Source organism: Rhinoderma darwinii, chromosome 2, assembly GCF_050947455.1.
Source record: "Rhinoderma darwinii isolate aRhiDar2 chromosome 2, aRhiDar2.hap1, whole genome shotgun sequence".
In the NCBI taxonomy this organism is placed as follows: Eukaryota; Metazoa; Chordata; class Amphibia; order Anura; family Rhinodermatidae; genus Rhinoderma; species Rhinoderma darwinii.
Genome location: NC_134688.1, coordinates 74,093,548 through 74,336,255, shown reverse-complemented (window position 1 = coordinate 74,336,255; position 242,708 = coordinate 74,093,548). Strand labels below are relative to the sequence as shown.

The 242,708-nt window shown below is 42.8% G+C and overlaps 5 protein-coding genes across 7 annotated transcripts; 3 read left to right on the top strand and 2 right to left on the bottom strand.

Moving 5' to 3' along the window:
- The first annotated feature begins 4,147 nt into the window (after positions 1–4,147).
- Positions 4,148–53,919, top strand: VPS36 (vacuolar protein sorting 36 homolog). The gene is made up of 14 exons (XM_075851757.1): positions 4,148–4,333; positions 11,782–11,850; positions 29,212–29,282; positions 32,382–32,496; positions 33,654–33,737; positions 35,865–35,951; positions 44,259–44,291; positions 44,382–44,459; positions 48,149–48,283; positions 48,666–48,731; positions 49,533–49,597; positions 49,988–50,072; positions 51,100–51,176; positions 51,257–53,919. The coding sequence occupies exons 1-14, from the start codon at positions 4,238–4,240 to the stop codon at positions 51,348–51,350; spliced, it is 1,155 nt and encodes a 384-aa protein (XP_075707872.1). The 5' UTR covers positions 4,148–4,237; the 3' UTR covers positions 51,351–53,919.
- Positions 53,920–55,755: 1,836 nt separating this feature from the next.
- Positions 55,756–70,581, top strand: THSD1 (thrombospondin type 1 domain containing 1). Its single transcript, XM_075850048.1, has 6 exons — positions 55,756–55,936; positions 60,874–60,944; positions 64,081–64,177; positions 64,871–65,839; positions 66,682–66,840; positions 68,896–70,581. Exons 3-6 carry the CDS (start codon positions 64,120–64,122, stop codon positions 70,251–70,253), a joined length of 2,544 nt encoding a protein of 847 aa, XP_075706163.1. The 5' UTR covers positions 55,756–55,936; positions 60,874–60,944; positions 64,081–64,119; the 3' UTR covers positions 70,254–70,581.
- A 756-nt stretch (positions 70,582–71,337) lies between these two features.
- LOC142740622 (fibrinogen-like protein 1) lies at positions 71,338–82,465 on the bottom strand. The gene is made up of 6 exons (XM_075850047.1): positions 82,252–82,465; positions 80,651–80,810; positions 76,599–76,696; positions 76,200–76,288; positions 73,662–73,852; positions 71,338–72,250 (listed from the first exon to the last, which is right to left on the bottom strand). The coding sequence occupies exons 1-6, from the start codon at positions 82,448–82,450 to the stop codon at positions 72,070–72,072; spliced, it is 918 nt and encodes a 305-aa protein (XP_075706162.1). The 5' UTR covers positions 82,451–82,465; the 3' UTR covers positions 71,338–72,069.
- Positions 82,466–104,574: 22,109 nt separating this feature from the next.
- LOC142740621 (phosphatidylinositol 3,4,5-trisphosphate 3-phosphatase TPTE2-like) lies at positions 104,575–159,806 on the top strand. Of its 2 annotated transcripts, XM_075850045.1 has the most exons (20): positions 104,575–104,725; positions 109,245–109,366; positions 119,371–119,440; positions 127,277–127,351; positions 128,292–128,339; positions 131,183–131,344; positions 131,860–131,979; positions 134,563–134,662; positions 135,815–135,878; positions 136,851–136,915; positions 140,422–140,482; positions 142,655–142,736; positions 143,961–144,049; positions 146,412–146,473; positions 146,788–146,868; positions 147,992–148,097; positions 149,985–150,082; positions 152,772–152,867; positions 155,707–155,777; positions 159,042–159,806. In XM_075850045.1, exons 3-20 carry the CDS (start codon positions 119,391–119,393, stop codon positions 159,139–159,141), a joined length of 1,530 nt encoding a protein of 509 aa, XP_075706160.1. In that variant the 5' UTR covers positions 104,575–104,725; positions 109,245–109,366; positions 119,371–119,390; the 3' UTR covers positions 159,142–159,806. The 2 variants fall into 2 exon arrangements, with proteins under 2 accessions (XP_075706160.1, XP_075706161.1); XM_075850046.1 differs by lacking the exon at positions 109,245–109,366.
- Positions 159,807–186,227: 26,421 nt separating this feature from the next.
- Positions 186,228–232,395, bottom strand: LOC142742222 (mitochondrial ornithine transporter 1-like). 2 transcript variants are annotated; one of them, XM_075851756.1, is made up of 8 exons: positions 232,126–232,395; positions 228,951–228,983; positions 214,110–214,186; positions 205,757–206,015; positions 203,810–203,947; positions 201,639–201,811; positions 199,487–199,645; positions 186,228–186,715 (listed from the first exon to the last, which is right to left on the bottom strand). In XM_075851756.1, exons 3-8 carry the CDS (start codon positions 214,162–214,164, stop codon positions 186,591–186,593), a joined length of 909 nt encoding a protein of 302 aa, XP_075707871.1. In that variant the 5' UTR covers positions 214,165–214,186; positions 228,951–228,983; positions 232,126–232,395; the 3' UTR covers positions 186,228–186,590. The 2 variants fall into 2 exon arrangements, with proteins under 2 accessions (XP_075707871.1, XP_075707870.1); XM_075851755.1 differs by lacking the exon at positions 228,951–228,983.
- Positions 232,396–242,708: the final 10,313 nt, after the last annotated feature.

Genomic DNA, 242,708 nt, shown 5'->3' with positions numbered 1-242,708 from the left:
ACTAGAGATGGCATAGGAACAAATACAACACAAGATACAGGATACGTGTAGTAGGGCACAGGAACACAGGGAACAGGATACAACTACAGGACCGTTTTCAAGACTAACAGAGGAATACTAACAACACTCAGGCAAGGAGTAAAAGGGCAGAGCCCCTCATATAGTCCTGCGTGATCCCATGCTAATTACTGATGATTTACATGTGCGCACACTGGCCATTTAAGGCCGGGCGCGAGCGTGCATGCGCACCCTACGGGACACATCATAGCGGAGCGGTAGTGAGCGCTGGCGGCTCCTGGAGAGGAGATGGGGACCAGCGCTCACAAGTGCTTGGCTGCGGCCGCCGAGGGGTGAGTAATCTCGACGATCCGCGGCCGTGGATGTAACAGCCCCTTTACAGTATAATGTCGCCTTAGCTGCCTCTAGTGCCAGTGCCCACATATAAAGTGCCAGTGCCCATGTAGATAGCACCACAGTGTCCCTTGTAGATAGCGCCACAGTTTCCACGTAGATAGTGCCACACCTCCCTTAAAGATAGTGCCACCCCCCTGTAGATAGCGATACCCCCCCTATATTAATTGGGACTCCTTCTAGGCGCAAAATCCCCGGGGGTTCCACTACAGGAGGAACCACTAACGTCACTTTCCATATATGGACAGTGACGTCAGGGATTCCCTCTAGGAGCGGAATCCCTAGCCATAGCGTCGGCAAAGCTTTGGCCGAGGATTCCGCTACAGAAGGAGACACTAACGTCACTGTCCATATATGGACAGTGACCTCAAGGGCTTCCCCGGGCTCGGCACTTAAAGAAGCGCTGTGCCCGGAGAGTCCTCTGTAGTAATGCTGAAGCAGGGAGCTGACTGTTTACTGCTTCAGCATTGGGTTCAACTGTATCTGTGTCCTGAGGACGCAGATACAGTTGACACTGGGAATCCGGGACATACCACCGGCCGCCCGGGACACTGCCCCAAATGCGTGACTGTTCCTCTGAATTCGGGACGGTTGGGGAGGTATGCTAACACCCTCCCGACAATGAACATTTATCAGTTCTGTTTGCAATGTAAAAATACAGCTAGGCCGCCAATTTGTAGATCATCTCCCCCTCCCCTATTTTATGAGATCCCATTAATAATGATCACACAGCCCCCTTTATATAGTGCCACACAGCCCTCCCTTGTAGATAGTGCCACACAGCCCCCCTTGTAGATCGTGCCACACAGCCCTCCTTGTAGATTGTGGCACACATATCCCTTAGCCCCTCCTTGTAGATAGTGCCGCCCAAACAAATAAAAATAAAATAGTACTCACTTAGCCCCGTTCCCGCGTCGAATGGAGCTGCTCCACAGCCTCTTCAGCAGCCTATGAAACGCCAAGACGGGACACTTGCATAGGCCAGCATGATGTGGTGACGTCATCGCAGCAGGCTGCGCAGGGATTCTGTCCCAGCGCCTTATATGCTGCAGTCCTAACGTGGCCTGTAGTCTAGTGAATGGCAGAGCAGGGCGCTAGCTCCTTGCTCCACCATAGTATTCAATTGTATCTACATTCTAAAGACGCAGATACAAGTGAATGTGGCAGTCGCCCTCGGCCCCGGATGCTGCGGGCCCCGTAGCAGCTGCTATAGCAGAAGTTCGGCAACTGGGCAGGTTAATATGGTGACAGATAGATCTGACAGTTTTCCTATGCTCCCCTATCTGAAAGCAAAATAGGATGCTTTATACAATAACAGACTTTCTATTCAGAATGTGTAAGTATACTTGTTCATGAATTTGTACTACATGTTGGGATAAAATGTGAAGTATTTCAAGTGCTGGGCTGGGGGGTATATAGTTTTCTATGATTTAATTCAGTATTTTCATGGAAAAAAGCTGCCCAAATGTTACCAGAAGTTATAGGCTATGTTTCTCACAGGGCGGATAAGCTACGTAAAAGTACACAGCGCATGCGCCCTGGTCCCCGCTGAGAATTACGGATGAAAAACTGTACCAAATTGTTGCTACTCATGGCAGCACGCAAAAAAGCCTATACTTACTTGTAGTCATGGCGACACGTCCCTCTGACGTCCTGCAGCCGGCCTCCTGGGATGATGTTTCATCCCATGTGACTGCTGCAGTCTGTGATTGGCTGCAGCAGTCACATGGGATGAAACGTCATCCTTGGAGGCCGGGCTGGATGCAAAAGCAGAGAGATCTGGGTAAGAATAATTTTTTTTTCTGAGTCGTGATTTTTGTAGCGGAATCGCAGCTTTTCCGCCGCAAAAATCGCAAAATCTTCTATTTGTTGCGGGTTTTACCTTTCCATTGAATTCAATGGGGGAAAACCCGGTACAGAGAGCCAGTGATTCTGAAGCATAAATTGAAATGCTGCGGATTAAAAAACCACACCGCAGGTCAATATACAAACGTCTTTTCAGCTGATTTTTTTATGCAGCGTTTGTTCAAATCTCATCCACTCTGCTGCTACTGTAATGTGCTGCGGATTTTGCGCAATTAAATTCGATGCGAAAAATCTGCAGCGTTTACTCTACGTGTGAACATGGCCCTAGGCTACATACACACTTTGCGTAATTTGGTGCTGAAAATCGACATCAAAACCGCAGGTAATTCCACAGGTAAAATCCGCACCTAACTGCGTTTTTCGGTGCGTTTTTTACATTTTTAGGTGGAAGAAACTGCTATTATTAAGGTAAGTTCACACGCTTAGCAAAAAACGTCTGAAAATACGGAGCTGTTTTCAAGGGAAAACTGCTCCTGATTTTCAGTTGTTTTTTAAGCAACTCTCGTTTTTCGTGGCGTTGTTTACGGCAGTTTTTTTAGCTGTTTTTCTATAGAGTCTATGAAAAACGGCTCCAAAAATGGCTCAAGAAGTGACATGCACTTCTTTTTCGCGGGAGTTTTTCAAAACGGCAGCATGAAAAAACGCCCCGTTGGAACAGAATGCAGTTTTTCCCATTGAAATCAATGGGCAGATGTTTGGAGGCGTTCTTACAATTTTTCAGTCGTTTTTCGGCCGTTTACGAAAATAAGCCGTGTCAACATACCCTTATGGTGCGGATTGTAGTCCATTTCTTTTAATAAACTTGTCAGATACAATTGGCGGGGGAAACACAAGATAAATTGACATGCTGCAGATTTTAAAATACCCATCACAGGACAATTAAATGCGGAAAAATTCAGCAACGTGTAGATAAGATTACTTGTGATCTCATTTACTTTGCTGGTACTGTATTATGCTGCGGATTTGACGCAGGAAAATATGCGCTGCAACTCCGCACGTAATACGCATCGTGTGCATTTGGCCTTAGGGGGCGTTCACATAACGTTTTTTAGCAGGCAGAAAAAACCTTCATGAATTTTGAGGCAGATTGTCAAGAGCATGGCACTTTTTTTTACCACGAGTGGCCAAATGCTGCTTAGGAAAAAAAAAAGCATATGCCTCCCATTGAAATCAATAGGGTGGGGGGCTATTTGGGGCGTTTCTTGGCGCTGATCTGCCAAAAAACGCAGTGTGAACTACCCCTTATATAAAGATTGAGTCCTGCTTCCTCCGCCCACACAGAGTGATTGACCGCTCGAAATGCATGCAAACCCATACAGGAAAAGTGGTAATTTACTTATTAATTGTGAGAATTTTAAAATCTGCAGCATGTAAATTTATCTTGCGTTTCCATCTCAGAATTGTCAAGTTTATAAAAAAAAAACGCACCAAAACCTAAAAATGCATAAAAACGGCAATATTAAGTACGGAATTACCTGCGTTTATTTATGGTTTTGATACAAATTTTCTGCATCAAATTTCGTAACGCGCATGTAGCCTAATGATGTAGTTACACACGGTGGCAGATTTGCTGCAGAAATTTTATGGACATGCAGCAGAAATAACCCCATTCAGATGTATGGAACAGTTTCTGGAACAAATTGACACATGTAACTATACACTTAGCTCTGAAAATGTTGCACACATACAGCTCTGCTGCATGCATGTTACACACACAGCTCTGCTGCACGCACGTTACACACACAGCTCTGCTGCACGCACGTTACACACACAGCTCTGCTACATGCACATCACACCAGCAAACAAGCAGCTACTACAACAGCACAGCTGAGAGCTTGGCTCCTCCCACACATGTGACCGATCACATGATCCTGACGTCATCATCTAAGGTCTTCTAGCTCACTAGGATCTGGCTTGTGCTTGTCCCTGGATTCAGCGCCGTCACTTGTGTGCTGTGGACATGGATCGCTTCTCCTGGTGCTCGGGACTGCTGGAGATAGATGAGACCCTGGTGATCCCGCAGCGTGGAGTGCGCCTGTCAGACGGGGAAGACAAGGTGGGGAGGTGTCACCCTGCTGCAGGAGTAACGCAGCTACACCTTGTACACCATGCTCTGCAACCTGTGACTCTCCAGCTAAAAGTTCTACAATTATCTAATATACTTTGTGTATTAATTCTTCACCGTTTTCAATATCTCTGCTTGTATTCAATGAATAGGAACCTTTATTGTTTACTTCCAGAAAATTCAAATGTATCCTGTTCATGTGGTGGGACGCACAGGAGCATGGCTCGTTACAGAACTCTAAAAACTGTACTGTACCTGTAACGAGCCGTGCACCTCTATGATCATCACATGACCAGGACAGAGTATTAACTCCTAAAGATTCTTACTCTGAATGGTCCCCTGGTATAAGTGGTGTACCCCAGGTTTCAGTGCTGGGACCACTATTATTCAACTTATTTATTAATGATATAGAGGATGGGATTAATAGCACTATTTCTATTTTTGCAGATGACACCAAGCTATGTAATATAGTTCAGACTATGGAAGATGTTTGTGAATTACAAGCGGATTTAGACACTTAAAGAGGCTCTGTCACCAGATTTTGCAGCCCCTATCTACTATTGCAGCAGATCGGCGCTGCAATGTATATTACAGTAACGTTTTTATTTTAAAAAAACGAGCATTTTTGGCCAAGTTATGACCATTTTTTTATTTATGCAAATGAGGCTTGCAAAAGTCCAAGTGGGCGTGTATTATGTGCGTACATCGGGGCGTGTTTACTACTTTTACTAGCTGGGCGTTCTGATGAGAAGTATCATCCACTTCTCTTCAGAACGCCCAGCTTCTGGCAGTGCAGATCTGTGACGTCACTCACAGGTCCTGCATCGTGTCAGACGAGCGGGGACACATCGGCACCAGAGGCTACAGATGATTCTGCAGCAGCATCAGCGTTTTCAGGTAAGTAGCTACATCGACTTACCTGCTAACGGCGATGCTGCTGCAGAATCAACTGAAGCCTCTGGTGCCGATGTGTCCTCGCTCGTCTGACACGATGCAGGACCTGTGAGTGACGTCACAGATCTGCACTGCCAGAAGCTGGGCGTTCTGAAGAGAAGTGGATGATACTTCTCATCAGAACGCCCAGCTAGTAAAAGTAGTAAAAACGCCCCGATGTACGCACATAATACACGCCCACTTGGACTTTTACTTTAAACACACCCACTTGGACTTTTGCAAGCCTCATTTGCATAAATACAAAAATGGTCATAACTTGGCCAAAAATGCTCGTTTTTAAAAAATAAAAACGTTACTGTAATCTACATTGCAGCGCCGATCTGCTGCAATAGCAGATAGGGGTTGCAAAATCTGGTGACAGAGCCTCTTTAAGTGTTTGGGCGTCCACTTTGCAAATGAAGTTTAATGTAGATAAATGTAAAGTTATGCATCTTGGTACCAACAACCTGCGAGCATCATATGTCCTAAGGGGAGCTACACTGGGGGAGTCACTTGTTGAGAAGGATCTGGGTGTACTTGTAGATAATAAAATAAATAACAGCATGCAATGTCAATCAGCTGCTTCAAAGGCCAGCAGGATATTGTCGTGTATTAAAAGAGGCATGGACTCACGGGACAGGGATGTAATATTGCCACTTTACAAAGCATTAGTGAGGCCTCATCTAGAATATGCAGTCCAGTTCTGGGCTCCAGTTCATAGAAAGGATGCCCTGGAGTTGGAAAAAATACAAAGAAGAGCAACGAAGCTAATCAGGGGCATGGAGAATCTAAGTTATGAGGAAAGATTAAAAGAACTAAACCTATTTAGCCTTGAAAAAAGACAACTAAGGGGGGACATGATTAATTTCTATAAATATATGAATGGCACATACAAAAAATATGTACTCCTGTTCCATGTAAAACCCCCTCAAAAAACAAGGGGGCACTCCCTCCGTCTGGAGAAAAAAAAGGTTCAATCTGCAGAGGCGACAAGCCTTCTTTACTGTGAGAACTGTGACTCTATGGAATAGCCTACAGCAGGAGCTGGTCACAGCAGGGACAGTAGATGGCTTAAAAAAGGGTTAGATAATTTCCTAGAATGAAAAAATATCAGCTCCTATGTGTAGAAATTTTCCCTTCCCTTGGTTGGACTTGTCTTTTTTTTTTTTCAACCGTACTAACTATGTAACTGTACTGTACCTGTAATGAGCCATGCACCTCTGTGATCATCACATGACCAGGACAGAGCAGTAACTGAGGCGCGCTTTACCCCCTCCATTTTCCCTTCTTGCACCTCTCCACCATGGATAACGGTATGCATTCAGCTTTCTAGTACAGTCATGTGATTCTGTTGTGTATTTTTCTATCTATTGCATGACCCCAGCTACATCTGCATGCCGTGCTCAGGGATTACACCGTGTTGCAAATTATTATGCACATTGGATTTAAGTGTCATAAACATTTAATTATTAGTTTTTTAATTAAACTCATGGATGGTATTGTGTCTTAGGCTGGGTTCACACGACCTATTTTCAGACGTAAAAGAGGCGTATTATGCCTCGTTTTACGTCTGAAAATAGGGCTCCAATACGTCGGCAAACATCTGCCCATTCATTTGAACGGGTTTGCAGACGTACTGTGCCGACGACCTGTAATTTACGCGTCGTCGTTTGACAGCTGTCAAACGACGACGCGTAAATGGACTGCCTCGGCAAAGAAGTGCAGGGCACTTCTTTGCCACGTAATTTGAGCTGTTCTTCATTGAACTCAATGAAGCACAGCTCAAGATTTACGAGCGTCTCAGACGGCTCGCAAAATGCGAGGAGGAGCAATTACGTGTGAAACGAGGCAGCTGTTAACAGTCTGTCTTTTCACACGTAAATGCCTCTCATCGTGAGAACATACCCTTAGGGCTCTTTGGATCATTGTAATCAATCTCAGACACCTGTGATAATTAGTTTTCCAGGTGTGCCCAATCAAAGGAAAACTACTTAAGAAGGACGTTCCACATTATTAAGCAGGCCACAGGTTTCAAGCAATATGGCAAAGAAAAAGGATCTCTGCTGCCGAAAAGCGTAAAATATTTCAAGAAAACTTAAGCGTGATCATTGTACTGTGAAAAGATTTGTGGCTGATTCAGAGCACAGACTGGTTCGTTCAGATAAAGGCATAATGAGGAAGGTTTCTGCCAGACAAATTAATAGGATTAGGAGAGCAGCTGCTAAAATGCCATTACAAACAGGTATTTGAAGCCGCTGGTGCCTCTGGAGTCCCGCGAACCTCAAGGAGTAGGATCCTCCAGAGGTTTGCAAGTGTGCATAAAGCTATTATTCGGCCACCCCTAAACAATGCTCACAAGCAGAAACGGTTGCAGTGGGCTCAGAAATACATGAACTAATTTTCAAACCGTGTTGTTTACTGATGAGTGCTGTGCAACCCTGGATGGTCCAGATGGATGGAGTAGTGGAAGGTTGATGAATGGCCATCATGTCCCAACAAGGCTGCGACGTCAGCAAGGAGGTGGCGGAGTCATATTTTTGGCTGGAATCATGAAGAGAGAGATGGTAGGCCCCTTTAGGGTCCCTGACGGTGTGAAAATGATCTCTGCAAAGTACGTAGAGTTTGACTGACCACTTTCTTCCATGGTACAAAAAGAAGAACCGTGCCTCCTGTAGCAATATTATCTTCATGCATGACAATGCACCATCTCATGCTGCAAAGAATACCTCTGTGTCATTGGCTGCTATGGGCATAAAAGCAGAGAAACTCATGGTGTAGCCCCCATGTTCCCCTGACCTCAACCCTATTGAGAACCTTTGGAGCATCCTCAAGCAAAATATCTATGAGGGTGGGAGGCAGTTCACATCAAAACAGAAGCTCTGGGAGGCTATTCTGACATCCTGCAAAGATATTCGAGCAGAAACTGTCCAAATACTCACAAATTCAATGGATGCAAGAATTGTGAAGGTGATCTCAACGAAGGGGTCCTATGTTAACATATAACTTGGCCTGTTAAGTTTTTTTTTATTTGAAAGAGCTTTTGATTTCTGTAAATATGACCTCCTGATGCTGCAAATTCAACAAATTACCATTTTAGTTCTCTTTACAACCTTTAAAATGCTTTGATCTCTGTTGTGCATAATAATGTGAAACAGTGCATTTTGAGTTTTTTTACTTCTAAAAAAAAAATCTGTTATTAGGAGATTTGTTCAATAAAATTTGCATTATACTCCAACGGTTGATGGCTTGAAGATTATACTGACTGTCATTTGCATCGACTATTTAGGAAAATCAGCGAAAAATAACATTTGCATAATAATTTGGAACACAGTGTATTCTGGGCTTTCTGTATTTACTCAGCTCACCCCTGACTCTGCATCACAAACTGGGTGCACACCTTTACAGATTCCAGATAATGTACCGAGGTCACTATTTATTGTTGTTCTTCTATTTCTGCACATGTTTGTTGATGGATGGATGGATGACGATGTACATCCCTCAGCACCTTGTACTTCTGGTGTATTTCACTTATACATTTATACAGGGCCGGCCTTAAGGGTGTGCGACCTGTGCCATTGCACAAGGCGCATCGCTCCAGCAGGTGGAAGGGAGCGCTGCACTGGCTCCCTTCCCCTGCTTGTTTCAGGTGCGCCCGTGCCTGGCAACTCAGCAGCCGCCTTTCCGCCAGGGTGCTTCTTCACTCAGTGGCGCCACTACCGCTGCTAGAGGCGACACCGGGCAAGAGGACGTCCGTGCTGTCCTTCGGGACGCCAACCATGGCCGGCGGCGCCGCTAGCAGCCGCTGCGGCTGCTACAGCGGTAACAACGCTACTATCTACTAGCGCCACTGTAGCTCCCTGAAGGAGCGGAATCCCCGTGTGGCCGGGGATTCCGCTCAAGGACGGAGTGCTTAATGTCTGTCAATATATGGACCATGACATCAGGGGCAACTCCTGAAGCGGAATCCCCGTCCACAGAGTTGCCAAAACGATAAATGGACAAAGACGACAGGGGCTTTTCCTGGAGTGGAATCCCCGGTCACAGGGTCGGCAACGCTGGGGATGGGGTTTCTGCTTCAGGAGTTCCCCCTGATCTCACTGTCCATATATGAACAGAAACCTCAAGCAGAGCGCACCAGAAGCGGAATCCCCGGCCACAGGGGGATTCCGCTTCTTCAGGGAACTACAGTGGCGCTATCTACAGGAAGGGGGGGCTGCTCACTACAAGGGGGCTGTGTGGCACTACCCACAGGGGGCATCTGTGAGTGGCGGGCTGATGGTCATTTTACTGTGTGGGGGGCTGATAGTCTTCAAGTGGTCTCCACCTCTGAGCTCCAATTGAAATTAATAGGAGGCAGATAATACCTGCGGCGCCCGTTTGTTCCCCCCCCCCCCCCTGCGCCATTTGCATTAACTTCAACGGCTTAAAAAAAAACACCAAAAAAAAAAAAAGGTCAAACAACGCTGTCAATTCAAAGTCTGCTTCAAAATTCCTGAAGGAATTTTGAGTCAGATTTTTTATTTTTTTTGCCTTACAAAAAAACGCTGTGTGAACATACCCTACGAGTGTAGTGCTTGTTTTCGGTCTTTCTCGAAACAATTTTTGGTAGGGGTGCCCTGAGGAAACTTTTTATTTTTCCAGTGCTGCCTCAAGTCCCAGAAGGCTGGGAAACTGTGTACTAGGCTACAGGATCACGCCGTGGAGCAGCTCAGTTCGTTGTGGGAACGGGGCCTAGGTGAGTACAACTTCTTTTGTTTGGGGGCACTGTCTACAAGGGGGAGGTGAGGGCTGTATGGCATGATCTACAAGGAGGAGGTGGGGGATTATGGCACCATCTACAGGGAGGCTGTATGGCGCAATCTACAGGGAGGCACTATCTATAAGCGGGACCTGTGTGTGGCAGCCAGGGGAGGGGGGGGGGGTATCATACTGTGTGGGGGCCACTAAGCGGTCATTATACTGTGTAGGGGTACTACAGGGGGCAACATACTGTGTGTGGCACTTAGTGGGCATAATACAGGCACAATTGGAGCACAAAATACTGTCACTGAAGGGTTTATAATATATTATATTGTTAAATATTATTATACTGTATGGGGGCCTTATATAGAACATTATACTGTGGGGGGGGGGCACTATATATGGCATTATACTGTGGGGGGCATTATCATTTTTCTATGGGCCATTTTTTTTATGATGGGGTAGGGTGACGAAAGATAGTTTTGCACGGGGCGCCATCGATCCTAAGGCCGGCCCTGCATTTATATTATATAATACTATATACACTCAGTTTGGTATTCCTGGTCATGGGTGTGACTGTTATCTGAGGCATATGCAGATTTCGTTGCCATATTTCTTTTGTCCAGATATGTTTATAACTGGTATTATCTGATATATAATAAATAAAATTGTTTTATTTATATGTATATATTATAAAATGTATGAGATTAGGTTGTAGTCTGGACATGGAGGTGTACTGTTTTTGTGTCTTTGGATAATTTTTCCATCTCCCTTTTTGCTCTCATCTTTTTAAAGGGTCACTAAAAATTGCACAAACTTCTGACATGTCAGAAGTTTTGATCGGTTGGGGTCTGAGCACTAAGACCCTCACCAATCTCTAAAACGAAGCTGCAGAAGCGCCCGTGTGAACACAGAGCTGCTTCGTTTCTGTTCGGCATTTTCCGGAAAGCCGATGTGGCGGTGTACGGGCCCATAGACTTTCTATTTGCTCCGTGCACCGCTGCATCAATTTACGGAAAAAGCCGAAAAGAAATTAAGCGGCTCAGTGCTCGGACCCCCACCAATCAAAACATCTGACTATGACGTGTCAGAAGTTTGTTGAACACTTCGTTACCCTGTGTTTTTTGATACTACTGTTATTTTGATTTATTGTAATAAAGATCTCATTTATATATCTGTTGGGCGCGCTATCCTTTTTTTCATTTGGTTTGTATGTAGTTTCATGAATAGCCACTTATGGTCTAGTTAGGAGGTTGTGCAGTAACTACTGTACCTGTAACGAGCCGTGCACCTGTGTGATCATCACATGACTAGGACAGAAATAAAACAATGAACATTACCATTGACATACAGCAAGCAGAGATCTTGAAATTGTGGTGAATAAATTCACAAAGGGTATTATAGAAGTACATAACTTTTTCATTATACGCTGAATAGTTTTTTGTTTTTTTTTGTGCTGAAACTAATATCCCTTTAACAATGCTATATATGATTTGTGGACACCACCAGGCAGTAGAGGCAGTGATCCCTGGTTGCTCCCCACTCTGTGCTAGCCCAGGATACTGGGTGTGTAGTGCTGGGGCTTGTAGTTCCACAGACCTGGACATACTGTGTGGGAAGATAATCTGTTGTTGGTGGCAGTATTTGTATTCTATTGTGGAGCATATTTCTATTTGATATGAAGTTTTTACAACTATACTAATGTATTTTTTGCTTTTGTGTTGATTGAGATTATTTTTTATTTTTTTTGTTTTGCTTTCCACTAGAGCAAATTTGAAACTGGCACGCTTCTCCTGACAACTCACAGACTTATTTGGAGAGACCAGAAAAATCACGTAAGTCCCATAATTTTACCATTGTTTAGTACTTGCTGGTTTTAAGGGGGTTATCCCATCAGGACAGTCCAGTCTCTATTTATAGACCTGCCACAAAACAGTTGATATTGCTGTGGTTGGCCAGACATTTTCCCCTTAACCCCTTCTCTCTTTAGCCACTTTTGACCTTCCTGACAGAGCCTCATTTTTCAAATCTGACATGTTTCTCTTTATGTGGTAATAACTTCGGAATGCTTTTACCTATCCAAGCGATTCTGAGATTGTTTTCTCGTGACACATTGAACTTTATGTTACTGGCAAAATTTGCTTGATACGTTCAGTATTGTGGAAAAACACCAAAAAATTGCAAAAATTAGCATTTTTCTAAATTTAAATGGATTTGCTTGTAAGACGGACAGTAGTTATACCACACAAAATTGTTGCTAATTAATATCCCCCATATGTCTACTTTGGATTGGTATCGTTTTTTGAACATCCTTTTATTTTTCTAGGAGGTTACAAGGCTTTGAACTTTAGCAGCAATTTCTCACATTTTCAAGAAAATTTCAAAAGGCTATTTTTACAGGGGCCAGTTCAGTTGTGAAGCGGCTTTTAGGGCCTTATATATTAGAAACCCCCATTTTAAAAACTTCACCCCTCAAAGTATTAAAAGCAGCATTTAGAAAGTTTCCTAACCCTTTAGACGTTTCACAGGAATTAAACAAAGTAGAGGTGAAATTTACAAATTATAAATAATTAATCAATTTTTTTTTTTTTTTTTTTTTAACACAAAGTTTTACCAGAGAAATGCAACTCCATATTTATTGCCCAGGCTCTGCAGTTTTAGGAAATATCCCACATGTGGCCCTAGCATGCTTATAGACTGACGCACAGGCCTCAGAAGCAAAGGAGCACTTAGAGGATTTTGGGCCTCCTTTTTATTAGAATATATTTTAGGCACCATGTCCGGTTCGAAGGGCTCTTGCGGTGACAAAACAGTGGAAATCCCCAAAATGTGACCACATTTGGGAATCTACACACCTAAAGAAAATTATCTAGGGGTATAGTGAGCATTTTGACCACACAGGTTTTTTACAGAAATTATTGGAAGTAGGCCGTGAAAATTAAAATCTAGGTTTTTTTTCCAAAGAAAATGTAGGTTTAGCTAATTTTTTCTAATTTCAACAAGGACTAAAGGAGAAAAAGCTATTTCTCCCGAGTAAAATAATCCCCCACATGTGGTAATAAACAGCTGTTTGGACACACGGCAGGGCTAGAAGGGAAAGCGCGCCATTTGGCTTTTGGAGATCACATATAGCAGGCATGGTTTGTGTAGGCCATGTCACATTTGCAAATCACCTGAGGGGACAAAACAATGAAAACACCCAAAAAGTAACTCCATTTAGGAAACTACACCCCTTGAGGAATTCATCTAGGGGTGTAGTGAGCATTTTGACCCCACAAATGTTTCATAAATTTTATTAGAATTGGGCAGTGAAAATAAAAACAATCCTTTTTCTTCAATAAGACGTAGCTTTAGCGCAAAATTTATTTTCTCAACAAATAAAGGACAAAAAGAACCCCAACATTTGTAAAGCAATTTCTCTGGAGTACGGCAATACCCCATATGTGGTCATAAACTGCTGTTTGGGCACACGGCAGAGCTCAGAAGTGAAGGAGCACCATTTGGCTTTTGGAGTACAGATGTCGCATTTGCAAAACCCCTTTGGGACCAAAACGGTGGAAATTCCCCAGAAGTGACCACATTTTGGAAACTACACCCCTCAAGGTATTCACCTAGGGGTGTAGTGAGCATGTTAACCCTGCAGGTGTTTTGTAGAAATTAGTGTGCATTCTATGTTGCAGAGTGAAAATGGTTTTGTTTTTTTTCCATAGATATGCCAATATGTGGTGCCCAGCTTGTGCCACCATAACAAGACAGCTCTCTAATTATTATGCGGTGTTTCCCAGTTTTAGAAAGACCCTACATGTGACCCTAATCTTTTGCCTGGACATTTGACAGGGCTCAGGAGTGAAAGCGTAACATGTAAAATTGAGGCCTAATTTGGCGATTTACAAAGTATTGGTTCACAATTGCAGGGCTCAGATGTGAAATAATAAAAAGAAACCCCTGACAAGTGACCCCATTTTGGAAACTACACCCCTCAAGGCATTTATTAAGGGGTGTAGTGAGCATTTTCACCACACAGGTCTTTTCCATAAATGAATGCGCTGCGGGTGGTGCAAATTAAAAATTAATTATTTTTCCCTAGATATGCCATTTCAGTGGCAAATATGTCGTACCCAGCTTGTGCCACTGGAGACACACACCCCAAAAATTGTTAAAAGGGTTCTCCCGGGTCTGGCGATGCCATATATGTGGAAGTAAACTGCTGTTTTGGCACGCTGTAGGGTTCAGAGGGGAGGGAGCGCCATTTGGCTTTTGGAGGGCGGATTTTGCTTGGTAGTAGTTTTGTTTGAGTATTGCTGGTGTTTCCGTTTATAATGTGGGGTTACATTTGAGCTGGGCAGAGTACATCAGGGACATAGTCAGGTGGTATAATAATGGGGTAAAAAAAACAATAAAATGACCCATAGATGTGTGTTCCGCTGTGAAACAATCCTTTCGGCACAGGCCGGTGTCGCACTGATATATGGCGTCCTTTCTTATCTCCCTTTTGGTCCGCACTCCGCACCTTTTGCAGTTTGGGGGATTTTGCTGGGAAAGTGTTGTCCTGGTATAATACGGGCGACCCTCGCGTCCGGCAGATATGTTTGGGCGCTAGTTTTAGGGCCTTGATAAATCTCCTCTTGAAACAGAAGAAATGTTCCCCTCGGGCTGCACAACTGCATATTTTTTTATTTCCTGACTTATTGGAGCCTTAACTAATTAAATTTTTTCATAGACGTAGTGGTATGAGGGCTGTTTTGTTGCAGGCCGAGCTGTAGTTATCGGTACCATTTTTGGGTACATGCGACTTTTTGTCACTTTCTATCCTATTTTTTTGGGGAGGCCAGTTGACCAAAAAAAACGCAATCCTGTGTTTTTTTTTTATTTTTTGTTTTTTTTATATAGTGTTTACCATGCGTTATAAACGACATGTTAACTTTATTCTGCGGGTCAGTACGATTCTGGCGATACCTAATTTATGGCACACTTTAATTTTATTGTGCAGAACGTTGTAAAACATGACTTTGGTAAAAAGAATGTATTTTTTTTCTGTCGCCGTTTTGTGAGCCATAACTTTTTAGCTTTTTTGTCGACGGAGCTGTATGAGGGCTTGTTTTTTGCGAGACGAGCTATAGTTTTTATAGGTACTAATTTTTGGATACGTGTGACTTTTTGATCACTTTTTATTCCAATATTTGTAGGGCTAAGTGACAAGAAATTCAGGTATAGTTTTTTACGTATTTTTTTTTTTTCTTTTGACGCTGTTCACCATGTGCAATAAAAAATATAATATTTTTATAGCTCAGGCCGTTATTGTCGCGGCGCTACCAAATATGTATGGTTTGATTTTTTTTTTTTTTCAATAATAAAGGACTTAATAAGGGAAAAAAGGGCGATTTTGTGTTTTTATTTTATTACTTGAAACATTTATTATGTTTTTCAAACTTTCATTTTTTTCACTTTTTTTTTTTCAAGTCCCAATAGAGGACTTGAAGGTTTAACTGTCTGTTTTGTTTTTTTTTTTCTTCTAATACATTGCACTACCTACGTAGTGCAATGTATTAGATCTGTCAGTTATTCACTGACAGCAAGCCAATTAGGCTTCGCCTCCCGGCGGGGCCTAATCTGCTTCCGTAGTGGCAGAGCAGGAGGCCATTGTGTCTCCTGTTGCCATAGCAGCAGTCGGCAGCTCTGATTGCCTGTCAGGGCTGGCGATCCTCTAGCAACCGCTAAGATGCAGCGATTGCTTTCGATCGCTGCATCAAAGGGGTTAATGGCAGGGATCAGAGCTAGCTCCGGTTCCTGCCATTACAGGTGGATGTCAGCTATAACATACAACTGAAATCCCCCGCTGATGACGTCGGCTCAGCTCCTGAATCGGCGCCATCTTGCCGGCGGCTACGGAAGCCGTTCAGGCTCTGCCACCCAGCGTGTCATGAACGGCTTCCATGCTAGGCAGACCAGGAGGCCAATATTAGGCAGCCACTGGAACTCCGGTAATTGAATTGATGGGTTTCCGATGAGCTGCAAAGACCTTAAATGCAGCGATCGTGTTAGAGCGCTGCATTTAAGGAGTTAATGGCGGGGATCGAAGCTAATTTCGGTCACCACCATTACAGCCGGATGTCAGCTGTCAGATACCGCTGACATCTGGCGATGATGGCACCGGCTCAGCTTCTGAGCCGATACCAAGCATTTGGCGTATGGAAACTGCAAAATGCGGGAAGCACTAGCTTTCCATGACATATCCATACAGCAAATGTCGGGAAGTGGTTAAATACATAGTAGGCGCATTAACACTTTTTACTGTTCCACAGTATAAGGCTATGTTCAAATCTGCGTCAAGTCTTTCCGTTGTTCTGCTCCGTCAGTGGAGCAGAACAAGGGAAAACCGGAAGTGCACCACAGACATCACCAGTGGCTGATGGAACCCATTGACTTTAATGGGTTCCATCGGCTTTCCTTCTGGATTTCTGGGGATATCTCGGCCAGAGCTACGATGGACGCCTCTAACGGAGATGTGAACAGAGCCTAATACTTTATTACGTGTTAGGAGGTTTTACAGTGATCAATCTCTTTAACCTGTTCCCGTACCATGACCTAATACTAGCACGTTGTGGTGCAGGGGGTGATGTTTCGAGCAAGCTCACCCGCTGAGCCCGCCCCACATGCAGCAGGTGTCCGCTGTGTATTACATCTGACACCTGGGTCTATTGGACAGGAACAGCGATCGCGCTGTTTAAAGCCTAAAATTCTGATGTGTTAAAAAGAGGGGGTGCCTCTGGCAGGGCTTAAAAGGAGCCTGTAAAAATGAAAATATGCTGCAATACATTAGTAAAATTATCTAATGATTGCTGGTTCAAGTCCTAATGAAATGTGTAAAAAAAAAAAAAAAAAAAGGTCTGAATTCTTACAATATAGGATTATTTAACGCGCATGGTGAACGCTGTAAAAAAGAAAAAATATAACGCCAGAATCTGTTTTTTCGTCGCTTCATATCCCACAAAAAATGAAATAAAGAGTAATCAAGAAGTCTCATGCAGCCCAAAATGGTACCAATAGAAATTACAGCTCACCCCGCAAAAACTAAGCCCTCCTAGCGCTCAATCGACAGAAAAATAAAAAAGTTATGGCTCTCAGAATGTGGCGACAAAACACAAATTTTATTTTTAACAATCGGTTTCTTCATTGTAAAAGTAGTAAAACATAATTTTTTTTTTATACATTTAGTATCGCCTTAAACCTGCTGGATAAAGTTATCATGCCATTAAAAGCTGTAAAAACAAAACCCCTCAAAAGATTGCGGAATCGCTGTTTTTTTTATTTTTTTTATTTTTTTTTCTGTTCCACTCCACAAATAACATTTTTACAGTTTCCCAATACTTTATATGGTACAATAAATGGTGACGTGAAAAACAATCCCTCATATGGCTTTATCGACGGAAAAATAAGTTATGGCTTTTGGAAGGTGGGGAGGAAAATATGGAAACGAAAATAAAAAAAATGGCTGTGACGGGAAAGTGTTAAAATGTAATTCTCTTGCTACAAAGTGTTTGTGTAGCCCCAGTCCTAGTGATGCGGCAATGCAACAAAACAAGAAACCCTGCCGCGTTTACGAGAAACAATTAACATTATTTACTGGGTTGCGGCAAGCGTAATGTATCGGATTCTCCCATTCCATATATGGATGAACTCCAAAAGGTCGGGGCACTTTAACCACTTTACATACTGTTACCATTGAGCAGGTTGTTCCTGTGAATTGCTGTATTGGTACGTCGCAGTCATGGTGCAGTGCCGTATGTATTCTACAGCTGACATGCCTGCTCTAATGGCCTTGGGTTAGAGGTAACTCCGATCCCAGTCGTTTATCTGCTTAGGCTATGTTCACACTTGCGTTGTATAATCCGTTACTCTGTATCCTTATTCTGATCTGAAAACGATTCAAACAGATCCGTTAAAAATCCCATTAAAATCAATGGAATTTTTAATTGCATCCGTTATGTTAGTCATCCGTTTTTGTGACGGAGATAAAAGTGCAGAGTTCAGGACTTTTACTCCGTTCAAAAAGCTCATGTTTAACAGATGGGTTATTTTTATCATTGGTATAAATGTAAAAGGAATACAAATGGATTATAATATGTTTGCATCCGTTATTTTTTTTCTTTATCAAAGATTTTTCTTTTTAAAATATAACAATACAGAAACATTTCACGGTTTGTGCAAAAAAAAAGGAAATTTGCACGCAGTGCAATACATTTAAATGAAGTATCATAGTGTAACAACAGTATGCATATATATACATGTATAAGAACAACAGTAAAAGGTAGCCTCCCACCTATCAGAATTGAGTGATAAGAGAGATATAACGGCAATAACTGTACCATGTTCGCGTCAAATCAGTGCAATAGTCAGGGAGACCGCCCCTCCAGTAAAGTGAAAAGTGACACATATAAGAGCACTTTTGAATATATGGACACACAACACAGAACACCAGACAACAAAAGGAAACGCATACAGATAAAGCGCCTCCGGTAGGTAATATAATTTGTTCAGAACATTCCATCCAGCCGGAGAGGCAAATCAGCACCATCCCGGGAATCCAGACCACACCATCCAAGTTTGGACGAAGAGCCCTGATTTGCCCCTGCCAGCGGACAGCAACTCCTCCATCCTCATAATCCCGTTCCCCTCCATTACCCATTCCACCAGGGACCGTACAGTATGCGACTTCCAGTGACGAGATATCACCGTTCTCGCTGCGGTCAAGAAATGTCAAAAGATCCCCTTTTTGAGGTGTGGGAGTGATCCAGGAACCATAGAAAGCAAGCCTATGGAAGCCGAGGTCGGAACCTCAGTATGGAAAAGCTTGTTGCCTAGATCAAAAATCTTCCCCCAAAAGGGACGTAGCTTGGGACAGTCCCACCAAATATGCAACATAGTTCCAGGAGCCCCCCCCACACCTCCAACAATCGTCAGACTCATCAGGGTATAGCCTATGTAACAAGGTCGGACAACGGTACCACCTGGTAAGTATTTTGTAATTCTTTTCCTGGGCAAAACAAGACATCGGTAACTTATGGGCTAGAAAGAAGGCGGTGCCACACTCTTCTTCAGAGTGTCTAACCCCCATTTCCTCGTCCCATGCGGCAGTAAAGGATAATTGAGAAAAATAAAATTTTGGCAGGATGATCCCATGTAGGTGGGACAACACATGAGAAGGGGCTATGGGCAAGGACAAGTAGAGTTCCAAAGGAGTCTTATCCTGTAGTAATATTAGACAGTCCCCCATGGAGGAGAGATAGGACTGCAAATAGGACCACCAAGTTGACCGCCTCCCCGGGCAGGCAGCAGATACATCAGTCATTGGCAATATGGCACCGTCTGGAGTAAGAGTCTCAGACAAACATCCACCATTTCCTCTCTCCCAACAGAGGAATGTATCAACACCCTCCGCCGGAGGGAAAGAAGGATTATCAAATAGAGGAGTCAAGGGACCCGGGCGATGGACAAGGCCCGTAGTACCCAGGATCCGTTCCCATACCATGAGAAACTGACGTGTGAGGAAAGGTAGAGAGAGAGTTTGTCTCTGAAGGACTGATAGCCACGGCAGAGAGGACAATGCAAGAGGAGACATAGCCTTTTCAATGCGCACCCATTGCTTACCTGCTTCTGAACGGAACCAATCCACTACTCTCATAATTATCGCTGCTTGGTAGTATCGTTTAAAGTCTGGGAGACCCGCGTCCCCGTCTATTTTTGGCCGGCTAAGGACAGCAAACCGGATACGAGGCTTAGAGGAGCCCCACACAAACTTGGTTATGGCCCTATGTAAAGCCTGGAAAAAACTGGATGGTACAGCAATAGGGACGGTCTGGAAGATATATAGAAATTTGGGCAAGATATCCATTTTAACCGCATTGATACGCCCAAACCACGACATGCGGTTCCCGCCGTATTCCGCCAAGTCCTTCATGGTACGCTGTAGAATGGGCGTATAATTCAGAGCATACAAATCTGACTGTTGTGTGGGGACATGTACCCCTAGGTATTTTAAAGATGTAGGTTGCCACCTGAACGGAAAAACCTGAGCGAGATGGGCAGTTAGAGGGCGATCCAAAGAGATATTCAAGGCCTCCGATTTAGAGTAATTGACTTTAAAGTTACTTAAATGACCAAAGCACTCAAACTCCTCCGTCAAAGATGGCAAAGAAATCATGGGAGTTGTAATGTATACCAGGAGGTCATCTGCGTATAACCCCAATTTATGATGCTGTGAGCCAACGCGTATACCATTAATATTAGGGTTGTTCCGCAGTGCCACGGCCAGGTGTTCCATGTCCAGAACATACAAAAGAGGCGAAAGTGGGCACCCCTGTCTCGTGCCATTAGCAATAGACAGAGGATCAGATAATAGTCCGTTGACACGAACTCGAGCAGTAGGCCTTTTGGTACAAGGCCATTATCCTATCCACCGTGGTGGTGCCAAGGCCAACCTGCGTCAAGACACTGCGGAGGAACACCCAGTGCACTCTATCAAAAGCCTTTTCGGCATCTATCGAAAGTAAGCACATCGGTATCTTACGGGTTTGGCAGTATGACGTCAAAAGGAGAGTTTTGTTTGTGTTATCCCGCGCTTCCCGACCACACACAAACCCCACCTGATCATCCACGATCAAGCCAGGCAGTAATAGCGATAAACGAGAGGCAAGCAACTTTGCGAAAAGCTTCACATCTACATTGATTAGCGAAATGGGCCTGAAGTTTGCGCACACCGTTGGATCCTTGCCTGGTTTTGGTAGGAGAGTTATATGAGCCTCGAGGGATTGAGGCGCAAAGGGACACGAGGAGGACACCGAATTAAAAACTTTCGTCAGAAAAGGAGCCAATTGATCTTTAAATGCCTTATAAAATTTATTATTAAACCCATCGGGCCCCAGGCTCTTGCCCAAGGGTGACTCTCCAATAGCACGCTCCACTTCGGCTTCCAAAAAATCCTCCTCAAGCTCCAAAGCCACCCCCTCCTACAAGGTCGGCAACGCGGTATCATGAACATAACGGTTGATTTTATCTCGTAACGCCTCCGCCTGCATATCATAAAATTGGCCTTTAATATTGTATAGTGCCGAGTAATAGTGTTTAAAGCAGTCAGTAATACCAACCGGGTCATGAACCTCACCGCCCGAGGGAGATGAAATTTTAGGGATATATGACGCTTGTGTGCGGGGATGCAGCATACGTGCCAGAGACCTACCGCATTTATCCGCATGTTCGTAGGAGTGCTTACGCATCCGATCCCTGAACCGAGCGTGAGACTGGTCTATCAAGGAACGCAAGGATTCTCTTGCTGTAGTGAGCTCCGCAAAAGTCTGTGAAGATGGGACCTGTTTATGACAGGATTCCAGATCCCGTATCTGAGTCGAGACGTGCAATAGCAAACCCCTTTTCGCGCTTCAATCGTGCCCCATTTTGTATTAGTACCCCTCGAATGACACACTTCAGTGCCTCCCACTGGAGTGGCAAGGGAGTAGCTTCATGTTCATGAACCTCAAAGAAACCGGTAAGTGAATCTTTAATGGCCGCCATGCATACTGCATCCCGCAACAAATTGTCATTAAGTTTCCAGGATTGGAAATTAGGCAACGAGTTAGGAAATGTGAGATTCAGAAACACAGGAGCATGATCCGACCAAACCATAGGGCCCACGTCAGAGGTAGGATGCCAGGTAAGCAAGTGGTGGCTAATCAAAAAAGCGTCTATCCTACTGTACATGTTATGCAGTGGTGAGAAATAAGTGTATTCTCTTACCTGAGGGTGTAGAATCCTCCACACGTCAATCAACTGCATGGAATGCATCACAGTTTTCAGTGCCCCCAAATGCGACTTAGGGACAACAGACCTGCCCGAGGAGGTGTCAAGTCTGGAATCGAAAGTCAAATTAAAATCACCTCCAACAATTAAAACGCCCTCAGTGAACTCCTCCAATTTCCTTAAATACAATCGGCCCACTCGTGCCTGGTCCTTATTAGGGAGGTACATATTAGCCAGAGTAAAAATCTTATTACGTATGGATAGCTTGAGAAAAACATATCGACCAGCCGGGTCAACCAGAACATCAAGATTTTTATGAGAGAGTGACTTATGAATACATATACTGGCACCCTTGGATTTGGATTCCGGGTTGGTACTGTGGAACCAGGCCGGAAAATATCGATTTGTGAACTGTGGCGTATGGCCCGCCTGAAAGTGGGTCTCTTGTAGGAACAAAATATGTACCCGCTCTTTATGCATGTTATATAAAATTTGTGAGCGTTTTTCTGGGACATTAAGCCCCCTAGCATTAATGGTACAAACCTTCAATTGTGCCATCGCCACCTCTCACTGAAGGAACTCGTAGAGCAATGCACTAAGCAGAGGCGAGACTAACAGCAACAGGACAAACAAGGAAGGGAGACACGACAACAAAGACAGACAGACAGGTGAAATAATCACCCACTCCTTGAGCTACTCAAGGAGAAACAATCCAATATACACCGGATATAACCAGTGAGTCCCTAAGAGGAGAAGTGTCAGGACAAGGTCTAGCCAGCGCCCCGCACCCCCCAACCCAGTACAAATATCACACATCTTAGAACCAAAACATAAATGGAAAGAGAATCCAGGCCATTAGCTCAATATCACGAGAAAAATGAAGTAATGGCCGATATTAGATCAGGATCGAACAGAGATGCCAGCATAACAATACATTCCCGAAAATTTACACAGTTACCGCACGAGTATACAGGCATGTAATTAGTAAAACGTAGATAATCACATAACATACATAGTGCAGTAGGACTGGCAGCTGAGGAACATTAATTAATCACATACAAATGGCCAATCTGAGCACCTGCAGCCCCTGCCCAGAGCGAAAGAACCAGTATAACGGAGTATTACATGAAACACATCAGACTTTCGCCTCCCACAATATAAGCAGTAACAATTGAACTTAACAGGCCTAAGCCGACTGTTGGCCTACAAAGAGAGAAAAAAACAAAACATCCAGACGAAATCACAGCGGATCAGCACGTCGCCCACCAGGACGACCCATAGGAGAAGCGGGAGAACGACCACGCCGGCGTGGCATTGGACGCTGTGGTGGTAGAGGAACATACGGCCAATCGGGCAAGGAAACTCTCGGCACCTGTAGGGCAGCACAGAAGTCCGGGACATCTCCTGGGTCTCGAACACTCAGCAATGTCCCGTCCCTGCGAACCTGTAGCTGGAAGGGGTGACCCCAGGAATAGGAGATCTCATGCCCTCTCAGCACATCCAGTAAAGGACGAAGCACTCGGCGTTTGTCCAGGGTCATCTTGGACAAATCGGATAACAACTGGATCTTGACCCCTTGTAATAAGACTTCACCTTTATCTCGGGCCTTCCTCATGATCTGCTCCTTTAGAGAGAAAAAATGGACACGGCATAGCACATCTCTAGGCCTATCAGGATCCGGGTTACGAGGGCCAAGAGTCCTGTGGGCCCTATCCAGCTCCAATGGATCATCAGCAGGACGCTCCAGCAGGGAGTTAAACAAGGACTGTAAGACAGGTATGAGTTGCCCCGAAGATATATCCTCAGGAATACCCCGGAGCCGAATATTGTTACGGCGATTCCGAGTCTCATGATCTTCAGCCAGGTTAAATAGAGCATAAATCTCCTGGGAGTGATGATCCAGCCGTTCTGCATGAGAGACTTGCTGCTGTGTAACAGTGGAAACGTCTCCTTCTATGCGCTGAACTTGATCGGACAATTGAGAGACATTAGTCGTAAGAGCCTGAATTTCAGATTTATAGGTCATCTCAAGACGATTCACATAACGCTCCATGTCCTGTTTAGTGGGCAAAGTGGCAAGCTGTTGTCTCAGGCCCTGTAAATCATCTCCCATGCTAGCAGAGCCGACACTGTGGGTAGAAGAATGTAGATCCAAATCCCGAGGAGAAGCAGGCATCGATGCAGACCCCAGCATGCCAGAGGATGAGGAAGGAGAGACCCGGGTGCCATGACTAACACCACGTGGCGAGCAGGACGGAGCGGAAAGCGCCATGACAGTTCCAGAAGGACCCATCTCCACCCCCGCCTGCAGGGAAGGAAACGGGCCCAGGGAGCCAGAGACCGAAGAGGGGGTACTGTCGGTACCTGATGCTGCAGCGGCAACCCCCGAAGAAGACTCCTCTGCAAGCGGGAATCCTGTTCCCGTTCATCTACCCTCCAGCGGCGCCATCTTGGGAGACGGCCCGGCAGTAGCGTCGGTGAGGAATCTTTGAATGGAACCGGCTGAAGACATCTGCCTCGTACAGTATGGAGTCCCCGTGGTTGCCTTAGATTTCCTGACCATTAGGTAGGTTCAAGTGTGTCTTTTTAGTATGCTTATGAGCGGGTTATGGAAGTGCGGGAACGGAGCTCTCAAGCAGCACGTCTGGTCAGCGCCATGTCCAAGCCACGCCCCTGCATCCGTTATTTTGATTTTAATGGTATTTTTAAATGACACGTTTTTATCCTTTTTTTTTTTTTTTTTTTTTTTTTTTTCTGATTTTAAAAACTGATCAAAGTAATGTATTAAACAAGTGTGAACTTAGCCTTAGATGCGGTGGTCAACCGCGACACCTAAGTGGTTTTACAGAAGGAGATTGTTAGCCTATTGGCATCTCCACAATGTGATCACGAAGTGCCGATGGGTTGCCATGGCAGTCAGGGGCCTAATAGGCTGCCTGTCAGTGTAAGGTTATGTTCACACGGCCTATTTTCGGCCGTTTTTTGGACCGAAAACGGCCAAAAAATCGGAAGCAGAACGCCTCCAAACATCTGCCCATTGATTTTCAATGGGAAAAATGGCGTTCTGTTCCGACGAGCCATTTTTTTTTTTTATGCGGCCGTTTTGAAAAACGGGCGAGAAAAAAAAATGGCCGTGAAAAAGAAGTGCAGGTCACTTCTTGGGATGTTTTTGGAGCCGTTTTTCATACTCTATTGAAAACCGCTCCAAATACGGCCGTATAAGCAGATTCCAATAGACCCAATGGTGATGCTTCTGGGATATGTTGGAGATTTGGAGGGGGATCGGATGGAATGTTTGGCTATTGCCAAAATGTTGTACCAAGTCAAGAAGAGTATAGCAAAGCATTGGTTGGCTGCGGAACCACCTTTAAAGCAGGAAATCATTGGTACAATCAATTTACAAGGTTTTGATGGAGTATAGGATATATTCAGAGTGGGTCTATTATGAAATTCGAGAAACAATGGGCTAGGTGGATTGATCATTCTGGATGCGTCTCATCAGAACTCCTGGCACTTCGCTCGTCTCTTTCAGATTAACATTGCCGGAAGGACTGATGTGCGTACTGAGGTCCCAGCGGGTAGTACTGTGGTAATGGGCAATGCAGCTTCTCCGCAAGGGTGGAGGTGGTATACAGAGACTGGCAGGGGAAGAGCAATAGTGGGTATGGGGAGGATTCTCTTGTGAGGTTGGTAATTTTTGGCTCTGATGGTATAACTTTGGTATGCATATGAGGGGATTGAGTGAGGAGATGGGCTGGAATAAGTAGAAGTAGCGGATAATCTATTGAACCCTTTTGCAAGATGGACGGGGAGGGAGAAGTTGGGGATCGGTGTATTTGGTATGTTGGTAATACATATTGGGTCTTTGATGTACTGTCTTCATTGCATTTAAGATTGTATGATGACCTGTAACGCTGTTATTTGTGGAATAAACTTGAACTGATTTTGAAAACAAAACGGCCGTAAAAAACGCTAGTGGCTTAAAAAACTTCTGAAAATCAGGAGCTATTTTCCCTTGAAAACAGCTCCGTATTTTCAGACGTTTTTGAGTTTGCGTGTGAACCTACCCTGACACTGACTGGCATATCACAAGGATCGGTGTTAGACCAAATTCTTTTTAATTTCTTTATTAATGACCTTGTGGATGGAATTGATAGCAAGGTGTCCCTTTTTGCTGACGATACAAAACTTTGTAGGATACTCAAAACTTGACTATAAAATATTACAGAAAGACCTAGATAAGTTGGCACCATGGGCAAAAACATGGCAGATGAAATTTAATGTTGATAAAGTAATGCACTTAGAACGCAATAATAATAATTCCTATACGTTAAATGGAATAAAACTGGGGATTAACGGAACAAGAGAAGGACTGGGGTATTCTGGTTACAAATAATCTAATCAGCAGTTCTCAATGTCAAGCAGCAGCTGCAAAAGCAAATGGGATTTTAGGGTGTATAAAAACAGAGATAAAGACCCGGGATTCAAATGTAATATAATCCCTCTAAATCTCTTGTAAGGAAACCTCTAGAATATGGAATTCAGTTTTGGGCTCCACGTTGTAATAAGGACATAGGAGAACTGGAGAGGGTTCAAAGGCAGGTGACTATATTATTAAATGGGATGGGAGGTGTCGCTTACAATGAAAGGCTAGAAAAATTGGGCTTGTTCAGCTTGGAAAAAAAGACGTCTTAGAGGGGATCTTATTAACCCCTTCCCGCTTCTGGACGTACTATTATGTAATGGTATAGTTCGTGCTCCATGACCCAAGAGTATGTCACAGGAGTAACGGCCATTTCGGCCCTCTTCCCGACACATACAGGAGCTGTGACAGCTGCTGTCTCGTACAGCAGTTGCCGCAGCTTCTATAGCTGGCACCGATCGCTGTGTCCCCCCGCTGATTAACCCCTTAAAAGCCGCGTTGAATAGCGATCGCGGCTTTTTAGGGGTTAAACCACCATCGGCGGCCCGCTACATGATAGTGGGCAGCGATGGTTGCTATGGCAACCGGCCTAATAATGTCGTCCGGCAAAGACCCACCAGGTCCCACCTGCAAAGACCCACCTTACCAAGACTTACCTGCAAACGCCGATGCTGCTGCAGAATCAACTGTAGCCTCTGGTGCCGATGTGTCCTTGCTCGTCCGACACGATTCAGGACCTGTGAGTGACGACACAGCGTGATCTCTCGAGAACACGGCTGTGTCTGCACTGCCAGAAGCTGGGCGTTCTGAAGAGAAGTGGATGATACTTCTCGTCAGAACGCCCAGCTAGTAAAAGTAGTAAAAACGCCCCGATGTACGCACATAATACACGCCCACTTGGACTTTTGCAAGCCTCATTTGCATAAATACAAAAATGGTCATAACTTGCCCAAAAATGCTCGTTTTTTTTTAAATCGTTACTGTAATCTACATTGCAGCGCCTATCTGCTGCAATAGCAGATAGGGGTTGCAAAATCTGGTGACAGAGCCTCTTAAAAAAAAAAAAAAAAAAAAAAAAAAAAAGGCTTTTGAAATTTTCTTAAAAATATGAGAAATTGCTGTTTATGTTCTAAGCCTCGTAACGTCCAAGAAAAATAAAAGAATGTTCAAGAAACGATGCCAATCTAAAGTAGACATATGGGAAATGTGAACTAGTAACTATTTTGGGTGGTATAACCGTCTGTTTTACGAGCAGATGCATTTAAATTCAGAAAAATTCTATCTTTTTCTAAATGTTCTCTAAATTTTGTAATTTTTCACAAATAAACACTGAATATATTGACCAAATTTTACCACTAACATAAAACCCAATTTGTCACGAGAAAACAATCTTGGAATCGCTTGGATAGGTTTAAGCATTCCCAAGTTATTACCACATAAATTGAAATATGTCCGTTTTCAAAAATGAGCTATGAGCCTTAAGGCCAAAACTAGGGGTCATTAAGGGGTTAATGTTGATGATTATGGTAACCGTTAATGAAAACCCAAAATTTTGTGTCTAAGAAAAATAGAATATATTATGTAAGCCCAATTTCAAAAATGATTTTTAAAACCGAAATGTTGGCCTACTGAAAAGTATGTACAGTAAATGCCCTCATTACTTGGTCGGGCTCCTTTTGCATGAATTACTGCATCAATGTGGCGTGGCATAGAGGCGATCAGCCTGTGGCGCTGCTGAGGTGTTATCAATGCGGCGTGGCATGGGGGGGGGGGGGGGGGGGATCAGCCTGTGGCACTGCTGAGGTGTTATGGAAGCCCAGGTTGCTTTGATAGCGGCCTTCAGCTCGTCTGCATTGTTGGGTCTGGTGTCTCTGATCTTCCTCTTGACAATACCGGTAGATTCTCTATGGGGTTTAGGTCAGGTGAGTTTGCTGGCCAATCAAGCACAGTGATACTGTGGTTATTATACCAGGTATTGGTACTTTTGGCAGTGTGGGCAGGTGCAAAGTACGGCTGGAAAATGAAATCAGCATCTCCATAAAGCTTGTCAGCAGAGGGAAGCATGAAGAGCTCGAAAATTTCCTGCTAGCTGGCTGCGCTGACTCTGGACTTGATATAACACAGTGGACCAACACTACTGCTCAGTGGTCCAAAGTCCTGTTTTCAGATGAAAGTCAATTTTTAGATTTCATTTATAAATCAAGGTCCCAGATTCTGGAGGAAGAGTGGAGAGGCATCAATCCAAGTTGCTTGCGGTCCAGTGTGAAGTTTCCACAGTCAGTGATGATTTGGGGGCCATGTCATCTGCTGGTGTTGGTCCACTGTGTTATATCAAGACCAGAGTCAGCGCAGCGTCTAGCAGGAAACCTAAACTCCATAGAGAATCTATTGGATATTGTCAAGAGGAAGATGAGAGACCAGACCCAACAATGCAGACGAGCTGAAGGCCGCTATCAAAGCAACCTGGGCTTCCATAACACCTCAGCAGTGCCACAGGCTGATCACCTCCGTGCCACGCCGCATTGATAACACATCAGCAGTGCCACAGGCTGATCGCCTCCATGCCACGCCGCATTGATGCAGTAATTCATGCAAAAGGAGCCCCGACTAAATATTGAGTGCATATACTGTATATACTTTTCAGTAGGACAAGATGAAATTGGGCTTCTATAATATTCAAATTTTCTGAGACACTAAATTTTAAAATTAAAAGAAAAAATGCTGGAAATAGATCACTCTGTGTGTAATGAATCTATATAATGAGTTTCACTTTTTGAAATGAATTACTGAAATAAATTAACTTTTTGATGTTATTTTAATTCATTGAGCAGATCTAGTGTGTGTGTATGTGTATATATATATATATATATATATATATATATATAATGTAAGTGGTTGTTTGTATGTATGTATGAGGCTGTTTACCTGGTTACTTACAAAACTTTTCTTTTGCATTTCTCTCTGTTTCTATTTTGTGCAGGAATTTTGCGTTGCAATTCCACTTTCTCAGATTGTGTTCTCAGAAGAACAAGCAGGAGGAATCGGAAAAAGGTGAATATTGTATATTGATACTAAGAGATTCAGGACATTTTCAAAGAAGAAAACACTTAGGCCATGATAACACACACACCGTTTTAGAAAAATTCTTGTGGCAGTTTTTTGAGCCAAAGCAAGAACTGGATCCAAAAGGAAGGAAAGGTATAAAGAAAAGACTGATGCGTCTCCTTTCTTTTGTGTCCGCTCCTGTGTTTGCTTAAAAAACTGAGCCAAAAACGGCATCAAAACGGTGTGTGTGATCCCAACCCTATATAGTAAAAGTATATATCTAGGGAAAGTTCGGTACTGTTGGGATGAAGGCTCCTTTTATCTATTTCCTATATGGCATCAATATATTCCACAGCGCTGTACGAAGATTGTCCTCATTCACATCAGTCCCTGTCCGTCGGTCCCACTAGGACCATTGTCATAGGAAGTTTATTTAAATATCAGTGTGATTTTTGAAATGTGGGAAGAACGGAGTGGAAACCTAGGCAAACACAGGGAAAACATACAGACCATATAGATGTTGCCTTTCTTTACATTTAGACCCTGGACCCCCAAATTCTTACTACACGACCCAGGGTATGACAATTGAGGTAACTTTATAAACTTCCCATATTGTACAGGATCCAGGCAGTATTATCTAGGAGGGGGAGTGTTTCTTTATACAGAGGACAAGGTGGATCATGACATCTCTCCGTACAGGTACTGAAGGTGTGATTGTTCAGTAGAAGCCAATAGAAAAAAAAACTGAGGTATATTTAAATTGGAGAAGCTAGATGAGTAATTCGGGGTTAAGAAATCAAGACGGACTTGTGGAACAACTGAATTTTTTTCATTGTGCTCATGAATTTGTATCAAATCTATATCATATATTGTTGGATTTCCTGTTCGGGTAAGTTCACACGCTAAACAAAAAACGTCTGAAAATACGGAGCTGTTTTCAAGGGAAAACAGCTCCTGATTTTCAGACATTTTTTAAGCAACTCACGTTTTTTACGGCCGTTTTTGGAGTGTTTTTTTTTTTTTCTATAGCGTCAATGAAAAACGGCTCAAGAAGTGACATGCGCTTATTTTTCGCAGAGTAGATATTTGGAGGCGTTCTGCTTCCGGCCTTTTGGCAATTTACGGCCTGAAAACTGGCCGAAAATAATCCGTGTGAACATACCCTTAAAGACATGGTTCACACGTGGCTGAAAAATCTGCTGCAAATCGGCCTAGAGATTTGTCGCATATCAATCGGCAGAACAATCTTGCTGTGGATTTCACCCCTCTACGTTGAGAGGGGTGAAATCTGTGGTGAAAATCTGAAGCAGAAATTGATATGCTGCAGTTCTTAAAATCTGCAGCGCAGGTCAATTTCTGCACATAAGTTTTTCCGCAGCACATGGATGAGATTTGTTCCATTCTCATCCACGTGGCTGGTACAACCGCTGTATTTCCGAGCGTGGACCCAGCTGAAAGGTTACAGTCCAGTGCACACTACAGCTTGGTGGTGCAGCATAATATTTTGGGACATGACATGATGACATGGAATTTATTTTTCCACGTATTTAGCTAATGAAAAGACATTCATTTATCTTCTACTGACTGGTGCCGGTCTGAAAGCAAGTTTCCAGCAGAGGTTTCACTAATCCAATTTCAAAAGATTTTCCGCACAAAGAAAAACGTGTAGAAACTGATATGGAATTTTTTTGTTTGGTTAATGCGTCTGCACACACGTGTCTTTATATGTATGTGGGCTTATACTGCTTTAGTAGAACATCATTGAGGATGTGTGCCTAATAATTGCTTGCTGCAGGGTGCCACTGCCATAAGCGTTCCTCCTCTGCCATAAGCGTTCCTCCTCTGGCTTTGCACCCAGGTAGTTGCTGCCACGTCATGTTATTCTGGAGCAGAGTAGTTGAGCCTTCAGGGAACATGACTGTATGTCCTCCACTCTTAATATTACTATATTTATAAAGCACCAACAAGTTACAGGGTACAATGACGTACAATGTTATAATATAAAAATAAGAAGTGAGCGCCCAGTTTACAATCTACGAGAAATTGAGTGATCGACTAGGAATAAGGGTATTTGTTGCACTGAAGAAGCAGCCAAGATCGACAAACAAGATGTAAGTACGGTAATATGTAGTCGTACTATAAGCGGAGACTCGGTTCAGTGGATCGGACACCAGTGGGATTCACGGTGATCAGAAGTCCAATGGCGGAAGTGGAGACCGTTCTAGGACTGAAACCAGGGGAACGAGCGGTGTAGTAGTTAGCTTTACATTCATATACAACCTAAACATGGGCTTGTTGCCCCAAACCAAGTGGTCTCATACCGCATCATGGGTTGTAAACTATGGCTTACCTAAAGTTGTTAGACATTTTACAACACACTTTCTGCAGTGTATAAGGGATTTTTCCCATCTAAGGTGACCTCATGGCATATCCCTTGGATATACCATAAACCTCTATCTGTTCTTAAGATCTGGGACCCAAATCTGTCAGACGTCTATTGTCTATCCCGTTGATATGTCTTAGATGGGAATAACCAGCACTATTTTTGCTTAGGCTTGTTACGTAGTAGTAATATTATGCCATATATCGTAATTTATTCCCCACACTGCAGCAGGTTCTGATATACCTCATCCAATGTAGCTTGTTGTGGTTTTTTTCAAGAATATATACAAATTCTGAATTATTTAAAAAAAAAAAAAATCTATTAATATGGTGGTATGCATATTTCCATAGATTACTAACGTATTTAGGATCTCCGATCTTTTAGGCTCAGATAGGATCACTTGAAGTTACAAGAGTAAAGTCTGGGGCTGCATTACTGATAGATTCTGATGACATCATGTCCCCTTCTGATTTCTGTCAGGTGCAATCTTCTCATGAAGAACTTGTGTGCATCTAAATTGCCATCCACATCAATGTTCACATCCCGACTGGCTTGAATATTGGCAAATCTGTATCTATATGGGTTATTGATGTGGATGGATGTAATAAAAAAAAAGTCACGTGCGTCTAAGAAGTGCAGAGAGATACAATAGAACTGTGTAACACAATGGCTCTTGTATACTTGGCACGATATTAAACTAGTATAACCTACTATCTTTGTAGTGCCAAAATTGTTGTGCATCTCCATCCTCCATCTCCAAACAAAGAACCTGGACCATACCAAACCAGCCGCTACTCATATGTTAAGTTGTCCTTCCGAGAACATGGTCAAATTGAGGTAAGTGGCCAACTGGCTTATATCCGAGTCTATGTTCACCAAATTATATATTCATGTCCATAAAATTGGGTGTATTGCACCAATGTCATACAGTCAGACAGACCTACGAAGTGACCTTATTTGTTTATGTAATCGGAGAGTACAGCTGTAAATCAGTGGTCGTGTTTCACCTGTAAAACTGCACGGCCAAAAACGGCGTAGAATATGAAGTGTTTGCCAAACTGTGAGGCGCCCCCTAGTTTGTTGGCGAGTCGCAGCAGGAGATGCAGTTTAACAGAAGCTATTCGAAGCTGCATTGACCTTTCTCTGGTTTAGCAACATGTAGTACTCCTTATCTGCTCCTTTTAATGCTATACTGGATTCCGGAGACAAAAAAAAAAAATAATTTGAGATACATTTTTAATTTTGTAATGGATTTCGACCAATGGTGAGGCCTAGGCATCGTTCTGTTTGGCTGGTAAGGCGCCAGTAAGATTGAGAAGCCCTGATCTAATGTATATGGGGATTTTCTTCATCTTTTAACTGCATAAATTTCAACATGCTGAATCTTTGTTACCCCGGAAGTTGAGCTTCTACTAGTGATGTCTGGCAGCATCTCTCCCCCCCCCCCCCCTCTCCTTACTGAAATATATACTTGGCCGATACAAAGTGAGTGGAGGCAGAGAACTGTTGGCTGGCAGCGATCTCATGGGTATGGCAGCCTTTACACAGCTAGAACTGAGCTGCTCGGTCACATATGACAGTGGAATGGAGATGGGTTTCCAAGGGCTACCAGCAGAATTTTTAATACAGCCTATGTGCATAAATGGAGAAAATAGTGGGAAATAAGTGTGGGGAATTTTACTGCCTCTCGCGTTGGCATCCCTGAATAGTAATCTGCTCTTCTTGAGGTCTCAGTCTATCTGTCCGTTTTCTATGGTATGCTTGCTTGTTGAAGTTTTACGCAACAAAAACGGCACTTGTTAATACACCCTAAAGAGAACTTCTGCCCATTGACGACAAACCCATAAGAATAGAGGCGTAATGGAACTAATATATTTATATTCCTGTATCTATTATATTGTCACCACTCTTTTATTGACTTTTGGTTTAGAATGATCTTCTAAGCTTAGTGGTTATTTGCAGAGCGTTAACTCTTCCTATGTACTTGGCTGTAGTTCAATCGACGACTATCGGAGGAGCTGACGCAAAAGAGGTGGGAGCGGCCATCACCCTCTATTCAGATGAGCAAAGGTCTTCAGGTAAATTACGTAGGACACTGATTTTTTTTAACCTTCATATATTCTTCTATTTATGATCTTTGGTCTGAGCCTATGTTATGCAGAGCTTATGGATTATGAATAATCTTTTGGCCGTGTTCCCACGGTTCGATACGCTGCGTAAAAACTGCGCAGTGTATTCAACCTGGAACTTGCAACACCTTCCATTCGAAAAACCGCACCACATTTTGGTGCGTTTTTTTTTTTTAACGGAATTTCCGCTGGGAGAAAAATACAGATGTCCATACTTCTCCCCTCCCTGTTCTTTGCACGTAGTCTGGCCTCCTACGATAACGTTGCAGGCCATGTGACGCTGCAGCCTGTGATTGGCTTCAGCAGTCACATGGGATGAAACGTTCTCCCAGGAGGCCGGATTGCAGCAAGGAGCACGTTCTGGGTAAGTATGAATTCTTTCTTTCCTTTCCTTCCATTCTGACATGGCTTTCTGTTGCGGGTTTTGCATTCCATTGAGGAAAATCCGCAGTAGTTATGCAACATGTGAACTGGTCCTTAAAGCGATCTTTCCATCAAAGATATTGACGACTGTGTTGGGAATACCTCTTTAAAATAAAAAAAAAATAGTCACTTGTTCTTAAATTGTCCTGTTGTGTTTTTTTTTTCCCAAGGTATAAAAAAAAATTAATATTCAGTCATTTCTCGGTTACATCTGTGAAAACTTGGTGTTAATAAATATGACTGCAATTCTAGCTTCCACGGCAATTCTAGCTTCCACGTGGGTTGAGACATGTGACTAGTTATGTAGCAATACTTCTACTGCTCCTGTATCATTACATAACTGGGCCGACTTCAGGATACGGAGCTTCCTTTGCCCATACAGGCTCCTGCACTGCTTCGTTGCATCTTCTGCATGAATAATCCGTTTGCCTGAGGCTGCACATAGTTGGCGTGTCCTATTTATTTGTGATTTGTCTTCATCATTAAACAGCAGGGAATAAGAAAAGCTTAAAGAGCTACTCCGATAATATAACTCAACATCTCCTATCTTTGACGAATCGGGGCTTTGGGCCGCTGACTTGTGAGATTTTGCTTAAATATAAACTATAGATCATTGTCCTGAACCTGGATCAGTTCATATTTCACTAAGAGGACTAAATGGAACTTTAAAGGAGCCAGCGGTGCTCTCGGGCAACCATTGGTCATTCACGACCAAGCTTCATGTCTGTCTGGGTATCTGCTGCACAGCCATTGCCCCCACCCACTAACCAGAAACCCTGCCAAAAAATGTTGATGCCTGCACGGGCTCTGCCTAAATCCCCTTTTTATCTGCCCACCCCTAATCCCCCTCCAGTACCTTTTCACCACTTTCCCGCTGTTCCGCCCCCTATTATATTCTCAACAATGCCCCCCCCATGCAACCAGTGATATTTAGCTGAGAATCCCTAAACGGTACCTGTCCTTGAAGGCCACGTGGACCCCTGTTATGGTTCCTTATGGAATTAGACGCTTATTCGTTGCTCTAAAGTTGTCTTTATTCAAGAGAACCAGATGTAGTAAATTCTCAACACTGACGACAACTAGGCCTGAATGGGTTTTCAGCCACCTGGATGTAAACGAGAATGTTTCCATTCATTTTAGCAAGCAGATCTTTAACATGGTGAACAATTTCAATACAAAGTGTATTACCAAGCTGCATAACTTTTCATTATACGATGATTAGGCTTTATTTACATAAAACCGGAAAACCCCATTAACTTTTAATTTGGGAGAATGCATGTGAATTGATGGCATGATTTTTTTTTTTTAATTTCATTGTACAGATGTAGCAGTCTTTAACTTGACTCTGATACCTTGTGACAAGACAAGAAACTAACTTGAGTTTTATTTTGTGATAAGTTATTTAATGCGTTGAGTCGTCAAGTTAAAGTTTGCTAAATCTGTATAATTCAATGAGAATAAAGTGTTCAAATCCCTAGAAGCGGATATTACTTTGGCCAGTGTTTCGTACAATACTCGGCCTCTGATACACATTTACAGTTTACATCCTGCATGCTATAAAGATTTTTTTTTTTCGTAAAAAATCATGAACTTTGTACAAACTATTTTATGCTTCCTTCCTCCTATTCCTTCTTTTCTTTTTTCCTTACAAAGACAGGGAGAATAAAAGCGGTCGGGATTGTAGGCATTGAGAGGAAGCTGGAAGAGAAAAGAAAAGAAACTGACAAAAACATTTCCGAGGTTCGTGTAAATTTGCTTGTTTTTGAGTCCTTTGCACTGGTCTTGGCTCATACACAAACGTTCCGCTGGTTTCCATTCTTTTTCAATTGTATAATCGAGTATGAAAACTGAAGAGCTTTATGCAGTAGAAAATCTTTCTTTAGTGTTTCTGTGACTGTTGCTAAAATTCCTCTGAGGCCTTTATAGAAATAACAGATGGTCGGGTACATTGTATATTCCGGCCGTTGTGCCTCCCGAAAAGATCAGCAAGACCCATACCGCGTTTTCTTTACATTGTGTACAGTATATTATGCAACTTATACAAAATGTGAAGAATCTTAATGAAAACCAGGCAGACCGTGAAAGCCGTGCTTAAATAGGTGGTGGTTGTTGTTTTTTATTACCTTTTTCTTGGTATATGAAGTAAATATATGATTATGGTTTTGTATTTTTTAATATACACCGTTCAGCGAACATGAAAACTCCTGTCTAATATAGTGTAGAGCCCCTCATGCCGCCAAAACAGCTCTGACCTGTCAAGGCATGGACTCCGCAAGACCTCTGAAGGCGTCCTGTAGTATCCGGCACCAAGACGTCAGCAGTAGGAACTTTAAATCCTGTAAGTTGTAAATTAGGCCCTCCACGCGCCTGACTTTTTTTTTTTTCCGGAGCATCCCACAGATGTCAACACATTGAACTCTCATGTTTCTCAAACCATTCCTGAACAATTTTTGCAGTGTGGCACCGCGCATTATCCTACTGAAAGAGACCACTGCCATTAGGGAATACCATTGCCATTAAGGGGTATACTTGGTCTGCAACAATGTTTAGGTAGGGGGGTAAGTGTCAAAGATACATTCACATGAATGCCAGGATAAAAGGCTTGCCAGTAGAACACTGCCCAGAGCATCAAACTGCCTCCGCCCGTTTTCCGCCTTCTCATAATGCATCCTAGTGCCATCTCTTTCCCAGGTAAGCATCGCAAAGCATCAGGCCATCCACATGATGTGAAAGAAAACGTGATTCATAAGACCAGGCCACCTTCCATGTCTCCAGCATTTCACCTATTAAACCAGCAATACCTGGTGGTAGTGTGTTAAAAATAATTTTTATACAACCTACAATTGTCGTCTTAGTCGGCTCTGTAGCTTTAGTATTCAGCTTTTTAGTGTTCCCACACCGTATGCTAATGAGCATAAGTCATATCTTCATTCCTCAAGTCTTTCCGGGTTTACCCCGCCCCCTTACTTTTGATTGACAGCTCCTCGCCTTCCTCCAGCACACACAATCCTGCGCTTGTGCATCGATGTCCTCTTCTGGTGGTGCGCACAAAAGGACACCGGATTATTACGATAAAAAGCGCAAAATGTTTGCAGATCGTTATTTACAGTCGGAGGAGGAGTTTAGGAGAGGGGATAACGGCAATGAACATTTGATAGCAGCGGCCAGTGAGGGATAAGTAAAGTTCAATAGGTGAAATGCGGGTGACAGGTTCCCTTTAAGCTTTGTGATGGCATCATTTTCCTGAAACCTCTTTTACTTCTGATTTCTGTCATTCCTGGGGATTTTCTTATTCAAGATCCTTTATTCATATGTTATTTTATATAAAACCAGGATAAGACAACAATCGGCTCATGTAGGAGCAACAATACCTGGATTATACGTCAAAGCCTGACGAAACTTGCTTTTTTGTCATTTTTCTTTTTTTGTTGTGTGTGGAATTTTGTTAACCTATTCCTTTTGTTTCATACTTATTATGTAAGCCCATAGACTACAGTACTGATCGTGTAGGGTTGATTTAGACGTGTCAAAGTTTTTACAATTTTAGTTACCCTTTGAGTACTTGAACCCCCACCGATCGCTAAAATGAAGCGGCAGAGGCGCTCGGGTGAGTGCTGTCGCTTTTCGTCTGATCATCATTCCTCAAAAAGCTTGAACGAGCGGTGTGCAACTTATAGACTTTCTATTGAGTCCATGCACCGCTCGCTCGGAATTCAGAGAAAAGCCGATCAGGAACTAAGCGGCACAGCGCTTGTCGAGCGCTACTGCCGCTTCGTTTTAACGATTGCTCCGACCCCCCCACCGATCGAAAACCTCTGACATGTCACTATGACATGTCAAAAGTTTTTGAAAAGTTTACTTATCCTTTAAAGAAGTCGTTCCATCAGGACAAACCCTCTCGATATGTTACCCCAGCCGGGGACCCCCTGTATATGCTAGATCATAGAGCCCTAGTAAGCAGCGGTTCCTACTCTGGAAGACTCCTCTGAAAGGCTGTCATGCAATACTACATTTCCCCTGCAGTGGTCGCTACAAGTAGAAATGGTTAACTAATGAGAAATTCACAATTAACGATAGATGTTTCATTCTGGTTGCCATGGCTACGTCCAGAGATGGATACATGTTCTTCTTTAGTTAATGCTAAATATACAAATACATGTGAATTTTGCAGTTTTGTGCAGTATGTAAATAAAAGCAACACCTGATCTGTAAAAGTCCAGCTGGCCTTCAGAGAACTGGAATATGGTGCATAATAAAAATAAGGATTTTACTAAATGAGCTGGCCATAGACTAGTGTTTTGACGTATAATAAGTCACATTATTGGGGTCGAGCAGCTGGGAGATGTTCAAAATGAATAGATCCTAGGGTGTTTTTCAAAATACCTTAAGACGCCCAAACATATTGACCTGGCCCACCAATTTCGGTGGGATTGGCCAACATCTGTGTGTTGAGGCCCACCGACTCCCTGACGTTAGATTGAATTTCAGAATGACTGATCCTTGGGTCCCACAGAATATAAACCGCTTCCAGAAGTGTCCTCTCTCCCTATTGAAATGAACATGCATGCTCGGCCGAGTGTGAACGTTTATGGGGAGTTGATTCATTGCGAAAAATCTGCATCGTATTACAGTAGCGGCAGCGTGGGTGAGATTTCAACAAATCTCGTCCCCACACTATGTTAATTCCGCAGAAAAAAACGCACAAATTGTCATGTCCATATACCACAAAGAAACAATTAAGAGCCTTTGACGCCAATGTGTGTGTGTGTGTGTGTGTGTGTGTGTGTGTGTGTGTGTATATATATATATATAAGTTTAATTTTTATTACACAAACACCATAAATAGTTAAAATAACATAAAGAGACGACTCTAGTATAATAAGCGAAGACCGCACCAAATACTGTTACTACCTATAGTCTAGGGGTAGCCATATAAATACGTAGGTAGACATTTATTTCCAAATCGGCATAGCACTGTTAGGTCACAAGCTTACCCAAAGGTAGAGTCAATAAGTGAAGAAAGGTAGTGTCCGCTCCGCTGCATAGACCCCGACGCGCGTTTCGCCACGTGTGCTTCCTCAGGGGGATGTATATGCTTGTGACCTAACAGTCATTCTTGTTCAAGCCACCATTATATGTACTGCACCTTCTCTTGCTTACAACCTCCTACCTATGGAGATATTGTCTTTGTTTCTGAGAGATGGTCTATTAGTGCTATGACGATTTGGAAATAAATGTCTACCTAAGTATTTATATGGCTACCCCTAGACTATAGGTAGTAACAGTATTTGGTGCGGTCTTCGCTTATTATACTAGAGTCGTCTCTATGTTATTTTAACTATTTATGGTGTTTGTGTAATAAAAATTAAAATGTTAATTGTTTCTTTGTGGTATATGGATTAAGCTCATGGAGCTGCCTAGATGATAAGGGGGGACAGTTGTGGTTTAAACAGCTCCCAGCCCTTATTACAACTCTGTTTGGAGTCTATATATTGATTATAAATTGTAATGTCCATTAATGCTGGGTAATCGCAGCTCTTCTGTTGCAGGTTTTCCCATTGAATTCAATGACGTGCTTAAACCCGCAACAAAGTGGTGTGTGTTGCGACATTTCCACTGCAAAAATCGCAAAAATGAAAAAAAAAAATATCAAGTTATACTTACCCAGAGTTCCCTGCTTCTTCCCCAGTCCGGCCTCCTGGGATAACGTTTCATCCCATGTGACCGCTGCAGCCAATCATAGGCTGCAGCAGTCACATGGCCTGCAATGTCCTCCCAGGAGGTCTGACTGCGAGCAGAGGAGAGGGAGGGTTTAAGTATGAACGTATTTTTTATTTTGCTTTACGCAGCGGAAATTTCGCAGGAAAAACACCACCGTGTGGTGTGATTTTTTTCGGACGGCATTCCCTGGGGTGTTCAAGGCGGATACACTGCGAAGTTTGACAGGTGTCTCTCCATGAAAATTAGCACTAACTCTCAAAATCCGTGTAGGTCTAGCAAATGGGGTCTCTCGTAACATGTTCAATTGACATATCATTGAAGTGAATTGAAAAATGCCCTTTTTCTCTCTTAGTGCACGTTACGAATTGTATCTTTCCCCGTGTGTTCATGGTATTATTTTTGCCTTGTGACCTAAAGGATTCCAGATGGTTAAACACTACATGGTGTTCACAAAGGTCTGATCTGTATAGGTATTGTTTTTTTTCTTTTCTTCCTGCAGCTTCCATATTTTTCCTGTCTGGAATCTCTCAGGACTGAGATCAGAGGCTTTGCACTGTACATTGTTTTCAGATTTGCAAACACCAGTTAACTCATTATTAACTCATGTAGGCAATCACAGGCTACCGAAGAGCCGGGTGGGGGATGATTTATGGTGTTTTGTTTTTAAATCCTTTCTAATTTCCACAGCGGCAAATCTGGCCAAAAATCACCTGCTCCAAGTCATACACGATGGTGCGGACTTTCCGACCCTGCAAATCGGACCCGTGTGCTTAATACGGTCTGTTAGAGATATGGAAACAACTGAGCAAACGTGCCCAGCCATATCTGTATATTCCGTTCAGTATAATGGAGGGTGACCTCCCTTCTGCAAATTGGGGATATGGCACCTATTCTCAGTATCCAAAGTTGAACAGTGGAAAAACCAGTTTGGTAGTGCTGGTGATGTCCATACTCGATCATTAAAAATTGGTAATCTGGGAACTAAAAAAAAAAAATTCTAGTACCCATCTGCGTGTTTAATATGTCACTCTGCCACATTGGTTACTGAGGGCAAGGAAGGATGTCCGGTAAGGGGGACCGCAGACCCACATTATGTTAGAGTTTAAACTGAATACAGGCGGAGACGGCCAAAAATTATTCTTCTAATGGATTTACTAGTTTTTTTGGCAAATCAATTCTCTAGCCCAGCATCCATAGGGAATGACTACAATAATAAGTGTACCGTATATTACAGAATTGCTGTGTAACTGAGGGTGAACGGTGGTCTCGAGTTGTTGTATTTCGGCTGATCTCATTCTTATTACAAATTCAAGTAAAAACGACGGAGGACTATTTGTTTGGTAGATAAATAGAGGGACGTCCGGCTGCAGTAGTTGTACCTTCTGACTATAGTATAATTAATGGGAGCGTGTACAGAGCTGTGGTGGCTTCCTGCCCCGTCTCCTGCTGCCCGCTGATAAGACTGCAGCGATGTTGTATTGTGTTTATATGAGGAAGTTCCTGTTAGGTGTGTGCCTATTCCCTTTTGTCCTCACTTCTCTCCCTCTTTGTGAGCGATGAGTTGTAGCATGTTTTATTAATTAGGTTTGGAAAGCCTATGACTTGGCATGTCCCTGTTGTAAAGTGTAAATGCCAACAAAACCTCTTCACAAAAAATAAATGCTGAATTTATTTCTTAGTGGATATCCAGTAGTGGTATTAAGGTGAATGGAGTTGACCTGTAATACCAAACGCAGTCTGTAGACAAGAGTGGGGCTGGTTCTGGAAGAAGGCAGACCTGTTTTTCTAATCTCACATAACCCCCCTCAAGAGGACCGGTCACCTCTTCTGACATGTCTGTTTTAGTAAATAATTGAATTCCCTATAAAATAATAATTCCTGTGCCGTTCTTTTTAAAAATTTGTGACTAAATTGATAACTGGGTGTAATAGTTGGGGGTGTGTTCCTACACACACTGACAACGTCCAATCAGTGCTGACCGAGTGAGATTCTGTAGGAACACTCCCATCTGACAAGGGAAATGGTAACGCCCAGTTGTCAACCTTTAGGGTATGTTCACATGGCTTATATTCGGCCGTTTTTCGGGTCGCAAATGGCCGAAAAATCAGAAGCAGAACGCCTCCAAACATCTGCCCATTGATTTCAATGGGAAAAACTGCATTCTGTTCCGACGGGCCGTTTTTTTTACACCGCCGTTTTGAAAAATGGCCGCGTAAAAAAAAAACTCAGCGAAAAAGAAGTACATGTCACTTCTTGAGCCGTTTTTCATTGACTCCATAGAAAAAACGCCACGAAAATCGCGAGTGGCTTAAAAACATCTAAAAATCAGGAGCTGGTTTCCCTTGAAAACTGCTCCGTATTTTCAGACGTTTTTGAGTTTGTGTGAACATACCCTCATTCATAAATTTCTAGGAGGAATAACCGAGGAACAGTAAACGCAGAAAAGATGTTCCAGAATTATTTCATGGGGAATACAAGTATTTACTAAAATAGAATGTTTAAAGAGGACCTGTCACCTCTCCAGACGTCTAAGTCATTATCTAAGAGTTTATGCTTACCAGCTGTTTTTTTATTTTTTTTTGTTTTTTTTTTTTCAGTGTTGGGTTCTTGACTGCATAACTATTCGGATATGTCCACACGCAAAACGAAAAACTGCTGTAAAATACGGAGCGGTTTTCAAAGGAAAATCTCCTGATTTTCAGCCGTTTTTTTTAAGCAGCAAACGTTTTCTGATGCGTTTTTTGCGGGCCGTTTTTGGAGCTGTTTTTCTATTGACACAATGAAAAACGGCTCAAGAAGTGACATCACTACTTTTTTTAAGGGGCTTTTTTTACTCGCCGTTTTTTCAAATGGCTGCGTAAAAAAATGCCCCATCAGAAAACAAAACTCTGTTTTTCCCATTGAAATCAATGGGCAGGTGTTTGGAGGCATTCAGCTTCCGTTTTTTGTGCGGTTTATGGCCTGAAAAATGGCTGAAATTAAAGCCATGTGAACATACCCGTAGGCTATATTCACACAGAATTTTTATTTAGGCAGAAAAATCTGCTTCAAAATTCCTTCATGAATTTTGAGGCAGACTTTGACATGCCTGCACACTTTCCTTGCCAGGTTTTTTTTCAGCAACTGCCATTGAGCGCCGCGGCCAAATAACGCAGCGAAAATCGCTTTCTCTGCCTCCCATTTATGTCAATGGGAGGTCAGAGATGGAAACGCGGAAAGAGAGCATAACGCTTTTTTTCCGTTTGCGGGGGAAAAACCGCCTCTGCCTCCCATTGAAATCAATGGGAGCCATTTTTGGCACGGTTTCCGCGTCAAAAACGGCGCAAAAAAACGGTGTGAATTAGCCCTTAATGGCTGCGTTGTCTAATGGGAGTCTGCAGTAGTCTAAAATATATCATTCTGTCTCCCGTTCTTAACATTGAAGCTCTTTTTGTTCAGACTGCTGCTCAGTGTAAGCAGTAGCCCACTACAAGCTCATATGGAAGTCTGTACTTGCTGGTTGCCATTAAGACAAAGATTAAAATTATTATTCTAATAAGAATATCATAATCCTCTATAGCGAGGAAATGTAAATGGTCAGGTCGTTGCCACACATATACTAAAGCAAATGGGAACAGTAAAAGGAGGACCATGGAGTACCACCTTAAATTTCCCGTTTTGCGTTTATGAACATAGTTAGACCATCTGGGTATAATATTGTATATCGTTCCAATATAATTAGGAATTTAGGCCCATCAATGTTATTTTTGTTAGGCCCTTCTCCTTTTTTAAGCTTTTACCAGAATAATGTAGGGAAGTTTTTGTAGAAGTCATTCATCATTGTGAAGGAAATGCTGATGAACGTCTTCATAGTACGTTGGGTAGGAAGGATGATGGATCATGTATGGAGGGATGGAAGTCTTCCTAGTACGTTGGGTAGGAAGGATGATGGATCATGTATGGAGGGATGGAAGTCTTCCTAGTACGTTGGGTAGGAAGGATGATGGATCATGTATGGAGGGATGGAAGTCTTCCTAGTACGTTAAGTAGGTAGGAAGGATGATGGATCATGTATGGAGGGATGGAAGTCTTGCTCTGCTTCCACCATCCTACTTACGGTCATGGTGGTTTGTGAACCTGTATCCTATATAGAGAAGGTTGATCTACTCCTAAAGAGACCAGAGTAGGCTTCCATTAGTATCAACGTTTCCTACAGATTCTTTAACCGTTGAACTTATGGAATTTTAGTTCTCCAATATCCTTATCAAGGAGATAATTTGTTACCCGACACATTTGTACGTTTTAGTTTAGTCATCACTGTAACTACTGTTGGTTTCTGTTTTCTAGGCCTTTGTAGATCTCAGCAAACTTATGGAAAAGGTACGGTGAGATATTAATATGAGCCTCGGTTCAGTGCTGCCATATCCTGTCTGCAACGCAATGAAAGACGGTTCTTCATTATTTTTACAGGCCAAGGAAATGGTTGAACTGTCCAAATCGATAGCTAACAAAATCAAAGACAAACAAGGAGACATCACAGAAGTTGAGGTATGAAAACATGTCTGTGAGCAGGTTGCCAGGGTAAATGGGAACAATAACACCACAATATTTTTAGGAGGCCTCGCTCCAGGAATAACATGATGAAACGTTATGTCTGGGATAGAAACCTCTGCCCCTGTCCTGTCTATTGCAAATATCCGCTACATGCGTAAATTTTATATTTTCCTCAAATCTGCATGCTTTTCGATTTTTATTTCTTAAACTAATATGGAAAATATTTATATGGGAAATTATATGAATACGGAAAACCCCAGTAGCCCTACGACCTCTTTGCTCAAATATTCCTCTAGCACAATGTGAAATAAATAATTTAGGTATATAACCTGTGGACAGATCTTTGCTTTGTCTTTTCACGCCATTATGTACTTTTGGAAGATGTATAGTTGCTGATTTATATAGTTGGGACTTTTCTAGGACTATGGTTTACACTGTAGAAATGCTGTGATACTACTGAATATTAAGGCTGGATTCACCCGGAGTTTGCTGTGTCTTCTTGGTGTATCATATGTCCGATGTGTCCATAGGCCCCCATTCACCCGACAGAGACCAAAGAGTTTTATTTTGGTCTCTGTCGGGCTAGTATGTTATGTTTTTTTTTCTTTTTTTGTTTTTAAAAAAAAATAAAATGTCCAACTATACATAATAGCACAGCAGCGTTATTCCACACAGAGGCAACCTACAAAAAAAAAAAAAGTACAGAGCTCCGATTTATCTTCTAGAGCCATAGCTATGAATGATAGAAGTCTGGCTACCTGCCGCCGCCACTAGGAGGGGGTCACGGCATACAGAGTCATACAACTCCCATTGACTTCACTAATATAGCCGTATGCAGGAAGCTCCCCCAGTTGAAATAACATGCACACATCAAAAAGTTCTGCTACTTTGTATTATACTTGTGTGTCAGTACTTCACAAATTATACGATCTGTTTGCTGTCAGTGAATGGAAATTAATTTTCCTATTCAGAGGCTGAAAATCTATACAGACCATGTCCAACAGACAAAGGTGCAGCGCTCATTGGCTTGGATACACAAGTTGCGTAAATGTGTGAGCAGCAGTTTCGACACAGGTTATTAACTAGTGATGGAAAGAAGAATATTTCTATTCCATGACAGCAAGCGGACAGTGATTAGGAGTTGAAGACAAAAATTGTGTTTTTATTACACAATTATTATGCATAAAACTGGAAAACCCCTTTTAAAGTTGGAGACTGATCAAATGCAATATTTTGATGTCCCTTTTATTGTGCATGCCTGAAGTATTTATATGAAATTGTAAAAAATTTTTTTGCAAACCTCTTCCTTGTTTACCAGGCACAATGCTGTCCACATTTGCAGCAGCTGTACCTGGGATTTCAGTTCTCTACATTCGGGTCCCATTGACTTAAATGGGTCAGGAACTGCAATCCCAGCCACAGCAGCTATGGAAGTGTATTATGCTGTGCCCGGTAAACTAGGAAGAGGCCGCGGTGTTCGTCCTCGCAACCCATTTAGTGGGCTGAGCAGTGGGGGTGCCGGGAGTTGGACCCCACAGATGTGATATCGATGGCCTGTTCTAATTATAGACCTTCAATATATCAATTCCAAGAGAACCCTTTTTAATATCAACTTATCAAAAATCATAAATACAGTGTAGGTGCAAAATGTATAAACCACACCCAAAAAGTTACATGGACCAAACAAAGTAATTTATATAGACTAACAATCCACCACAAAAAACACCTAAATATATCCAAATCACATTCAACCTTCTATCTCCGTCTCAATTCTAAGTTTTAACACTTACTAGGGATCAAATTTCATGCCAAAGTAATGGGTAGAGTCCACTTTTTTAAAGACAAATACAGCAATAGCGGTGTAAAGGGTTAGTACTTGGCCAGTCAGGCCAGAAAGGGTTGTCCCACCATTCCATAGCATTATAGCTGCTTATATTTCCGTGGACACTACTGCACGCTCTACATCCTCACAACTGATAAGAACCCCAACCTGTCAGTGAATATATCGAAACGCCGTATTTACATACCGGCATGTTTACTGACCGGCATGTTTACTGACCAGTAGAAGGAAAACCAGTCCTACTTTTAGGAGGGGCGTGTGTGCGGAAATTTTGGGAGTTGGAGGTAGGAGAAAATATCCCAGTTTTGCAGCGACACCACCGGGGAACACTGGTAAAAATAAAAAGCTAAAAAACATACTATTCCTTTATTATTTTCCAATCGCTTTTATTAGCTTTGTGTGTTTTTTTTTTTTTTGTTTTTTTATGCAAACAAGATTGGTGGGACAACCACTTTAAAGAGAAACTTTCACCTGTCCATACTTGTGCAGCATGTAATAGTCACTGCTGCACAAACCTTGTCTCACTTTAAAAAAAAATTCTATCCTCCTCCGTTACTTAGATATCAGTGCCGTTCTATATGGCCCCCGATAGGTAAGTAACCCCCTGAACCGTCAATGGGGCGTTTCTTTATTTCTAAATGGCAAGGGATACTTAGAGCTCTGACGCTGTCCAATCCTCTATCGACTGTGTGAGAGCGGCTTGTTATGTGTGATCTGTCTTGTAATATCACACAGGTTTGTCGGTCTGCAGAGAGCGTGCGCGCAAACCTCTCCGACGTCAACGCTCTTGACGATACTGGATGTGAGTAGATCTTTTCCTCACGTTCTGTTCCGTGGTAGCGGGAGTGGCGACGTCAAGATGTGCAAGCGAACAGGCATGCGTGAGGGCGCACGCTCTCTGCAGAACGACAAGACTGATCTCGTGAGAGAGATCACACAGCACAAGCCGGTCCCACAGCCCATAGCTGATTGGACTATGTCAGAGCGATAAGTAACACGCCCCCCTGCCATTTGAAATAACAAAACGCCCCATTGACCGTTCAGGGGGTTATTTACATAGCAGGTGCCAAATATAATGGCACCGATATCTAAATAACGGAGGAGGCTAGAATTTTTTTTTTTAAAGTGAGACAAGGTGTGTGACTATTACATGCACTCAGCTGCACATGTATGGGCAGGTGAAAGGTTCCCTTTACAGGGTTTATCCCACCATAATAGACTATCACCTATCCAAGTGTTTGGTCACTGGGGTTCTCGCCACTGGGACCTTTACCGAAAACAAGAACAGGGGCACTGCGTTCCCTGAGTGAACAGAGAAGCGCGGTCACGCAGGAATCTGTAGGGAAACCTAACAGCAAGTGTTTAGTTTCCCTGCAGTGCCACCACAGGGGAAATTAAGCACTACACAGGGCCCATTCATATCAATGTGTTGTCCATGTAATGCAGGACAGGTTAGGTCCTCCAAAACATGAGACGCTCTTTATAACTGCTCTCCACTCTGGTTAAGAGAGGAGGATCCTGAACTGGGGACCCCCTCTATTAACTCTGAATTCACTAATAAATTATAGGAAAATGTGTTCTCTAAACAGGACAACTTCTTTTTTTTTTTTCTTTTTTCTTTTTTTTAAAGTGGCAACTATGTAATCGTTCAATTTCACACTACTCGAGTCTAATCATAAATAGTGGTAATACAGCAATAATTCACATAACCGCTTTGGAATGCACATTATTATTATATCGTCAAACACTAAACCTAGTTTCATCAAGTATACAGAGTATTTAGTGTATTCAGTGTATGTATCCACATAATCTCCTGTAATAAAATACAATCCTATTTTTGTAGACAATCAAGTTTAAATCCTACCTGCTGAGCATGGGAATTGCCAATCCAGTGACGCGGGAGACCCACGGATCTGGCACACACTACCACATGCAGCTAGCCAAGCAGCTTGCCACAATGTTACAGACCCCATTGGAGGTGAGTGAAAGTGACTAATTTTTGTTTTTGTATACTCCTAATACATAAATAACAGAAGTTTTGTATAACAGATATCCTATTGGTGAGTGAAGTGGCTGTCCTAAATGGTCGCTGTACTACATTTCTTCCACAAATACTGCAGGGAAAATATGAGAACGCCAGTAGTTTTCCTTGACGATCACCGCCTATCACTGGGGGTTCCAGTAGCCAGAACCCCACAATCCGCTCATCACCGGCGGGCAGGGGGGGTTCACCCTTTAATGGGGTGTTCACTTGATCATGTTATTGCGGTTCTTATAATTTAATGTTTTACATTTTCTTGACATATGTTTATTTAACCAAGTATATGACTTTATTATTTTCTTTTGTATATTTTTTTCAGGAACGAGGGGGAATAATGTCGCTTACAGAAGTGTACTGCTTAGTAAATCGTGCCAGGGGCATGGAGGTAGGTCCGCTACAGGAAAATTGGCCTTAGTATTTTTTGGTTTTCCACTTCACCCACTAGCCATATTATTTCAATGCTGGTATTTTATTTTAATTTTTTTAAAACCTTCTTTATTGGGTTTGTTTTAGTTTAGGTCATGTGTAGAGAAAGGTGGGGGAATCCCAGGCTCAGGACCAACCTGTATTAGCTAAAGCAGAAAACTGCATACAATGCAGCTGGAGGACCACCGGCGTCAATAGGAGATTTTGATTGACTAAACCAGACCACATCGTACGACATCCACTAAAGTCAAACGCCCTTTACATTGTTGCTAATGGAAGATGAATCTCTAACTACTAGAGGATGGTCCAAAGTAGTTATATTTCCCGAACATGATGTATTGTAAATCTAGCCTTTCTCCGATACATCGTGATCAGATCGCAGCACGAAATAAAGATGCAACACTAAAGAATGTCTCCTCTCTTCCTTGTGTCGCACTCTTCTCCGTTTTAACTAAAAAGACGTATGAGAGAGAGAGTGGATGTCATGGACGTGATGTAAACTTAGCCCTACATTTCGGTTTAGAAAAGTAAGCCAGCGACACTGGAAGCTGAATATTTTTCTAGACTTGCGCTACTAATAATACTGCCCCAATGGACAAAAATTATAGATCTGAACCGGTAATAATTTTGCGTATCTGATAGGATTGATCTTTAGTATTTCCATTTTTACTATTATCCATTCATTTATATATTAGTGACGGCATAAAAATGTTTTGGTCACCATAAAAATGACCGTAGTATAACACGTACTATTTTACAGTTGCTTTCTCCAGAGGATTTGGTGAACGCCTGCAAAATGCTTGAATCTCTGAAGCTTCCGCTGCGGTAAGACAATTTACGTTCAATTTTCTGAACACATCAGTGCCCTACAGTCAGTCCTTCCGTTCCTCTGAATCTTTCCTTCCCTGCTCACAAGTATTTGGCAGATTCCTGTATGAAATGTCGAGCGATGGCTCAGGATACACTTCCTGTCTCGATTTTCATTCAAGTACATTTGACCTGCACTAAACAATGTGGTAAATGTAACAATGCTTGCCCTTTGCTTGCCCGATATATAACAATGTGTTTTATGGCTACAGTTTTCTGCATTGTAAACATTTATGGGCATTTAGGAAGCCCCGTCTACAATGTGCAGTGCAGTTTTTGGCTCCGCTGAGGATGTGCATGGCCACACTATCTGGTCTGATTTTATTCATCATTCCTTTTTTTTTTTAGGCTTCGTATTTTCGATAGTGGGGTCATGGTAATTGAACATCAGTCTCACAATGAAGAGGAAATGGTTGCTTCTGCTTTAGAAACGGTAGATCTCTATATCTTTTGGTTCATAGTATGTTACATATCCTAATTGTAAATCTATACTTCCTAGTATCCTCACATCCAATATAGTCTATACAGCTTCTTTTCTAACAAATGAGATTGGACTTAAAGTAGATCATCCCTTTACGTGTCCGTAGTAGATCAAGGAGTGGGTGTTAACCCAACAAATAGGTTTACGAATTGTAGGGAAACTTGCGCTCCCTTAGGAACATGCACATAATATGGGTCATTTTACATTCTGTATTTTAGCCAAAAACTGCAATGAATCTCATCAGAGGGTACAGGGGAGTGCTCATAACCCTCTACTTGGTTTTGGTTAAAATAAATATGGAATAAAAAATGGTCCTGAATTCCATTTAACTAAAAGAGACCAAGACATAACGGACATTTAGATCTGGGTGAATCAGTAGGGTCTTTTCAACCATTTGCGTCATGCTTTCTGTTTATAAGGGAAACCACAACGCAGTACGGGATGTGTCATACAACAATGCTGTTGGCTTATAATAGGATCCGGCAGGTTCCACTATGATGTCCATTGTTTTAATAGTGAAAAATAGTACTGCATGCAGCGATATTCGTCTTGTCAAATCTGACGGAATCTGCAACGAAGGCTCCAACACAGATCTGAACAGAGGCTTATTCTGATTTACCTGTACCTCAAACTTCTAGATGAGTGCATTCCATTTTATTGACCCTTTAAAGGAGACCTAATAAGAATCTTATAAAAGGCCATATAATGTAATTAAATAATGATAACCTTTGCAGAAACAATTTTTAATGTTTGTAATAACTTTTTTGCGGAGATATAAGTTCTTTAAGTTACGGGCCCAAAGTGTGAGGCTGCACTAGTGCTAATAGCAATATTCCCTGTCCTGATTTTGTGGTGTCGGAGACTTTGATGTCATCAGGATCTCTCAGTAATGGGGCTTCATGCTTTGGACCTGTAACTTACTGTAATCCTTCATCACTGATGTAACAATGAAAGATCTGTTTGCCTTCTTTTTTACCAGGTGTCTGAAAAGGGCTCACTGACTTCTGAAGAATTTTCCAAGATTGTCGGAATGTCTGTCTTGTTGGCCAAAGAAAGGTATTTCCCTTTTGGGTTAGTGGTTGCTCCCCCGTTTAGGCTATTGTGACGTATTCTGACAGTGTTTTTCTCTTTGACAGATTGCTTCTTGCTGAAAACATGGGGCATCTCTGCAGGGATGATTCAGTAGAGGGTTTGCGCTTCTATCCAAACCTGTTCTTGACGCAGAGTTAGGCATTTGTTGGAGATACTTGTACATCAGTGTCGAAGATCAAAATGTGACGCCAATTAAGCTCCGTGGAAGGCAGTTCCTGCACAATAGCCGCAGAATGTTGATTGAAAGAACTGGATACCCAAATTAAAGGGGCTGTCCCACAATGGACATTTATCGACTATCCCCAGGATTGGTTATATGTCTGATCGCTGGGGACCCCACTGCTGGTACCCCCACTGATATTTAGAATGGGGGTCCCCAGCTCCCCGGTCCTCCTCAATACACGATGTTATTGAAGATGGTGTTGAATGGTATGCTGGTCAAGCATGCACCCAAGCTCTCCATTCAATGTCTAAGGCATTGACCGAAATATCCAAGCCCTGTACTCGGCTATCTCTGTCAGTCCCATAGACTTTGAATGGAGCGGCATCGGGCATGCGCATCCACCGCTCCATTCAAAGTTCTCCTCAAGGCTGTCTCGCAGTGAGAAGGAACAGGGGCTCGGATCCCATCGGGGGACCCCATCACATGACCATGGACAGCATTTTATTCACTGGAAATAAACAATAAATGTTTCTACATAATAACAACAAGCAGGGATCTTGAAAATCAAGGGTAAAGAATACAATAAGTATATTGAAAAGTTGTATCATTTTAAAATATATAAAAAAAAGTAATAATTTGCTGAAACCGGACATCCCCTTTAAATACAAAAAATCTGTCTGCCTGCAGCCACCACTAGGGGGAGCTTACTGTGTACTGTTTTTTATTATTGTGTTTATTGCATAAACTGTATGCAGTAGAGCTCCCACAATGCACTAGTAGATTTAAGTAATAAACTTTACACCTGAATGGAGAGTTCTAAAGTTACTCAACTTTTTACATCGATTTTATGGCAAATGTTATTAATAAATTGAATTGATCATTAACTTCCAGGGCATTGAATGCAGCTTTTACAGGGTAGTTACGGTCTAACCTGCGGTGGCATTTATTTTAGAAGCACCTGGGTATAGCTTTACATTTGTGCAATCAAACTTTTTTTCTATTTTGTCTGTTACCTTTTAATACCAGAGTGGAACGCTTGCGTGCTTCACCTTGGGACTATGAAAGACATATTTGACATTTTCTCCGCTCCAATCTTGTTGACGAGCCTTAGGCTGAGGTAGCTGCTCATTCATTGACTGTTTGGCGCGCTTTCATTCACAGTGTTGAGTACTTGACAGACTGGCAGAACAGGTGACTCTCCATAACCATCACAGAATATTGTGCACACTGCTTTTTTGTTTTTGTTTTTTTTCTTCTTCCTTCTCGGTTCTCGTACTGTTTTGTTTGGTTACAAGGGTTTTCCAGTCTTGTGTAAACAAAAGCTTAAAGGGGTTGTCCAGTCATAAGAAATTGATCGCCTATCCTCAGGATAGGCCATCAATATCAGATCGATGGGGGTCCGACTACCGGCACCCCTGACGATCAGCTGTTCTGAAGGGGTCATGGTGCTCGTACGATCGCTGCTTCCCCTTCTTTCCTTATCTGCTTATACTTTGAATCACTGACACACTTGTAGCGGCGATTCACAGTATTACAACCTTCTCGTATTCCCTTTAAAGTCTTCATGTTAGCTGGTTATCTATGGGCTCTCTGATATCGCTTTTCAACTACATTTAAGAGGATGGGGCTGTGCTGCACTACCAGCCCTTAAAGAAGAGTGGCGCTGTTTAGAAAAAAAATTGCTCAGAATCTGTATTTTCCTTATGTTCTATGTGCTGTATTCTATCTTGCTTTTGGATTCTATTAATAAAAATGTTAGGCAATTGCTATGTAATTCAAAATGGCTCCTATCCAGGGATTGTTTGCTCTAGACAACCCATTACTAGCTCCAAAACCTAATAGAGCATATAATAAAGGGGAACCCTTCTATTTTCTACCACTGAGGGCAGTTTCACAGCTCTGCAGCAGAACAAATGTCTGTTAAAAACAGTGGGGGAGATGTATTAAAATGAATGCTAAGAAAAATATAGCAGTTGCCCATGGCAACCTATCCACCGCAACGAAAAAGGTCCTGATTGGTTGCTAGGGGCAACTGCACCACTTTTCCGGAGTACCAGTTTTGATAAATCTCCCCTATGTGTGCCAGGGAAAATGAGTATGTACCTTGCGGTAAAAGTGTGGCCCCCCCATTATCTTTTCATGGCGGAGGACCCGCATTCAGAGCTGGGGTGTCCATACTAATCAACATTTTTAACTCTTGCTGTATCATGCACAAAGCCTGTTTAGGACAGACATCTTTAGAGTATAAAGCGGTCTTGTATGTTGTGCGCAAGGACGAAAGAAACCGCACGTTTGATCTTTTATATAATATTTTTCTTACGCGGGTGAAACACTGATGAGCAATAGATCTAAATGGGAAGGGAAACAGGACAATAATTGATACTTGCCACGTTTTGTATACTGTACACTTGATCATAGCCATGATGGATTAATCCATTATAACAATGTCGGAGGACTTTATCTTGTTTGCTTTACCGCTACTTAATATCCATGTCTGTAAAACATATTTTCTTAGTGCCATTTAATAAAGCATTATTTAAAATCTGTATTGGTCTTTTTTACGTACAGCAAGTTCAATGACTTATATGAAGCTGGGGGTGATCAGGTATTCACTGTGAGAGGGATTGTAGGCAATATTCTAAATGTGAACAGCTTCACTTCCGCACAACCCTCCAAAAAACTTTCAAATCATGTGGTATCGCAGGGAGGACCAGTTCATGCCTTGAGGACCATTCCTCTAGTAGGAGAACAAGATTTTCTGCTTATTCAAGTTAAATGTTAGACCGTGTCTTAACCAGGTCAGAACAGTGTTTTTTTGTTTTTTATAATTTTGTATTTCAAATATTTTTACTTTTTTTTTATTTTTTCACAAATAAAGTTTATCTGAGTGGTAAGCTGTAGCACAGTAAGGGCCTGTTCACATCACCATTCGCTTTCCGTTCCGGGGTTCCGTCGGAGGTTTCCGTCGGGTGAACCCCGCAACGGAAAGTGAAAGCACAGCTTCCGTTTCAGTCACCATTAATCTCAATGGTCACGGAAACATCGCTAATGGTTTCCATTCGTCACCATTCCGGCAGGTTTCCGGTTTTCCGACGGAATCAATAGCGGAGTCGACTCCGCTATTGACGGAACTCCGGAACGGAAAGCGAACGGTGTTGTGAACAGGCCCTTAGACTGGCTCTTTACCGGCTCCTTGTCCCTAAAAAAAAAAAAAAATTATTGTAAAGCTGGCGGCTCATGTATGGAACCCTAGACAATCCAAGTGCCGCCTTATGAAGCTATACGGTGCTCCGATGGCGCATACAACAACTTTTGTTCTAGCGTATTCATATGCAACGGGTGCCGCGTTATGACTCGGAGATTGTACGCAGCCGTAATTTGGCCACCTAAATGAGGCTTAGGGCCATGACTCTCTGCTTCAATACAAGTAACTGGTTAGTTTATATTTTCATCATTATTCGTTTCTGAACTCTAACATCAAAGAGCGACTCTTCATCAGTTCTGTCATTAGATTTTCTCTTATTATGCAGATCAGTAGGTGACTTTGGCTATTGTTACACGCACAACTCGTTTTTCTGCATTTTTGCGAAATACTAATTAATATTAAATGCAAATGTGTATATATACCAAAAAATAGTGCCTATAGAAAGTACAACTCGGCCTGCAAATAACAAAGCCTCATACAGCTAGGTTGTACAAAAAAGAAGTTCTGATCGCTGTAATGCAAACAGGAAAAATAAATGGTCTGGTTTTTAAGGCCATAACTGGCACGATCCTTTTAGGAAGAAAGTGGATGGAAACCTTTTTAATCCCTTAAGTAATTTTGTAAATGTAGACAAGCAGGGGTTAAGCTTCTACAATGTAGGTGCAGAGGTGTAACATAAAGCTCCTGGTCCACAAAGCAAAATCTGTATCAGGGTCCCTATGTGCCATGTGCCGTTTATAATACTGGTGTCTTCTTATGTGGCAACTTCAGTCTCCAGAGCCCACGTTTGACCGCTATCTCTAGCCCTATAGCTACACCCTTCTGCAGGTGGTTGGGCTGCCCTGTATTGGGAGACACTATCCCTATACTTGTAGTAAGAATTTATATTCTAACACGCAGAGTTTGGAGAACTGGTTGTTATGCCCATTATTTCCTTCCTAAACTTCCTGGTGGGATTGCGCCGCTGTGATGAGACGTTATCCCACGGCACAATGAGAATGTGGATATATTGAAATATTTCTTCTTTGACTTCCCCTTTGACTTAGTTTATGATAGAAGCAGCAAGGGGTGTAGTCCATCCTTTTCCCTCTCCACCCTTCCTTCAGGGAGGAGATTGTATTAGCTGCGACTTGTCCGAGGAAACTAATGAACAAACTCTTTTTAACTACTGGAGTAAAGCTGCAGCCAAGCCAGTGCCACGGAGATGCCTATAGCTGCGGAATGCCCCTGGCATATTGCAGTAGTATGGCAGGTGATGGTGAGGGGTAATGATTCCATGCTCCCGGTTAGATCTGACAGCAGAGGTAGTGGGATGCAGCACGGCTTCCTCATTGGCTGATCGTCTGCACCTTGGAGGTAAGATTCCTTTTTATTTTGTACATTTGGACAAGCAAAGGCTTGTCCGAGTCAGTGACTGTAATTTATTACCATTTTCCTGCTTATAACATGTGCTGGATGATATCTTGATCATGTACGCACTCTAATAATAAAATTTTTAAGGGTAACTAAACTTTTAAAAAACTTTTAAAAAAGTCCGTGACATGTCAGAAGTTTAGAATGGTGGGGGTCCGAGCACTGATACCCCCACCGATTGCTAAAACGAAGCAACATAAGCACTTGGGTGAGCACCGTGTTGTTTCTGATGGGCTTTCCTCGGAAAGCCGTGCAATCGGTTTATGGGCTTCTAGAATTTCTATTGAGTCCTTATACCACTTGCTCAGTTTTCCGAAGAAAGCCGGTCAAAACTAAGCGGCACTGCTCATTAAAGTGCTTCTACCTCTTTTTGTTTTGTCGATCAGTGGGGGTCTCCGTGCTCAATGCAGTAGTTTTTAAAAAAAAGTTACGTTACCCTTTTAAATTTAATTTTGGCTCATTTATTTTAGCCATAGTTTGGTGTTTTTGTAATTTTATTTATTTTTATCACTGATCATATTGCTAATATATCAATAATGTCGCTTGTATGAATTGGACCCATGTCTCTTTCCTTATTGGTCAATGTGTTGTATTCCTAAAAATGTTGCTTGTAATATATGAATAATATGAAGTGTTTATAAAGAGTCCCTGTTCACACAGAGTTTTTAGACACGGTTTTTGCCGCAGAAACCGTGGCAAAAAACGACCTAAATTGCCTCCCATTGATTTCAATGGGAGGTGGAGGCGGTTCTTTTCCCGTGAGCGGAGGAAAACGATCGCGGGAAAAACAAGCAACATGCCCTATCTTGAGGTGTTTTCCGCCTCAAAACCCCATTGAGATCAATGGGAGACGGTTTTTTTTTTAGCAAAAAACACTCGCTGTTTTTTCCTATTGAAGGAGGTAAAAAAAAAGTGGCAAAATTTCCGGCAAAAACCGGATCGAAAGATTAAATGGAAAGCAACGGTTCCGTTAGACTTGCCCTTGACTTCAATGGTAATTAATTTGTTTCAGTTGCTTTCCGTTTTGTCTTCGTTCACTAAGTTTCCGTTTTTTTTCATGGAAACAAAAGTTCTGCAGACTGCACTTTTGCTTCCGTCAATAAAAGTGGAAACCAAGCAAACGGGGACAAATGGAAAGCAACTGAAATAAAAGAATTACCCTTGAAATCAATGCATTCTTTTGCACACGACCGTCCCATGCACACGACCGTAGAATTTATCCGTAATTGGGGAGTCCATTCTCTTCTATTGACCACATGCACCTTCCCGTATATTTACACGGGAAGATGTCAGTGCTGTAGAAAGGCTCCGCAAAAGATAGGACATGTCCTATTTTTTGTTTTTTTACAGACCGTGCTCCCATATTTATTTGAGAGCATGGCCCACAAATGCAGATGGCTGTCCGCAGCCGGCTGTGCCTGTAATCATGGACCGTGATTACGGGCACGGTCGTGTGCATGGGGGCTAAAGGAGTAAGAGCCCTCACTATAAGGGGAAATGAGTCGATATAAAAGGTAAGGATTTAAGTTGTCCATACACTTCCATACACTTCCTATATAGCTGCTGGCCGAACGTTAGTAATAATGGTTATTCCCCCAGATTCCCCCCACATACAAGCACACTCAGCCGAGTGCATGCGTTTCCAGTAGTTCGCTGCCAGACACCTCTGAAATCCAGCATGCCCGAACCTTCTGTCCCCTGACATATGGGGGAGAGTTGGAACACCCCGATACACATTAGAAGCCAGTCCCGTCGAAATTAGGTTGTCAACTTTCATCTAATGTGTATGAGCACCTCAAGAACCCTGCAAATAGGAGTTTACAATCTTTGGGGAATAATGGGTAGATGCCACAATAGGTGAAGAAACGAGAAAGCACCGTAACCATAATCATGTACGATATACACTGAAGGAAATAAGTATTTGATCCCTTGCTGATTTTGTAAGTTTGCCCACTGTCAAAGACATGAACAGTCTAGAATTTTTAGGATAGGTTAATTTTACCAGTGAGAGATAGATTATATAAAAAAAAAACAGAAAATCACATTGTCAAAATTATATATATTTATTTGCATTGTGCACAGAGAAATAAGTATTTGATCCCCTACCAACCATTAAGAGCTCAGCCTCCTCCAGACCAGTTACACGCTCCAAATCAACTTGGTGCCTGCATTAAAGACAGCTGTCTCAAATGGTCACCTGTATAAAAGACTCCTGTCCACAGACTCAATTAATCAGTCTGACTCTAACCTCTACAACATGGGCAAGACCAAAGAGCTTTCTAAGGATGTCAGGGACAAGATCATAGACCTGCACAAGGCTGGAATGGGCTACAAAACCATAAGTAAGACGCTGGGTGAGAAGGAGACAACTGTTGGTGCAATAGTAAGAAAATGGAAGACATACAAAATGACTGTCAATCGACATCCATGCAAAATCTCACCTTGATCCTGAGGAAGGTGAGAGCTCAGCCGAAAACTACACGGGGGGGGGGGGGGGGGGGGGGGGATCACTTGTTAAAGATCTCAAAGCAGCTGGGACCACAGTCACCAAGAAAACCATTGGTAACACATTACGCCGTAATGGATTAAAATCCTGCAGTGCCTGCAAGGTCCCCCTGCTCAAGAAGGCACATGTACAGGCCCGTCTGAAGTTTGCAAATGAACATCATGGATGATTCTGAGAGTGATTGGGAGAAGGTGCTGTGGTCAGATGAGACTAAAATTGAGCTCTCTGGCATTAACTCCACTCGCCGTGTTTGGAGGAAGAGAAATGCTGCCTATGACCCAAAAAACACCGTCCCCACTGTCAAGCATGGAGGTGGAAAATTATGTTTTGGGGGTGTTTCTCTGCTAATGGCACAGGACTACTTCACCGCATCAATGGGAGAATGGATAGAGCCATGTACCGTCAAATCCTGAGTGACAACCTCCTTCCCTCCACCAGGACATTAAAAATGGCTCGTGGCTGGGTCTTCCAGCACGACAATGACGCGAAACATACAGCCAAGGGAACAAAGGAGTGGCTCAAAAAGAAGCACATTAAGGTCATGGAGTGGCCAAACTTATGGAGGGAGCTGAAGATCTGAGTTGCCAAGCGACAGCCTCGAAATCTTAATGATTTACAGATGATATGCAAAGAGGAGTGGGCCAAAATTCCATCTAACATGTGTGCAATCCTCATCATCAACTACAAAAAACGTCTGACTGCTGTGCTTGCCAACAAGGGTTTTGCCACCAAGTATTAAGTCTTGTTTGCCAAAGGGATAAAATACTTATTTCACTGTGCACAATGCAAATAAATATATATAATTTTGACAATGTGATTTCCTGTTTTTTTTAAAATATAATCTATCTCTCACTGGTAAAATTAACCTAGCCTAAAAATTCTAGACTGTTCATGTCTTTGACAGTGGACAAACGTACAAAATCAGCAAGGGATCAAATACTTATTTCCTTCACTGTATAAGGATTAATCGTTAGATACACAGGGTAGGGGAATAAGTAAGAGTCCTCCATATGGGAGTTTACAATCTATAAGGGATTAATACAAAAGTTTAAAGAGGCTCTGTCACCAGATTTTGCAACCCCTATCTGCTATTGCAGCAGATAGGCGCTGCAATGTAGATTACAGTAACGTTTTTATTTTTAAAAAATGAGCATTTTTGGCCAAGTTATGACCATTTTTGTAATTATGCAAATGAGGCTTGCAAAAGTCCAAGTGGGTGTGTTTAAAAGTAAAAGTCCAAGTGGGCGTGTATTATGTGCGTACATCGGGGCGTTTTTAATACTTTTACTAGCTGGGCGCTGTGAAGAGAAGTAACATCCTCTTCTCTTCAGAACGCCCAGCTTGTGACAGTGCAGATCTGTGACGTCACTCACAGGTCCTGCATCGTGACGGCCACATCGGCAGCAGAGGCTACAGTTGATTCTGCAGCAGCATCAGCGTTTGCAGGTAAGATCGACTTACCTGCAAACGCTGTTGCTGCTGCAGAATCAACTGTAGCCTCTGGTGCCGATGTGGCCGTCACGATGCAGGACCTGTGAGTGACGTCACAGATCTGCACTGTCACAAGCTGGGCGTTCTGAAGAGAAGAGGATGTTACTTCTCATCAGAGCGCCCAGCTAGTGAAAGTATTAAAAACGCCCCGATGTACGCACATAATACACACCCACTTGGACTTTTACTTTTAAACACACCCACTTGGACTTTTGCAAGCCTCATTTGCATAACTACAAAAATGGTCATAACTTGGCCAAAAATGCTCGTTTTTTTAAAATAAAAACGTTACTGTAATCTACATTGCAGCGCCTTTCTGCTGCAATAGCAGATAGGGGTTGCAAAATCTGGTGACAGAGCCTCTTTAAGTATTGAGTAAAAAACCTGCCCACAGGAGCTTACAATTTATTAGGCATAATGGGTAGATACGAGGGAAAAGGGAATAAGTAACAAGCCTCTATATAGGAGCTCACAAGTCGCAGATTTGTTTTCGGATTTCACACAGATCTCACCCTTTTGCATGGCAAAAGGTAAAATCTGCAATGAAAATCTGTGACAAATCCACGAGTAATAATGTATAGATACAAAAGGTGGGGGAAAGTGTAAAAACTCTGTACATAGGAGCTTACAATCCATAAGAAATGGGTAAATAAAATAAGTAAAGGATTGAGTTACAGTCCTCTGTATAGGAGTTTACGATCTATAAAGAATAAGTAGATACAAATGGTGAGATCGTAAGAAACCTGTCCACAGGAGCTTACGATCTATAAGACATAAATATAGATGTACACTGTTGTGTTTTGCGTATTGCCATTGCTATCATATGTTATATTTTCCATGTATTATAATATTACTAAATTTTGTCCATGCTGCGTCCTTTCAGCACTTCCTCTGACGCCCTGACACAGTACTGGACATATACGTGACTTTTTCAGTATGTGACAACATGTACAGGTAAGCTACTGTATACTTACAATATTTGTTGGAACAATCCAGTGTTTACTGTTTTATACCTCCCAACTTTCAAGTATCACAAAGAGGGACAACATTTTTTTCTTAAACCACGCCTCTAATCCCACCCAATCCCTGCCCATACACACCCGGTTCAGCCCACACAGTATCCTGCTCCCATAGTGCCTCCCACACAGTATAATGCCAAATAGCTGCCACCATACAGTATAATGCCCCCATAGATGCACCCATACAGTACAATGCCCACAAAGATGCCCCCATAGCTGCCTCATACAGTATAATGCCCACACATATGCCCCATACTGTATAATGCCCCATAGCTGCCTCCATACAGCTTAATGCCCACATACAGCTAATGGCCCCATAGCTACCCCCATACATTATAATGGCTCCCTAGTTGCCCTTATACAGTATAATAACCCCAAAGCTGCCCCTTGTGCCAGTGCCTACATGTAAAGTGCGGGAGCCCATGTAGATAGTGCCCCTATATAGTGCCACACCCCCCTTGAAGTTAGCGCCACCCCCCAGTAGATAGCGCTACCCCCTGTAGATAGCGCCATTGGGACTACCTCTAGGAGCAGAATCACCAGCCAGAGCATAGGCCCGGGATTCCGCTCTTAGAGGGAAGTCCTGATGTCACTGATGGACAGTCACTTCAGTGGCTACTCCTTGAGCGGAGTCCCCGTTTTCAACTCTGGCCGGGGATTCTGCTCCAGAAGGAGCCCCTGACGTCAATGTCCATATATGGACAGTGACCTCAGGGGTTTCCCCTAGGAGCAGAATCCCCGGCCAGATAATCGGCAATGGGGATTCTGCTCAATCAGTAGCCACTGACGTCACTGTCCATATATGGACAGTGACATCAAGGGCTTCCCTGAGCACATCGCTTAAAGTAGCACTATGCCCGTGGAGTCCTTGGTGAGCTCCCTCTACTCCTCTGCTCTGAAATAATTCTGAAGCAGGGAGCTGATGGTTCTCTACTTCAGCATTGGGTTCAACTGTATCTGCGTCCTGAGGACGCAGATACAGTTGACAGCGGGACACCGCCTGGAATATTGGACTGTCACATTGAATCCGGGACGGTTGGGAGGTATGCTGTTATATACTCCGGACAGAGGGGGTGGGGAAGATCCATACACATTGAAAATAAATATTATATATTGAGCAATTAAAACTATTTTCTTTACTTGTGTACAAAGTATGCATCTAGTCAGGATCTTGGTTTCCTATATCAACCCTTTGATTTTCATTTATATACGGAGATATAGTGTTGGCGGTATTATGAAAATTTTACTGATTCTTTACAATGTTTTTGTTTTCTTTTAGTGTCACAATGTTTAAATGTAAAAAATAAATTACCCCAGAGCCAATAAACATAACTTGCCAAAAAAGTAAAAAACCGAACATACTACTCTGCGGACCTCATGTATATAAAACCGTACGACAAAGATGAAGCAGTAAATTATACCAACCAATAAGATTACTTTTATTTACTAACCTGCTGAAAAATTGGATGGAATCTTATTGGTTGCTATGGGCAACATCGTCATTTTATCTGTACTTGTACCTGAAGTAAAAAATAATCCTTGTCTCCAGTTTCTGTGATGCAGTAAAGTTGCTATATTCTCAATAAAGCGGTGTACAGTATATACCAGCACAGGACATATCCAAGGCAGACGAGCGTACTTTGGCAACTACTCCCTTAGGTCACAACACCTCCAGGTACATCTACACATATGGGTTCCCTATGGCAAGTAATGACATTTTTACAATAGTTAAGGTATCATGTAGGCAGAAACACAAACAGTCATAAAATTCGATTTAGTGCCTGCAAAGCTTGACATGTCTAGAAGAGGCTGGACGCAGCTGCAGGCTTAAGGGAAGCCGACATGACCGTCCTGGTAGGGAAAGGGTTAATGTTATGAGGTGAGGGAAAGTTGAAGGAGCTGAAGGAGGGACGGGGAGGAGTTAAGGGGGGCGGGGGGGCCGTTACTGCGCTTCCCGCTGTTTCTCGGCATTGAGCCGGAAGCAGCGGGAGGAGTAACACACATTAAGCAAAGCTCCCACCCTCCCACCCTTGTTTTGTTACTCCTTAGGTCTTATGTACGTCTGTCTATGAGCGTTGTGTTTTATTTTGTGTGCTTATTTAACATGTTTTTCTTTTTTCCGGAGTAGGTTCTGTTGTCATGGCAGCTGGCGGGGGGAGTCCTTGAGGCCAGTCAGTACAAAATGGTGGGGGGGTCGCATCGGGGGTATGCGTCCCCCAAAAAAGGTACATTGTTGAAGACTTCATCGGGTGTTATCCCTTTGAAGTGGTCTTCTGGTAGAAGGTATGTCACTTGAAGGCTTCATCGGGTGTTATCCCTTTGAAGTGGACTTCTAGTGGTCGGTATATCACTTGAGGGCTTCATCGGGTGTTATCCCCTTGAAGTGGACTTCTAGTGGTTGGAGCCATCTGCAGAGGTGAACGGTGCTTCCGAGCTGGTTTACGGCTGGAGGTAATTAGTGGTTTGCAGATGGCTAATTCGGTGTGTTCTTGAAAGGAACATCTGAAGGGGCTTCAAGGACTTCCTCTGCTCGGGTTAATGTTAACGTTTAATTGTTATTTATGATTCTGACCCATGTTGGGTCATGTGAATTATTAGGAGGAATTCTCTGGTGGATTCCTAACTAGTTATCCGAATGTTTCGGATTTAAATTGTTTTTATAAAACTGTGAAATTAATAAACGGCTGCTGTGGCCATTTCACATCCAACCTCGGTGTCATGTGTCGTTACTAAATGGGGGTGGGGGATAGTATGGTTTAAGGTTAACACACGACTCTACCTAGGCAGGTCAAGAGAAATCTGGATGGTGTCGTGTTTTATTCACATTTGCTGTCCAGTGTCTACAACAGATATATGTAACCCATAAAAGTACACTGTACAAAAGCAAAAATGTGAACAAGTAAAGGGAAAAATAATGTAAGTCTATATTGATGTATTTATTCAAAATGAGAATCCATTGAACGTGTTATTCTGATTTACGCAGTAACTATCTGCCCACTATACAGCCTGTGGTTTGAATATGTAAGATATATATTTATAGATCTATAATATACCCATTTGTCTTTGTGTAGGTAACAAGTCATGGAGTGATATACACAGCTATTAACAGAATGAGAGAGCCACTGAACAGCTTCTCTTATCTATCTCTGCTTGTTCTCTGGGACTGTGGTAAGTCTTGTGCCATTGTTAAACATCTTATGTCGGGGTTGCCCAACATTTTTGGTGTGAGGAGATACATTCTTGACTTTTGTGGTTCTTTTTTTTTTTATTTTTATCGTCAGAGCTTGGGCACACTGGTACTCTAGTGGGCCATTTCCCGGCCTGGTGTCAGCCACAGCCTTCCATAAAATAATTATAGCCACAGACATCAGTGACAGTGCCCTCATAACAGTGACCGTCCCAGTGTTCCCATAACGATGTAAGCCCTGACTCCCCTAAAACAATAATGGCTACAGGCCAACCTACAATTAATACCACAGCCCCAGTAAATTGACAGCCACAGATGACAGTGATGGCTATTTAAAACAAAAAAAACACTGCAATTATAGTGCAGCAATGAAAGGTCATTCTACAATACAGCGGTGTTTTCCATGGTCTGGTCCATAAAGGCCATACCATGATTGCACCTTGATTATGGTTGAAGAAAACCATCAGATTGTCTCTGTACTGCCATAAGCAAAGTTTGCATGTGACGAGTCATGAAGGCAACATTGGTGGCCATAACTTTTTTTTGTCCTATAGTCAAGCGGATCATTTTTATCCTGTAATTCCTTCCTCTGTATGCCACCGCCACAGCATATGTTTTGGCCTGGATTAGCATATATTGGGTTTTTGGTAATCATCATTTTTCTTTTCCTTCAGTTTTCAGTGAGCCTGGCTATCTTCACCTCAGACAATCTCACCACACGGCTTTAAGCAAATCTCCAGTCTTTGTGGACTTCAGTATACAAGGCAATTATAGTTTATCAACAAATGTTTCAGTAAATCTGCTGGATGTTAAGAGCAACCAAATAATTACAACTAAAGAGCTCCCAGCCAACAAGTCACGGGGTAATCTGGAATTTGAGTGCATCCATTTTATTTCAGCCGGATCCTATCTGTTTCAAATGAGCACCGAGACAGAAAATGATAGCTCCATTTCTTTTGTGAGCAGCCTCCTAAATGTCACATGGCCAATGGTTCACATTGACTTGAACAGGACAATAAGGGATACGTTGAGATCTTTCCAAGTTGGGGTCTTCACCAATGAACAGTTGTGTTCTGGATTTCCTGATCAGGAACCCAAACTTCTCGTGGAGGTTGAGCACACCCACAGTTTTCAGGAGATGGAGGAACCAAGTTCTGACAGATTTATGCTGTATAAGACATACAAGGAGGTGCCATTATCCTCCTCTCAGTGGGTCGAGTTTGAATGTGCGTCGTTACGACCTGAAGCCTTCATTACAGTGACTCTTAAACCCATGCATTCTGAGTCAGTCATTGCTTATATGGGGCCTGTTGATCTTGTCAAGACCTTTAAATATAAACTAGTTACCATGATGGAAAAAAAATGTGATACCTCAATAGCTATTTCCATTATTGCCCCTCCATGTAATTATGCCGAAGGAAAAATATTTGTGTACAAAGAGTCGCCCAGGACCCCGGGTGAAAGTGTCACTACATTAGCAGAAAGTGTTCTACAAAAAGGAGAAAGGAGTTCTCACTTCAACTGCACGTTATTTGAGATTGGGAAAAATAAATATTGCTTTGAGTTTTTGATGTCATTAAGTGGCACTTTGAGCCACTCGGCACCACGAGCCAAGCAGTGTGTAGAGATTCGGAGAGAAATAGGTAAGTGTACCGTTACCATTCAATCTAGGTAATTGTACTGTTGCCATTCTGGGAGTTAAAATGTGTCCCTAATATTAAAAATATATAACCCCAGCACACAGAGGTACACAAGAGATCCAGATGCAAACAAATTTAAGTTTATTGCAACAAAAGTTGGTAAAGTTGAGGAAGTAAGCGACTTGGTAAGACGTTTCGGCCGACCCTCGGCCTTTGTCACTGTCGCTGTTAGTCGATATCGCTGGTATGGGTTGTCCGCCGGATCTTCCTATATACTTCATGAGAAGATATTACCAAATCTCTAAGTGTTTAGCAGCAGGACATATTCACAGCGTTTATTCAAATAGATCCAAAACGCAATGCTGATTTAGTTTTGTAATATATCTGTATTGTGTTCGGAGCTCTGTTTTACAGCTCTAAATCCCCTTCCCTCTACACAGACATACAGTTAAAATATAATGTTCTGGCTGCCTGCAGCTACCACTAGGGGGAGTTAATGATCTTCTTAAGACAGGTTTATCACGGAGTTCAATGGCAGCAGTATAAATCTGTCCACATCAAGCACCCTCTAGTGGTAAATGCAGGTAGCCAGAATGTTATCCTTAACCCATAAGCCAGTATCGCATACAGCAGATCATAAAAGCCTTTTAAATATGACTTTCACTCTAGTGTTAGCTTCCACTAATATGGTTTTTGGGAATCCTGATTTAGCCCTGTCCATGTATAGCATTCATGTATCACTTAATGAATTTAGAATCTTGATTTACTTTCACTAACTTTTTACATGCCTGTGAATATTGATGTGACATCAATATTCTTATCTATTTTTATTTTTTTTACATCAGAGACGTGGAGCCTGTGGCAGCCATGGAGCTCCTGCAGTGTAACTTGTGGGGATGGCCACAGAGAACGGTACAGAAGTTGCCTTTCGTCATCACCTGCAAATGCTCAATGCAATGGGAACACAAAGGAGACGTCCCTCTGTTCTCTAGAGGACTGCTTGAGTACGTTAGCCATTCTCTACTTCATTTTGATTATGCACCTAGAATCTCCTGCTCTTTAGGGGGGTCGGGGGAGGAAGGGGTCCCCAGCCACCCCGTTGTGAAATAATCCCGTATTTGAAGACTGTACCTAATCTAGCTAGGTGGGCTTCTTTTCTTTTTGGCATGAGCCCTTATAGTACCACACTGCCATTGCTGAATTACAGCACTAATGGTATTAACAATTTAAACTAAGCTCCTTCGGTGAGAACTTCCGCACTGGAACTTTGTAACTTTCTCTGCGTCCCAGGCAATCATATAGTCTGCTACGATTCATGTTACAAACAGGTTATAATGGACAGCCAGTGAGTTTCCAATTGTCAAGAATTCCCTTTTTTTCTGAATTATTGCCTGTATATATTTTTAAATGTGTTTTTTTTTTCTGTGGCTGTTAGGAGTCCATATTTATGTTGCTATTGTATTAGTGTGTTGTTGAATTGTGTGCCTTAAATATATTTTTGTGGCAACCCGATTACCATACAAGCCACATTAGGAAATCCCGGTTCTCCAATTAAAATTTCGTTTTATATGATTCCAAATGCAAAATTGTTCTAATTGTGCCAAGATGGTACACGTGTTGTACAAACTGGTGCTACTTTTATATAACTTAAGCTTCGTTCACCTCACGTCAGAGCAATAGGTTGGAGGCATACGTTGGGAGTATTCCCCCGACATATACCTCAGACGTATGGCTCTGATTTATGCGACTGCATAGACATACAGTGTCGTATATTGGCTAAGGATAAGGCATGGGTAATCTTAAAACAAAATGTATATCGTGTGATAAACGTTTTTTTTTTGCAGTGGCCCACTGTGAAGGAAAGCGCAGTCTGCTGCACTTTCCTATACAGTAAAAAAAAAAAAAAGGCATGGTGACACATACTGCGCCAACACAGGCCAAAAAGAGCCTTTTTTTTTTTTTACCTCGTCGGGTGAATAGGGGCCTATGGCTACATTCAGTGTATGTGTCAGGAGCTTTCCTGGAACATACGCCAAACTTGTACACATAATGTGGGGTACATTGTAGAAGGGTGAAATTTTAAGATGACATTTATTTTGCAACAAATAAGTATACTATGTTCACACGGAGTATTTTGGGGGAGGAATATCTGCCTCAAAATTCCGTTTGGAACTTTGAGGCAGATTTTCCTCTCCCTGCACGCCGATTTTCGCGCCGTTTTTCGCCCGCGGCCATTGAGCGCCGCGGGCATAAAACAGCGCGAAATACGCTTTCTCTGCCTCCCATTGAAGTCAATGGGAGGTCAGAGGCGGAAGCGCCCAAAGATAGGGCATGTCGCTTCTTTTTCCCGCGAGGCAGTTTTACTGCTTGCGGGAAAAAGACGCCGACGCCTCCCATTGAAATCAATGGGAGGCGTTCTCGGGCCGTTTTTGCCGAGTTTTGCGACGCGGTTTCCGCGTAAAAAAACTCGGCAAAATACCCCGTGTGAACATAGCTTGTCATACATAGATAGCTCTTGGACAGACAAAGCTATCCCCCTCAGCTTCCCCATAAACATGCACACTGAGCCGCTCAATATGAAGAGGGAGAAAAGCTGCTGCCAATCGCTTCTAGCAGCAGATTACTGTGTGTCCCGGCTGAACAAATAGGTCGGGCAGGTTGAAATCCAAAATGTCCGATTTCCCCCCCCCCCCCCCCTCCCCATATCTGCTATCATCAGGGCACTGGTAAGAGGGCTCCATGTACATTAGATTGTCAGATCCTGCTAATTTCATTAATCTTATGTGTATGGGCAGCCTACATGTATTGTGCTCTGACCGTTTGTATAAAGAAAATATTCAATATACCTCAGGGGCGGACACAGACGATATACCTTAAACATATGTTATTGCTTTGCAATGACCTATACCTCATCATTTTTGGTGGATTTACACCAATTCATCAGTCTACTTCCGTTCTCATACACCATGTTTGTAAATACAATCTGTGCCATTGTGCTGTTATAGCATTTTCTGCATTGTGTCTCCAGACTGATGAGTTTTTCTTCTTTTTTTGTTTAGTTGTTAAACCTTCAAGCAAATCTGCCACAAATACCAACGACGACCCAAAAACAAGCAATACAGTTACGATCACTGGTATTTCTCTCTGTCTTTTTATCATCTTCATCACCATTGTGATCACAGTCTGGAGGCGGTTTACTAAGGTTGGCAAGTGCAGTTCGGCAGCCAGACACGGCTCTTCTCATTCAGCCAGCTGTCGAAAAAACTCTGATGAGGAAAAGATCTACCAAGTGAGGGAAAGCTTCTCTGATGCAGGAGACGGTCAGCAGGAAGGTACGGAGGAGGAAGTCCATATACCTTTAAACTACAGGCAGAACACACGTGGGACGGAAGAACAAACTATGGCAGAGAATGACAATTCACAAGCAAACAATCAGAAGTTAGTACCACCCATCTTCAGTTATCGTCTTGCCCAACAACAGCTAAAAGAGATGAAACAAAAAGGTCTCACAGAGGCCACTAAAGTGTATCATGTCTCGCAGAACCCAATGGCAGATACTGCAGTAGATGTTTCACTAACTCCTTCTTTAGTCCCAGAAAACTTAGAGGAAAGTGCAGCAAACAAGTTTAGGATACAATCTCCATTCTTGGAAACAAAGAATAGCCATACGCGAAATGCCAATGATAGACCTATCTCAAGATCTCTCTTTCCATCAACACATGCACCAAGTCAAACACTACCTAAAATATCCCACGTTAGGAATAGTGATGCTAAAGGAAGGTATGATCGAGGCTACCAAAAAAATAACTTTAGGAGAACTTCTAGTTTTCATGAAACCAAACACATCAAACCCTATAGAGAAAGAAGTTTGACATCCCTATCACCAAGGCATACAATGGTATATAACTCAAGGACCAAGATGTGGGAATATTCCACAGTAGAGAGACCTAATCATAAACCAATAAAGCTAGAAAAGAGCCCAGAAAATCTTACAAGAGGCATCTCTTTTCCTCTTGATGCCACTGGACATTTACCAAAAAGTCCATATCTACAGCCAGGAGAGAGTAAATCTGATTTAATATGTAGCAGGTATACTGCTGGTAAGTCCAAACTAGAGAGATCAGAACAAAACCGAATGGGAAAAGGTCCTTCACCACTGGAGAAATCTTGGAACCGAGGTCAGGAAGCCTCGGCCTCCCCTAAAGATAACTACCAACGGAACCGTGTCCGGAGCCCAGGACATTACCGGAGAGAGAAATGTCAGAGTTTTCCGTGGGGTAATGGATATTCCTTTTATGATAACTCCACATTTGGACTCACAGAAGCTGAGCAACAGATGCTTGACTTACCCGGATATTTTGCCTCTAATGAAGAGGATGAAACAAGTACTCTAAGCATTGAAAGACTAGTCCTCTGATGGTGCAATCTTGACCTAGGAACTTTGTTTCTTCGTATAATTTGTACATTGACAGGTAGGGTTGTTGAGCAAAATGTCACATTGTACAGCGGTGATCATAACAAGAACACAAATACAACACATTCAAACTTAACAATCTGTCGGATTTTCTACATGTACCTAAAACAGTCTTGTAGAAATATTGCACAGGGCACAGCGTTAATTTTCTCTTGATTCCTTCCATTTTCATCATGCAGATGGTTGGGAGGCTGGGGGCTTAGCTAAGGTGGTGTGGCTTAGCATGCATGGTCTTCTATTGCAGACCTAGCAGTGGGAAAAGGCTTTACAATTGGAGACCTGACTAATCTGAGGCTTGTGAGAAGGAGAGGAGTGGGGGGGGGGGGGGGGTGTGGATGATTTCTTGGGACACAGATAGAATTACTTATACTGTAGATACCCTTGAGTTTTATTTGCAAAATGTGACTTGATTCGATCATATGAGAGGAGGATATTACAGGAGGAATTTCTGGGATTTTTTGGGTTTATTTGTTGTGTATCTTCTACATTTAGTGTTTGTTTAAAGAAAATATAGGAAACCTCTGGACCAGTCCATACAAATATGAGCCAGAACTATCCCACGTAACACCATTTAGATAGCAATAATTTCAACTATCCTGCAAAAATTAAGGCAATTATGGAGAGAGATTTGAAAAGGTTGTTAAAAATAATCGAGAAGAAATGTACTTGACAAAACTAAAGCAACCATTGAAGTGCCGATACGCCGATCACAGAGTCTCTTGCTGCTGGGACCCTAGTGATCAGCTTTAATCTGCTGGTGCACCTGGCAGCAAGCAGTCAATTTCCCTGCAGTGCCACCTCTGGACAAAAGCATTACATTGTTCTCTTGGAAATACATGATCTGTCAGTGGAATTCATGGACGTGCTGGGTCCTCCACTGCGAGAGACGTCCGGTGTATTCATTCTCTGCACTGGCTAATGAAGATCCCGAATAACTCAAAACTCTCTAATAGGGTATTTAAAAGTGTGTATTCTAAACCAGACAACACCCTTAAGCAGTATCCAAATTGCAAATGATACGAAAGGAAACATTCTTTATTTTCTTTATTTTCCAAGCAAAGAAAAGTTGGTATGAGGAGGTTACTTTTATTTTTTTATAATTTTGAAAAGAATACAGTATTTGTTACAGTCAATACTCTTACAAAAAAATGGATGTAAATTTTTTTTAAATCTTTTTTTCAAAATTCGTACATATGTCCAGTTATTTTAGACAGAGAAGGTCCTTCTCACCTCCTCCTCATCCATGTTTAATGTATTTAGTCTGTGTGTTTTATTTGGTGAACAATTTGAGCATCTAGTGTCCCAGTTGAACCGTTGATGGCTAAATATATCATCTTTATCAACGACCGAGACATCAATGTAAATTTTATTCAATGTCTTACAAGATGTGAATGAATATATGTATTAGGTGCTTATAATAGTGGTGTATTTAATATATCTTAGAAGGTGTGGAATGAAATATGAGCGGCTGTAGGATGATCTAGGAGAATTTTTTACATCAATAGCAGTAACTCTGTGAATGGGGCTGAACGGCAGTACCAGACACAACCCATGGACAAGTATGGCGCTGTTTCCGGGGAAAAAAGCAGACCCTTTTTATTCTAATCTTATGTGATGTTTCCTTTCCACTTTGATTATATTGATTTTATATAATGCATCTGATACATATAAAATATATAATGGAGTGACTTGCATAGTCTTGCCCAGCTTCTATTTTTTGTAGTATATGTATATATACTATTAAATGTCATGGAGAATTTTACACATTCATTCCATCCCCACTGCCAGCATTGAGAAATGATGGACGCCTGATTTTCATGGTGGAGAATTTTAGAGAGTACCATAGCCCGTGCCAAGTGGACCATACAATGCCATTGTCATATTGTCCTGTGTAATTGCCATTTTTATAATACAAGCCATTTAAATTTGCTGTATGACACCTGTAATGGAAGAAGGAAGAGATGTCTTATTATTTTACAAGTGTATATATATATATAATTTCTATCTATTGGTAACATTATAGTTAGAGAGGAAGCATCATATAATAAGATATCTATGACTTTGCTTTGCTCACAGTCTCTCTGCTTTTCTACATTCTATTCTTCATGGTACTGTCCCAGTCGGATGGCAGGACTAACCTTTTAAAGAGGTATTATTACTAAAAACATTTGTAGCATATCCAGCCCCATTTTACAGTTTACATATAGAAGTTACATAGAGATTTACTATTCAAAATGCACCAGAATTCTGTCTCAAATGGAGTAAGAATTCTGGCGTACATACTGTGGCCACATTTATTGACTGTTTTAGACACTTTTTGTCAACATGTTTGAGAAAGGGCGTGGTCTATCAGAGAGGGGTGTGGTCTAAAATGCCACACCAGGGGGAATTTTCTGGCGAGGAAGACTTTTGGCTTTTTTGTGCCAGCCTTGCCATTTTTGTGGAAAGTCCTTGCAAGGGAGCGGGGGTCACAGCGTTCTGATACATTTATAATAATTTATGCCAGAAAACTGCGCTAATTATAGCGGAAATCTACGGCAGCTTAAAAAACAAAAAAATGAAATAATAAAACATGTATGCATACTTCATTGCTCCTCTTCTACCTTCCGGGTCCTCTCTCAGCATGATGTGGTTCATACAACTTACTGATGCCAGGGTAGTGTCTGGACGTTGTATGTGATACCATATAAGGCCCTGACTGCTCGGCATCAAGACCTTGTATGAGCCATGCTGGATGGAATGCTGAGGGCGGAAGGGTAGCAATGCGTTCGCCTCTTAATAAATGTGTCATATCGTAGTCCAACTTTTGTTTCTATTAAAACTGGCCTATGAACCACCAGTCTTAAAAAAATCCCCCCACAATGCACCAACATTTTTTCACAAAAAACTGGTGTAGTCTAAGCAAACTAAAAGGTGGCATACAGAAGAGAAGTGTCTAACATGTCTAGGTAGATGCACCATATTTATCATGCAACATGCACCACTTTGATAAATGTGGCATATTTTCTGACTGCCTGTGCTTCATTTACATTAGTATTAGTAAACCTGCCCCAAAAAGTTGATCAACTTTGTAAATACATTACATAGCTGCGGAGCTGCATTCAGGGGTGCACCACCCATGAGGCGAGGTGAGAACGCTAGAATCACTCCTGGCTGCATTCACAATCCTTCTGTCTACAGAGCTGAAATCTTCCAGCATTTCTTGCTGCTCGTTGTCTGCACTATTATTGTATAGACTGTAACTAAGAATCAGTACAAGATAATTCTGGTAATGTTTCTGATGCTCTTGCTATGTAACATTCTTGAATTTCTTCTAGAAATATTAGATAGATGCATGTGTTTTACATTTACCTGTTAAACCACCAGCCACATTTATTTTCCCTTGCACAGTTTCCGTTTTTAAACCTGTCATTATCATTGTCCTCCGTGCTGAAAGGCATCCCTTTGAGTGACGCGGACCACTGTTCTGCAAAGTTATTTCCTCCATCCAGAGCATCTCCAGCGTTGCCAGAGTAATAGCCCAGCCACAGCTTGTACTTGTCCTGCAGAACAGTGCGGAGCATGTATTTAACAAACCGCTTGGTGTAATGTACTGTTCAAGGTTATTAAAGGGGTTTTCAGCGTTATTTCAAAAATTGGCCAATGTAGAAGGGATGCCAAAAAAAAAATGTTTTTTTTTTTTTTTTTAATCTCTACATTGGCCAGTTTTTTAATGTGGAAAACCCCTTTAAAGTTACCGAGCACCAGAGCTGCCATTACAATACTGCAGCTTCTAACCATGCAGACATTGCTTCTCTATGTAAAAATGACAAAAAAAAATAGCTTGACATTCAGGACACGCTGCCGTGTCTCAGCCCGGACCCACTGTGCCTAATAATAAGTCTGAGTAACCTTAGTAAATAACTGTAATTAAGATCAGAATTACTTTAGAATAATACATTTTCATATGCTGCTGACACACTTTTTTGGAAGGCTGGAATTACACATTTGATGTATTTTTTTTTCTAAGCCAAAACCTGAAGTGGATACAAAAGAGAGGAGATTTATCATTGTCTCTAAACTTTTCGCTTACTGTTGGATTCAGTCCAGGCTTTGACTCCAAAAACGGCATGTGTGATTCCAGCCTAATATGCTGTATATTTGAAATAAAATGAATTATTCGTGATGATAGAATAATTTTCTCAATTGGGATTAAACATAATAATATTATAAATAGCCACGGCTAGTTTAATAATAGGCAAATGAGTCAGCTGCACTATGTCCCCCCCGCAATGCGTGTGCGTATATATGTGTGGGTGCAGGTATGACATCTGCGGCTCAACACAAGCCGCTGTGCCGCATGTTCTGCATGGAGGGATGTGTGATCGCCCCCTGGGAGCTTGGGAATCACTATGAAGATGGAGCGCTACGGCTAGAAACGTCAGGCTCTTAAAGGGGAATCTCCCAGTGCTTGGTTATAAGCCCTGGTGTTACGTTTTCTGGTGTTTATTCCGGTTGTTCCATGGGTCTGACCCGGCTTTCATCTTGATCTGATTTATTTGTGTACCGACCTCTGGCCTTAACCTGACCTTGTCTCCTGATACCAATTAATGTACCTGACCTTGACCGTCTGTTATAGACTCAGATCAGTTTGACCATACATCTCATACTCCTCTTCTTTAGCACAACCATCTATTGGAGACCAGCCAGGGATCGCGAGATGGAAATCTTACGGGCAAAACTTGTGTAGGTTACGGGCAAAGGTATGACTTTGGACTCCGCACGCCAAGTAAACCTGCACCAACTCAATAATGGTTCCAATTTTTCATTGTTTGCAGCGACTCCCAAACTTCTTCTATGCTGTGCTTCTTTGCTTCAGGTCCCTGAGCAGTCCCGCTAATCTGTGCCACTCAGTTTCACCATTCCTGAGATGTCCCGCTATGCTGTGCTACTCTGTTTCACCGTGTTCGAGACATCATCCAAGTTCCGACTACCCTAGCCGGGGACTGGCGTCCAGCTAAGCTCTTGGGCTTATAGTCTAGTATCCAGCATTACAATGTATGTAGTGAGCGTGCATATGTGGATGTGAATGTATGTAGTGAGCGTACATATGTGGATGTGAATGTATGTAGTGAGCGTGCATATGTGGATGTGAATGTATGTAGTGAGCGTGCATATGTGGATGTGAATGTATGTAGTGAGCGTGCATATGTGGATGTGAATGTATGTAGTGAGCGTGCATATGTGGATGTGAATGTATGTAGTGAGCGTGCATATGTGGATGTGAATGTATGTAGTGAGCGTGCATATGTGGATGTGAATGTATGTAGTGAGCGTGCATATGTGGATGTGAATGTATGTAGTGAGCGTGCATATGTGGATGTGAATGTATGTAGTGAGCGTGCATATGTGGATGTGAATGTATGTAGTGAGCGTGCATATGTGGATGTGAATGTATGTAGTGAGCGTGCATATGTGGATGTGAATGTATGTAGTGAGCGTGCATATGTGGATGTGAATGTATGTAGTGAGCGTGCATATGTGGATGTGAATGTATGTAGTGAGCGTGCATATGTGGATGTGAATGTATGTAGTGAGCGTGCATATGTGGATGTGAATGTATGTAGTGAGCGTGCATATGTGGATGTGAATGTATGTAGTGAGCGTGCATATGTGGATGTGAATGTATGTAGTGAGCGTGCATATGTGGATGTGAATGTATGTAGTGAGCGTGCATATGTGGATGTGAATGTATGTAGTGAGCGTGCATATGTGGGTGTGAATGTATGTAGTGAGCGTGCATATGTGGATGTGAATGTATGTAGTGACTGTGTGTTTGTAGGCTGGCTTGTATTTAGTGAGTACACGCCACTGAGACCCCATCTTTCTCTTGTTAAGACGGACACTTACCTCTTCGTTGGTTATTCTGAAGCTGTCATAGATTGCATATCTTGTATTTCCATGCCAATCCATGAGATCTATCTTTAGAGACATTTCTCCTGCATAGTAATAGATATATTGAAATGATCAGTCACAAGTTCTTTTAGCTTCTCTTACATGGAAACAGTTCTACAAAGATGAGTGGACTAAAATGACATATTTACAGTAATATCAAAGACTGACACTAAATTATAGGAAGTGTTTGGTTGTAATAATTGTAGCTAAAGATGGTCTAGTCTAAGGGGCAGTTACTTTCTCACATAGGTGATATGGGTGTTATAACTGAGTAAATATTGTGTAATATTTATTTTCTGTGAAAATAAAAAAAACATTCAACACGGCAAGCATGCAATAATAGGGAACACTTACGGCCGTTCAGCAGGTGGTAAATGTGATCATTCCCCAGCCAGTGCTCATCATTCCTGTTCTTAAAGAGGCCAAAGCCGACTTTATACTCCTGCCAATTCCTAGGTATCAATATTGGGCATATATACATTATAATCAATAGTAATAAACTCTCTGATAAGTTATAACATATAATAGAATGTGCCATGGCGTGTGGAGTAGTATCATACATAAAATGAAACTGCAGCTATCTGTCTTTATGACGTTCTAATTCACCTCCAATTTTAGAAGCTCCGTTATCTTAATTGGTTATGCTAGGTATGTCCATTCCGTAATAGAGAGACCATCCTGGATATTTTCCTATAAATAAAGGTAGGTCACTAGAAATCCTTACTTCAAGGTACAAGAAAATACAGGAAGATACAGTAATGCTGGCACTTAAAACAACATATAAACATGCATGACTAAACGATAATAAAATATAAAAAATGTTTTAGTTAAAAATAAGATTATTATATATACATTTAAAAATAAAAAATAAAAAATTACAGCTGTTTATTCATATATCTATAGATCCTCATGTAGATCCAAAATAGAAAATTACACTTTTAATAATCACAAAAAAAATGATATTGAAATAAATAGCAGTCATATAAATATAAGGCTGATTAATCACGTAGAAATCAATTTGAAATACAGTTCCCCACCGTCCAAAGATTTGACACGGTGGGGAGCTTAAAGGGTAACTAAACCTTCAAAAAACTTCTGACATGTCAGAAGTTTTGATCGGTTGGGTTCACCCCCACCGGTCGCTAAAACAACGCCGCAGAAGCGCTCAGGTGAACACTGAGCCACTTTGTTTCCGATCGGCTTTTCTCGGAAAGCCAAGCAGTTAGTCTATGGGCTCATAGACTTTCTATTGAGCCTGTACACCAATTGCAAGGCTTTCCAAAAAAAGCCGATCAGGAGCGCTAGGTTGAGGGCTGAGCCGCTTTGTTCTAGCGATCTGTGGGTGTCTCAGTGCTCGGACCCCACCGATAAAAACTTCTGACATGTCACTATGACATGTCAGAAGTTTTTGGAAAGTTTAGTTACCCTTTAATATTGCTATACATCTAATCTAATTTTATGGTTGATGAGGCTTAGAGAATTGTAAATGTATGGTTCTAGGATTCCTAAAAATGGGAACCTTATAATGTTACTTAACCCGCTCCCTCTTTTTGGATTTTAATTTTGGTTTTCTCCTCACCGCCTTCCAAAAGCCATAACTTTTTCCATCGACAAATCCATATGAGGGTTTTTTTTATTTGCTATACGAGATGTCATTTTTCATGGCACCATTTAATGTACTGGGAAACTGAAAAAAATTGTGGGGTGAAATGGATTCCGCCATTGTTTTTTGGGTTTCGTTTTTATGGCGTTCATTGTGCAGTAAAAATGACATGTTAACTTTATTCTACGGGTTGATACAATTACGGAGATACCAAATTTATATATATTTTTTTATGTTTTACTACTTTTACAAAGAAAAAACTGTTACAAAAAAATGTGTGTGTTTTGTAGCAACATTTTAAGAGCCATAACTTTTTTTATTATACTGTCGATTGAGCGGTATGAGGGCTTATTCTTTGCGGGGCTGTAGTTTTTATTGGTATCATTTTGCGGTACACGTGACTTTTTGATCACTTTTTAGTCCATTTTTTTGGGGGAGCTAAGGTGACCAAAAAACATAAATTCTGGCATTTTTCTTCATTTTTTTGTTTTTACATCGTTCACCAAGCGGGTTAAATAACATTATATTGTAATATTTCTGACTTTTATGGACACGGTGATACCAGTTATGTTAGTTTTAATTTTTTTTACTTTACTTTAGGGAAAAAATGGGAACGTTTTTTTTTTGCTTTTTTTACTTTTAATATATTTTATTTGTACATTAAAAAATTGTAATCAAATATATTTATTTTTTAAAAAGTCCCCCTATACTGCACTATATACTGCGACCCAATGATCGCTGCATTACCGTGATCATTGGGTCGCTTGCACTATATACTTATTTCAGCATATCTTTGCCTGCCTTGTTCAGGGTTTAACCTGTTAACGCCGAAGGACGGATATATCCGTCCTCAGCAGCTGCTATTTCGCGCAGGAGGATGGATATATCCGTCCTGTAATCGCGCGGGTACTGACACTGCACACACACGTGATCAGCGGCAGGAGCACGGCTGTTATACACAGCCTGGCTCCTGTTGCAACTGCAGGAATCGAAGCGCGCGCCGATTCCGTCAGTTTAACCCATTAAATGCCACTGTCAATAGTGACAGCGACATCTAATGTGTTTGACAGAGGGAGGGAGCTCCCTCTGTCACCCCATCGGCACCCCCGCAAAGTAATTGCGGGTCGCCGTCGGGTTTCCATGGTAGCCGGGGGCCTAACAAAGACCCCCTGGTCTGCCTTCAGCAAATGCCTGTTAGGCCATGTCGGAGGCATGGCCTAATGGATTGCCTGTCAGTTTTATATATGCGATCAGCAGATCGCATAGTGAAGTCCCCTGGTGGGACTAAAAAAAAAAAAATGTAAAGCAGTTAAACAAAGTTTGTGAAAAAAAATAAAATTATTTACAGTCAAAATAAAAAAAAAACTTTTTTGCCCAAAAAGTGGTTTTATTTAGTAAAAGTGCCAAAACAAATAACACATACACATATAAGGTATCCCTTAAATTAAACCACCGGATGAACGGCGTCCAAAAAAACCGCAAAAACAAAGGCAAAATTCTCTCTTTTTCTCCCATTCCCCCCATAAAAAATTAAATAAAAGTTTAATCTATAAGTCCTATGTACCCCAAAATAGTACTAATGAAAACGACACATTGGCCTGCAAAAATCAAGCCCACATACAGCCACATTGACGGAAAAATTTAAAAGTTACGTCTCTTGGAATGCGGCGATGCAAAAACAAGTAATTTTTTTCTAAAAGCGTTTTTATTGTGCAAACGTAGGAAAACATATAAAACCATTACATATTTGGTATCCCCGTAATCGTGCCGACCCATAGAATAAAGTTAACATGTTATTTACGCTGCATAGTAAACGGCGTAAATTTATAACGTGAAAATTAATGTTGGAATAGCTGCTTATTTTCAATTCTCTCCTAAAATAAAGTTAATAAAAGTTAATCGATATATAAGCATCTAAAAATGGTACAATTACAAAATACAACTTGTCCCGACGGAATAAAAAAAAAGTTACGACTCTTGGAATGCGACCGTGAAAAAACAAAAAATAATCCTTGGTCATTAACGTGTAAAATGGCCTGGTCATTAAGGGGTTAATTGGAGCATGGTCATGGCAGACCTGGGGTCCTTCAAGATGCAACCAGGCTACCATGACAACCATTGGCACCCCACAATCTCGTCCCGGGGGACTAATGGGCTCTCGGAGGGGGCCTCTCCCTCTCTCTAACCACTTAGATGCCGCGATCGCTAATGACCGTGGCATCTAAGGGGATAAACGGGCGGAATCAAGTTATCTTTGATTCCGGCCCATTGTAGTGAGGTGTTGGCTGTAACATACAGCCGATACGTGCTCAGTATGGAGCGGGCTCAGCCCGTGGATCTGCTCCATACAACCCCTTAACACATAAAGTTGCATGATAATGCGTTAAGTGGTAAATATGCAGTGGAAACAACTTAATAAAATGACGTGAATCTGGGATACTTTAATTCTGCAACAATTTAATGTCATTATTTATTGCACAGAAGAGCTGTAGTGATGAACTGTAGTAGAGAAATAAATGCTTATTGCCTGCAGCCACCACTAGGGGGAACTTAGGAGTTTACTATGGATCGCTCCCCCTAGTGGTGGCTGAAGGTTGTCAGAGTTTTGTGAGGAGAGAAGCAGGGTGTATTTGTATCTTTGTAATAGAAAACTGGTGTTTTGACCCCTATGAAGATATATTAGGACATTAATCAGCAGAGAATTTTAGACCTATTAGGAAAAAAAAGCCTAGAAACAATAGTTCATCTGTAGATACATCACACATAAACGTACAGAGATCAAATTATAGATTTTACTTTTTACCTGTTAAAACTAACTTTGCCATTGCTGCGACGCTGAATAACTGTCCAGCCTCCTCCGTCAGACATGTCACAATACACTGTGAATGGCTCAGTTTGGGTGCCTGGCTGTACACGATAGTAGCCACTTTCCTTCTTACCTCTTTCAAAAACTGCTGAGCAATCTGTGAAAAAGGTTAATTATATATATAAGTAATTCAATAATGCCATGTCCTATTAACCAGTCATACGGGGCAGCATGCGCTGAGAAAATATACAGATTTTCTTATATGCAAGTGCATTAGGTGACCCTGCCACGGGGGTACAAAAATATGCCTTGGTGATAACTGAAAGGGCGACTGACCCTAACGTATTGTTACATATCTCGTCCTGCTCCAGTGCCACTCTGTGCATATTGGCTGACAGCGTTACCAAAGCAACAGGCACTCACTTGGGTAAGGCATTTAAACCCTGCTCTTCCTGATCCTCGCTGCTTAAAGAGGACCTGTCATCTCCCCTACCATGTCTGGTTAGTAAATAATTGGATTCTTGAATAAAAAAAATACTGGAGCATCTGGTCTTCGAATTCAACATTGTTTCGTTCCTCTGTTATTCCTCCTAGTGATGTATGAATAAATTGACAACTGGGTGTTACCAGTTTTGTGTGTGTCTCTACACACTCGGAGAATATCTAATCAGTGCAGAGTGAGACTGTAGGGACACCCACTTGTTAATGTATTCATAAACTTCTAGGAGGAATAACAGAGGAACGACACAGAGCAGGGTTCTAAGAAAAGATATTCCAGACTTGTTATTTAATGTGTAATACAAGTATTTACTAAAACAGTCATGTCAGGAGAGGTGACAGGTCCTCTTTAATTTTGAGTCTCTTTGTGCCTCGTGCCTGTCTCTAGCCCTTATTTGTTGTATTCTGGGTGTCCTGCCTCTGCCCCATTGATTCCTGGTTTCTGTTACGGCTCTTCTCTCTGGCTGTAAAGTATCGACTTCTGACTTCCTGGCCTTCCGATATATTTCAATATCTGTTGTCTGCACCGCGGCACCGCTGTCATCTGCCCTTTGGCTCTTACCTCTGGCTATGCATCAACTTCTGGTTCCTGTAGTGCAGTTACCATTGATCAGAGTCTCAGAGACCTATCCTGGGGACTGAGACTTGGGGAGTGCCCTTCAGTAATGGCCAGACCTCCTGTGAGGGGTTATCAGTGAAGAAAAGGACTCCCTTAGACTCCGCACCCCAAGTTAGCATGCACCAATCTGATCGAGGGTCTACTACCTACCTATGTTACTCACACAGCTATGTGCTAGAGTTTCTGGGGGTATTCAGAACTGGAAATATCTCAAATATAATCATGGTTATGGGGAGTGCGGACCCATTTGTGTAAACTACATTCAACCTCTCCCCTGAAATTGGAACAATAAAATGCATTCGAGTGCCCATGTGTAAAGTGACTTTAGGTGTAATATCCCTTTAATAAGATTTCATACTGTCCTATTCAGAAAGTTGTTAAAAGTCATGTAAAGTTTTATATTGTTCCACAGAAAATTTAAATTCCTCTTCTTCAGGTCTGGGTAATAAATATTGGACAATAAATAAAGCGATATACACACCTTCATCATGAACCGTGAGATTACCACTAGAGAGAGGAATATTCTCATATCCAGATCTACTTTTAGACCTGATGCTTTTGTAATGTTTGCTTTTGACGGAGTGATAATTGTTTTCTCTGAGATCTTTCAGCTGCAGTCTCCCTAACTCCAGCATGTTTTCCAAGACTTGGATCCGGTGGAGAAGTTTTACATTGTCCATACGGCAGATGTCTGTGTCCTTTACAGAGAAAGAGAAATGATAAATTATTGTTAACATGTAGCTAAATATATAAACAATTTTTTTTTTTATTTAATCAATGATTTTTCTTAATTCCAAAATATTATTTTATTATAATTTCCATTTCAGATCATACGATCGGGTCTCCTGGAAGTCTAAGTTAAATGGGATGTCTGGTTTCAGCCTGCATTATAGGTCAGAGTTGCTGTAAAGGATCTGCCAGGTACTACGTCTGTGGATACTCCCAGGATTAATCAATCGACACCTGAGGCCAGACCTCTTAGACTGACTCCGGCTCCCACCAATCAGGGTGGCAGGCTCAGGAGTGGGAGAGCCTATCGCGGCCTGGTCAGTCGGAGTTAGCTCTGCCCGCCTGTCCATTTATACCTGCCGTTTTCTCTTCCTCATGGCTTGTGATTCCTCCTGGTTTCCTGGCCCTGCTACAGCCTTGCTCCAGCCTGCTACTGCCTTGCTTCAGCCTTGCTACAGCTTCCGCTTATCCTGCTTCGCTCTGCCCCCGGCTTGCTTCCTGCTCCTTGCTCTGCGTTCGTATACTTCGTGACATCCTGACTCTGACTGGCTCGTTGACCACTCTGGTTTCCTCACGGTGTTCCGTGGGCTACTGCCCCTTCCCTTGCTTGTTCCCTGTTTGTATTCCCTTGCACTTAGTCAGCGTAGGGACCGCCGCCCAGTTGTACCCCGTCGCCTAGGGCGGGTCGTTGCAAGTAGGCAGGGACAGGGCGGTGGGTAGATTAGGGCTCACTTATCCCCTTCCCCTCCTTCCTGCCATAACAGTTGCATTTACAATTCTACTAACTGCAAAGCTCCCAGTACCCCTTGCTGGTTCATTGTCTGCACCAGGATTGATCTGGTGATCGGCATTCTGGGTAGTGCAGGCACTGTACAGTAACCTGATGTAGTTCAATGAACTATACACAATAGTACATTTGAAAGGGGTTTTTCCCATCTATATCTGGCAGTTGGACCCCCACCGACAAAGTGATGGCATAAGCTAGCAATATACCGTCACTTTATGAGATGAAAAAAATCCTTTAAGAACTCCAATGAGCCTACTGATTCTTTCTAGACTTATGGTATGTTCACACGGCTTAGCAAAATATGTCTGAAATTACGGAGCTGTTTTCGCCTGAGAACAGCTCCTTATTTTCAGTAGTTTTTTAACAACTCGCGTTTGTTGCAGCGTATTTTACGGACGTTATTGGAGCTGTTTTTCAATGCTGTCAATGAAAAACAGCTCCAAAAACGTCCCAAGAAGTGACATACACTTCTTTTTCGCGGGCATCTTTTTACGGGCCGTATTTTGACAGCGACGCGTAAAATAACACGTCGTGGGAACAGAACATCGTAAATCCCATTGCAAGCAATGGGCAGATGTTTGTAGGCGTAATGGAGCCGGTTTTTCAGGCGTAATTCGAGGCGTAAAACGCCAGAAATCGTCTGAAAACACTGCGTGTGAACATACCCTTACTCTTTCCAGCTCAGCCATGAAGCAATTCTCACTCCTGTTTTTAAAAAAGGAATCTATCATGAATGTAATTTTAGTTTCCCACACATCCTTCCGGCAGTGTCCCATCGAGATGTTGTGGGGGAGGATTTGAAACATGCAGTGCATGCAAAAGACCCTCAAACATTGCACAGCTTCAACAATTCTCCATAGAGGTGTTGGAGAAAAGTCCTCCCGCTCGATGTCAGACTACTAGTTATAAGAAATGTTATTTCTGCCAAAGCCCAATATCAGGTGTTTGCGCCAGGTATTACTTACTTTTTCCATCAAAGGAAATGGCATATCTGTAATTATTTTATTTTTTTTGTTTACTTACATCACTTTTATCTCTATATATTGTTAGAATGAAGAATGTTGATATGTCCACACACCGTATTTTTTGGACTATATATCGCACTTGACTATAAGACGCACCCAGGTTTTAGACAACAGAAAATAGGAAAAAAAATTATTTCATATTTTACTACTTTTACAAAGAAAAAAGTATTTGTAAAAAAATTATTCGTTTTGTTTCACCACATTCTGACAGCCATAACTTTTTTATATTTTTTCATCGATTGAGCGGTGTGAGGGCTTATTTTTTGCGGGACGAGCTGTAGTTTTTATTGGCACAATTTTTTGGTACATACGATTTTTTGATCACTTTTTAGTTCATTTTTTTTTAAACGCTATGGTGACCAAAAAACAATTCTGATGTTTTAAAAAGAAAATTTACGCCGTTTACCATGCAAGTAAAATAATGGTATATTGTAATAGATCAGACTTTTACAGAGGCAGCGATACCTATTTTTATTTTATTTTATTTTATTTTTTTAGATTGTGCTTGGGAAAAGTTATTTTTTTTTAACTTTTAATATTTTTTTACACTCCTGAAAACGTTTTTTTTTACACATTTTATTAGTTCACCTAGGGGACTTGAGCAAGCGGCCACTTGGTTACATGTAGAGTTACTAAAACAGCGTAACTTGCTGATCTACGCTGTTTCTGTAACTCCCATATTAGTGAATGGCATTTACGGAAGCAGCGTAACATGTAACCAAGTGGCCAGGAAAGCACAAAAGGCTAGAACGGGGTTTAGGGGGCCCCGTTCTAGAGATAGGTGCGGGTCCCAGAGGATATGTCATAAATGTCCTTCATGGAAAAAAAACTATAAATGCTGCGGATAGGGGATACATGTGTGATCGCAGGGGGTCCGACCGCTGGGACCCCCAGCGATAAGGAGAGCGGGGGACCGAAAGTCACCCAGAGCGCGACATGATAGGCTTAGACTGTTCCTGGCCATTAGAGCAGCGTGTCAGCTGTAAAAAAACAGCTGACACCTGCAGTGTATCTAGCGGACTCAGCGCTTAAGCCCGCTCCATACATTATTCCCCCTCTGCTCCATGAAGTGTTGCCACGTCATGGGTTGGAAAGGGGTTAAGTAATGAAGCGGTCAGGGGGCCCGGTGCAAACGGGTTCCTTGACTGCAATAGATAAGATGCTGGGACTTTTTAGCAAGATAAATTCTTTGTAAAAACTGCGTCTTCTAGTCCAAAAAAATCCGGTATATAAAAACATTGGGGGAGATTTAATAAGCTAAATCCGTCAGAATTCTAGCTCAATTTGCGCTAAAAAACTGGCGTACATGCCTTGCACCAGATTTATTATGCACTTTAAACACTTTTTGCACCTCGCTAGATAGTTTGAATAGTGTCTAGAAAAGAGGATGTGGCTTAGAAGAGTTATAAAATGCTCCAAACCTTTGTCACGAAGTTTTGATCTAAAGTAAACAAACCAAGAGATGGTGTAAACAGTAGCGGATTAAGTGTACCATGGGCCCTGGGCTGTTGACACAACTTGGGCCCCCTCCTTCCCCCACACACGCAATCCAACACCCCCAACCTGCTGACACTGTACCCGTCAGTGCCACTGACCTGACGGATAGAGGTTTTAGAGCTAGATACAGCTGCACTGTATTCAGGATATAAAGCAGCTGTATCTCAAACAGTAAAAATCATTTTTAATAAAAAGTATTTAGAAAGTTGCACCAGACACTGATATACTGTTTTATTAAAGAAAAAGTAATAAATAACAACAATAATAATAATAATAATAATATAAAAAAATTGTAACACCTCTCCTTAAAGTGTAACTAAACGTTTACAAATTTTTGACATGTCATACTGATATGTCAAAACTTTTAATCGGTTGGGGGCGGCAGAAGCGCACGATTAAATGCTGCGCCGCTTCGTTTCTGATCGGCATTCCTCAGAGTGGTGTATGTCCGTACACCGCTTGCTAGGCTTTCTGAGAAAAGCAGATCAGAAAGGAAACGGCACAGCGGTCACCTGAGCGTTTCTGCCATTTTGTTTTACCAATCCATGGGGGTCTCAGTGCTTGGACCCCCACTGATCAAAACTTACGACATTTCACTATGACATGTCAGAAGTTTTTTAGAAGTTTAGTTACACTTTAAAGGGGTTTTCCCGTGAGGGAAATTTATGACATATCCTGTGGATCCTGTCAGATAGATGTGAGTGCCACCTCTGGGACCCGCACCTATCTCTAGAACCGGGCCCCCTAAACCCTGTTCTACCTCTTTCTGCTATCGTGAGTTAGACACTCAACCCCCACACTGTATAATTAATCCCCCCTTAGCGTCTGCCGTCAGTCAATTGATGTTTGGGGCAGGAGGTGAATAGCAGACTAGCCTTTCTCATCGCTCGACCACCGCCCTGCTCTTCTGTTCCTCATTGGCGGTACATGCAGGGTCAAAGAGGGGCATGTTCTACCACAACTAGCAGACACACGTCTGCTAGTCCTATCCAGCCATTGCTATTGCTGTCCCTCCCCCCAGTCCCCATCAACCGCGCCGACGGCTCTATTCCGTTCCAGTCCGCCTCTCCCTCTCTATCAGCAGCGGCCATTAGCGGCGCTAGCACGCTGCATAGCTGCATGATACTCTGAAGTGATTTTTAAAATTATGTACGGTTTGGGCCCCGGGCAGGCTGCCCGAACCGCCCATCTGATAATCTGCTACTGGGTGTAAGGAAGAGAAAGGTGTCTAACATGTCTAGCAAAAATGGCAAAAAAAGTGTTCATCACTGTGATAAATTGGGCACATCTTCTGCATGCCTGGTCTAGTTTTACATTTCAGACAGTAATAATAAATCTTCCCCTTACTTTGTTGTGTCTATATTTTTATTTTTTTCTAAAGTTCAATTAGAGCACAGGCCACTAGATGTCACTTTGATTCTATATTTTACTTTTTGCTTTAGTTGATCCTTGAAGGATTCGGGTATATCGACATCACAGTCATCAGATCTCAAGCCATTAGAGCACTTGATTATGGGAGATCACAGCATAAATGTGCAGGTGACGTTAATCCAGCAGCTGAGTGATACTATTATGTGAACCTGGAACAGAATTTTTACAAAATGTTTCCAGCATCTTTTTAAGAAGTTGTAAAGCTGGATTTGTCATTTAACTCTATGATGATCCCTTGTTTGTGCACAGTGAAACCTTCTAAGAACAGATAATGCTGTAGGTTTACAAAAGGAACACATTGCAATATCATGGTGAGTTATGCCAAATGACAAACTGACACCCCATGTATAATAAATATACATATTCATTTAAAGGGGTTGCTCCCCAACAAAAAGGTGATCACAGGGTGTCCCTCAGCAGACACACTGCTTGGGCATCCCTTTGACAAATGAGATTCAATGTGGATAAATGTCGTTTATTTATTTTGTCTGGATACTAATAATGTATGCATCATATGTCCTAGGGGGAGCTACACTGGGGGAGTCACTTGTTGAGAAGGATCTGGGTGTACTTGTAAATCATAAACTAAATAACAGCATGCAATGTCAATCAGCTGCTTCAAAAGCCAGCAGGATATTGTCGTGTATTAAAATAGACATGGACTTGCAGGACAGGAATATAATATCACCACTTTACAACGGCCTCATTGAAATCAATGGGTCCGTGTGCTGTGAGTGATTTCCATGCACATCACACGGACGAGATTCACGCTCGTGTGAATGGGCCCTTACTTGAGCTTGATGGGTATGTGTCATTTTCAACTGTACTAACTATTATAACTTTTCCCCTTCAGCTTTACCAAATGAAATATGAAGCATTACACAGAGCCCATATTCAATAACATGGCATTTGATAACGGGCTTTCTAAACCAAACAACTAATATTTATGGCAATGAGGTCACCACAAGTGGATAAATATAATAGGGATCAGGGATTTCTGTGCACCACTAGTCCAAAAATAGTAAAGAATTATGTTTTCTATTATGTGAATATTTGTTTACAGCAAGTATTGCTTAGGGATCAATGATCTATATTTTCAGGTCAGTTGACATCTGGATTTTTCTGGATTAATTCCTCTCTCCTAGGCAAACATGGTCATAGGTGAACACGCCAATAAATTGGAAGAGGTCCTCTTGATGCCAGAGTTGTTTGCTCCGGCATGTCCTTTAGTGTGCAGTAATATGAACCTCCATTGATACACTATTGACATACGTCTGTCAGGAAAGATAACCTGTTACTCTTTGTCCTTGTTACATTGTAGATTTTGAGTGTTTCCTTTGTGCGGACGGATGAATGATACATTATTTTTAGTGCTTGCACTAGGGTTTACCAAAGAATAATATAGAGGGATAATCAAAAAGGGGAACAACAACCAAAATATATAATTCAGAGAATGATTCGGTGGAGGGGAAAACAATGAATAATTCCACTTACATTGAGCCTTGGTGCAGACAGACCACAATGCGGGAGAAGGAGCGCAAACATTAGCCACATTGTCGACATCATAGATTTTGTGTGGTCACTGTTAGAGAAATGTGTTATTACATTTCTTGGAATTGCATGCAGAATAGGGGTACAGTTAAATTGTTTTGGCTAAAACCATTCTTGAAAAGCTTAAAAGGGTTTTCCGCTTTGGACAATCCCGTTTTTTTTTGGTAGCGTCCTCAACACTGATAACAGGGTGTCCCACTGTTGGGACCCCTAGTGGTCAGCTGGTATCTGTGGGGAAATCTGGCAGCAAGTTTTAAATTCCCCTGCAGCACCACCACATTAAACATCACATAGTGCCCATTGAACTTAAAAGGGGTTTTCCCATCTTGGACATTTACAGCATATCCACCTGCGAGCATCATTATAAAGCTTATATATGGTTATAATCTACATCAAAAGCTGAATAATTGTGAATGCATATAACATTACAGTACTGAGTTGACAGAGTTTTGACTGTTACTAATGAAAACGGTAACATTGTTGGCGCCAGACACCTATTTTACAACGTACCTGAGCACCTAGAATGCATGGCAGCAGTGATTGGTAGGAGTCCCTGTGGGTGGATCCCCACAATCAAAAAATGATGGCATCAGGTGTGAGACAAGGTGGATAGGGTCCCAAGGTTGTGGTTTCCTAATGCACCCCCCACCCCAGATCGCTGAACTTCAGCACGATAGTTGTCGGATGGACAATCCTACATTTAATTGTCACCTGTTGCAACTTTCCCATCAATCCCTTGTCTTCTTATTTATACTGGAAAAATTGGGAAAAATATTAAGATATTTCACTTTTTGTTCCATAAACTGCGCCCCTCGACAATGACAACCTATGCGACTGACCACTTGACCTGCCCCTGAATGCCATATACTATAAATATGCTATCACTTCCGACAGCTGGAATACCCCTTTAATGCTATGCATATGATTGTATAAAAGACTTTTGGTAATTGCAAAAAGATAAAAATAAATGGATATGTATTAACAGTTAACCATGCTGCAAATTCTTGGATCTAATAAAAAATAAAAATTCTGCTTTAATAACTATAATGTTTTTGTTTTTTTTAGCTTTGTAATGTCCCATCTTCAAAAATGTGTGTCACTCTAGCTTGTTGTATCACTCAGTGACCAAGAAATATTGGCTGTGATGTAATGCTTGGCTATGGACTACAATGCTGGATCCTGTTGCTGGAAACTTGCTGCGTAGCTATGGCCTTGATATTGATAGAGTTAATAGAGACATCAGCCAGCTCATAAATCCTACTGTGCCTGAGGAAAGACAAGGATCATATGATCATAGAGATTTACTAACACGGTAGGATATTGAGCAAGTCAGATCTAATTATAAGCCTGTTGCTACCAGCGCATATCAAACTAATAGAAAACCAATGGAACCCAACATTGTGCCTTAAAATTTGGTAAATTTCAGCTGCAGGATAAACAGATTGAGACGTGTTATTTGTGTACAGACAAGTCGGAATCAGATTTCCTACAGAGACTTTTACACCCTGTAAAAGAGGAGAATTGTGGACGAAGCCGTGCATTATACAAATCTGTGAGTAAGAAACTGTTAGAACATGCACACAATGTTCTTATGGATGAAATGGACACCACTGTATAAAAATATAAGACGCCCTTAATGTACTTACCTTGTGTATTCTAAGATCCTGAAGTGTCAGACCATAGGAAATGGATAAAATCAATAAAACCAGGAACGCTTGCAACATATTTGTGTGGTAATAACAGCCAGATTGCATCAGTATGCACCCACATGTTTTCTATTACCGAAAATCTGGAGCCACAAGACTAAACTTTTAGACAAATTCTTCCAAGGAATTTTCTGTACTGCATCACTGCATTTTCTTATATCATTTATCACATAGTTGTGGATTACAAGATGGTGAATGTATCCTGTTGTACTGAGCTTCTGTAAAGTCAAAGGCAGGGGAGAAGTGACCTTAGTATGGTGCCCTACTCCAATATGATCCCATCAGCGGAAAGTTTAGGAAATGGAAAGCTCATGATTACTATGGATTTCTCACGTCCATCATGCACAGTAATCCCTATCGTTGTCACTGTTCTAAGGCCCTGTTCACACTGAGTTTTTGCAGGCAGATTTTGACCTGTCTGCACTCTCTTTGACGCGTTTTTTTGTGTCATTTTTTGGCCACAGCCATTGAGCGCCGCGCGCAGAAAAAGGCTACGAAAACTGCTTTCTCTGCCTTCTATTGATGTCAATGGGAGGTCAGAGGCGGACTACGGTATTCATTCCGTCAAAACAACGGAACCTTTGCATAACGGAGACAAACGGAAACCATTGAAATCAATGGTGATGGAAATGGAAACCTATGGTAGTCAGGGCTCTGTTCCAACGCAAAGCTCAGACGGAATGGAGCCCTGATGCAGATGTGAACGAAGCCTAAGTAGTGTCATACAGCATCCAGATAAGTAGTGTCATAGAGCATCCAGATAAGTTGTGTCATAGAACATCCAGATCAGTAGTGTCATACAGCATCCAGATAAGTAGTGTCATAGAACATCCAGATAAGTAGTGTCATAGAACATCCAGATAAGTAGTGTCATACAGCATCCAGATAAGTAGTGTCATAGAGCATCCAGATAAGTAGTTTCATACAGCATCCAGATAGGTAGTGTCATACAGCATCCAGATAAGTAGTGTCATACAGCATCCAGATAAGTAGTGTCATAGAGCATCCAGATAAGTAGTGTCGTACAGCATCCGGATAAGTAGTATCGTGCAACATCCAGATAAGTAGTATCATACAGCATCCAGATAAGTAGTGTCATACAGCATCCAGATAAGTAGTGTCATAGAGCATCCAGATAAGTAGTGTCATAGAGCTTCCATATAAGTTGTGTCATAGAACATCCAGATAAGTAGTGTCATACAGCATCCAGATAAGTAGTATCATACAGCTTCCAGATAAGTAGTGTCATAGAACATCCAGATAAGTAGTGTCATACAGCATCCAGATAAGTAGACGCATAGAGCATCCAGATAAGTAATGTCATAGAGCATCCAGATAAGTAGTGTCATAGAGCATCCAGATAAGTAGTGTCATAGAGCATCCAGATAAGTAGTGTCATACAGCATCCAGATAAGTAGTATCATACAGCTTCCAGATAAGTAGTGTCATAGAACATCCAGATAAGTAGTATCATACAGCTTCCAGATAAGTAGTGTCATAGAGCATCCAGATAAGTAGTGTCATAGAGCATCCAGATAAGTAGTGTCATAGAGCATCCAGATAAGTAGTGTCATACAGCTTCCAGATAAGTAGTGTCATAGAGCATCCAGATAAGTAGTGTCATAGAGCATCCAGATAAGTAGTGTCATACAGCTTCCAGATAAGTAGTGTCATAGAGCATCCAGATAAGTAGTGTCATAGAGCATCCAGATAAGTAGTGTCATAAAGCATCCAGATAAGTAGTGTCATACAGCATCCAGATAAGTAGTATCATACAGCTTCCAGATAAGTAGTGTCATATAACATCCAGATAAGTAGTGTCATAGAGCATCCAGATAAGTAGTGGCATATAGCATCCAGATAAGTAGTGTCATAGAGCATCCAGATAAGTAGTATCATACAGCATCCAGATAAGTAGTGTCATAGAGCATCCAGATAAGTAGTGTCATAGAGCATCCAGATAAGTAGTGTCATAGAGCATCCAGATAAGTAGTGTCATAGAACATCCAGATAAGTAGTATCATACAGCATCCAGATAAGTAGTATCATACAACATCCAGATAAGTAGTGTCATAGAGCATCCAGATAAGTAGTATCATACAACATCCAGATAAGTAGTGTCATAGAACATCCAGATAAGTAGTGTCATAGAACATCCAGATAAGTAGACTCATAGAGCATCCAGATAAGTAGTGTCATAGAGCATCCAGATAAGTAGTATCATACAACATCCAGATAAGTAGTGTCATAGAACATCCAGATAAGTAGACTCATAGAGCATCCAGATAAGTAGTGTGATAGAGCATCCAGATAAGTAGTATCATACAGCATCCAGATAAGTAGTGTCATAGAGCATCCAGATAAGTAGTGTCATAGAGCATCCAGATAAGTAGTGTTATAGAGCATCTAGATAAGTAGTGTCATAGAGCATCCAGATAAGTAGTGTCATAGAGCATCCAGATAAGTAGTGTCATAGAGCATCCAGATAAGTAGTGTCATACAGCATCCAGATAAGTAGTGTCATAGAGCATCCAGATAAGTAGTCATACAGCATCCAGATAGGTAGTGTCATACAGCATCCAGATAAGTAGTGTCATACAGCATCCAGATAAGTAGTGTCATAGAGCATCCAGATAAGTAGTGTCATAGAGCATCCAGATAAGTAGTGTCATACAGCATCCAGATAAGTAGTGTCATAGAGCATCCAGATAAGTAGTCATACAGCATCCAGATAGGTAGTGTCATACAGCATCCAGATAAGTAGTGTCATACAGCATCCAGATAAGTAGTGTCATAGAGCATCCAGATAAGTAGTGTCATAGAGCATCCAGATAAGTAGTGTCATACAGCATCCAGATAAGTAGTGTCATAGAGCATCCAGATAAGTAGTTTCATACAGCATCCAGATAGGTAGTGTCATACAGCATCCAGATAAGTAGTGTCATACAGCATCCAGATAAGTAGTGTCATAGAGCATCCAGATAAGTAGTGTCATAGAGCATCCAGATAAGTAGTGTCGTACAGCATCCGGATAAGTAGTATCGTGCAACATCCAGATAAGTAGTATCATACAGCATCCAGATAAGTAGACTCATAGAGCATCCAGATAAGTAGTGTCATAGAGCATCCAGATAAGTAGTATCATACAACATCCAGATAAGTAGTGTCATAGAACATCCAGATAAGTAGACTCATAGAGCATCCAGATAAGTAGTGTCATAGAGCATCCAGATAAGTAGTATCATACAGCATCCAGATAAGTAGTGTCATAGAGCATCCAGATAAGTAGTGTCATAGAGCATCCAGATAAGTAGTGTCATAGAGCATCCAGATAAGTAGTGTCATAGAGCATCCAGATAAGTAGTGTCATACAGCATCCAGATAAGTAGTGTCATAGAGCATCCAGATAAGTAGTCATACAGCATCCAGATAAGTAGTGTCATACAGCATCCAGATAAGTAGTATCATACAGCATCCAGATAAGTAGTGTCATAGAGCATCCAGATAAGTAGTGTCATAGAGCATCCAGATAAGTAGTGTCATACAGCATCCAGATAAGTAGTGTCATAGAACATCCAGATAAGTAGTATCATAGAGCATCCAGATAAGTAGTGTCATACAGCATCCAGATAAGTAGTGTCATAGATCATCCAGATAAGTAGTGTCATAGTACATCCAGATAAGTAGTGTCATAGAGCATCCAGATAAGTAGTGTCATAGAGCATCCAGATAAGTAGTGTCAGAGCATCCAGATAAGTAGTATCATACAACATCCAGATAAGTAGTGTCATAGAGCATCCAGATAAGTAGTGTCATAGAGCATCCAGGTAAGTAGTATCATACAACATCCAGATAAGTAGTGTCATACAGCATCCAGATAAGTAGTGTCATACAGCTTCCAGATAAGTAGTGTCGTACAGCATCCAGATAAGTAGTGTCGTACAGCATCCAGATAAGTAGTGTCATACAGCATCCAGATAAGTAGTGTCGTACAGCATCCAGATAAGTAGTGTCGTACAGCATCCAGATAAGTAGTGTCATACAGCTTCCAGATAAGTAGTGTCATACAGCATCCAGATAAATAGTGTCATAGAGCATCCAGATAAGTAGTGTCATAGAGCATCCAGATAAGTAGTGTCATAGAGCATCCAGATAAGTAGTGTCATAGAGCATCCAGATAAGTAGTGTCATAGAGCATCCAGATAAGTAGTGTCATACAGCTTCCAGATAAGTAGTGTCATAGAGCATCCAGATAAGTAGTGTCATACAGCTTCCAGATAAGTAGTGTCATAGAGCATCCAGATAAGTAGTGTCATAGAGCATCCAGATAAGTAGTGTCATAAAGCATCCAGATAAGTAGTGTCATACAGCATCCAGATAAGTAGTATCATACAGCTTCCAGATAAGTAGTGTCATATAACATCCAGATAAGTAGTGTCATAGAGCATCCAGATAAGTAGTGGCATATAGCATCCAGATAAGTAGTGTCATAGAGCATCCAGATAAGTAGTATCATACAGCATCCAGATAAGTAGTGTCATAGAGCATCCAGATAAGTAGTGTCATAGAGCATCCAGATAAGTAGTGTCATAGAGCATCCAGATAAGTAGTGTCATACAGCATCCAGATAAGTAGTATCATACAGCTTCCAGATAAGTAGTGTCATAGAACATCCAGATAAGTAGTATCATACAGCATCCAGATAAGTAGTATCATACAACATCCAGATAAGTAGTGTCATAGAGCATCCAGATAAGTAGTATCATACAACATCCAGATAAGTAGTGTCATAGAACATCCAGATAAGTAGTGTCATAGAACATCCAGATAAGTAGACTCATAGAGCATCCAGATAAGTAGTGTCATAGAGCATCCAGATAAGTAGTATCATACAACATCCAGATAAGTAGTGTCATAGAACATCCAGATAAGTAGACTCATAGAGCATCCAGATAAGTAGTGTCATAGAGCATCCAGATAAGTAGTATCATAGAGCATCCAGATAAGTAGTGTCATAGAGCATCCAGATAAGTAGTGTCATAGAGCATCCAGATAAGTAGTGTCATAGAGCATCCAGATAAGTAGTGTCATAGAGCATCCAGATAAGTAGTGTCATACAGCATCCAGATAAGTAGTGTCATAGAGCATCCAGATAAGTAGTCATACAGCATCCAGATAAGTAGTGTCATACAGCATCCAGATAAGTAGTATCATACAGCATCCAGATAAGTAGTGTCATAGTACATCCAGATAAGTAGTGTCATAGAGCATCCAGATAAGTAGTGTCATAGAGCATCCAGATAAGTAGTATCATACAACATCCAGATAAGTAGTGTCATAGAGCATCCAGATAAGTAGTGTCATAGAGCATCCAGATAAGTAGTATCATACAACATCCAGATAAGTAGTGTCATACAGCATCCAGATAAGTAGTGTCATACAGCATCCAGATAAGTAGTGTCATACAGCTTCCAGATAAGTAGTGTCGTACAGCATCCAGATAAGTAGTGTCATACAGCATCCAGATAAGTAGTGTCATACAGCATCCAGATAAGTAGTGTCGTACAGCATCCAGATAAGTAGTGTCGTACAGCATCCAGATAAGTAGTGTCATACAGCTTCCAGATAAGTAGTGTCATACAGCATCCAGATAAATAGTGTCATAGAGCATCCAGATAAGTAGTGTCATACAGCATCCAGATAAGTAGTATCATACAGCTTCCAGATAAGTAGTGTCATAGAACATTCAGATAAGTAGTGTCATAGAGCATCCAGATAAGTAGTGGCATATAGCATCCAGATAAGTAGTGTCATAGAGCATCCAGATAAGTAATGTCATACAGCATCCAGATAAGTAGTGTCATACAGCATCCAGATAAGTAGTGTCATACAGCATCCAGATAAGTAGTGTCGTACAGCATCCAGATAAGTAGTGTCGTACAGCATCCAGATAAGTAGTGTCATACATCATCCAGATAAGTAGTGTCATACAGCATCCAGATAAGTAGTGTCGTACAGCATCCAGATAAGTAGTGTCGTACAGCATCCAGATAAGTAGTGTCATACAGCATCCAGATAAGTAGTGTCATACAGCATCCAGATAAGTAGTGTCGTACAGCATCCAGATAAGTAGTGTCATACAGCATCCAGATAAGTAGTGTCATACAGCATCCAGATAAGTAGTGTCGTACAGCATCCAGATAAGTAGTGTCGTACAGCATCCAGATAAGTAGTGTCGTACAGCATCCAGATAAGTAGTGTCATACAGCATACAGATAAAGTAGTGCAGCAATCATTAGGAATGGACAAAGAGAGCAGAAAACCCTGTGCGAAAAGTTGATTTCTTAATTGTGAGCTCATCACTGATCGGCTCTATATCAAATTTTTCATAGGCCCTAATTTCTCTGGTGGATCACAACACACCAGTAAGTCTAGGTCCACATGGCCACTCAAAGCTGCAATGTTCCCAGCATGCAATCTATGTAGTACAAAGAAGGAAACTGATAGGACACTTGTAAAGTGTATATATCATTTAATCTACATTGGTCAATAATATGTACTGATTCATTTCATAATCTACTGTTATAAGGGTCAGAGCTAAGTTTTCCTGCTAGAAAACTCCAAATCTACGGTTTCCCTTCACATAGACATGTAGTAATATTAAACACTTTTGACTGCCTACAGCAGGGGTCTCAAACTCGGCCGGGCAAGTGGCCCACATGTAAGGGGGTTGAACACTGTACTTCCCCTTACGTAAAAGAGTGTATGCTTTTTATTAAGTCTGTTCCATTGTCTATTTGTTTTGCCGTGTATGTATTACATGTGTATCAGCTGTAATAATTTACTTTGGCCACTAGATGGCTTGATACTGGCAGGAAGAGATAGAAAGCAGGAAAGAGGAAGTGACGTGCAGTGCAGTGTGACTGGAGAAAGACTGAGAGGGGCTGCTCAGAGTGTGTGAGCGAGGAGGCCCAAACACTGACACCATGGAGTAAGCGGGTGAGCTGCAATACACACACGTGGCAAGGGCTTGAGTGAGGGATCTGAAAACCCTGAGTACTGATCGGTGCTGTACAACTAGGTCCGAGTAATAACATGGAGATTCAAGACAGTTTATGGAATGATGAGCAGTAAAGACTTGTCCTCCCCTTTTGATAGCCAAAGACTGTTCTGAGGACACGAGTAAAGTAAGTGACCACAATAGATGGCCACCCGGATCACAGATAAGGGTGTGTGTGCAGTGTCTAGATATGCCAGGTGGGGCGGGAGCCACCAAGGACTGTAAATACCCAGATTGCTAAGCGGGGCATAAGCCACGGAGTACTGCTCGAACTGTATGCCAGACGGGACGGGAGCCGTCAAGGGCTGTAATCAGCCGGATTGGCAAGCGGAGCGGGAGCCGCTGAATAGGCCTCAGTGCTGGATTGCCAGGCGGGGCGGGAGCAGCTGAATAGGCCTCAGTGCTGGATTGCCAGGCGGGGCGGGAGCCGCTGAATAGATATAAGTGCTGGATTGCCAATCGGGGCGGGAGCCGCTGAATAGGCCTCAGCGCTGGATTGCCAAGCGGGGCGGGAGCCGCTGAATAGACATAAGTGCTGGATTGCCATGCGGGGCACAAGCTGTCAAGTGCTGGTAATGACCAGGTTGTCAGCCAATGTATATAGTTGAGTTTATGAAGAGACTGTGTTATTGCATTTGTAACGTTCAAGAATTCTGCCTCTCCAAGAGAGTTTATCTCCAGTAAAGTTTGAACATTGAATCAACCGTGTCTGTGACATTCTTGTACCTGTATAAAGGGGGCCTGCAATTTCTCCTGGTGTGGACTATTTAGTTGCAAACCAGACTTGATAAGTTAGCCACGTGCTGCTGTGCCCCCCCCCCATACTCCCGCTAACACACATATAGAATAAATGGGAAGTTGACGGGCCGCATTACTTTCAAATTTGATACAATACAAAATTATTGTTAATCAATTAGTTATTTGAACCACTATAACACTATATTACAATAATACTAACGCTAGGTTTAAAATTTGAGAGAATTCTCCACATGCTTATTTCAACAATCCAGTTTTCCCGTTTTTGTCGCTAAATGCAGTCCGGCAGCTCAGTTGCCACTGTTTGGCTGACCCACATGTCAAGATTGGGCAGCCCCTATTTAGATAATGTCACAGTGCCCTCTGAAAATAATGCCACAGTGTCCTCTGTAGATACTGCCACACACCCACTTGTAGATAATGCCACGGTGCCCTCTGTAGATGCTGCCACAGTGCCCTCCATAGATGCTGCCAGTGCACTCCGTAGATGCTGCCACAGTGCCCCCCATAGATACTGCCACAGTGCCCTCCATAGATGCTGCCACAGTGCCCTCCGCAGATGCTGCCAAAGTGCCCTCCGCAGATGCTGCGACAGTGCCCTCCGCAGATGCTGCGACAGTTCCCTCCACAGATTCTGCCACAGTGCCCTCCGCAGATTCTGCCACAGTGCCCTCCGCAAACGCTGCCACAGTGTCCTCCACAGACGCTGCCACAGTGCCCTCTGCAGATGCTGCCACAGTGCCCTCTGCAGATGCTGCCACAGTGCCCTCTGCAGACGCTGCCACAGTGCCCTCCGTTGACGCTGCCACAGTGCCCTCCGTTGACGCTGCCACAGTGCCCTCTGCTGACGCTGCCACAGTGCCCTCTGCAGACGCTGCCACAGTGCCCTCTACAAACGCTACTACAGTGCCCTCTGAAGAGGCTGCCACAGTGCCCTCTGCAGATAATGCCACACACCCCAAGTATATAGCTCCATTGGGGCTCCCTCTAGGAGTGGAATCCCCAGCCAGAGTGTTGCCGACGCTTTGGCTGGGGATCCCTCTGCTGTTGGAGCCCCTGACGTCACTGTCCATACACAGTGACATCTGGGGATCCTCCTGGACCGAAATGTGATATCAGGGGCAACCCCAGAGCTGGTGTCCCAGAGCAGAGCACTAGTATAGGCTCTGCGCTGTAACTCTGGGGAAGCTACTGACATCAGTGTCCATATATGGACAGTGATGTCAGGGACTTGCCCAGAGCTGGAGTCCCTGAGCAGAGCTGCTTCTAGCACTCTACCTGGGATTCCAGCTGTGCTCCTGACACCACTGTCCATATATGCACATGGATGTCAGGGGCAACCCCAAAGCTGGAGTCCCAGGCAGAGCGCTAGTAGGCTCTTCCTGGGACTCCAGCTTTGCTCCTGACATCACTGGGACTCCTGCTCTGGGGAAGCCCCTGGCATCACTGTCGATGTATGGACAGCGATGTCAGAGGCTTCCACAGAGTCCCGGAGCAGAGCCTATACTAGCGCTCTGCCCGGGACTCCAGCTCTGGGGAAGCCCCAGACATCGCTGTCCATATGTGGACAGCGATGACAGAATATTCCATAGAGTCCCGGAGCAGAGCCGATACTAGCGCTCTGCCCGGGACTCCGCTCTGGGGAAGACCCTGACAACACTGTCCATATATGGACAGCAATTTTAGGGAATTCCACAGAGTCCCGGAGCACAGCCTATACTAGCACTCTGCCTGGGACTCTGCCTCTGGTGAAGCCCCGGACATCGCTGTCCATATGTGGACAGCGATGTCAGAAGATTCCACAGAGTCTGCACTAGCAGCTCTGTGTCCCGCTGGCCGCAGATGACAGCCCCTGGGGCCACATGCGGCCCGCGGGCCGCGTGCTTGAGACCCCTGATCTAGACAGTCATATTGTGTAAGGTTTTTCATTCTATTATATGCTGATAAGAGGATTTGTAAGGCATATCCCTTATCACGATTCAAAAAAGATCTCAAACAATATTTTCATTGTAGGGAGAGGATAAGTCCTGCAGTCATGGAACCATTGGGAACACATACAGTATATGAATGTTTGCAAATGTAAATGTTTTTCTTCTAAAAAATCAGACGACACAAAAGTTCTAGTTACAATTTATTATTAATACCTACAATTATCACTAGTTTTACCCTACAGCCCTATTTATAATATTACTATTATACTATTACTATTTATGAGGTCCCTATCCCTAAAGATGTTGATCCAGAAGAAGGCGAAAACCCCTGGACATTTCCAGCCAATCTATGTCATAGGGGGAAAATTCCTTCTTGATCCCCAGAAAAGGCGATCAGTCAAACCCTACTATTATTACTCTTATTATTATTATTATTATTATTATTATTATTATTATTATTATTATTATTATTATTATTATATTACTACCACTACTACTAATGCTATTATTACTATTACTATTATCCTTATTATTACTATTAGCATTATTATCATTACTACTACTGCTACTAATGCTATTATTACTATTATCCTTATTATTACTACTGCTACTTTTATTATTACTATTGTCTTTACTACTTTAATTTTTACTAGTACTAATTTTACTGTGATGCCTATTCTTATTAATATCCTATTATTAATATAATTAAGATCTCTATATCTAAAGTTGTTGATCCAGAAGCAAAAACCCTTAACACTTTCAGCCAATTTGTGTCACAGGGGAAAATTCCTTCTTGATCCCGGGAAAAGGCGATCAGTCAAACCCTGGATCAAACCTATTTATCTTATTAACAGTTATCGAACTAATATTACAGCGCTAATTTAATTACTACTACAATTATTATTCATTTAATTACTATTTTTTTTTGTATCCTTTTGTTACTGCTATTATTAGACTATAACTATTCTACCATTTCAACTATTATTAATACCACTTTATAATACTATTTTTACTATTATACTATATTATGATGTCCCTATGCCTATACTGTTGATCCAGAAGAAGGCGAAAAACCCTGGACACTTTCAGCCAATTTGTGTCACAGGGGGAAAATTCGGATAAGGCGGATGGTATTCTGCCTTATCCTGCTTCTTCTTGTGAAGTTCTTGATTTTGATGGTCTTCACTCTCTGTATCTTCTCTCTTCTTATCTTGTTCTTTTCTTCAGTGCTTTCCTTTTCTTCTTCCAGGTCTTTGCACAGTTCCCTCATCATCATTGATCTTTCTTGCCGCTCTGTTTTCTCCATCGATGGTCTAGTCTGTTCTTCCTCTTGTATTAAAAATAGTTTCTGGGCTTCTGGGTTGGTCGGCATGAGACGCTAATAAAACAATAGATGAAGTTACTTGTGTATTCAGACATTCTCAGAAACCCTTCTATACGGATGTAACTTCAACGAATCTTCCATAAAGGCAGCACAATCGCCAATATTCTCACTAACTTCCATCTTGTAGAGGGGTGAAGGCAGAAGCTTTATACAGTAGGCCAGTCTTCTTAGATTTTCCACTGGGGTGATGTTCATATAAGCTGAAAAGAATACAACCAGGTAATGGGATCAATCAAAAATGTACAGACACCGTCACAAAACCAGTGTTATAAATTCACAGACCTCAATAGATGGAGGAAACAGAAGCAATGCCGAGACTTCAGACAATTTTTTTTTCATTTAACATTTACTTTATTAAACTTTATTTGATTATTTTGGACCACTTGGGGAGTTTTACTTTGGATTATTCCTTTTTATTATAATCCCAGCAGCCCCTGAAGTTGTGCCCGCATCCCCACAGGAATTGTTAAAGATAGTTTATTGGAAACTTGTATAACTTTTCATTATACAAGAATGACCTTTATTTCCGGAATCCATAATCGCCCCTTAATATGGATCTGAGCTTGGGGTCACCTGTTACCAGCAAAGCAGTAGAGACCTGACAACATACAGTACAGGGAACGGTCAGTCATCCCAGTGTACAGAATTATACCTGATCCAACGCTGGCTGAATGGTCGGTCCACATGGTCTCCGATGCAGTCGTCACTCCAACGAAATGTCCTCCAAATCCTATAAAACAGTCAACATATAAGAAACCATTACATGAAAGGTAACCTGTATGCTGCACACTTTACTGAATACAATGTGCTACCCAAGCTGCCAATGTTCTTCAGCTCCAAAGTGTCCCAATGAATCAGCGCCTGGGACCCAGTGCAAAATCTGTAACGGCTCCTCACCTGCCATGTGCCATCTATAATACTGGTGTCTCCATACGAGGCCCTCAGAGGGAACATTGGACATCCTCCGGCCCCGGGTGTGACTGCCCCCTCCACACCCACTATAGCTACACCCCTGATTCTCGTCCAGTGATGGAGGTGAGGTGGAGAACGGCAGCAATACTGCAACTTCTAACACAACATCCATCCAAATACAAGATGTGACAAGTGGAGAAGTCATTGAGTAACAGCCACAGCTTCACCCACAAACATTTTATCTTATCATGTCAAGTTTTAGGTAAATAATAAATATTTTGGAAAATCTGTCATTATGAAATGTTAATAACATGTATGAATATGTGTGATGAGATAAATCAGCCGTCATCTATATTATATTCCGGGATCTTACCTGAGAAGTCGCAGTAGTCGCAGTCGTCCGTCTTCACTCTCAGCTGAGATATAACAGACTGAAGACAACTACATTTTTTTTCTGTTACAAATTCAAATCCAGGAATCCTATTGGCTTTTGTTTAGTGGAGTTACCATGGTGACAGACACAAACATATTTAAAGGGTCATGAATCTCTTTTACTGTATGTTTCTTATAATACTATATAAGACATGAAGCTGTAGAGATAATGTGTGGAGCTTATATATCTCTTTACGTTTCTACATAGAGTCATTTATGCAGGATACCTAACTAATGTGTTAGTAACGTGTCAGTTTTATTTCATTCTAAATATTATTCAAACATTAGTGTCTACTATAAATTCTTTTATTTCCAAAATATTTTTTTACGTCCGAAATTACGGCTTGAAAGCGTTGACAAACATCTGCCCATTGAAAGCAATGGGCTGACGTTTGTCTGTTCAAACGAGGCGTATATTTACGCGTCGCTGTCAAAAGACGGCGCGTAAATAGACGCCCGCGCCAAAGAAGTGTCATGTCACTTCTTCAGACGTAAATGGAGCCGTTTTCCATGGACTCCATGGAAAACCAGCTCCAGTTACGTCCGTAATGGACGCGGCGTTGAAGCGCCTGCACATGCCGTTACGGCTGAAATGACGGGGCTGTTTTCTCCTGGAAACAGCGCCGTAATTCCGGCCGTTACGGACGCTGCCGTGTGAACATACCCTAACAGTCTGGGCGATCTTTTGACCGGTTTTCTATCTGGGGGGCCATGCTGCTTTCATGTTCTGATTCCATCTTTTTACGAGGGCTTATTTTACTGTGTATAGTTTTGTCTATGTGCTTGTTTGTGTCTAATTGACTTCAATAAAGGTTTTTTTTAATTTATTTATTTTTTTACTTTTTCTATTATCTGGTCGTGACTTGTTTCTCTTTTTGGTTTAACATCTGGTGTAAAGACTACACGTCCAAGAATGCAAATCTCCGGAGCAATCTCTGTATAGACATTGAGCCTGCAAGAAATGCTGGGAAATTTCAGCTCTGAAGCCTGCAAAAAAGTAAATGTCGCTCTGGACTGTAATACAGACTGTAACTCAGGATCAGCTCAAGATAAAAATGCAATAAATGGGCAAAGTTAATAAACTTTTTATGTCGATTCATTCATTTGTTCACTTTTTTGAATTTCAATATACAAACAAAAATGGTATATACATCATCGACACATCTACCCAACCCCACCTTCCCCGTAATAAAAAAAAAAAACATGTTGATTCAATGATATGTAAACTCTAGAATGGTGTTAAAACCTTGACATACATTTAAAGGAAAAATTGTCCGCATCCTAAATCACAAGTGGCTTGGTCGTAGCTGGAAAGTATGTTGGGAAGGGCAGTTACCAGCTCGAGAGAAGCATAGGGTGGGCATCTTAATCCCCTCTAGTTATAATCTCGAGAACAATCACATGACTTCCAGGTCCTGGAATATAATATGGCAGCACTAAAAAAAGGGTTAAAGTTCACGCTATAAAGGATAATGATCTGAGTAGCTACAATAATGTTACATAGTAACAGAAATAATGTCAGGGACAAGTATAGCCAGCAAGTCAGAGTCAGCACAAGTCAGCAGAGGAAGTGGAAAGTGCTGGGTCTGCACTTACAGAAGAGGGAAGGTGGGGGGCAGAGGAAGACAGCAGGAAAGCTGAGGAAGACACGAACACAAAATCCCGAAGAGTCACGGTGATGGAAAACAAGGGTGAGGAGAGGCAAAACAGAGAAAGGGATTAAGAAGTAGAGGAGGAGGAAGCTGCGCAGACAGGTGAGCTGAGACTTGTACCAATGTTTTTGTCTTTTGCCCGCACACCTTCTCTCCCTCCCCTTCCCAGTCCCTAAGTCCTTCCTCCCAAATCAAGTTCATTCAAGAAATGTGAGGAGGTGACATGGATCTGGAGACATCTGGGTGCAGCCTTCCTGCAGTCACTTCATTGATGAGCTGTGTCCGCGCAGAGAGGAGCTGGTGGCTGAGGTAAGACTACAATAAAGATTCAATGACACTCCACTTTTCACCCACAAACAATGCTGGGAGGTACTTGGCAATGACTTATACATAAGACACATAGACAGGATGGGATTTGTGGAAGATCTTACCACATTGACTCAAAATGATCATAATTCATCTTGTCACGCTGCAAAAATTGTTCAGGAATGGTTTGAGGAGCATGAGAAAGAGTTCACGGTGTTGACTTGGTCTCCAAATTCCCCAGAGCTTGCACAATCGCAGATGGTTGTGGAAATCTCCAGCACCTGGATAAAAATGACAAGAAATGGTCACATAAGACCGATACATAAGACAGATGTTATCAGTGGTCGTGGCCATTTATCCATTGTAGGCAGGGGACATATATGCTACATGAAATCCCAAGAAACGACCAATCACTGGAAAAATCTGTAAGTGTCATATAAAATGTGACACGGTCTTCTGTCACAGAATCCAATACACATATATACATACTGTCAGTATGTACACGAACATCACATATAAAATCCAATACACATATATTCACACCCTTAGTATGTATATATATATATATATATATATATATACACATCACATATGGAATCCAATGTACATATGTACACACCCCCAACATGCACACACACACACACACGCACATATATATATATACACACACCCTCTGTATGAACACACAAGACATATAGAATCCAATGCACATATATACCTTCAGTATATACACAAATGGCACAAATAGAATGCAATGCACACACATATATACATATATATATATATATATATATATATCTATACTAGTATATATACACTCACAGTATGTACACACACATCACATATAGAATCAAATGCATATACAGTGGATATAAAAAGTCTACACACCCCTGTTGAAATGCCAGGTTTTTGTCATATAACAAAGTCTGTACAAGATAAATAATGTCCGAACTTTTCCCACCTTTAATGTGACCCATAATCTGCACAATTCCATTTAAAAACAAACTAAAATCTTTTAGGGTGGAAAAATAAAAAACAAAAATAATGTATGACAAGTCTTGCGTGTATAGATGTAGATTTTGCCCACAGTGTACAAATAAAAATTCACAAAAGGGCATCTGTTCAGCCATTTCCCATATTAACACAAATTTAGTTAAAAATTTAATCTAAGAATAAATCATTTTGAATGTTGTGGTACGTTTTGATCATCGTATTTGTGGAAACTCTCAGACTTATTTATACATGGGCTTTACTATGTTTTATTATGTGGTTGCTTTGTATATTTCTACAGCAATGAGTGGTAATGTTCATTTTGGTTTATAGGTGCATTTCACTATGGGCATCATTTTTTTTATTGGAGTTCAAACTTTTTTCTGCCTATCCACCAGGAGATTCTTGTTTCAAACTATGCCCCCCCCCCCCCATATAACTTGAACCCAGGCGTCAAATGAGGATTGATAATTGATATAGATGTTAATTAATTGTTGGCTGACAGTTGTCTGCCCTATTTTCATAAAGCATGGGCATGTTCCATTGGGCAGTATATTACGGAGCCCCCTAATTTGGCACTGTACAGGGGCATCATACGGTGTGAATCTGAAACGCTCGTGTGAACCTAGCCTTATAAATATGCGGCTGCTTTCTTCCAAAAACAGCACCATACCTGCCACCAGGTTGTGTGTGGTATAGCAGCTTCGTTCTTATCATTTCAAAGGAGCTGAGCTGCAATACCAGACTGGACAGGCATCGTTTCTAAAAATAAAGCAACCATTTTTTTTCTAATTATGTTTAATCCTTTTAAGTAATCTGTCACTATAAATAATGCATTCTCAGTGGATCCTGTAGAAATTGGTGGGATTTACAGAATAAAATCTACAGATTTAGGCCCCATGCACACGACCGTAAAAACGCTCCGTAATTGCTGACTGTAATACCATCCGCAATTACGAACCCATTCAGTTCTATTGGTCACTATGGATGGTTGTCCGTGCCGTAGAAATGTTCCAAAAATTATAGAACATGTCCGTTCTTTTGCATTTTACGGGCCGTGCTCTCATACTTTGGTTATGGGCACGGCCGTGTGCATGGGGCCTAAAACTGTTCAGCTGTATTTTCCTTCAAGCTAGATAGTGACCCCATGATTTTGATAAAGTATCACTTTCCTGCATCCCGATAATTTTCAGCACAAACAATACTCATGTGATACTGGTAAATGTACTGTATATAAGCGACGGTACTGCGGTGTGTGGCCACATGTGTTACTGGTAAATCTACATTGAACTCCCATTCACAGAGACACCATTAAGTTTATTGTTTGCTCTATTGTTTGCTTGTGGTTATTAAGTCACTTACAACAGAGGAAACAGATACTAGACAATGCAATTTACCGGCTATTGATACCAGACGTTGATCGAGCTTTTATTATTTATCATTTACTATCAGCCACTTTATATTGAATGGGGTCTGTAGTGGTGCCAGGTTTTGGGATTGCTCCCATACTTCTACATGGATGACATGCTGCGAGGAAGCTTCCGGACATTGGTTCTGGTTGGAAGTTCTGCAGGAAAAGGTTCAGTAATAATTGTTCATCTGTTATGGTGGGTACAGCTTCGTGTTGTTTGTCTACCATGGGTCTAGAATACTTCCAGTATATTATGTAGTGCACTGTGTCAGCCACTAGGGCTGATCGTTCTGTTCACAACCTTCATTGCTCCCCTATAGGCAGAGATGCGGTCGAGGCGCCCTGTGGCCAATGCCCGTTCTATAGCCATATAGTGTGGTATCTCCCCTTGAATCATTAACAGGCCTGGAGAATGTGTGTGCCAGGACTGGATTGTCAAACAATATAATGACTCATGTTTGCGGATTTTGTTAGTGACTTATTGGACTTATGGGGTATGGCGAGTAATTAAACATTTACATTTTATTTTTTCTCCTTTTTTCTCCCAGGTTAATTCATAGGGGTATAAATATAAGAGAGGGAGTTATGTAGTTCACATATAGATGTAATCTTGTTTTTCTGTGGATGGGACATGATACAGTGGGAAAATATATCAACAGGTTTACGCCAGTTTTCTGTCGTAAAAAAGTCGCACATTTTTGTTCACTGCATAGTTGTGCCTAAATTTGCAACTTTTTACTTCCATCGCCTCTTTTGGCAATGTGTGACTGGCGCTCCATTCATTTCATGGAGCTGCCAGACACAGATCCCGGAAGTCCTAAGCTTCTCATGGAGCACTTCGGGGGACTTTAGGTTCCCCATTCTCCTTATCGACGGGGGTCCCAGCGGTCGGATCCCCAGCTCCTGTGAATAGGGGATACATGTGTTTTGTGGGACAACCCCTTTAATTACACAGTGTGTTGTGTATATATATATATATATATATATATATATATATATATATATATATATACAGTGACTACTGACACTTATTGCTTGAGATTGCCCTCAATGAGAGGGTGAGACATTGCTATTGTGAACACTGGGTGAATAAAATGGTTTTGAGGACCGATATCCTTGGAGTGCTTCTTCCATCCATGGTTTTGAAGTTGTGTAAAGAAGGTGAAGTAGACGTTCACATTGAAGCTAGCACCCACCTAAAAAGACTTTCTCATTGTGCAGCTCCATTTCTTTACATATATATATGTATATATATATATATACACAATGTTTTTATGTGTATCAATAAATATTAAATGTTTAGTAAGGTTCAAAAGACTAAAAAAATAAAAGAATATTACACTTTGTACTTTCATGTAATGTCATGCATTTTCTGGGAGGATGGCATAGCTGATTCTTCAGGGCACTACTATTGAGCTATGTGAGATGGCTGTCAATTTTGGATTTGGTGAATTGCTGTCTCTCCTTATACCCCATAAACATGAATGTTCTGATTGGCCAAGCATGCATATTTATTTTAATAGGGAGAGGGGGATAAGCCTCTGACAGACACATCTGAGGGCGACTTATCTCTCTGGGAAACAAAGGCTTAGGAATGAGGAAATCTATCGTTCCCCCAACGCCTTCTATCAAATTACATTGTACTCTAAATGTCTAGGACATTATGAGAACTCCTTTGACCACTAGTTCTCTTGCCATGCCCGCCTTATGAATTCATCACTGTCGATTATTTGATACTTCAGTGCTCATTTTTGTTAAGCTGCCATAGACATTAGATTTTAGTCAGTAAATCCTATTTTTTACAAAAACCAGCAACAATCTAATATATGTGAGGCCTGGCTGACCCTTGGTTGTTGTTTGCGAGAACATCCAGTAGCATTCATTACTTTTCTCTGATTCTTTTTTTCACCATAGTGATAAGCAACATCAGGGGTGACTGGCAGCCCCTGCTCCCTGGAAATAACATGCAGATTTGGCCAAGCTGAAAGTGCATGTAAATTGGAGAATCGGGACTGATAATTGCAGGCTGAAAAAAGGTTTGGCCAACAGTTCTCCTTTGTCTATGTATCCTATGTCTATTGCTATCCTTTAAATGCTTGCTTGGATGCTAGCTCTTACAAAATAATATGACATGTTTATGCTAATTCCCCAAAAATGCGTTGTATTGTACAGTCTAAGTACTTCATATACAGATTACCATACCGTTATGTTAAGAGTAACATCATTAGGCAAATGGGCTAGACTGAATCTGTGAATTATTTGTATTATTGCTTCAATTCACTGACATGTAAATTGATTATTTTCTTTACTCCTTTATCACAAAAGATTTTGCTTTCTCGTGTGGGTACAGCCAGTAATTCGGCTTCATCATTAACTCTGAGTCGGTTTATTAATTTATAAGGTTTAGTTAATAACTATCATTGTAGTGGAACGCTGTGTTCATTGTATGTACACATGAGTATGGGGAATTAATGCACAAGTCACTTGTGACCTAGAACTGCTCAAAGATGATTGTTGCTTTATACAACACAGATTATATGATAAGGACGACTTGAATCAACATTGCAAGATCCCTTTACAACCACTGAGTAATCCAAAATTTCTACTGGTTGACTCCGGTACTGGCAGAAACTGGGACCTCGCTGCAATTCTATCAATTGTGCAGTGTGAGTCTTTTAAATATGAAGATATGTCTATGCAAGTGAAGCTTCATGTTGCTAAATGTTAACGTTTACTCAAGACAGTATAGAGTGATTCTGAATAAAGAACATGTATGCGTATCCGCTTCACCTCTGTTCTATAATGCGCAGTTTCCATACATAGTCAAATATTTTTGCTTTGCACCAAGTAGACCATGTATATAAAACCACCTGCCTAACAATGTGTAGGTCCTCCTTGTGCCGCCAAAACAGCTCTGACCAGTGGAGGCATGGACGCCATAATACCTCAGAAGGTGTCCTGTGGTATTTGGCACCAAGACGTTAGCAGCAGATCCTTAGCTGAACTGACGGCTCAGCTAAGAGCGGGTCATGCGTGTCTCTGATACACAGGTTTATTGTCATAACGATCACATCTAAGTTCATAAGATGTTCGCAGCAGATCCTCTAAGTCCTGTCAGTTGCGAGGTGGGGCCTCCCTCGGACTTGTTTTTCTGCACATCCCATAGATGCTCGATCGAATTAAGATCTGGGGAATTTGAAGGCCAAGTCAAATACCTTAAACTCTTTGTCATGTTCCTCAATTTTTGCAGTGTGGCAGGGCGTATTTTCCTGCTAAAAAAAAGTCCACTGCCATTAGGGAATACCATGGCCATGAAGAAGTGTACCTGAGATGCAACAATGTTTAGGTAGATGGTATATGTCAAAGTAACATGAATTCCAGGATCCAAGCAGAACATTGCCCAAAGCATCACACTGCCTCCGCCAGCTTGCCTTTTTGCTCCCTTTTTTTGGGACACTTAGTTTTGGCTTTTCATTTTTTAAAATAAGTCATTGCTGACAGGCTGCAGAAGTGGAGTCACCACACAGTATATATGCCAAACTTATATTCTTTCATTGGAACAAATACAACCCCCTAGAACAGGGGTCAGGAACCTTTTTGGCTAAGAGAGCCGTAAACGCCACATATTTTGAAATATAATTCCGCGAGAGCCGTACAATATGTTTAAAGGGCCATTGACAGATCAATCGCTCCAATGTTCACTTAGTACAGCAAGGAATGCTCCTCCCTGCTGTATAAAGCCACAACTGGACTGAAACAATGGTAATTAGCAGTAAAAAAATTAAATAAATAACTTACATTGTGAGCTTGCGATGCATGACATCAGTCCAGCAGTCTGGCTTCTTCTTTTTCCTGCGCATGACTGGAAGCTGGCATTCTTCCCACCTGATGTTGAGAGAATGCCAGCTTTGAGGCATTCGCAGAAGAAAGAAGCTGGAATGTTGGACATGTCACACAACGCATTGTCAGTTATGTCAATTATCTATTTTATTATTTTACAGCGAATTATTGTTTAGGTCCAGCGGTGGCTTAGTGCAGCAGAGAGGAACACTCCTTTGTGTACTAAGTGACCGCTGGAGCAATTGTATCTGTCAGTGGCCCTTTTAAAAGTGTTGGTCTTACAGAAAATGAACAAAAAAGAGAGGCTCAGACCCATCTGGGAGACCTCCAGAGCTGTAATAAAGCGCTCAGAACAGATTTTTGCCCTGATAGTGGTCCTTTAAATCAGTTTCTTATGCCCACAAGAGATTAATTTAAAGCCCCCAAGAGTGTAATATGGGTGGCAGATGTTTTTTAAGGCCATATTTTTTTTTTTTTTTGGGGGGGGGGCTATATTATGGATTATGTGGGATTATTTTCAGGGGTGAAGTGGGAAGGGGGGGTTGGTGGGACACACTGTATTACACAGCCCCTTTATTGATGCAGCTCACTGCTGCTGACCATGAGGCTGTGTAACAATTTCCATGTTATAATGTTCACCTTCAAAGCAGCAGCACAGCCAGGGGTTTCTGGAACGTCCAAGGGAGACACAAGGGAGGAGGCAGATGCCGCTTCACTAGGGGACGCAGGTGCGTGCTTGCAGACGGCGCGGCTATGCAGGGAGTTATGGGAAATGTAGTCCATGCTCCCTGCCGCTCACCACTGCCGCCAATGCTTATCAGGCCATCAAAGAACTACCGTATATGTCGGCGTATAAGACGACTGGGCGTATAAGACGACCCCCAACTTTTACCCTTAAAATATAGAATTTAAGATATACTCACCATTTCGTGCAGGAGCGCTTCACTATGGCCATCGGCGGCAGGACCCAGGACTCTCTGTCTCTTTGAACTCGCGCATGCGCAGATAGGCGAGGTACATGATGGGGTTAATTACTATTAATGTGAGGAACATGGAGGGTAAATTAATCGCACCTCGCGCCTCACATTAATAAGTGAATGAAAGCCGTGTTTATTTCATTTTTTTACAGCGTACACATCATAAATGATGCAAAAACATTGTTGTCCGCGCCATTACTGAATGTGTGTATTTTATGTATTGAGACTTATTTTAATGTTTATTGTAAAAAAGGTGAAGGTGTATATTTTTTTAAAAATGTAACCATACTTTGTTTTTACTTTATTTTTAAACTTTAATGTACTGACATATATCAGATATGTGCCAGTACATTAGCCTGTGGACAGATAGCACACAGGCTGTTGTTAGGACATACTTGGGTATATCCTAACAACAAGAGATATGGTCAGACAGCCCTGGGGTCCGTCAATAGACCCTGGGCTGTCTGCCCATATATGGTATGGCCCTCGATCGCGTCACAGGAATTCCCTGTGATGCGATCCAGGGGCATCCCCCCTTCTCACTTTCCCCTGAATGCTGCAGTCAGCTGTGATCGCAGCATTCACGGGAATAACGGCAGAGATGAGAGGTTCTCTGATCTCCGGCGTTATAGAGCGGGGCTGCGGCTGTGTAATACAGCCATTGCCCCGCTCCTGACAGGAAGTGCGCGCGCGGTCAGCATGAGGAGATGCGGCCGGCGCTGCACTAATGAGCGGCAGTTCAGGCACTGAAGACAACATGGGGGTGCTTTGTAGCGCGCCCGCCATGTTCTGTCTTCAATGCCGCAGATCATTAGTGCAGCGCCGGCCGCATCACATGATGCTGACCCCGCGCGCATATGTCAGGACTCAGGAGCGGGGCTGTGGCTGAATTACACAGCCGCAGCCCCGCTCTCATAGTCATGTGTACTATACTGAGCTGTGCGGCTGCAACGTGCATCCCTCCCATAGACAGGTAGGAGCCCTGTCTGCGAGCCAGATACGGCCATCAAAAGAGCCATATCTGGCTCGCGAGCCATAGGTTCCCGACCCCTGCCCTAGAATATATGGACATCATAAAGTTGAATTGGCCTATCTATGTATTACATGGTTGGCCATTTATTTAAATGGCCAGTTTGTGTTACTTTATTTGTATGTCGTTCCAGAGCTTTCTCCAGCTATAACCGCTATTTGCCATGGGTTACAGGGGCCGGACCCACACATTTTTGGGACAGCTATCATTAGAGAAGGGTTTGTCCTCATGAGATAACCTCTTGAACTGATACTAGATTTAACAGATATGAAGTGAATTGTAGTAGTACTATATTCTGAAGAGCTATACCTGGCCTTACATTAGATAGGACTCAATAGATTAACAGCTAAATTACCCAAATTAATTCTAAGCGTGTATGGTCAGATCTGCCAAGTGTATATGTTTGCTACCATAGGCAGAGAAAATAGACACATCTACCGCTTATTATTCTTGGGGCGAAAGTCTTGGGCATGTTCAAATTCAATGTCATGGCCTCCATTCGCAACTAGCATCAGGTACTTACCTACTCTAGGTGGCGTCTTCTTCCTCCTGGTCCACGCAGCTCCTTACCTCCCAGCTCAAAGTCTGGCAGCCACAGACGCTGCTGATCCTTTACTCTGGGTCCTAGTGCATGCGCTGACTCTTGCTTTCTTAAAGGGCCAGCACGCTAAATTATTTCTACCCAGCTTTCCCTGAATATTTAAGATCTTCCCTTTCCTTCCTTCATTGCCAGGGCAATTTGGTTCTTACTAGCATTCCCTGTGTTCCTAGTGGTTTTGACCTCAGTCAGTACTTTTGACTAACCTTGCTTGCCGCCTGCCCTGAACATTTGCTACGTGAACCCGTTACGAATCTTGCCGCCTGCCATGAGCTTTTGCCATACCAGATCACGCTTACTGGCACTACACTAGTTTACGTTGACTGCCACCAAGGGAGACTACTCTGGGGGTAGCCACCTGTCCAGATTCTTGTATAGGGGTTAAAGGGAGAATACCAGGGGTTCCCTTAGACTCTGCTTTCCGGTGTAGCCCCGCGTTAAATCTTTTGGTGAAAAAGTGTATCCACACCACGGCTGGTTCCGTGACAGAATCTTATTGGGCCCCGTGACATTCAACATGTTTAATTCTTGTTTCCCCTTAATAGTAAATGCTCTGGGACAATTGGGCAGCCCCCCCCCCCCCCCGCACACATTAGATTGGTGGCTTTGCGTATGGCCAGGTTTTGTTTCTTTCCCTGTCTTAAAGGAAATCTGCGACCTCTGAAACCCCCTAAACTAGAGTAATCTGTAAATAACTTAAAAGATGATCATTCAGAATCTGCAATTTTTATCTTTCTACTCACTTGCATTCCCCGCTGTAAAGGTCCTTTTACACCCGCACATTTTGGCCGTAACAGCGAGTGACGATCAACGAGACAACTCATTGTTCGGTGCTCGTTTGCTCTTTTCACACAGAGCAATTATCAGTAATGTATGGGGACGAGCGCTCGTTACTCCAATCGCTCCTCCTCATACATTTCTATCATTTCGGCAGCACATCTACCTGTTTACAGGGAGATGTGTTGCCGATAGCGAAAATATTTTAGGCTACAGAAACTATGAGATCAGCCGATGAACACTCGTTTGCCCGATAATTGCCCAGTGTAAAAGAACCCTGAGGCTGGATTCACACGAGCACATTACATCCGTAACGGACGGACGTATTTCCGCCGCAAGACCGAATACACTGCAGAGAGCCGGGCTCCTAGCATCATACTTATGTACGATGCTAGGAGTCCCTTCCTCTCCGTGGAACTGCTGTCCCGTACTGAAAACATGATTACAGTACGGAACAGTTGTCCGGCAGCGAGGCAGGGACTCCTAGCATCGTACATAACTATGATGCTAGGAGCCCGGCTCTCTGCAGTGTATTCAGTCCGGGACTTGCGGCCGAAATACGTTCTGTCCATTACGGACGTAATGTGCTCGTGTGAATCCAGCCTTAGCATGCAAATGGGCCCTGCTCCACATGTGGATGACGAGTCTAAGTAGTCTTCACCATTATATCGCCGAGCTTAATAGTTCTCTCCATATATCAGCATGCAAAGCTATTTATAGATCAGAATCTCTTAAGAAACTAGATTGCATGGAGTTTTCTCATTTTTTTTTTCTCGCTGGTGATGAGAAATACTGGAAAAATCTCTGGTAGTATTCTGATCAATGTGTAAGGGCTCATGGACAGGGGCGCAGGGCAGATCACAGAGGTTGTATGGTGCCATATGTACAAAGATATTCTTCCCTATGGAGAATATGTCCATACATACAGTCCGATGTTTTTTTCTGTCATATAAAGGCCCTATACAGTATACCCTTATGGAAGCTCTAATACGGTACCGCAAAAGAGGAGACATAATCCGGCCTTGTGCATGCTCCTTAATGTAAGATGGCACTGTTTGAATGCCAAAACTTTTAACAGAGATGGCCAAGTGCAGGATAAATAAGATTTCTTCTATCCCTGCATACGGCATAAACTACACGGCATGTATGTGAGTACTGAATGGAAGAAACTACGGTATATCTACTCTCACTGCTTGAGCTATAATCTGGCCTTGAGGAGAAGACAATTGGTCCCACAGGGTTGGTCATAGTCAGAAGCCTGGTGTAATAGTAAATCCAGCAATGGGGGTTGAGCATGGCAATGTGGGAATTAGGGTGGTTAACTGCTGCCAGGAATCACAAGGTGCTCATAACAGGCCCTCTTTATGACACCAAAAACTGGCTATAGCAAAGTCTTCTCCTGTTTCTTGTGCAGGCATAGTATTGTTCTAGCTATTGTAATTTTCCTGTTAAAATGTCTATACCATAGCCACAGGTTTTGTGCTGTTTAGACTTTTTCCACATTAGGAAAAGGATTCTTATCGAAAAGATACCAGCTCCTTCCTACATTCCTGTCAACCCATTGGAATTTGCAGAGTAGCATGCATCATATCCTCCCCATCAAGGCGCATGCGCATTGGAGAATATGGAACATACTACTGAAAACTGCATTTGAGTTACTAGAAATTTAATTTGTGACAGTAAAATTAGTGACAATCCTTCATATTTATGGTATTCAGAACAATTAAAGAAGCATTGCACCATTTTTTTTTTTGCCTATATAGTGCAGCATTTGCTATTATTAAAGAATACTGTAAAGAATCTTGTGTATTCCTGTTTTAGTTGATGTGCCTTTTTATGGGTTGTCTGCCGTCGTGGTTCCTTCTTTCCCTTTAATATAGTTCCCCTAGTGCAGCCTACATTTCCCATGATGCTTTGCAGAGGCAAAGGGGGCGGAGTCTCATCACACTGCACTTGCACTGCTCTGAATCCTATCTAAGTGCAGCAAGTGATAGATCACTGACATAAAACTTTTGTCCTCAAACTGCAGAGTCTGAATGTATTTCTATGCGACACAGCTTCACACTGCTCTCCCTGTCTCCTGCTAGTGATAGATCAGTGACATAGGACTTCTGTCCTCACACTGCAGTCTCAGTGTATCCTAAGATTGACTTAACAGACCCGACTGATTCATCCGATCACTGCCAAAAGAGAGTCCTTTTGGCATCGGTCAGACCGGTAGACATTGGTATACATTTTTCAGCTGTATGGTATTGCATAGTCGACTATGCTATTATATACAGAGGCATCTAGTAAAAAGATGTATACATGCTGTATCCAGTTTTTAAAATGGGAGCCCAGGGGCGTAGCTAAAGGTTCACAGGCCCCGATGCAAAAGTCTGTCTTGGGCCCCCCCATAACTTCTTTTCATGGCAAATGGCCCGCAGCTTTCAGCTGCATCGCTGGGTCTCCTAAGTGACCCATTGATGCAGCACTAGCAGCCAGGGACGTCTCTAAGGTCTTATAACATCAGGGACAAAAGCCCCAAAACATGTTTTGCCCCCCCAAAATGTATGTGTGTGTCTAATATATCGGAGTCAGCATATCTATAGGACTACAAACCCTATAGCTATGCTACTGGATAGGATTAGATACAGTTAGCTCAGAAGACTGTATCACTCATCATAGGCTTAGATACAGGGCTCTGCAAACATTATCACACATTATATGCTTATATACAGGACCCAGCAGACAGTATCACACATGATAGGCTTAGATACAGGGCCCAGAAGACAGTATAACATCTGATAAGTTTAGATACAGGGCCCAGCAGACAGTATCATACATAGTAGGCTTAGATACAGGGCCCAGAAGACAATCCTACACATGGCAGGTTAGATACAAGGCCCAGCCGACTGTATCACAACATGTGATACTGTCTGCTGGGCCCTGAATTTAAGCATATCAAATGGTAAACTTAGATACGCCAGCAGACAGCAATCTTATACTTACCCACCTTGCTCCTGAGCAGGGTCCTCTTCAGCTTCGGTCGCAGCGCTGGTCCTTACACCATTCAGCGTCACAACGTTGTTTCCCGGCGTCCATTGCGTTGTGACGTTATGACGCTGAAATGTGTCCGGACCGGCGCTGCGGCCAGACACGACTCAAGAGCGAGGAGGGTAAGTATACTGATACTGTTGTAACAGGGTCCCGTGTAGTTTATTACATAGGCCCCAGTTACTATAGTAACTGTGAATAGTGGTGCTTCAGGGCCTGGTCGCAATTGCAACCACTGCGACCCCTGTAGCTACGCCACTATTGGTGCCTATGGGTAATGTATGCCACTGTATACCTTTAGAGGGGCATATGTTGGAGCCTACTATTGGAGGTATTCATTGGGAAATACATCCGACATATCCATTACCTACGAAAGTTTCAAATACAGTGTGAATAGAGCCTAATAGACCAGTTATGACTTTACAAAATAGTCAGGCCTCATACACACAGCGTATTACAGCTCCACAGCCATAAAATGCTATAGATTATGTTGGTAATCTAATAGTAAAGGATAATAATAAAGAAAAACTGTTAAAGAGGCTCTGTCACCAGATTGTGCAACCCCTATCTGCTATTGCAGCAGATAGGCGCTGCAATGTAGATTACAGTAACGTTTTTATTTTTAAAAAACGAGCATTTTTGGCCAAGTTATGACCATTTTCGTATTTATGCAAATGAGGCTTGCAAAAGTACAACTGGGCGTGTTGAAAAGTAAAAGTACAACTGGGCGTGTATTATGTGCGTACATCGGGGCGTGTTTACTACTTTTACTAGCTGGGCTTTCTGAAGAGAAGTATCATCCACTTCTCTTCAGAACGCCCAGCTTCTGGCAGTGCAGATCTGTGACGTCACTCACAGGTCCTGCATCGTGTCGGCACCAGAGGCTACAGTTGATTCTGCAGCAGCATCAGCGTTTGCAGGTAAGTAGCTACATAGACTTACCTGCAAACGCCGATGCTGCTGCAGAATCATCTGTAGCCTCTGGTGCCGACACGATGCAGGACCTGTGAGTGACGTCACAGATCTGCACTGCCAGAAGCTGGGCGTTCTGAAGAGAAGTGGATGATACTTCTCATCAGAACGGCCAGCTAGTAAAAGTAGTAAATACGCCCCGATGTACGCACATAATACACGCCCAGTTGTACTTTTACTTTTCAACACGCCCAGTTGTACTTTTGCAAGCCTCATTTGCATAAATACGAAAATGGTCATAACTTGGCCAAAAATGCTCGTTTTTTAAAAATAAAAACGTTACTGTAATCTACATTGCAGCGCCTATCTGCTGCAATAGCAGATAGGGGTTGCACAATCTGGTGACAGAGCCTCTTTAATAAAATAGTTTACTTGAGATCATTTCACAAACCTGTGACTTATGGGTCCTCTGTCTTTACACAGTTCACACTTATTGCTAAAGCCTCATGCACACGGCCGTGCCAGTAATCACGGGCCGCAATTGCGGGCCACGGACAGCCGCCAGCATTTTCGGCCCGTGCTCCCATACAGGGTATGGGAGCATGGACCGTAAAAAGCAAAGGATAGGATATGTCCTATCTTTTGCGGTACACTTCTACGGCCTGGACACCTTCCCCTAAATAAACAGAAAGGTGTCCGTGAACAATAGAAGTGAATGCTCCGTAATTGCGGACCTTATTTACGGCCCGCAATTATGGACAATTTTTGCGGACGTGTGCATGGGGCCTTAGAATCTACATATAAAACTGCAAACCTGAGAATGTAAAAAGTTTGTCAAATGTTTTAGTTCTTCTTCTGTTTTCCTCTTAGCTTCAGCATTCATTGACAAGATGTCAACTGTAAGATTTGCTCCCGGGGCAGAGGTCGCAGAAGTCAATGGGTGAGTGAGGAGCTCTGATAATTTTTAAACAGTTTGTATGCTAAGTATTAACATGAATGAGCTGAGTAGAGAGAGTATCTAAGGTAAAGACTTGATTTACCTTTCCATGCAACAATCTTATGTGAAACATTTACAAAATAAGGTACAAGGTAAAAAAAGCGTTATCTTTTTGAGTTCTAAAAGAAAACACCAATTTTGGGGTTTTATTCTGTTATGTTTTTTTTTTGGGCTGGTACAGTCGCACTCTTTGCAAGGCCTCAGCCTGTATGGTAGCATTCAGAGTTCCTACGGTTCCGTATTACATCACTGTAGGCTCGCCACCTGCCGCGACTTCGTGCATCACTATATTTTTACTATGAATATAATACAGTATATAAATCCATATGAATCTGTGTGATATCTCCCAATACCACTCTTTCATTTATGAGACTGTATGGCAAGTAATGGCTTAGGCTTTATTCACACTGCGTTTGCTCTCTAAATTCGGCATATTTGTGGTTATATGTTTTAGACAGATACATCTAATGTGCCCATAGAATTCCATTGGCTGGATGTATGCCAAAAGAGTGTTATTTTGAAGCATTTTTGGCCGATATAAGGGCATGGCCAGACGTGGCGTATTCCTGCAGACACTGTCCGCATCAATGCCGCACATAAACTGCGTTGCAGATTCCTTTGTGCCTTTGCCTATAATGTGAAGTAAATTGCTGCTGATTAGTCATTGTGGATTCAGGTGAAGAGTACATCCTGCTCTCTTGTAAAACATTCCATCCCAGTCTGGGTATAGACCTCGAATCACAGTGGTCCAGCCAGAATGATGAAATATCCTGTTCGTAAAACCAATCCGCAACGCAACAAACATAACATCTGCGGATTTCATTGCGTAATTTTGAAACTCCATTGAAGTCAATGGAGAAATTCTGCAACAAGTCCGCAACAGCCAGTGTTTGCTGCGGACACCAAATTCTGCACCGCCGCAGACTATGGTCCGCAGCGGAGTTTTCCGCCACGTCTGCACGAACATAACTAAAAAGGTGTGGAAACCAATAGGGAAACGGTCCGCTGCGGACTGTCCGCAGCGGAATTCCACAGCAATTCCGCCACGTCTGGCCGTGCCCTAAGTCAGACTACACTTCAATACAACTTTATGCCACAAAAAAGTACAACATGCGATATATGTTTTTTATTACAATGGCAGACATATACAACTGTATAGGCATATACGTTCAGCAGCACTATTCACACTTGTACGCTAAAGGTAGTGTTGAACACTGTGTAAGCCTAGCCTGAGCTCAACCCTCAAATCAAGCAATAAATTATAAATAATTGGTCAAAATTGTCTGATGAACAAAAAAAAAAATCATAATACCATATAGTAAATACATATGTATATAGTGCCTTGCAAAATTATCCCCCCACCTTGGTGTTTTTACTGTTTTGTTGCATTACAACCCGGAATTGAAGCAAATTTAAAATTAATTCCTTTTTTTAAATAAACCTGGTAAAATAGTCCAAATTGTTACAGTGGACGGAAAACAATAACCTGTTTAAAAAAGAAAAAGAAAATAACTGGAAATTTGCTATGAAACCCCTAAATAAGGTCTGGTCAAAACGAATTAATTTCAGGAGTCACATAATTAGAAGTCAGAAGTCACCCCATGTGTGCAATCAAAGCGTCACATGATCTGTCACATGATGTCAGTATAAATACGCCTGTTCCGAAAGGCACCCAAGTCCTCTACACCACTGAGCAAACAACATGAAGACCAAGGAGCTCTCCAAACAGGTCCGAGACAACGTTTTGGAGAAGTATAGACCAGGGTTGTTTTTTTTTTTTTTTAAATATCACAAACTTTGAACATTCCAAGGAGCATCATTAAATCCATTAGAACAAAATGAAAAGAATATGGCACAACTACAAACCGAATATGAGAAGTCCGCCCACCAAAACTCACAGAACGGGCAAGGAGGGCATTATTCAGAGATTCAACAAAGATACAAATGATAACACTGAAGGAGGTCCAAAGATCCGCAGCGGAGATGGAAGTATCTGTCCATAGGACCACTATAAGCCGTATACTCCACAGAGTGGGGCTTTATAGAAGAGTAGCCAGAAAAAAAACATTGCTTAAAGAAAAACATACGAAAATATGTTTTGCGTTTTCCAAATTGCATGTGGCAGACTCCTCAAGCACATGGAAGAAGGTTCTCCGCTCAGATGAGACTAAAATTTCACTTTTTGGCCATCACAGGAAACTGTATGCGTGGTGCAAACCCAACACTTGCCATCACCCCAAGAACACAGTTTCAACAGTAAAGCATGGTGGTGGCAAAATTATGCTATGGGAAGGCTTTACATCGGCAGGGACTGGAAAACTGTTTAGGATTGAAGGAAACATGGATGGCAGAAAACACAAGGAAATTCTTGAGGAAAACCTGTCTCAGTTGGACAGAAATTTGAGACAGATTCTAGGAGTAAATAGTGGGATTTTCAGAGGCGCTGCTGACATAAACTCCAGTTCAGGCAGGAGGCACAAATAATTGTTTTTGTTTTATTTTTAAATAGGGCTTTAAAAGCCTAAAATGGTAAGAAGAATCCGACCGGTTTCAGGAATGGACTACCCCTTCTTCAGGGTGAAAATACCATATGGTCAATGCAGTCTCAGTCCCAGTTCTTATTAGCAATGGTAACGACTCTCAAGGACCGCTCACTTCCCACCCGGAACGGCAGCAATACAGTAGTATAATTATACTTCACACATAACAACTTCAACTTCTCAATATTATCTACATAGTCCAAATTAACTTGTCCCAGTTGCACCAATGGTTCAGAAAAGTAGCGATCAACAATGCTAAGTACAACTTGGTGTTATTTACTAGTGCGCTCCATATCCCCCAATAGTAAGCAAACAGAAAATGACAAAGAATAAAGACATATCATATTCCCCAATGTTTTAGTGTGTAAGGCAGAGAAGGACATAGGTAAATGTGTGTGATTATCCTGAAAACGTGAAATGAAAGATCCGTACACAAATGCAGATTATACTCGTATGTGAACTTCATGAAGTTTGAACTTTAGGATTTCTGGACTAAGGAGACATAAAAGTTAATGTGGAATGAGTCACCGGACTTCTGCTGACAAATAACTCATAGTAAATGACTCACAGGGTGGTTGTGACTGGAAGCGGCTCGGTTCTCGTCATTGTTATGAACTCATGTAATAATATTCTCATTATGAATATACCGGTACTGATTTACATTTGTTCATTTTGAAATATGTAGAATTTAATGATACAGGTCAACCGTCTGTGGACCAATGATGTAGTCAACAACAGATTCACAACAGTGCACGGATGTAGTCGGAAAAGTCATTTGGCGCACCTCTTAATAAAACTTGATGTCTACTACATCTTTGTATTGTGAAATTTAGGATGCGTTTTTCTGAGTTTTTTGTGACATTTTTAACTGCGTTTTGTGGTGCGTTTTTTTTAGCACTGCCGCATGTTACATTAAACCCTTCCCGACCACCCCACGTAGATTAACGGGCTGCAGCGCTGGTCCTTGTGCCTGCAGCCCGTTAATCTACGTGTGCTCCTAACGGAGCGCACAGGCATTCCCTAATGCCCTGCATCTCCCAGTAAAGGCTGCTGCTAGCAGCCTTAGTACTGGGGGGAAACATCGGGTCGGATCACAGCGGGGATTTCCGCCGATTAACCCCTCAAATGCAGTGGTCAATAGCGACCGCCGCATTTAAGTTGTTACAACAACATCGGCACCCCCCAGCGCGATTTCGGGGTGCTGATGGTTGCTATAGCAACCGGAGGCCTAAGAAAGGCCTAATACGTCGCCTATCAGTGTAAAACTGACAGGTCTAATACCCTGCAGTACATAAGTATTGCAGGGTATAATAATAACGATCAAACACTTGGATCTTCAAGTCCCTAGTGGGGCTAAAAAAAGAAAAAGTAAAAAAAATGTACAAAAATAAAAAAGTAAAAGTTCAATGTATTAAAACAAAAAAATTGCCCTTTTTCCCCTTATAAAGTCCTTTACTATTAGAAAAAATAAATAAACTATGCATAATTGGTATCGCCGCGGCCTGAACTATAAAAATATGATGATATTTATCCCACACGGTGACCGCCATAAAAAAATTATTCAAAAAAGCTATACCAGAATCGCTATTTTTTAGTCACTTCAGCTCCCCAAAAATGGAATAAATAGGGATCAAAAAGTTGCATGTACCCAAAAAGTGTACCAATGAAAACTACAGTTTGTTCCACAAAAAACAAGCTTTCTTGATAGAAAAATAAAAAGTTGTGGCTCTTAGAATATGGTGACACAAAAACAAAATAATTTTTTTAAAACCGTGATTTTATCTTGCAAACACTGTACAACATAAAATACCTATATACATATGTATCGCCGTAATCGCATCGACCCACAGAATAAATGAAATATGTAATTTATAATTCACAGTGAACGCAGTAAAAAAAAAAGAATAAAAAACAATAGAAGTTTTGACGGCCAAATTACACTAAATTCAGTAAAAAACCTGTGGGATCAAAATGCTCACTAAACCCCTAGATAAATTATTTTAGGGCTGTAGTTTTCCAAATGGGGTCACTTCTGGGGGGGGGGGGGGGGTTTCCACTGTTTTGGTCCCTCAGGGGCTTTGCAAATGCGACATGACACCCGAAAACCATTCCAGCTAAATTTGAGCTCCAAAAGCGAAATAGCGCTCCTTCCCTTCTGAGCCCTGCCGTGTATCCAAACAGCTGTTTATTACCACATATGGGGCATTAACGTAATCAGGAGAAATTTCTTTACAAATCTTGGGCCGCTTTTTCTTCTTTATGCCTTGTAAAAATTGATAATTTCTAAGTTTTATTGGAAAAAAATGTCGATTTTCATTTGTATGAACTAATTCCACTAAATTCAGCAAAAAACTGCGAGGTTTAAATGCTCCTTATACCACTTGTAGCAGTGCAGCTACTGGACGGTGCAGAAACTCAGGTTTTAAGCAACCAGGGAGCATGTACAGCAGAGAGGGTTTTGTCTGCTGGTGCTTGGGGCTGTCTGATGAGCCTAGTTAGGCTCCACCTGAGACGGCTCTTTATATCAGGTGTGTGCAGTCCACACAGGGCTCTCAGTCTGGGGAAGACAGGCATGCTAGCCTGTGAGAGTCACCACCGTGTGAGGTAAAACTGAAGGTTTTGAGGTGCTGGGCACAAGGCTTAGTGTCACGTAGTGAGGGACACTGAATGTGTTAGTTAGAGGCTGGACGGCCTAGGGTTTATTTTGTATGTTTATTGTTGTACCACTGACTGCTGTTGTGAAGACAATAAAGCTAGCTGCGGCTGGTTTAAACCTTTTTGGAGTGAACTTTCTATGTGTGCCAACCATCTCACCCGGGAGATGGCGATCCCATGAGCTAAGTGGTCCCCAAGTTGTCACACACTCTATAAATTTCTTGAGGGGTGTAGTTTGCCAAATGGTGTCTTTTTGTGTTTTTTTTTCACTGTTTTGGCCCCACAAGACCTCTTCAAACCTGACATGGTGCCCAAAATATATTCTAATAAAAAGGAGACCCCAAAATCCACTAGGTGCTCCTTTGCTTCTGAGGCCGGTGTTTCAGTCCATTAGGACACTAGGGCCCCATGTGGGATATTTCTAAAAACTGAAAAATCTGCGCAATAAATATTGAGTTGCGTTTCTCTGATAAAACCTTCTTTGTTATAGAACAAAAAGGATTAATATGGATTTTCTGACATAAAAAAAGACATTTGTACATTTCCCCTCTACTTGGCTTTAATTCCTGTGAAACACCTAAAGGGTTAAGAAACTTTCTAAATGCTGTTTTGAAAACGTTGAGGGGTGCAGTTTTTAAAATTGGGTGACTTATGGGGGTTTCTAATATATAGGGCCCTTAAAGTCACTTAACAACTGAACTGGTACCTATAAAAATAGGTTTTGGAAATTTTCTTGAAAAAGTGAGATTGCTGCTAATGATCTAAGTCTTGTAACATCCTAGAAAAAAAAAAAGTACATTAAAAAAACAATGCCAACATAAAGTAGGCATATGGGAAATGTTAATTAGTAACTATTTTGTGTGGTATTACTATCTGTTTTACAAGCAGATTCATTACAATTTGGAAAAATTATAATTTTTGCAAATTTTCTCCAAAGTTTGGTGTTTTTCACAAATACTGAATTTATTGATCACATTTTTCCACTAACAAAAAGTACAGTATGTCACGAGAAAACATTCTCAGAATCGCTTGGATAGGTAAAAGCATTCCCAAGTTATTGCCACATAAAGTGACATGGCAGATTTGAAAAAATCGGCTGCGTCCACAAGGCCAAAACAGGCTCAGTCCTGAAGGGGTTAAAGGGGTTTTCCCATGAGGGACATTTATGACACATCCACAGAATATGTCATAAATGTCAGATAGATGTGGGTCCCACCTCAGGGACCCGAACCTATCTCTGGAACGGGATCCCATAAACCCCGTTCTAGCTTTTTGTGCTCTTGCTGACTCCCGGCTACTTCCTGATTACATGGTCGGGACATGGTCAGGGGTTACAGAAACAGCGTAACTCGCTAAACTATGCTGTTTCTGTAACTCCAATAGCAGTGAAATATAATTTAAATCAAATATAAAATGCACTTCATAAAAATGTGTTTTTGTTTGCTGTGTTTTTGTTATGGTTTTCTGGTAACTAGCGTTTTGTTTTTTTTAAACGCAGCATGTTCTGGTGTTTTTACTGGGGTTTTACACCCCATAGGCTTTTCTATAGAACTTCAGAAACACCGGAAAAAAGCATATACAAAATTACACAACATAAAAAAACACCACCAATACGCCACTAAAAACTCCATAAAAAAGTTGGTACATTTAAAAAGAACGCAGATCTTTTGAAATGAATTTTTTTATGCATTTTTTTACTGCACGAAAAAATCAATGTGTGAAGGAAGCCTTAGGGTAAGTCTAGACATGACAGAAATATTCCGCTGCTGATTTTGCAGCAAATCCTCTGCAAAATTTGCAGCAGATATTTGTGTAGGCATTGCAAAGGGGACATCTGCGGTGAAAGTCTCCGACTTTTCCGCAATAGAATTAGCATGCTGCAGAATTGAAAATCCGTATCATGATCTGAATTCCATGTGGAACTTTGCTGCTACGTGTGGATGAATTTTGCCCTTACTATAAATTATTGGAGATTTTTAACACAGGATCTGCAGCGAAAATCTGCAACAAATCCATCATGTCTGAATGGGAAGGGAAGATAACCAGCACTCATAAAGTCCAAAAAATCTCGTAATACACAATAATAAAAACCATACTTAAAAGCTAGAGTCGTAGCTTGGTCCTAAACATGAGTACCAACCTTCTCCCCTCTTTTATTATTTCTTTGGTCTATAGATGTAGATGCGTTAATTATATAGGATTAATAATAGAATCATATGTCTTCATGGCCGTGGACCCCCACCTATATCGAGAACAGGGGTCCCACACATCTAACCTGTATTCTAGAAGAAAAGATGAATTGGAGAGCTTGAGACTCTCTCCATTGTAGTCTATGGGAGCTACGGTAACTGATGAGTGTGCTTGCTCAGCTATTTCTGTAACTTCCATAGACTACAATAGAGACAGCCGCATATTTGCACAACGAGCTCTCCACTTCCTCTCCTCCTATATGTGGCCACCACTTTGGATTACCAAATTGGGGTCAGGGGACCTGTGTTCTTCCGATAGGTAGCCTCACCTTTCAGATGTTTATAGCATATAAATAATTATTATTATTAATGTTTCCATCCTTTTTGTTAAACAGGTTTAAAAAAACAGAAGAGAAAGTGCAGATTGATGATGGGAAGAATGAAATAGAGGAGCCGTCAACATGGATCAAGTAAGTGTTGTTGAGTGACAGAGGCTTTGACTACACAGTATAAGTTCTGGGATTCACATGTGTTATTACCTGTGTAACACAATCTTGGTAACTGATATGTGACAGACTGAATGAGACACATATCCATTTCAGAGCCTCTTGGTAAAGGCATAAGTAATACTCCGAGTTTATTTATAAAGACAGCAGCGTATGAAGGTGATGTGGTAAATGCCATTTCCTAGACTTCGTTCACATTTGCATTGGAGGCTCCATTCGGCATTCAGCATTACATACAGCATTATACTTTCTCTCACAGATACCATGAAGACACCCTGACAGAACCCACTATAAGTCAAGGGGTCCATCCACCGGTGGTAATCCATTGTACAACAAGTCCGGCACTTCGTTGTAGCTTCTGTTATAACCAGAAGCCACAACACAGAGCCGCACATAGTTATAGGGATGTCATGAGGTCAGCGATAGGGAGCGGGGCCAAATTTACCGCAAGTGGTTTACAGGTTCCTTGGTTTGACCCCTTTTTAAACTTGGCTGCCTCTGCTGGCCAATAATGGAAAATATAAAAATGAATATATAATGTTTCATATTTCCTTACATAGTTAATGTATTCCCTTTAAAATACCAAATTAAATTTCAAAATGAGTTATTTTTCTCCAAAATATCCTTTAGTTAAATTATCACTATTTTTGATAATTTAAGAAATAATAGATGCCCTTACTGTAAAGAATCTGTGATGTCAGAAGTAGCCTCAAGGTTTTATGATAAATGTGTGTGTATATGTATATGTATGTGTATATATATATATATATATATATATATATACTGTATATATGAAACTCAGTGCATTAAACCAAAGTCCTAGAATGTCATGTTATACTGTCCATAGAACAGTATTATGACTAGATTTATTTTTATTTTTGCCTTGTCTTGATTTTTTTTTTAGCAAACTGAGGAAACTGATTGCTCCCCTGGTCACGTCATTTGGATTCAGGTAGGATATTATTTGTGTTAACTGAAATGGACATTTTAATAAAATAGAAGATGAATCATATGATTTCCAATTTTTAGGTTGAAATAAGACCAGTTAAAGTAGTTGTAATATAACCTCTGCTTTTGTAATATACACAGTGTTAAATAGCGCTTCCTGAGTGGAGATCTTGGCAATCCCCTTTTCAATACAAGGATACCCCAACTACATGCTGATCCGGGTCTCTGCTGGAACCCTCCTCAAGATCAGCTTTAGTTGCAGGATAGATCCTGATTTTCCATAAAGGAACACCAAGCTTTTCTTCTTAACCCCTTCTATGACATGGTCAGTAGAACAAAGAGGAGGATATCCCTTTTTAGGCATCACAGGGTATGGGCGATGCACCCAGGGTTCATTGCAGGACCCTAGGGTTACTGGGCATTCTTATGGATGACATAGCAACTGTCTGCGTTCAACATACACAGGGTAATGTTCTAGCATATATGTTTATGTTAAGTAAAATGAAAGATCTACAGAAGAAACCTTTTTATGAGAAAATAAATGAAAAATAAAATAACGATAAAAAAAAATGTATAGATTTTTGTTGCAATACATTTCATTTAATATTAATTAGAAGACACCAGATAATATAGAATATTTTGTATCTCCATAAACATAACAATCTATAAAATAATTTGGTCAACGATATGAAAAAATTAAAACTGAGATGAAATTGTTTTTCTCTTTCTGCATTTTCCTCCATAAATTAAAAAAATTCGATGTTAAAAGACTTGTACCCCAAAATGGTGACTAACAAGGTACAACTTGTTCCATGAAAAAAACAAGTACTCCATACAGCCATTATGGATTAAATAAATAAAGGATGTAAGAATGAGGGTAGGCAAAATTTTTTCTTAAAGGCCAAAATGACTGGGTCCTGAATAAGGGCTTTATTAGGTCCGGGTCTCAGTGTGTGACATACAGCTTATTAAATGTATTTTTAGGTATGTGATAACCAATGGTTCTCGTTCTGCTCCGGTCATGTGATAAATACAGAAGTGCAGGAGTGACTACACTCAGCGCTTGTCCACACGTAGCGGAATTGCTGCGTATTTTCCGTCCAGAATTGCGGACTGAAAATACGCAGCAGAATACGGTAGCAGCAAAGTGGGTGAGATTTAACAAATGTCATCCACACGCTGCGTAAAATTTTCGAGCAGAAATTGACCTGCGGTGCATATTTTTCGTACTGTAGCATGTCCATTCCTGTTACGGAAAGAGGACTCAATTGATGCGTTTTTAAGAGGAGATGTCACCATCTCCCAGTATTGAAAGAATCCGCAGCACAATACGCAGCGTTTTCTGCAGTAAAAAATCCAGGAAATGGTGCAGTTTTTCCACAGCGGATTGTCTGCTAGTTTTAATGGAAATTATGCAAAAGTTTTCTGCAGCAATTCTGTTACGTGTGGACAAGCCCTTATAGTATGTGTATCACAGCACTGCCCATCACATGACCAGAGGAGATTTATATCCACTAAAAGTAAACAATGAAGGTTTCCATTGAAGTATTGCAAGTAGAGGTCTTGGAAAAGTGTGTGGAAATGATACAGAAAGTATATTACAAAATTGTATAACATTATACCAAAAAAGTTTCTTTTATTTCATGAAACTATAATGCCCCTTTAAGCTGAAGTTTTGGAAAGAGGCCTGTTTTTTAAAACTGCTTTGAAATTGAGTGAACCTGTCCCCTTCATTACACTTGTCATACTGCTTTTTATTGCTGCCTGATTATAGATGAGTTTACGTGATATTCGATGCAAAGACAAGTATAAAAGTTGAGTTACATGTTTAAAGGGGTTGTCCACTACCAGACAACTCATGACCTATCCACCGGATAGGTCATCAGTACGTGATCTGTGGGGGTTCGACACCCGGACCCCGTAATTTTAAGCCGCTCTGGCTGCCACCGGGCACCGGACGTCCATGCCGGAAGCAGATAGCTCCAGTCGTGGAATAGCGGCCAAGCTGCAGTTCGGCAGCACGGCCGCTATGCAATGTACGGAGCCAACTGCTTCCAGCTCCGTACATTGTATATTGTGCCGTAGCGTCCGGTGACGGCAGGCCACCGGAGCAGCTGTGCAGTGTTCGGGTGTCGGACCCGCACTAATGATATACTGATGATCTACCTGGTGGATAGGTCATCAGTTGTCCAGTAGTGAACAACCCCTTTAACGTAAATCATATGATATCTGTGAAAATGAGTTCAATGCGGGCAAATACCAAGAAGGAGTCTGTCCTTATTCCTTATTCAGTTTCAACCGCATTAGACAACATTTTGCTAGTGAGGGAAACATTTCAGTTTACAAAACAAATGAAATGTAGACTTAGGTGGAGCAGAGATTTCCGTGACAGCGTTTGACAATAATATTTAAAGGACAATAAAGTTCCAGTATTGATGTTTACATATCGTGTCTCAGATGATTTCATTTCTTAAAGTGGTGACGAAAAAAAAAAGTTATTTTCCTATATGGCTAATTCAGTTTAGTACCAAATCCTCTAGGTGTGATCTTGGCGTTTTGGACAGAGCTCAGGCTAGTTACTCTGTATGCTAGACCTCTTCCAGCTGAAAAAGCATTCAGTGCCTACCTTGTGTGTAAGACTTAGGCTCTGTTCACACACAAACTCAAAAACGTCTCAAAATACGGAGCTGTTTTCAAAGGAATGGTCGATGGAAACTCCAACAGTACAGTTCATAGAGTTAATAGAAATGTGAACCATGAACACATGTATATTGATTGGATTTGATGACGCCAGGACCGCTTCTTTTTTAGGAGCACTTTTTTAACGTTTTTTTTTTTTAATTGCAGGGTATTTGGGGTTCTTCTTATCGTTGTGGATTTTGTGTTTGTAATTGTGGATCTGTCTGTTGTGGACAAAACCAAAGAGACAGCAGCTATCATATCGGGCATTTCCTTATCTATTTCCCTCTTCTTCCTGTTGGATGTCCTGCTGCACGTTTTTGTGGAAGGGTACGTGACAAAGTCCTGTAATATTATTCTAGTTTAAACCTGATTGTAGAGAACACATTCTGACTACATGCAGATCTGTTCAATGTATAATCTGATCATTCAGCAAATAATAAAACATTATATGTGTTTATGAATGGTCAAGCATTTTTGATCTGCAAAGTATTGCACATGTTAGAGCAGCAGTTTGTGCTTCGGAGCTGCTCTTCCTGCTGTAATTGGGGATAGGAGCCTGCAATAGTTGTCAGCCATTTGACTGTCTTTCAGCTGCAAACAAGTAAATACAAACCATTGTTATAAGACCACTGAATTATTTAGATGATGACCCGCAGTGACTTTTTCCATTTCCTCATATATCCCCATTGTGTCTGGCACTCTGATCGCATATCAGGCTGTCACTCATTGTCCATTGTCCTTCGCTCTCCAGCTCTTTTCGAGATATAAGTAATATAAACATATACTGTGCTGGGGTGAACTGGTTCATTATTTGATTTATGTTTCCAATATTTTTCTTCCAGATTTCAGAAGTACTTTAGCGCTAAGCTGAATATTTTTGATGCTGCAATTGTTGTGGTCACGCTCATAGTTACTCTGATATACGCATTCACGGATTTCAGTGGAGCTACCAATATTCCAAGGTATAATGTTATCCTCCAATGTATTTAGAGATAACGTGTAATATTCTGATGTGAGGTACTATTTCAAAGTACAAGGGTTTATTATAAAGATATAGATCCACTTGTCTGCAGCTATACATCTACCATGGATTTTGTTGGTATCTTGTATATCGTCAGTTAGTAAGTTCCAGAACACATAGACATAATTCAGTTAGACAACCCTTGTAATGCCGAAGCTTGGTACCCCCACTTTGATTTAGAGTGGAGAGCTGCTGACAAACAGCGTCTCTCACTATAGTGGACGTGAGCTGTCCATGTATTACATGGGCAGCCATTGATTTAACGTGATACTGCATTTCCACAGTAGTGGCTGCGGTGTCTACCCAATTAATAGGGATGTCTGTGACGAGGCAACCACTTTAAATACTGTCTGAGTAGATTTCAAGTGACATTTAGAAAATTCTCCTTAGTGGTAGATGACATATCAGAGCTTCCAACCTGCCGCTGGATGTGACATCAGCACAAGAACTGTGTCTAATGTCATCATGTACAATGCAATCTCGCGGGAATTGCATCACGTTTCACCATCTGGTAATCTATTGGACGAATCTGGGTTTGGTGTATGCAAGGAAAATGTTACCCACCGAAAAGCATAGTGACTAGTCTAAAATTTGGTGGAGTAGAGTCAATGGCTTGGAGCTGTTCTACAGGTTTTAGGCTAGACCCCTTATTTATAGTGAAGGGAAATATAAATGCTACAGTACACAAAGACATTTAGGACAATTGTATTGTTATGTCAATGCAAGTGGAGCGATACCTTAGGGTATGTTCACACTAAGTTTTTTTTGCAGGCAGAATATTCTGCCTGGAAAAATCAGCTCCGGATTTTTTAAAGTGGTTTTGCACCACACGCGCTTTTTGCAGCGTTTTTTGCAGTGATTTTTTATGCAGTTTTTGGCGCATTTTTTTTGGATTTTATTTTAGCTATTTCTTCAACCGACAGAGGGAATTACCGCCAGTGTTTTTTGCCGAAAAACGCATCAAAAATCGCGGCAAAAAATGAGTTTATTTCCATCTCCCGTTGATTTCAAAGTGTTTTTTGAGGCGGAAAACGGCTCAAGATAGGGCATGTCGCTTTTTTTTCCCACCTCCCATTGAAATCAATAGAAGGCAATTTCGTCCATTTTTTGCCTTGGTCTTTACAAAAAAACTCTGTGTGAACAGGGGTTAAGGCTGCTGGAGTCCGCTGGGAGAGAGTGTGCACGTAAGCCCGCAACGTCTAATCCGTAACCACTCTGGTAGACAGAATCTAAGGTGACTCTAAGTTGTTCGCCAGAGCTGACCGCAAGGTGAGATGGACTTTGCTGCTTAGAACCCAGGTTGGAGAAGAGGTGCAGTGCAGGCAAACCTGAGCTGGAAACCAGACAGCCAGTAGGTTAACGGAAAGTCCAGAAATGGAGTAGAGGTAATCAAACAAGCTACGGTCAAAACCAGCCGGGAGCGGATAATCAGAATCGGTAGGGAGAGGGTTAACAAGAGACAAGCCGAGGTCAGTATACACGAGGTCCAGAAATCAGAAATGTAGGAGCAGTCAGGAGCTTGATCAGGAACCAGGAAACAGGAAGATTCACAAGCAAAGACAGGTGGCAATAAACAAGTATAAATACAAGTCCACAGCAGATTGGCAGAAAGACAGAGAAGAGAGATAGGCTCCACGCAAAAGAAGAACCGCACAGAAGCTAGACAGGTTGTCATTGCAGCTTTAAGGGAACAGGTTTTTTCCTAACATGTATGCTTCCAACTTTGTGGAAACAGTTTGGGATTCGGCCCTTTCCTGTTCCAACATGACTGTGCCCGAGTGCACAAAGCAAGGTCCATAAAGACATGGTGTGACGAGTTTGGTGTGAAGAAACTGAAGTGGCCCTCACAGAGCCCTGACCTCAACCCCATTCAACACATTTGGGATAAATTGGAACGTCAATTGTGAGACAGATCTTCTTGCCCAACATCAGTGTGTGACCTCACAAATGCTGTTTTAGATAAATGGCCAAATTCCCATAGACATGCTCCAAAATCATGTGGAAAGCCTTCCAAGAAAAGTGGAGGGTGTTATAGCTGCAAATGCGGGACCAACTCTATATTAATGCGCATGGTCTGGAAGTAGCTCATATGGTATTTAGCTAATATCTAGACTCTTAGGCTGGATTCACACGAGCATGTTCGGTCCGTAAAGGACGGAACGTATTTTGGCCGCAAGTCCCGGACCGAACACACTGCAGGGAGCCAGGCTCCTAGCATCATAGTTATGTACGATGCTAGGAGTCCCTGCCACGCCGTGGAACTACTGTCCCGTACTGAAAACATGATTACAGTATGGGACAGTTGTCCCGCAGCGAAGCAGGGACTCCTAGTATCGTACATAACTATGATGCTAGGAGCCCGGCTCCCTGCAGTGAGTTCGGTCCAGGACTTGCGGCCGAAATACGTTCCGTCCTTTACTGACCGAACATGCTCGTTTGAATACAGCCTTAGACAACACCATATACTATGCATGCAAATATATATGTATTTACTATTCATATATATCTTTTTTTTTTTCTTTAGACTGGTAAACTTTTTCCGAGCCCTGAGAATAATTATCTTGGTCAGAATATTTCGTCTGGCTTCTCAGAAAAAACAGCTCGAAAAGGTCACTCGTAGAATGGTGAGTTTTGTGTCTGTTACTAAAATTGTTACTTGGTCCCATGGTAATTTGGTTAATATATGTCACCTGTTCTTGGATCAAACGATCTACTCATAGAAAAGTAGGAGTACCTGTTACACAGAGACCTAATGAAAGCCATCACTGTGGCAGAACTGGCAGTACCTTCTATTGAACTTCCCCTTGTTGTCCTAAGGCCTTATTTACATGAAAGTGCACGTTTTGCACGCGCAAAAAATGCAGCGTTTTGCGCGCGTTGCAGTTCCGTGTGTCATCAGTGAATGGTGTGTGGCTACGTGATTTTCACGCATATGCCATCTTTATGACACGCGGTTTTGATGTTTAAAAAAAGAAATGAAGGAAGTGCTTTTATTTTTTCCATCATTTCTCTATCTACTGTTGCGCGAATCACGCGCGACACACGGAAGTGCTTCCGCGTGCCGTGCGCAATTTTCACGCACCCATTGACTTCAATGGGTGCGTGATGCGCGAAAAATGGCCAAATATAGGACATGTCGTGAGTTTTACGCAGCGGACATACGCTGCGTGAAAATCACGGACTGTCTGAACGGCCCCTTTGACTAACATAGGTCCGTGTGATGCGCGTGATTTTCACGCGCGTATCACGGACGTTAAACACGTTCGTGTGAATAAGGCCTAATTGTGATGCCAATGAAAGTTGTGCAACTTACTATGACAGTTGCAGGTAGTATTTTGAGTGCCCTTTGGGTGCCTCCCATATTACTATAGTTCTTTTCAATGTTGCCAAAAGTTATTATGGTGAAAGAGGCTAAACTAATGCAAATAACTGTTAGACTAAATTATTCTTCCTTCTATTAAATTATGGGTGACTACTAACTTACAGGTTGCAGAATGTTCAGGTGACAACACAAAAAAGAGCTTACAATCTTCAGTTAGCCAAATGCGTTGTGATATTGGAGTCAGTATAGGATACCATGTCAAGTAAAAATACTTAAAAATTTGACAGAATCATTGTGAATGTGTTGCTAAATTAATCTGAAAGACTTCCATATTGCCAACTACTTCCACATTTATGTTACCGACCTGCCCTTAGATCATGCATTAGGATCAGGTCATAGGGGGGGGCAGTATGAGACGTCATGTATGTCTAAAGTAAAACGTGTTTTTTTTCAGGTCTCTGAAAACAAAAGAAGATATCAAAAGGATGGCTTTGACCTGGATCTCACTTATATCACTGGTGGGTGTCACGAGTGTCATAGTAGACCATGTAGTATTATAAATATCCAGAATATGCAGTCATTACTTATGATTATCAATAACATCAGACACATTAAAGGTTTTCCCATCAGAGACATTTATGACAAATTCACAGGATATGTCATAAATGTCAGATAGATGCGGGTTCTACCTCTGGGACCCGCACATACCTTTAGAACGGGGCCCCCTAAACCCTGTTCTACCTTTGTCTGTTCGCGCTGCCTAATGGCCACTTCCAGGTTGTATGGTCAGGAGTTATGGAAACAGCGTAACTTACTGAGCTGCGCTGTTTCCATAACTCCCATAGTAGTGAATGGCAGTTACGGTAGCAGCTTAGCATGCGAGCTCCGCTGTTTCCATAACTACCATTCAGTTCTATGGGAGTTACGGAAACAGCGTAGCTCAGTGAGATACGATGTTTTCATAACTCCCAACCATGTAACATTTTTCATGCTCGGAATTCAGCCGCAAAACACAGTGGCAGAACAGGGTTTAGGGGGCCCTGTTCTAGAGACAAGTGCGGGTACCAGTGGTGGGACCCGCATCTATCTGACATTCATGACATATACTGTGGATATGTTATAAATGTCCTTCATGGGAAAACCCCTTTAAGATAACGATTTCAACCATTTTAGAGGATTATCTGGTCGCCCATCTGTCTGCCAACCATTATCTAATGTGTGTGGTGATTTTGACAGGTCACTTCATGTACTAGTATACAGAAGTCTCTAGCTGCATCTTTTATTATTAACCGATAGACATTAATCATTCATCCGACCACCATCCATTATTAACCAGTGAAACAAGACAAAGATGCTTTGAAATGAAAAAAAAGGCATAAAGATAGAAAACCATCTCATACTTAATTCTATAATATTTATTTCAGGCTATGTTGATAAATAGGGTTGCAATTTACTAAAACAATTGTGAATTTTCTAATTGATTTTTATAGACAGAATAATTGCTATGTCATTTCCATCATCTGGAAAGCAGTCTTTTTATCGGAATCCTATAAAGGTATGTCTTTACTGATACAATATTTGAATTCAGTGTTTTCCAATGCAGTCCTCAAGGAACCCCAACAAGTCATGTCTAGAGGATCTCCATACAGAAAGCACATGTGCTAATTAGTGATGTAGTGAAATTACGAGTAAATTCACACAGAGGTTTTTGTCAGGCAGAAAAAATCTGCCTCAAAATTTCTTTAGCCTTCTCTATTACGCATTTTGTGCTACGTTTTTTGTCAGGCTTTTCATAAATGAATCAAAAACAAAAAAAAAGCCGTGGGCGTTTTTTGGGCAAAAATTGTGCAAAACATCACTTCAAATGAGTGGCACATTATTTTTCTGCCTCCCATTGTTTTCAATGCTAGGTCAGAGGCGGAAAGAGAATGCCGATTTTATTCTCCCCTTGAGCGGTCAAAAGCCGCCCGGGAAAGAAATACCTCTGCCGAAATCAATGAGGGGATATTTAAGGATTTTTTAGGTGCTGATTCCGATGCAGTTTCTGCATCATAAATCAGCACCAAAAAAACTCTGTGTGAACTGACCCTTATTAAATCACCCAGGAAAGGAAATATCCTCAAAACATGGTATTGGGGGCTCCTTGAGGACTGGATTGGGAAAGACTTATGTTAGAATAGTTTCCCAAAAAATGTTTCTAAGGGGGGATTCACACGAGCGTGTATTGGGTCCGTGCGGGCCCCGTGGTTTTCACGTGCCACGCACAGACCAATACAAGTCTATGGGGCAGTACAGACAGTCCGTGCTTTTTGCGCAGCGTTTGTCAGCTGCGCAAAAAGCGCGACATGCTCAATATCTCCGCGTATTTCGCGCATCACGCACCCATTGAAGTCAATGGGTGCGTGAAAACCACGCAGGGCGCACGGAAGCACTTCCGTGCGAACCGACTGAAACATCGCACCAGCTGTCAAAAGGATGAATGTAAACAGAAAAGCACCACGTGCTTTTCTGTTTCCAAACATCCAAACGGAGTGTCTTTGAGATGAGCGAACCCGGACAACCGAACCGAACTTCACCGGGTTCGGCCGAACTAGTTTTGGCCGAACCCGGCAAAAATTTTGCCGGTACGCGACGTCAGGAGATAGTCACTGTCCAGGGTGCTGAAAGCGTTAAACTGTTTCAGCACCATGGACAGTGACTTCCGATCCCAATATACATGAACGTGTAAAAAAAAAAAGAAGTTCTGACTTACCGATAACTCCCGGCTTCTTCCTCCAGTCTGACCTCCCGGGATGACAATTCAGTCCAAGTGACAGCTCCAGCCAATCACAGGCCAAGCACAGGCTGCAGCGGTCACATGGACTGCCGCGTCATCCAGGGAGGTGGGGCCCGATGTCAAGAGAGGCGCGTCACCAAGGACGCGTCACCAAGGCAACGGCCGGGAGGGAAGTTCTCGGTAAGTACGAACTTTTTCTTTTTTTTTTAACAGGTTTCTCGATATTGTGTTCGGCATTCACTGTCGAGGGTGCTGAAAGAGTTACTGCCGATCAGTTAGCTCTTTCAGCACCTTGGACAGTGACGGGCGTCGACTAGCCTCATCTCTATGATGGTGGCTGCGCGAAAATCACGCAGCCGCGCATCATACACGGATGACACACGCAGCTGTCAAGTGGTTTTTGCGCGCGCAAAACGCCGCGTTGTTTGCGCGTGCAAAAACGCAACGTTCGTCTGAATCTGCCCTAAAAATTATACTAAACAGGTAAATTAATAGCAGCTTATTGTATGTATCTAATTATATATAGAAAACATGGATCAGCACATAGTAAGTGGGACTTTAGGTAATTATGTAGAGTATTAAGATAGAAAGTTCTTGCTTTAGTATAGAAGTCAGTATTAGGCAATTACAGAATGGGAGACCTCAAAACAGCCGTATCAAAATCATGTATCAGTTGGGTTGGTTGGTCAATATATTTTTTGCTATCAACCCATGCGCATCTACCTGCTATCGTTCAATACACAATACTTCGGGCCATGTATGGAGGAAAAACCACCATGTGCCACCAGCAGACTGACCACTAATAATCCAATGAACCATACAGGTGGTCCAGCCGTTCTACTGAAGCAATTACTTTTCCGAGCATGACATTAATCTGTCAATCAAAATTGACATTGTCCTTCTCCTTTAGATAGGGATGTGTCTCTATATTGCAACTATTTTCTAGGCCAGCAGTCTCCAACCTGTGGTTCTCTAGCTGTTGCCAAACTACAACTCCCAGCATGCTATGCAAAAGCTGGAGAACCACGGGTTGGAGACCACTGTTCTAGACTATCCCTTTATGTTAACTTCTTTTAAAATTATCTAACAGTCTGATGTGAGACCAAAAATGTTAAAACTCTCTAGTTAATTTAGTTGGAATTAAAATTAGATTTTATATATAGAATAACATACCCCCTAATGTAAATTATACGAGTCCTATAAAAGCATACGTGCCTCAGTCGTCATCTATCTGGACTGCAAGGTGACTTCTAATATTCTTGTTATTTATAGTAAAGGGTACTTTATTACTTGTAATGCACATATCAGCCGCTGCAGAACCTCTTTTTGGAGATGGAGCTTGGGACTTCATTTCAAAGTTTAAAGGGATTGCCTCACAAAAGAGGTGGCTTCTCCATCCTCTAGCGAACAGCGGATTTTGCCGGGGAAGTTGCTGTCAGCTATACTTCTCATCTGCAGGGGAAATGTGGTATTACGTGTGGTCGTTGAAATAAATAGCTGATCATGTCATTGATGGAGTGCGCCAGTGCGAGAGCTGCTGTTTGCTAGCGGCTATCTACTTTGGCTCATAGAGGGGAGTCCCTAACAGGGGACTTCCTACCCCCCTGACGTCCATATAACAATGAAACAACCTATTGAATTGTATTAATTGTCCTCTTTACAAAGAGAGTCTGCAGCAGCTGCGGTGTGTATTCTTGATTTATGTTGTGATTATTGATGAGTATTATATGGATATTAATTCAGTTCTCTTCTCTTTCCTCTGTCTACTTCTCTCTTTTAGGATAATCTCCTATTTTTCTGCTTTCCTGTTTGATGCCTTTCCTTCCTGGTAAATTTCCCTATTTCTCTCTGTCTGCCTTTTATTGTTAAAATAGTAATTTGTGATAATAGTGATTAAAGGATCACTAAACCCTTTTCTTTTATTTCCCCCTCCATTTGTACATTGGTGTTTCAGTGGGGTTTTGTGTGCAGAAATACATACCGATCCCGGCATCATGTCGTTTTCCGGTCCAGTGCCGCCCACGTGATCTTCCCTCTGACCTGCCTGTGCTCGCTGTGCTTTTCAGAAAATTGGAACTCAGGCTCTCAATACATTCCTTTGGGAACCAGAACGAGGCTCTGTAGGAATACATTGAGCCTGAGTTTCGGTTTTCTGAAAAACACGGTGACCCGAAAACACCAATGTACAAATGGAGGGGACATAAAAGAGAAAAGTGGAGTGCTTCTTTAAGACTTAATAAATCTCAAATTAACATTTTAAGTCTGAATTTATAATTTTTCTTCAGGAAGTTTCACGATTTTTGGACTCCAAGCATAAAGACCACTACAAGATCTACAACCTGTGTAGTAAGTATGTTAAATGCAATGACTTTTCTCTTTATTTCTAGTATATAAGTATATGATCAGGGGGAGACCCAGACAGCTGAGGGCCCCTATGCAAGAACAGTATATGGGGCCCTTGCTCTCCAATATCTCATCATAGATCGCCCCCTTACGTCTCTCTAACAATTTATCAGTAATTGTAAAGTAATGCACCTAGGACGCAATAATAGTATTAATGCATACACATTAAATGGAATAAAACTGAGGATAACGGAACAAGAGAAGGACCTGGGTATTCTGGTTACAAATAAGCTAAGCAGCAGCACTCAATGTCAGACAGCAGCTGCAAAAGCAAATAGGATTTTAGGGTGTATAAAAAGAGGGATAAAACCTGTAATATTACCCCTCTATAAACCCCTTGTAAGGCCACATCTTAAAGATGGAATTCAGTTTTGGACTCCACATTGCAAAAAGGAGATAGGAGAACTGGAGAGGGTTCAGAGGTGGGCAACTAGATTATTACATGGGATGGGAGGTGTCTCTTACAATGAAAGGCTAGAGGAATTGGGCTTGTTCAGCTTGGAAAAAAGACGTATTAGAGGGGATCTTATTAATATGTATATATGTGAGGTCAATACAAAGAACTAGCACATGATCTGTTCTTTCCAAGGATCTACAAAGGACCAGGGAATATTCATTGCATGTGGAAGATGTTTCAGACATTAATATAGGAAAGGGTTCTTTACTGTTAGAGTGGTCAAGCTATTTAATGCCCTTCCCCAAGAGGTAGTGATGGCAGATACTGTGTCATCATGTAAAAAAAAGGCTAGATGATTATTCACTGACAAATGGCATTGAGGGTTATTACAGATCTAGCAATGAATGACGGGTAATTTATTGAGAAGGGTTGAACTTGATGGACCTGTGTGTTTTTTCAACCTATGTAACTATGTAACTATCGGTGTACTTATCAAATACTTACACTGAAGGAAGCCAATTTTATTTAAACTAAATAAACATTCATGGCCGTTCAGCCTATCAGCTAGTACCATAGCCCTCAGTCATGTTGATGGCTCTTTGGTTATTAATGGCCATTGGCACAAACGGGTGACCTCCAGTAAGGTTGGAGGGCACAATGATTACTATTTTTTTTCATAAAGAAACAACATGTTTGCCATTCAAGTTGGGAATAACAGTATTGTATATTACGCATTGGATCTCAATAATAAAAACGGATATTTTGTCATCTAAACTATCATTTATTAGAATACAACCTTATATTATACACTAAATCCCTTATACAGTCTGCAGGGCCAAATATTACTGCTAGACTCTATAAGCACTTTTGGTGCCCTCATATAACCCCCTTTTCAATAGCTACATCTCAATACTTATTTATTTCCTGTTGCTTATATAGCGCCAACATATTCCACAGCGCTGTAGAGAGATATGTACCATTAAAATCAGTCCCCGGTCCCCAACTAAATTTTCATTTTTCTAATGCAAACACACTAACACCAATTCCATTGGAAGCCAATTAAAGGGGGTTTTCCAGTCACAGAAGTTATTACCAATCCACTGAATAGGTGATAACTGTTAGATCTGTAAAGGGTCTGACTGCTGGGACCCCCACCAATTGCCAGAACGGTGGTCCCGTGTCCCCCATAGCCCCTGGCTGGGAGCCACCTGCCAGCAGGCAATGAATGGAGCGCAGGTCATGCATCTGCTATTCCGCTCCCTTCATAGTCTATGACACTGACTGAAACTGCGAGCGACTGGGGGAAACTGTGTATAGGTGATAACTTCTTGTGACCGGAATACCCCTTTAACCTATCAGTATGTTTTTGGAGCGTGGGAGGAAACCGGAATTACCTGGAGGAAACCCACACAATCAGTAGAAATACATGATCTGTAGTTTTGATGTTTTAGAGGCCATAATATAATGTTACTACCCCACACGACTCACCCCACCTTATTCATTCTGCTATTGGCTGAGCTGTAGCTGTATTTGGCAGTAAAATAAAACAGGCCTGGCATGCATGTTATAAAGGTAGAGTGGCTCCTGGAGCTGTGCTGCCTATAGGCAGAGGCCTAACGCTAACGCCTAACGCTAATGGTGACTTTGCCTGTTTGTTATTCATAATGCAGACTTCATGTGTCATTTGCAGTTTTTAGTTCATGACATCTCTCTTACAGGTGAAAAGGGCTATGATCCTGAGATCTTCCATTACAGAGTAGAGCGATTCTTTATAGATGATCACAATGTGCCATCTCTAGCGTAAGTGTAATAGCTCTGCTCTCGATATAAGTTCTGCAACTTTCCGATGTACTTTGTGCTTCCATTTCTTACCATTTTAAGGATCTTTGCTTGTTGTCAATGAATGGAAATATACTTGTTTACTCTCATACTGAAAAATATCTACTAGTAGCCCAACATTCCCACAGCTGCAGTTTGTTACAATGTATCAGTCTAGGTAAGAGCTATTAGCCTGGAGTCAGGACAGGAGTGAGCTATATCCTTCTACTGTGTTTAGCTCATGGAAGATTGCCTAGACTGATACATTGTAACAAACCTTGAAACAATTATGTTACTATTCACTTGTATCAAGCAGAGATCTTAAACATGGTGAGATATTGAAACATATAGGGGGGAATTTATTAAGGGGGTATTTTCACAGGATATGCCATAAATATCTGATAAATTAATTTCTATGCAAGTTACCGATACAGTTTAGCTCAGCGAAATTGGCTGTTTCCTGAAATCCCAACCACCTTCACCGCCTGGATGCAGCGGTCACCTTATCAGTCAGGGACGGGTTGAGGGACCCCCGTTTTTCAAAAGAGGTGCGGGTCCCAGAGGTGGGGTCTGTGGATATGCCATATCTGTCACAAACCCCTTTAAGACTGGCATTTCATACACCAGTCTTAATCTAACACACGCCCCTTAATAAAGTAGGCGCATCTCTGGCGCCATAAAGTCAAATCTACTCCAGATAGGAGCTTGAGTAGATTTGCTCTATAATTTATGTAAATTTCTGGCGCAAATTATAGTAAATTCGCGAGCCACGCCCCTTCCTCTAAGCCTCGTTCACTTTTTCGTAACGTAGTATTAGCGGAAAAAATGCCTCAAAAGTCAAAAAATTTATGCAAATTGCAACTTTTGTGATATTTACAACTTTTTTACTCCAGAAAACGAGTGTAGATCGAATCATAAATTTCCCCCCTTGTATATTAGAAAGTGGTACAATCTTTCATCATACAATAATTAAGAGTTATTTGCATAAGACTGGTAAACTACTTTAGGGTATGTTCACACATGTCAGATTTCTCTACCATACATCTAAAATGAGGTTTGTAAAAAATCCCATAAACATGCTGCAGAAACAACCCCAGTCAAATAGGTGATTCTGATTTTCTGCAACAGAAATCTGCCACGTGTGAACATATCCTTTAAGCTTTCATGCGTTGTCATGTAACTACATGGACCTTTTCTTCATATTAGTGACATGTTGAAGTTCACAGCCAGTGTGCGTTCTTGGATGGCACAGGACCCAAAGAATGTGATAGCCATTCACTGCAAAGGAGGAAAAGGTAAGAGGTAACATGATCTGCAATCTTGTACCTTAGTATATTGCTTTCTTATTATTTAACCGCTGCTTTTTATGCATGTTTTATGTATTTTATGACCAGAGATTGAATATTTATGTGACTATGGCAGCTTCCAATACTTAGTACATATGAAACTTCCTGTTTGTTGCATTACTGTGGATTATACTTTGTTTTAGGGCTCATGCTCATGACCGTAATACAGCTCTGTAGAACCTCTAGAGATGTATGGCGTCTACTGTATCTCATTTTGGCTCCAATTTCATATGGAGGCATATAGAGATTTCCTTCTGTTGGATTATGATCATGTCGCCTTAGGGTCAATGTTTTATTAAATCAAACAGGAGATATTCAAGGGTTATCTCGTATTTGTTATGGACAACCTCGGATGTTTATATGATAATGAAATAATTATATCAGTTGTAATGGTCACAACAAATAGGTGCACAGTAAAATCCCACTACTCTGGCATTTATAGTTCATTTGGCATCATTCTAATGCAGCGAGGAATTTAAAATGTCAGAAACTTTTCAGATTTGAACCAGGTTCTTCTACATCATATGAAAACGAAGGTTTGTAATGTTATGATGCTGTTTGTAAATGTCACATTTTCTCCATTACTGTAGGTCTGCCGTATTTTAGTGTCCATATTACACATGGAACCTTGGGATGCCTCCAGAATCAGTAGGGTTTGGGCACATTCAGACGTGGCAGAATTGCTGTTGAATTCCGCTGTGGACAGTCCGCAGTGGAATTCTGCAACAGCTGTTTTTTACATTTGTTTCTATACATTTGTTAGGAAACTTTTCAGACGTTGCGGAAAATAACTGTGCAGAATTTAGGTTCCGGTGCATAATTTTTCCTCCGCAGCATTCTCATTATGTTTCGGAGAAGAAGCGGAATTTCACTGCAGATTTCAGCCTTTGCAATGCAAAAACTGAAATCTGTGGCAAGTCCGCTGTGATATCTGCAACGTCTGAATGTATCGTAGCGTAAGGGCATGGCCCCACGTGGCGTATTTCTTCCGCAGCTGTCCGCATCAATGCCGCACAGAATCTGCGTTGCAGATTCTGCGGCGGATCTGCCCAAAATGTGCAGTAAATTGATGCGGACTAGCTGCTGCGTACTGCGGTAAAAGTGCTTCCCTTCTCTCTATCAGTGCAGGATAGAGAGAAGGGACAGCACTTTCCCTAGTGAAAGTAAAAGAATTTCATACTTACCGGCCGTTGTCTTGGTGACTCGTCCCTCTTTCGGCATCCAGCCCGACCTCCCTGGATGACGCGGCAGTCCATGTGACCGCTGCAGCCTGTGATTGGCTGCAGCCGTCACTTAGACTGAAACGTCATCCTGGGAAGCCGGACTGGAGACAGAAGCAGGGAGTTCTCGGTAAGTATGAACTTCTATTTTTTTGACAGGTTGCTCTATATTGTGATCGGTAGTCACTGTCCAGGGTGCAGAAACAGTTACTGCCGATCGCTTAACTGTTTCAGCACCCTTGACAGTGACTATTTACTGACGTCTCCTAGCAACGCTCCCGTCATTACGGGAGCCCCATTGACTTCCTCAGTCTGGCTGTAGACCTAGAAATACATAGGTCCAGCCAGAATGAAGAAATGTCATGTCAAAAAAGCAAGACGCATCCGCAGCACACATAACATGTGCATGACAGCTGCGGACTTCATTGCGGAATTTAGAATCTCCATTGAAGTCAATGGAGAACTTCCGCAATGAGTCCGCAACCAGTCCGCAACATCCATTGTATGCTGCGGACACCAAATTCCGCACCGCAGCCTATGCTCCGCAGCGGAATTTTCAGCCACGTCTAAACAAAGCCTACTAAAAAGAAGTGGAAGGCAATGGAGAAACGGCTCCGCTGCGGATTAACGCTGCGGAGTGTCCGCAGCGGAATTCAAGAGCAATTCCGCCACGTGGAGCTTTGCCCTAATTGTCCCGAATCTGCACAAACATTTGCAGCGGAAAAATTCCGCCACGTCTGAACATGGCCTTTTATAGTGATCTTAGTCCGGTTCAGCATGGGTACGGGTGTTGCAGACCTAATATGAACCCTACAATGCAGGTTTTTTATGGCTGTGTAAAACCTGCCTTATAGCAAGGGTATTAGGTCGTTGCGGATTCTTATATTAGTAGAATGTCAGCTTAGAATGTGTTTCTCCTTCCTTCTGCATTGTAGAAGCTCAGATCATAGGTATCACAACGGTGTAGTTCCGTAGTTCCTTTTGCTTTTCCATCAGGCTTCGGTATAACAAATTTAGAACTTGGAGAAGTGGACAGGAAGAAGTTAAATACGTTTTACTGGTTTAATATGATATTGCATTCTGTATTACAGGCAGGACTGGCACCATGGTTTGCACATATCTCGTTGACTCAGACCAGTTTGAGAGTGCAAAGGTATTTAGCGTTTCCATGCTGAATGTTAACATGCCCTGTATTATTCTGAGTGTAAATTGTATCAGGTATCATGTATAACTCATGGTGGATAGCTGCATGCTAATGAATTCGCAAAAATTTCCCCAAAAAAGATGTTCTGCATTGTATTTTTACACTGTGGCGGGCAGCAGCACTAAACACATCCCTGATGTCATCGTTTACATGTTCAGCGCTGATTCCCTGCTGTAGGGAGGACGCCTTTTAATTTGGTTTTCAGGAATAAATTATTATCTATAAAGTCAGTGTATTGAATGACGTGTTTTGTTTTTGTTTAGGAAAGTCTGGATTATTTTGGAGAACGTAGGACCGATACATCCGTCAGCACTAAATTTCAAGGTGTGGAAACACCATCCCAGGTTAGTCTTCTGGTGTAAGTCATTTTATAGGAGTGGCTAAGATGTTATTGGTATAGAACCATATTTTTTTTAATTATTTATATTTAATTATTTATTATATTATTTATTACATATATACTATTATTTATATATTTTTTGAAAGTCCGATCTCATGTATTATAGATATAGAGTGTTTACTTCTACTTTACTTGCTTGAAGGGCTTTAAGAGACTAGAAACAGAATAGAAACAGCGCCATTCCTGTCCATGGGCTGTGTCTGGCATTGCAGCTCAGCCTGGTGGGCTTTGTCTGGTATTGAAGTTTAGTCCCATTCAAGTGAATGGGGCTGAGCTGCAATACCAAAACTATTCCAGTAGTCGTGCACCTGCGAACCATTCCACTACCAGAAAAAAGCATGGTGAAAAAGACAAGCAAGTTCATACATGATGACACTTCTTCTACAGTGGAGTGTCTGCATATAGCTTTCCCTGTAACTCGTTTTTACCTATTTAACTCAAAGAGGGAAAAAAAGTCATGAGTAACCTTGGGATGGTTGGATGTACGAAGGCTGTAAAAAGAGCATGGTTAGACTCAGTTCACATCTCGATTTTTCAGGAGTATTCCCTGACATATATCCAAACGTGTCCATAGGCACCCTACTGCACCCAGCATATGCACAAAGACTGTTCGTTTGCAAACGCTGGGCCGATATGTGTCGGCATACCTTTTTTTTCACTTTTCACTGCATAGAAAAGCATGGCCATCCACGTTTTTTGATGCAGTGGGGCAAGGTAACAAAAAACATATAAAGCACGGAATACATTTTTTTTTCTACATTAGGAGTCAAAGGCTGAATAATTTTGCTGGATGTCATACAGTGTCATAGATCACAGGCATACATTGGGGAATACACCCGGCATGTTCCTCTGACGTGCCTGAAAAATGAGTTGTGAACTGAGCCTCATACTGTATGTTTAGAGTTTGTCAATGCTCAGGGACTTTGACAGAGATATCCCATAATATCAATCCAAGTTTGGTTCAGCCACATAAACTGACCAAGTTGTAAGGCGGAAAAGTTTCAGTGCTGCTTTGTATGAATTTCATTATCTGACATGTCTTTTGTGTTTGCTCTGTGGTATTTCAGAGTAGATATGTATGTTACTATGGAATTTTGAAGAACAAGTACAGTTTACAGATGCCACCAGAGAAATCACTCAGGATCCGAAGCATGAGAATCCACTCCATTGAAGGTAAGAGTGATGACAACCTGCTAGAAACTTTATAGTGATCACAGTTGACGATGGCATGATCACTGGGGGTCTTGTAGCTGAAACCCCTGACAATCAACTGTTCTCACTGTGGGAAGCTGCTAGTGCGTCTTCCTTTTTTTTATAGTATAATGTAGTATTACATGGGGGGGCATTGAATTCAATACATGTTTATGTTGAGTCATCTGGGCGGGAGCTGCTCTTATTAGTGGCTCTCTACTTTGGCTAATAGAAGAGAGTCCCGAGCAGGGGAAACCCCTCTATGACATCCACTTACCCTACTAAAGCAGATAAACAGGTGTGTTCCCATTAGAAATGTAATGCTGCTACTAGATCTTGGCTCTAGAATTCCACTTCACATTGCATATTATGTAGCAATTAAGAGATCATGGCTTATAATTGAACTTTATATCTTAAAAATAATGAGAACTAGTGATTAATAATCCCCAACTTCAACTTCATGAGTTCAATGGGTTCTTTGTATGCTCCTGTTAGCATTAGCTGCGAGACACCAGAGAATAGTATAGGAAAGCAGGCTATGTAGAGGATTCAGAGTCCTGTATGAGATAAACGGATTTCTAACCCCCTAGAGCAGGGGTGGGGAACGTCCGGCCGTATAAGTCTTGTGAGATCATTTGGTCTAGCCCGACCTCACTCTGCCACCGCGTCATTCGCAACTTGGCTCCGTCTGCCCTACTCAATTACATTTAGGAGCAGGAGGAGGGCAGACGGAGCCAGGCAGTGACGTGAGGTCAGGTGACTGGACTGGTCCACTTCCGTCACAGCACGCACCGACCTCACTCTGACCGCCGTGTCATTCCCTGCTTGGCTCCATCCGCCCTACTCATTCACATTTAGGAGCAGGAGGAGGGTGGACAGAGCCAAGTATGGCGGCGGTCTGAGTGAGGCCGGTGCATGCCGGCCCAGGAGTGGACCAGTCCAGTTACCTGACTTGAGCCACCTGACATGAGGTCAGGTGACTCAGGTCAGGTGACTGGACTGGTCCACTCCCAGGCTGACACGCACCGGCCTCGCTCAGACCGCCGCCTCCTCATTCACTAGCAGTGAATGACAGTACTTGGCTCCATCTGCCCTCCTCCTGCTCCTGACCTAAAATTTTGAAACTTACGGGTTCCAGATCTATCTCTAGAACAGGGCCCCCTAAACCCCATTCTCCCTCTTTGTGTTTTTGCTGAAGCGTGTGATTTCCGACCATGGAGAAGAAAACAGCGTAGCTCGCTGAGCTACGCTGTTTCCGTAAGTCACATAAGACGGAATGGTAGTTACGGAAACAGCGTAATTCACACGTTACGGAGCACAGAGAGGTAGAACGTGGTTTAGGCGGCCCCATTCTAGAGATAGGTTCGCTGCGTTTTTTGCGGCGGAATCGCTGCGAACCTTCCGCAAAAAACGCAATAACTGCTATTTGTTGAATCAATGGATAAAACCTGCAACAAATGAGCAGTGTTTATGCAAATTAAAATGCTGTGGAATAAAATGCTGCACCACAGGTTAATTTCTGAGCGTTTTTTCCGCTTAGTATTTACGCAGTGTTTTGATGAGATTTGTTTTATCTCATCCACTTTGCTGCTACTGTATTTGCTGCGGATTTTCCGCAACGAATTCCGTTGCGGAAAATCCACAGTATTTACGCAACGTGTGAACTGACCCGTATTCAAATCTAATATAATCGGGTCAAACTCTTTCTTCATAGACTTTTTAATAACTTTTGACTATGAAATTAGTAACAGTACCATTCTTACATACTAAAATATTTCTCATATGTTTTTCTATATGATATTATAGATTTCATGGTGTTTGGTTTTGATCATGTCTGACATGTGCGCCCAAATTTTATTTATATTATAGGAGTAGGAAAAGGCAATGGGAATGATATTAAGGTCCAGATAATAGTTAAGAAAGAATTGGTATTCCAGTGCGTTTGTGGGACTCAAGAAAACTGCAAGGTATGTATGATGTGGAGTAGTAAAACATTGGATTGTGGGAAGCAGCGATAGATATTAGAATAGAGAGCAGTGACAGACCATAGGGTGGAGAACAGTGAGAGATGATAGTATAAAAAATAGTGATAGATCATAGGGTGGAGAGCAGTGAGAGATGATAGTGTAGAAAAGAATGATATACCATAGGGTGGAGAGCAGTGACAGGTGATAGTGTAGAAAAGAATGATGGACCATAGGGTGGAGAGCAGTGACAGGTGATAGTGAGGAAAAGAATGATGGACCATAGGTTGGGGAGCAGTGACAGATGATAGTGTAGCAAATAGTGATAGACCATAGGGGTGGAAGACAGTGACATGTAATATTGTAGAAAAAGTGACAAACCATAGGATGGAGAGCAGTGAGAGATAATAGTGTAAAAAAGAGTTATAGACCATATGGGTGGAGCGCAGTGACAGATGATAGTGTAGTGTAGAAAAGAGTGATAAACCATAGAGTGGAGAGCAGTGACAGATGATAGTGTATCAAATAGTGATAGACCATATGGTGGAGAGCAGTGAGAGATGATAGTGGATCAAATAGTGATAGACCATAGGGTGGAGAGCAGTGAGAGATGATAGTGTAGAAAGGAATGATAGACCATAGAATGGAGAGCAGTGACAGATGATAGTCTAGCAAATAGTGATAGACCATAGGGTGGAGAGCAGTGACAGATTATAGTGTAGAACAGAATGATAGACCATAGGATGGAGAGCAGTGACAGATTATAGTGTATCAAATAGTGATAGACCATAGGGTGGAGAGCAGTGAGAGATGATAGTGTAGAAAAGAATGATAGACCATAGAGTGGAGAGCAGTGACAGATGATAGTGTAGAACAGAATGATAGACCATAGAGTGGAGAGCAGTGACAGATTATAGTGTAGAACCAAATGATAGACCACAGGATGGAGAGCAGTGAGAGATGATAGTGTATCAAATAGTGATAGACCATAGGGTGGAGAGCAGCGAGAGATGATAGTGTAGAAAAGAATGATAGACCATAGAGTGGAGAGCAGTGACAGATGATAGTGTAGAACAGAATGATAGACCATAGGATGGAGAGCAGTGACCGATTATAGTGTATCAAATAGTGATAGACCATAGGGTGGAGAGCAGTGAGAGATGATAGTGTAGAAAAGAGTGATAGACCGCAGGGTGGAGAGCAGGGACAGATTATAGTGTATCAAATAGTGATAGACCATAGGCTGGAGAGCAGTGAGAGATGATAGTGTAGTGTAGAAAAGAGTGATAGACCGCAGGGTGGAGAGCAGTGAGAGATGATAGTGTAGAAAAGAGTGATAGACCATAGGGTGGAGAGCAGTGAGAGATGATAGTGTAGTGTAGAAAAGAGTGATAGACGATAGGGTGGAGAGCAGTGAGAGATGATAGTGTAGAAAAGAGTGATAGACCATAGGGTGGAGAGCAGTGAGAGATGATAGTGTAGTGTAGAATAGTGATAGACCATAGGGTGGAAAACAGTGATAGATAATAGTGCAAAAAAGAGTGATAAACCATAGGGTGGCGAGCAGTGAGAGATGATAGTGAGATGGTATACAGAGGCATATCTTGGGGCTCCTGAGCTCCAATGTAAGATCATGTACCAGGGGCCACCTCCTAACCATCACATGCCATTGACTTCACCTTGTGTAGGATCTATATATGTTATAAAAATGAACCATCAATGTGTAAAGCCATATGGCTATGTCTACATGTACTACGTTATTATGCAATTATCATGAAACACCATCAAACCAATGCATCCCCCTTTATAATCGTATTTCTCTCTTATGTAATGGATGAGCCCTTGGTGCCGGTGATGGTAATGCATCCGCTGAGTAGGGTAGGTAGCTATGGTTGGTAGGTATGGTGGAGAGTAGTGATAGATTGTATGATGGAGAACAGTGATGCCAAGTTTTAGTCCTATAATAAGATAGCAGTGACATGGGAGGGTGGAGATCAGTTTGGAGAAGTAAGTAATGGACTGGTGGATTGCACTGGGTGGTGAGAGTATGGCCAGCAGTCACAGATATTATGGTTGGCACCAGAGGTATAACAATCAACCATGAAATGTACGACCTTATTCATACGAGCGTATTTCACATCCATGTTACGCGAGTTAAAACAATAGACGTTGCACAGACCTATGTAATTCAATGGGGCCATTCAGACATTGTGTTTTTCACGCAGCGTGTGTCCGCTGCGTGAAACTCACTGCATGTCCTATTCTTGTGCGTTTTTTGCGCATCATGCACCCATTGAAGTAAATGGGTGCGTGAAAAAAACGTCATCCGTGTGCTGTCCGTGTTTTTCACGCACCGGTTGCTAAAGAAATGATGAGGAAAAAATAAAACACCTCCTTCAGTTTTTTTTGCTGACGTAAAAAACTCGTGACATAGGGATGACATACGCACGTAAAAAAACGCAGACGCGCACCATACACGGATGTCACGCGAAACTGCAACGCGCGCAAAACGTTGAATTTTTTACACGCGCAAAAGGGACACGCTCGTGTGAATAAGGCCTAGGGCTGTCTTCACAATCCCCCGGAGCTTTTCCTAGCAAATCATTATCATTTTCCATTTTGCAGTTATATATTTATTATATATACAGCACATTAAACCACATTTTTTTTTCTTTGATCTTCTTGACTTCAGCTGTTTTTTGATGCTGGGAACAATTCTGTGGTTATCAGCTTAGAAGAGTGTCCAGTTATCTCTGGAGATGTCAAAGTCCGATTTGAATCTAGTGCTGTAAGTACATGTACATATATCTAATTATTATTATTATTTTATACTTATATTGACCGGCAATGGACAATTGGGCTCTGTTCACACCACATTTTTGAAAACTGTTTAATCTTTTGGTCAGTTTTACCTTTAACAGAGGATACTACTGGACATAAAAATGATTTTTCAGACAGATCCTGTTTTTGGGTTTTTTCAATAGATGTCAATGGTAACATGATTGAACTGTTGTCTGATGGGTTACTTTTCTATATCATGGCGATTAAACACCAGATTAAGCCATTTATCCAGCCAGAAAATTTAGACATTATTATTCTCCAAATCAATGTTCTCAATTTTTTGGTGCATTCAGACAGAAATTTATGTGGCATTTGTCCGCCTTGTCATTTTATATTGAAACATACAACATGTATGTTAATGGGAATTTATGAATTCCTACTCTTACCATGCACTAGTGTATTAAACGGAATGTCCGCTATTTTATTTTTTCTTTAACTTAAATAGGTATAAAAGGTTGTTCTGTTTAATTCTTAGGCTTCGTTCACATGTGCGTCCGGCTTCCGTTCATGGGTTCCATCAGATCTTTCCAGCAGGGGAACCCATGAACGGAACCCATAGCTTTCCTTTTGCATTACCATTGATTTCAATGCTAATGCTTCCATTGCAAATGGTTTCTGTTTGTCTCTATTCCATAAGGTTTCCGTTTTTTTTGCAGAATCAATAGCGTAGTCGATGGAATCCTCACGGAACGGAGAAAAAAACGGAAACCTTTACCATTGAAATCAATGGTAATGCAAATGGAAAGCCATGCTTTCCTTTTGGTTTCTGTTCATGGGTTCACCTGACGGAACCCATGAACGGAAGCCCGACGTAGCTGTGAACGAAGCCTAAATATACCTTTATTGCAATTACAGTGTTTTTTTTTTTTTTATACAGTGCTCCAAATCTCCTGCATAGTCCTAGAGTTAAAAAATAACATTCTAACTGCCCGCCGCCACCTCTAGAGGGAGCATGGGAGCCAATGGCAATTGTTATACATTGAATTTAGTAATATCCCAGCATGCAGTTATCTGGTGAATTCTCTCTAGTGACGGCGGCAGGCAGCCACAATTTTACATTTTAACTGTACGGTATTTCCTTCAGGAATTTTGAGGCAGATTTTAACCTGCCTGCACTTTCTATGCCTCGTTTTTTGCTGCGTTTTTTGGCTGCGGCCATTGAGCTCCGCCGGAAAAAAATACAGCGAAAACCACTTCTTCTGCCTCCCCTTGATGTCAGTGGGAGGTCAGAGATGGAAACGTGGGAAGAAAGATCATGACGCTTTTGTTTTAAATCCATGCAAGGTGATTTCAGACCTTTTGTTGGCGCGGTTTCCAATGCGGTTTCCGTGTCAAAAGCAGCACCAGAAAACTCTGTGTGACCTAGGCCTAACAGAGCTCCGAACACTATAAAGATATATTAATAAATGATTCTGAAAAGGTTAATTTTACGCCTCAGCTGTAGTGATTTATAAACCACAACACGGTCCACATTTCTCATGCTTTTGTTGGGGGTTTTCACTATTGACTTTGAAGACTTTGACTTTTGGGGAAAAAGAGTAAATACAAAACATGACTGTATGTGTGTGGTTTGTGCATGCTGTGACATAATAAACTGATCTGGGGACATTTTTTTTTTTAGCTTGTGAATTCCTTTTCATACATAATACAAAGTTGTCGGTCAAGATATGACAATGCTGTGACAAATACACAGCAATAAGGACACCTAGAGGGGCAAATACTTTTTCACAGCACTGTAGACGGGAACCTCAGTGGGTGTCATATAAAAACGTAACACTGACTAGGGGTATGTACACACGTCCTATTTTCAGCCGCCCTGAAAAACGGCTAAAAATGTGGGTGCTGAACACCTCCAAACATCTGCCCATTAACTTCAATTGGAAAATGGCGTTCTGTTTCGACAGGGCATTTTTTACGCGGCCGTCTTTAAACTTTGTAAAAAGTGCATGTCACTTCTCGAGCCGTATTTGGAGCTGTTTGTTCATTGACTTAATAGAAAAACAGCTTCAAAAGGGGCCGTAAAAAACGGTGCAAAAAACGATAGTTGCTTAATAAACGGCTGAAAATCAGGGGCTGTTTTCCCTTGAAAACAACTCCGTATTTAGGGTATGTTCACACGATTAACAAAATACGTCTGGAAATACGGAGCTGTTTTCAAGGGACGTTTTTGGAGCTGTTTTCAATAGAGTCCATGAGAAAACGGCTCCAAAAACGTCCCAAGAAGTGCCCTGCACTTCTTTTGACGAGTCGTCATTTTACGTGCCGTATTTTGACAGCAATGCGTAAAATGACAGCTCGTCTGCACAGAACATCGTAAGACCCATTGCAAGCAATGGGCAGATGTTTGCCGAGGTATTGGAGCCGTCTTTTAAGGCGTAATTTGAGGCGTAAAACGCCTCCATTACGTCTGAAAAGAGGTCGTGTGCACATACCCTAACAGCCGTTTTTTGTTAAGCGTGTGAACATACCCTAAATGTAAAACAATTGGTCAAAGTACATGGGAACCTGGAATCTGCTTGTTATTGGCAAAACTCTTCATTTTTATTGGCACCAGTTATACAGACGCCTAATGTTGGTAGAGAATGCTGCCAATATATATTGTATGATAAAGCAGTTCAGTTAATAAAGTTAAAGGGGTTGTCCAGGATTAGAAAAACATGGCTGCTTACTTCCAGAAACAGTGCCACACCTGTCCATGGGTTGTCTGATATTGCAGCTTGGCTCCATTGAATTGCATTATTAGATCATCTCCAGAATGTTATAATTGTATGCTATGTTTCCTCTAGGGACTACCAAAGGGCTATGATGACTGTCCGTTTTACTTCTGGTTCAATACTTCATTCATAGAAAACAACAGGTAAGGAATCTATAGTGAAGAAATTGAGGCATTTCAGGATCCTGTTATACATTCTATACAGACATCATATTGTAAGTATATGGATAAAGATGGAAGATATTTGTGAAGATAGGATTGTTTATTTATAATCCTACATCTGATTTAAAGGAGAACTCTGGAGAAAACAAGTTTTCCTATGTAATTCTTTATGAGGCTGGGTTCACACGACCTATTTTCAGACGTAAACGAGGCGTATTATGCCTCGTTTTACATCTGAAAATAGGGCTACAATACGTCGGCAAACATCTGCCCATTCATTTTAATGGGTTTGCCGACGTATTGTGCAGACGACCTGTCATTTACGTGTCGTCGTTTGACAGCTGTCAAACGACGATGCGTAAAAATACAGCCTCGTCAAAAGAAGTGCAGGACACTTCTTTGGACGTTTTTGGAGCCGTTTTCTCATAGACTCCAATGAAAACAGCTCCAAAAACGGACGTAAAAAACGCCGCGAAAACGGCGCGAAAAACGCGAGTTGCTCAAAAAACGTCTGAAAATCAGGGGCTGTTTTCCCTTGAAAACAGCTCCGTATTTTCAGACGTTTTTGGTCACTACGTGTTCACATACCCTTAGGGATTCCTACATGATCACCCTCTGTTTGGGTATGTTCACACGATGAGAGGCATTTACGTGTGAAAAGACAGACTGTTAACAGCTGCCTCGTTTCACACGTAAATGCTCCTCCTCGCATTTTGCGAGCCGTCTGAGACGCTCGTATATCTTGAGCTGCTCTTCATTGAGTTCAATGAAGAACAGCTCAAATTACGTGGCAAAGAAGTGCCCTGCACTTCTTTGCCGAGGCAGTCCATTTACGCGTCGTCGTTTGACAGCTGTCAAACGACGACGCATAAATTACAGGTCGTCTGCACAGTACGTCGGCAAACCCATTCAAATGAATGGGCAGATGTTTGCCGACGTATTGTAGCCCTATTTTCAGACTTAAAACAAGGCATAATACGCCTCGTTTACGCCTGAAAATAGGTCGCGTGAATAGGTCGTGTGAACCCAGCCTATCAGTGTTTCTCAACTCCACGCCTTAGGTACTTACAACAGATCCTGTTTTCAGGATTTCCTTAGTATTGCACAGGTGATATACTTCTTTTCAGTGCACCAGGAATGGCCAGCAGTGTTCTCTCTATAGGAGATCCTGAAAACATGACCTGTTGGAGGAGTGGAATTGAGAATTACTACTCTATATTGCAGTGTACACCGACCAGCGATAACATTAAAACTGGACAGGTCAAGTGAATAACATTGATTATCTTGTTACAATGGCGCCTGTCAAGGGGTGGGAGATATTCGGCAGCAAGTGAACACTCAGTTCTTGAAGTTGATGTATTAGGCCTGGTTTACATGAACGTGTGCGTTTTGCGCACGCAAAAAATGCAGCGTTTTGCGTGCGCAAAAGGCACTTAACAGCTCCGTGTGTCATCAGTGTATGATGCGCGGCTGTGAGATTTTCTCGCAGCCGCCATCATTATGACACTCCGTTTGGATGTTTGTAAACAGAAAAGCACGTGTGCTTTTCTGTTTACATTCAGAGTTTGACAGCTGTTGCCCGAATCAAGCAGTTCGCACGGAAGTGCTTCCGTGCGGCATGCGTGGTTTTCACGCACCCATTGACTTCAATGGGTGCGTGATGCGCGAACAGCACACAAAGATAGGACATGTCGTGAGTTTTACGCAACGCACTCGCGCTGCGCAAAATTCACGCACTGTCTGCACTGCCCCATAGACTAATATAGGTGCGTACGACACGCGTGAAAAGCACGCGCGTATATTACGCTCGTGTAAATGATGCCTGAGAAGCAGGAAAAATGGTCAAGTGTAAGGATCTGAGTGACTCTGACAATGGCCAAATTTTGAAGGCTGGACAACTGGGTCAGAATGTCTCCAAAACGGCAGGTTTTGTGGGGTGTTCCTGGTATGCAGTGGTTAGTACCTACCAAAAGTGGTCAAAACAAGGACAACTAGTGAACCGGCAACAGGGTCATGGGCGCCCAAGGCTCATTGATGTGCGGGGAACGCAGGGCTAGCCTGTCTTGTCCTATCCCAGAGAAGAACTACTGTAGCTCAAACTTCATATAAAAGTTATATATATATATGATAGAAAAGTGTCAGAACACACAGAGCATCACAGCTTGCTGTGTTTGGGGCTGTGTAGCTGTAGACCAGTCAGAGTGCCCATGCTGTCCCCTGTCCACAGCCGAAAGCACCTACAATGTCCATGTGAGCATGGGAATTGGATTATGGAGCAATGGAAGAAAGTGGCCTGGTCTGATGACTCACGTTTTCTTTTACATCATGCGCTAGTGCATGTGCGTTGCTTACCTGTGTAAGAGATGGCACCAGGATGCATTATGGCAAGTAGGCAAGCCAACAGTGGAAGTGTCGCTGCCTCTCTGCCGGACAACTGTCCCGTACTGTAATCATGTTTTCAGTACGGGACAGTAGTTCCACGGAGAGGCAGGGACTCCTAGCGTCGTACATAACTATAATGCTAGGAGCCCGGCTCCCTGCAGTGTGTTCGGTCCGGGACATGCGGCCGAAATACGTTCTGTCCATTACTGACGTAACATGCTCGTGTGAACCCAGCCTTACGAGAACCTTTCAACTCCCCATACATGAGCAGCTGAGCGCAGCATGTAATTGACAGGGCTGCACAAACCCTGGGACACTTTACATTTTTTTCCTATCCTCCTCCGTTATTTAGATATCTGTGCCGTTATATTTGACGCCCGATATTTAAATAAGCCCCTGAACTGTTAATGGGGCGTGTAATTGGCAAGGGGGCGTGTAACATCCCTGTGTCACTGCCCAATCAGCTATGGGCAGTGTCATAGCAAGAGCTGAAGAGAGAGCGTGTGCACGCACGCTCTTACTCTTCAGCTCTCGCGAGAGATTACACAGTCTTGTCATACTTGTCTGCCAAGAGCTGAAGAGTGAGTGAATTACATGCCCCATTGACAGTACAAGGGGTTATTTAAATATCGGGCGCCACATATAACGGCATCGATATCTAAATAACGGAGGAGGGTAGGGAAATAATGTAAAGTGCCCCAATGTTTGTGCAGCCCTCCCCGTTACATGCTGCACTCAGCTACTCATGTATGGGCAGGTGAAAGATTCTCTATAAGTAAATATTATATTGGCTGATATTTCATTCTGCCTCTATCTTCCTTTCTACTCTTCGCTGTTTTAATATATATATTATTTTATTTTTAGGCTTTACCTTTCTAAAAATCAACTGGACAATCCTCACAAAGAGAAATCTGGAAAACTCTACAAAGACGAATTTGCGGTGGAATTAAATTTTGAGTCTTGACAAACTGAGCTTCAGGCACATTACAAGTGTCTGCAGCTCACTGTGATATGTACTGAAGAATCCGAAAGGCCCCAATGTGCCATTTAGTTTTTTTGTTTTATTTTTGTAATATTATAAACTTTTTATACAGCTGTTAATATGTATATATTACAAATGTTACATAGATGTAAGCATGTGTCATTTATTGTCTTTTATGTAGTGAACTTTGGTTAGACATGACATGAAGGTTGTATTTATGATGATCACATATTACATCTGTTTTCAGTAAGGCCAGTGCAGTTTGGTGCAGCTTTTGACTGCACTTACACGTCTCTATTTTTGTATCCACTCCATGTTTTGGCTCCGTGTGAATCTGACATAATAAAAGGCTTTGAAGTAGCAATCAGCCTGGGAAGCCTGGTGCATACTAAGCTGGGTGGTTAAGGCTGTATTCACAAGTGCTGTTTTTGCTGTGTTTTTCCGCAGTTTTCTGTAAAAATGACTGAGAATTTCTATACAAAATTAGAGAAAAATGTTTTTGATTTGTTAAAAAACAACATAAAACCACAGTAAAAAATGGAATATAGCCTAAACCATCCACCTTATGTAGCTCTAAAAAAAAATCAAACAGATTCTATTTTTAACGAATTTCCACAAATCATCAGATTTCACAGATGTTTTTAATTCTTTCATGTAACTTTTTATTTATTTTGCATTAAAGCAGATTTACATCAATATTAAACTTCATGTGGACATGTATGTTACAATACTGTATTAAAACACTATGGTTTTGTCATAAAAAATTAATTCTAGCTCTAGATTTTTCTAGCTTTTCCCTCCCAGGTTGCAATTGAACTGCAGTGCAAAGCCTTATGTGAAGAGCCAGAGAATGGAGAAAAGATCAAGGGCTCTGCATTTCTATGAAGCATGGGTGACTCTGTGACAAAATGATAGTTCCATACTCGCTAAAAAATGTCTGCTGCAATTTAGCTACTTCCTGGACCCTGCTAAATGTGGAAGAAGTGGTCAAGGGAATAACTGGCTGTCAAAATACGGCACACTGAGAAGTGAATGGAAAAGAAGCTTTCTTAGTCTAAGGGAATAACCATACAGGCTGGCAGATGCTAAAAGTGCTTTGGAAGGAAGTGACCAGCCCACTCATGTGAATATACTGGAGAGGCCAGGGCTACATGTGGTGGGACAATGTCATGTTGTAGTGATGATAGAATAATAAGAAAGTGGCAAACCACAAATGTAATGTTCCTTCCCTACTCTGTTGGGCAAGGGGAGCACATCCCATCTCGGGGACCACAAAATAAAATGATTTTCCCTGTGAAGATACTGGAAGCCAGTGGTGCCAAATAGTTCCAGTATTTATACCACTGTCCTTGATGCATCATTAATGTCATTCAGCAATATTAAAATGTCATAGAGCGTTTTACAAAAGCAGCTCAGGCTCTAGTTATGGTACATTCGGCATATAGTTTTCACAGATTATGTAAAACTGAAAACTGTTTTGGTTTGGAAAAAAAAAGTTTATGTAACTAAGGTCATAATATATGTCTTCACTTAGATTTGCAATGTGACAGGTGTTTGATTCTTGTCAAAACATTCTCACATGACAAGGTCTTGTGAGAAGGTTGGGTTCGAGCTATTTCTGAAGCCCAGGAGGCTCAACCTTCCTTATTGTTTTTGTTTATTGGTGAGCAGGAATTAATTTACTTCAACGTGCATTAAAATGATTTATGTTCTGTTGTGAAACTAATGCAACAGTTTTTAGGAAGCAAGGTAATAGACAATGTGTACCTGCACTATGAGGGTATGTTCACACGGGCTATTTTCGGCCGTTTTTCGGGCCGTAAACAGCCAAAAAACGGCCAAAAAAATCGGAAGTAACTCAAAATTATGATTTGTGCTAGAATACGCTTCCTCACTTATGAAGGGTCGCACCGGGTATAAATGGGTACCAACGTGCAATTCTAACTCTTAGAGATAAAAAAAATCAGCAGGCATTATGTTCGAACTATGTATTGTATTGGCATCAGTGGCATACATGGAAAAGGAGTACCTATGTTGGTGCCAGACTTTGCCACCCAGGATAGTAGGGCCTGGTGTTTGTTTCCCCCTCTACTCCCTATTACCCTAAGAGGGGATTCACACGAACGTGTATTTGGTCCGTGCGGGCCGCGTGGTTTTCACGCGCCACGCAAAGACCAATACAAGTCTATGGGGCAGTACAGACAGTCCGTGCTTTTTGCGCAGTGTTTGTCTGCTGCGCAAAAAACGCGACAGGTTCAATATCTCCGCGTATTTCGCGCATCACACACCCATTGAAGTCAATGGGTGCGTGAAAACCACGCAGGTCGCACGGAAGCACTTCCGTGCGAACCGACTGAAACAGCGCACCAGCTGTCAAAAGGATGAATGTAAACAGAAAAGCACCACGTGCTTTTCTGTTTCCAAACATCCAAATGGAGTGTCTTTGAGATGAGCGAACCCGGACAATCGAACCGAACCTCACCGGATTCGGCCGAATCGTTTTGGCCGAACCCGGCAAAAAAATTTCCGGTACGCGACGTCAGGAGATAGTCACTGTCCAGGGTGCTGAAAGAGTTAAACTGTTTCAGCACCATGGACAGTGACTACCGATCCCAATAAACATGAACCTGTAAAAAAAACGAAGTTCTCACTTACCGATAACTCCCGGCTTCTTCCTCCAGTCTGACCTCCCGGGATGACAATTCAGTCCAAGTGACAGCTCCAGCCAATCACAGGCTGCAGCGGTCACATGGACTGCCGCGTCATCCAGGGAGGTGGGGCCCGATGTCAAGAGAGGCGCGTCACCAAGGACCCGTCACCAAGGCAACGGCCGGGAAGTTCTCGGTAAGTACGAACTTTTTCTTTTTTTTTAACAGGTTGCTGTATATTGTGTTCGGCATTCACTGTCGAGGGTGCTGAAAGAGTTACTGCCGATCAGTTAGCTCTTTCAGCACCTTGGACAGTGACGGGCGTCGACTAGCCTCATCTCTATGATGGCGGCTGCGCGAAAATCACGCAGCCGCGCATCATACACGGATGACACACGCAGCTGTCAAATGGTTTTTGCGTGTGCAAAACGCTGCGTTGTTTGCGCGCGCAAAAACGCAACGTCCGTCTGTATCTGCCCTAAGGCCAATTCCCCATCTCCCTGCTTGTTAAAGCCCCATGCACACGACCGTAATTTTGATCTGCAATTACGGACCGTAATTGCGGATCAAGACACTGATCCATTCATTTCTATGGCCCACAGACACCTTTCCGTATATTTATGGGAAGGTGTCCAGGCCATACAAATGATCCGCAAAAAATAAGACATGTCCTACTTTTTTATTTTACGGACCGCAAATGCGGATGACTGTTCGCGACCGTCTGTGCCCGTAATCACGAACTGTGATTACGGCTACAGCCGTGTGCAGGGGGCCTAACAAAGTAGTGCCTCTGTTAAATGGAGGCACAGGTGCTCGCCATCTAGTAACAAAGTTGATGGATCCAACCAGGGCTGTGTACGTATCTTTAATCCTCTGAGTGACTAATGTTTGTGCAGCCAGTGCATTTTACAGTATACAGATAGGACAGAACTGAATGTTCTCCTGGAATACGACTTGATTGTAAGTCACTTTTAGCATTCGGCTGAAAAAAGCATCGGTACAAAGACTAGAAGGATCTGGTTTGTATATACGAGTATTGAGTAAACACTATAATCAGACATTAGTTGCTGTATCTGAAATGTTCTAGCTGCTTCTTGCTAATAAACTTACAGCTAGCTGAAATCAGGACAGTTTGTCCTGCTGACAAACCTGTATTTATATCTGGGTGACACATTGCAAGAAGAAGCCAAAGAGCAGATGTGACTCCTGATCAATAGGGGCAGTTTATAAAGATGATTGATCACTCGCATCTCATACATGTTCTGCCTACGTTGGCGTCAATCAGTCAGGGCAGCTCCTGGGCACACAAGCAGTTTGTATTTTTTTTTGTGAAAAAGGAAAATTTCGGGGAATATTAGTATTGTCTCTAGTAAATGTAATCTTAAATCTGAGAATGCCTCATATTTTTAATGCCTATAATTCAATACTTGTGTTATACATTACATACTGGGATATACACCATTCAGCCATAACATTAAAACCACAAGTCTAATATTGTGTAAGTCCCCCTTGTGCCACCAAAAGAGTTTTTACTCGCCGAGGCATGGACTCCACAAGACCTCTGACAGTTTAGTGTGCTATCTGGCACCAAGATGTTAGCAGCAGATCCTTCTATGACTGTAAGTTGCGAGGTGGGGCCTCCATGGACTGGACTTCCAGCACATCCCACAAATGATCGATCAGATTGAGATCTGGGGAATTTGGAGGCAAAGTCAACACATTGCACTTTTAACAAAACCGAAAAAGCAACATGAATCAATATGCCCCAATAAAGGAAATACGAAAGAAGTTATATATGGACTTCAATGGGTTGATTCAAGGGTGTTAAACCCAAACAGCATCACTACTAAATATATAAGACCAACAAAGAAGAAATGAATGCTAAGAAACAAGGAAGTAATGAAAAATACAAAAATACTTTATTAACATACAATAAGTCGCACAATGGTAAAAGAATCCATAGACCAACAGTAAAAACACGGACACTCAGCTGGGGATTTACCCAAATATGTACAGATGGTACATGAAGTATATGTGGATCCCCCAATAGGAATATCGTGAGAACTGTATAAGGGAGTATTATAATCTAATCAGCTTAGTTACATAAACCAAGCATATGCACGTGCACAGTGGCACAGAGTAAACATCATGAGAACATGGGTCAAAGCCCAAAAGCTATTTGCAAGCAATGGCTGATATTACAGTCATGGTAAAAGGGCCTAGGTACCACACATATTGCTGTGCATGCAAGGAAACCGAACATGCAAAGCAGAAAGTGAAAAAGGTACGTTATACAAAGAGGTAGAACATAATATGAAAGTTTAACATACCCATGGTGAAGAGACGGGATAACCACAGCTGAGCTCCACCCCAACGCGCGTTTCGGCGCTAATGCCTTCGTCTGGGGTACGTTCGTTTTATCACAACATATAACAACCAATGGGATAAAATGAGATCAATTCTTGAACAGCACTGGTGGATTTTAAGATCAGAACCAGCCCTGGTGCAAAGTTTATCCCTAAAACCCATGATGACAGCCAAGAGGAGTAAAAACCTCAAGGACCTCCTGACTAGAAGTCACTACGTACTAAAACATGTTAACCCCTTTAGCTCACGAGAACCTAAAGTTGGATGCTACCCATGTGGCGATTGTATCGCATGTCCTAACATCAGTAGAGCCAATGATTTCACAACAGCAGATGGAACTAAAACTTTTAAAATCAGAGATTATATTTCCTGCAGCACCACACATGTAGTATATTACGCACTCTGTGGGTACCCTAAAATTTATGTGGGTTTGACGTCCCGACAGCTGAGGATACGCACTAGGGAGCATGTACGCAACATTACTGGAGCCAAGACAATAAGTGATCTTAGACAACTCAAAACACTGCCTAGACACTTTAAAGAATATCATGACTGCAGTCCAAAGTCTCTCAAGATTCGCGGAACTGACCACATACATTGTGGCATCAGAGGGGGTAATTTGAGGAAGGTCATGGCTCAAAAAGAATGCATGTGGATTGTTAAACTGGGGTCCATGACGCCTTTTGGCCTCAATGAACAATTAAATTTTGCGCCCTTTCTGTAATTTTCTTTAAACTTCCTACCACCATTTGTTTTTATTTGATTTTTAATATGTGTCTTTTATTATGTTATTTAGGTATTTGATGCATTACCTTTTCAGACAGCATTCTCTAGTATAAATCTGAAATTTTGAGTCGGACCCTTGTAGAAATATCGATGGAGAAGACGCATTTGTTTTTTATGCCTGCATCCCCCATATGTGTTACGATGGTCTAATATCTTCGAATTATGTTTCATTTCACCTGTATAATATATATTTCTCACCACTATCTCTAACTGGACGTAGTTCTTTCATGTCCCATGTCCAACACTTATCATGTTGTTCCTGCATATATATATATATATATATATATATATATATATATATATAAAATGATTTTGCACATCAGGTTCTATATGGTATATAAGTTATAGTCGCTTTTGTTCTTAATATTATCACCATATTAATCCTTTTGTGATTCTTATGGTGACATTTGTATCTTTGCACTTCATTCCATAGTGACAACACTACACTTATAGTTTAATACATACCACATTTCACAATAATATGTATAAAGTGTTATGGATTGTCTTTTGTATATAGTTTTTAACTATCATATTCTCTGCCACGCACCGATCAATATTCCTTGCACCTCACTTCTGAGTTGTTCTCAGATTAATTTTAACTTTTGAAACATATACGGTCATCTGCAAATATCTCTGGATGTGGGTTTGGCCAACACTTACCTTCACCTCCTTTTTTGTTACTTGTCCAATGAGGTGCGCGTCCCTTCTGGTCGTTGCCGATGTGTGGCCGCCCCGTTCCCGCCCCCATAGCGCACTGCGCATGTCCGGGATCCCTGTACGCGTCGGGGATCCTGGATGTGCGCTATGGCGCTGGGACTTGGAAGTGGGGCATGCCTCACTTCCGGTTTTCGGCGGGAGATACGCGCTGCGTTCTCCTTGTATCAAGGAACATTTTACACACCTGTACTCTACAGTATTTAAGGCTGCTTTTCATTAGACACTCTACACCCCTTGAGGAAGCATACCGCGAAACACGCGTTGGGGTTTCCACACATCTGTCAGGCTCTTGTATACACTTCTCAAATGGGTAAGACCTTCTAGCATTTGGGGAATTTATGGAAGTATCAGTCTCTAACTGACTGTTAATCTCTATTGGCACTTCTTGAATAATTTATACTTGCACAAGCAGTGTATTCCATTTATATTCTCATTACCGCATACTTATGTCATGATATGTCATCCAGTGCTTATTATATACTGTCTTCCATTTACTCCCCATATCTACTTTCTAGATTGTTTATCTTACCCCTATACTTGTCATATTGAGTCTGCCATTCTTGTTACGCTGGAACTATATAGAGTTTCTCTGTCCATTTGTACCTTTTTAAACAACCTTTTTTGTGTATGTAACTATGTTTAATAAAGTTTTTTCACTTTTTTATCATCTGGCTTTCATGCTCCTCTTTCTCTCTTGTGTATAACTGCTTATAGAGGAGTTGCCTTAATACTAGTTAGGTAGTATGCTTTACATTAATAGCATCTAACCCTTTACCGTTTATTGCAATAGGAGTTTTTTTGTGTATAATACAGCCTCCCCTCTTGTAGATAGTGCCACACAGCTCCCCCTCTTGTAGTGCCATGCAGCCCCTCTCTTGTAGATAGTGCCACACAGTCCCCCCCTTGTAGATAATATCACATAGTCCCCCCTCTTGTAGATAGTGCCACACACTCCCCCTCTTGTAGATAGTGCCACACAGCCCCCCACTTGTAGATAGTGCCACACAGCCTTTTAGATAGGGCCACACAGCCCCCTCTTCTAAATTTTGCCACACAGCCCCCCTCTTGTACATAGTGCCACACAGCCCCCACTGTACAGTGCCACACAGCCCCCTATTCTTGTAGATAGTACAACACACAGCCCCCCCACTGTAGATAGTGCCACACAGCCTCCCCTCTTGTAGATAGTGCCACACGGCCCCCCCCACTGTAGATAGTGCCACTCAGCCCCCAATATTGTAGATAGTGCCACACAGCCCCGCTTTTGTAGATAGTGCTACACACAGTCCCCCAGTGTAGACAGTGACACACAGCCCCCACTGTAGATAGTGCCACACAGCCCCCACTGTAGATAGTGCCACACAGCCGCCACTGTAGACAGTGTCACACAGCCCCCCATTCTCGTAGATAGTGACACACATAGCCCCCCACTGTAGACAGTGACACACAGCCCCCACTGTAGATAGTGCCACACAGCCCCTTGTACATAGTGCCACACAGCCCTGCGAACAAAAAAATGGCCGGAGCTGCTCGGAGATGGGACCCTTCTGTAGGCCAGCGTTATGCACTGACGTCATCACGCCGGCCTGCACAGGGATTCTTCCCAGTGCCTTATATGATGCAGTCCTAGCGTGGCCTGCAGCCTATAATATTCAATTGTATCTGCGTCCTGAGGATGCAGATACATTGAATGTGGCAGTCCCAGGGCCCACTGGTGCTAGCGACGCCACCAGGCATGAGGGGGCCCGTTTCGCCCAGCTAATAAATGTTATGTGCGGGGTGGCCTTGCCTACAAGAGTAAGCAGTGGGGCAGAACACAATGTCTCTCTGCTCTGCTGCAAGATAAAAGCAGCTCGCTGCCTGGGCCCATCGGAGGATCCTCCGGTCCTCTGATGGGCCAGTCCGACGCTGGTATGTAGCATGTGTTAAAGTAACATCCACATACATTCCAGGACCCAAGGTTTCTCTGCCGGTTTGCGATGGCCCAGTGCATCATGGTCCATCTCTTCCCTCTGTTCCCAAGTGACACACATGCACCCGTCGATCCACAAAATGTGAAAGAAAATACGATTTATCATATCAGAGCAACTTCTAACATTGCTCAATTGTCCAGTACTGAGCTCACATGCCCTTGTAGGCGCTTTTGGCAGTGGACAGGGGTCAGCATGGGCACTCTGACTGGTCGTGGCTACGCAGCCCTAAAGGCAGCAAACCTTGCTATCATAGCCAGCAGTAACTCTTCTGTTGGATAGGACCAGACGGGCTAGCCTTCGCTCCCCACAAACATTAATGAGCCTTAGGCACAAATGACCCTGTCACCGGTACACCAGTTGTCCTTCCTTGTACCACTTTTGGTAGGTACTAACCACTGCATACTGGAAACACAATACAAGATTTGAAGTTTTAGAGATACTCTAACCCAGTCTTCGAGCCATAACAATTTGGCACCTGTCAAAGCCATTTTTCCTGCCGCGAATACATCAACGTCAAGAACTGACTGTTCACTTGCTGCCAACTCCTGTCAGGTGCCATTCTAACGAGTTAATTAGTGTTATTTACTTCACATGTCAGTAGTTTTAATGTAATTGCTTAATGGTGTGTCTAAACTGCTATAATTCTTTGATATTACTTGTCAGGGCCGTTTATTAGTGAGTGGGGGGCATAAAAGGAGGCATTATTACTAAGTGGGGCGCAAAAGGATCACTATTACTGTTTGGGGCATAAAAGGAGGCATTATTATTAACTGGAGCATAAAAGAGGGCATTATTACTGAGTGGGGGCTTTAAAGGGATCACTATTACTGAGTGGAGGAACAAAGGGGGTAATATTATGGTTTGGGACATTAAGAGGAGCACTCTTTCTGTATGGGGCCTAAAGGGTACACTAATACTGTATGGAAGAAATAAAAGCAGCACTTGCTGTGTGAGCTTAAAACGTGTTTGGAGCCGTTTTTCATGGACTCTATTGAAAACAGCTCCAAAAACGCCCGCGAAAAACGCGAATGGCCTAAAAAACGTAAACCACTCGCGTTTTTTCACAGCGTTTTTTGAGCTGTTTTCAATAGAGTCTATGAAAAACAGCTCCAAAAACGGCCCAAGAAGTGACCTGCACTTCTTTTTCGTAGCCGTTTTTTATGCAGCTGCGTAAAAAAAACAGCCCTTCGGAACAGAACACCATTTTTCCCATTGAAATCAATGGGTAGATGTTTGGAGGCGTTCTGCTTCCGATTTTTCGGCCGTTTAAGGCCCGAAAAACGGCCGAAAATAAGCCGTGTGAACATACCCTTACTGTGTGGGGTATCAAGGATGGCATTATTACCGTCTGGGTTTATGTGGATGAGCAGTTTGTGTAGTCACTCTGCAGAGCATCTGTGTAGGCTTGTATCTGCCACTATATGGTCTCTGTTTACTGGTAATATTGTTTTTTGTAGTGTGTTTTAGTCAGTCACTATGTGGTGGTAATATGTGGTCATAGTGTGGAGGTATTATTCAGTAACAGTATGGTGGTATTTTTCAGTCACTATGTGTTGGTGATATGTGGTCATGGTGTAGTTGTATTATTCAGTAACAGTATGGTGGTATTATTCCGTCACAATGTGGTGGTAATATGTGGTCATTGTGTGGAGGTATTATTCAGTAACAGTATGGTGGTATTATTCAGTCACTATGTGGTTATGGTGTGGCGGCGGTATTATTCAGTAACAGTATGGTGGTATTATTCAGTCACTATGTGGTTATGGTGTGGCGGTATTATTCAGTAACAGTATGGTGGTATTATTCAGTCACTATGTGGTTATGGTGTGGAGGTATTATTCAGTAACAGTATGGTGGTATTATTCAGTCACTATGTGGTTATGGTGTGGCGGTATTATTCAGTAACAGTATGGTGGTATTATTCAGTCACTATGTGGTGGTGATATGTGGTCATGGTGTAGCGGTATTATTCAGTAACAGTATGGTGGTATTATTCAGTCACTATGTGGTTATGGTGTGGAGGTATTATTCAGTAACAGTATGGTGGTATTATTCAGTCACTATGTGGTTATGGTGTGGAGGTATTATTCAGTAACAGTATGGTGGTATTATTCAGTCACTCTGTGGTTATGGTGTGGAGGTATTATTCAGTAACAGTATGGTGGTATTATTCAGTCACTATGTGGTTATGGTGTGGCGGTATTATTCAGTAACAGTATGGTGGTATTATTCAGTCACTATGTGGTGGTGATATGTGGTCATGGTGTAGCGGTATTACTCAGTAACAGTATGGTGGTATTTTTCAGTCACTATGTGGTGGTAATATGTGGTCCTGCTGTAGAGGTATTATTCAGAAACAGTATGGTGGTATTATTCAGTCACTATGTGGTGGTGATATGTGGTCATGTTGTGGAGGTATTATTCAGTAACAGTATGGTGGTATTTTTCCATCACTATGTGGTGGTAATATGTGGTCATGGTGTATGGGTGTTATTCAGTAACAGTATGGTGGTACTATGCAGTCACATAACCAACACAAAATTTGAACAGCACTCTCCAAGGAAATGAAACAAAACGTGTATACATTTGCAAGTACACCTGTGACTGCAAATTTATATAGCACACAAGAACACCAATGCACCTGAGCCACTAAAGATAAATAAATACGCATTAATGCTAAATCTACTTACAATAGGGTGGTTCTTAGCGCACATTTTTATCAAATTGTGTGAGCCTGCCTGCATTGACAAGGCGACCACTATGAGGTGGGATCCTACGCTGCGCATACACCAAGAACTGGGACTAAACCTACATATTCTTGGGGATGGTAAGAACCAGCATTAAACTAATTAAAATCACCCAGGGCAGAATGGGAGGAGTGCAAGATCAAAAAATGGAGGCAGTCACTAACCCCACATATATGAACCACATAAACAAAACAAAAGTTTGAACAGCACATTCCAACAAAATGACACAAAACGTGTATGCAGGTGCAAGAACGCCTGTGACTGCAAATTTATACAGCACACAAGAAAATGGCGACAGCACACTCCGAACACCAATGCCACCTGAGCCACTAAAGATAAATAAATATGCATTACTGCTAAATCTACTTACAATAGGGAGGTTCTTAGAGCACATTTTGATCAAATTGTGTGAGCCCACCTGCCATTTGTAAGTAGATTTAGCAGTAAGCATATTTATTTATCTTTAGTTGCTCAGGTGGCATTGGTGTTCGCAGTCTGCTGTCGCCATTTTCTTGTGTGCGGTAAAATTCAGTCATTATGTGGTGGTGATATGTGGTCATGGTGTAGCAGTATTATTTAGTACCAGTATGGTGGTATTATTCAGTCACTATGTGGTGGTAATATGTGGTCATAGTGTGGAGGTATTATTCAGTAACAGTATGGGGGTATTATTCAGTCACTATGTGGTCATAGTGTAGCAGTATTATTTAGTAACAGTATGGTGGTATTATTCAGTCACTCTGTGGTGCTAATAGGTGGTCATGTTGTGGAGGTATTATTCAGCAAAAGTAAGGTGGCTTCCGTTGATGGGTTTCGTCTGAGCTTTCCTTCGGAGGAACCCATCAACGGAAAGGCAAACGGAAACCATAGCTTCCGTTTACATTACCATTGATTTCAATGGTAATGCTACCATTGCTAATGGTTTCCGTTCGTCTCCGTTCCGTAAGGTTTCCGTTTTTTTAGACAGAATCAATAGCAAAGTTGACTGCACTATTGATTGTCAAAAAAACTGAAAACTTACGGAACAGTGACACACGGAAACCATTTGCAACGGAAGCATTACCATTGAAATCAATGGTGATACAAATGGAAGCTGTGGTTTCCATTTGCCTTTCCGTTGACAGGTTCCTCCGAGGGAAAGCTCAGACGGAACCCATCAACGGAAACCAAACGCTGATGTGAACAGTCCTAATATGTGATCATGGTGTGGAGGTATTATTCAGTAACATTATGGTGGTATTATTCAGTCACTCTGTGGTGGTAATATGTGATCATGGGGAGGTATAATTTAGCCCTCATATAGATGTATTATTGGTGATGTTGATCTTCATGTACTGGGTTTTGTGCAGTAACAGTATGGTGGTAATATGTATGGGGACAATATTTGGTACTTGTTTAGTTGTATTATTTGGTAACTGTGTGACATATTATTTAGAGGTATATTATCATACATAAGTGCTTTTGAATGCCCCCCAGGTTGAGTCTCATTATAAAGTATGTCCAGGGTCATGTGTTCTAAATGTTGCTGTTTTTTTGAGACGGGTGCAAAACAATTGTTCCGTGAGTACAAACGTATTGCGTATGTTGAAGTTCAACATGATCGACCATCCTTTCTCCCAATATCTGCCGTCGCGGAGGGGGTGGTGCGGACACCCGCATACATGTTAGATGATCAGCCAGTTCTGCTGAAAGAGTGGCTGCTGCAAGAAAAAAGTATGTCTGGCCACAGCTTCCCCCGGTGATGACAGCTGATTGCTGGGCTGGCTTCAATCTAAAAAGGAGTTGTATTTATGAGATAAGCCATTTCAAAATTATGTTAATCCTTAAAATGAAGAAACTGGTCTATTTTGTGGTCTGTTTTCGACTTTTAAGAAATGTTGAATCTTGTAAATACATAAAAATGACTAATATGTTATACTTTGGTTGTTTGGTGTTTTACACTATTTGAAATTCAATTTTTCTGTTTGCTGATCTGGATGGATCACTAGAAATGATATTGAGTACATCCATGACTCCCATGGAATTGCATTCATAACTGTTGAACTGACTCCTCTTGTGACAAGTGGAGGTCAATTCTGAAGATATTTATTTGGAGGTTTGTTGAGCCGATTTAGAGAGGCTCTGTCACCACATTATAAGTGCCCTATATTCTACATAATGTGATCGGCACTGTAATGAAGGTAACAGCAGTGGTTTTTATTTAGAAAAACGATCAATTTTGACCAAGTTATGACCTATTTTAGGTTTACGCTAATTACTTTCTTAATAGACAACTGGGCGTGTTTTTACTTTTTGACCAAGTAGGCGTTGTGTAGAGAAGTGTATGATGCTGACCAATCAGTGACCAATCAGCGTCATACACTTCTCTCCATTCATGTACTCAGCACATAGTGATCCTGCGTTGTTCACTATTTGCTGTCACATACATTAACGTTACTGAAGTGTCCTGACAGTGAATAGACATCGCTTCCAGCCAGGACGCAATGTCTATTCTCAATCCCGACACTTCGGTAACGTTTGTGTGGGACTTACAGCACAGCAAGCGTGATCTCACGAGATCACGCTGTAAATGACAGCTTACAGCGTGATCTCGCAAGATTATGCTTGCTGTGCTGTAAATCCCACACAAACGTTACCGAAGTGTCGGGATTGTGAATAGACATCGCGTCCTGGCTGGTAGTGATGCCTAGTAACTCTCAAGACACTTCAGTAACGTTAATGTGTGTGTAAGTGACTGCACATCGTGATCTCGCAAGATCACTATGTGCTGAGTACATGAATGGAGAGAAGTGTATGATGCTGATTGGTCACTGATTGGTCAGCGTCATACACTTCTCTCCACAACGCCCACGTGGTCAAAAGTAAAAACACGCCCGGTTGTCTATTAAGAAAGTCATTAGCATAAATCTAATATAGGTCATAACTTGGTCAAAATTGATAGTTTTTCTAAATAAAAAACACTGCTGTTACCTTCATTACAGCGTCGATCACATTATATAGAAGATAGGCCACTTATAATGTGGTGACAGAGCATCTTTAACATTTAATAATATTGAGGTCTCTGATAATAGATGCTTAACTCCCCGGGCCACCGCATGTTGTCGGTTTTCAATCTTCTGTATCTTCGTTTCGTGGTCATCCATGGGACTGTCAGGACTAGAAGAAAGGGAAGGAAGAAGGTGATAACCGGTCCCTGTATGTCGCAAGGATGCAATGAAAATAACACTCACTAGGTCTTATTTAGAGAACTGTTTTGTAAGCGATGATAAATAAAAACCATTGTAAATATTATGCAACAAGGATCAGGGTTAGGGTCATTGAGCTGACCAAACAGTATTAATCCGGCCATACACATAGCTTTCAGCCTATACTTATGAGTAATGATTCACCTAATAACAAGCGAAACATTAGATAGCAGTCGGCAACATCTATCTCCTCTAATCTTCCTATAAATATGTAGGCTTGGATCGCTTAGTATGCATGTTTACTGCCCTATAGGACAGGAGATCAGCTGCTGCCAGGCACCTGGCAGCCCTTATCTCACATGGGAACAAAGTATTGGGTATTTTGAAATTCCAACATGTCTGATCCCTGTTTCCCCCGAAGTAGATGTGAGAGAACTATCAGGCTGTGCCAATACACATTAGATTGTCAAATGATCCTTTTAATACATATGTGTATGGACAGATTTAGAAATTCTGCATTCTTGGATGAGTTATTCCTAATGCACATGAGGTGCAGAAATATGCAGGTAGTGGGATCAATAATCCCTACCTTGGTCAAAGAATGAGAGACCAACTAACATTTGCTTATATATAAAAAAGAGAGATAGAAGCAGCACTCAAAAAAACTCTGGTTTATTCATCCAGCATCCACTGCAACGTTTCACCTTCTCTATGAAGACTTTTTCAAGTGAAAAAGCCTTCATAGAGAAGGTGAAACGTTGCAGTGGATGCTGGATGAATAAACCAGAGTATTTTTGAGTGCTGCTTCTATCTCTCTTTTTTGGATACACGTTTGTGCAGGGAGAGGTCACTCCCTGTTTGAAAGCTGAGCGCAAGGAATCACAGTGCTGCTCCTACCCTTGATTTGTCTATACTACTGCTTATATATAAAGATATTCAACGATATATATACCTTGGTTCACAATAAACTAGTGGTCACTGTTCACGGTTACGCATTAATCTTTGTCCGCCATTCAGGACCCTTATGAATTATCCCAATCCATCTGTGACTTACGCTGACAACACATAGTTATCAGTAGGTATTGTGTAATGCCTCATTTCTCCTCAAGTGACGCTGCAGGGAAATGACATGCTTGCTATAGAGCTCCCCCACAGATAATAGCTGATCGCTGGGGTTCCAGCAGCGGAACAAAGAGGACATCCCCTTTAAGCAATTTCCTACTATATTTGTAAAGGTTTTATAGAGAAAAATATTAATTGAGAGTGAATAAACAAGAATATTTTGGGCAGAGTTACGCTGCAAATCTATGATTTACTACTTCTGTATTTTCAGGCTTGTACATTAACTTTAGAATCCATAAGACAATAATGTATATACAGAATTTTGGTAAACAAATATGATTTATAGTAGATATGTGCAAGCTGGCAAATTTACAAACTGGCAAAGTAGGGAAAATAAAACAGAATTCCCAGGGTCACATTTATTGTAACGCTTCTAAAACAGCAAATGATTGATCTGTGCTATTAAAGTGCATAGTAAACAATACAAAAATACATTTTATTCAATTCTTGAGAATACAATTACAAAAACTTTTATGTTGGAGTGTTACTAGTGTTACTGGTTTCCAATGCAACCCCAGAGAATCCACGGTACATGGCTATGAACAATCCTTGTATTCACTACCTAAATGATGAAATCCATAACAACCAATCAGTCAATTGCATTGACTTTATATGAGTTACAAAACAACAACCACCGTTCTTAGAAAAACTTTTTGTGTGGAAAAATCCCCAAACATGTTGAAATTTTTTTTCCCGGAGGCACACGCTGCAGATTTTGCTTGATGCAGAAACCACCCCATTGAGATGAATCTAAATGATTTTCAGTCGTCAAAATGTCTGCAGCGTGTACAAGGGGCCTAAGGCCTTGTTTACATGTTGTGGATTTGGTCAGTGTTTTGCGTCTCTATTTGTAAGCCAAAACAAGACATTTATTTTTAAAGGGTTATTTCCATCTTGCACCTTTATGACATATCCACAGGAGATGCCATAAATGTCCGATAAATGTGAGTCTCACCTTTGTGACCTGCACCCAGGGGCGTAACTAGGAAAGACTGAGCCCCAAAGCAAACTTTTGACTGGGGCCCCCACTCCCCTGGGAGTCACACAACCCCCCCCCCTTGTAGATAGGGCCTTTTTTACAGCCCCCCCTGTAGATAACGCCAGACAGCCCCCCTGTAGATAACGCCATACAGCCCCCCTGTAGATAACGCCATACAGCCCCCCCTGTAGATAACGCCATACAGCCCCCTTTGTAGATATCTACAGAGGGGGACTTATGGCGTTATCTACAGGGGAGACTGTGTGGCGTTATCTACAGGGGGGACTGTGTGGCGTTATCTACAGGGGGGACTGTGTGGCGTTATCTACAGGGGGACTGTGTGGCGTTATCTACGGAGGGGACTGTATGGCGTTATCTACAGGGGAGGGCTGTATGGCGTTATCTACAGGGGGGGCTGTATGGCGTTATCTACAGGGGGGACTGTGTGGCGTTATCTACAGGGGGGACTGTGTGGCGTTATCTACAGGGGGGACTGTGTGGCGTTATCTACAGGGGGGACTGTGTGGCGTTATCTACAGGGGGGACTGTGTGGCGTTATCTACAGGGGGGACTGTGTGGCGTTATCTACAGGGGGGACTGTGTGGCGTTATCTACAGGGGGGACTGTATGGCGTTATCTACAGGGAGAGGGCTGTGTGGCGTTATCTACAGGGGGCTGTGTGGCTTTATCTACAGGGAGAGGGCTGTGTGGCGTTATCTACAGGGGGGACTGTGTGGCGTTATCTACAGGGGGGACTGTGTGGCGTTATCTACAGGGGGGACTGTGTGGCGTTATCTACAGGGGGGGACTGTGTGGCATTATCTACAGGGGGACTGTGTGGCGTTATCTACAGGGGGGACTGTGTGGCGTTATCTACAGGGGGGACTGTGTGGCGTTATCTACAGGGGGGACTGTGTGGCGTTATCTACAGGGGGGACTGTGTGGCGTTATCTACAGGGGGACTGTGTGGCGTTCTCTACAGAGGGGGCTGTATGGCGCTAACGCCATACAGCCCCCACTGTAGAGAACGCCATACAGCCCCCACTGTAGACAACACCATACAGCCCCCCTGCAGGGAACGCCATACAGCGCCCCCCTGCAGGGAATGCCATACAGCGCCCCCCTGCAGGGAACGCCATACAGCGCCCCCCCCTGCAGGGAACGCCATACAGCGCCCCCCCTGCAGGGAACGCCATACAGCGTCCCCAACCCCCCCAAAAAAATGCGACCTACAGTGTTGTTGTGTCCTACAAATAACATGCATCCCCTATCCACAGGATAGGGGATACATATGCGATCGCTGGCATTGATAGGGAGAACGGGGGACTGAAAGTCCCCCCAAGTTCTCCATGACTAACCTCTGACTTCCGGCGTCTGTGTCGGCAGCTCAATAAAAATGAAAGGAGCGCTGGTCACGCATGCGCACAAGCACGACCGGCGCTCCATTCATTTCTACGGAGAAGCCGACACAGAACCCGGAAGTCCGAGGTTTGTGATGGAGAACTTCAGGGGACTTTCAGTCCCCCGTTCTCCCTATAATTGCCAGCGATCACACATGTATCCCCTATCCTGTGGATATCCTGTGGATAGGGGATACATGTCTTTTGTTTAATGGCAGAGCGGGGAGATACCTCCCTGCTCTGCCGTAGTGAGCAGTGGCGTCCCGCTGTAGCAGCCATAGCGGCTGCTAGCGGAGCCTGCGACCATGGTGGGGGCCCGTACCGGCGGGCGACACGGGCCCCCTCGTGCCGCGGGCCCCGTAGCAGCTGCTACGGCTGCTACGGTGGTAGTTACACCACTGCCTGCACCTATCTCTAGCATGGACCCCCTGACCCCCGTCCTATTTCTCTCCAACCACCTGTTAGCTATGCTGTTTACAGAACTCTGGAGCTATGGAAACAGTGTAGCTCGTCGTGCTACACTGTTTTTGTAATTCCATTTACTTCTATGGGAGTTACGGAAACATCATAGCTTAGCATACTCGGCTGTTTCTCTACTCCCTGCCACCTAGTAGGTGAGTGACCAGAGGGCAGCGAGAGTAAGAGAAGGTAGGATGGGGGTCAGGAGGACCCAAGACCTGCATCTATCGGATATTTATGCCATTTCCTGTGAATTTACCATAAATATGCAAGATAAGAGTACCCCTTTAACAGAAGAAACAGTGAAAAGGTTTATATTTTTATTATTCTTGGCATCTACCCTATTTTGGCTTGAAAATACTGATACAAAACACTGCCCAAATCTGCAATGTGTGAATGAGGCCTAATGGCAAGATCAAAGTTTTCCAATGTAATTATTTATCAGGGAATCTTTTAGACTCTCCAATGAGTCATTTTTCAGGTGCACTGTTAGTTAAGCAATAACTTCAACATGATAATGCCAATGCTTAGGAACTAAGGATGTAGCCCCAGGGTGACAACGTTTTTGTGGAAGGCCAACATTGTGACTAAGGGCCTGTTCACATCAGCGTTGTTTCCGTTCCGGGGTTCCATCGGAGGTTTCCCACAGGTGAACCCCGCAACGGAAAGTCAAACTGAAACCACAGCTTCCATTTGAGTCACGATTGATATCAATGGTGACGGAAACTTTGCTAATGGTTTCCGTTTGTCACTATTCCGGCAGGTTTCCGTTTTAACGACGGAATCAATAGAGGAGTCGACTGCGCTATTGATTCCGTCGGAAAAACGGAAACCTTCCGGAATGGTGACGAACGGAAACCATTAGCAAAGTTTCCGTCACCATTGATATCAATGGTGACTGAAACGGAAACTGTGGTTCCAGTTTGACTTTCCGTTGCAGGGTTCACCCGAAGGAAACCTCAGACGGAACCCTGGAACGGAAAGCCAACGCTGATGTGAACAGGCCCTAAGGGTGTGTTCACATCGCCATCTATGTTCCGCTGAGGGGTTCCGTCAGAGGTTTCCATTGGGTTAACCCCTCAGTGGAAAAGCAAACGGAACCTCAGCTTCCGTTTTCCTCACCATTGAAAGCAATGGTGAAGGAAACCTAGCTAATGGTTTCCGTCTGTCACCGTTGTGACAGGGTTGTCGACTGCGCTATTGGTTCCGTCAAGAACAATGAAACCCTGTCACAAGCGTGACAGGCGGAAACCATTAGCTAGGTTTCCATCAATGGAGAGGGAAATGGAAGCAGAGGTTTCCGTTTGCCTTTCCGTTGAGGGGTTAACCCGATGGAAACCTCAGACGGAACCTCTCAATGGAGGGGCAACGGTGATGTGAACAGGCCCTAACACTGTACAGAAGTACTGGTAGCGCACATTTTTACACACCACTAGCACCTCTGGACCTGGCTTCCGTGGAAGGAAGATATTTAGGTAAATATTTGTGTTCATTATTTTGGGTGGTTGTGGGTGGATGGAGATACAGGACTTTGTCTCCCTACTGGAGTGTATTCCCTGCAGTACAACAAAACCTTTCAAACCAAAGAACCTGTATTGTTTTTAATGTGAGTCTCAGTCATCCTCTTGAAAATGAAAGGGGATCCTGGGTTGGAGTTTAGCTAAATATGCTCTAATGGGATCTACGACCAGTAGTCGTCTGACAACACCTTTAATCTTGTGCTGCAATCTTTCTTTAGACCATGTCTCAATCCTAAAGGGGTTATCTCACAAAGACGACCCCTGTCCATTTGCCCTATTAGAGAATATGGATATCATAGAGCCATATGAACCAGAACGAACGGCTCTTTAAGACCGGCTCCCACTCTGGTGGGCTCAAGTCGCCCATGTATTACTAATGCCTGGCCAGACAAGTCTTCCCCCGGCAATATTGCCTGCATTCTGAAAGGGGCTGTGTTTGATGTGATAAGCCCTTTAAGGCTTTTTTTTTTTAGGTAAGGCTTAATCATTGTATAATTTAATATTATCTTTCTTATACACTTTGCAGAAGATTCATCTAAACTAGTTGAAGGCAAAAGTGGAGACGGTGGCCATAGAAACCAATCCGATTCCAGCTTTCATTTCTCAGAGGTCTTTTGGAAAATGAAAGACTAGACATGATTGGTTGCTATGGGCAACTGCTTCAATTTTTACTTGCAGTACTTTCGATAAATCTCCCCCTGTGTTTCGATTCTCCATGCATGTGCAGGCATTTCAATGCCTGGAATGGTCACTGGGCACCCTTTGGGATTGATGAGCTGTTGGCACTCACCAGTCACAATTTTATGGGATTTCAGTGGATTTGCCATAAAAAGTAGTTTGTCAGAAAACCCCTTGAAGTACCTAACATAACCAAGACCAAGTAATAGTGAAACTCCACTTTTGGACAATATATGGAGCGTCCAAAAATAAGGCATTTTATAACATATATAAACAAGTATATTATTACAAAAATGCCATTTGATCTTGGTGGAATTTTGGACGTACAGTAATAACCTTTTGAGGAAACCATCAGCAATGTAATAATTACAAATTCTATTTTAGAATTATTGAATATTTTGTATACTTACTATACAACGGGTAGCTGTCTTCCCGAAGGATCTATAAAGTAAGATTGACCAAATATAAACCTACACTTTTAACATTAAAAGTAACTTTTATTTTCTTCTTTATGCCATTCTGATGTCACTCTACAATGTTTAATAATCTGGCACCACAGAGTTGCTGATACTGGATCACAAGAAAATGACTGTATTCTGGAATACAGTATGTTACCAATATTTAATTAGTCAAATAATGCGATCATAGCAAAATAAATGTACATACAGAATTTATCTTTCTGCCTTTGTTAGTGCATTTAATATTTTTTTCATGGAGTGCTTATAGTTTCTTGTGCAATTCTAGACTACTAATCCTTTATATTAATAAGGTTTTCTTCTTAAAGCTTCAAACATGTTCATCAGTTACAATCTATAAAGTAATGAATGGCCCGTCTTTACGCCTTTTTATACAATTGATTCATAAACAGTCAATGCAATAATACTGGCAGTATCAACATCCAATATAAGTGAGGTCTCTATAAATTTGGAAAGCTGTGAAGGTTGGAATATCCTATTTACATGGATGTATAATCCATATAACTAGCTAGAATATTTGTCATATTCTATTCAAAGACTAAAGACATTTTGTATATTAATAACAATACTGTTGACTATAGCACTCTTCTATGGCTGTTTCCTTCCCCAAAGTTGCAGTACTCTTCTCTACCAACATGGAGTAAGTGGCAGCACAGCCGTCTACCTGGATGACTGGAGTACAGCATGCCTCGTCTCCTTCTCCTGACATCCAGAGGAATCTTTTGCACTATGGGGGGGGGGGGGGGGGGTGGCCTTATGGGCCCCTGTGGGCCTTGTGGGTTGCTGTGCAGTTGCATGCTCTATGTTGGGGAGAAATGTGCTTCATCAGACACAGCAGGCTGCTACAGTCAAGAGCTTTAGGCTCGGATGACTTCACCGACATAAATATGGTATGAAAACAGTCAGGCTGGGTTCACACGACCTATTTTCAGGCATAAACGAGGCGTATTATGCCTCGATTTACGCCTGAAAATAGGGCTACAATACGTCGGCAAACATCTGCCCATTTATTTGAATGTGTTTGCCGACGTACTGTGCAGACGACCTGTAATTTAAGCGTCGTCGTTTGACAGCTGTCAAACGACGACGCGTAAATTGACTGCCTCGGCAAAGAAGTGCAGGACACTTCTTTGCAACGTAATTTGAGCCGTTCTTCATTGAAGTCAATGAAGAGCAGCTCAAGATTTACGAGCGTCACAGACGCCTCGCATAATGCGAGGAGCTTTTACGTCTGAAACGAGGCAGCTGTTTTCTCCTGAAAACAGTCTGTCTTTTCAGACGTAAAAGACAGTTCACGTGTGCACATACCCTTATACTACATTCAAGCACAGCACACATATAAAACAGAATGGTACATGTTACCAGTTGAAAGCCATGTAATGTTCAACTATTGGCCCTTGGACCACATCAGGCACACCAAGGTTGGAAAGCTAATATAGAAAAAATGTTTGTTAAAAATGTTTGACTTACATAGTTATAAAGGGAATGTGATTATTGACACACCAAGACTGTCAGGATTAAGCTGCTTATACATGTAAGCAGAGCATGTAAACAGGATTTGACCAAAATTACTAGTATGGTATCTCATAGATCTGTATTGGACTAATAAACATTGATACTAATTAGTCATTTAACACTTGGGATGCTGTCACTTTGCATAGTATACGCACCATTGTTAGTAATGTACTGCAATACCATGCATAATCACATGGAATGCTGTTAAGTGGCTGCTGTTACAACACATAGACTGATTCAATACTCTTAACGCCAACTAGTGGCAGAAATAATGTTTTCCGTTATTTAAGTTTTGCTATGCAAAATACGAAAAAGGCACTGTTCAAACTGGTGTCATAACTTCCGTTTTTAGTCATGAGTCATGACTGATATGATTAATCCCTACAAATCCTATAAATTAAATAGGGTCTGTTAGTTTTCCATTTATTGTTTTGTTTTTAATTTATTGTTTACTTTTACTGGATAGAATAGTGCAGCAAACAATGCTATTCTGCCAATCGGGGAATGCAAAATTGTGACGGAACAGAACCTAAATATTAGTGTGCATGTAGCCTTACATATTGTCCTGTTTTCCCTAATTAGCAATATTTTTGCCTGAAAGCCATATTTACGCTTCAATACTTAGCACGATATTTCAGGATCCTCTTGATGAATTACTGGAGAACATTGCTACTCTTGTTCACACGCTAAACAAAAAACGGCTGTAAAATACGGAGCTCTTTTCAAGGGAAAACAGCCTCTGATTTTCAGCCATTTTTTATGAATCAAGCGTTTTTTGCGGCCGTTTTTGAAGCTGTTTTTCTATTAAGAAAATGAAAAATGGCTCCAAAAACGGCTGAAGAAGTGATATGCACTTCTTTTTTACAGGGCGTTTTTTTACGCGCCGTTTTTAAAAATGGCCACGTAAAAATTTCCCCGTGGGAACGGAACGCCGTTTTTACGATTGAAATCAATGGGCAGATGTTTGGAGTTGTTCAGCCCCTGTATTTTCAGCCGGAACTACTGTCCCGTACTGAAAACATGATTACAGTACGGGACAGTTGTCCTGCAGCGAGGCAGGGACTCCTAGCATCGTACATAAGTATGATGCTAGGAGCCCGGCTCCCTGCACTGTGTTCGGTCCGGGACTTGCGGCCGAAATACGTCCGTCAATTACGGACGCAATGACCGCGTGTGAGTCCAGCCTTAATGTAAGATACTTTTCTTCAGTATCCAACTGCATATATTATACAGTCCGTAATGGTTTTGTAATGTTACTTGATGAAAATATTCAACTTTATTTTCTCAAGGATTCTATTATATTAATACTGCTTTATATACTCCTATCTGGCCTTTTAGTTTCAGTTCCGTTGAGTTATTGCGCCTCTGTATACATGTTTATATATCAGCTGATGTCATTCAAATGTGAGGAGGAGGCTGGGGGACAGGTTATTTTATGCTGTTTGCTCTATTAACCCTACGGACCTGAACGACTAATATGCTGCACCATAACTAAGGCAGCATATTATACTGACAGGTCAGCTTTAAGTCCTGCAAGGACTTCTTCTACATTCTCTTCCCTCAGTTACTGATAATTCTGCCTTCAGATTCAGACCCCATGCACACGACTGTAAAATCGCCCGTAATTATGGACCGTAATTACTGGCCCATTCGTTTCTATGTCCGACGGAAACCTTCCCATATATTTACGGGAAGGTGTCCATGCTGTAGAAACTTTCAGAAAAAAATAGGACATGTCCTATTTTTTTATTTTACGGACCCATACTTTATAATGGGAGCACAGCCCGTAAATACAGCCGGATGTCCACTGCCGGCCTCAGGCCCCATGCACACGACTGTATTTTCATCTATCTGTAAATACTGTCCGTAAATACGGATCCGTAGTCATCCACATTTCATCCGTATATACGGATGGGTGTACGTAAATACAGTCCGTATTACATTCGTATTTCATCCTTATATACGGATCCGTAAAAAAAAAAAAGGGAGGCTGCAAATGATCTCACCAACATGTTGCATAGCAACGTTTCCATAAATACGGACGGTTTACGGATGCACATCGTATTTACGGAAGCGCCCATAGGCTTCTATGGGAGAGTCCGTGATGTAATTACGGACAAGAATAGGACAGGTTCTATCATTTTTTAAGCATGAACACCCATCAGTAAAAATACTGAAAGGTGTCTGTGGCCAATAGAAATGAATGGGTCTGTAATTACGGATGAAATATACGGTCATGTGCATGGGGCCTAAGACCTGAATAATCTGAGACAGACGGGTTGCTAGGGATGGGGTGAAAAGACTATGGTTGTTGGGCAGTGTATCCCTAGCAACCAGACTGTCAGACATTCCTCAGCTATTTGGACTGGCACTGTGTAGCAGCAGAAAATAGGAAAAGCAGCATTCACACCATGACATCCCCCATTTCAAGCTGCATTAATAATCCGATGTTTTTTTTAAATACATTTAGATGGATTTCTGTAACATTGGATTTTCCTTTCCAATAAACTATGTACATTTTTGGATATAAATGTTGGACCTGAATATTTTTCATTTTCACATTGGCGAGCAGGTCTACATGGACAACAATGGAAAAAAAACAACTGTTTCGTGCAGCCTAGTGGGAGATCATTACTACTGCTAAGTAGAGCATTTCCACCCAGAACATATTTGTAGATAGATGCAATCAGAATGACCCTACATGTCTTTTTTTTTTATGGTTCCACAATTAGGAATAGTCAATTTTGTGTCTCCCTTCTGAACCATGTTCTCGCTCGCAATGATGTGCGGGGAAAGGTGGTGAGAAGCTTTACGATTGCATCAGAGCATAAAGTATGAAGGTCTCATGAGTGAAGACAATGTCTGAAATCCTACAGTGGCTTCGTTGTGTATGATATAGTATCAATATCTCATATTATTATGTCAGGTCACACATTTTTATCCTCATTTTGGCTTGTTGTGACCTTGCTGCTTTGATTTGCTTTGCATTTGGTCTACTGAGGTTCTTTCCCTATCATGTTTTAAAGTACAAATCTGATCTTTCTTGGGCAATCCCTCTGGTATTATGATGGCCAGATGAGAAGTCCTGAGACCTTTATGTAGCTTACAAGTTTTTTGAGAACCTTCATAGGTTTTTTTATATGACATCCTAAATAAACCCACATGTTTATAAAAGTCATGCTACCATTCCGTTACATTCTTCTTCTGAAATCATGGTATACCAATGGTGGATCATTTTTGGAAGTGGGCATAATAAGGGTATGTTCACACGGCCTATTTACGGACGTAATTCGGGCGTTTTTGCCCCGAATTACGTCCGAAAATAGCGCCTCAATAGCACTGACAAACATCTGCCCATTGAAAGCAATGGGCAGACGTTTGTCTGTTCACACGAGGCGTAATTTACGCGCCGCTGTCAAATGACGGCGCGTAAATAGACGCCCGCGTCAAAGAAGTGACCTGTCACTTCTTTGGGCGTTATTGGAGCTATTATTCATTGACTCCAATGAATAGCAGCGCCAATTACGTCCGTACTGGACGCGGCGTTCAAGCGCCTGCACATGCCGTTACGGCTGAAATTACGGGGATGTTTTCAGGCTGAAACATCCCCGTAATTTCAGCCGTTACGGACGCCCTCGTGTGAACATACCCTAAGGGCATGACCACACATGGCGGAATTCCTCCGCAACTGTCCGCATCCATGCCGCACAGAATCTGCGTTGCAGATTCTGCTGCGGATCTGCACAAAATGTGCAGTACATTGATGCGGACTAGCTGCTGCGGACTGCGGGAAAAGTGCTTCCCTTCTCCCTATCAGTGCAGGATAGAGAGAAGGGACAGCACTTTCCCTAGTGAAAGTAAACGACTTTCATACTTACCGGCCGTTGTCTTGGTGACGCGTCCCTCTTTCGGCATCCAGCCCGACCTCCCTGGATGACGCGCCAGTCCATGTGACCGCTGCAGCCTGTGCTTGGCCTGTGATTGGCTGCAGCCGTCACTTACACTGAATCGTCATCCTGGGAGGCCGGACTGGAGACAGACCCAGGGAGTTCTCGGTAAGTATGAACTTATATATTTTTTTACAGATACATGTATATTGAGATCGGTAGTCACTGTCCCGGGTGCAGAAACAGTTACTGCCGATCGCTTAACTCTTTCAGCACCCTGGACAGTGACTATTTACTGACGTCTCCTAGCAACGCTCCCGTCATTACGGGAGCCCCATTGACTTCCTCAGTCTGGCTGTAGACCTAGAAATACATAGGTCCAGCCAGAATGAAGAAATGTCAAGTTAAAAAAGCAAGACGCATCCGCAGCACACATGACATGTGCATGACAGCTGCGGACTTCATTGCGGAACTTTGAATCTCCATTGAAGTCAATGGAGAAATTCCGCCATGAGTCCGCCACTGCTCCGCAACAGACAGAGCATGCTGCGGACACCAAATTCCGCTCCGCAGCCTATGCTCCGCAGCGGAATTGTACGCATCGTGTAAACGAACACTGCTAAATTAAAGTGAAAGTCAATGGAGAAACGGCTCCGCTGCGGATTAACGCTGCGGAGTGTCCGCAGCGGAATTTAAGTGAAATTCCGCCATGTGTGAACCCGCCCTAACAGGTATGCTACCACGTGGGGTCCCATTATATAATTTAGCTTCATGTGTCAATGTCATAGCATACCTATATGTCCTGCTTAACCATAAACAGTATATTGTATGCTAAATAAGTACTCAATGGGTATTGTGTACCAGTTGTCATGTGTCACATGAGTGACATGATCAGTAAAATGTTCATTGTGCGCATAATTGTCACTTAGCCCTGAGATGATGAGTAGTCCTGCAGACAAGGTGAACTGAAGGTCAACATGAGTCAACCTGCTGCATCATTAGCTTCCTGCTATACTCATAGGCGAGGAACAAAGCTCCATTGGCTGGGAATGCACGAATCATTGTAGGCTTAAGCCCCGAATACAACGCCAATATCCCTGCAAGAAAAGAAAAAAATATTTATATAATTGCATATGTATAAACACCTCAGGGTCTTCACAAATCTGAGACGCAAAGATCTGATGAACAAATTAATGCAGATTTTGAAGACTTTTTTGGAGACTCGCTTGAAAAAGACGCCTCCGCCTCCCATTGAAATCAATGGGAGGCATTTTCAGGCCATTTTTGACGAGTTTTGTGGCGCGGTTTCCGCGTCCAAAAACTCGTCAAAAAACTCTGTGTGAACCCAGCCTTAGGGTATGTTCACACGCGTAACAAAAAACGTCTGAAAATATGGAGCTGATTTCAGAGAAAGCAGCCTCTGATTTTCAGGGTATGTTCACACGATGAGAGGCATTTACGTGTGAAAAGACAGACTGTTAACAGCTGCCTCGCTTCACACGTAAATGCTCCTCCTCGCATTTTGCGAGCCGTCTGAGACGCTCGTAAATCTTGAGCTGTGCTTCATTGAGTTCAATGAAGAACAGCTCAAATTACGTCCAAAGAAGTGTCCTGCACTTCTTTGCCGAGGCAGTCCATTTACGCGTCGTCGTTTGACAGCTGTCAAACGACGACGTGTAAATGACAGGTCGTCTGCACAGTACGTCGGCAAACACATTCTAATGAATGGGCAGATGTTTGCCGACGTATTGTAGCCCTATTTTCAGGCGTAAAACGAGGCATAATACGCCTCGTTTACGCCTGAAAATAGGTCGTGTGAACTCAGCCTAAGGCGTTTTTGAAGCTGAAAATGAAATTTGGAGCTTCTTTTGAGGCTTCTTTTCAGGTGGTTTTTGAGGCGTTTTTTGGGGCATTTTTCAGTGCTCAACGGAAAATCAGCTCCAAAAAATGCCTCAAGAAGTGACATGCTACTTCTTATTACGGAGCATCTTTTTACGCTCCGTTTTTTTAAACAGAGGCGTAAAAAGACGCCCCGTATGAACTAAATGCTGTTTTTCCCATTGATTTCAATGGGCAGATGTTTGTAGGCGTTCAGCTTCCGTATTTTCAGGCGTTTTTCGAGGCGTAAACGCCCCAAAATACGCCTGAAAACACTGCGAATGAACATACCCCGAGGCTATGTTCCCACTGAGTTTTTTGCAGGCGGAATTTCTGCCTCTTCTTACACGCCGATTTTCGCTGCGTTTTTCACCCGCGGCCGTTGAGCGCCACGGGCATAAAACGCAGCGAAATACACTTTCTCTCCCTCCCATTGATGCCAATTGGAGGTCAGAGGCGGTTTTACTGCTCGCGGGAGAAAACCGCCCCCGCCTCCCATTGAAATCAATGGCAGGCATTTCAGGGCCGTTTTTGACGAGTTTTGCGGTGCGGTTTCCACGTCAAAAAACTCGTCAAAAAACTGCGTGAACATAGTAGAAATTCCATTTATTTTGCAACATTTCAATTATTAGGGTATGTTCACACGCACTATTTACGGACGTAAATCAGGCGTTTTACGCCTGGAATTACGGCTGATAATACTGCTTGAAAGCGTCGGCAAACATCTGCCCATTCATTTGAATGGGTTTTACGATGTACTGTGCAGACGGTCATTTTTTTTACGCACCGCTGTCAAAAGACGGCGCGTAAAAAAGATGCCCGCGTCAAAGAAGTGCCTGTCACTTCTTGGGACGTAATTGGAGCCGTTTTCCATTGACTCCATAGGAAAACAGCTCCAATTAAGTCCGTAATGGACGCTGCGAAAAACGCCTGCACATGCCATTACGTCTGAAAGTCAGGAGCTGTTTTCGCCTGAAAACAGCTCCGTAATTTCAGCCGTAACGGACGTGCATGTGTGAACATACCCTTATGCAGTATACAAGGTGAATTCTGTTCTGACGTTAAAATGAAGCCAAAATAATGCATTTTTAAATGTGCCCCCTTGTGTGTAAGATAAAAAGATGAGTTCATAATGGGTCGATATCCCAGAGGCAGTTATTTAACCCCTCTGAAACAAAGCCAACTTTAGGTTTTTTTCATTGTCGCATTCCAAGAGCCATCATTTTTTTTTTTCTGTCGACATAGCCTGTATAAGGGGTTGTTTTTTGTGGGATGAGTTCTACTTTTTAATGACACCATTTAATGTACCATATGACGTACCGCAACTCTGAAAAAAACAACTTTGGCGGAATGGAAAAAAAACAGCAATTCCTCCATGGTTTTTTGGGTTTCGTATTTGCAGCGTTTACTACGCGGTACAGACGGCATGTTCACTTTATTCTGCATGTCAATACGATTACGGCAATACCAAATTTATCTAGTTTTTTTTATGATGTTCTACTTTTACAAAGAAAAACAATTTGTAAAAATAATTTGTTTTGCATCGGAGCGGTGTAAGGGCTTGTGTTTTTGCTTGGGGGCTGTAGTTCTTTTTGGGGTACATACAACTTTTTAATCACTTTTTATTCCATTTTTTTGGGGGAAGCGAGGTGACCAAAAAACAGCAATGCCTGATTCAGTCCATGGGAAACTCGGTGTTTTGCGATCGAAAGGGGGAGGTACCGTACCTTTGATCGCAGATCATGGCGATCAATGGGTTAAGCGGTCTACATCAATCCCAGCTGTACTCAGGAGGCTTATCTAAGAACAGGAGCTGTTATTAACATTTCCTGCTTAGAAATTGAACGGTCAAGAAGGGGTTTATATTTTGAACTAAATTCGCTGGGCAATGGTTAGCAGAGGGGTGAGGCAGAGGTGAAACGAGGGGAGAGGTGGATTAATCAGGCAGCTGAGTTGAGGGTGGATTGGAGTGTAATAATGTTTTCAGTACGGGACAGTTGTCCTGCAGCGAGGCAGGGACTTCTAGCATCGTACATAAGTATGATGCTAGGAGCCCGGCTCCTTGCACTGTGTTCGGTCCGGGACTTGCGGCCGAAATACGTCCGTCAATTACGGACGTAATTAGTGAGTGTGCACATACCCTTAGATGGGAGGCCACAGAGAAGGAGGTTACAGTAGTCTACGTGGGAAATGATGAGGGCATGTACAAACATTTTCTAAAAACGCACTTGGAATGATAGGTACACTTTAAAATGGAGAATTACAATCTACATTAGGTCTAGCCTGTTGTCAAGTCATATATAGTAATATATGCCCTACATCTCTGGCAAGACAACTGGGTTGATGTAACCACGTTCTTCTACGCCCTTTTTTTGATGCCAGCACAGTGATTGCTAAAGTCAAGAACATGTTTTAATGCAACTATTCATTTAAATTACATACAGTTTAATATGCCTTGTGTAACAAATATGTAATTGTGGGTTAATTATCAATCATTTTGGCTGGACACTGATATCATTAATCATTCAATTGTATAAACTCAAGATTTATTAATAATATTTAAGGGGGTTGTCTAGTTTAGAAAACCTATTTTCATATATCCTGTTAGGGAATTCTAGGTTAACAGAGGGGGAAGGTCTTCTGTTCAGGATCTCCATCTCTTGGTCACAGTGTAGAGCAGTTACAAAGAGCGTCTCTCGCTTTGGAGGGTTTGTCTTGTATTATAGAGCCAGCCCATTGATTTGAATGGGCACTGTACAATGCTTCATTTCCCCTGTGGTGGCGCTGTATAAAAATAGAACACTTACTGTCAGGTTTCCCCACAGATTACAGCTGATCGCTGGGGGTCCAAGCAAGCGGACACTTTGTGATCAGCTTATTGTCAAGAGACCCTTCTAATAAGTAGGGATTGTCCAAAGCGGAGAACCCCTTTAAATCCAAAATATTTCTAAAATGTCTCTCTTATTAGTATTGTATGGTTAAATATAAGATTCTCAATACATTCCCTCTGACAAGCAACATTTAAAAAAACACAAAAAAAAAAAACATCAGAGGTCTAAAACTGGTTCTGATTCTTACTGAAAATGTAGCACAAGTGATTTAGCATTGTAACACAAGTTCTTGGTATTGGTTTTGTCCTTGCTTGCACGATTATTATTATTTCCTTACACCTTGAGAATTGTTACCTTGGATGAATGACATATGGAAAAGTTAAAGTTCAAAATATAAGGTGAACAGCGCCATCTAGAGCCCAGAAGAACCAGTCAGCCTGATCATGCTGTTTTAACCCTGTGCAGTAAAAGGGTATGTGCACACGCACTAATTACGTCAGTAATGGACGGACGTATTTCGGCCGCAAGTCCCGGACCGAACTCAGTGCAGGGAGCCGGGCTCCTAGCATCATACTTATGTACGATGCTAGGAGTCCCTGCCTCTCCGTGGAACTACTGTCCCGTACTGAAAACATGATTACAGTACGGGACAGTTGTCCTGCAGCGAGGCAGGGACTCCTAGCGTCGTACATAGCTATGATGCTAGGAGCCCGGCTCCCTGCAGTGGGTTCGGTCCGGGACTTGCGGCCGAAATACGTCCGTCAATTACGGACGTAATTAGTGTGTGTGCACATACCCTAACAGGTGCCTAATCCTATTTTGTTTTATTTTACAATGCCCAGCTCAGCATGACTTACAGGTCTCTATGTATTTGTGTATAGAGAGAGACCTGTCAATGAAGCTGTTACGACAGGATGATTTTGCTGACAGGTTATAGACTTTGCATCCTTTATTTTCATTATTGAATTGTATATAATATGTGCTAAAAAAACATTTTGTATTTGTTTATAATTAAAATTTTTGCTCCATTTGACTTCAGCAGCTTGTATGTATTCCAATACATTGCTAGCTGTGCTGGATGCTTTGGTAGTCAATTCTGTCAGACAAGCTCACTGTCGGCTCATCTCCATCCCCTCTCTCTCCTCTCCTGAACACACCATTAGACCGGATTCACACGAGCGTGTGCGTTTTGCGCGCGCAAAAATCCACAAAAGGTCCGTGTGTTTTCGCGCAGCCGGCATCATTATGACACTCTGTTTTTCTGTTTCCATTCATAGCTTTGACTACTGTAGCGCGCACCACGCGCGGCACACGGAAGTGCGTCCGTGTGCCGTGCGCGGTTTCACGCACCCATTGACTTCAATGGGTGCGTGCAACGCGAAAAACGGCCAAATATAGGACATGTCGTGCGTTTCACGCAGCAGACATACGCTGTGTGAAAATCACGGACATAGGTCCGTGCGACGCGCGTGAAAATCACGCATATAGAACGGACGTATTATACTTTCGTCTGAATAAGCCCTTAAGCTGAATTCTTTTCAAAGCTTAATCTTTTATTAAACCTAATTGCAAAATATATAATATATATATGTTTTATTTAATTTTTTGATACAAAGGTGTTTATAGCCTCCAAGATTTGGAACTACATATTTGGGCATGAAGTATTCTCCTGGCATATGCCAGACTTTGTCCAATGGAGGTGAGCTTTACACCACTACAGACAATGCCCAGCATTACACACACTGGGAGAGATTTAATAGGCAAAATTGCGCCAAAAACTGACATACATTCCATGCACCAAATTTATTATGTGTTTCAGACAATTTTTGCACCTTTGTTGACAGTTTTAAAATGTGTCTATAAAAAGGGCTTAGAGGAGCCAAAAAAATGCACCAGATTTATTAACGGTGTCAGACATTTTTTTGTGTGCAAAATATTTATGTTGTAATATACGCCGGCCAAGAGGTGGCGTAAGGAAAAGTGTTTAAAGGTAAATAAACGTTCAACAAACTCAACAAACTTCTGACATGTCATAGACATTATAGAAGTTTTGATCGGTGGGGGTTCGAGCAGTGAGATCCCCACCAATCGCTAAAAGAAAAGCAGCAGAAGTGCTCATGTGAGCGCTGAGCCGCTTAGTTTCTGTTCAGCTATTCTCGGAAAAGCCGATGTAGCGGTGTACGGGCCCATAGACTTTATGCCGCTTTGTTTTAGCGATTGGTGCGGGTCTCAGTGCTCGGACACCCACCAATCAAAACTTCTGACATGTCACATGACACTTCAGAAGTTTGTTGAATGTTTAATCTTAATCTTCCCACTGATCTCCAATTTGTTAGTAGATTCTTGGCCAAACAAAACCAGTCCATGAAGTTCATGTCAGGTTGTACGGAGATAATACCATACCGAAGAAAAGATAGAGCTGGTAGTCATATTATATAAGAATAAATCAATTTTATTAAACAAGATAACATACAATTAAAAACACATAGTTGTGAAGACTCTAGTACTAGCACTGTGGTACAAAATGAAGCACGGAAAAAAGACTGAATGGACAGGTATAATGGTATTGGGTGCCAAATAGATATATTACCCACCTAGATACTACAATGTAACATTCCAAAAGTGGATTGTATAATAGTAACCCGCAGTGTCCTTTTAATCTCACAAATTCGCAGGCAAATGCCAAATCAACAAAGGATCACAAGGGGAAACAGGTGGTATCTTAGTAGTGAGCAGTATCCAAAAGCAATCTTACCCATTTATGAAAGGTATCTAAGTGCGTCCGTGCTAGATCGGCCACAGGGAACCCCAACGCGCGTTTCGCAGTAATGGTTGCTTCCTCAGGGGGTACATAAGATCCCAAATGTGTGTGGTCCTTATATAGTGTGTAGAATACATATAGCTGAGTCCACATCGCCGCCGAGACAGAGGTCGGCGCTCGTCCGCTGACGCGGCCGGAAGCGAGGCATGCCCCACATCCGGCCCCACATGCTGTAGCGCACATCCGGAGTCCCGACGCGTCACGGGAACTCCGGACATGCGCAATGCATGTATTGGAGCCGGAGGGGGCCGGGCATCGCCGCAAGCTGCAGCAGACAACGAGCGCACGTCATCCAGGGGGTGAGTGGACTCAGAAAATAAACAAGATCAAGGTCCCAACAGATCGTAAAAGCATATGATATCGTGGCAATCGTTTCTAATAGTTATATCAGTATGGCATACCATGACTAAAGAGCCAAATATCATATAAGTCATTGTCATTTTTGATAATACCATATAATTTAGAAGTAATATATAGAGATACACATATAATAAAAGAAAATATATGTACAAAAAAAATATAAAATATAAGAAAAAGAAAAAATATATATATTTAAATACAATGCATAGACAAAAAATGAATTAAAGTAAATAGAACAATGTGAAAAATAAATATAAATATATGATATGCAAATGCACATACAAAGTATTGCATCTGCATAAATATAGTGACAGAACAAAACCCTCATACATAATAAAGTACATCTAACGGTGTAAATACAGTGATAATTTATTAATCAAAGTGAATTATAGAGTCTATGCATAGAAAAACAAAAAAGATAATTATGTATACCTAAAAGTGTGTGTTTGTGATATAGGAGGAAAACTGGAAACTATTTCCAACTTCCCAGAGAGATAAGTGATAATATCTATAAAGAACATATATATATATATATATATATATATATATATATATATATATATATATATATATATATAAAAATACAAATCCATATACATCCAAATCACTAGAGACTTAAAATTTATCAATAGATAAATAGATCAAAAGACCGACTTGATATGGCCTCCAGCCTTATTATACTTTAAAAAAAGGGGGGATTAATCGTCATAAAAGGCCACTATTTTCTTTTTAAACAAGGGACACTCAAAAGACACAAAAATACAATGGCGCCATCCAGAGGTAATAGTACATAAATACATAATAGTAGTCATATCAAGGAGAATCACTAATTCTTCTTTTTTTCATAATGTTTTATTCTCCTCATACTTCGAATGGATCGCGTCATACTTCCACCAAACAAGGTAACCAGACACATGGGATCAGAAGAAGGATATCTAAAATTGTAGTTTAAAAAAACATATAATTAATAACACATACTCAGCAGTAGAAATTAGAGGAAAGGGGCGAAGCTTAACGTTTCATTGAGTCCATCTGGTTTCATTGATCCCAGTAGGACAATCCACTTGCACTCTTTTTGTGCAAGTATCTTCTTCACATTGCCCCCTCTGATGCCACAGTGTACTCTCTCGATTCCCCGTATGAATAATGTTTTGGGGCTGCAGCCGTGATATTTTTTAAAGTGTCTTGGTAGTGTCTTTAATAATATAGGGTCATCGATCTCTTTTGCTCCCATAATGTCCCTTACGTGCTCCCTCGTGCGGACCCGCAGTTCTCTGGAGGTGAGTCCTATGTAGACTTTAGGGCATCCACATGTGGCGTAATACACCACATGTGTGGTGCTGCACGAAATATACTCCCTAATTTCGAAGTTCCTTTTTCCATCAACCGTGGAAAAGTCAGTTGCACGGCAAATGTTGGCACATGATTTACAATCCCCACATGGAAAACAACCTTTTCTGGGTCCTCGGGAGCCAAATGGACAGGTTTGTTGTGGTATGTAGTGACTATTAACCAGGAAATCTTTAAGATTTCTTGCTCTCTTTGCAGTCATTAGGGGTCTCTCTGGTAAACCCTGTGCCAACTGTGGTTCGGATCTCAAGATAGGCCAGTGTCTGGTCAGAATGGTTCCCATTGCATCCCATTGCCCATTAAAAGTTGATATAAACCGTACATTCTGATCGCCAGTTTCTCTTAATTTAGATTTAAAGAGATCAGTACGAGGCGTAGATCTAGCTCTCCTGTACCCTCGCTTAATGTTCCTATTACTATATCCCCTTTCTTTAAATCTAGAGGTAAGGTCAGCCGACTGCTTCTCAAATAGAGTCTCTGAGGAACAGATCCGCTTCATCCTGAGAAACTGACCAACCGGGATGGCTTTGATAGTGGATGGAGTGTGGGCTGATGAAGCATGCAGTAGGGCATTGACCGATGTGGTTTTACGGAAGACATCTGTATGTAAAAAACCCCGGGTGTCTGTAAAAATCTGTATATCTAGGAATTCCACTCGATGTACATGATGTTTATACGTCAACTTGATATTGAGTGAGTTGTCATTCAATTGATATTGATTTGGCATTTGCCTGCGAATTTGTGAGATTAAAAGGACACTGCGGGTTACTATTATACAATCCACTTTTGGAATGTTACATTGTAGTATCTAGGTGGGTAATATATCTATTTGGCACCCAATACCATTATACCTGTCCATTCAGTCTTTTTTCCGTGCTTCATTTTGTACCACAGTGCTAGTACTAGAGTCTTCACAACTATGTGTTTTTAATTGTATGTTATCTTGTTTAATAAAATTGATTTATTCTTATATAATATGACTACCAGCTCTATCTTTTCTTCGGTATGGTATTATTACTGTGGAGCAGTCAATCTGATTAATTATGGGGGGAAGTTGGTTCGCTAAACTTTACCTAGCCTGTGACAAATATATGTTAGGAGTCTATTTATTTGTAATTACTATCTCTGTGTTCTTCACAGCTGCTGGCTCTCAGCACCCTATGGATTTCAGAGTCCGTGACCAGTCATGGCTCATACAACTAGATGAAATCTTCAAAGAGGACTTTAGTCTGCTTTTAAACATTAGTAATAGGAACATTAAGCGAGGGTACAGGAGAGCTAGATCTACGCCTCGTACTGATCTCTTTAAATCTAAATTAAGAGAAACTGGCGATCAGAATGTACGGTTTATATCAACTTTTAATGGGCAATGGGATGCAATGGGAACCATTCTGACCAGACACTGGCCTATCTTGAGATCCGAACCACAGTTGGCACAGGGTTTACCAGAGAGACCCCTAATGACTGCAAAGAGAGCAAGAAATCTTAAAGATTTCCTGGTTAATAGTCACTACATACCACAACAAACCTGTCCATTTGGCTCCCGAGGACCCAGAAAAGGTTGTTTTCCATGTGGGGATTGTAAATCATGTGCCAACATTTGCCGTGCAACTGACTTTTCCACGGTTGATGGAAAAAGGAACTTCGAAATTAGGGAGTATATTTCGTGCAGCACCACACATGTGGTGTATTACGCCACATGTGGATGCCCTAAAGTCTACATAGGACTCACCTCCAGAGAACTGCGGGTCCGCACGAGGGAGCACGTAAGGGACATTATGGGAGCAAAAGAGATCGATGACCCTATATTATTAAAGACACTACCAAGACACTTTAAAAAATATCACGGCTGCAGCCCCAAAACATTATTGATACGGGGAATCGAGAGAGTACACTGTGGCATCAGAGGGGGCAATGTGAAGAAGATACTTGCACAAAAAGAGTGCAAGTGGATTGTCCTACTGGGATCAATGAAACCAGATGGACTCAATGAAACGTTAAGCTTCGCCCCTTTCCTCTAATTTCTACTGCTGAGTATGTGTTATTAATTATATGTTTTTTTAAACTACAATTTTAGATATCCTTCTTCTGATCCCATGTGTCTGGTTACCTTGTTTGGTGGAAGTATGACGCGATCCATTCGAAGTATGAGGAGAATAAAACATTATGAAAAAAAGAAGAATTAGTGATTCTCCTTGATATGACTACTATTATGTATTTATGTACTATTACCTCTGGATGGCGCCATTGTATTTTTGTGTCTTTTGAGTGTCCCTTGTTTAAAAAGAAAATAGTGGCCTTTTATGACGATTAATCCCCCCTTTTTTTAAAGTATAATAAGGCTGGAGGCCATATCAAGTCGGTCTTTTGATCTATTTATCTATTGATAAATTTTAAGTCTCTAGTGATTTGGATGTATATGGATTTGTATTTTTATATATATATATATATATATATATATATATATATATATATATATATATATGTTCTTTATAGATATTATCACTTATCTCTCTGGGAAGTTGGAAATAGTTTCCAGTTTTCCTCCTATATCACAAACACATACTTTTAGGTATACATAATTATCTTTTTTGTTTTTCTATGCATAGACTCTATAATTCACTTTGATTAATAAATTATCACTGTATTTACACCGTTAGATGTACTTTATTATGTATGAGGGTTTTGTTCTGTCACTATATTTATGCAGATGCAATACTTTGTATGTGCATTTGCATATCATATATTTATATTTATTTTTCACATTGTTCTATTTACTTTAATTCATTTTTTGTCTATGCATTGTATTTAAATATATATATTTTTTCTTTTTCTTATATTTTATATTTTTTTTGTACATATATTTTCTTTTATTATATGTGTATCTCTATATATTACTTCTAAATTATATGGTATTATCAAAAATGACAATGACTTATATGATATTTGGCTCTTTAGTCATGGTATGCCATACTGATATAACTATTAGAAACGATTGCCACGATATCATATGCTTTTACGATCTGTTGGGACCTTGATCTTGTTTATTTTCTGAGTCCACTCACCCCCTGGATGACGTGCGCTCGTTGTCTGCTGCGGCTTGCGGCGATGCCCGGCCCCCTCCGGCTCCAATACATGCATTGCGCATGTCCGGAGTTCCCGTGACGCGTCGGGACTCCGGATGTGCGCTACAGCATGTGGGGCCGGATGTGGGGCATGCCTCGCTTCCGGCCGCGTCAGCGGACGAGCGCCGACCTCTGTCTCGGCGGCGATGTGGACTCAGCTATATGTATTCTACACACTATATAAGGACCACACACATTTGGGATCTTATGTACCCCCTGAGGAAGCAACCATTACTGCGAAACGCGCGTTGGGGTTCCCTGTGGCCGATCTAGCACGGACGCACTTAGATACCTTTCATAAATGGGTAAGATTGCTTTTGGATACTGCTCACTACTAAGATACCACCTGTTTCCCCTTGTGATCCTTTGTTGATTTGGCATTTGCCTGCGAATTTGTGAGATTAAAAGGACACTGCGGGTTACTATTATACAATCCACTTTTGGAATGTTACATTGTAGTATCTAGGTGGGTAATATATCTATTTGGCACCCAATACCATTATACCTGTCCATTCAGTCTTTTTTCCGTGCTTCATTTTGTACCACAGTGCTAGTACTAGAGTCTTCACAACTATGTGTTTTTAATTGTATGTTATCTTGTTTAATAAAATTGATTTATTCTTATATAATATGACTACCAGCTCTATCTTTTCTTCGGTATGGTATTATTACTGTGGAGCAGTCAATCTGATTAATTATGGGGGGAAGTTGGTTCGCTAAACTTTACCTAGCCTGTGACAAATATATGTTAGGAGTCTATTTATTTGTATGTACGGAGATAATGGCTGAGCTGCTGCTGATCCTAGGAAATTAACATCTGTCCTATTGGAAAATTGTTATCCTAAGTCTAATTTACTGCTCATGACTGGATAGAGTCATTAGGGGTGCGTAGCATGCTATTTACAACCCCCCCCCCCCCCGAATAAGAAGTCCAAACGCTAAGTGACAATGGACAATAATAGACACAGCGGCCTCTTTATTAAATATTTAACATACAAAATATTAAAAAACTTTATTTGTATCAACAAGATATATCATGAACAACGAGGATGAATATCCCAGTGGAGGAGTTGGATGGTCCTATTTGCAGTATCGGCTCGTGGGTGACAAACCTGTCCAGGCACTGCTTTTCGTATTATATGGAGCCTGTTCCCATCAATTCACATGCCACTCAGTTAAAGAGGGGGTAACCATAATACCTCTGATGGACCCCAAAACCACCTCAATAAGTGACATACCTGATCTGTTCCCCATAGGCTGACACGACTGGCAATCAGAATGAAGAAAAATAAGCCCCACTCCAAAGCCTGTTATATCAGGCCTGATCGTAGCTGTGCCCGTTGGTCCCTCTCTTTCTCTTCTATGGAGGTTACATGGCTGTATGCTTGATTTCATGCATCTGTTAGCAGTGGATGCAGGTTGAATGTTTTAACCAGGAGAGATCATGTACAAAAACTTTTGCCTGTGTGATCTATGTTAAATATGTGGATTTAAACATCATACCTTCACTTTTCACAATTCTTGAGCAAGTTCCCATGAAACCAGCTTGTTTTCCTGTAATCGAAAGAACCTGAATCCTGGATTTGATACAGTCCACAGGATACACAGCAATCCAAAGTGCAATCCCTCCACAACCACCACTTATCATCAGGGCAACTGGACCTTGGGAGTGAAGGACATATTACCTAATGGTATCTAGAAAAACAGAATCATTCCTGACTGCAACTCTGAAGCTGAGCCTGCCAACAATCTCTTTGTCTATTATACCCACATACACATGTATTTTATGAAAGTAGACACCTGGCATATTGTGAAATGCCACCTAGCATTTTGCAATCATAGCCGCCTTCCTGCAATTTTGCATCAAAGTGCAACATTTTGGGAAAAAAAGTATTACAATTCATAAAAATATGTTTGTTGCTAAAGTGTGAAAACATGAAACTTTCAGGATGTGCAGTTCATACATGCTACTTATGCCTATGTCTACATGCACATGTCTTCACATATTCACTAGAACTAAAGAGACCAAAAATCTCTGTGATCCAGATGCCAGGCACGGCACGAAAATGCGGCCCGTGGCCGTCGTCGGCCGGTCGTGCTCGTAATTGTGTGCATGAGGCCTTACAGAGACACAAAACCAGAAAGTAAAACTTTTCATCCTGTTCCCCAACTTCAAACAAATGCTTTGCCCCGAATATTGAACCAAGTATAATTATAAAGCTAAGATTCTCAGCTTCAATACGATACCAAGATCTCTAACCCATTCATTCGAGATGCGGCAAGCATTGAAAGTCATGATTACATACAATGAAAGGGTTAATGGGGTATTCCGGTTTCAGCAATTCACAGATTTTTATCTACTGGAAGGACATTGTACATGAAAAGTTTCATTTCAAAGTTACATCAGATGTGAGACATAACGTTAAGGCCACATTCACACGAACGTGTTTTTGCGGCCGCAATTCCACCGAAAATCCACGGGAGAATTGCGGCCCCATTCATTTCTATGGGGCCATGCACACGACCGTAGTTTTTGCGGTCTTTGCACGGCCCGGGAACCCGCACCGCAGAAAGAACGGGCATGTCCTATTACGGCCGTCTTCTGCGGTCCGGGCTCATTGAAAACAATGACGCCGGCCATGTGCATGTCCTACGATTTGCGGGCGGCCCGCGGCTGACAGTCCGCAGCCGGCCGACCCGAAAATCCCGGCCGTGCACATGGCTACGGTCGTGTGCATGAGGCCTAAGACAAATTTATGAAGATTTCTCACATCTACATAGGTCAGCTCCCTCAACAGCAGCTAACCTGCTTGCTGACTGTTTTTAGATGGACTTTTCTTATACACCGTTCCATTTTACATTTCATGTCTGTATATATCAATATAAATCAAAGTGAGATTTAATCTCTCATTAATACTTGTCACATACTCAGTGATGGAGAGTAAAAATATAGTTTAGCAATATACAAAATGTGAATACAAAATTTGAATGATCTCACATGTTTGCGTTAATGTTTAGGTGAGGTGCACACACAATGGAAAAATCTGCTGCAAATCCATTTGCGGATTTCGCCGCTAATCCACAGGATATTGACTTTGTATTGTGCCCTTAAGGCTGGATTAAAGTGCACCTCATGTTACCGTATGGTATTTAAAAAAACAAAAAAAGGCAACATTTTTAATTGTAGATTTTGGTATAGATTTCATTGCGGATTTAATCCCTTTACATTGAAAGCCATGAAATCTGCAACAGAAATTAAAATGCTGCAGATTTTAAAATCTGCACCCAGGTCAATTTCCATAGGGAAAAATTCTGCAGCGTGTAGATGAGATTTCTTATCCACTTGGCTGGTGCTATAATCTGCTGCAGATTTTCTGTTACATGTGGACCCGGCCTTATAGTTCCACCAAAGTGTTACCGTACTTGGATTTTCAGTTCACATATCCAAGCCTCAGGCCAGGATCACACACACAGAATTTTGCGGTTTTTGACTGATGCATCTCCTTTCTTTTATATCCACTTCTGTGTTTGGCTCAAAAACACAAGCCAAAAACTGCGCCAAAACTGCGTGTGAGAACCTGGCCTTAAAATGTAGCAGATCTCTACACTGCCAATGGTTCTATCTGTGTAACACCTACATATGGCCAGTACATACCAATCTCATCCTTTGACTTTCCGCCTGAAGCGAAAAAAGATCTGCTCAACTCATATCCACCAAAGAACAAGAAATATCCTGGTATCTCTCTGCAAATTGTGCTGGTCAGACCTTGATAGAAGCCCAGGGGACCTTCACGTTGTACAATGCCTTTCACCACTGACCACACTGTACTGACACAAGGAGACATATTACATGCAAGATGGAATTCTACAAAAAAAACAACGACGTAACTAGATGCTCACTATTTGGGTTAGGCCCCATGCACACGACCGTAGAAAATCTCTGTAATTGCGGATCTTAATATGTTCCGCAATTACGGACCCGCCCAGTTCTCTTGGCCGCGGACATCTTTCCTTATCACTACGATAGGTGTCCGTGCCGTAGAACCGTGCCGGGAATTATGGAGAATGTCCTACTTTTCATTTTGCGGCCGGCCATGCTCGCAATCGTGGGCCGTGTACATGAGGCCTTAGGGTTAGAGTGATGTTTGACAGTCTGGTTACTAGGGATACACTGCTTAACAACAAATTTTTTTGTTAAAAAAAGTGCTTTCCTACCAACCAGTCCGTCTCAGGTTACTTACCAATTGGCACTAGACAGAAGTCTGAGAAGGGGCTAGGAGGATTGGCAGAACTCAAAACACTGTTTTATATAACTCTTACCAACATTTCAATCAGATGTTTTGAAAGCTCCTATTACACGGCCCAACGTGCATCGTAAAAACGAGCACCGATCAACGAGACAACTCGTTGGTTGATCGGCGCTCGTTTGCTCCTTTCACAAGGAGCACTTATTGCTCATGTATGGGGACGACTGCTCGTTACTTCGATCGTTTGTCCCCATACATTTACATCATGCCGACAACGATGATCTTTAAGGGCATGACCACACATGGCGGAATTCCTCCGCAACTGTCCGCATCCATGCCGCACAGAATCTGCGTTGCAGATTCTGCTGCGGATCTGCACAAAATGTGCAGTACATTGATGCGGACTAGCTGCTGCGGACTGCGGGAAAAGTGCTTCCCTTCTCCCTATCAGTGCAGGATAGAGAGAAGGGACAGCACTTTCCCTAGTGAAAGTAAACGACTTTCATACTTACCGGCCGTTGTCTTGGTGACGCGTCCCTCTTTCGGCATCCAGCCCGACCTCCCTGGATGACGCGCCAGTCCATGTGACCGCTGCAGCCTGTGCTTGGCCTGTGATTGGCTGCAGCCGTCACTTACACTGAATCGTCATCCTGGGAGGCCGGACTGGAGACAGACCCAGGGAGTTCTCGGTAAGTATGAACTTATATATTTTTTTACAGATACATGTATATTGAGATCGGTAGTCACTGTCCCGGGTGCAGAAACAGTTACTGCCGATCGCTTAACTCTTTCAGCACCCTGGACAGTGACTATTTACTGACGTCTCCTAGCAACGCTCCCGTCATTACGGGAGCCCCATTGACTTCCTCAGTCTGGCTGTAGACCTAGAAATACATAGGTCCAGCCAGAATGAAGAAATGTCAAGTTAAAAAAGCAAGACGCATCCGCAGCACACATGACATGTGCATGACAGCTGCGGACTTCATTGCGGAACTTTGAATCTCCATTGAAGTCAATGGAGAAATTCCGCCATGAGTCCGCCACTGCTCCGCAACAGACAGAGCATGCTGCGGACACCAAATTCCGCTCCGCAGCCTATGCTCCGCAGCGGAATTGTACGCATCGTGTAAACGAACACTGCTAAATTAAAGTGAAAGTCAATGGAGAAACGGCTCCGCTGCGGATTAACGCTGCGGAGTGTCCGCAGCGTAATTTAAGTGAAATTCCGCTATGTGTGAACCCGCCCTTACTCTGCATACAGGAGCAGATCAGCCGATGTTTACTCGTTCATCAGCGGATCGTTGCCCTGTTTACACAGGGCAATGATCAGGAACGAATGTTCACATGAACACTCGCTTGTCCGATCATGGGCCCGTGTAATAGGGCCTAAAAAGGAACTTCAAGAGAAAGTTACTATGTAGAGATAGGTCTCGGAATATGTTAGCGCTATATAAAGAAAGAGTATCATATTATTATGGTTCTATACTGTGCCAGGTCACCTAATGGTAGACCAAATGACTTATGTAGTCCCGGTAATAACTTTATATCTTGGTTTTGATTATTTTAACTTCAAACTTACTTTTGTCCATGTGCTATCTTGCCAGACACTTGCAGCTCATGCATGGCTTGGAGTCGGCATTTCACCAGCTCTGTCGGACACAGAACCAGCGCGGCAAAAACGCTAGCAAATGAGCCAGCTGCTGCATTTTGGAGATCGCTGTAAATCAAGCATAGCGGGAAGATCAGCATGTCAAGAATGCGTCATAATAAACTGATATACAGATCAGGATGAAAATAATAAATAAGCTCCTGCATTAGGGTACGTTCACACGCAGCAGATTCATTGCAGAACTTTCTGCGACTGAAAAAACCTTTCCATACATCTGAATAAAGTTGTTTCTGAATTAAATGTCAGGGTTTCCATACATCTGAATGGAGTTATTTCTGTAACATGTACATGAATTTCTGCAAGCCTGATTCAGATGAATGGGTCAGTCAAAGAAATTTCTGAGGCAAATCTGCCGTGTGTGAATTTAGCCTTATACACCCAAGTCACCGCACAATATAATATCTTACTGGAGCATTCATCAAGCTTTTATTCTGTGGGGCAAGAGCAATGCTGAGACATATATTGACTGTAAGAAATTTGAATATGCCCAATGGTAGGATCACCTAAAGGACTCATATACAATACTGGCGTGTTTAGCTGGGGAGGGGGGGGGGGGGGGAGGCGGCAGGGACAGCACACTGAGAGAGATTTACTTAGCTGAATGCTCCAGAATTCTGTCTCAATTTGCGGCAAACACATTTCGTACATGCCTTGTACCAGATCATTATGTGTTTTAGACAGTTTTGAAAAGTGTATGGGAAAGGAGGTGTGGCTTAGCAGTAAAGGGTGTGGCCTAAATGTGCCAAAATTGTGCAAAATATTGATTGTGATAGTGTTGGCGTACAGTAAAGTGCATAAGATGTTTAGCAAAATGCACCACATCTATTATACAGCGGGCACCACTGTGATAAATTTGGCGCATCTTCTACCTGTATTGGTCTAGGTCTAGTTTTAAGCTATCTAATAAATCTGCCGCACTGTCTTGCAGTACTGGACAAACATTCTTACATGGATTTCTATGTAATGTTCTCGGTCCTGCCATACACGTGATAGAGCAGTAGCTACATAGAGACCAAGCTTTCACTTTCTCCCACACCCTTAGGGGCTAAACTGCGGTCCCCTGAAGATTCACCCTACCACACTATGGACAGGACAAGGGGTAGACAGAGTAGAAAACTATCTTGGGCACCATTGGAGGGGGAGGCAATTTATAGATTAAAAAACAAAGCTTGCCTTATAAAAAAAAATTGTGCAACCAATTGAACACTGTATCCAACTGGCTGATAATGCTACCGGCTTGATTTCATTGGTAAGGAAATGTGGTAGGGTGGCCAACCAGCCCAGCAGTGAGAAAAGGGGTGGCGGAAAACAAGTTAAACTTCACAGACGGAGGGTGCCGTGAGGGGGACGGTGTAGTGAGGGGGAGGGTGTAGTGAGAGGGAGGGTGAGGGTGTAGTGAGGGGGCGGGTGTAGTGAGGGGGAGGGTGCAGTGAGGGGGAGGGTGCCGTGAGGGGGAGGGTGTAGTGAGGGGGAGGGTGTAGTGAGGGGGAGGGTGTAGTGAAGTGGAGGGGTGCCTTCTCAAGCTCTTGCCTTTCACACCAAGACAGCTTGCCCTGCTCCTGCATCATACCCATCTCTATAGGGACTGGATGGGCCTGTGCTTGAATTGTAAAGTGAAGCATGTCCCTTAGTCTCTACCCCTCACTGGTTTGCCAATGTTAGATTGTGGAGAGAATGAAGGTTTGTATAGGTCATAGGGAAGAGTTATAGGGTTATCTTCAGATAGGGTCCCGCTTTGCATTGGCCCCATATAGCAGCTGCATAGGATGCCGTTGTGGTATGTATGCATGCCCTCATAGGAAATACATGTAGTTACCTTTATCAATATAATATGTTTGGCTCAACTATTCTGCTCACCTTAGTGTTGCATTGTCCTCTAAACCCACAATCCTCCTCACAACTCTTTGGCAGAAACCATAACTCATAAAGAGAACAGAGTTTTCGGCTATGTTTGCAAGAAGAGCTGGACTGGTCCCTTTGTAGAAGCCTCTGAACCCGACATGTTTATACGTCTTCACCGCACAGTCTATAAGGCCTCTGTACAGATTTGGGAACGTCTGCATTTTCACCTTGGCAGTGTCAAATGGCTGTCCGGTTAGAACACATGCGGTTCCACCTTGGAATTACAGATTATTATGATATATCAATGCAATTACAACACAGTACATCAGAAAGCATATACCCTGTCCCAAAGGGAAATAGCACGACTGAGAGATTCTTAAATAGTAGGTTCACCTCTGATAAACCTATAGGAATGTAAAAGTCAAGTAATTCCCAAATAGTTCTTATCTATTCAATAATGGATCTGAAAAGCTGCAAGGGCTTCAAATTCCTCAGTAAATTAGATAGCAGACTATGTTCTGCTCTTCATGGCCATTTGTGGTCCGGACTACTGGCTGTTTCTGTGTCTGTTGATGGAGTATCAGGGCAAAGGTATTGAATCTAAAAATCCCTGTAGCATGTAAAGTTTCAAAAGAAACGGATTCAGAAAACAAGTAAATAGCCAATTTATTTATTAACGTTCATGCCTAGTTAACGTAACGTTCTGGCCAAAATGCATATGTTGTGTTATTCCTGGAGTGCTCCTTTAAAGAAACACTAAACATGCAAAATGCACAAAAAAAACCTAAAAGATATCCTAGCAATTCATTTCTTAATCTCCTGCTTGTCTTTGCTCCAATTTTGCCTGGTATTGAAATTAATACTGAGAAATATATATATAATTCTCCTCTATATATTCCATGACCTGCCTAAGTAGAGTCGTGTGTTAATGAACCTTCCCTTACCCATCCTATCCCCCCACCCCCACCTTTAGGAAAGACACGTGACACCGAGGTTGGATGTGAAATGGCCACAGCAGCCGTTTATTAATTTCACAGTTTTATAAAAACAATTTAAATCCGAAACCTTCCGATAACTAGTTAGGAATCCACCAGAGAATTCCTTCTAATAATTCACATGACCCAACATGGGTCAGAATCGTAAATAACAATTTAATGTTAACATTAACCCGAGCAGAGGAAGTCCTTGAAGCCCTTTCAGATATTCCTTTTTTAAGAACACACCGAGTTAGCCATCTGCAAACCACCAATTACCTCCAGCCGTAAACCAGCTCGGAAGCACCGTTCACCTCTGCAGATGGCTCCAACCACTAGAAGTCCACTTCAAGGGGATAACACCCGATGAAGCCCTCAAGTGATATACCGACCACTAGAAGTCCACTTCAAAGGGATAACACCCGATGAAGCCTTCAAGTGATATACCTTCCACCAGAAGACCACTTCAAAGGGATAACACCCGATGAAGTCTTCAACCATGTACCTTTTTTGGGGGACGCATACCCCCGATGCGACCCCCCCACCATTTTGTACTGACTGGCCTCAAGGACTCCCCCCGCCAGCTGCCATGACAACAGAACCTACTCCGGAAAAAGGAAAAAACATGTTAAATAAGCACACAAATAAAACACAACACTCATAGACGGACGTACATAAAGACCCACAGGGTAACAAACCAAGGGCGGGAGGGTGGGAGCTTGTCTTCCCTGTGCTACTCCTCCCGCTGCTTCCGGCTCAATGCCGAAAACAGCGGGAAGCGCAGCAACGGCCCCCTGACTCCTCCTTGTCCCCCCCTCCGACTCCCTCCAACTCTCCCTTACCTGTTAACCCTTTCCCTACCAGGGAGGTCATGGAGGCTTCCCCTTAAGCCCTGCAGGCTGCGTCCAGCCCCTTCTTGACCTGCCTAAGTAGAGTCGTGTGTTAATGAACCTTCCCTTACCCATCCTATCCCCCCACCCCCACCTTTAGGAAAGACACGTGACACCGAGGTTGGATGTGAAATGGCCACAGCAGCCGTTTATTAATTTCACAGTTTTATAAAAACAATTTAAATCCGAAACCTTCGGATAACTAGTTAGGAATCCACCAGAGAATTCCTTCTAATAATTCACATGACCCAACATGGGTCAGAATCGTAAATAACAATTTAACGTTAACATTAACCCGAGCAGAGGAAGTCCTTGAAGCCCTTTCAGATATTCCTTTTTTAAGAACACACTGAGTTAGCCATCTGCAAACCACCAATTACCTCCAGCCGTAAACCAGCTCGGAAGCACCGTTCACCTCTGCAGATGGCTCCAACCACTAGAAGTCCACTTCAAGGGGATAACACCCGATGAAGCCCTCAAGTGATATACCGACCACTAGAAGTCCACTTCAAAGGGATAACACCCGATGAAGCCTTCAAGTGATATACCTTCCACCAGAAGACCACTTCAAAGGGATAACACCCGATGAAGTCTTCAACCATGTACCTTTTTTGGGGGACGCATACCCCCGATGCGACCCCCCCACCATTTTGTACTGACTGGCCTCAAGGACTCCCCCCGCCACAGCGAAACAGGCCTTGACCACCTTAAGCCTGTGAGTTCCGCCACACCACCACCGCCCTTTCTATTCCTTCTGCTATCGCCAAGCTCCAAAGATCAATGCCAACCTCGGTCAGATGAAGCCCGTCACTCCTCCAGAAATTCCCCACTCCTGACTCCAAATCCCTGTGCCTCACGCAAATGCCCCCGTTTTTTGCCACAAAACGGGACACCGCCCGATTAACTTTAATGCGAGCCTTATTGACTCTCTCCACAGACCTAGCCAACCGCCAATGTTTCCTTGGGACTATGTCCGACCACACTATTACCAACTTGGGATAAGAAACCCACAAACACAACATATCGTGTTTGATATCCCGCACCAACTCACGAAAGGGGCGGACTCCTAAGTCATTCCCACCCACATGCAACACTAAGACCTCCGGAACCCTATCAAGCCGGGCATATGTCTGGAATTCCGCCAACACCCTGCTCCAAGACATACCTCTAAATCCCAGCCAATGCACAACCGCATCCTGTCACGGAATGCGCAACTGGCGACCGTCCGGGCGCACGTCCGCCCTCAAAGCCCCCCAGTGCACGTAAGAATGACCCAGCAACCACACGAAACACGGAGGCGAATCTGAAACGGAAAAAACAATTAGACACCACCATATAACATTTCTTAAGCGTTAACAACAAACCTCATAACAAATGGGGGCGGACATAGGACTTAAATCTGTTAGACTCCCAACGACCAATACGCCGCACCCCTTCATCATCCAACCCCCAGCGCCCCGCTTCTGTTGCTGCGCCAATCCTGAAGGAATGAGATGAATATGAGCCCGCCGCGACACCAACCGCCGTCAAACATTTTTTAAATACAGCTCCAAACTGAAACCTGGACAAAAACGACCCGTCCACATGACGTAACAAAGGCAAATCTGGAGACCCCCCTTGCGGCTTAAAACCCTGCATGCACTCTACTGGGCACATAACCAACCCCGGGAGGGCGAACAAAACTATCAGCTTACCCTTCCCTAATTGGTCAGTTTTCGACCGACGCAACCATACCTCCAGCCGATCTGCGAATAGGCTCACCTCCCCAGATCTCAGCCCCCCTGCCTGTTTGGTACTTGGCGACACCAACTCACCTATTCTAAATGCCCCAAAGAACGCTAACGAAAAAGCTAACCGAAACAAATCCATTTAGTCTGAAGAACGACAGACCGATGCTAATGAACCGCCCAACGCGCTAAGCAAAGCAAACGACACAGGCCTTCTACTATCCGCCTCCACTCTACCTCGGCGCAACCCCTTCAAAGCCTGCAACACCAGAAATTCCTTCGATACATCCTGAAAGCCTCGCAACTTAAAACCAAACGCCACCGCAGATATGAACCGGTTCACCTTTGCCACTGAAAACCCCGCCTCCCAGGCGTCCCCTAACCAGTACAAAAGTGCCACCAACCTGTCTCTATCCGTATTGACGTCACCCAACTCTCTTACCCACTCCTCCCACTGCCTCCAACAAGCAGCATAAGCACTCCACGTTGTGCTCGCCAAAGACCTTTGTACCAGTTGTTCTACGGGACCGAGACCAGATCCCAAAGATGTTCCGGACAAGCCAAACCGAGACGTTCCGCTCCCGGTGCCAATTGCCGAAACCGGTCCCACTGCGAGCGAGAAAGAGCATCAGCGATACAATTCCGTACTCCCGGCACATGCACCGCCACCACCCACGCGTTCAACGACAAACACACCAACACTAAATGTCGCAACAATTGAACTACCGGAGGAGAGGACGCCGTGATGTTATTAATGGCCAGCACCACCCCCATGTTGTCGCAGTAAAAACGAACCTTCTTATCCCTGAGCCTGTCCCCCCAAATGGTCGCCGCCACCACGATGGAGAACAGCTCGAGCAGGGCCAGATTCCGCGTGAGTCCACTGGACACCCAACTAGCCGGCAATTGACCTGCGCACCACGGACCTCCCCCGTAAGCTCCAAAACCGTCCGCCCCAGCCGCATCTGTAAAAATATTCAAATCACTCGTATCCTGCGCTGGGGCCATCCATAGCGAGCGACCATTGTACTGGCCCAAGAAGTCATCCCAAACCTGAAGATCAGCTCGATGCTCCTCCTTGAGCCGCACAAAATGATGTGGCGCACGCACTCCCGCCGTTGCCGCCGCCAACCTTCTACCAAACACCCTCCCCATCGGCATAATCCGGCAGGCGAAATTCAACTTCCCCAGCAGCGACTGAAGCTCCCGCAGCGTCATTTTCTTCAGTCTACAAGCCCGCCGTACCTCCAGCCTCAAAACACCCAACTTATCCGCAGGGAGACGACACTCCATTGCCACCGAATCTATTTCAATTCCCAAAAAACAAATCGTCGCTACCGGGCCCTCCGTTTTTTCTGGCGCCAAAGGGATCCCAAAATCCCTCGCCACCTTCTGTAGTGCATAAAGCAAATTACCGCAAACCGGCGAACCCCCCGGGCCAACGCACAAAAAATCATCTAAGTAATGGATCAACGAGTCGACCCCGGATACTCCCCTCGTTACCCACTCCACGAAGCTACTAAACGCCTCGAAGTATGCACAAGAAAGGGAACACCCCATCGGAAGGCACCGATCCACGTAAAAAGCCCCATTCCAAAAACAACCCAACAGCCGTTGGCTTTCTGGATGAACTGGCAACAACCTGAACGCCGCCTCGATATCGGTTTTTGCTAGCAGCGCGCCTGGACCCGCAGCCCGCACTAAACCCACCGCCTTATCGAATGAGGTATAGACTACGGAGCACAACTCGTGATCAATCCCGTCATTTACCGACGAACCCTTGGGATACGATAAGTGTTGAATCAAACGAAATTTTCCGGGCTCGCGCTTAGGAACAATACCCAACGGGGACACAACTAAATCTTTTACAGGCGACTCAACAAAAGGCCCCGACATGCGACCCAACGAAACTTCTTTTAACAATTTTTCCGACACGACTTTGGCATGCAAGTAAGCCGATTTTAAATTCCTCCGCGTAACCGGAACCTCATAAGGAGGCGGAGGAATAACAAAACCAACACAAAACCCTTCGTAAAGCAACTTAGCCGCCGCCCTATCCGGATACTCATTTAGATAAGGGGCCATCTTTTCCACCCTCACAGGTGACACCCCCTTGACCAGCCGCGGAGGACTGGTTCCCTGACCTCTTTTTTCGCAGACATTTTGCCGCCCCGTGTGATGCACCATTACACTCGGAACACACGTGCTTGAACTTGCACGTGGCCCCGAACTTACACTGGCCTTCATTAAATTGCCAGCAAAAACCCGCCTTTCCCCCGCCGCCTTGTCCAACCTGACTAGACTGGCCTCCTTGGCCAGCGCTCCCGGGAAAGGACTGCCTAACCGGAGCCGTAACCCGTAACCAGAGAGCAATATCCTTCTGGTCCCACCGAATCGCCGGCCGAACCGCTTTCCGCTGACGGAATTGCTCATCGTATCGCAGCCACGCCTGACCCCCATACGCCCTATGAGCCTCCCCAATGGCATCAAAATAACAAAACAACGCCGAACAATTTTCCGGCGCCTTTTCCCCTATCACACTAGCCAATATGGCGAACGCTTGCGACCAATTAACGAACGTCTGCGGGCTAAGCCTATACCGCCGCCGTTCCTCCTCATCCTTTTTACTCTCGTCCCGCTTGCTCTTATCCAAATTAAATTTAGCGAGCGGCAAGAGAGAAAAAATCTCAACATATTCGTCCTTCCAGATCCGCTCACGCACCTCCTGCTTTAAATGCGCCCCCAATGGACCTTCGAAACAAACGTACACCTCCCCACGAGCACGATCATCAATACGCACCCGATCGCCATCTTTTTGTGCCTCGGTCTGTACCGACACCGCGACCGCCTCCCTAACCGCCGGCACGGGCCGCGCCGGTAACAATCCCATGTCCCTGGGGCTCTCCCACACTACCGCCGGGGACACTTCCGTGACTACCGGCGCCGCCGCCCTATCTAGGCGCCCGACCAGCTCCCTCAAGCAACCCACTAAATCTGCCAGACCCGCGCCATTGCGCCCGCCCGCGCCACTACCGGCCACCGATGCGACGCTAGCAGCCCCCCCGCCGACACCCGACATAAAAAAATCGCTGGATATGACAATGATGGAGTTACACACTCACCGGGCCGCACAGGCGCTGTGTTCCCGTCAGCCGGACCATCCTGACCTCGACGATACGCGTCCAGTTCACCTTCCTCCAGCTCTTCTCTCGCAGACGACTGGCCATCCCACCGACATCTTCGGATCGGAGATGATGAAGCGCTAACCGATGGGCCGGCAACCTGCCGCCCGACCGCTGGAACCCAGACTTCCGACCGGACCTGTTGCCTCAACGTCGCTGCAGATCTAGGCGTCCGTCTCGATGATCCTGAAGAAGCCTGCCCCCTGGCCGGAACATCACCAGGCGGGGCGGCCGTACCTTGTCCTCCAAATCTTCCATCCGATGGGGGAGGGGTGACAGGGAGCCCGGCCTGCGACTCCCTGCTTACCGCCGGACCCCGTCGCGGCTTGGGATTCCTGCCAGGACGCAGGGCCTGGGAAGGGGCGGTCCTCCCAGCTGCCTGGCCTGCAGAGTCTGTGATCGGGCTCCCTCTGCGACGCCGTGTCCGCGGGACTGCCTCAGGACTGAGGCGCTCTGGAGGTCGGGACCGCCGGGAGGGACGGGTCGACCCGGCCTGAGTCGCCGTCACCCCCGGCAACGCTCTCTGCCTGCTCCGAGCAGGAGCGGTTGCTGCCGACTCCCCCCCCGCCGCCATGCTAGGAAGGGGGCCGGGGGAGGGGAGCCTGTCCCCTGCAACAGACCCCGAACGCCGGGCCTGACGTGGCGAAACGGCGTCCGGGATCCTCGCTAATGCAGCCACGGTCTCCTCCAGCCATCCGGGACCGTGGTGCACAGCAGCGGCACGCAGCTGCTCTAATAAAACTGCCTCCGACATGGTTAAGAGCGCGGGCAACGGGGAGCTTGTCTTCCCTGTGCTACTCCTCCCGCTGCTTCCGGCTCAATGCCGAAAACAGCGGGAAGCGCAGCAACGGCCCCCTGACTCCTCCTTGTCCCCCCCTCCGACTCCCTCCAACTCTCCCTTACCTGTTAACCCTTTCCCTACCAGGGAGGTCATGGAGGCTTCCCCTTAAGCCCTGCAGGCTGCGTCCAGCCCCTTCTGGAAGTCAGTCATTTCCCCATTCCCACAATCCCGTGTCTGGTGTCTGGCTGTAAGACAACTGGCTGCAGCAGTAGCCTCCCTCCTCTACCCTGTCTGCAGTACGACACAAAGGTTGTTCATCCTTGCCCCTTTGTTAAGCCCCACTCCCTCTGCCACTATTCAGCCAAAAATGAAACAGATCAGCATGAAATTAACCCCCTGTGTTCTCTGCAGGATTTCTACAAGGCTGTTTATTTCAGTAGCATATACTGTAGAAATTCCTGCAGACTGGCAAACACTGTGGACAAGTGTTCCTCCTGTTTACTTTTTTCATTCATTTCTAGGTTTAGTGTTCCTTTAAGAAGTTACATACTGAATGGTATTCTTAGTAATGATAGTACATATCTGTTGCTTTTTCTTTAGAACTTGAGCCACAAATATTATAATGTATTTTAAGATAATATGCTATAGAAACTGATGAATCTATTGCAATATTGAAAACATATTTTCTCTTTTTATCCACTGAACGGTAATAAACTTAATCCATTTCAGGATAAAATACTGATTTCTGATTTGTCATCACAGTGAACAATAAATCCCATAGAATTGAAGTGGATGTAGTATACCGCAAACCTACCTGCAGCTCCAGCAGTAAGATCTATAGCAGCTTGGATGGCCGGATCTGGAGCCATGTTGTGGTTGGCTTGATTTTATCTAGGAACAAAATAAAATGACGTTCAAAGGTCTACACTGGCAACATGGTGCCCAAAATGGTGTCACCAGCGGCAGACAAGGAACACGTTTTTATTTAATAGGCAAGTGCTACATGTCTCATACTAAAATATTTGATTTCATTGCAGAATAAATAGAGAGCTAATGAAAATTGAGAATGGAACCCTTACCGGACGGTGACCCACATTACAACAATTCTCATACCAGGATAGGAGGGTGTGGTGAGTGACCACCCCCCCCCCCCACCTCAACTACCTCTTTAGGAGAGAAGGGCGACAAAGCCGGGGCTTTTTTTGCAATAAATAACTAGTAATTTATTTCCCTCTTTGTAACATTGCCATGGTCAAACAGATTCCTTAGGTTTTAATAAACCATGTATTTGCATGCTGATTGTGAAGTGTATAATAGTAGACTTCAAGGTTACTATACAAAGCAGCTGTCACAATGGTATGTCGTGTGCAAATGCATATAAATTGTTCAGGACAACAATATAATCACTGAGTATTGCATCATAAAGTGACACGTGAGTGCGAATCTACATTTTTTGTCATGTAGGTATTACATGTGTAATAAAGCCCTACATATACCCAGCATTTCATATATATACAGGCAACTCCGTCCCATTTACTTGTACAGATTGTGTCCCAAAAATTCAGACAGAATTCTTCCCATTAGAAGAATATAAATTTCTGCTATTGCTTATAATAGGGATTTTCGATCCAACCACCAATTCTATACTGAGAGCAATAATATTGACTGGTTAGGAGATGGAGCTGATCATTTTGCCCATTTGGACACAGGTATTACTTAAAACAATCGGATAGCAGGCTAAGTGCAGCTGATCTTTATTACATGTCTCTGTATAGTATATTTAGGGTCTATTTACATGAGTAGTTTTTTCATGGTTTTAACACGTTATCTTGTCGTAATCGTGACAAAACCAACATTTTTGTAATATAAAAACGAAAAAATCAATTCATGTAAAAAAAAGTATATAATGCTGTCTTTAATGCATGTGGTCTAATTATATGATTATCACCTTAAGGCCTTATTTACACGAATGTAGTTCACGTCCGTGATACGCGTGTGAAAATCACGCACGTCGCACGGACCTATGTAAGGCAATGGGGACATTCAGACATTCCGTATTTTTCACGCAGCATGTGTCCGCTGCGTGAAACTCACGACATGTCCTATACTTCAGCGTTTTTTGCGCATCACGCACCCATTGAAGTCAATGGGTGCGTGAAAATGACGCGCAGCGCACGGACGAACTTCCGTATGCTGTGCGTGATTCGCGCAACAGTAGATCAAGAAATGAAGGGAAAAATAAAACCACCTCCTTCATGTCTTTTTTCTAAACCACAAAACCGCGTGTCATAAGGATGGCATATGTGCGAAAATCAAGCAGCCACGCACCAAACACTTATGACACACGGAACTGCAACGTGCAAAAAACGCTGCATTTTTTGCGCGCGCAAAACGCACACGTTCGTGTGAATTTCGCCTAAACGCTATGTTAACCTTTGAGCACATTTATTTTTTTGTTTAATACAAGTTTTGAACTGGCGTTCTTTAAAAAAATAAATAAACAAATCAGTTTTGAGATACAGCTTCTATGTATCCTGGATACATAGAAGTTGCATCCTGCGCTGAAACCTAAATCCGTCAGGTCAGCGGGACTGACAGCTTCGGTGACAGTGAGAGACACGCAGGATCAACCTGTTATCGATCACATCTAAGTTCAGAGACAGGTAGGACCCGCCGACACTGAACCCGTCAGATCTGCGGGACTGACTGATTCAGTGTAAAACGAGAGATACAGCTGTTCTGTATAGACAATACAGAACAGCTGTAAAAGTAAATTATTTTTTAATAAAGACAAATTACAAAGTTACACTATACACACTGACTAATCTATTTATTAAAAAAAAAATGCCCTCAGGTGTCCATAGCCTTTATTTCTTGGAATTCCCTAATACGGTATTTTAAAGAGTTTGTTTACCCACGTCTACCCACAGTCAGAGCATAGTGTAGCTCTAGGTCTGGCAGACTTGGCACAACCATGTATTACGTGGTCGTCCATTCTAGGGCTGGGAAATTAATCGAAAAACAATCGAAATCGAATTTCATTGCAATTAATCGACGTCATCTTGCGAATTTTGGTTTTATCAATTATTTTCCCCCGATTTAAACGGTATCTGCATCTTCAGGACGCAGATACAGTTGAATAAAATGGTAGTACAGGGGACCCTGCAGGGGTCCCTGCTCTACCATTCACTATGTATCTCTGGACGTGAGGCAGTGATGTCATCGCACCTGTCTGTGCCGTGCTGCAGAGGGATCTCCTCCACTCGTCATTGAAACGGGGTTAGGTGAGTATGTATATTATTATTTTTATCAGGCACTAGTGGGGGCAGCTGTGGAGCATTATACAGCGTGGGGGCAGCTGGGTGGACTTTATACTATGTGGGGTGCATATATGAGGCCAGTTATGGGGGCATTATTGTAACATCCACAGCCGCGGACCGTCGGGACTACTCACCCCTCGACCGCCGCAGCCATAGACTTGTGAGCGCTGGTCCGCATTTCGTCCCCAGGAGATGCCAGCGCTCTGCCCCATAGGGTGCATGCGCAAGCCTTAAAGACTGGCCTTAAAGGGCCAGTGCATGCACATGTTAAACATCACTAATTAGCCCATGATATCCCTGTACTATAAGAAGGGCTCTGCCCTTTTACTCCTTGCCTGAGCATTGTTTGTATTCCTCTGTTAGTCTTGCAAATGGTCCCTTAGTCGTATACTGTTCCCTGTGTTCCCGTGCCCTGCTACCTGTATCCTGTATCCTGTGCTGTATTTGTTCCTGTGCCATCTCTAGTGTTGGAGTCGTGTTGTGTCGTCTACTACGCCTGCTGACTTATACCACGTCTGGTGTCATCTGCCACATTTTGCATCACCTGCCGCCAGGTCCCATCTGTGCCTAAGCCGTTGCTACTGTCTGGACAATTACAGGTACCATTGTGCTCGAACTTTATATTGACTTGGCACACTGTTGTTTGGCCAGCTGCTACCCCGCTATGGCGGTGCGGCCTAGTAGGTCCACATACCCACAAATTGTGACAGTACGCTCAGGCCATGGACCCTGCTGGTCAAACCAAACCAGGACGACGTCACAAGCCATGTGGGCGGATATGCTAGACCTCCGGTCACGATAGGACCAACTCCTCCAGGCAGTGAACATTATTGCGCATCGGCTGGATACGCAAGCTGCAGCCCTCCCGGAACCTGCTCCTATTGCGCTCCTGCTGTTCTTCCTACTACACCTCCTGGAAGTACAGATTCTCTATTCTCTCTGCCACTGCCACCCAGTTTATGAAGGAGAGGCGAGGACCTGCAGGGGATTTCTGAACCAGTGTCAGATCCACTTCAGTCTACACGCCGAAGAATCTCCTTCCGATGCCACAAGGATCGCATTCATAGTCTCTCTCCTTACTGACAAAGCCCTGACATGGGCGAACCCCATCAGGGAATGTCAGGGACCGGATTCGCGTGACCTACCGTGTTTCCTACGGACTTTCCACACTGTATTTGAGGAGCCTGGGCGATTGTCTTCAGCGGCTGCATCCCTGCTGACCCTTCGCCAAAGAGACAGCTCCGTCATTCAGTTCCGTACCCTGGCGGCAGAGCTAACCTGGAACAACGAAGCCTTAGTGGCTACATTCTGGCAAGGTCTTTCCTCCAATATCAAAGACGAGCTTGTCGCTCGAGATCTGCCCTCTACCCTAGATGACCTCATACTTCTAGCCACGCGGATTGACAAGAGGATCCAGGAACGGTCTCAAGAGATTCACCGGGTCAGGAGATTGCCCAGGCTGGCTCCTACATTCCAGCAACCCCTGCTGCCCTCATCAGCTGTTCTGCCAGAGGAGCCTACGCAAATAGACCATCTCAAGTTGTCTGTCCAGGAGAAACAGCGCAGATGCACTTCGGGACTCTGTCTGTATTGTAGCCTCGGAGGCTATTTTATGCATCTGGTCCCCAAAAGCCTAAAAAACTCCAGAGACTAGGATCGGTTGGAGAGACAATCCTAGGTGGAAAGGACTAAATAATAAACTCTCTCCCAAATTGTCTATTCCCGTGACCATAGTGTCCGGTGAGAAGACGCACCGGGTCTTTGCCTACCTGGACTCCGGGTCCACGGCAAACTTCATCCAACAGGACTTAGTGGATCAGCTCCAGCTGCCGACGGTTCCTTTGGACACACAACTGGTTGTTGCCTCGGTGAATGGACTTCCTCTGCCCGACCCCATCGTGTCCGAGACCGAGGCACTGAAGCTCCAAGTGGGAGCTCTTCATACCAAGCAGATTACCTTTCTCATTTTGGCCAAAGCCATAAATCCTGTGTTGCTGGGTCTGCCTTGGCACCGGCTTCATGCTCCAGTGCTGAACTGGAATTTTGGAGTTCTCCAATGGGGCTTCAAATGTCTCCACCGCTGCCTGCTTCAGGTTCATCCCGTTCTGCCTCCTATGTCTCAGTCGTTGACAGGATTACCTACTCATTTTGCGCAGTTTGCGGACGTTTTTGGCAAGAAGGAGGCTGAGATGCTTCCCCCACACCGGGCGTATGACTGCCCGATTGAACTGGTTCCTGATGCCTCACCTCCCCGTGGATGCGTGTACCCCTCTCCTTGCCAGAGATTCACTTTATGTCAGCCCATATCAAGGTGAATCTGGGTAGGGGTTTCATACGAAAATCCTCCTCCCCGGCTGGTGCCGGCTTCTTCTTTGTAAAGAAAAAAGACGGATGTTTTCGACCCTGCATAGACTACCGTGGTTTCAACCAGATCCAAGGTCAAAAACAAATACCCTTTGCCTCTGATCTCTCATTTATTTGATCGCATATTTGGAGCCAAGACCTTCTCTAAACTAGACTTACGTGGGGACTACGACTTAATCCAAATCAGTCAAGGTGACGAGTGGAAGACGGCATTTAACACTCGAGACGGGCACTATGAATACCTGGTGATGCCCATTGGCCTTTGTAACGCTCCCGCAGTCTTCCAAGAATTTGTCAATGATATCTTCTGAGATCTCCTCTATGTCTGTGTTGTAGTCTATCTTGATGATATTTTGATCTTCTCCCCAGATTCGACGACAATTCAGAGAAATGTCTGTCAAGTCCTGTTGTGGTTAAAGGAGAATCGCCTATATGCCACGTTTGGGAAGTGTAATTTTGAAAAACATTCTTTGACCTTCCTGTGCTACATCATCTCGGATAAGGGCCTCAAGATAGATCCTGAGAAAGTAAAGTCCGTCCTGGAGTGGCCACGTCCTCAGGGCCTTTGGGTCATACAGCGTTTTTTGGGATTTGCTAACTTCTATCGGCAGTTTATTCCAAACTTCTCTTCACTGTCGGCCCCCATCTCTACCCTTACCAAGAAAGGTATGAACGCCAAAGTGTGGACTCCAGAGGACGAATCTGCATTCAATAGCCTCAAGAATGCCTTCACTTCAGCCTCGATCCTCCATCATCCTGACGTGTCTCGGCAGTTCTCGTTGGAGGTGGACGCTTCTTCTGTTGGTGCAGGTGCACTTCTGTTCCAGAGAAGCTCCAAAGGAAAGGCAGTAATATGTGGCTATTACTCGAGACTTTTTTCCCCCGCAGAGCGCAATTACTCTATTGGGGATCGAGAGCTACTGGCCATCAAATTGGCTCTGGAGGAGTGGAGACATATGCTCGAGGGTGCAGCTCACCCCATCCTGATATACACCAACCACAAGAACCTCACCTATCTCCAGTCGGCTCAATGGCTAAACACCCATCAAGCCAGGTGGTCACTGTTCTTCACCCGCTTCCAATTTGTGCTCCACTACCGTCCCGCTGACAAAAATGTGAGGGGTGATGCCCTGTTCTAGTCGTTTGAAACGGAGGACACTGTGGAGTCACCTCAAAATATCATAGACCCGTCCTGCATTGTCACTGCCAATCCTTTGCAAGTTAGAGACATCACTCCGGGGAGGACTTTTCTTGGCAGACAGGAGAAGAATTCTCCGCTGGGGACACAGCTCCACACTGGCTGGGCACGCTGGTGTTCGCAAGACTCGAGATCTGATAACTCGTCATTTCTGGTGGCCCACGCATCCCAAAGTTATTGTGGACTTTGCCTCTTCCTGTACTGTGTATGCTTTGCTTCCAACAAGGTTGCTCACTCCAAACCTGCCGGTCTGCTCCAACCTCTGCCGGTACCCAATGCCCCATGGCAGCAAATTGCAATGGACTTTGTCACAGACCTTCCCCCCTAAGCAGGATGCAATACTGTCTGGGTGGTGGTGGATCGATTTTCGAAGATGGCACATTTTGTCCCGCTGAACGGCCTACCTTCTGCTCCTCGACTGGCAAAGCTCTTTATTCAGCACATCTTCCGCTTGCATGGCTTGCCTCTTCACATCATGTCTGATCGGGGGGTTCAATTCACCTCTGGAGAGCCCTCTGTAAATTCCAAGTCGAGAGGATCATGGAGAATTATCTCCGCCTCTTCATCTCCATGCAGCATGATTACTGGGTACAGCTTTTATATTCAGGAAAACAGCAGCAAAGCCACAAAAAAATCTTCAGTGGGAAAGGACAACTCCCCAAACATGGGTGGTGCATGCAGCAAAGAATCCCAGATCCAAGGGAGACAATCAATATGCAATCGAAGAAAGGAACGGCAGCACCCAAGATAATCCAAAGAAGTGTATTTGATTTATTCACCAAGCATAAAAACACTTGCAACGTTTCAACCCATAGATGGGTCTTTATCAAGCATCTCCATGCAGCATAATGACTGGGTACAGATTCATCCATGGGCCAAATTCTCGTATAACAACCACAAAAGTGAGTCCACCACTTCCACACTTGTAATGACAGGGATAGGGAAACAGACAAGTGATCCCTAATCTACCCGCCACTCAGTCCCTGCCTACTTGCAACGACCCGCCCTAGGCGACGGGGTACAACTGGGCGACGGTCCCTACACTCAATAAGTGCACGACAGACAACCAGACAAGGAAACACAGAACAAAGGGAAACGGGGCAGTTGCCCACGGCAACACCGTGAGCAACAAGAGTAGTAAACGAGCCGAGTCAAACCAGGAGAGTACGAGGTGCCAAACGTAGAGCAGGAGAGTAGTGAACAAGTCGAGTCAAACCAGGAGTGTACGAGGTACCAAACGCAGAGCGGAAGAGTAGTCAGTAAGCCAGGGTCAATACGAACCAGGGACAAGTAGTTCTAGAAGCTGCAGCAGGGCCAGGAAACCAACAGAGAAGAATCACAAGCAAGGAGGAACAGGAAAGGCAGGTATAAATAGACAGAGGGCGGGAGCTAGCTCCGTCTGGCCAGGCTGTGATAGGCTCTCCCACTCCTAAGCCTGCCATCCTGAGTGGTGGAAGGTGGAGTCATTCTCACAGACATAGAAGCAGGTGCAGACTGATTACCTATGGGCGTGGATACAGAAGCTGTGCCTGGCAGATCCTTAACAGTACCCCCCCTTTTATGAGGGGCCACCGGACCCTTTCTAGATGGACCTGGTTTATTGGGGAAACAAAGGTGGAACCTCCTGACCAATACCCCAGCGTGAACATCCCGGGCGGGTACCCAAGTCCTCTCCTCAGGCCCGTATCCTCTCCAATGGACCAGGTACTGGAGGGAGCCTTGGACCATCTTGCTGTCCACAATCTTGGCCACCTCGAATTCCACCCCCTCAGGGGTGAGAACGGGGACAGGAAGTTTCCTCGAGGGAGCCAAGGACGGGGAGCAGCGTTTAAGGAGGGAGGCATGAAACACGTCGTGTACTCGAAAAGATGGGGGCAACTCCAGTCGGAAGGAAACAGGATTGAGGACTTCAATGACCTTGTACGGCCCTATAAACCGGGGAGCAAACTTCTTGGACGGGAGTTTAAGGCGCAAGTTCTTTGACAATAGCCACACCAGATCCCCGACCATAAACAAGGGGTTAGCAGAACGTCTTCTATCTGCCTGAGTTTTCTGTATGCTCTGGGACGCCTCTAGGTTCTTGTGAACCTGGGCCCAGACTGTGCACAGTTCCTGATGAACGACCTCTACCTCGGGATAGTTGGAACTACCAGGTGATACGGAGGAGAACCGTGGATTAAACCCAAAATTACAGAAAAAGGGGGAGACCCCTGACGAGTTACTGACCCGGTTATTAAGGGAAAATTCGGCGAGGGGAATGAATGAGACCCAATCATATTGACAGTCAGAGATAAAACACCTTAAATATTGTTCTAGAGACTGATTAGTCCTCTCGGTTTGGCCATTAGTTTCAGGATGGAAGGCAGAGGAGAAGGACAGATCAATCTCCAACTTTTTACAGAAGGCTCTCCAAAACAAAGAAACAAATTGTACCCCTCTGTCAGAAACAATATTGACAGGGACCCCATGGAGACGCAGGATGTGTTTGACAAACAAGGTAGCTAACGTCTTAGCATTGCGTAGTTTTTTGAGGTGCACAAAGTGGCACATCTTACTGAAGCGGTCTACTACAACCCACACCACCGACTTGCCTTGAGATGGAGGCAAATCGGTGATAAAATCCATGGAGATATGGGTCCAAGGTCTCTGGGGAATGGGCAAAGAACATAGTAAGCCCGCTGGTCGGGACCTGGGAGTCTTGGACCTAGCACAAACCTCACAAGCGGCGACGTAGGCCTTAACGTCTTTAGGCAACCCAGGCCACCAATAGTTTCTGGTAATGAGGTGCTTGGTACCCAGGATGCCTGGATGACCAGATAGTGCGGAGTCATGATTTTCCCTAAGTACCCTTAGCCGGAATTGCAGGGGAACAAACAGCTTGTTCTCAGGAAAGTTCCCGGGAGCTGAACTTTGATCAGCAGCAATTTCAGAGACTAAATCAGACTCAATAGAGGAAATGATTATACCTGGAGGCAAAACACAAGCAGGATCTTCCTCCGAAGGAGGGCTGGCCATGAAGCTAAGCGATAGTGCATCAGCCTTAATATTTTTAGACCCAGCCCTATAGGTAACCAAAAAATTTAATCTGGTAAAAAATAACGCCCATCGAGCTTGTCTCGGGTTTAGCCTCCGGGCCGATTCTAGGAAAACAAGATTCTTGTGGTCGGTAAGGACCGTTACCTGGTGCCTAGCCCCCTCCAGGAAGTGGCGCCACTCTTCAAATGCCCATTTAATGGCTAAGAGTTCGCGGTTGCCAATATCATAGTTACTCTCAGTGGGCGAAAACTTCCTGGAGAAGTAGGCACAGGGACGGAGATGGGTGAGGGACCTGGTACCCTGGGACCAGACAGCCCCCACTCCCACCTCGGATGCGTCAACCTCCACGATAAATGGCTCCATTTGGTTGGGCTGAACCAACACCGGGGCCGAGATAAAGAACTTCTTAAGGACCTCAAAGCCTGGACAGCCTCAGGGGGCCAGCGGAGGAGATCAGCACCCTTGCGAGTGAGGTCCGTAAGAGGCTTAGCGATGACCGAGAAGTTAGCAATAAATCTCCTGTAATAATTAGCGAACCCCAAGAAGCACTGTAACGCCTTCAGGGAGGCAGGTTGGACCCATTCCGCCACAGCCTGGACCTTGGCAAGGTCCATGCGGAATTCATGAGGAGTGAGGATTTGACCCAAAAATGGTATCTCCTGCACCCCAAACACACATTTTTCGGTCTTCACAAACAGTTTGTTTTCCCGAAGGACCTGGAGCACCTTCCTGACATTCTCAATGTGGGAGGACCAGTCCTTGGAAAACACAAGTATGTCATCAAGGTACACTACAAGAAATACCCCCAGGTAATCTCTTTAAATCTTATTTATGAAATTCTGGAAGACCGCGGGAGCATTACACAACCCAAAGGGCATGACGAGTTATTCGAAATGACCTTCGGGCGTGTTAAACGCAGTCTTCCACTCATCCCCCTCTTTGATGCGGATAAGGTTATATGCCCCCCCGTAGATCAAACTTAGAGAACCATTAGGCCCCCTGAACCTGATTAAAGAGATCAGGAATCAAAGGAAGGGGATACTGGTTCCTTACAGTGACCTTATTCAAGTTACGGTAGTCAATGCATGGCCTAAGACCACCATCCTTCTTCCCTACGAAGAAGAAGCCAGCACCTACCGGAGAAGTAGAGGGGCGAATGTAACCCTTGGCCAGGCATTCCTGGATATACTCTCTCATGGCTTCACGTTCGGGACAAGAGAGATTAAATATCCTACCCTTAGGGAGCTTAGCTCCTGGTACCAAATCGATAGCGCAATCGTATTCTCTATGAGGAGGTAACACTTCGGAGGCCTCCTTAGAGAAAACATCAGCGAAGTCCTGAACAAACTCAGGTAGCGTGTTCACCTTCTCAGGGGGAGAAATAGAATTAACAGAAAAACATGACGTCAAGCATTCATTACCCCATTTGGTAAGATCCCCAGTATTCCAGTCAAACGTGGGATTATGCAACTGCAACCAGGGAAGGCCTAAAACCAAATCGGACGATAATCCCTGCATCAACAGTACAGAGCACTGCTCCAAATGCATGGAGCCAACAAGGAGTTCAAAAACAGGGGTATGCTGTGTAAAATAACCATTAGCAAGAGGAGTGGAGTCGATACCCACTACCGGGACAGGTTTAGGCAAATCAATCAAAGGCATAGCTAGAGACATAGCAAATTCCACAGACATGATATTAGCAGACGACCCTGAATCCACGAAGGCACTGCCGGTAGCAGACCTACCACCAAAAGAGACCTGAAAGGGAAGCAAGATTTTATTACGTTTCATATTTACGGGAAATACCTGTGCGCCCAAATGACCTCCCCGATGATCACTTAGGCGCGGAAGTTTTCCGGCTGCTTATTCTTACGCCTAGGACAGGTGTTCACTTGATGCTTGTCATCCCCACAATAAAAGCAGAGACCATTCTTCCTGCGGAACTCTCTACGTTGTTGGGGGGACACGGAGGCCCCGAGTTGCATAGGTACATCCGAGTCTTCCGTGGAAGAACGAAGCAACGGAACCTCGGGAGGCATCATGGGGGAGTCAGAGGAGAAAACACATAAACGTTCACGTTGTCGTTCCCTGAGACGTCGGTCAAGTCGTACCGCTAAAGCCATAACCTGGTCTAGGGAGTCAGAAGAGGGATAGCTAACTAGCAGGTCTTTCAGGGCGTTCGACAGACCCAACCTAAACTGGCACCTTAAGGCAGGGTCATTCCACCGAGAAGCTACGCACCACTTCCTAAAGTCAGAGCAATACTCCTCAACAGGTCTCTTACCCTGACGTAAGGTCACCAGCTGACTCTCGGCAAAGGCAGTCCTGTCAGTCTCGTCATAAATGAGTCCGAGAGCAGAAAAGAAAAGATCAACGGAGGAAAGTTCAGGGGCGTCAGGAGCCAAGGAGAAGGCCCATTCTTGGGGCCCTTCCTGGAGCCGGGACATAATTATACCCACCCGCTGGCTCTCAGAACCTGAGGAGTGGGGCTTTAAACGAAAATAGAGCCTAAAACTCTCCCGAAAGGAGAGAAAAGTCTTCCGGTCCCCTGAGAACCGGTCAGGCAACTTGAGGTGGGGTTCAAGAGGTGAGGCGGTACTACCATGGTAGCATCAGGCTGGTTGACCCTCTGAGCCAGGGCCTGGACCTTTAGGGAGAGACCCTGCATTTGCTGAACCAGTGTCTCAAGGGGGTCCATAGTGGTGTGAGGGACCAGGGTAGAGTAGGTATATGGGCTTGTGATTATGTAATGACAGGGATAGGGAAACAGACAAGTGAGCCCTAATCTACCCGCCACTCAGTGCCTGCTTAGTTGCAACAACCCGCCCTAGGCGACGGGGTACAACTTGGCGACGGTCCCTACACTCAATAAGTGCACGACAGACAACCAGACAAGGAAACACAGAACAAAGGGAAACGGGGCAGTTGCCCACGGCAACACCGTGAGCAACAAGAGTAGTAAACGAGCCGAGTCAAACCAGGAGAGTACGAGGTGCCAAACGTAGAGCAGGAGAGTAGTGAACAAGCCGAGTCAAACCAGGAGTGTACGAGGTACCAAACGCAGAGCAGAAGAGTAGTCAGTAAGCCAGGGTCAATACGAAGCAGGGACAAGTAGTTCTAGAAGCTGCAGCAGGGCCAGGAAACCAACAGAGAAGAATCACAAGCAAGGAGGAACAGGAAAGGCAGGTATAAATAGACAGAGGGCGGGAGCTAGCTCCGTCTGGCCAGGCTGCGATAGGCTCTCCCACTCCTAAGCCTGCCATCCTGAGTGGTGGAAGGTGGAGTCAGTCTCACAGACATAGAAGCAGGTGCAGACTGATTACCTATGGGCGTGGATACAGAAGCTGTGTCTGGCAGATCCTTAACAACACCATTCTACATTGTCTACGGTCAACATGCGAGAATCTCTCTTCCTGTGTCAGCTACATCTCTGGTACCCACAGCTGACTGCATTTGGGGACTTTCTGCAAATCTGGCAACAGACCCGGTCCTTCATACAAATTTGTTCCCAGGTTCGTCGGATCTTTTGGGATCCTGCAACAGATTAATCCTGTGTCCTATAAGCTTTGGCTGCCTCAAACCCTCAGAATCCCCAACTCCTTCATGTGTCCCTTCTAAAGCCTGTGATCCTGAACCACTACACTAAAACTCCTAGCCCTGCAGTTGCTCCCAGCGGTTCTTCCGATGTGTTCGAGGTATAGGAGATCCTGGACTTCAAGAAAGTAGGAGGAAGAACTTTTTATTCCGTGGATTGAAAGGGGTTTGCTCCAGAGGAGAGGTCCTGGGAGCCACAAGAGAACCTCAATGCCCCTACCCTCATTAAGAAGTTTCTCTCTCACTCTGGTCCCAAGAAGAGGGGGGATACTGTAAAATTCACGGCCGCGGACCATCGGGACTACTTACCCCTCAACGGCCACAGCCATGGACTTGTGAGCGCTGGTCCACATCGCCTCCCCAGGAGATGCCAGCGCTCACTTCCGCTCCGCTCTGCTGTGTCCCATAGGGTGCGTGCACAAGTTCGCACCTGGCCTTAAAGGGCCAGTGCGCGCACATGTTAAACATCACTAATTAGCCCATGATCACCCTGGACTATAACAAGGGCTCTGCCCTTTTACTCCTTGTCTGATCATTGTTTGTATTCCTCTGTTAGTCTTGCAAATGGTCCCTTAGGTGTTAACATGTTCACCATGTTCCCGTGCCCTGCTACCTGTATCCTGTATTCAGTGCTGTATTTGTTCCTGTGCGATTTGTAGTGTTGGAGTCGTGTTGTGCGGTCTACTACGCCTGCTGACTTACACCACGTCTGGTGTCATCTACCATGTTTTGTATCACCTGCTGCCAAGGTCCCATCTGTGCCTAAGCCGTTGCTATTGTTTGGACTATTACAGATACCCTTGTGCTCTGACTTTATATTGACTTGGTACACTGTAGTTTGGCCAGGTGCTACCCCGCTACGGCAGTGCGGCCTAGTGGGTCCACATACCCACAGATTGTGACAATTATACTGTGTGAGGGCAACTAGAGGGGCATTATACTGTGTGAAAGTCAGTTATAGTGGCATTCTACTATGTAGAGGCAGCTATGGGGGCTTTATACTGTGTGTAGGACAGTTATGGGGGCCATTATACTGTGTGGTGGCAGCTAGGGGGGCATTATACTCTGTGGAGGGCAGATATAAGGGCATTATATTGCGTGGAGGCAGTTATAGTGGCCATATAATGTGTGGGGGCAGCGGTGGGGCATTATACTGTGTGGGGGCAGTGTCGGGGGAAATATTTTATATACAGTAGTATACAGCAGGCTCAGGGGATAGATATTAATTTAATGGCGTAGCATGCAAATAGGGGTGTGTGGCTTGCAAAAACGGGTGTGGCCTAAATAATCGTTCAATAATCGTAAATCGAGGTTACATGTTCAATTAATCGTGATTTTGATTTAGGTCATAATTGCCCAGCCCTACCACATGGCTGCATGCAAAACTACATTTCCCCTCCAGTGTAACTGTACAAGGAGACATTGCAGACCCTGGCAATAAGCTGATCACTAGGGAACTACATTTGAGAGGGCATTTGTCCTTAATATCTGATTGACTCTATTAACAGGTGGCCATTATGCTTTAAAGGGAACCTGTCAGCAAGACCATTCTGACCTAAACATGGGCAGCTTGATTCAGAGACAGGTTCCCCGATCCTTTTGAATTATGTCTTTCTCTAAGGCACTGCAATTTCGAGAGAACATAGTTTCAACACTGGCTTGAGGCCAGTGTTCTTTTCAGGGCTGGGGTAGAAGTGTCCTCTGGACCAACCTTTTTTTCAAACGAGGACCAGTTTCATGCAAGACAATTTTTCCACGGATCTGTGGGTGGGGGGGGTGGGGGTTTAGGGTCAGTTCACACATTGCGTAAATACAGCGTAATTTCCGCAACGGAATTTGTTGCAGAAAATCTGCAGCATAATACAGTATCAGCAAAGTGGATGAGATAGAACAAATCTCATCCACACGCTGTGTAAATAGTGAGCGGAAAAACGCACAGAAATTGACCTGCGGTGCAGAGTTTTATTCCGCAGCATGTCAATTGTATTTGCGTAAACGCTGATTATTTGTTGCGGGTTTTCCCCATTGAAGTCAATGGGAGGTAAATCCCACGACAAATAGCAGTTGTTGCATTTAATGAGGCGGAATCAAAGCAATTCCGCCGCAAAAAACACAACTCAGAAAAAATAAATCATATACTTACCCAGAAATCTGTTTCTTCCTCCAGGCCGTCCTCCTGGGATGACAAATATATAGAGGAAGGGATAATATATAAAATATAACTTTCAATTTTTAACCATATAAATTGGAGTAACACAATCACAGGCTGTAGCTGCGGTCACATGGGATGAAACGTCATCCCAGGAGGCCGGCCTGAAAGACGTCAGAGGGTCGGTCTCCTGGGATGACGCTTCATCCCATGTGACAGCCGCTTGCAGACAATTACAGGCTGTACTGGTCTCCCGGGGGTAAAACGTCATCAGCAGTTCAATCATCAGCAGTTGAATCATCAGCAGTTCAATCATCAGCAGTTTGCCGCAGCGGAGATTCCGGGCGAAAAACTGCACCACAACTTGGTGCGGTTTTTCGCCAGGAATTCCCTGCAGCCACGGGGGCAGATACCAAATGATCCGCAGCCCGGTACCAAATGATCCGCGGCCGGTATTGGTCCGCGGCCCGGTGGTTGGGGATCACTGCTCTAGATGGATTCCCTCCGGCTTCTCCCAGCCTCAAGTTGGCAACAACCACGGGGTGACTATGCTGGATCTACATAGTCGTGTGGCCATCAGCAGTCTCACTTATTATAGGGTAGAGGTGATGTTGGCCACGATGTAGTCCGACAATTCCTATTAAAGCTGATAAACTTTCTGCTGATATCTATGTTTATTTTTCATAGTCAGATTGCTGAATATATAAAAAGATATTATAATGATTGATCAATGTTTAAAAACATATCCAGCAATTATCTAATGATTCAATGGATTTCACTTGATTGTATAGTTTTGGTACTATAGATATAATGGACATTGTCGCTTTGAGTCATCTGTCGATTGCTCAGATTTAGGGTGGAGGTCATCTTTAAGCATCTTTCAGACGAGCGTATTTGTAAGCCTCCGTAATATAGATCCATATTTTATCTCAGTATGTCATCAGTATTTCATCAGTTTTAGATCAGTATTACAGATCCGTATTACTGATGGGCTGTCTTCTAGGGAGATAATTGAATAAGATAAGACAGTCGCTTTGAAAAAGGAATGCAATACAGATGCATCAGTATTTTAATCATTCTCCATAGACTAAGGTCTCTATCACACGGCAGTATTTTGGTCAGTATTTTGCATCAGTATTTATGAGCCAAAACTAGGAGTGGAACCTACGTAGGGAAACAGTACCATGGAGAGATATGCACCCCTTCAGCGTATTGTTCCAATCCTGCTTTTGGCTCAGTACTGGCGTGTGAAATTGGCCCTAAAAGGGCGTTTTCTATCCACATTTTATACAGATAAAATTAGTGCATGCTGTGTTTTTAAAATATGCACATATTTTATACGCCCATATGAATATTTTAATTTATTCACCAAGCTCCGTGTTACAGTATGCATAAAAAGGATGACATACGAATGTAAAATCCGAATGAAGCCTGTGTTAGGAAAACTTCTTCTGCACCACAATATGTTCTGTGAATAGTGTAGTGGAATTACCTTATGTACCTGCACAAAAAAAGTGAGTGTCCTGAGGACATCTGCATGGACTTTGTATATTCTGCCAGTTCCTGTGTGAGTTTCATTCCAGGTCCTCCTGTCCCCCTACAGAGTAGGTGTATGTACTATATGTCTGACCCAGGTCTAGGTACATCCCACCATTCAGCTTTTACCCAACGTCATCACAATAAGGGTATGTTCACACGAGGGCGTCCGTTACGGCTGAAATTACGGGGATGTTTCAGCCTGAAAACATCCCCGTAATTTCAGCCGTACCGGCATGTGCAGGCGCTTGAACGCCGCGTCAATTACGGCCGTAATTAGCGCTGCTATTCATTGGAGTCAATGAATAGCGGCTCCAATTACGGCCAAAGAAGTGACAGGTCACTTCTTTGACGCGGGCGTCTATTTACGCGCCGTCATTTGACAGCGGCGCGTAAATATACGCCTCGTGTGAACAGACAAACGTCTGCCCATTGCTTTCAATGGGCAGATGTTTGTCAGCGCTATTGAGGCGCTATTTTCGGGCGTAATTCGGGGCAAAAACGCCCGATTTACGTCCGTAAATAGGCCGTGTGAACATACCCTAACGCTGGGAATACACAGCTCAATGTGTCTCCTGAACCAACCAGCATTTGCATATTTTCCATAGGAAAACGGGTGTCAGGCTTTATTCACACAGATCATGTACATTTGGTGCAGTTTTTGTTGTTGTTTTTTTCCAAGATAAAACCAGAAGTAGATTTTAAACAGGAATGAAATATATACATCTCCTCTGTAAACATAGCAAACCTGCAGCGTGTGAACAAGACCTTAACAGGCATAAGTTGCATGATGATTTTTCTTACGGTACGTTGCAAATATAATTTTGTGTGAATTGCTGCAATTACTCAATCTCTTAACTGAATAAATGATAAAATCCTAGTGTTACACAACCAATAATACGTTGAAAGAAAATCACACGTCAGTCAGAACCAATAGTTTTAGCCACAAACCTAACAATAAGCGTTCTTATACAGTCACTTGTGTGGGCACCGTAAATGTTTGGATTTTGGTTTTCTATAACCTAACAAAGTTAGGAACCACTACTCCCAATATGCTATGAATGATGTGTATGATCTTTATACACTTGTATCAAAAACTTCCATTATATATATATTAAACTGCAGAGATGCATAACACTAACATATAAATAAATAATATTTAATTCCAGGGATACAATGTCAGGCTGTTTATCTATGAGAACATAATACTGTAAGGTGACATTGTAACTCATTACTGTCCTTCCTTTTCTAATGTAATACCCACACAGATGCCAGTGAGAGAATGGAGAATATGAGTTCCAGGCTGGGTACATGTGAGCTGGGAGGAGGGCCAGGCAGAGAAGAAGAGGCCTTGCCAGGGTTACATCAGCCACAAGCCTCTGTGCAAGGACAGGCGGCAGACATTGCCACAGGTAGAGGACAAGAATCCAGGGAAGAGCACCTGTGACCTGCCCAGTGCCCAGCATGTGTACTGCAGCTCTGGCTTACACTGAGGAGGGTGAGAGGGCAGCTGGCCATGATCAAAGCCCTGAGGAAGTGATCAGCGATCAGCAGCAGCCACACTACATAGACCAGAGATCAATACAGCAGCATAGGAATATAATGCACATAGGAATGAGTGGAGGGCACTTACCTGGGAGCTGCACCCGGTGACCCTGCTGCCAGGAAGAAGATCTGTCTCCCGCTGTCACCCGTCCCCGCCCACACCCTGTGCTGGATCATCAGTCACCCTATAGCAGCACGTATAGCAGACAGCCCGCTTCTCAGTATGTGCAGGCTACAGGGGCTTATATATGACAGGGGGGAGGCTGCGGGTCCTCTAATGGGGTTAATATTACCCTAGTACAATGTAGAAGAGCTGATCACTAGTCATGCTCTGGGGAAGGCCTGCAGGATGTGTGATGTCACCTTGTATGCTCACTACATGGAGCCGTGCAGGACTGCCGGCTGTATAATAAGGGACATATACTAACATAATGTATAATAACTGATCACCTACTTTATACACCAGGACATCGGTGCAGGCTTAGTGACTGGGGAAATACATATATGCTATCATGATTGATCAATACTTTGGCTGATAACTTGATCTCTACTTGCACTATTAATGGCTGATCTCTACTTGCACTATTAATGGCTGATCATTACTTGCACTATTAATGGCTGATCTCTACTTGCACTATTAATGTCTGATCACTACTTGCGCCATTAATGGCTGATCACTACTTGCACTATTAATGGCTGATCACTACTTGCACTATTAATGGCTGATCACTACTTGTACTATTAATGGCTGATCACTATTTGCACTATTAATGGCTGATCACTACTTGCACTATTAATGGCTGATCTCTACTTGCACTATTAATGGCTGATCTCTACTTGCACTATTAATGGCTGATCATTACTTGCACTATTAATGGCTGATCTCTACTTGCACTATTAATGGCTGATCACTACTTGCACTATTAATGGCTGATCACTACTTGCACTATTAATGGCTGATCACTACTTGCACTATTAATGGCTGATCTCTACTTGCACTATTAATGGCTGATCTCTACTTGCACTATTAATGGCTGATCACTACTTGCACTATTAATGGTTGATCACTACTTGCACTATTAATGGCTGATCACTACTTGCACTATTAATGGTTGATCTCTACTTGCACTATTAATGGCTGATCATTACTTGCACTATTAATGGCTGATCTCTACTTGCACTATTAATGGCTGATCACTACTTGCACTATTAATGGCTGATCACTACTTGCACTATTAATGGCTGATCTCTACTTGCACTATTAATGGCTGATCACTACTTGCACTATTAATGGCTGATCACTACTTGCACTATTAATGGCTGATCACTACTTGCACTATTAATGGCTGATCACTACTTGCACTATTAATGGCTGATCTCTACTTGCACTATTAATGGCTGATCTCTACTTGCACTATTAATGGCTGATCATTACTTGCACTATTAATGACTGATCTCTACTTGCACTATTAATGGCTGATCACTACTTGCACTATTAATGGCTGATCACTACTTGCACTATTAATGGCTGATCACTACTTGCACTATTAATGGCTGATCACTACTTGCACTATTAATGGCTGATCACTACTTGCACTATTAATGGCTGATCTCTACTTGCACTATTAATGGCTGATCTCTACTTGCACTATTAATGGCTGATCACTACTTGCACTATTAATGGTTGATCACTACTTGCACTATTAATGGCTTATCACTACTTGCACTATTAATGGTTGATCTCTACTTGGACTATTAGGCTGGGTTCACACGTGGCGGAATTTCACCTAAATTCCGCTGTGGACACTCCGCAGCGTTAATCCGCAGCGGAGCCGTTTCTCCATTGCCTTCCACTTCTATTTAGAAGTGTTCGTTTAGACGAGGCGTAAAATTCCGCTGTGGAGCATAGGCTGCGGAGCGGAATTTGGTGTCCGCAGCATGCTCTGTCTGTTGCGGAGCAGTGGCGGACTGGTTGCGGACTCATTGCGGAAGTTCTCCATTGACTTCAATGAAGATTCTAATTTCCGCAATGAAGTCCGCAGCTGTCATGCACATGTTATGTGTGCTGCGGATGCGTTTTGCTTTTTTAACTTGACATTTCTTCATTCTGGCTGGACCTATGTATTTCTAGGTCTACAGCCAGACTGAGGAAGTCAATGGGGCTCCCATAATGACGGGAGCGTTGCTAGGAGACGTCAGTAAATAGTCACTGTCCAGGGTGCTGAAAGAGTTAAGCGATCGGCAGTAACTGTTTCTGCACCCGGGACAGTGACTACCGATCCCAATATACAGCAACCTGTCAAAAAATAGAAGTTCATACTTACCGAGAACTCCCTGCTTCTGTCTCCAGTCCGGCTTCTCAGGATGACGTTTCAGTGTAAGTGACGGCTGTAGCCAATCACAGGCTGCAGCGGTCACATGGACTGCCGCGTCATCCAGGGAGGTCGGGCTGGATGCCGAGGGAGGGACGCGTCACCAAGACAACGGCCGGTAAGTATGAAAGTCGTTTACTTTCACTAGGGAAAGTGCTGTCCCTTCTCTCTATCCTGCACTGATAGAGAGAAGGGAAGCACTTTTCCCGCAGTCCGCAGCAGCTAGTCCGCATCAATTTACTGCACATTTGGGCAGATCCGCAGCCGTAATCCGCAACCCTTATTAGGTGCGGCATTGATGCGGACAGTTGCGGAGGAATTCCGCCACGTGGGGCCATGCCCTAAATGGCTGATCTCTACTTGCACTATTAATGGCTGATCACTACTTGCACTATTAATGGCTGATCACTACTTGCACTATTAATGGTTGATCTCTACTTGCACTATTAATGGCTGATCATTACTTGCACTATTAATGGCTGATCTCTACTTGCACTATTAATGGCTGATCACTACTTGCACTATTAATGGCTGATCACTACTTGCACTATTAATGGCTTATCACTACTTGCACTATTAATGGCTGATCACTACTTGCACTATTAATGGCTGATCACTACTTGCACTATTAATGGTTTATCTCTACTTGCACTATTAATGGCTGATCTCTACTTGCACTATTAATGGCTGATCACTACTTGCACTATTAATGGCTGATCACTACTTGCACTATTAATGGCTGATCACTACTTGCACTATTAATGGCTGATCACTACTTGCACTATTAATGGTTGATCCCTACTTGCACTATTAATGGCTGATCACTACTTGCACTATTAATGGTTGATCTCTACTTGCACTATTAATGGCTGATCATTACTTGCACTATTAATGGCTGATCTCTACTTGCACTATTAATGGCTGATCACTACTTGCACTATTAATGGCTGATCACTACTTGCACTATTAATGGCTTATCACTACTTGCACTATTAGGGCATGACCACACATGGCGGAATTCCTCCGCAACTGTCCGCATCCATGCCGCACAGAATCTGCGTTGCAGATTCTGCTGCGGATCTGCACAAAATGTGCAGTACATTGATGCGGACTAGCTGCTGCGGACTGCGGGAAAAGTGCTTCCCTTCTCCCTATCAGTGCAGGATAGAGAGAAGGGACAGCACTTTCCCTAGTGAAAGTAAACGACTTTCATACTTACCGGCCGTTGTCTTGGTGACGCGTCCCTCTTTCGGCATCCAGCCCGACCTCCCTGGATGACGCGCCAGTCCATGTGACCGCTGCAGCCTGTGCTTGGCCTGTGATTGGCTGCAGCCGTCACTTACACTGAATCGTCATCCTGGGAGGCCGGACTGGAGACAGACCCAGGGAGTTCTCGGTAAGTATGAACTTATATATTTTTTTACAGATACATGTATATTGAGATCGGTAGTCACTGTCCCGGGTGCAGAAACAGTTACTGCCGATCGCTTAACTCTTTCAGCACCCTGGACAGTGACTATTTACTGACGTCTCCTAGCAACGCTCCCGTCATTACGGGAGCCCCATTGACTTCCTCAGTCTGGCTGTAGACCTAGAAATACATAGGTCCAGCCAGAATGAAGAAATGTCAAGTTAAAAAAGCAAGACGCATCCGCAGCACACATGACATGTGCATGACAGCTGCGGACTTCATTGCGGAACTTTGAATCTCCATTGAAGTCAATGGAGAAATTCCGCCATGAGTCCGCCACTGCTCCGCAACAGACAGAGCATGCTGCGGACACCAAATTCCGCTCCGCAGCCTATGCTCCGCAGCGGAATTGTACGCATCGTGTAAACGAACACTGCTAAATTAAAGTGAAAGTCAATGGAGAAACGGCTCCGCTGCGGATTAACGCTGCGGAGTGTCCGCAGCGGAATTTAAGTGAAATTCCGCCATGTGTGAACCCGCCCTTAATGGCTGATCACTACTTGCACTATTAATGGCTGTTCACTACTTGCACTATTAATGGTTTATCTCTACTTGCACTATTAATGGCTGATCTCTACTTGCACTATTAATGGCTGATCACTACTTGCACTATTAATGGCTGATCACTACTTGCACTATTAATGGCTGATCTCTACTTGCACTATTAATGGCTGATCTCTACTTGCACTATTAATGGCTGATCATTACTTGCACTATTAATGGCTGATCTCTACTTGCACTATTAATGGCTGATCACTACTTGCACTATTAAAGGCTGATCACTACTTGCACTATTAATGGCTGATCACTACTTGCACTATTAATGGCTGATCTCTACTTGCACTATTAATGGCTGATCTCTACTTGCACTATTAATGGCTGATCACTACTTGCACTATTAATGGTTGATCACTACTTGCACTATTAATGGCTGATCACTACTTGCACTATTAATGGTTGATCTCTACTTGCACTATTAATGGCTGATCATTACTTGCACTATTAATGGCTGATCTCTACTTGCACTATTAATGGCTGATCACTACTTGCACTATTAATGGCTGATCACTACTTGCACTATTAATGGCTGATCTCTACTTGCACTATTAATGGCTGATCACTACTTGCACTATTAATGGCTGATCTCTACTTGCACTATTAATGGCTGATCTCTACTTGCACTATTAATGGCTGATCATTACTTGCACTATTAATGGCTGATCTCTACTTGCACTATTAATGGCTGATCACTACTTGCACTATTAATGGCTGATCACTACTTGCACTATTAATGGCTGATCACTACTTGCACTATTAATGGCTGATCACTACTTGCACTATTAATGGCTGATCACTACTTGCACTATTAATGGCTGATCTCTACTTGCACTATTAATGGCTGATCTCTACTTGCACTATTAATGGCTGATCACTACTTGCACTATTAATGGTTGATCACTACTTGCACTATTAATGGCTTATCACTACTTGCACTATTAATGGTTGATCTCTACTTGGACTATTAGGCTGGGTTCACACGTGGCGGAATTTCACTTAAATTCCGCTGCGGACACTCCGCAGCGTTAATCCGCAGCGGAGCCGTTTCTCCATTGCCTTCCACTTCTATTTAGAAGTGTTCGTTTAGACGAGGCGTAAAATTCCGCTGCGGAGCATAGGCTGCGGAGCGGAATTTGGTGTCCGCAGCATGCTCTGTCTGTTGCGGAGCAGTGGCGGACTGGTTGCGGACTCATTGCGGAAGTTCTCCATTGACTTCAATGAAGATTCTAATTTCCGCAATGAAGTCCGCAGCTGTCATGCACATGTTATGTGTGCTGCGGATGCGTTTTGCTTTTTTAACTTGACATTTCTTCATTCTGGCTGGACCTATGTATTTCTAGGTCTACAGCCAGACTGAGGAAGTCAATGGGGCTCCCGTAATGACGGGAGCGTTGCTAGGAGACGTCAGTAAATAGTCACTGTCCAGGGTGCTGAAAGAGTTAAGCGATCGGCAGTAACTGTTTCTGCACCCGGGACAGTGACTACCGATCCCAATATACAGCAACCTGTCAAAAAGTAGAAGTTCATACTTACCGAGAACTCCCTGCTTCTGTCTCCAGTCCGGCTTCTCAGGATGACGTTTCAGTGTAAGCGACGGCTGCAGCCAATCACAGGCTGCAGGGGTCACATGGACTGCCGCGTCATCCAGGGAGGTCGGGCTGGATGCCGAGGGAGGGACGCGTCACCAAGACAACAGCCGGTAAGTATGAAAGTCGTTTACTTCCACTAGGGAAAGTGCTGTCCCTTCTCTCTATCCTGCACTGATAGAGAGAAGGGAAGCACTTTTCCCGCAGTCCGCAGCAGCTAGTCCGCATCAATTTACTGCACATTTGGGCAGATCCGCAGCCGTAATCCGCAACCCGGATTAGGTGCGGCATTGATGCGGACAGTTGCGGAGGAATTCCGCCACGTGGGGCCATGCCCTAAATGGCTGATCTCTACTTGCACTATTAATGGCTGATCACTACTTGCACTATTAATGGCTGATCACTACTTGCACTATTAATGGTTGATCTCTACTTGCACTATTAATGGCTGATCATTACTTGCACTATTAATGGCTGATCTCTACTTGCACTATTAATGGCTGATCACTACTTGCACTATTAATGGCTGATCACTACTTGCACTATTAATGGCTTATCACTACTTGCACTATTAATGGCTGATCACTACTTGCACTATTAATGGCTGATCACTACTTGCACTATTAATGGTTTATCTCTACTTGCACTATTAATGGCTGATCTCTACTTGCACTATTAATAGCTGATCACTACTTGCACTATTAATGGCTGATCACTACTTGCACTATTAATGGCTGATCACTACTTGCACTATTAATGGCTGATCACTACTTGCACTATTAATGGTTGATCTCTACTTGCACTATTAATGGCTGATCATTACTTGCACTATTAATGGCTGATCTCTACTTGCACTATTAATGGCTGATCACTACTTGCACTATTAATGGCTGATCACTACTTGCACTATTAATGGCTTATCACTACTTGCACTATTAATGGCTGATCACTACTTGCACTATTAATGGCTGTTCACTACTTGCACTATTAATGGTTTATCTCTACTTGCACTATTAATGGCTGATCTCTACTTGCACTATTAATGGCTGATCACTACTTGCACTATTAATGGCTGATCACTACTTGCACTATTAATGGCTGATCTCTACTTGCACTATTAATGGCTGATCTCTACTTGCACTATTAATGGCTGATCATTACTTGCACTATTAATGGCTGATCTCTACTTGCACTATTAATGGCTGATCACTACTTGCGCTATTAAAGGCTGATCACTACTTGCACTATTAATGGCTGATCACTACTTGCACTATTAATGGCTGATCTCTACTTGCACTATTAATGGCTGATCATTACTTGCACTATTAATGACTGATCTCTACTTGCACTATTAATGGCTGATCTCTACTTGCACTATTAATGGCTGATCACTACTTGCACTATTAATGGCTGATCACTACTTGCACTATTAATGGCTGATCACTACTTGCACTATTAATGGCTGATCACTACTTGCACTATTAATGGTTGATCACTACTTGCACTATTAATGGCTGATCACTACTTGCACTATTAATGGTTGATCTCTACTTGCACTATTAATGGCTGATCATTACTTGCACTATTAATGGCTGATCTCTACTTGCACTATTAATGGCTGATCACTACTTGCACTATTAATGGTTTATCTCTACTTGCACTATTAATGGCTGATCTCTACTTGCACTATTAATGGCTGATCACTACCTGCACTATTAATGGCTGATCACTACTTGCACTATTAATGGCTGATCTCTACTTGCACTATTAATGGCTGATCACTACTTGCACTATTAATGGCTGATCACTACTTGCACTATTAATGGCTGATCACTACTTGCACTATTAATGGCTGATCACTACTTGCACTATTAATGGCTGATCACTACTTGCACTATTAATGGTTGATCTCTGCTTGCACTATTAATGGTTGATCTCTGCTTGCACTATTAATGGCTGATCACTACTTGCACTATTAATGGCTGACCACTTGATCACTACTTAAACTATTAATGGTTGATCACTACTTGCACTATTAATGTCTGATCACTTTATCACTACTTAAAATATTAATGGTTGATCATTACTTGCATTATTTATGGCTGATCGATACTTGCACTATTAATAGCTGATCACTTAAAAACTACTTGCACTATTAATGGCTTCTTGATCACTGCTTGTACTATGAGGGTATGGCCACACGGAGCGGCCCTGACACGGTCGTAACGCGGCTAACAACCGCGTTGGCACTATGTAGGAGCGGCTGTCAAATATCTCATTAAGGGGTATTCCGGTTACATACGCATGCGCACTGCTGCTCCATTCATTCTCTATGGGAGCGCCGGAGATAGCCGAGTGCAGTGTTCGCCTTTTTCCGGCGCTGCCATAGAGAATGAATAGGGGGTAAGTTGTTGTCATTTGCAAAATCGTGCGGCCATAAAGGGTGTATTAATTCATGGCCGCACGATTTTGCAGCTAAAGGGACGGTTTACCCGCGTTAACATGCGGCCACTAACAGGCTGTTTGACAGCCGCACCGAACATGGTCGCTGCGTGTGGCCCTGCCCTTAGTGGCTGATCACTACCTGCACTATTAGGGCATGACCACACATGGCGGAATTCCTCCGCAACTGTCCGCATCAATGCCGCACCTAATCCGGGTTGCGGATTACGGCTGCGGATCTGCACAAAATGTGCAGAAAATTGATGCGGACTAGCTGCTGCGGACTGCGGGAAAAGTGCTTCCCTTCTCCCTATCAGTGCAGGATAGAGAGAAGGGACAGCACTTTCCCTAGTGATAGTAAAAGAAATTCATACTTACCGCCCGTTGTCTTTATGACGCGTCCCTCCTTCGGCATCCAGCCCGACCTCCCTGGATGACGCGCCAGTCCATGTGACCGCTGCAGCCTGTGCTTGGCCTGTGATTGGCTGCAGCCGTCACTTACACTGAAACGTCATCCTGGGAGGCCGGACTGGAGACAGAAACAGGGAGTTCTCGGTAAGTACGAACTTCATTTTTTTTTACAGATACATGTATATTGGGATCGGTAGTCACTGTCCCGGGTGCAGAAACAGTTACTGCCGATCGCTTAACTCTTTCAGCACCCTGGACAGTGACTATTTACTGACGTCTCCTAGCAACGCTCCCGTCATTACGGGAGCCCCATTGACTTCCTCAGTCTGGCTGTAGACCTAGAAATACATAGGTCCAGCCAGAATGAAGAAATGTCAAGTTAAAAAAGCAAGACGCATCCGCAGCACACATGACATGTGCATGACAGCTGCGGACTTCATTGCGGAACTTTGAATCTCCATTGAAGTCAATGGAGAAATTCCGCCATGAGTCCGCCACTGCTCCGCAACAGACAGAGCATGCTGCGGACACCAAATTCCGCTCCGCAGCCTCTGCTCCGCAGCGGAATTGTACGCATCGTGTAAACGAACACTGCTAAATTAAAGTGAAAGTCAATGGAGAAACGGCTCCGCTGCGGAATAACGCTGCGGAGTGTCCGCAGCGGAATTTAAGTGAAATTCCGCCATGTGTGAACCCGCCCTTAATGGCTGATCACTTGATCACTACTCGCACTATTAATGGCTGATCACTTTATCACTATGGTTTCATTATGATTCCTCCTGGAAATGTATAAATAAATTGACAACTGTGTGTTACCACTCTCCTTTTCAATAGAGTATGTCCTTACACAGTCTGACTGGAGTGTGCCCTTCATTTGTTTACACTGCTCCGTACTGCAGAGCTTTGTACTTTTAGTAACAGCTTTGCATGGTATTAGGGTTTGTTCACACGTTCAACAAAAAACGTCAGAATTTACGGCGCTGTTTTCAAGGGAAAACAGCTCCTGATTTTCAGCCATTTTTAATCAAACTAACATTTTTCGCGGCGTTTTTTACGGCCGTTTTTTGAGCTGTTTTTCTATTGAGTCAATGAAAATGAGGCGTAAAAAAACGCCCCGTCAGAACAGAATGCCAGATTTCACATTGAAATCAATGAGCAGATGTTTGTAGGCATTCTGCTTCTGATTTTTCAGCAGTTTTTCGGGACGTTTGCAGCCCGAAAAACGGCTGAAAATAGCCCGTGTGAACATACCCTTACAGTTCAGTTCCATGCTGCGCTATTGTTTCCGGTAAAGTCACGGACACCCATTAAAGTCAATGGGTACCATCGGCCACCGTGGTGCAACAGAACCATTGCTTCCGGTTTTCCCTTGTTCTGCTCGTCTGACGGGGAAGAACAAAGGAATACAGACGCAGATGTGAACATAGCCTTACCTGTAATAATATTATAAAAATATTTCCCACTGTTCACAGAGAACATGACAAATTCAATAAGATCCATTTTAGAAATGATCCAAAATTAATCTTCATTTCATATAATAGGCCAGACAGCTTTTTACTGGATCGAATAGAGCAGCATGCTATATTATTCTGACTGTCAAAAAAAACATCGGAAACGTGATGTAAAACGAAATTATAGAAGTGTGAACAAAAAAATATTTGAAATGTACGTTTTTTTTTAACTGTGTACAATAAGTGAGGACAGGCTGGAAGCTGAAAACATCACATTATGAACTTTTGACTATGTCACAAAATCGGACTTCAGACTTGTGTGACAAAATGTTCTAAATCAGCATTCTCCCAGAAGAAACAGATTTATCTCCTGCCAGTTC

Bases quoted from the DNA above. Each gene is read 5' to 3' on its own strand.
- VPS36 (XM_075851757.1), top strand. From the start codon at position 4,238: ATGGATCGCTTCTCCTGGTGCTCGGGACTGCTGGAGATAGATGAGACC. The intron at 48,284-48,665 runs GTGAGTGAAAGT...TATTTTTTTCAG, and splicing joins TGTTACAGACCCCATTGGAG to GAACGAGGGGGAATAATGTC. The intron at 51,177-51,256 runs GTATTTCCCTTT...TCTCTTTGACAG, and splicing joins GTCTTGTTGGCCAAAGAAAG to ATTGCTTCTTGCTGAAAACA.
- THSD1 (XM_075850048.1), top strand. From the start codon at position 64,120: ATGAGAGAGCCACTGAACAGCTTCTCTTATCTATCTCTGCTTGTTCTC. The intron at 64,178-64,870 runs GTAAGTCTTGTG...CTTTTCCTTCAG, and splicing joins GCTTGTTCTCTGGGACTGTG to TTTTCAGTGAGCCTGGCTAT. The intron at 66,841-68,895 runs GTACGTTAGCCA...TTTTTTGTTTAG, and splicing joins TTCTCTAGAGGACTGCTTGA to TTGTTAAACCTTCAAGCAAA.
- LOC142740622 (XM_075850047.1), bottom strand. From the start codon at position 82,450: ATGGACAATGTAAAACTTCTCCACCGGATCCAAGTCTTGGAAAACATG. The intron at 76,289-76,598 runs GTAAGTGTTCCC...ATTACTATGCAG, and splicing joins TTACCACCTGCTGAACGGCC to GAGAAATGTCTCTAAAGATA. The intron at 73,853-76,199 runs GTAAGTGTCCGT...ACTGTTCTGCAG, and splicing joins TCAGAATAACCAACGAAGAG to GACAAGTACAAGCTGTGGCT.
- LOC142740621 (XM_075850046.1), top strand. From the start codon at position 119,391: ATGTCAACTGTAAGATTTGCTCCCGGGGCAGAGGTCGCAGAAGTCAAT. The intron at 119,441-127,276 runs GTGAGTGAGGAG...TTTGTTAAACAG, and splicing joins GAGGTCGCAGAAGTCAATGG to GTTTAAAAAAACAGAAGAGA. The intron at 148,098-149,984 runs GTAAGAGTGATG...TTTATATTATAG, and splicing joins GAGAATCCACTCCATTGAAG to GAGTAGGAAAAGGCAATGGG.
- LOC142742222 (XM_075851756.1), bottom strand. From the start codon at position 214,164: ATGGCTCCAGATCCGGCCATCCAAGCTGCTATAGATCTTACTGCTGGA. The intron at 203,948-205,756 runs GTGAGCAGAATA...CTTGATTTACAG, and splicing joins GAGGACAATGCAACACTAAG to CGATCTCCAAAATGCAGCAG. The intron at 186,716-199,486 runs GTATGATGTTTA...CTTTTCTTGCAG, and splicing joins AAGAATTGTGAAAAGTGAAG to GGATATTGGCGTTGTATTCG.